Genomic DNA, 288,358 nt, shown 5'->3' with positions numbered 1-288,358 from the left:
GTACCTTTACTGTTTTTGAGTCACTGCATGTAATTTTGGCATTTTCTCCCACCCTTTCCTCTCTCCAAATCCCCATCACTGCACCTCCTGGGTAACCCCCTACCCTTTCGTACTGATTTTCACAGAACACCGTTCTGCCTTGCCAAGACCAGGACTTTGTAGGAGGCCAGAGCTACAATTGCCCGTATTCCACTACAACGTCAGAATCTAGTGTTGATGTTTCCACGGAGACTTGGGTCTCTTTCTGGGCTGCTGGTCTCCTGGACAACAGAGAGACCCAACAAGCACCACAGGCACAGGGTAAGTTCTGCTCTTCTGCTTTCCTGGTAGATCTGAAGCCCTTTTCCAGCACCCATAGTTGCAAAGCATCATGAGCTGGAACTCTGTAGAAGGGATGGTATGGAAAGTTTAAGAAAGCCCAAAGACTCCTGCATTTTACAAGCTAAATAATTTATTCTTTCATACTTGCCAAATAGTGACAATGGGATTCTTTCCCTTTCCTGCTGGACAGTCTGTATTTCCCCCTATACTTTTCAATTCTTGGAGATTTCCAACTTGCTGAGGGAGTTTGCGTCTGGATCAAAGTTTTATAAGCAATGCTAATGGGATGCTTTTGAAGTCAAGACACCAATTAGAGCATTTCTTTTGGAATTCAGGAAAGTTTCCCTGGAAATGAGAGGGAAGTAAAGAAAATACTAACTTAATATTTTATTTCATAGATAAAATTCTATGAACAGTGTCTTGTAAGTAGAGAAAATGATTCCTTTTTGCCCAAAGAAAACTTCAGTTTTGGAGGGAAGTATAACATTGATGGAAAATTACATATTAATTTTGACCTGGGGCTTAGTAAACAGTATTTATACATTAATTTGAGAAAAGGCACAAAAATCCCCAAACTATTGAAAAACACATATATCAGAAGAGAGTTTTTCAGGTTTTGCTTTCTACTACAAGCAGCAGAGAAACAGAATGCCCAAGATTATAGACCCAAACAGTGTATAAAATTTTATTATTGTCCCCTTAGTCATTGTGAAATGTTTAATCAAAAACATTTCAGTAGTATTTCAGTGTAAGTAGAGAAAGGCAAGAGTCAGAACTATACTAGGTGAGGGAAAAAAGGTAAAAGTAAACCAATGTAGCATGCCCACGCATAGTCTTTGTTGGTAGGTATAGCTTGCTGTCAAATATGAAAAAAACACACACCCCAAAACATATAAAGCATATAAAACATACAAAGAATGACATTTGAAATGCATGAGTCTGAGTTACAGTTCTGAGATTTCTCCAATGTTGTCAAAAAAGCAAGGTCGGAATTACTGTAAAATAGAAATTGCGACCACATAAAATTCTGCATAAATGTTCTCCATCAGATTTAACTGGCAGGCAGACAAGCAGAGATTTTCATCTGGGGGGGAATGGTAGCATCAAAAATAGAATTTTATTCTGGAGCCAAACACTACATTTTCAAGCAGTAAAGCTTAGAAAATAAGATAAAAACATAGTGGAATTGCAATGTTATGCCTAGTGGGGGGGAGGATCAGTAAATATGTGAATACATTAATAATGGGGATGAGACCATCTTTATACATTTAGCCAGCAGGAATACATATATTAGGGAGGGATGCGACTTGTTAGTTCTTAAAAATTCACCTCTGTAGCCACTCTGGCATATGGTCTATAAATATTTGTCTTTCATAGGATGCTGACCCCTTCCTAAAGCTTTAAATATTTTGTTTTCCTGTGAGGAGGCAATGGCTATTTTGGGGAAGGAAACTGAATCTATTAAACTTTCTGAAATCCTTTGGTAAATTCTTTATCACCCAACAACTGCAAGTGTGTTTTCTCAGTTACCTTTTTGGTGTTTCCACATAGAATCATCTAGTGACTTGAATTTCCCTCTTCCTAACTCTTGTTCGTGGGAAGAGGCTCAGCTTTCCTCTCAGCTCTACAGAAACAAGCAGGTATGTACAGATAATCAGAACCCTGGGACCGGCCATGTTCCCGCAGTCCATTCTTAATGTTGTCGCTAATGTCACACTGCTTCCTTTCCCTTGGAAACTCATCTGCTGACCAAAGTGGATATGGGTCTATAGAGTGATACAAGTTAGATGAATATACCAAAGAAAAAATCAAACAAACAACCCCCTGCCCCCCAAAACCACCACCACCACCAACCAAAACCCTCCAAGAAGACCAGAGGTCAAGGCCTACCTCTACATATTTTACCAATTGTATGGCCTCTTCAATCCTTTCTACTTATCTATGAAATTGAAATAGTTGGGCTGCCTTCCTCTGAGAGCTGCTGGAAAGATCAAATGATATAGTGAGTGTCATAATATTTTTAAACCATAAGTATAGCTCCTCACTTGGTGAAGGAACGATGATTATACGTTTTTTACGAAGATTGCTTCATGTTCCATATTTTGCTTGTAGCTGTTCTTAAGAGAGTAACTGAATCTAATTGAGTGGACACTCAAAAAGGTCAATCTGAGGCTGGGGAAGCCCACCCACCTTTGTTCTTCTTCCCTTTTTTGTAAGGTGTAAGGAAGGAGTCCAGCAAAAACGTTTTCATACACCTTTTTTCTATATTTAAACAGTTGCACGCAGTTCATTTTCCTACATACCTTCCCTTGTGGTTGCTATTTTCAAAGTCATATAATCTCTTCAAACACTTTGCAGTGGAAAAAAATTCAGAGCGCAAACTGAACAATCAGGTGGTAGGTGGGTGTAGACTGAATTTAGGCCTCTGAGGACGAGGGCTCCCTGAGGTAGAGTTCTTAAAACAAACAAAATTATAATCAGGTTTAAGCAGGTGAAGGATCAGTGGCACTATTATAAGGTTACAAAGTCAATATAGTGGAGCGGCCCTCACCATTGTCTGCCTTTTGCAGCTCCAAGACACTCTGGTGCAGAAGGAAGAAGAACTTGCTAGGTTGCATGAAGAAAACAATCACCTCAGACAATACCTGAATTCTGCTTTGGTTAAATGTCTTGAGGAAAAAGCCAAGGTATGTACCTCTCCCCTTTATAAGGACAGAGTGGTGATTGGAGAAAGAAGACCGTCTGGGTAAAACTCCTTGGTTAAATGAGGAAGCATACTAAACAAAGTGCCTTCAAATGCATTTAGAGGATGGACGGATTTCTCTAAACAAAATATAACACTTTCGGCAGAATCTTCATGTATCATTTCTTGGAAGCAACTACATTGCAGGTTTCAGTCATATATTACAAAAGACGTCGCTTAAGAATCAAAAGCCAGTTAAGGGAATTGCTGAGACCACGGAAATGAATAAAAAGGCAGAGATGGATGGAACATTAGAGAGGGAAGCAGATCTGAGAGACACTAGGTTCGTCTAAGTATCTGACTTTTGGTGAAGAGCTGTCGCTTAGGGCCTCAGTTACCTTCACCTGTAAATGAATGGGCTAAAAGTTCTTTCTGTCATTCTGTTATTATTATTGCTTCTATCAATCTTTACCTTACTTCTAGACAAGCCACACTATTTGATATTATTTTATCTAAATTGATGATGCTTCTTACTACTCTTACTGGACATAATAGTTCAGAGAAAAAAGGGCGCACTATTTTGTTAGCTTTGTTAAAAAAGGGAGCACATCTCATCATTAGTAGCCAGAACCCTTAACTCCAGAGAACAGTTATTAAATTAGGAAATGACATTAATTAGGCGGTTTTCTCTCCCTTGTTCTGAATTTTGCAAGATTTAGAATAATATAATACATATCACATGAGAGTGCTATGAAAGTTAATGAAATAAGAGGAAGCAGTGCTACATAGTGTTTCTTTTGGGACCATAATTGCAACTAATTTTATATTATTTTTATTTTTTTAACTTTATTTTTATTGTTGACACTATTACAGATGTCCCATTCCCCTCCTGGCTTTGCCCATGTCCACCCAGTCCCCTCCCTCTTCCCTCTGGCCATGACCACACTGTCGTCTGTGTCATTGGGTTATGCATATATGTTCTTTGGCTAATCCTTTCGTCCAGTTTCCCCCTCCCCCGTTAGCTCTGACAGCTGTTAGTCTGTTCCATGGATCCGTGCCTCTGGTTCTAGTTTGTTCGTCAGTTTATTTTGTTCATTAGATTCGACATATAAGTGAGATCATATGGTGCTTGTCTTTCTCTGGCTTTTTTCACTTAACATAATAATCTTCAGGTCCATACATGCTGTTGTAAAAGATAAGAGATCCTTCTTTTTATGGCCCCATAGTAGTCCATGGTGTAAAGGTACCACACCTTTTTTTCCCTCTCACCCATGGATAAACTTCTATTAACTTTAGAGAGAGAAAGGGAGAGAGATTGAGAAACATTGATGTGAGAGATAAACATCAGTATGTTGCCTCCCATAAGCACCCCAACCAGGGATCGAACCTGCAACCTAGGTATGTGCCTTGACTGGGAATCGGATCATCTGCCTTTTGGTGTATGGGGTGATGCTCCAATGAACTGAGCCACCCGGCCAGGGCCCACAGTTTTTTTATCCATTCACCTACTGATGGGCACTTGGGCTGTTTCCAGATCTTAGCTATTGTAAATAATGCTGCTATGAACATAGGGGTGCATATATTTTTTCTGATTGGCATTTCAGGATTCTTAGGATACATTCCCAGAGGTGGAATCACTGGGTCAAATGGCAGCTCCATTTTTAATCTTTTGAGGAACCTCCATTCTGTTTTGCACAGTGGCCGCCCCAGTCTGCATTCCCACCAGCAGTGTACCAGGGTTCCCTTTTCTCCACATCTTCACCAGCACTTGTTGTTTGTTGATTTATCGATAGCAGCCATTCTTTGATTTGCATCTCTCTGATGATTAGTTACATTGAGCAGTTTTTCATATGTCTCTTGGCCACCTGTATGTCCCCTTCTGAGAAGTGTCTATTCAGGTCCTTTGCCCATTTTTTAATTGGATTGTCTTCCTTTGGTTGAGTTGTGTAAGTTCTTTATGTTTTGGAAATTAACCCCTTATCAGATGTGTCGCTGGCAAATATGTTCTCCCATGCAGTGGGCTCCCTTTTCATTTTGATGATGGTTTCTTTTACTGTGCAAAAATTTTTTAGTTTTATGTCGTCCCATTTGTTTATTTTTTCCTTTGTTCCTCTTACCCTAGGAAACGTGTCGATGAAAATCCTGCTACAGGAGCTGTTTGAGATTTTACTGTCTATGTTTTCTTCTAGGGTTTTTATGGTTTCATGACTTACATTTAAGTCTTTTATCCATTTCGAGTTTCATTTTTTTGCATGTACCTGTCCAATTTTCTAACACCATGTATTGAAGAGACTGTCTTCACTCCATTGCATGCTCTTGCCTCCTTTGTTAAATATTAACAGACCATAAAGGTGTGGGCCGATTTCTGGGTCCTCTGTTCTGTTCCACTGAGCTGTATGCCTGCTCTTGTGCCAGTGCTAGGCTGTTTTTATTACAATGGCTTTGTAGTATAGTTTAATACATGGTATTTTGATCCTTCCAACTTTGTCCTTTCTTAATATTGCTGAGGCTATTCGGGGTCTTTTTTTGGTTCTAAGTCTTATCCAATGGTGAATTAGATTGCATCAAATCTATAGATTGCTTTGGGTAATATAGGCCTTTAATTCTTCCAATCCATAAACATGGATATGCTTCCACTTGTTTGTACCTTCCTCTATTTCTTTTTTTCAATGTCCTATGGTTTTCCGAGTACAGATCTTTTACCTCCCTGGTTAAGTTTATTCCTAGTTATTTTAATATTTTTCTGTTGTAATGGTAAATGGAATTTTTTTTATTTTATTTTATTTTTTTAGTTTATCTTTCTGAGAGTTCATTAGTGGTGTATAAAAATGCCATTTATTTTTGGTTGTTAATTTTGTATCCTGCTACTTTGCTGAACTCATTTATTAACTCTGGTAGTTTTTTGGTGGAGTCTTTAGGGTTTTCTATGTACAATATCATGTCATGTGTGAATAATGACAGTTTTACTTCCTCCTTTCCAACTTGGATGCCAATGCCTTTTATGTCTTTTTCTTGACTGATTGCTGTGGGTAGGACTTCCAGTGCTATGTGGAATAAACTCATTTTAATTTTCTTTAGAAAGAAATAGAAATATTTAAAATTATGTATTATTTTACAATTATTTGATTGTGAAAAGATACATCATTGGAATATCATATTAACTTAAAACCAAAAAGAAACCGTTTTATTATTTTTTTCCTGTGTCTTTGTGTTATTTATTTCTTTATTTTAGCTCAAACCCTTCAACTTTTTCACCCAACTCCCCAACTTGCCTCCCCTGGTTCTGTTTGGATTCAGATGGTTTAGGTGTAAATCTAGGCTGAATGATTTTTAACAAGTCATCAATATGCCTATGCCTTAGTTTCTTCATTAAAGGAGATTTTAATAGTACTTAAAACAAAATGTGATCATGCATGTAACCAATGTCTAATACATGATAATTGCTATTATTTTCATTATAATAATAGTGATTACTTCCTTGGATTAAAATTTTAAAGACATCATTTACTCTCATTTATATTGGAGAGTCTGGGTTTCTAGGTAGTAAATTCTCATCATAGATTTAAATTTAGAAACAGAAGCTAATGCAATCAGTTTTACTTGTGCATGTGTGTGTATGTGTAAAATAGAAGTTTAATCAAGTTTTCTAAGGACTTACAGAGACTAGTCACTGTTTGAAGTAGGTGTAATTAGACAACAGCAATCTTGCTTGATTACCTGACTGTGTATATTTGCAAATCTTACTTCCCCAGAAATTACTGTCATCAGGTGATTTCTCCAAAGCATATGGAAAACTCAGAAAGGGGAAGAGAAAACCCAAGGAGCAAAGCTATTTTCCTCCTGAGATCCCCCATCGAAAAAATGCCAAGAGGAACCTCTCCAGTGAGTTTGCTAACTGTGAAAAACAACCTGGACCCCCTGTGGATCCCTGGGTCCTTCAAACACTTGGGTTAAAAGACCTCAACACCATTGATGACACCTTATCAGCTAACTACAGTGCCCTCTCCTCTCATCCCAGAAGAATCACCAGCACATTTCCCCAGTTTCCAGAGCATGCAGTTGATTATGGAAACGCCCCCAGGGAGGATCTGCCAATTGACTATGGAGGTGAGAGAACAACCCCTTCCTGCAGCACTGCCGGCCCTGGGGAAGATTTTCACTTCCTTTCTCAACTTTCCAATCCCCCAGGAGCACTGCAAACTCCTCCTTACTATACTTCAGATGTGTCACCCAATAAGACGGAGATGGCCTTTTCCACGTCCTTGAGCCCTCACTGTAACGTGAAAACTCATTCCTTCCACCAGGGACAAGCCTTTGTTTGTAGAGATGAGGCAGGAGGCTGGAAGTTTACCTGGGTCCCTAAGCAGTCTTAGTGACTCCACTTTTATCACAAAGTTCTGCCATGAACTCTGTTTACAAAGACCTCTCTTGCACTTGAACCTGACTGTGTGGAATACTGAAGTTATTTCCCAGACTGTCTCCTGCCACTTTAAATGTCACTCTCAATTACCCACTTAAATCTGCAGGGAATGGTTTCCAAGATTCTGTAATGAAACATGCCTGCTCTTCTTTCACCTAGGTTTGACTTGCTTACCCACCAACACCTGCTGTTGACTTCCTCCCTGTACTTGAAAAGGTATTTTCCAATTGCCTTTATATTCCTTTGAGACCTACACATGCTGTTCCAATTATATCAAGTCTAACAGATTTTCTTCTTTCATCAAGCAGTTTAAATGTTCACAGCTTCCACTCTCTCACTTGTATCGCTCTCCTGCTCCTCTTCATTTCTGAAGACTGCCTTTATTTTATATTTTTATTGATTTCATTGAAAGGAAGGGAGAGGGATAGAGAGATAGAAACATCAACGAGAGAGAAACAGCCCTTGACTGCCTCCTGCACGCCCCCTACGGGGGATCAAGCCTGAAACCTGGGCATGTAACCCTGCTGGGAATCGAACCTAGACTTCCTGGTTCATGGGTCAAAGCTCAACCACTGAGCCATGCCGGCCGGGCTGAAAACTGCCTTTAGAAGGAGTGCTATAACTGCTCTGTTATTGAGTGTTCAAGTAGCTGGGGCTGGGGTAGAAACAAGCGTCTTTGCCTTCATCATTGCCTGAAGACATAACGCATATGTGAGTAGGGTTATGTGTAGTGCAGTTCAGTCAGTTGAGTGTCCCAGGGTGGAGTTGACAAAGTCTCTTCAAACAGCTGTAACTCTACTGATGAGCAACACCACAGATAAATTAAAAGACTAAAGAGAATTAAAATTCCTTCAAAATGCCAGTTGGTGTATCAGTTTCTATAGGCACCTGAAATTGTCTCTTAAATTGATATCACCCAAACAAGAACATTTTTGAGGGACTTGTGGAAACAGAACAAGTGATCATTTTAATTACCAAAATGCTGACAAACTTTTATTCTTGAAAATAGTCTACCCTAGTTCTGGCATTGTCTCGTTCATTCATTCACTCATTCATTCATGAATTCATTTTTTCATTCATTGGCACACCCAAAATATTTCTAGAACACCCACCATGTATCAGACACTGTGCTGAGTTGGTAATAAAATATGAGCAAGTTGGACACTGTGGTCACCCTCATGAGACTCAGAGCCACACATCTGCTGTGACCCTGAGAAAGCTGCTTTCCTGGCTTGAGAATTTAGTTTTCCAGCTGCAGAGTGTGCAGAAGTTGAACTAGATAACCACCAACATTCTATGGATTGAGGCTGGGTCCCATCAGCTTTCCTCCAACACTGCCATCTCAGGTCACTCTTCTCTTTAGTTTTAATAGGCACTGCAGATATGTTGGGTGAACTTTATATATAATTAAAAAGAAATGTGAGCCATTTGTAGTTAACTCTAAAAATGAGTGCTCTAATCATAGTAATTTTTTTTCCTGGTATGAGCCCATTTTGCAGGCTAATTCAATGTGTGTGAGAATTATTTGCATCAAACAAATAGAGACATTTATTTTAAATAAGTGTCCATAGATTTAATGCAAATGTTGATATCAAATATTTTTTTATTTCTTCATAAAAAATGAATTCTTAGTGCTCATGTTAGTTTTTCTTTCCAATCCTCCAAGCTCCCTATCCTTCTCAGAATAATTCACACAATACTGATGTGTGCTTGTGCTTTTTTGGACCAAATTTCAATCAACGATAAAATCCACCATGTTGAACCTTTCCCCATTTTTCTCTTTTCCACCCCTCAATAAGTTACTTTGTAAAATCAATGCCTGAAAGCATAAGTATGCTATTTGGAATTATTTGTAACTAAGACATGCCTTTTGTTGTTATTGCTGTTTGTTTTTTACTTTATTTTGGTGATCTATTTGCTGAGCAAATAACCTATTTTATAAAGATTTGTTACCACGCAGTTTTCTTTAAATTTAATAAAGGGGACTTCAAGATTTCAACTAATATTTTTCTCCAGAATATTTTAATAACTTAGAAAGAGACAGAACACATTCTATTTTCTAAAGAACATACAAACACAAAACAAAAACTGCCTTTCACATTCTAGTGTCTATGCCCCTTGTGGCTAAAATTTATTTCTTTTTGAAATAACAAATTTAAGAATTGTAATTGATAGCACTTTAATGCACTAAGAATCAAGAAAACAACACAACTATTTCAAAAGTCTAAATGATCAAATTGTAAAATAAAATTGATCTGTCAACAAATATTTATTTTGCATTTTTATGTGTCTTATCATGTGTTATGCACCATGAGGAAACATCCAGGCTTAGCACAACACATTTGGCAAATGAAAATGAGGCACATAAAATGTAATAGCTTTTAAATGAAACTTGATCTAAGTCTGGTTTAAAGAAATTATAGTGCACTTGTGGTAAATTATGAAAACTTGTTCTGGCTTGTATCATGGATGGTAGCATGGAAGAAAATTACATCTTCTGGAAATCATACCTACATATCTTACATTAATCTGAATTATGTACAGAAAATTATTTTGCTGATGTTTTAAGAATTAGAAATTTCTTTCACCTATGTTCTCATTTTTATGCTCCTCCAGTAAACCACAGTTGATATTTTACTAATATAAAGTAAGAAATAAAAACTAAATACTTCTGTGGTTATGATGAATATTTTTATATTGTACATAAGATTTTCTAATAATGGATTTTCTTCTTCAGGTTTTGACTGTAATCTTGTTGATTTGAATCTCTTTTGTATGATGTGTATGGCCAGACCAATATCTGCAGCATTTAGGATTAAAGGTTCTTTCCATTATCCGGGACTCATTAATGAGGCTTTCAGATGTTAAGGTGCTTAAAGAGTTAAGTGCTTTATGGGTACAACGCCCTCCTAATTAACCTCTTATAAAAATTATAACCCCATATCAATTTTTAACATTCGATATTATTTCCATTGTTCTCTCATCATCTGAAAATAAATCATACTTGTATCTCACTAGTATCTGGAAAATAAGGGCAATTGGAAAACCTCAGTTAAGGTGACATTTAATGAATGAGATTATTTAAAACTGCAGTGATGCTAAATTATATTTTGAAAAATTGGAAGAAAAGAAACTGTGAATCAATGGAAAGAATTGCTGTATTTGATACACAAGGGTTAGCAAAAGGAACATTTACAGTTGCATTGTGACATCCTCTTGAGTTAATAAACTATTGTAATAGACATAACCTGCATGTGTTTTTCCATATGATCAGCTGTAAACTTACTTTTGTATTTCAAGAAATTTTAAGTAAGTACCACAAATGAATTTCAACAACCTGCCTGCATCACAGGTGCAGAGGAAAGTATAAAATTAATACATCCAGTGATAACTTTCTTCTTTTTATCTTTACCCAAGGATATGTTTTTATTGATTTGAGAGAGAGAGAGATCCATTGATTGCCTCCTATATGCACCCGGGCCAGTGACCAGGGACTGAACCAGCAACCTAGGCATGTGCCCTGCAACTGGGAATGGAACTGGCAAACTTTTGGTGCACAGGACAACGCTCCCACCTACTGAGCCCCCTGGCCAGGGTCGTCCAGTGATAAGTTTTATAAGGTCACATCTTGCCTATAAAGTCAAGATACAAATTTTACATTTGTTTTAGTTTACCAAAAGATTCACATTAAATATCAAATGCACCATTTTTCTCTACTTTTCATGGAACCAAATAAAATTGGTTTACAAGTTATAAATATATGTTGTTTGTATATTTCTTAACATATTTGTCATATTTTATCTACATTATTTTGTTACATGAACATAACCAGACATCCGGTTCTAATTCTTACGTTTGATATTCTATAAATGTAAAATATAATTTAACTCTTAATATTTTAAAGGATTATGATTTATTTGTGATTTAAAATATTTTTAAATATCTGCGAGTTGGTTTTGTAATAAATTTATGTCTAATAAATAAATGACAAAAACTTTTTTTAAGCTTACTTTTGGCCCTTATTTTAGAAATGAGTTTCAGTGAATGAAACAACAGAATTAAAAGTTTTCTGTACTTATTTCTGCCACAAACTTTATGTCATAGAATATGTACTTTAATTCTCAAATAGTGGGATGATTAATAATTGAGACACTATTCATCATATCATAGACACTACTGCCCAGCTCTGCAGAAGATATAAAGATGAAAATGTGCTCAGACTAACATGGCTATAGAAGAGAGAAACATAATTTTAACCATGCTTAATCCAAACACGGAAATAATTAGCTTCCAGAACTGAAAAGTCTGCTTGAGATGTGGCTGGATCTGCATGCACGGGCCATCCAGCAGGGGACCTGGTTTGGGATCTAGCAAAAGGCTGGTGATCAGGCATGGATTGTGGAACGGTGTGGAGATGGCACCATCACGCACAGGCAGGGGAGAGACCAGGGCAGGTGAGCGCTGCGAGCCTGGGGGCAGCAAGTGAGAGCCTGTGACACTGTCTAGCTTTGTGACATTCTCCCCGTCCTTCGTGTTTATAATCCTCCCCAAATGAACAAAGCCTCGGCTACATTTTTCAGACTGGCCCGATATACCATGAGGAACGAGGAAAATGAGTTATGAAATATATATCTTAAATGATAAAAGCAAAAACGTAATTGTAAATTTATGACCTGAAACATTTAAATAAAAATATATAGATAAAAAAACAAGAAGCAGAAATGAGATAAAAATAAGTGTTTTGAGTGAGGAGCATTGGAGAAAAGGAGAACTTTGCATGACATTTTCCGTTCTCATTTATGTTTCTGTTAACCTCCAACCCAAAGCAATTTGCAGGAAAGCTAGAGAGATAATAAGCTGACTTAAGGAACAGGTCATGGTGACGAGCATGTGATGGGTTTCCATTCTCCCAAAGCAGTGAGCCACCAAGGTGTGCAAGGTGAAGCAACAGAAAATGTTATGTGGCCGAGTTAGGCATTTAGGCAACAATCTCTAGGGCCATTTTGTTTTATATGACATGATGAATTTTAAGCCATGGAAAGTAAGCATTCCAGAACCTCAGTTAATTAGACCATTCTATAAGCTATCCAATTATGCATTTCTAATTCTACATAATTTTTAAATAAAATAATACCACCATTAAGATTAATATAATTTTTATTCAATTTTAAATATTAATTATGTTAACTGATTGATGTAAAAAGCAGCCACTGTCTATATCATACAATGATTAAAATACCCATGTGTGCATGCATGTGGATTAAAAATGTGGTATGAGACATACCTTTTTGAAGGCAGAAGGAGGCAAGTTTACTTTGCTGTGTAAGAGGGGTCTAGATGTAATTTCCCTCCAGAATCTCAAAGGGAAAGCAGGGCAGACACCTTTTTTATTTAGGTCATTGCCATCCATCTTAATCTTTTAACATGTTTCTGCTGTCTAAGAGGTCAGGTATTGTGACATCTGCTTTCCCAACTTCTTCTCCCATTTCCTTTCTCTTCCAGCTTGTCCATAATGGATCCTACAACCTTGTCTGGGAAGCAATTTTCTCTCTGTGAAGTGTGGCTGTCAGTCTTATTTTATTGCAATATTGTTTTCAATGTCAAAGCTGAATTTTAACAGTTTTTTCTGCTTGTGTTACTACCATGACGATTCTAACCCCCTACTAAGCAGGAGATAGCATAAAATATGAAACAAAAAAGCATATTACTTTGTATAGAATAATATTAGTCTTGTTAAGTATGAAAGAAGTGAGAAAGTGCTCACTTTACACGACTAATCTCATAGATTGTATCATCTGATCAATAGATTTTGGAGCCTATTGTAACCAACACTGAGGACTATTGACATCTTGGGTGATTTTAGAACATGGAGTCTCCAGTTCTACGAAGGCCAGTTTAAAACAATCTTCACATTGTGTCTAGATTCAATTAAACTTATCAACCGATAAGTTACAAAAAAGTTTTATTTCTTCACAATTTAGAATGGATTATCATTTTACATTTAAGAGCTTTGTGGCTTTAGGACTTTGCTTCATTTGAAATGTTAGCAAAATAATAGTATCAAACTCAAACTGTGAGGCAAAGATTGAATGAGTTATACTGAAATATTTTAGAATTGCTTCTAACATAAAGTAACACACAGCAATGTTAATTATTATTATTATTGTTATCATAATCATCTATAAAGAAAAACATCAATATAGAATATGAAAGCTCAGAAGTACAAATTGTGAGAACTGGAAGAGACCTTTCAAAAACATCTACAACTGTATACAGCTCCTGGAACAAGTACAAACAGATAGTAGGTAGTTTGGACGGAGACAAAGACTAAGTGAAAAAGAGAGTCAACCAGTTTGCTTTGAAGCTTTCCCACAATATCACAGGTGGTCTCTATTGTAACTGTTGCCATGAATATTTATTGGATCCATAAGGTATTTTACCTACTTGAATCTATAATCTCTGATAAGTCTTTTGCTTCACCTTAGAATTGTGAGGGGGAAGCTAATGATTTATTTTTACAAAAAATATGTATTATTTTTGAAATCACACATGCTTATGGGAGAAATACCATACCAGAAAAAAAGGTAAGCAAAAAGAACAACCATAACTCTGAAACTACTATGCACATTTCTGTATACTTCCACATGCAAATGTGTATTTTTTACCAAAAAACAAACTATTGTATTTCTTTTTTTTATTATGTGAATTTTCATACTTAAAGAATAACTCAATTAGAAGTTTTTGTCCATATATAAAGGGAGGTAAAAACGTTGGATTAGATGATCATCATGTTTTCTTCAGCCTGAGGTTCTCTATGATTGATTTTCCTAAAAGGATGCTTATCAAGGTAAAGTTGCCTGAAAACTTTAGTGGATACTTACAGAATTATTATAGCTGGCTACTGTACGCCTTTGTCAATTACTTTTGAATATATATTTATCGGTACCGAGAAACAATGATTGCCCTGTTGAATCCAAGGTGTACAAATGTACAAAAATCTTAATTCCATTGCTCTGACCAAGGTGCTGAAACTGTCCATCTGTTAAGAAGTATGAGAAAGTGGTAATTGTTTTCCATTGTATTTCTAATCACACTCAAATGAAGTATAACAAGATACTAGACAATTCTCAGTATCACCTCCTCCCAAAAAAGCCAACTACTCTAACCACCATTATTGCTGAGAATTAAGAGTAAAGCCATGCTATACCCCATTTAAAAATATTGAATGTCTGGAAAGCAAGCACATTTAAAAGATCATAACACAAATGTACACACCACAGAAATTACAGATAGATATATTTAGGATATAAGTTAGAATGACTCTAATCTTAATGTCATTATTAAATAAGGCAGTGAATTTATAAAACTATATTTTGTTGTATTTTCTCACTTTCACCACTCAATGTAGGTATCAAATTTAGGCAAGAGGCAAAGATTCACTTCAGTGCCAATGTCTTTCCTCTCCCTGGTATTTCCCTTCTCTCAATTTCTATTGAAATATTTTCTATTCCTAAAGTATTACCTCATTATTTACACAATTTACCATCTAAGTGTCATTAAATACATTTGACACATATATTTTAAGAGAAACATGTCAGTTCCATGTGGTCATTTAACTACTATGTTGTCAACATCCATCTGTATCTCATTCACTCCATCAACATTACCTAGTAACTACTATGTACAAGGTTATGCTTTGATGGAAAAAGGAAAAACATGGGGGATAAGAGAAATATAGCTATGTATAATGCACATGTTTTAAAATGGCACGTTCCAAAAGAGAATTAAAATAGTGGCATGTATATTTAACATAGAAAGAGATTACTTCTAGCTTGGGAGAGGCAGCATGAATGACTGAGGAAGTGGTGTTTGGTCTGGGCCCTCAAGGATTGTTAAAAATTTGACTAATGGATATTGGGAAAACATGTGAGAGGAAAGAAAATAATGAGAGAAAAAAATCATGAGAAAGAAACTTAGGGTCCATGAAATAAAGTGATGGAAAGTAAAACTGAGAAATTAGGTTGTAATTAGTATAGAGAAACTTTTATTCATCCAGGAAAAAAAATATTGAGTTTAGCTTTATCCTTCAGAAAACAGGGGCTCATGAGGCTTTTAAGAAAAAGAATTAGCGACTCAATTATAGTTTAGGAAGATAAAGGTAACAATGCACATAGAGGGCAATGAAGAGAAAGTAGAACAGTAAGTTATGTCAATACCTTGTTTCGGCAGTGATATCAGAGAGGAAGATCAGACAGGACAGCACTGCGTTCCCAACAAGTCCTCTAATACACTGCAACTCCTGTCAAGAAAATACTTAAATGTTAATTTATTATAACTCATAATTTTCAAATAAATTAGAAAATATTTATCATTATAGTTATTCACTGAACAAATACAATATTAGTTGAGTGCTTAATACGAGATACTAAATTTGCTTAATTTAGGAAATAAATATGTCTGTGATACATCCACTTTTCCTCAAAAAACTTTTATCTTAGTTTGAAACACAGATGTATAAACAGATAGTTTATGTATCACTGTATTATAGCATAGGTAAAAACATACTGCAAAGATTTAACAATACGATACAGAAGAAAGAACATTGCAATGAGAGTCTGAAAGTCTGAGTTTTAATTCTGGTTGTCACTTAAAGTCTATGTGACCTTGTGTCTAAGACAGGTTCTTTAGGAAATAGATTTGCATGCAGGAGATTTTCATCTGAGTGTTCTCAAAAACAACACATCTAAGGGGAATATGTTCAAGTTTGGGAGAAGAGGAAAACTGAATGATGTTGCAGTCAAAACAAATCCTTCTGTCAAAAGCATAGAGAGCTCTGCAGCTGACATGTCCCTTCAGAATTGAATTTTTGTACCCTGACCTTGGAAGTGGGTTTAACCTTGGGTGGTGGCAGCTTTCTTCAGCTGAAGTCAATTCCTGGAGAGCTGGGAGAACACTGTGCCCCAATCTTGAAAGTGATTTTGTGCGGTCCATCACAGCATTTGCTACCTTATACTCCGTGCACCACTCCAAACACTTGCCTCAATGGTAAGTTCATTCCCTCTGGGAACAGCTCCTACAGTGTTCTGGTTGAACTTTGGTCTTTGTTTCCTGGAGAAACTGAGAAGAATTTTAAAACTGCAGTGCCCATGTAACAATTCTCTTGGGACTACAAGTAATGCTCATTATATCTCCTGTATATTATCTATTCTAGATGCACCTAAACTTCTCCTAGCACTTCTGCTAGTCAAGGTGACTTACCTTGTAGTGATCCAGACTATTATCTTTGTTTTATATGAGGCCCTGGTCACCATGATCTTTTTTACCATGATTAGCTGTGGCTCATGTACTTGCCCATTTACCATCAAATTAGACAGGAGAGTGCTAAGAGTTACTCCAGTGGGTCAAGCAGAAGTCAAGCATTTTCCCCTTATCACCATTGTGTAGCAAAAGCCTACTCCCATTCTGATGACCAGGATAAACCACTTTCCCCAGTTGGGATTCTCTTAGCTGTTAATCTCTTGGCATAAGGAGCCCAAATGGTAACAATAAGATAAAGTTCCACAGGACTCTTCCTGTAATGCTGGTAGAAGTGTTCCTCCTCTAAGGGGGCATCTAGGGAACAGAGACAAATCATAAATTCTCCAAGTTAGTCAATGAGAGTGAAAAGTAGGGCTTCTCTTACCTCCTTCTTTTGCTATGGGACTCGTGTATTCTACCTAGTGAGGGCACAGCACCATAAAATGGGTCACTGACTTAGGGCAGTGATTTTCAACTGGTGTGCCGCAAGCAGTACAGTGGTGTGCCTCTAAAATTTTTAAAACATGCAATACCAGACTATTTAGTCAGGGGCACTGACGTCTTTTCCCGTAGATTGTCAAATAAAAAATGACAATAGCCATCATATAGAGTTGCATCTTGTTGGTCATGTCACATAATAAGTTTGCATCTGATTGGTTAATTCTTGGTAACAGAAATCCTTATATACAAATATAGGCACCTGGTGTTTTGAAAAGTCACTTTGGAGCAAAAAAGCTAGGTAATTACTATTATTATTATTATTTTTTTGTAAATCAATCAAAATTATACCTATTTTTTGTCATTGGCAAAATATATTTTTTGGTGTGCCACAGAATTTTAGTAATTAGTTTATGTGTTCCATGAGATGAAAAGGTTAAAAATCACTGACCTAGGGTATAAAGCGCATCCTGGAGGATAGCATATCATCCTTGTGGGTTGTCCTCTCCAAGTTGGTGCCTCATTTGTGTCTACCAGTTGGCAGATTCTGAGTGATAAGGTATATGATGAGTCACATGCTCACATATCTCCTTTAGTGTAAAGTAGTTTCCTTTTTGTTAGGTGATATTACCCAGCATTCTAAGTGGTAGATCAAAAACTCTACATGCCCTTAGATAGTGGTGCTAGCCAAGGCCCTGAAGACTGGAAGGCTGGCCTGTACTTAACTTGTGTATTTACTTCAGTCACAATACATTTCTGCTCTTTCCTGATGAAAGGGGTTCAATATCGTCATCTTGAAACCAGATAACGAATTGGTCGCTTTGAAGGATGGGACAGGGACTCTGTATGGGTCTCCATTGATGGCAGGTTAATATTAAGCAAAAGCTAGACCTAGATCAGATTTGGGTAGTTGAAGACTATGTTGGTGGACCTATGTATGCACAGCCTCCATCTCCACCAGCAAGGTTGCTCCATTTGTGCTCACTGCCTCTACCATGGCAAATTTTCTCTAGTGGGTGTTAATGTATAATACAAACATCTTTACACTGTGTCCTTTAAACCATGTCCTAGTTCTTGGGCCACACACTGACATTGGCCCTCATTACCATGACTTCAACCTTGTCATCTGGCCTCCTTTATGTTAGGAACTTATTACCCTATTGCTATCAGTGAGCCCAGTTCTTAGCATCTTCTACTATCTTCCTTGAACTAGAGAAGATGGGCTATCATTGAGCTTTTCAAATACACTAGTTCCTCTGTCATCAGTGCATTGCTAATTTCTTAGTCAATGGTCATGGGGGTTTTCTTTTATAACATAATGAACTGTTGTGTTTTCTGGCCTCACTTACTAAATCCAATCTACTATGCCCACATTTTCTAAGCATTCCTTCACCATCTGCTTAGTATTTCTGGAATTTCTATTTCATTTAGGTGTAGGCCACCATTATTTTCCTGGCTTCCAAACGCCATTTTAATAGGATATCAGTGCCATATTTCCTTTCTTCCTAAAGCGTAAATCTTGTATCATTTATGCTTATCAATTTTCTGCTCTTCGTTTATCCAACACTTTTTAGGATCCATTTCACTGTCAATACACAGAATATCCTTATGTGTATTTTAAGAAAAGAAGTGAGACATTCCAGGCATAGAAAGGGGCTTTATAACTGATAATTATCTGTTTAGACTTGATATATACCTATTGGCATTCTTGGTTATCTTGAAGTTTCCCATTTACATATGTCTTTATAGAACGTGCACACATGAGACATGCATCTTGGCCCCATTTTTTCAATAGATCCTCACTTCTAACTTTAAGCATGGGTATGCACACACATACACATTCATACATGTGTACATATTCACACATCTTCCCTCGTGCTGGACCAAAGAGGAAGAACAAGTTTAACTTAGGTCAGAGGATGGGAAGGAGAGGAGTTACAAGTCTTTAATGTTTAAGTGGCCCCAGTTATGCATGAATAAGGAGAGTGAATTCAACTTGCCAAGTAGGTCAGCAGACGGTACTAGGAAAGATCAGAACACTCTGGTCATGGATCACTGTTTCCAGCACTGGTCCATTACCTTCCATTTCAGTCCATAAACGTTACCCATTATATCAAGCCTGGCTCATCTAAGATAAAACAGTCTATGCTTCCAGAAATAGGTGGGCAGAGGAAGACAGAGAAATGGTTAATTTAAGATTGGGACTCTTTGGAAACTAATTTACTGAGGCCAAGTTAGAGCATCCTAAAGTCATTTAGTCAAAAGAGAAAAATTATTATTATTACTAAGATGAGAAATATTGCCAATTTAAAACAGCTTTCAAGTATGAAATCAGTAAAATTGAGACTGACTAGGTATTCAAAACTCAAATACAAAACAAACAATGCTAATTGATAATCTCTTCTGAAAAACTCAAAGTTAATTTTTTTTTTTTTTTTTATGATTATCAGAGTTTAGGAGTTTGTTCACATTGCTGCTAACACTGGCCAAAATATTGTATTTTAATGAACTTTGAATATTCAAATACATCTTTGTCTTTTATAATTTGGCATTTTATCTATCACATTTAATCATATAGGCTACAGTCTTCTCCCTATGCCTTTCCCCATCTCTGCATTGTGAGGGAATAAAAATATCTCCTCAGCATAAATCCCCAACCAAAAAACAATTTTTTTGCATGGTTTGGTTAGAAGAATTAGTCATAGAGGTTTGATAAGTCACTTGAAAATAAAGAAATGCTGATTTCATTAAATGAAGAAAAGGGAAGAGTGCTTTTCAAAACTCTTTAATTTCATTTTAAGTGGCTCCATTAGAGGAAAAAGTGTTCATGAAAGATATGGGGAGGCCGGTACAACTAAGACTGCCCCATCAGCAGAACCATATGTTAAGTTGAATCATTGAGCACTTTCATTTCTATAGGACAAATATGGTCTAATATTGAAATCTTATATAATTTAATCTACCTAAATAGGCATCTGTAATGTATTTTAATGGAAAAAATATATGTAAAAGTGCTTAGCAAATTAAGCTGGTAAATAAAGTAAGCAAAGAGCTAGAAGTGGTACCATATTACCATTTAATTGAAATTAGTATTTCTTTTCTGAGAATGCTTGCCTTGGTCATAAAATAATGCTGTTTAATTTCAAAAGCGACAGCTAATTCATATCATTTGTAACCATTAAATACACTTTGAAGTTTAGTCTAAAAGTAAAATTAATAATCATTAGAAAATGCCAACCTAGCCAACAATCTGCTTGTTATTTACAAACTTTGTGTCAGATTTTATTGAGTAAAACAGCTTTCTTCTCCATACAAAAGTGAAACACTTTGGTTGGAGACCTTCAATGGACTCTGTAGCATTCCAAAGTGTGTCAGACAGTGAAGTTATAGTTACTTCGAGTCCCTAATAACAAAGCAAATCTCTAACTCAGAGAGCCTCCTTAGCTTTGTGAATCATTGCTGCCATTTTTGGAACAGTACTTTAGAGGAATATAAATATTTGCTGCTTATCTTAAAATCACTCCATTAAAAAAGCTGTCATGTACTTGTATGTTTAACTAGGTCAGTGCACACCAGCATAGGGCAGGCTACTTCTATTCCAGTGGGTGCAATCAAATGTAACAGTGAAATGAAACACTTCTAAGGCCAATGATAAGTGACTTCAGTGGCTAGAGTCCAGTATCTGGGATTACTAATGTCCTTCTGTGCTACAGCAAATAATAAAAATAATTGTTCAAGAAGGATTGTCTGGCAAATGATTGTTTTCTATATCTGTGTGCCAATATACAAAGAAAGAAATATAAGCCAAATAACATCTCTAGATCTAGATTGCTAAGTACTTGCTCATATTGCCCTAGTGTCTAGAACAGTGATGACAACATTTAACAGGCATTCATAAAGGGTTTGTAAAAAACAAGAGAATAAATACATTAATCAATTAATCGATGAGTTCTTTAGTGATCACATAGCATCTCATACATATGCAACACCTTACCATTTATTATAAAACTTTCAAACATACATATAATTATAAATAATTGTATTGATGTAATCCACAATATAATTATTATAATTTGATATTCAGAGGATGTATGATTGTACTGGAATATGCATAAAATTTGGAATGAGAAGATAAATTTGAATTCTGGTTTTGGAATTTTTCTGTTTAGACAACTTTGAACAAGTAAACAATTTAAGTCTTAATTTACACACTTGTAAATAAGGTTGATAAGGCCTTTATCATAAGTGTTTCTGCAAGAATTAAATGAGATAGTGCATGTAAAAAAGCGATGTATAAAAGCAATTAAGTGTTATAACTTCTAATTAGAGATCAACGAGCTTCAACTCTGGAAATGAAGTTACTTGTTCAAAGTGCACAGCTACAAACCCAGCTTCCCAGATGTAGGTTACAAAAATACCATCATTTATCACCTTTATTATTCTTATAAACTCCTTATGATGTATAGTGTCCTTACACAGTTAAGTCCATTATTGCTCAGTGAGGAAATCTTATTAACATTTCATTCAAGCTCTCAAATTCTCATCTTTTAATGATCACTGCAGATGTTTGTACTTATGAAAGGAGTAAGGATGAGCTATCTAGATGTTCCTTCACCAACAGCGCATCGTAAGTACAGGCAAATGTGAACAGTCAGATTCAAAATTAGTTCCCAAGAAAACTTCCTTTCCAAACCCTATCATGAATTTTAGGCCATTCCTTTTCCTTTTGAGCCAACATATGCCCATTTCTACATTTAATTTACCTTCCTAGCTTTGTGCATTTAACTTCCTAGCTTTGCGTAAGCCTTTCTCACAATAATTCAGGTATTTGTTAGTACCTGCTCTATACAGAATTCTACGCTAAATGCATACCAGGAGGAATTAAATTTCAGAAGGAAACCCTGGTCTCTGGAGATCTGAAGAAAATAGCAGATCTATTAGCAGAACTTTGTTAGTTCAATAAACAGCAAGAGGTGCTTCTGATCCTTGAGAAAACGAGACACTAAACACCATTCAATGACTTCACCTTTCAGCTCGTTTTATTTGAAAAAAATTGAACATTACCATTGATAAGTTGATTAATAATTCTACATGACAGTTTCAATTTTTAGACTTTCTTGTATTTTTCTACAGATTGCAATCAGATGTAGTCTTTCCCTCAGACCATCCTTTTCCTAGGCTGCTCAAGTGAAGCTTTATTCTCCTGATTTTTTCTCCCATAGAACTCTGAACATTTTTTATGACAATTTCTACATTTTATAATTATTAATTTATTTAATGTCTGTCACCCTCATTAGAATGTGAGTCATTAAAGGCAGATATTTAATTTCCATATATCTATATATGTATATGTGTGTGTGTGTGTATATATGTGTGTGTGTGTGTGTGTGTGTATATATATATATATATATATATATATATATATATATATATATATATATATATTTGGCCCAGGTCTTATGACAATAACCGGGATATACTACTGTTCAACCACTGTGTTGAATAACTATATAGACCATCCAAAGTGTTTGTCTCGGTCTTCTCCCTTTTATAATCGAGCACTTGAGCCAGAAAATAAAAACTCTACCTTGCGTTCATCAGAGTTAAATACAGAGCAGAAAAATTGATCTATTATATCCATTTTTCAGAAAAACCATGAAGGAAAAGTTAAAGCCTTTGAAACCAAATGAACTCTACCTTTCCTCGCACATTTTCTTACACGTGTAGAAGTCCTTTCAGTCTGATTGCACCCAAATCCGAGCTATAACTAAACCTACTCTCACATAGGGCATGCTCTTTTCTCTTTTGGTGTTGCTGGCAGGAACTTCAAAGATTTTAGAGACTTGACCCATCAGCAGGACATAAGTGGTTCTTTTAGCAAGGATGACATCTGAGGACAGTTAGGAATGACTTCTCAAAGCATGGTTCTAGAATCAGTCACCCTGGTTTTCAACATAGGGAAGGCAGAATAGCCATGGAAGTCTGGTGGCCTAGGGGATTACTTGCTCCCCTAAGCTCTTCTGCTTTCTTTTTGTCTTTCTGTCTGTCTTTCCCTTTCCTCTGAACTGCTGCGGACCTTTTGGAATGTGCTTTCATTTCAGCATGGATGCCCTCGGCAGTCTGTGGCCTGCAGGGCGGTTTTACTTCGCCGCTGGGTCGTGCTTGCCAGTTTTTGTTGAGAAATAACAGGAGGTCATACACGGTGTCAAGAAAGTGTTGGCATAGTTAGAGAAACAGGTATTGCATTAGTTGCAATGAATTCAGACCCACTGATGGTAGGATTAATGAAGTCTGTTCCTGGCGCTCTTCACAGCTCGATGGCGCTGACAATGAGCGTGGCCTGGACGCCCGCGAGGTTCGGCAAGCCCCTGGCCCCTGTCTGCTTGAGCAAGCAGGCTGACCCCAGGTACTTGGCAAGGAAGTGCGGGCCTCCTAAAGCATCCATCTAGAAAAGCAGGAGCTGGCAGAGGTGAGGGAAAGGAAAGAAAAACATGAGAGAGGAGAATGAGGGGAGGGGAGAAAGAAAGAGAGAGAGAAAGAATGAGAGAGGGAAGGAAGGAAGGAAGGAAGTATTCTCCCCCTTCCTTCCTTCCTTCCTTCCTTCCTTCCTTCCTTCCTTCCTTCCTTCCTTCCTTCCTTCCTTCCTTCCTTCCTTCCTTCCTTCCTTCCTTCCTTCCTTCCTTCCTTCCATAAAATATCTATCTTGAGCAACTCCGAACTGAATTAAAATCAACATGAACAGTAGCACTCCTTTACTAGCTGTGTTACTGTAGATGAGTCACTGGTCCAAAAGCTGTGCAGGTATTGATGAATGTAACTGCACAACCACATAATAGCGCAGGCACCACTTATGCCCCCCTTCACAGATGAGCATGTGGGGCACAGAGAGACTAACTAAATTGCCCAAGACTTCACAGCCAGGAAAGGGGGGGCCCAGCGTTTGACCTCAGGAAGTCTAACTGCAGAGTCTGTATGTTTAAACGCTGGGAATAACTGCTTCTCTCCATAGGCGGTCACCCAGGCCGGGCTGCATTGGTAAGAGGCAAACGTGGTTGGTGGGCAGGGGGAGTGAAGACATGGAAAAGGATCTTAGACACGTGGAGTGCCAGCTGTAGCAGACCTTGGGAGGCAGGTGCTTCCAGGGGAGTCCTGGAGTGAAGGACCGTATACCTCCCGAGCTTTGATATGGGTAACTGATTTTTTCCCTAACTTTTATGCATCAAGCCAGGGAAGCACAGCTTCAAGCCACCCTCCTGCTCAATGTACTATCATTTTTTGTTTAAAGTTTTCCCCTTTACCTACAGAATCTGGAGGTTATAATGCTTTTAGATATAACTTACTTAAGTTCCTAAACAGATGGGTAGGCATGTCAGAGATGGGAAAGACATGGCTATACAGAAAGGCAGTGGGGTTAGAGAATCCAGGTCTCCTAAATCCCAGGTTTTTCTTCTATTCCACACACAGGAATTTAAGACTAAAGAGCTTATCTCAGAACCATTAAGAAAGGGAGAGACCAACATGAGAGGAGGCTCCGAGGAAGAGGGACAGAAATTCCCTTTCAGGGGGCCATAAATAGTTATACAACTCTTTATTTTCTTTATTTTAAGCTTACTTCGCCAGCACACAATAACCGTTTCTACCTTATTTTCCTTCCTCTTCTAGTGTTTCCAGAACTTCAGAAGCATCCAGGTAACATCTACATGTACAAATATCTAGCCCCGAATCACTAAGTTTACATGTGTAACATCTACATGGCTTCTTCACTCCTCTCTGTCAGGAAGCCAGACTGAAACTGAGTGCCCTCTGGTTGTCTTACAGATCTCCAAACTTGGAACTCGGTTTCAAATAAGACCACTTAGAAGTGGAAATGGGTAAAGACAAACCCTTGAACACACATATTAATATGCTAAAGTCCCTGCCCTTTGACGAGGGCCACCAGGATTCAGACAGACTACTTAAACGCCATTAATAAAGTTTCAATTTCTTTTCCCCAAACCCTTGAACACCATGGTAAAAATATGGAAAAAAAATCATTTCATTTCTAAATTGCACCTTGGACAACATTGTTTTTTAAGAGAAATTTTTGAAAATGTTAAATAATTTTATTCTTTCTATGCTCAAATGCTGCTAATGTGTATGTACCAAATTAATGAAAAAATGTGATGTTGAAATATCCTTACACAGTTAAAGTAATAGATACAGAGTTCTGTATGAGTTTAATACACATGATACATAAAATATAAAATTACTTTCAAATTTGGGGGATGAGAAAACCTCATTCAAAAGTTTAAAATGTGATTTTCATCTCTATTCCACATAAACAAGGTCATTATTCTCAAAGTAACACCATCGGGCAGTAGCTCTTATTAGTTAGAACATGAGAGACCATATTCTGTATATGAAGGGCTGTTTGGGGTATTATAAAATAATTAATAGTGTACTTGAATGAAAATTTTTATGGAAATAAAATGTGTAAAAAGCAAGCATTAACGTAATGATTTTGCTAATCTTTACTGAATGATTCAACATTTATTCAGTAGTTCAGGCTGCTTCATTTTTATATATTACATTTGTATTTCTATTATTGCCTATTCAAAACTATCCACTCTTTCTATTAGATTTTTGATTATTAGCAAACATTAAATTCCTTTGTAGTTATTATTAGTCATAATATCTACAAAAGCAAATCCACCTTCATTACAATTCATTTTCTAAATATTATTACATATTTTTCTTGTTTATTTTTAAAGTATGTTTTTGAATTAAAACTTAAAATATTTTTTTATTGATTTTAGAGAGAGAGGACGGGAGGAGGAGAGAGAGATAGAAACATCGATGAGAGAGAGACATTGATTGGCTGCCTCCTGCACGCCCCCTACTGGGGATGGAGCCTGCAACCCGGGCATGTGCCCTGACCAGGAATCGAACTGGTGATCTCTTGGTTCATAGGGGCGACACTCAACCACTGAGCAACACTGGCTGGGCTTGAGTTAAAATGTTTATTAGTATTTTAATTTTAATTGCATTAAGCATTAATTAACATGGAAAGCTTAATAATACCTCTGTAGCATTTAACATTTTCCTATAGGTCAGAACATAACATCTTTTTTAGATATCATTCTGTAGTGTGTTCTAGTTTTTCACTCATTCAGGATGTTTTCCTAGTTTTATTTTTTTTTATCTTCTACCTGGTCTTTGTTTTCTAGAGCTTGTCATATATTATATTACTCAAATATTACATAGCAAGTTTAAGACACAAATGCAATAGATGCAATAGATGGTAATTTTAAAAAAATGACAGAATATTTATATAGAAAACTATCATTGGGTCATGCTGTTACTAACCAATTATTGAACAGAAATTAGACATTTATTGAGCAAAAGCCAAGTGTTAGGAATGTTGAGACAAAACATAGAATCCTCTGAGCTCCCACTCACTCCTGTCAAAGATGTTTCAAGAAAAATATGAGATAAAGCTGGTCCTTGGGTAAAAGGTAGAAATACAGGCTTTAGAAGAGAGCTTTCCAAGCTTGAAGAACAGAGTCTAGGAGTGGGGGGGAATGGGGAGCAGAGAAGAGAGATGTTCTCATGCTGGGAAATAGCTGCACAATTATCTAACATTTGTGGCGCGAGGTGTCCAGAGGGTGCAAACCTCCCTCTCTGTTAGTGAGCCACTGTGCGCTGGGGTGAAGAGAGTTTCCGTTTGACTTGACTCACGGCAGAATTCTAGTAGGAGCTGTTTGAGATGCCTTGTTGCGGGGTTAACTCACCACTTTGTACCCTTGGTCTAAATCACACAGATGTGCGTTTCTCCCGCACCAGCTCTTCAGCGCTTGTGCTCAGGCGTCTCATTCAGCGGTTCCCGGCGACGCGCTCCCCGGGGTTGTTCGCTAACGCGCAGCGCCACCTGCTGGCGGCCATCGGGAACCAACGGCAGGCTCGCGGAAGATGCAGGCTTGTTTCCTGCGCGGGGACCTGTTTCACCCCGGCCGTGGGCCCATGCCTCTCACATAAGGGGACCAGGAAACTGAGGCAGAAGCCGCCGTGAGAAACCGCCCACTTCACTAGAGATACACCTGAGTGACTGGGACTACAGAGTGGGAAGCGGGATGATAGCCTTGCTTTTGTGTGTCATTAGAAATAGATAATGGACTACAATGTATAGATTTACAATATATGGTCAATATACACTGGGTGCTGATCGCGCGCTGACATCAGAAATAACGTAAAATATCTCCATATTTGAGATGGAAGAAAAAACACTCATCTGGAAACAGAAAAATCTGGATTTTAGCTGTAGACACTTGAGCAAGTACCTTGCCTTTTTTGAGCCCGGTTTCTCATCCATTAAATGGCAATCTCTCCCACCCAGTCAGTATGGTACTTGGAGAAAGGTCTCATGTGTCATCTATACTGGCTATTTTTTAATTTTTCACTGATCATGTTCATATCTCTTTCTGGACCCAAAGGTTGCAGGAGACAATCAGCAGGCCAAGAGACAAGGCGGCAACTAAGATAGGATTCAGGTTTGAGCACCTGAAACCCAGACCTGCAAATTCTGAAAGAGAAACATTCCTCTTGCCTGTCTCCTTAAATCTTATCCAATACCAAACTGGAATTCAACAAGGGCATCTGGATTTTACTTAAGGGAAACAAGTGAGCCACGTCTATTGGTGATCACATAAATCACCACTGCAAAGCATGGGGCTGAGCAGGACCAACTGGAGGGAGTCCTGGCCGTTCCTGTCCTAGACGGGACAGTTACTTCTAAAGATATTTATGAATGATGTTCTGTCTGTATAGTTAGTTATTAACACTGGCGGCACGCTCTGGGCCCCTCAAAGCATAGTTGATTTCTTCTGTTGTTTAAACTTCAACCTTGGGCCCTGTGTCAGACAGCAAGCCAAGGGGGGTGGGGATTTCTTACTAAATAAAAGGAGGCCTGAAACATACCACAAAATGCCTCTGCTTCAACTATTCATTTTGGAGTCTTTAATGTTTAATATTTAATGAGTTCCGATATAATTGATAATTGTAAGTCTTTGTTTATTTGTGAAGATTTTAAAAGCAACCAACTCAGCTGTCTGTCTGTTGACCCTGTGGGGTAAATGTTCCTGGTCAGTGACCTGGGGGCAGTCTGGACCCATTCACAACAGAAATCTTCCTCTTCAGATTGTTAGGTGGCTTCTTAGGAAAATTATAAAGTTGGAGACTATCTGGAATCATTCATTATTCCTAGGATAATGCTGGGCTTGAAGTCAGACAGGCATCTTAAGTAGTGATGTAGGAGGGAAAAGACTGCCTTTTAAAAATAACCTGTTGGCACTGTTACTTTTGGATTTGATTGCATTCAGCACATATTTATAAGATGGACTATGAGAATGAAAATGACAGAAATTATGTGTGAAGTGCCCAGAACTTTCTGAACACAGTGGCAAATATAAAGGTTAAAATACATATTATTAGGGTAATAATTATTTAATTTTTAGAAAATGCAGATAACATCAAAGATAATAAAATCACCGAGAAGCTCGTGCCACACAGAAAATTGCTGTTAACATTTCCAGTCATTTGTTCCTAGAGTAATTATTATTTTAATGATGACAGATACATATACTTTATTTTCCAACTGCTTTGCAGATAATACAATAGTCATCCTTGAGAGATTTGGTGTAAAAAGTACTAAATTAAAGTTGGAAGTTTCAGGTTTTAGGCTAATTCTGCCGTGAACTAGCTTCCTGACCTTGAGAGATGCACTCAAGACTGTAGCTTTCATTTTCACTGTGCAAGTAGAGCTAGACAGTCCCGAATAGCCCTCTCCACTAAAAATTAAAATTAGAAAAAAAAGTCATATCACCCTCTTTTCTCACGTTTTAAAATCTGCTGTCTAGTGCGCAATGACATTGAGAGCATTAAATCAGCTATGATTTCTAAAAAACAAGAAATAAGATTAATTTTCATATACATTTACAATTTTGCTCGATGACCATTTATATATAGCTGTAAATACATGTGCATGCACACACACACAGGTGCATATTCTTGGTAGTGTACTAATCACCAACAAATTAAAAAGATACTTAAATTTAAGACCTGACACAGTTTTGGAAATCTGGGAAGCTAAATTCACTTGGTCTCTTGACTTGTCAGTAAAAAATTGATGAGCTGTTCCTAGTCGAGCTCTGATCTAAGGTCAAGGCACCCTTGAGGAGACAAGAAAAAAAGAGTAAGTGATTTACAGATAAGGCCGGTAGCCTTGGCACAGGGCGCTTTTGTTTTCTTAGCTCTAGTCCCCAGGAGAGGAGTGTGCCTCCGGCACAGAGTGTTCCCCAAACAATGTTAGACACACGCCAAACTGGAGCCCGGCCAGGCCCCAGCTGCCTCGCTGAGTTCCTGCTGGCCGCCCGTGGGCACACACAAAAGGCAGGCCCGGGTTACCACAGCCTCCCAGGTGAGGACCAAAGCTGCTATTTGTCATCATTAGGCGTCTCCTACCTTCTCATCAATGGCAGTGAAACTGGCCTGGACGAAAAGGGGGACAGACACCAGCTCAGCATTCTAGGCTTAGGGAAGCTGGACTCCCCTCCTCAACCGGCCTATGTCAGGAAACATTGCCGAATGCCGCAGCTCATTCTCGATGTCACCTGCGTTACGTGTTTTTCTAAATAGCTCTATAAATATTAATAGGGCAGTTGTTCTCTGGATATGAAAGTAATGCTTATCACTGAGGGGAATTTAGGAAATCATGAGAGTTCAAAAGAGAAATTAGGAAGCGCCCGTCATTCATAGCCCAGCCATGGCCACAGTGATCATGTTAGTGTGTATTAGTCTGACCATTTTCATGTGTGTGGTAGGTATGTGTAGCTTGTACACACCAGTGTGTAGGTGCGGAGAATCAGTTTTCCATAATTGCTATCATACTGTGCATGCTTTTTTGTATTTTTTTTCATTCAACAATATATTATGAACATGTTCGCAGTCACTGAATAATTGTAAAATTTTAAAAATAATATCTGTCCGGGATGTCATAAGTATTAAATAAATAAATGCAACCCCCCCCCCCACAATGGTACCTGACAACTAGGAATCACTGATATAAAGTTAATTTCATTAAAATCTAATTAACATGACATTATTTTTCTGTTTAGAATCCTAAAAACTTGATAGTCAAACTATCTGTAAAGACAAAGAGAAAGGAGAAAAATTTTGCTGACAATCACAGGACTAAAAACCAGTGGCCTTAAAATTGGTTGATATTTCCTTCAAACTGCTCCTAAAGGGTGGGCCAGACTATACTCGAGCAGAGCCCACTGGCAGAGAAATCATTAGATACTAACACAGCCTATGCTATTGTCTGGCAGCTTTATCATTAGAAAATCCTCTAGAACCCTGAGATCAGACGGTGTCCTTATATCAACCCAGTGATTCTAGAGCAAGGTGTTTAACAATATTAAAAATAATTTTTCTTTGCTCAAGACACCTATGCAGACAATGTGGGACAGTAAGGCTCAGAACTGAGGATGTCTTCTCTGTATTCTGTCTAATAGAGAGGACTCTTATCTAATGCTCTGGGCACGTGGCTTCAATTTACGCAGCCTGATAGCTGCAAATAATTGGCTTACATTAGGCTTATTGTTAACTAAGGTCAAAGTTTCCTAAAAGCAATGCCAACCTTGTGAACAGCCTTGTAAGAAGTATATGTAACACGATTAGCTCTATGGTACCAAAGGAAGAAAGGGCATCTCTCGAGAGCCCAGGACCGGAATGAGGTAGAGCACGACATAGATGTGTGTCTCCAGCCACGCCAAAGACGCTCTAACACGCTCAACTCTGGCCCACGGCTCAGAGAATAACCTGACGTTACCTGGCAGCTAAAAGCTCTGGGAAGGTTCCAATCAAATGGGAAAATAGGGTTGTCACTTTCTAGTCTTTCACTCTATTATTCAACAACAAGTCTTATCTATATCTGTTAAGCATTGTAATTGGAGCTTTTATATATGCGATGCTATTTATTACTCTCTATTCAAAGCAGCATAGATTCAGGCTTAGTTTTCTATCCAGTTTTAACAGCCTTTGTGTGTTAAAGGGGGTAAATTAGTCATTTTGCATGTAATAAAATTATTACTATATTTTATTTACATATACTATTTTATAAGTTGCCCTTTTCTCTGTATTTAGTTTCCTCTATTTTTTGCCGTCTCTGGAATGATTAAATATTTTAAAATATTTTTTCTCTTTTTGATTGGAAGTTATATCTGCACTGTTCTTGTTTTGAGGTCTTTCCTAGAGGTTACAGCAGATATTCTTAAAGTCTACTTTTAATAAATGTTTTTAACTTCTTTCTACTCATACCAAGAACCTTAAGAATCCTTTATTTTCATTTCCACCAACCTCATTATATTGATTTTAATTCTCCATATATTTAAGTCTAAATAAACATTACATTTCTATTTTAAATAATCACTAATATGTTTACTGTCATAAGTAGTCAAAGAATATGTTTGCAGTAAATATTGTGTTTACTGATTTAAATAGCTAACCACTTTTTAGAATTACTTGAAATGGGTTCTCTTTTAGCTATTCTATCTTGAATAATTGCAAGTCCATGCCATGGGCTGCTAGTACACATGTTTATTCTAATTTCTTTAAGAGGATATTCATGTAGCAAAATAATAAATGTCTCAAAATGTTGGACATCAAGCATAATACATAAAACCTGAACACCACCTTAAATTCACTTATTTGTGCCATCAAATGACCAGAGAATGAATTAAATATCCAAGTACATTTGGTGTGTTCATAAAGTTTTAGTTATTAATTTTTAACTTAGCCTCAAGTTCTTACAGCTGTCAATAGTTTCTAAATTTATGTTACTCAAAACTGGCAAAACCAGTTTCAATTGTTGATTAAATGTCTACCATCGACAACTTTTCATCAATATCTCCTACATCAGGAACTCTGATTGTTCAAAGCAGTGGAGGAGATGGGATTGGGCAGACTGCTGAGTGGAGTATGGCACTGCTCACGCAATATTCTGGTAAGTGCTCAAAAAGTTAAAACCCAAACTATAGACAGTTTTTACCACAACAACTATTACATGAAATCAATAGGAGTTTACATGATGGTATAAGATATAACCACATGATACAGGACCTTACATAATGGTGAAGATTTATTTGAGTTAGCACTAAAACTAGATATTTTCTTCCCAGCAAAACAATGTGTCTCATAACTTTATTTTATGCTGCACCAAAGCAGCTAACTGACAAATAGCATATTAGCAGATTTAGAGACAAATAAGTTCTTATAGGATGTAGTGGAATGACATTTTGAGATATTAAGATACTGATGTTTCCAGTTTACTTGCACTGAAGTCATCCTCAGCTCCCATTTTCAACTGATTTCCTCTACTTTAAAGTGTTCCCTTGTAGTTAAGAGTGACCACGTAACCCCCTTCTGGACAATGAGAGGCAAGAGAAATTTCTGGGTTAATTTCCAAGAAAGTTTTTTTATATAATTCAGACTAAACTGTTAAGATACCTTCGTCAGTTTACTTCTCAGCTCATGTGATGCTGGGAGTATGGCAACTACGCTGTGATCCAATAGTGTGCAATACGGGCCACACTATTGATAGCAGATCAGGGCAGTCTAGATCCCTGAGGATGTCTGGAGCAGCTGTCTCAGTCACAAACCCCTTATTCTGAATTTCTTGACTAAGGGAAGGAAAGAAAACTACTATCTGTTATAGCCATTGCTAGTTACTGTTGTGCTGTTATTTTCTGCCAATAAAATTCTGACTAAACACCTCCCCAACCATTCAGGCATCAATAGCAGCTGTCTTCTTCACAGTGAGACATATATCACAGATGCCCAAATTTTCTTAGCTCAAAGAACTAACTGATATATCAGTAATTTCTTCATAATGCCCCAGAGCAAAGAAACACCTAGCAGTTCTGTTTAATAGTCCAAACAATTTAAAAGTTATAATTTATGTGGCATCTGTGCTTTCTTCAAATATATAAAATATTACACTACAACCCTGTGAATGGGCTACAGTGTCCTAGAACCAATAGGTGCAAAATTTGGGAATTATGTTCTATTGTGATTTCTTAGAACAGAAAAAGTAAATTTGAATTTTTTAAGGCTGGTTACCTAGAGTGACCAGGTGCAGAGGGTAGCAAAGAAACATTTTATGATGATGAACTAATCTACATCCTGATTATGGTTTTGTTTGTACAAGTTTTTAGAAATAATAAATTCATAATGTGCACAGAAATTACCAAAATATATTATATGTAAATACACTAATTATATTAATTAAACAAGACTGCTCGCCAAAGAAGATGGATAGGACCAAAAATAACAAAGCACATAATTCTACAGTTAACCCAAGAAAAAAGAACATAACGCAGAAACAGCAATAAAGGAAGGATATGCATCACAGCCAAAGACATCACAGTAAGAGGTGCTGAGAGTGCAGACAAGAACTCAAATTGTGGGTATGGGCATGTGGATGCTTTCAGTCTTGGATCAGGAACTACCAATGTGTGCACCGCACTTTGAAACTGTAGAGTCCATAATGGAGTCTTGACTGGGATTTCTTGCACTCTGTTGGCCACAGAAGCATATCCTTGGTATGTAAATAGCCCCACCGACAAAACTCTCGGGAGGTTCCACAAGGAACAGGTAAAAATCATCAATCTACTCTTATTGATTAAGCAATGCTGATAAACCAATAGAAACTATCCTCAAATTCCTCAAACAAATGGTTTAAAAAGTGACACTATTTTAGGTATTCAGTAACACAGCTCAGGCTAACTCTAGATCTGCTGGAACTAACCCTCATGACACAGTAAATAACATTTTAATTAACAAAAACAAACAAAAAGAGTATGAACTTATATGTGTGCCCTTTTTCCATTAACATGTAATGTCGATGATGCCCTGTGAGTGTAGAATTCTGGCGGACCCAAAATACACTGGAATTCAGCAAGACTCAAAGTGTGTACAACATAAGCTTGCTATGTCTACACTGAGTTAGAGTGGCAGTAACTACCCCAAAAAACTATGCTTTCTAATCGAGCCAAAAATTGCTTTGAAATAAGACGGCAATTGTATTTTAAGAAACATGAATGACCAAGAAACTTCATCATATCTTTTCTTACCCATGCTACTTTCCTGTATTAGCCAATCACCTGCAATAAAAATAATGGCACAAGAAGGAAAGGGGAAGATAGAATAACCCATAGATCCTTGGCCTTTCAATCCTTCCTACTCTTCAGTAACCTGGAAGTAAAGTGTGTTGATAGAATGTGTAGGTATCAAGAAGTAAAGTAAAAACAGTTGAGTTGGCTTTGTGTAGCATTTCACTCTTCTGGCAAGAATAAAATACTTATGTATGCATAAATTATTAAATGCAAATTGTGTAATTTCAGTGATTCTGTATACAATTTAAATGGTATTATATTTGCATTAAATTTGGCATTACACAATATAGAGATGTACAATAAAATGCATACAAATTTAAAATTTTAATTTTTCTTTACATAGAATGACATAATATCAAATTTAAAACACCAGGATAAGTCAAGAGAAAAGCTGTGAAAGAAAAAATGCTAGTATGTTTAATGCTACTTTCCCTTGCTTATGGAAAACACATTTTCATTTTGCACTCAACATCAAAATTACGTAGTAGACCCTGGGTAATTAATATTATCACAGCAAGTGTTCTTGATATAATAGAAACCTCATGCTGTGGATGACTGAGCACTTGGGCTGCTACAAATACACAGATCAAAATTACATCATTCAGTTAATCCATATATCTCTTATTTATTTTTTGAGGGAAATTTTAAAAAATGAAATATAAATAGAAATCGTGACTACTGACCCAACTAAATGTCTGAAAGAAAAGACTGAATGACTAAATGTCAATAGTGTATTTTGTAACCAAACCTGAAAGTTGGGTACCTGCTCTCAGGTACGTTCTGGGAAATGGAAATCTTTGTGATTTGATGTTTCCTTGGTGATAGGTCTTTCTTTTCAGATATATAGTCTCTGTAAAGGCAGAGTTAAAAGCTTTGAATGATGACTATTTCCTCATTCTGTTGGCCTCAACATTTTTTACATTGCTAATAATTTGGGAGGTCAGATGCAAAATGGTAGTAAGACACCATAAAGGGATTTTGAAAAATACTCATATTAAAACATGGTTGAAGATATCATTCAATAAATATCCTTAATATATTTAAGGACTCAAATATAATATCTCTGTTTGAAGTCCCTTGTTTTAGAAAAAATATATTCTGGATATTCATTTTATCTTTATAAAACACAAATTAATAATTTAGGATAGATAATTTTTTCCCTTACATGGCAAAAAAATTCTTAGTTATATTGAGCAAGTATTGTACCCTTTTTAATATATTTATTAGAATCATCAACTTTTTTTCTAATAGACAGTTTTTCTGGTTCATTTACCACTTATCCACAGTGAATACTACAGTGACAGGCAAACAGTAAGCACTTACTACATAGTTATTTGCTATATAAAGAGTTGAACTGAAAATATAAATCACAGGCTATTGTTGTGATTTCATTTTTGAAAAAAAATAGTGTGACTTTGACCAAAGCATCTTCTGTTTTTAGGAAAATTATCCATTTGCAAAATAAAATCTGGTGATATCTTAAAGCCAGGTCTGGATCAGATATTCTCTTTATATCCTTTCTAGATTTTTGAGTCTGTGTGATCCAGTTTGGGTCTTTCCTGAAGATATGCCATGGTATGTCAAAACTGTTCCCTTGGCCTTTCTATTATTACTGTAAAATACTCAAGACACAAATGAATGTTGAGCAGTACTTTGTGGAATGTTTACTTAGGTGTTATTGAGGTACACCTGTTGCTGGATTTATTGTTATATTTTTGTTACATTGAAAACCTGTTTGGTATTTACATATTTTACATTGATTGTTAGTTCTGAATTCACATAAATTTGGCCAACAAAAAATTTGTATTTCATTACTTTCTCCATGCAAAAAGCAGACTATGATTAAAATCATTCATAATTAAAGAGTTAGTGTTACAGGAAATAGTACAAGTGAAGACATTGAAAGGCTTACAGAATGTATTCATCTGAAGAGTAGTTTTGCTGATTATTCTATAATTATGCTGACTTCTACATTGCAAGACATTAAAAAACTCAATATATTTTGTAAGAAATCTATCTTCCTTTATATCTTGCACAACATTAGAGAGTGAAGGGTAAATCATTATCTGAGTTATGTTTATCTTGCAAAGGTCAAAAACCAAATTTAATCTAATGTAAGCCAAAATGAAAGTTTATTGTAAGATTAATGTCTTGTGAAACTCATGGAATATAATTTAGCTTGTGTCTGGGCCTTAAAAACAACTAAATCCAAAAAAAACTCTAAATATTTTTAGAAATATTTTGCCATCTTGGGAAATCTCTGTCTACCTGTCTGTCTCTCTTTCTCTGTCTTCCATTTGTCTCTAGTATTTATGGTAGGAATCATGGTTGTTACATACAGTTCCTGAGCTTTAATTCTTACAGCCCTACCAGGTATCTACCCTAGGCTGAATGTGGCTTGAAGAACATGAACCTGGTATACAAAATGACTTCACTTTCCATATCCATTTAGATGGAGAACTTCCCAGAAAAAAAATGTGCTTAGTATACTAGCAATTATTGGGTGCACATAGTGTCCCACATGCTTTACTTTTGATACATCTGTATAGCGGTTATTATCCAGAGTTGTCAGATGAGAAAATAAAAGCTCTGAAAATGTGCATAAACTGCTCATGGCAATTAAGGGTGGTGGAATCCTCATGTGAACTCATAATTATTTGACTTTAAACAAATGTTTATGTTTTTCCTCAAGTTAAATTAAGAGTACTTACATTTCCATTAATAGATAAATTAAGAAAAGGACTGAAAATATTTAGGGAACAGAGAAATGAGAGATTACAAGAAACATGAAAATTGAGTTGCTTTCTGTTTAAATACTTATATAAGACTTCAAGTTCTGCCTATAATGAAGTATCAGAAATTATATTTAATATTCATACCCTAAAATAGAACTTGGCCGGCATGACTCAATGGTTACTCAATCCATGAACCAGGAGGTTACTGTTCCATTTCCAGTCAGGGCACTTCCCAGGGTTGTGGGCTAGACCCTGGGTAGGGGACGTTCAGGAGGCAGCCAATCAATGACTCTCATCATTGATCTCTCTCTCTTTCTCTCTCTCTCTCTCTCTCTCTCGCTCTCTCTCTCTCTCTCCCCCCCCTTCTTCTCTTTGAAATAAATAAAAACATATTTTTAAAAAACAGTTAGAAAACTGGGTAATATATAAAAATAGTGTTTAAACTTTGGACAATAGGAAGCACAGAACTGCGGTCTCTGAGAGAAAGGAGATAAATAAAAGCAAGCTCTATGTCATAAAACTTGCTTCCCAGAGACAACTTCCAGATCATAGAGCAGGGAGAGTATATTAGTTATGATTCTCCAGATAAATAGAACAAATAGCATGTGGTTATGTATATAGAAAGAGATTTATCTTAAGGAATTGGTTTATGCATTATAGAAGCTGGCAAATTCAAAATATGCAGGGTGGGTAGTCAGGCTGAAGACCCAGGAAAGAGCCAATGTTGAAGTTCAAGTCCTATTGCCATTTGCTCCAGAATTCCCTGTTGCTGGGTGGGGGGAGCCAGACTTTTGTTTAATCCAGGCTTTTGACTGATTAGATGATGTCCACCCACATTATAGAGGGCAATCTGCTTTCTTCAGAGTCTACCAATTTAAAAGTTATTTTCAATACAGAATTATAAACTCCTAGGAAACAAAATAATAGAAAATGTGGGTGACTTTAGTTTTGGCAATGTCTTTTTAGATATAATACCAAAGGCATGATTCATGAAAGAAAAAATTCGTAAGCTTGATTTCAATAAAATTTTAAAATCTGCTTGTGAAACACACCACTGAAAGACTAAAAAGACAAAACAAAGACTGAGAGAAAATATCTGTAAAAGACATATCTGATAAAGTACTGTTGTGTAAAATATACACAAAACTCTCAAATTCAACAATAAGAAAACAACCTGATTAAAAAAATGGGCCAAAGACCTTATCAAACACCTCACCAAAGAAGCTATGCAGAGAACAAATAAGCATAAAAAAAAATGGTCCATATCATATGTCATCAGGGAAATGCAAATTAAAACAACAATGAGATACTACTACATACCTATTAGTATAACCAAAATCTGGAACACTGAAAACAATGAATGCTGGGGAGGATGTGGACCATCAGAAAGTCTCAAACATTGCTGGTGAAAAGGCAAAATAGTACAGTTACTTTGGAAAACAGTTTGGTGGTTTCTTACTAAAGCAAAAATTAGCAAGTGTGATCTTTTGTGTCTCCCCAAAGGAATTAAAAACCTATATTTACACAAAAATCTGCACATGCATATTTATAGCAGCTTTATACATAATTGTCAAAATTGAAAGCAATCAAGATGTTTTTTCAGTAGGTTAACAGATAAATAAACTATGATACCTCCAGACAATGAAATATATTTCAGAACTATAAATGAATGATCTATTAAGCCAAGAAAAGACATGGAGGAAACTTAAACTCATATTGCTAGTTGAAAGCAGCCCCAATTTTAGAAGATAATTTACTATTATGATTTAAACTATATGATATTCTGGAAAAGGCAAAACTATAATGCAATAAAAAATATCAGTAGTTGCCAGGGGTTAGAGGGAATGACAGATGGGAAGACAGAGAACAGATAATTTTTAGGGCAATGAAACTACTCTACATGATGCTCTAATGCTAAGTGCATGTAATTATACATTTGTTTAGACCCATAGAATGTACAAAACAAAGAATGAGCCCTAAGATAAACTATGGACTATGATAATTATATGTAATGTAAGTTCAGCAATCATAAGAAATATACCACTGTGTTGGGGGACACTGATAAAGGAGGAATTTGTGCATGTGTGGTGTTAGGGGTTATAAGGAAAAATCTCTGAATCTTCAATTTTTCTGTAAACCTAAAACTGTGACAAAAATAAAGTATATTAAAATAATAGTGTAAAAAAGTTTATCTTATCCAAAAACACCTTCACAGAAACATCCAGAATAATGTTTGACCATATATCCAGGGACTAGCCTAACTAAGTCGACACGTAAAATTAACCATCACAAAACAATTAAAGAAGTATCGTTTATTTGAGAAGGCAGATCAAGTTCAGTAAGCTTGAATTAACTAGAATTTGGAGGGCAGAGTCATAGAAAGGCGAGATGTACTTAGAAAGAGTTCTAGAAATCTAGTTGGGTTCTCCTTGATTCTTAGTAAGATGTTCATGGCTTGAGTGAACCTCTATAACTTTCAGAAATAAAGAATGGAGAAGCTGTGAGTAAATGGTTCCAAGAGCTTTCAAAAGGCTGAATATTGTTTAAATTTCTACCATCAGAATGGAGCATCTTTGTTAATCTTTTGGGGCATTCAGTAGGGACCACAGAATAGGTAAGTCCTTCTGAATTATTAGCATAGAGTAGCAAAATTACTCCTATAGCAATGAGTACTACATCAGTGTCATGACAAAAGTTAAGACCAGGCCTCAAAAGTGTCAGATATGTTTAATATCAAATAACTCAATCCTCTATGAGAATCAATCCAACCCTTATTAAGAAAAAATAATTCCAGACACTCAACAACATGAAATATACAATCTTCAGTATTTAATAGAAAGTTACTAGACATGTAAATGAACATAATGAAACTCATGGTAAAAAAAATAAAATAAAAAAAGACTGAATTGAAACAAACCCCAAAATAGTAGAAACGATGACATTGGCAGGCAAGGACTTAACTAGTTGTTATACCTACATTTATGTATTTTAGAAAACCATTAAGATCATAAGGAAAGAAAGAAAATATATGTAAAGAAAATCAAAATTTTAAATTTGAAAAATATATCTAAATTCAAAATTCACTGGATTAAATTAACATTATATTAGACACTGCCAAGTAAATTTAATAAACTTGAAGGCAAAACAATAGAAACAAAAATGGAGCAGGAATAACAAAGGCATAAAAATGAGCAGAGCTTCAGTGATAAGTGGAATACAATTGATAATTATATTGCCATAGATGATGTAAACATTTGAATTAATGGGCAGAAAAAGTTAAATTAGATTAAAAAAGCAAGACCCAACCATATGCTTTCTACAAAAAAACACACACACAATTTAAATATTTTAAGTCCATAGATACAGAGTTAAAAGAAAAACGATTGAAAAGATATATTAGGCAAGAAATAATAAGGCAGGCCCTATCAGAAATGGTCTCATAGTATCTCAAAAATTAAACATAGAATTACCATATGATGCAGCAATTCCATTCCAAAGCATATACCCCAAAGAACTGAAAACAGATGCTTAAATACCTGTATGTAAATGTTCATAGCAGCACTATTCACAATAGTGAAAAAGTAGAAGCAACCCAAATGTTTGTCAATCACTGAATGGATAAAGACGATGTATTATGAACATACAACAGAATATTATTCAGTCATAAAAAGAACCAAAGTAATGATACTTCCTACAACATAGATGAACATCAAAAACGTTATGCCAAGTAAAAGGAGCCAGATCCCAAAGGTATCTTATATTTATTGTATTATTCCATTTATATGAAATATCTAGGATAGGTACATCCTTAGAGACAGAAAGCATATTGGTGGTGTCCAGGGGCTGTAGGAAGAGGTTGGGAGGGGGGAGATAGCTTCATGGGCATGGTTTTTTTTAGGGTGATTAAAATGATTTGCTACACGGAGGTGGTATGTACAATATTGAGAATCTTATAAAGGCCACTGAATTGTACACTTTAATATGGCTAATTTTATCTTATGGGAATTTAACCTTAATTAAAAAAGAAAAAATATATAAAAAGAAAGCTGGAGTAGCTACATTATTATCAGATACAGCAGCTCATTTCAACTGCTTCAGAGCAGGGAAAATTACAATGGATAAAGAGGGTCATTTCATAATGATAAATGGATTAGTTCATCAAGAAGCATAACAAGGACCGTTAGGGAAATGAACAATAGGATGTATTGTTTCACTCTGAAAAACAGAGACCCAGGATAATATATATAAGTTATAGGAAGGCAGCTTAATGTAAATAAGAACATTAATGGTAAATAATTTCAACCAATGAATTGAAGGTAACATGGCTAAAGGAGAAACGATGGCCTCCAACCTGGGTTCAAATCCCAGCTGTGCTGCTTACGGCCTTGTGCGATTTACTTAACGACTCTGACCATCAGTTTCACACCTACAAATAAAATAGTAATAATAAAACCTGCCTCCCAGTGATGTAAGAATTACATGAAATGATTTATGCAAAGCAGCACAGGACCTAGTAGATGATAAATAAATATAATTATAAACAACTACTGGAAGGTACTAGTGTAAGAAAAATACATTTCACCAGGTGAATGCAAATCAACGTGGGGAGATAACATAAGCAATAGGATTTTTGTACTAAAAACAATGTTTGAGCGAAATCTTACAGGTTATTCGGGAGTTTTCTTCTTTTGCAGTAATATAGTACAATATGTTCCATAGTCTTATTTATAATTAAATAAAACCAACAGATTTAAAACCCAAATGAAAAATCAAAACTAACAATATAGAGTGTTTCTGGGTGTGTGGGTGGGTGTGTGTGTGTGTGTGTGTAAGGGAAGGGATATTTGCCATTTCATGAATAGTGTTAAAGATATAAGAAACCACATTTGACCTTTGAACAACATGGATTTAAACTGTGCAAGTCCACTTATTTGCAATTTCCCCCCAATAAATATACAGTCAACCCTCTGTATCTCAGGTTTTTGCATCTGAGGATTCAATCAATCAGAGATCAAAACAGTATTTCCAAAATATTCAAGAACAGGAATATTCTTATATATAGGGATTACCCTATATATAAGGATCTGGAGTGTTGAGGGCAGGAGACAGTTTGCAGTCAACTAGGGTAACAGAGAATATCTCATTGAGAAAACGATATTGAGCAAAGACCTGAAGAAGAGAGAAAGTTATGCATTTGCATATCTTGGAGAAGTATATTTCAAAAGAAGAAATAGCTAGAGCAAAGGGCCTAAGTCAGAAGCACATTCTATATGTGTAAAGACTACAGGAAGACTTTGAGGCTGCACAGAGTGAGCAAGGAAAAAGAGTGGTGAGAGAGAGGTTGGAGTGATAATAGGGAAGAAGCTTCAGATTTCTACATGGTCACTTAAGCAATAAAAGAACACTGGCTTTTATTTTCAGTAAAATTGAAATAGGGGACCATTACAGGGAGCAGAAAAGTGATCAGTTCTGACAACATTTTATAATGATCACTCTGGCTATTGCATTGAAAATTGACTATATTTGAATAAAGATGAAGTGAAAAGTTCACGGCTAGTACAGTCATCTAAATAAGGAATAATGTTCAATAGAATCAGGTTGACAGCAGTGCTAGTGGAAATAAGTGGTCAGCTGCAAGATATATTTTGAAGGTAAAAGCAATGGGTTTCTTTCAGGATGAACATAAGATATGAGATAAAGACGGAAATCAGCAGTGTCTCCAGTAATTTTTGCCTGACCAACAGGGAAAATGGAATTGCTATCAATTGAGATGCAGGAAACTGAAGGTGGAGCAGATTTGGGGCATAGAAATAGCAGTTCATTTGAACTAGGTCAAGAGTGAAATATTAATTAACCAAACACAGATGTTGAGGACATAGTGGGATATATAAAGTCTGAGCTTGGGAAAGAAATTTGATAATCATTAGGATAAAGATGGTGCTCAAATCCATGAGACTAGCTGATATCATTGAGAGAGTGAGTGAAGACAGAGAAGCAAAGAAGACTGATGACTGTGCCCTGGGTCCCTTTCACTTCATCCATCTGGAAAACCAGCTAATAAGACTGAGAAAGAGTGATTTATGAGCTAGAAAGAGCATCAAGGTATTGAGATTCACTTTGGGAACCTTAACATGCTTTCTTGCCACTTCATAAAGATTTTCATATGAGCAGGAAGTTGTGGTTTATGTTTTTACAAGAGAAAGCATGAACTACAATGGCAAAAAACCTGAGTTAAAAAATAAAAAAACTCACCTCCAACCAACTATGTGATTGATGCTAGTCAAGTTATTTACATGTCTTTAGCCCTCTATTTTTCACCTAAAAATATAAAGAATGGATATGAAAAGTACATTCAAATAATAGATTTTATTTTATCATTTGACATAAAATATCTTATCTCTTTCAATTTCTCTACCTACTATGAATAATTCTAATAATTCCTCATATTTGGCTTTTTTGTAGTAGTAGAATAAATCATATGGTTAAAATGTTCTATACTTTCTCAGTATATGTTTAACTTCTAGGGGAACTGTATTTGCTCCTATTTATGAGAAGAAAATGTTTTGGTTCTTTAACCCAAAGGCTTACATTTTTAGTTTTTACATGTTCTGGCATATTATAGTTTGTGTAGTTTGTAAAAGGCCTTTCTTTTTTGTTTCAAATGGAAATAAACGTACTATTGTGAAACAGTCACAGACCTAGATTTCTAAATTCCCCAAAGTCTAATTTTATATTAACATCCTGTCAATCATTGACTTTTAATAGCTTTAGAAGATTGCTTCCCCAGGAGGACAAACATATAAAGCACAAATAGCATGAGACCTGAAATATTATTTTTATATCAATGCCCAGTGTTTTGGTGTGGTCTTGTTTAACACATGGTTAGTAGGTGCCTATATCCTAAAAGTGTATACAGCCAAACTTCTTTCCCTTTCCCCTCTCCAGACTCCATGCCTAACATAAGCAAAACCAAGATATCTTTCCTTCAAATCTCTAATATTGGAGCTTTAATGTCTGACAAAAATACCAGACTTTCTATAAAAACTTTATCAACTCAATCATTTAAAAATCTCTGACTCTTACCACCTAATATTTATTTTTATAAACTGAATTTCTTAGATAAATTTATTAGCTACTCAAGGATAGTGAGGAGGCCTTATGCATACATTTACCTCATATCATTTAAACTTAATAGTTACCCCAAAACATGTGTTGACTCAAAAATAGCAGTACATATTTTTTTCCATGCCCCATTGAATATTCACCAAGACAAACCATATCCTAGGCCATAAGTCAAAGCTCAAAAAACTTAAAACCCTTGTAATTTTAAAAACATGTTCACTGAAAATAATGGAATCAAACTAGAAATCATTAACAGAACAACAGCTGGAAAATTTTTACAATTAGAAATAGCCTAAATATTTCATGGGTCAAGAAAGAAGTCTCAAAGGAAATAAAAATGCACAGAATTAAAGGAAAATAAAAATACAGCACATCAAAATATGTGGGGTGCAACTAAAGCCTAAAATCGATAAAGTAACTTCCTACCTCAAAAAAATAGAAAAAGAATAACGAAAAATACCCAAGGCAGGAAGAAGGAAAAAAGTAATAAAGATACAAGTATAAATCAATGCAATTGAAACAAAAACAATAGAGAAAATCAATGAAGCAAGCTGGTTCTTTAAATAAAAACAATAAAATTAATATAGCTCTACTAAGACTGACAAAGAAAAAAAACTAGTAAAGATATAAATTACCAATATTAAGAATGAAACAAGAGCTCGGCCAGGCATGGCTCAGCGGTTGAGCGTCACCTAGGATCCAGGCGATCGGGGTTCAATTTCTGGTGAGGGCACATGCCCGGGTTGCGGGCTGCTTCCGATCAATGACTCTCTCATCATTGATGTTTCTATCTCTCTCTCTTCCTCTCCCTTCCTCTCTCTGAAATCAATAAAGATATATTAAAAAAAAAAAAATGAATGAAACAAGAGACATCACTACAGGTCCTGTATCCCTTAAAAGGATAATAAGAGAATACCACAAACATTTTTGCACTCATAAATTCAATTTAGAAGAACTGAATAAATTCCTCAAAAACCACAAACTACTAAGGCTTAATAAGGATGAAATACCCTAAATAGTCCTATTACCTTTAAAAAATTTTAATTTGTAATTTAAAATCTCTCTGAAGAGAAACCAAACCCAAATGTTTCACTGAAGAATTCTACCAAACATTTAAAGAATTGATGCCAATGTTACACAATCTCTTCCAGAATACAAAAGGGGAGAGAACATTTTTCAACATATTTTATAAAGCTAGTACTAACATGATACCAAAATCAGACAAATACAATACAAAATAAAAAGGAAACAAAGAAGAAGAGAAAAAAAATAACTACAAACCAATATCTCTCATGAGCTTAAATGCAAAAACTGTCAACAAAATGTTAAAAAACTGAATTTAACAATGTATAAAAATATTATACATCATTGCCAGTAGAATCCATTCCAGGTATGGAAGACTGATCCAACATTTGAAAATCAATCACTTTACTCCACCATATCAACCAGCTAAAAAAGAAAAATCAAGTGATTCTATCAATTGACACAGAAAAAACATTTTACAAAATCCAACACTGCCCGGCTAGGCAGGGCTCCGCAGTTGAGCATCAACCTAGGATCGAGGAGATCGCCGATTGATTCCTGGTCAGGGCACATGCCTGGGTTGCCGATTTGGTCCCAGTGGGGGGCGTGCAGGAGGCAGCTTATCAATGACGACTCTCTCATCATTGATGTTTCTCTCTCTCCCTCTCTCTCTCTCTCTCTCTCTCTCTCTCTCCCTTCCTCTCTCTCTGAGATCAATAAAGATATAGTTTAAAAAAATCCAACATTATAATAAAAATTCTAAACTTGTTAGTAAGAGTGGAATCACCTCACTTTGATTAACAATATCTACCAAAATTTCTGGGGATTATCATACCTAAGGGTAAAAGACTAAATTTTAAAAAACCAAAAAAACAAAAACACTACTTTTTTCCCTCCAAGATTCAGGATAAGGCAAGGATGCCTGCTCTCACTACTTTTATTAAACTGGAAGTTCCAGGCAGTACAATAAGGTGAGAAAAAGAAAAGGCATGCAGATTGGAAAGGAACAAATAAAACTGTCTCTATTTGCATATGATATGATTGTCTACACTGAAAGTCTAAAGGACTCTATGGAAAAGAAATTCTAGAACTATTAAGTGAATTCAACAAAGTTGTAGGATTCATGAACAATACATAAGAATTACAGTTTTATATACTAAAAATAATCAAGGTAATCAAAATTAAAAAACAATACCATTTATAATTGCTCTAAAGTAAATGTAATTCTTAGGTATAAATCTAATAAAACACATGAGAAGTTATATCCTAAAAATTATAAAATGTTGATAAAAAAAATCAAAGAAGGCCTTCATGGATTTATAATTCATGGATTTGAATTCATGATTTGTAACACTCAACGTTATAAAGATGTCAGTTCTCTCTAAATTGCTTTACAGATTTAATGCTATTCTGTAAAAAAACAAAAACAAAAAAACAACACATGTTGAAGACATATTTGATGGTTAGACACTTTATATACTGTATCTATTTTCAGAGATTTACACTTTATATGTACCTACAGACATAAACTTTCACAATTTCATCCTATTAATGTTATGAAATGTCTTTCCCCATTTCACAATGGTATGTCCTGCTAATTTAATTAACTTTTGCTAGGTTGAAAGTGTTAATGAATCATCATTTAGGATTAAGTAGCCTGTAGATTTTGACTGATTTTTAATTTATTGCATTTTTTAAATGTCATTTAACAATATTTTTAAGGCATAGATTCTGACATTTATTTCTTCAGCTTTTTATAATTAGCAGAAATGGGAGAGTGGTGAGCACTGAGCAAGTCCTTGGTTGTATTGCCAGCTTCAGATAGTAAATCTTGAGGTCATCACATGTGCTTTTATTCCACAGTTGGTAAAATCATTTATTTTTTAAAAAATTGAATCCCATCTTCCTCTTCTGATCTTGAAACCTTATGGTGATTAAGGAATCTAGATCTTAAAAAAAAAAATTACATCCAACAATCATCCAATAGCAATAAGTAAAATCTGAATCTGGATGCTCAGATATAAATTTACTTCAATTTTTTCTTTATTTTGTGGAATTGAAAATATAATTTAGCTTCTTGGCTTGAATGAGGAAATGGCTCACATTTATCCAACTAAGTTTATCATTATAAATGGTCTCAAAAGTGAAGCAACACAGAAAAGTTATTATCATAATAAATTTATGTGCATTTATCTTCTTTATAAGTGTGTGAGGTCCTTGAGGACATACATGCCTTACATGTGAGACCTCTCTGTTTCCAGACTAATGTTCTATATTACTCCTCATTATATCAGGGGATGCTCTCACACTTAAACTAGTTCAAGCAAAAATGTTAATCTATTGTTTTATATAACTGAAAAAGTCTAGGGACCAATTTGGCATTTAGGAAAATTGAATCAAAGACACCATGAGGATTTTCTCTGTCCCTCAATTCTGCTTCTCTGCTTGCTGGTGTTATTCTAGAGGAGATTCTCACCACAGAGCAGCCCCTGGAAGCTCTACACTTACATTATACAGCACTGTAAGCCTACAGGAGAGAGTGCTCCTCCTACTAGTAAATCCAATTAAATTCATTGGATTGAATGATAAACTTGGCTTGAGTCACGTGTTGATCCCTGAACCATTTACTGTGGATAGCATCTAGGGTGTTATGATTGGATGTGCATTTATTAGCCCTACCTAAATTCACAGGTGGAGCATGGCACTTGGGTTATTTTTTGATAGAAACTGAAAATGTATTACCAGGAAACAGAAAATGCGTACTGGGGTATTTTGTCTCATAAATGAGACAATCATTACAGCCTTGCCAATGATACATATCCAACATAAATACCTTAAGTGAAATAATCAAAACAAACAAATAACAAAAGTAAAAAATGAATTAAAGAATGCTCTGGGACTTGCATTCAGAAAAGCCTTGGGGGAGTTATGATTCTGCCACTTGCAAGCCCTGTGGTCTGAGCTCTGTAATGTTACTTTTTAAAAACAATTTTGAGAAATAAATGTTTATAATCCACGAATATTTGTGTACAGAGAAATAACTGTGTACACAAAAATTCAAAAGCATTTAAAAAATAAAATTAATAAAACAGTCCATCAGGTTTATCAAAATGAACAATATAATAAAATTAGCCACAATTTTAAGCTTTAATAGTTCAAAGCTGAACTTTAAATATATATACACATCATCTAAAATAGCATCAAGAATATAAAGCATTAAGGATAAGGCCTTTACAAAATATGTATACGACCCCATACTAAAAGAAATATAAAATAATTTGAGTCAGGATTATTAGATTATCATTTATATACAATAAAATCATCTTTTTTTCTGAGTACAGTTTTATAATTTTTAGCAAATGCACACAGTCCTGCAACCACTAATACAAAATGTATCATGGAAGTTACATCTGGGAGAGATGGGGGGAGAGGTGAACAGTACTGGGATGGAGAACAAAAGGGATTTCAAGTTCATCCATAATGACCTCACTCTTTAATGAAGAATATATGTACACATCTCTGTGTGCGGGAAGCAGTGATACTTGTACTATTCTATTCACACTTCTGTCATTTTAAATATTTTGAAACAAAAGAGTAACTTTTTATTCTCATTTTAAGATCAAAATAAGGTAATAAATTCAGAGCTTGCCATAAAATGTTAAATACTAAATACTGGAAAGGCATTCAACCCTTATTTACGCAAAGTTTTAGACAAACTTATGCACCCATTTCCCTTTACGTTTTGGTCAGTGAATGCACTTTCAAAGCCTTTCAGTCTTATTCATCACGTAATTGGTAATTAAGTGAAAAACACACCAGTGACCAAATTACAAGTGCCCAGAAAAAATAACACTCACAAAGCAAGGAGACCAGAAGGAGGTGGGAGTGGGGATGTGGAGATGCGCGGGCCTTTCCAATGTTCCACACCAGGCTGAGCTCGTTGCTAACACTCCGTAAATGTTAAGCAACAATAATAATAACGGGTACCATCTGCTTGCCAAAGTTAGAGTGATAGAAATAAACAGATTGACAGCCCTAAAGGCCAGGCAGCCATTACTGGTTATTACCAATATATACAGCATTTTTCTTAGCTGAGTTAATAGGATAATATTCTCTCAGTCATTCGGGCAAAACGTCCCCATTATCTTTAAGTCTACCCTGCCCATCAGCACTCGCAAACCTACCTGTCTCTAGTCTCTCCTCCTTCTAAACTGTACTTAATGTGTTTTCATAAAAATAAAAAAAAAGCAAGTCTAGTTCTATTGGTTACTTGCTTAGAAAACCTCTGTTCATGCATCATTATCAAGAGAAAAAAATCTTAATATTTTAGCTTGGTATGTAAGGCTTTTCAGTGTATTGCTCAACTCATGTTTCCAACATCATATCATGCTACCATCACCTGAAAACCTTCTCATGCATCCTGTGTGCCCCACATACATGGCTAACTGACATTTGTCAAGCAAAACATCCCATGCATTTTTAAGTACTCACACTCTTTCCTCATCATGGGATGATCTTTGCTTATCTCTACCTGCTGGATTCTTAGCTATTCTTCAAAGCTCATCTTAAAGTCATCTTCTCTGTGAGCACATCACTGATCCTCCCAGGAGAATCAAATTGCTCTTTTAACATATCACTTGTATCGTTCACACCATATAGTCTGTTTTATCTTACCGATTATAGCTAAAATTTATTAAACACTTAATGTATCAAGCATTTTAAGTTCATTTTATTTTTATATTTATATATTGACAGTTTATATATTAACTCTTATAATCTTACCAACAGTCTTAGAAGATTACTTATTAGCTATTTTATAGGTGAGAGAACTAAGGTGTAGATAAATTAGCTAATTTGACCAGAGCTGGAATTTGAACCCAGGGTGAAAGCTCTTAACCACTCACTACTGGTGAGCTACCTGTCCTGGACCTAGATTCTGAGTGACTTGAGAGCAAGTAATTGTCTTACCAGCAGTTCACCAATTTCTACCTGATTTCATCCCCAAAACCACATAAATGCCCAATTCTTCACAACACCTAACAGCTTCATATAGATGGTAAATAAGTTAAGCTATGGAATAGAAAAAGAAAAAAAAAATCTACTTAAACTAATATTATCTCAACAAAGAAAAACTAAATCATCTCTCATTTCTTATACCATTTCCCCTCCAGGAATGGAGACTAAGGAGGCCTTGGAGTTCATTAGTTCTGGCCTATCCTCCCCTTTGGTAGTAACTAAGAGCTATTTTGTGTTTCGTGTTCCCAAACTGGGGGTAGAGCTACTCATTCAACTCAATAAATATGTATTACATGGGGGTATATAGTAATTAAGAAGTCAGATATTGTTCTTGTTCTTAGGAGGCCAAAATTTTCATTGTGTGACTTCACCATGTAAACATTGTTAGCATGTACTAATAATTTTTTAAAAAGAACAGAAGGAAAAGAATATTTCATGCCTGAATTTTAAAGCAGTGAGTAAAATTTGGGGTGATTTTTAAATTTGTGTATTTTCTATAATATATACATTTAGAAGTGATAAATGATGACTGAACGATTATTTGATCCATTGGCATTATAAGATTGTTGAGCTCTATTAGGTAACAGGTATCATGGTAAATGCCTTACTCATATTTTCTCTGATAATCCTTACAATAACTGCATGTATTGAACTTGAGGTTTAGATTAATTAAGTAATTTGCTTAAAGTTAAACACATAATAAAGGGTTAAATCAAGCATCGAATGCCCGATTCCAAAAGTTCTGCTCTCAATCACTGTTGCTAACTCACTGGAGAAGGGCCTGTCTTCTCTGTGGATGTTCTATACCTCACTTAATTTCCTGTTAGTTTCATGCGGACATTAAACACTCAAAATAACTACCCTAAATCTGGCCGTGACCAGTGTAAGGGCTCCCAGGAGATTGCTGGCCGAGTATCAGAGATTCCAGATGGGAAACCCATACCAGCTGCCCTCCGAGACCTATTTGGCAGCATATATTTCAGATCCCAGATGGAGACACAAGTGAACAAAACCAAACTGAGCAGCTCAAATATGCAGAATTGATTTGATTTAAATTCTGTTATTTTAAGTCAAAATTTTTAAAAGTTAAATCAAGGGGTAGATAATTGCCTGATTAGAAAATTTTTTTTCACATTGTCTATTGACTGTAAAAGGTGCCCTCTGAATCACAGTGACTAATTGAAAAACAATACTGTTTTGGCATACATTTTCCCTTTTAATAAACACTTTCATGGGTTTTCCCTCTGGTCTTTGGGTTTTCCTCATTTGCTTTTTTTGTTTGTTTGTTTTCTTATTTCACGTGATCATGTTTGATACACCAGGTACTCATAATCTGATAAGAAGGCAAAAGATTCCTTCACTCTCAATAATGGGGTAAACCCAGACGTCCACAAAAATAAGATTATCTATTTATATTTTAACCCTAGTTGTAGAGGTTTGGTTCCCCCTCACCCAGTCCCCATGCTCTAACTATAATATTTCCAAGGATGCAGCATTAATATCAGCACTAACAAAATGTCCCCTCTTCCACAAATAAAAAGTAATACTTTTTAGAGTAAAAATGCTCCAGGCTAAATTGTCATTCCATCAGGCACCTAGCTGAGTAACTTTGGATGACTTATGTAATGTCTCTGACTTTCACTATCAGAAAGTAAAGGGACCAAAGGTAAAGATGGTTTCCTGGGTAAAGGCCAGCTTATAAGTGAATTTTGTCTATTAAGCCAATATCTCAGATTTTATTCTGAAGGAGAAATACTATTTCAGTGGGAGGTGTTGTTTTCTTTTCTAAGCCCTGACATTGACGACGGTATCAATGTGATGTGCTGTGACTGTGATGACTACATGAAAGTCTTTATTTTGCTATCATGAGCTTTCTGTGTCCACATGTATGGTCTCTATTCTCTTTGGTGACTTAATACTTATTTGATACTGAACGATCCTCCTTTGGCTCAAAAGAGTCTCACTTTGGAGTTCACACTTTACCAAAAGAAAAATGTACCTCTATTAAATAGAAACTTGAATATATAATGTAAAATAAAATTTAAAATCCTCTCTCTACCTCATGTGGCTCCACCCTAAAGTGCAGGATGTCTCACTTGTCTTAGTGTAGTTCCATGTCATTATTTTATGCACATGTAAGAGATCATGCGTGAATGTATATAGAGAATGGAAACCAAAAATTACCAAGTAGTAAATGGAAGAGGGTATCATTCACATTTTAAGAGAATTCACCTAAGGCTACGTTTAAGAGACATTTCTCTTCCCTTGTTTTCTAATTTGCTGATTTGGTCATCAGCGTCTTCTAATCTACTGTGAATTCCTTCCAGGGTAGTCTTTATTTCAGCTATGTAACCCATGGATGCAGACAATAGTGTGGTGCAGGCCTGGGGGTGAGGGGAGCGGAGAGGAGGGGTCAATGGAGGGAAAATGTAATGGGGGACATCTGTAATACTTTCAACAACTAAGATGAAAAAAAGACATTTCTCAATATATAAAATATGTGCTATTATTTTTAAAATATTTTTAAGTGATCCTTCCTGCCCTGCACCCTACACTGTCCCAGAAAAGTTTAGGAGCATCTTACAAAAAAGAACATATTATACAGCAAAGCTAAATATTAAAATAAGTTGGAGGAAGAGACTGAGGCCAGAGGAAGAAATAAATTACAGAAAATTCAAGTGAACAACAATACTGTAATGGAGCATTAAATTTAACTCACAAACTTCATTTTATGGGGAAGATGTAGAATTATATTTCTGTCAAGAGTTCCATCGAATTATAATGCCTGAGTCTTTCTTATTGCTTAGGGAAAAGTAATAACTTCTCAGGATTTTTATTGTTGAAGAAAATCCTTAGCCAGGCCCCTGAAGAAGGGATTAAGCTGAAGTTTCACCAAAGGGGAAGTCAAGATAGAGACAAGTACTTGGGCAGTAAGAGAGATACAGTGAGACCTGGAGGGACAGTTAGATTCTCCGAGGGTAGAGTTACGACAGTGTTTCAGGATGTATGGGTGACGGGAACTTGTGTCTACTTCCACAGAGAGAACTGGGAGAGGGTCAGGCCACTGGATATGCAGGATGGCTATTTAGCACCACTCCTTGCAAGTACCAACAATTGTGCCTTTGGGTTTTAGCCTTTGAGCACAAAAGGGCAAAGGATTAGCACTCAGCAGTGGCATCTTACAGCAGAGGGAGCAGAGCTAACTGTGGTGACTATAATAGCAAAAGAACCATGCATTTCCCCATTATCCTGAAACCAAGTAAGCTGAGGAGCACCATAAGGAGTAATATTGGGTATTCTTCTAGGTTGGGCAATAGGGTCTTGTGCCAGGTTTAAGTTAATCTAGGGAAATATGTAAATGTAGTGTTTCTCACATAAAGATCTTACAGAATAAATTTATACATGCTGCATGTAAAATGAATTATACTGTCATAAGATTTTCCTACTGAAAAGTATTTTTGAAAACAATTTGCTTTAATAGGTTTACAAGGCTTAAGCTTTCAGTAGAAATCTTGTTTCCAAAGATGAAGTATTTTTAGTTTTGAATATTCAGCATAAAGTATGTGATGTCTTGTAGGAGAAGGATTGAGGAGAATATAAACAATAATTTAAATATCAGCAGCATTTTCAGATGGGTCTACTGATATGTTTGTTGCATGGCAGAGTATTTGCATAACCACCCACCCACCCAACTACTGGGATTGAATTCCATCATATTGTCAGTTCAACAAATTTTTAGACTACTTTTCCTTAAATCTTCACACAGACATCAAGACAGTTTGGTGCTAGACATCTAAATGGAAAAGATATGATTTCCAGAAATCTGTCAGCTCCTACTTTTGTATAATTCATCATAAATATTAATTATCTCTGCAGCAGCAAAAGTGGTAGTAAAAAGATAAATGATCAATTTTTGGATAGAGCAAATGTTTTCTAATACTTTGTAACAGTGTGAAGAGATATAAATATTTAAGTAAATATATTTTGAGCATGCTACATGTAAAATGTTACCAAAACATTAATTATATATTTTTATTGCATAATTAGAAACAAACCCCATAGTCAATATTTATACATCTGAGACATGTAAAAGATACCTCTTACGTGTTACTTCAGAGTCTCTTGACCCCATTTGTCTCTTGTTTGTACTCTCTGTTATGGGTATCAACTTTGCATACATTTTTAAAAAATATATATCTTTATTGACTTCAGAGAGAGGAAGGGAGAGGGAGAGAGAAATAGAAACATCAATGATGAGAGAGTCACCCTTGACTGGGGATTGAGCCCGCAACCCAGGCATATGCCCTGACTGGGACTCGAACTGTGATCTCCTAGATCCTAGGTCGATGCTCAACCGCTGAGGCAGCTTTGCATAAATTTTAATAGCACTGTCCCTCATAACCTGTGCCAAGTATCTATTGTTTTCTGCTCCTGAGACTCCTATTTACTGAAAGGCTTAGGAAGCAATGAGACCTATGAAACATATTTGAGAATTATCCATTCTTGGATGAAACTCTGATAAATGGAAAACAGGAAGTACTTGAGTAATTCTTCTCACCATCCCCAAAATAAACTATCCTGAGATGCCACTTATGTAGCTTATTAGTGGCTGGAATATCAGTAATCAATTGCATTTCACAGCAGCCAAATCAATAGCATGTCCTGGTAAATGGCTTTTTCATTTTCTCTGCTTCTTTCACTCACCCTTTTCCTCACCCCTGCTCCCTGGTATTGCACTTCTTGATAACATGATCTCAGATAAGCCCTTCATCTGAGGCTCTGCTTTCTGTGGAACCCAAGTTAAAACAAGATCTCTATATAGTTGTCGGTCAATTGTTTATCCAATTATTATATATTACTAAAACACAAAATGCATTTTTAATCTATCTTTAATTTTTAAAAAATGCTATATATTCACATTACTTTATAAAATAAAAGATGGATTATTTAATTAAAAGAAATGTATCATATCTTTTTATTGTCAATGTATTAATATATAATTATGTGCACTTTTATAAATGAAAATTATGTTTTAAAAAGAGTATAATTTTAAAAAAAAGCATTCAATGCAATAAAAAAGCAAAACTTAGATAAAACATCACAAACTGGAAAATGAACAATTAATTACTTCTATTTATTATTTTGGGGAGTTCCAGTCCAAAATGATGACATAGGAAGCTCCCGAATGGACATATCACATCTACAGCTATAAATGGAGCAATTCCCTCTGGGAAAAAAATCTCAAAACTAGCTGAGCAACTTCTACAAATGGGGCAAACAAGAAACTACTCAAACAAAATGAGTAGGAAAGGCTGAGACACACTCTGGTCACAAACCCTAACCCGACCACAGCAACATGCAATCAGGAAGAAACTCCCAGCTCCTCAAATTTTAAGACTTCCACCTGAGAGAGGAACCCCTGCAATACTAGCTTGGAAAGCCAATGGGGTTTGCATCCACAAGACCCACAAGAATACAGCAATCTAAGAGAGTTCTTAAGGAGCTCAAGAGGATTCACTGTGGCTGTCTCCTCAAGGCTCAGTGCAGAGGCTGAAGACAGAAAAGTCCAACTACTGCTCTGTCCCTAACAGAGGACTATTTACATACTTCAAAAGCTATTGCTTCTAATTTAGCACATAGATAAGGGCTGACTATGATTCTACTTGAACCAGGGAGGTCAGTAGGCACCATCTTCATGTTATCTCTCTGGCCTGTTCCAAGTCAGCAGTGTTTCCCAAGAAGGAGCTTCTGTACACAGCTGGCACCCTAGATTATGTGGCTGCTACTATTGATTGCCTGGTTCTAGTGGCTAGTAGGGTTTGTGTTCATGGCCCCACAGAACTGTAACAAAACAAAGAAACAAGGCAGTGGGACTCAGGCAATCAAAGGAGCAAAAAGAGAAAAGAGTGAAAATATCTTAAGGGAGTTATGGGATAAATGTTTGCATTATAGGAGTCCCAAAAGGAGAAGAGAGAGAGAGAAAGGGGCAGAAAGTGTATTCAAATAAATAATGGCTGAAAACTTTCCTAGCCTGGGGAAAGAAACAGATTCAGATCCAGGAAGCTCAGAGTTTCAATAAGATGTATCTAAGGAGACCCCCACAAAGACACATTATAATTAACTTGTCAAAAGTTAAAGACAAGGACAGAATCTTAAAAGCAGCAAAAGAAAAACATGTTATATACAAGTGAATAAGATGGCTATTATCAAAAGACAAGAAATAGCTAGTTTTGGCCTGGATATGGGGAAAAGGAAACCCTTGTGCACTGTTGGTGGAAATGTAAATTGGTGTAGGCACTATGGGAAACAGTATGGAGGGTCCTGAGAAATTAAAAATAGAACTACCATATGATCTAAAAATTCCACTTCTTTGTATATATCCAGTGGAAATAAAACTATGATATTGAAGAGCTATCTGCACTCCCATGTTCATTACAGCATTATTCACAATAGCCAAGATATGGAATCTAATTGTACATCAACAGATAAATGGATAAAGAGGATGTGATAAATTATATATATAACATGTATTTACCATACACTGGATTATTTGGTGATAAGAAAGAAGGAAATCCTGTCTTTTAAGACAACATAGATAGGCCCTGAGGGCATTATGCTAAGTTAAATAACCCAGAGAAAGACAAATACTGTATGATATCAAATATATGTGAAATGAAAAAAAATTAAAAATTAACTCAAAGAAACATAAAGTAGAAAAGTGGTCATCAGGGGTTGGGGGTAAGGGGAAGAATAGGGAGAGGTTGGTAAAAGGGTACAAACTCACAGCTATAAGACATTGAGTAAAGCACCATAATTTAGTAGGCCTAATCCAATTAGTTGAAGGCATTGAGAGCAAAAAGTTTGAAATCTCAAGGTGAGAAGGATTTCTGCATCTAGACTGCCTTTCAAGAATATGATATTAACTCTTCTTTGGGACTCCATCCTACCAGCTTGCTCTGAAAATTTTGAACTTACTATCTTCCATCATTACATGAGCTGATTCCTTAAAATCAGTCGATCAATCTCTCTCTCTCTCTGATTCTCTGGAGAATTCTAATAAAAGGGCATAAACTAAAGATATAGGTGGCCTCTAGAGACATATTCTCTAGTGACTCTAAAAGGAACTGAAGTCACCTGTGTTGACACATTGAATACAGCCCAGAGTATCTAATTTTGGACTTCTGGTCACCAGAACTGTAAAAGAATCACGTGTATTATTTTAAGCCACTGAGTTTATGATAATTTGCTAGAGTAGCTATAGGAAACTAATACAGGACCTTATCCTCACTTAATTAGTAAAACATTCCTGTTCTAGTATTGTATATGTTATTTTAGATAATAATACCATTCCTCTTATTTCAATGACAAGTGTAATGAACTCTAGTGTAAGTGAACTTGTGTTTCACTTTACATTATTTAAGCCCCCCTTTTTACTCCAGTTTTTATTATGTCAACCTAGTGTATACAAGTGTAATTCATGGCTGCTCACCTCAGCTACACAGAGTAACCTCATGTCTCTTCCTGAGCTTCTCTTACCTTCCTCTTGGGACAACTGTCAGAAAATTGTCAGCCACTGAGGAGTTAAAACCTGCATGGCTACTTTTAACTAGTGGGATGGCAGCCAGTAGAAATTATTTTCTTTTGAAATTCAAGGACAATAAGAAATATTTTTGACCTGGTTCCTCTGAGGTACCTAGCAAAATGAATCCCCAGTTGTCCACTGTGGTTAAGAACTGATAATTTATTTTTGGATTCGCTTTCTTTCTTTCCTTTTAAACCCTTCCTACTCCCACTTCTATCCCTTGGGATCACTTTCAAAAATAAACTATCTGCATAGAGGCCCATATTTCTTGCCAGCTTTATGGAGAAACTAGCCTACGCTGGTTGGTAACAGAAATAACCTCAGCAATCACACCATGAGAACAAGATTCTAAAACTAGAGTACTCTCCAGTCAGTCAACAGTAAGGATTGGCGCTGGCCATAAATGGGATGGTGGCAACCCTCGCAGGCTATAGCATGAGAGCCACTAAGAATTTTACCAATGCTAGACCGAGATGATGTAGATGCTGGTAGAAGGTAAAACTTTAGCTTCTGAGGTAGTTGTAAGGATTAACATTTAAATCAAAAGGGACAACAGTGATTCTAAAGATGGTGATTTGGGCTGGCTTTTATTTACAGCTTCAAAGCTTTAAAAAGTAAAGAGGCAGACTCAGGTAATTATACTTTGAAAATAAGAAGACCTTCATGACAGCATTTATTTAGTTATTTATTTATTTATTTATTTATTTATTTAAATACATTTTTATTGATTTCAGAGAGAGGTAGGAAGAGACTGAAACATTAATGATGAAAGAAAGTCATTGATGGGGTGCCTCCTGCACGCCCCCTACTGGGGATCCAGCCTGCAACACAGGCATGTGCCCTGACCAGGAATCAAACTGCGGACTCCTGGTTCATAGGTCAATTATCAACCGTTGAACCACGGCGGCTGTGCCATGACAACATTTAAAAAGACCCTCCTCTCCTACAGCTACAAGGTAGAAGCCCAAGATTTACTACTAAAGGCAGCAGCTAATTCTTTACTATGATAAGTCTCTTAGGCCACAGACAAGATGTTAATAAAACAAGAGGAGACTTGAGGCCTACAATGGACATTGGATTGTATAAACTTGGAACCTTGAACCTCCAGGTTCTCTTAAGCCCTCAGTGTCAGTACAGGCAGTTTCTCCTCCTTTGTCACAGAAAAGATGCCTCCCATTCCCTGGAGTTCCTACAAACGCACCAGAGGCTGTTGCCTTGCAAGATCACCTTTGTTTTCACTAAAACTGTCCCTATCCCCGTTTTTATTACCTCTACAATAATAAATATAGGCAGCCTGAGCAGAAAAATAAAGCCCTTTATCAGGAGGAGGTAGACAGGAGAAGCATAGGTGGAGGTGGTGGGAGGGGGAGAGAGAAAGAGATAATGAATCATTAAGCAAATAGGATAAAATGCTAACAGCAGATGAATAGAGGTAAAATTTATATGAGTTTTCATTTTGCTATTTGTATGTTTATTTTTGCAACTCTTGGTAAGTTTAACATTACTTCCAAATAAAAAAATTTAAAGTACACATTTTCCAAACTGCACTTTAAAGAAATGAGGAAAATTAAGGCTTTTCCTCAAGGGATCTCTAAATGCTGAATCTCTAAGGAGAGCAAGGGTTCAACAAGCATTCCTTGATTTTAGAATTTTAAGGGAGTTTAAAAATCTTTTTAAGTTTACACTCAACATCCCCAGACACATTTCAGGGACAAGTCTTAGATGATTAGTTGGATGAGTAGCTTTTATATCTAATAAAGGACTTTTGTTAGACATGCCAGAGCGCAAGGCTGTGAAATTGGTATGAGCTGGTTCAAAAGCCATCCAAGTCCTTGCTTGCATTCCAAACAAGCAACATCAAGAGGAAGCCCGAGGAGCAAGGTGTTCTTTGTCATGACTCCTTTGACCCTCAGAAATAGCTGAATCTTGAAGGACAAAATGGTATCCATGAAACTGAATTTTCTAAAACCTTAAAAAGATGCTTTGTAAATGTCCCAAATGAATCAACCTTCCTGACTTTAGCTAAACATTATTAGGGAAGTGTCTTGTATTTTTTTTAATTTTTTTTTTTACTTTGTGATATATGGCAGGGAAAGCAATTTCAATAATCTGTCTGAGACTGTTTTGTTGTTCCACCTGGTGAAATATTTCACCCACTTCTATAATTTAATGACCAAATTACAAATGGTAAAATGCTTCAACTAATATCGTTGGATTGGAACCATTTAGGATGTATTGTTCTTTATTTCTCTAATCTGACCTTAAAAGCTTTAACAGCTCCTTCTCATTTCTCTCATGTTACAGAAGCAACAGTTTAGGACTTCAATGCTTGATTGATTCAGGCCCTCATATTAGGTGAGCTATAGAAGCAAATTAAGACTTCTAAGTTGTGCTAAAAATATCAGATGATTCCCTACCTTGGTATAGACAAACTACATTTGTCCTACAGGTCACATTTTCAATGCCTAAATTTATTTTAACACGCTAACTTTACATAGAAATAAATTGTGGCCTAGACAGAGGAGGAAACTTGTTCAAAGCAGAGTTGGATTTAGTGTCCTGGCATCCTGTCTCAGCTTCACATTGTATGCATTACACTTAGAAAACTGTTTTTGTTTACTTGGGATTTACCCTCCTGATGACTTCAGCCTGAATGCAAGAAGGATCTCTGATTCCTTGGGCTAATGATAATTCTTGGATTATTGTCTATGTACTAGTTTAAACATGAAACAGGATTGTTCCCATATGGAATCAAACTAGCTCTTCAGAGTTCAAATTAATTGTAACTTTTTGGTTGGTTAATGCTCACCTTTAGCTCAAATTGTTAACGTGTATTTTTTTTACTACTATCAATAGGTTATTTGGTACTTCGGGAATGAAATCAACCACTTTTTAAATGTATCGCTACTAATCTTGCTCAGCATCTGTAAGCTGAGTGGTCCTATTTGTATAGATTCCTGCTTTGGGTTGAACCCAGCATAGAAAGTGGCATCAGGGAATGCATGTAGAGCAACGTGGCAGAAATCTTTTGGAGCACTCACCCTCGGCACAAAAACATTGATTCTGACAACTACCCACACATGAAAGTAAGTTGGTGGGAGCCCAGACTTCCACTGGAGAAGCCCCAGCACCCTGTTTGTTAGAGAAAAAAAAAAAAATACAAGGTTAGATGCATTGGAGAGGATAAGAAAAGTTTCATGTGACCTGCGCCATTCCTCCTCCAGAGCAGCTCAGTGCCAAGAGAAACCTTTTGGGCCTGTGATTTCTCTCATGGGGGAAAGTGAGAACAGAGTGAGTGCCCGGCTTCCCCAGCCATGTGGGACACTGCCCGCTTCTTTATTGCCTCATCTGTAACATGTAGGGGATCAGCAAAGCTGAAGAGACTAGGAGTAACTAAGACCAGAGAAAAAGTGGTGGGGATTCGCAACAACCACAGTAAACTCAACAAGAGACACAGTTTCTACTTATTGCCTGATAGATTCCAAGACACCTGCCCACAAACCTCATAGGACACATCACATGAAGATGCCTCCAAACTAGCCTATATGCAACCCCAGCACTCTGAGCACCTTTCCTCCTACAGTTGGTGCCCCCAAATGCCACCTGCAGATGGGACACACAGGCCTCTGCAGATCATGCATGAGCACAAATAGCCAGCCAGCTGAGCTCTGCTGGATTGGGAAAAGATGCATAGCCTTGAATATTTCAGGGCACTGCCCTAGAAAAAATTAATGGGGAGCAGTCAGAACCAGCCTGGCTTGGCACAACTGGGGGGAAAAAGGCATACAAACTTAATACTCCCCCTCCAAAGGGAACAAGGGAAGTGGAGCAGTTGCATCTATAGAAAAGATCTATAGCCGGTTTGGCTCAGTGGTTAAAGCATCAGCCCTGGAACCGAAGGGTCCTGGCATTGATTCTGGCCAAGGGCACATACCTCGGTTGTAGGCTCAATCCCTGGCCCCTGTCAGGGTGCATGCAGGAGGCAGCTCCAAGGAATATGAGAAAAGAAAAAAACATATCGCCATATGAACACAAAATGGTTTTAATAACCAATGCCCTCCCTAAATGTAGATCTACAAATTGACTGATAAAAAATTCAAAATAATGGTTTTTAAGTTAGCTCAGCAAGCTACAAAGAACATAGATAAATAGCTCAACCAATACCATATGATTTCACTTATAGGTGGAATTTAGTGAACAAAATAAATGAACAAAGTAGAAACAGAATCATAGATACATAAAACAGAGTACATTTCATTTTGGAAGCCATTCAAACTTTCTACTGCTTCATTATCCAAATACCTTAAATCAATTTTCATTCTTTCTTAAAATGATATAATAAAATTATATATATATTATAATGATATAATAAAATATATATATATAATTATAATGATATATATATTATATATATATTATATATATATTATAATGATATAATAAAATATATATATATAATTATATTATATATATTGTTCCCCCTATGTCTATTTGAGCTCTATTTTCACTAAGATGTTTTATATAAATGTCATTCAGTTACACTTGTTAATTATAATTTAAGGTATAAATGGATATAAAATATATTTTAAATCAATATTTATTTAGTTTTAAAGTTTTAAACAGAGGCAGCAAAGTAGCCCATCATAGAGATGGTTTTATTTTTATGTAAAATTTAAAAAGATATAATCATCTTGTATTGGTTTCAGGTGTACAGGGTAGTGGTTAGACAATCATATACTTACATAGTGTTCCACTCGACACCTGAAACCAATATAAAATAAAATAGAAAGAAAAAAAAAAAAGACTTGAGACCTAGGAAAAATAGAGAGATAAAAATTTCATCTCCACTCTATTAGTAAATCAACACTTGATTATTGAACAACTAATATTGAAGATCCAAATATGTAAATTAGATAATGTGTCGTATTCCTAGAAGCTTCCATTCTAACGCCGATGATGGGGAATCCTAATGTAGTAAGTGTACCATTGCAGTAATACATAAAACCCAGGGAGAACAAGGCGGCAGCGACTTGGTTATGGGTGGTATGGACAAGTCTCATAATGCTTCATGTCACTCGTGACCATTGCATTGGGACTCTCAAAAATTAGTAATAAGGATTTTCTTGGGTGCTTGGAAAGGTATGGCATGCTGGCGAGGCAGGAGAGACACCAGCTGTAGATGGCTCTGAATGACACATCAAGGAAAGTTAAGTTTGTTCTGTGTAGAAAGGGTGGTGAGTTTTAACATCATGTGAGGCAGAGAAGATAACATGTGCAGAGTCAGCAAGTTATGAGAAAGTAGAGACCTGGGTTCCTTAAGGAGTTTTGTACGAATAGCTAGTGAGGCATTTAGGGAGGAGAGTCCCGTGTGTGTGAGTCTTAAAGAATAAGGTGCTGTTGATTTGAAAAGGTCTTGTGTGACTTGCTAAGAGTGTTAAATACGTCCTGCAGAAATTGTGAGTTCTCGTATAGTTTTATAACATGGGGTTGATAATAACAGTCATTTTTTCAGCTGACGCATGTGACTTACCAAGGGACTCTCCCTCGGCCAATGTGACTTCAGTGTGAGGATGACGGCTCTCTCCCTGCGCTTCCTGTGTTCCCCAGCAAGAAGGTGCCTCGAGGACCCCCTCCCCCATTTTGCTTTCTGCAAAGCCAAGAAAGCTGCTCTGCCATGTTCAGACACAACTTCTTGGTCTAGGGGAATTCATACTGTTGATGGAAACCCTCAACGGACAGCATAGGAGTGGGTGAATTAATGCTCCCAGGAGTTTTATCTGCTCTGGGGGCAATTCTGAGATACAGTCAGCATAGTTTCTTGTACAGGTTCAGAAAAATTATGCTCTGATTCCCCACAGTGATAATCAGCTGATATCCCTTCTCTGTCTGACTTTTCCCACTTCATCACTTCTGATTCTTGGGAGTGCAGATGCTATCTGGCCTTAAGGTCCACTTTGGGGAAAACTCACACTGAGGGAGTTGACAATGGAAATGGCCCTAGAAATTAGATTCTCAGGATGAAATTTGGAATTAGATCACTCCCCAGCCCAATGGCCATGATAATGTTGGAGTGAAGGGGTGGCCATTACTTCTCACAGGCTAAGAATGAGTGGGGAGTGGGATATCAGAGAAGCACTGACAAGTCAACAGCTCTGGCACTTAAAAGATGCACAGGGAATAGTAATTTTGATTTTTATGCAGTAAGCTGACTTTTGATCATTTCTCTACCTTTAAGAAAGAGAAAGACAGGATTAAGTCAGCCAACAAACAACCCAGGGAAGACTGTGAAAGCTGGACAACAGCATTTAAAAACACTCTCATTTCTGGAAGCCAAAGAGTCGACTGATCTTCAAATTAGGTCCAGAGTTTATCAGGGTGACAGAATTACAAAGGAGACTAAGTGTGAAACTGTAGCAAGTCTACTATGTTGAAGTCAAAGCCGTGATGGAGGAGTTTGACCTTGAGACTTAGGAATACCGCATCTAGGAAAAATTGCAGAGGTTAGTAGGTGGGTGCAGGGTGGAGGGGGTCAATGGGGGAAAAAAGAGAGACATCTGTAATACTGTCAACAATAAAGACAAGTTTTAAAAGATAAAATAAAAGTAACATTAATCAAATTTTAAATATTCTTTTACAATTGTAGTTACAAAAAAAAAGCACGTAACAAAGACATCTTTGTAAGGGAAAAAAGTAAAGTATGCTGGGTGGTGAACCCCCATTCCATTCAGCTGTACAATGCCTACAAAATCAGGTGGATTATGGCAGATAACAGAAATAGGGTAATCCCCACCAAATGGTAGGGTCCATTCCAGCTACAGCAGCTGTGCATCTTCACTGCAAAGGATCAAGACAGTTTCTGACACTTAATTTGCAATTATTTGATTTGGAGAATGTATTTTTCTCAATCCTCATGAGTAAAGAAAAGAAAGTTTGTTTTACATGAGATAGGTGGCAGTACATTTATTGTTTTGCCCCCGAACTATGTCAGTTCTCCTAATCTCCATCACAATAGTTGGCAGGGACCATGATCATTTAAAAAATCTACACTATATTATGCTAGTCTACTATATTGATTCACCCTGCTAATTGGGTTTGGTAAGAAGAAAGGTTCAAGCACTTCTCTAATTTAAAAAAAAATTACAAATTACTATGGCTTCAAAAGACTAATTGCATTTCTCTTTGACTAACTTTTTTTTTCTTCAAAATAACTCAGGAGGAAGATGGTAATGGCTGAGACTCTTTTCTTTAATTTTTTTTAAAAATTGATTTTAGAGAAAGGAAGAGAGAGGGAAAGATAGAAACATCAATGACGAGAGTCATTGATCAGCTGGCTTCTGCACGCCCCCCACTGGGGATCGAGCCTGCAACCCGGGCATGTGCCCTGATGGGAAATTGAACTGTGATCTCCTGGATCCTAGGTCAATGCTAAACCTCTGAGCCATGCCAGCTGGGCAAGTATCTAACTTTTAAACTTATACAATTTTGGTATATCATGAGATGTTAGTTTTTTTTCCTAAATTTATAAACATTTATTCTACACCTATTATTAAAGAAACTACAAATCCTCTATTGATTTGCAAATACCTTCACAAGTATGTTAAATTAATATGCAGTCTATTTTTTTTTTTACCTATTTTCTATTTTGCACACTTATTTTATCCAGTACTATATGTTTTAATTTATAAAAACCTATTTAAATTTATGTTCATTTTTAAATATCCATTGATATTCCTACATTTATATTTCTCAATGATATTTGTAGTCTCATTATAGAGTTTAAAGGAAAATCATGATAGATTTAATAGTGAAATTACATCAATTGTACAAACTAATTTGGAAAATGTAAAGTTTAATAATAATTAGACTTTACAATAAAATTTCTGCACCAATTTTATATATTCCATAAATTATTATTGTATTTAAATTACGCATAGTTTTTCATTGGGTTAATCACTAAATCTTTTGTATTAGTCCCTTTGTAAATATAATTTACCATAATTAATAATATATTTTTGGTAAGAAATGTCAGTAAATAAAGCACACTACAAAATAAATCCTGGAAAAAATGTACTGCACTTTGTATGTAAATCTGAGCTTTATAAAGTTAGTGTGTGGAAAAAGAAAGAAACAATACCTGTGAGGGTCCTTGATATGACAGAAGAGAAGCAGTGGAAAGATAACAGTGTTTCTTTGGTCTAGATAGACGAGAAGTTACAAGCTCCTTCTACTGGGAAGTTCTTCAATGTGAACAGAACAGATATATTTGTGGTCATGAGAAATACAATTGCACCACAGATAGAAATCTCAAGGTAACAGATGTTGACAAGTATTATTGTGAATTCAGTTAAAGACAGCATAAGCTGCCCTAGAAGGTAGAGAGTTAGTTCCCTGCCCTTGGCAGTTGAGCAGAAGGAGGCTGGAATACCTTGGAAGGGTATTTGTGAAACAGATGCTAGTGATAGTTTTAATTTCTTCCAATTTTAAGTCATTTATATTGTGGAATTTATGACGTCATTAATTTTTTCTTCATTTTGATGTTCTCCTAATTTCACACACAAAATTTATGATTTTTTACAAATATAGTAGTTCATCATTGTCCTGGCTGCACTGCTGGAGCTCTAGTTGAGTAGGTATTTTGTTGGCAGGTATAAAAAATCGCACCTGTAATGTAGGATATCCTTTAAGGACACAGCCTTTATTCCCTCAAGGTTGATTTTAAAGCTAATGGTTTCAGCTGATGTTTTGGACCCGAGTCACATTCTTAAATGCTTTAATATAATTTGGAAAAGCCAACTTTACATTCCTTTGCTTGTGAGCAGAATAAATCCCCCAAGACAAAAACCAAGAAGGATGACTGACCTAACTCAGCTTTTGTGCCTTTATTTGTTGAGGAAGTTGAAAGTGCCAAGAGATTGATTAAATCAAATAAATAGGTTGGGGTTGACACTATGGGTAATTTGTTCATTTCCCTTTGTTTGGGCCGTCTTCTAAGCACTGCCAAGACTGTTGCCATGCAGACAAACACGACCGTTTGCTGGTAAATTATCACTTTTTGGAAACTGAGCTAACACTAGTTCCTCATTTCAAAAAAAAAGTGAACGTTAAGCCTAAGGTAAATACTTCACAGCCCACTCCTGTTTGTGTTTCGGTTGGGTGGTTTAAATGGTTTATGAATTTTGTTTTCCTCACTTACAAAAACAGCTGATTCTCTTAGCCTCCAACTTGAAACTAACTTCTGTCCTTCTGAATGCAAGTGGTACGGTTTTTGAGTCTGTTGGCACAGCTTTTAAGAAAACATTTATTTTTCATAATTACCATTAACCCGTACATTTCCAAGCATGCCTCCGGGTAGGTGCCGTGAATGAAACGAAGCACATTTCAGCTTTGTTCAGTAAAAGGCAAGCGTCCGCTGACCTCCCACTGCACTCCACAGCCAACGCTGGCTTCTAGGGAAAGAGAATAAACCTAGTTTCTGACTTAAAGTTGCTTACAAATTAATTTGGGATAAAAATAAAGAGGCATAATTCATTATCGACTCAAAGCAAAACCCTGTGGTGTGAGAAAGGGATTGAATGCCACAGGTTTCCCTCTTGAGAACGAGCACCTTTCATCGGGAAAGGTTTTGTGAACCCTGAAGGTCAACAAGGTTTGAACCAGTTGGGGAATGGGGGTGATGGGAGAGGACTTGAGGCCCAAGAATAGATAAGTAGCATCCTTGCCAAGTGAATCAGATGCACTAATGAACTTTAAAAGGCATATGCTTTTGTCTACTGTAAGGTGAATATTGCCCTTTACAGCAATTAATTTTATAACTAAATTAGGTCATCTATAAAGGCTTGATTTTTTTCAGGACACTGGAAGCACATGTCACTACATAAATCTCCAGAGAAGCCTGACCTGATACTGCATATAATTGAGACATTCTAGTTTCCTTCAGGGAGTAAATTGGTTGATTTTCAACTATTTTATTCACCTCTAATTTAAGTGTCCTCTTTCTAAATGGTAATTTGACCCAGAATATCTCTGAAATGTCTGAGACATTTAGCAGTTCCTCAAGGGGCTGTTACACCTGTGAGTCATGATGAATTCAGAACAAGTTAATGACTTTTGGAAAAAATGTATTCGATGTGGTAGGATCCACTTCCAGGAAATCACTTAGCACAGAATCTAAAGGTCAGGAGAATGGAAAGCGGCAACACGATTGCCTAACATCGTTTCCTTTAGTGATAAATAAAGGAAAGTTTCCGAGTACATGGAAGAGATGCTTTTCCAAACTAACATCAGAAAGGCAGCATGCTCGAGTTACAGGAGGACTGGGCTGGAGCTGGGAGGCCCAGGAGTCAGCTCTGGCTTTGACGTTCACGCCCCGTCTCACTCTAGTCATATTCCCTCTCCCGGGGCTCCAGCTTCCTCCTGCACCTGCCCAGTGAAAGGGTTGGAGAAGATCAGCTTGAAGGTCATTTCAAGTCCTAACAGTGTTATCTCACCTAATCATGCATTTGATCCTTCCAGGATTTTAATAGTGAGATTTAAAATTGAGGCCTGGTGTGAGTTTATTGGCTTGAAAATTTAGAAGCTGTGCTAATAGTGAAGTGTGCAAATCCAGATCACAGTTAGAATTCCATCAGAGACGAAGCTGAGAATATCAGAAATAAATCACTTGGCCACAAACCAGTGTCTAAGAACCTAGCGTTGAAATAGATAGAGTATATTAATAAGTAACCTAGTTTGAGGCTGGGAATTAAATTTGAGGCTCTGTTGGAAAGTCTTGAGCCAGCAGCTATGTTTGTAAAATCATAGGCCTGGCAGTGACTACCGGGAAATCCACTGAACAAAGACTATGAAGTTTAACAACAATGGAGTGACTAAGAGTTCTAATTGTAATGATAACAATTGGGTTGACAACAAATGGCAGCCCAGAAAATTGATTCGGAACATGGAAATATCAGGGTTGGGTAAAATTTGTAAAATATCTGGCTGACATACTCATTTTATAGATGGCGAAGGTGGGGTCCCACAGAGATTTGCCTAAGGATATACACATTTCTGACAGAGAGAGGAGGGGGAGGAAAAGAAGGAAGGAGAAGAGAGATTGTTTTTAAAAATATATCACACAGAATTAAGGAGAAGAATTAAAGTAGATTATCTTTTGCAGTAAAATAAATTAAGGCCAAGTTAGGCCATGTGGCATAGCTGTCACAGGGAATCATAACAATGCTGTCTGGGGCAGACTGCGTTCCCCCCAAATTCCTTGGGTAAGTATCACCATCCACCTTCCCTTCCAGTGGGTTCAAAAACTGAACTGTGGCCTTAGGTCTGTACTGGAGCTTCTCTGAGTTTTCTATCAAAGTTCAATAACATTTTATAAATTTCAGCCTCAAAGAAATATCAAATATATGAAAATATTCAAAGTACACTATGAGTGACAGATGAAGGCTACAAGATGTCAGATGCATGTGTATGTATATTAAGTAAAAAAAAAAATTGCAAAGGTATAGGCCCAAATCAGGTGTGTTTGGCCTTAGACAATGGAAATTATTCATCATATTTATATTATTTCTTCCTTCAAAATTTAACTGTGTGTTATAAATTTACTCTGAAAGTATAGTTTTCTGAAAGTATTGTGTGTGTGTTCTGAAAAAACTAAAGAACCCAGATTAGTGTCTTAGAAGAGTTAGTGTTTTCAGTAGGTACCCACTGGGTTTCAGTATTGAATTCCATGTGGTCCTCTAGTACCTCAGCCCAGCCTCTCTCAGCACTCTTAAGCTTGTTCACTACCAGAGTAGCAGAACTGTCAGGAGAAAGCTTGTCCACAGGTTTAAAATTTATGTAGTTTTTAAAAGGTCTAGAAAACTTAAAAGGTCTAGAAAAACACTTAGCTGCAAAAAATAAAAAAAAATCAGAGAGGCTAGCTCTTTGATTTGAATATTATTGAGTAGAAATATTTGTCTTCCTGGTTTAAAATTAAATACATGCAAGTATATTGTACACTGTGAAGTGTTAGGTAAATTCCAAGGATGTTGTTAGTGTGTGAGCTCTTTTAAACTTCTCTGTGCTTTAGAAAGAAGTTTCTAAATTTGTAATGACCTTACCTCACTTTTAAAATTGGACTTTAAATCATATACCTGAAAATTGAACTTCATTATACAAAACAGAAAAATACTAATTTTATAGGAATAATTCAGGGAAGCTTTACAAATGTAGTACTGGGGACTGGTTTGCAGCCTGATTAGGACTTTATCAGGCATATAAACTAGGAAGGGTCTCCCTAAAGAGAACATGTGGCAAGACACCAAATGTTTAAGAGCCTGATATGCTTGAAGTACAGTGGGGAGAGAGGTTACAGGTGAGCCTGGAGGTACAGGTTTCTGTAAGAAGAAGAAAAGGCTACTTTGCTGAGTGTTCAGATGGTCTTGTTAGTAATGGAGTGGTCAAAGAGGTTTTTGAGCATGAGAAAGGGCGATCAACTCTGATCCTTAGGAAGAGAGTTTTAGAGAAAAACCAGAAGACAGAGTGGGGATAAAGGTATGTGAAATTCAATATAATGTTATTTTTCAGAAGTCCAGGCGAGAAAGGATTTTTTAAAGTAAATTAATGAAAGAATAAAGAAGAACAGAATTACTGAAATGTAATGTCAGATTCTGTGCTCTTTGGCAGAAATCTCTTTGGATTTGGATATAGAGATGGAAGAGTAAACAAATGACCTTGAATATTCTAGTTTGGGAAACAAGTGGATTCTACACCATTATTTAAGACCAAGGCAACTTGGTTGATGATTGTCAACAATCAGATTTGCACAGCTACATTGCCTGTTTTCTTTGATCCATTTTTAATTTATTTATCCTTGTTACATGCTAGGTACCAAAAGACTTGTAGGGATGCAGGTATTTCTCTACTCTAGGAGACTTATAATCTACTTGAGGAGATGGATATGGGTACAGTGACACAGAAAGGATGCAGTGAGAAGTATGAGATCAGTATAAAGGACTATGTAGTGCCCGGGAGACATTGATTCTGATCGCTCTGCAATTCAACTCTGAGGTCCTTGAGGTCAGGAGCTGGGTGTTACTCATCTTTGAATTTGTGAACCTAGCACAGTGTCTGACCCCTGTTTATTAATTAGAACTGGTTGGAAATATGTTATTAATGTTTATTATTTGGAATTGATTATAAACAGACAAGCTTGCTTTTTATAAAACTTCAATAAAGATTGTTAATCTCAATTTTCTTGTAGTCTAATAGAGAAACAAAGTGAGTGAAAACTAATTCAGTTCTAACACCATGGCCGGTGTTGCTCAGTGGTTAGAGTGTTGGCCCAAGCACCTAACAGTCATGGGTTCAATTCCTGGTCAAGGGCACATACCTGGTTGCAGGTTCAATCCCCAACCCTTGTCAGGGTGCCTGTGGGAGGCAACCAATCGATGTGTCTCTTACACATGGATGTTTTTCTCTTTCTCTCTCTTTCTCTAACTTCCTCTCCCCCTTCCACTCTCTCTAAAAATCAATGGAAAAAATATCCACAGGTGAGAATTAAAAAAAAAAAAAAAGAATATTGATAAAAAAGTCATTGCATGAGTAAGAATAATTCAGTAGAAATGCATTTTTGCATGGGTGCATCTGTGAATGAAGAGCTGCCTTAACTGGATACAACTCTTGGGACTTACCTCAAACATTTGATGCAGAGTCTTGGGGGTAAGGGCCTTACTCTCTTTTTATTTTTTTCACAGGTGATCCTGATATATATTATCTAATTGAAAACCAGTGCCCAATATAATTACTTGCTAGATTAAACAGAATCACTCTCATTACAAACAAACAAACCACAAACATAAGATTAACTGTCTCTACCTACCTGGCCAGTTACTATCTAAGATGTCTCCTAAAGTTCTGCCTCTGATTAACTCTAGACAATCAATCACATACTTGGAGTTTTTCATATAAAGCAAACTCCCACCTCATCATGTCATTTTTATAAGATTTAATTAACTCACCTGAAAAATACTCTAAAGAACTTGATGAGACCAGAACATTTTATTTTTTAAATGAGATACCCTCAGGTACTTTTGCTTACCAGTCATTAACTGAACTTTTTTCTTTTATATCTGTAAGCTGTTTGTACCTTTTTCCTGCTCCTAGTTTTTGAGTTGAATCATAGCTTATAAACATACACCACAGTCCCCAGTGTATGTGCCGTCATCTCTGCTGAATCCTGTTAAGGCACCTCTACTGGGTCTAACCACTAACCCTGGAGTAGCCAGATACCAGCTGCTGCCTCCCAAGTTATTCTTCAGAAGGAAGTTGGAAAGAATTAGTTCCTTAATTAGTATCTTCAATATCCATGGTTATTTTTGCATGATTTACTCAAGGGTCTTGAAAATGAAGTCACACATTTCAGATGTGAAGTTCGCTCACTGAAGACAGGCTGCCAAATCATTGGATTATGAGGATGTAAGTGCTGGGACATCCTAGCAAGCAACAGACTCACTCTCTCTTTGGCTGCACATGGGTTCAGAAGCATTGGGATCTGAACAAATTGGGCTGTGAAAATACTAGTCCTGGAGTTCTATGGCTCAACTCTATTCCTGAAATAATGGGATTTCTCAGCAGGCATTGAAGAGTTCAGGAAAACACTTCAGACTTCTGAGCTGTGTTCCTGTTAAGGGCAATGTTTTCACTGGGCTAGATTCTTCTTTTAAAGCTAAAACAGTTTCAATACAAACAAGAAAGGGAACTCTCTTCCTGTATATACATAGGTTTTGTCCCTGCTTCTTCCAACCCCGTAGCTATATATTTGTTCTGAGTCACTCTTGATGTCCTTTGCTTGGACAGAATAACTCTTCCACCCTACTTTACAACATTCACAAGAAAAGACACATGTAAAAGTTATTTCTCACTGTGTAAAAAGCCATACTCTTAGAAACAATGATTTTATAAGGTGTAAAATATTACAGAGTGATTATTCCCAAAATATCATGGAATCAACATTATCAAAATTACTATTATTATCCAAGTGAATAGGCTGTATTCAGGTGAATAATTCCTTCTTGTTAAGGAACATCTTGGTTAAGGTTCAAGTGTAAGGGTAAGTTCATAAAATTCTGACGTTACTTTAAATTCAAAACTGCTGATATTTTACTTAGAATGCTGCGCAATCACCTATTCAAGGACAGACACTTGAGTTTCTGTATCTCCCTCAAATTCTTACTTTATTTTCTGCAAAGTGTCACTATAATTATTATCCTTTGAACTTGATAATACTTAGTAATGTTTAAATATTTTAGATACATGTTTATTTAACAGTAATAAAAATTCTGTTAAGCAGATATTATTATTCCTATTTTACACATGAGGAACTAAGGATCAATGACAATATGTGCCTGTGCAGATATTGTCACACACACATACATACATATATATTTGACTTGAGTGCATTTATTAAGAAGAACTTACCCAAAGCAAATAAAATTGTACAATGGGAAAATAGATAAATAGCATCAAACAAAATTGCCCACTTTCGCTTAGTTAACCAACTGACACTGTGGCTTCCAAGACCATTTATTGCACAGTCACCATATATCTCTTGAGACTCTACAGCTCTTTACAACATAAAAGGCTATTTCAGCCTTAGATTGTTTTCTTTATGAACTTGACGTTTTCATTCCAGGGTAAGGAACCCTTAGATAGCAAAGTAATATACTGGAATGAAAGAAAAATAGCAGAGTCGGGACAGAACGTGGAAGTAAGAATGTAGAACTTGCATCTTGAGGAATCACAGTATGTTGCTGTGGGACTAGACTGCTATACAGATATTATATACTTGAGGTCACACAGAGAGCTGTTGACTATTAGGAGTGCTGGTACTCCTAAGAGATCTCCAGATTCAGTATAGTGCTCTTTCTACTGTCATTCTGTATAGTATAGCACTCTTGCCACTGTTCTAGTATATAATTGAGATCCCCTGAACTCTAAGAGTTAGATTAAAATACCCTTGCTCATTTCAAGCTGAAATCAGAAAGTGAACACTCCCAGGATAAACAGTACTGGAATTAGAATTTTTCTCAGCCATATGCATCTGGAAGGGCAAGTTTCTACCTTCTATTTTTATGAGAGAAATTGTCTAAAAAATACTTGCTCTTAATCATATGATTACTTGTGTAAATACATCATTTATTGAAAATGCCAGTGCTCAAAGACAAGGTTTTTAAGAGAAAGGACTACTAATGATTTTGCAAATAATAAGCTTGTGTTAGCTGACAATCATTTCAATTATTGTATCCATCATTATCTTTACATTTCTATAATTAGTAGCAACTACTTGCACAAAGTTAAGTCTCTAGTTTAAAGCATCATTATTATCAGTCAGTAAATAATCAGCTTGAATTCCACTGATATATTTAGAAGACATTAATTTTAAAAGAATATCTTTCTAATGAAGCCCTAATCTCAATCTATTTAGTACTGAACACCCACTTTTGGCAAGGAACAGGGACTGTGAAGGGGTGGAATTCAGAGACTTCACCCTTAAATAGTTTACAATAAAGCTGAATAAGTGCCGTAGTAATATAGAGCCCAATATGTAATGATATATGATAATAGATGGCAATATATGACAGTTCAGGTGAACGGTATGAACTGTAGGAGGTCAGAAAAAGAAGAGGTTGCTGTTAACCAAGGAGAGAAAGACTGTGAGAACATGTCACTTTTTTAGCTAAAATAGAGTTCACTGCATATAGTAATACTTTATCTGTAAGAGCGAATTCTAAGATTTAAGTGAGGACTTGAACTCAGGCCTCTGACTCTTAGTTTAATTCCATTTCCCATAACACTTAAGGTCTTATTAGTCATACATTTAGAAAAACCTTTAGGACCTTATCCTCTCAAAAATCACTTTTTCTCTCTGCTTTTCTCTCAATGCTATTTTGTGCCTACAGAAAGAAACTATATTCCCTTCAGTAGACTACATCTGGTTTACAGAGAATATTTGGGGGCTGCAAAATATTTAAAGTTTGGACTCAGTCACCAGCTCATGTCACACCGTCATTTTCTCACCTAGAAAAGCAAGAGCTGAACACTTTAGAGTTGGTACTACTTCCCAATGGAGGTATGTTCTCTTTACTGTTCAGACATCGGTTCAACCATCTGCTTCTCCTTACTGAAGGGTAAAGCCTTTAGCAATAGTTTAACTCTTGTTAATTACAAATGTTTATTTAGGAAAGAAACTCAACAAATATATTGGGTACGAGATCCCTCTTGACTCCTTTGATAGTCAAAATTATAGGAGTCATACTGGAGAAATTCCTAATGATTCCAGAATAACCGTTGGAGAAGTTATTCCAGTCTTAGTTCGGTCGGTAGGTCCTTTAAGTAGACAGCAAGCAGCTCCACCACCAAAAAGCAACATTTTTAAGAGCAAAGATTATCACTGTGCCCCCTGCTCCCACCTGCATGTGCAACAGGGCTTTGCACTAAGCATACTGATTGTGTGCTTAGTAAATGAGTGGCAATAGAGTAAAATTCAAGAGCACAGACTTTGAAATCAAGGCCCGTCACTGCCACTTGCCAGCCATAAGTCACTGAGAAATTACTTGTGTAGAGACAGAGGCAGAGGATGGCTCGGGAACCCAGCATCAGCAGTTCAGTTCCAGCTCCACCTCTTACTAGCTGAGGCTTTGAGCAATTACTTTAACTCTCTGTGCTCCATTACCTCACCTAAAAATTGGAACACATAATAATATCTATTCAGTGTATTTTTTGGCATGGATTAAGTGAGTTAATATGATTGTGCTCTTAACACCAGGGCTTGGAAAACAATACGCACTGGATAAGTGTTTATTATTACTATTATTAGATTATTTGACCCCCCATCTTCCTCATCTATAAAATGGAAAAATAGATAATATACTTACTCACATCATTGATATAATGAAATTATGTAGTGCCGGCACAGAGTGAGTTCACATTTTAACTATTATTATTGTTGTTATTATATAAAGCATTAATTTTATTAAAATATGATATTTTAAAATATAACTGGCTGTCTGATATATTTTAGGGTCCCATTAAATAGCATGCCTACAGTAAGCTCATGGTTCTCTAAAGTCATAAGCCTCTTTCTGTAACTAAATTTGGGTTGTAGTCATCAGAGCTCCTTCTGGTGATTCTCTCTTCTGAGAAGCAAAGGAGCCTGAAGTGTCTTTCAGAAGATTAAGTGCTCTTTAATAGTACAACTGAAGAAGAAGAAAAAAAAGATTGTCCTCACATAGGTCACCTCTCTTTTGAAAGAATGACTCTCCTGGGTAACACATTTATGAAGGAACATTCAATGAAGGCATCACTTCTAGGGGAACTAGGTAAGGAAGTAATGCAGCAGGAAGTAAAAATGTAACAACTCGGTTCATAGGAAATGCGGTTTGGGTAAATCCGCAGGGAAAAACTCTACCTTCCCTTTGGGGGTGGTCTTTTAGCCATTGTAAAAGGTATTTCTAGGAGTAGTCTTTTGATGACTGCTTCTTTTCCCCATCATCCTTAGCAGTCGAGTTTGTTTGTATAGAAACAAAACAGGACAGGGGGCAAAGACAAAGTATAGTCTTACGGGTTACTTTTTGATGTGAAGGCCAAAAGCTATTCCAGATACTGGAAAGATTGCTATCCTTGCCTTAGACATAAAATACTCAAGCTGAACTTAAGAGAAGGAGCCAGATATTACAAATTTGGCCATCTCATCTAAAGAAATGACTCCTGCGTACAACAGGTAGCAGAACAAGAAGGAAGCAATAGATTTGTTCTGAAAGGAATTTTGCCGCTTCACTGAAGTGGGTCCACTTGAAACCGGATAGTCATCATTGCCTTCTGACAGATGAGGTCAGACAAAGAAACACAAACAGCGGGTTTAGGTTGTTCTAATGGATTTTCTTTCTTCTTAAATGGTTAAATGTGTGTCAAATTCATTCAGAGTTTCTTAAAGCAATAATAAATAAGCTCAGATCCACTACTTTTTAAGTTCATGCAAATGGATTAATTGTTTTGATGTGATTTACTGACTAAAAAAGTTGGTAAGACATTCTATTGGGAATATAGATTAGACTCTGGTTCTTTCCAGAAAACGACTCCCCATGTTTATTACATCAGCGCTTAATCAATAGTCTCTTGAACTAGAGAATAACTATTTTCTCCAAATTAAGAAAAATATGCTGACATTTTCAGTGAACCATCAAAGCCTAGGTTAACTAGAAGCTTATATGTATGCAAATATCAAATGTGGCATTTCCAGGTAATAAATTTGTAGCAGTATATTGATTAGTAGTAGCTTAATAGATGGAAAAATTGTCTGCACGGTGTTAGTAACATTGATATTGGCAAAAATGTTGAGCTTCATTTAACATACTTTGTGGGGTTGAACAAAAACAAATATTAATCTTTTGGATTAATTTAACCGTGACTATGAATTTAGTTACTACGGCATACTTAGACCAAATTTCCCTTTGATTTCATGGTAGAAATCAGAAGATAAGCATTTTAAAGGAGGGAATGAAATTGGGATATTCCTCCAGCCATCTTTAGAGGACTTTTTTTAGGAAGTTGGGCACATTCCAACATCAAACCCTCACAGGTGGAAGAATTGGGTAGATTCAACCCTAGAATTTTAATACACATCACAAGCAGAGTGAAAACTTACTTTTTCTTTTCCTGAGATAATTCTGGGAAATTGAGACACCTAAATACTAATCTCAAATTGTCATTACTAACCACAGACACAGAGGTCCTCCCGGTATCCTAAGAGGACACTTAAAAGTGTCCCTTTTGTTGCCATCTCTTGCTTAATGTGGCTAACGCTGAATGGGTCAAATAATTATTTTAACATAGTGTCGCACATTGACTGTAGAGATCTCAGTTCCTTTTTCCTCCTTCCTAACATTTAACGTGTCGTATCTCTGGTTAAAATCTGACATAACACAGGAATATTTATTCTATGTCATATTAAAGGAACTTAAATGACCAAATATTATGAAAAGGAATGCATTAGCGCTCTCAAATAACAGTCTTCAAACCATAAAGATGTATGCAAGCATAGTTAGAGTTGTATCTCATGACAGGGAAATAAATAAACCTGAGATCAAATAAATTATTTTTGTAATTCTTTAAGGGTCAAAGGTCATAAATCTATAGCATGCTGAGATTCTTTAGTATGAATGCTCACTTGGATCCTTAGGAAATCTCAAAAATCAACAATGCCCAACTAATGAAGACCACCCAACTGAATGTCAAACAGCATTCAACATATGGGGCTCAGGAGAAGCCACCATATGGGATTCCTTTAGAGAGGAAAACATGGATGTTCTATCTTTTCAGAGGTATAAGAAAGAGAAATATGAAAGGCATATTTCAGATGACTGAATCTTTCTAGATAAAATGGAAGGAAGTAAATATAAAGCCTGTTTTAACTATAAAATATAAATTAAAGACCACAAGAATTATTTACTTATTGCTTATAGATCTCTCCATAAGGAACATTACGGTAGGGGAAACTATTGCATAGTCATGTTTGGATTCCCACATGGATTATAGGGAACCTAGTACATGGTTAGTATTCAGTAAATACTTGGATTAAATAATGTTATTTATCTTGATGTGCTATCCTTTAATATAACATCTGACTATCATACGTGATTAAGTGCTTAGGGTTTTTTAGTGGATGAATGATGACTGCATAAATGACTACTTCCTTTCAATTCCATGTGCATCTATTGAACACTCTGTGCCCAGTTTTATGATCATCCTTGGATTTTAATAAGATGAAACTAATCCCAAAGATAGAATAGAATCTCCTTGGTTGTCAAAGCCTGCTGCATACGTTGTTCATGATATATAGCTGTTCCAGTTGTGCCCTTTCCCATCACTGATATATGACAGAACTCCTATTTGGCCTCCATCATAAGACAGCCTCAGCCATTTAAGGGGGGAGGGGATAGCAGTAAATAATGGAGAGAATTTCTACCATTCCATCTTACATACAGGGTGGGTCAAAGAAAATGCAAGACGATAAATGAGGACCAAGTGCCTACAAACACTGTGGATAAGGGAAACATCATACTTGACTCACTTGGGGAGGAGAGCAAACATCAGAGCTCATGCTTGGCTTCTCAAGCGTGACAGAGTGTTCTTTCATGGGTATGCTGCCTTTCTGGTTGGATAGTGCAAGAGAACAGAAGCTCCAGGTGATAACATGACCTCCTTGCTATAGGCCCCTGTAGCAAAGCCCTCTTCACTGAGGGAGGTCTTGGAAAATCCGTTGTTGGTGTCCATTTTTACCTTTGTCCAACATCATGTCTCAGCTATGAAAACATCTCATTGAGAAAAGAACAAGATATTTTAATGAGACATATTCATGAAAATTATATGTCTTAATTGGCCTGATATATAATAAACACTGAGCACCTGTTATGTACTTGGCATGATGCGTATAATTGTATATACAATTTCTTTCTTAATCCTAGTAACAACCATATAGAAGCAGGTGAAGAAAACAAGGCTTAGAGAGAAGTAACTTGTCCTATGTTATAGACCTAGTAAGTGGTAGATATGCTTTCCATTTCAATTGGACCTTGAAATAGGCTCTTTCAGATGATGATTCTGCCTGTTACTTATTCTAGTCTTCTCTTCTAACACACACACACACACACACACACACACACACACACCACTTCTACTACTACCAGAATGATCTCACTAGAGATCTGGTCATGCCCTGCCTGCTGAATAACCATCACTAGCTCTCCACAGCTCATGAGAGAAAGTGTTCTGTTTTGCATTCAAGTTGCTCTATCATCTGGCCCCACCCTGAAATGTTTCATTTTCATGGATTTCACTTGTCCCCCAGTATATTTTCAGTAGTTCCTCATCTAAGGACTTTGTTGACACGATTTCCTTAATTTGAAGCACTCCTCACCAAATTCTACAACTGGCATAAAAACCGATTTAACCTTTAAGACACAATTCAAATTTTACTTCACTTAAGACATCAAAGGACCAGGGAAAAATTCAAATACCTTCCTTAAGCTTTCAAAAATAAAGATAAAACCTTGAGATGAACACTGTAAAAAGTTAGAGGTGGTGATCTCCATAGATTTAAAAAAAATACTAAGTTACAATACAGTGTATAGATAGTAAAAGCTAATAAACAAATGAATTCTGATTTGAGACTGTTCTCTATCTATCCATGTAAGAAATGTATGTTGATCAATTCTTAGAGGTATTATAATAGTGTTCAAAGAAAGGTACGCATTCTTTGAAGTTTCATCTCTGCAGATTTTTATTGATTTTTCTTCCTTTCCCCTCATAGTTCATTAGAGGCTAAAACATCAGAGAATATAGATCATGTATTTTTCCTAGTATCAATTAATTAAAGTACCCTAGCTACTCACTGAAACTGTTTCTAGGTATGTCGAATTGTAAAATAATACTTGCATATATGCCTCACCTAAATTTTGTGTGAATCAAATTATTCAACATGCTTTTACAGCATATTTATATATCTCAAGCATTATATATACATATATACCTATATAGATATATAGATATAAAATTGAGACATTTTGTACTTTATTTTAGCTCTCACAATATAGTCAACAGTAGATGTAAAAGCCTCTGAAAACTCTAAAATGCTTCACAGGTTTAGGGAATTACTATCATTGCAGGTGTATAAGGAATACTTATAATACACACATTAATCTTTGAGGTTACTGCCATAACAGCTTCCATATGCTTTCCCACAACTTGTCCTTTAGAGAGGCTTCTGGAAATGAGTCTCTACAATTGCTTGGAATGGCCTTCATTAGTCCTTATAAATCTGCTTTGTCTTAGTTTCAGTAGTGAGATTTTTCCAAAGTAAAGTGGTACCTCAGTTTTCGAATGTCTCCATTGACGAACATTTCGGTTTAAGAACGCCGTAAACCTGGAAGGAAATGCTTCGGTTTTCGAACACGCCTCAAAGTCGAACATGCCACATGGCTTCCCCTAAGGGCAAGATCCTGAGGCCCAGCTGTTGCCTGCAGATCCCTCGGTTTTCGACCATTTCAGAACTCAAACGGTCTTCCAGAAAGGATTACATTAAAAAACCGAGGTACCACTGTATATTAGTAGCATATTACTTAGGAGTAAATGTCTAGCCCTTTTTGGTTTTGTAAAATATTAAAATCAGTATTATTGCTTTTTCTTTTCTTATTTTTATTTTTTAATATATCTTTATTGATTTCAGAGAGAAGAAAGGAGAGGGAGAGAGAGAGATAGAAACATCAGTGATGAGAGAGTCATTGATTGGCTGCCTCCTACACACCCCCGACTGGGGATTGAGCCCTCAACCTGGGCATGTGCCCTGACTGGGAATCAAACCCCAATTGCCTGAATCCTAGGTCGATGCTCAACTGCTGAGCCACTCCTGGCTGGGCAGTATTATTGCTTTTTATAGTTTGCCAAAGAGCTTTCTGCTGTCATAGTTAAAATGATGGATCCAGATCCACTCATGAGTCTCCTGGAGGATAGCTTCCCATGGTGGTACTGGGAGAAGAAAGAAGTCCTTAACAGTTTAGAATGCTCAGACACTGCCATCTGACTGCCCACAGGGCTGTCTATCACTGTAAATTAAAACTTAGACTTTCTTCACTAGTGTATTCATTCATGCTTAAGTGTTAGCATCACAGGTGAGGCAATAGGCTAATCAATAGTGTTTCCTTTTCATTCATTAATTTAATATTGGCTTGTGGCAATCCTAGAGTCTACCCTACACACATTTATTGGAATTGCATATTTAGAAAGCACATTTTCTTCTCATACTTTCGGGGTTTCATTTCCAAGTCCTTTCATGGTGACTATTATATGGCTCATTCAATGGGCATTTAATTATCATGTTTTCATTTCTGTTCTTTGCTACCCATGGTATGTTTTTTTTTGTTGTTGTTTTGTTTTTTTGTTTGTTTGTTTTTTAAATATATCTTTATTGACTTCAGAGGGAGGAAAGAGAGGGAGAGAGAGAGATAGAAACATCAATGATGAGAGAGTCATTGATCAAGCCCGCAACCGCGAATCAAACCCTGATCGCCTGGATCCTAGGTCGACGCTCAACCGCTGAGCCACGCCCGGCCGGGCCCCATGGTATGTTTGACCCACTACTTCTCTCACAGCAACTGATGTGCACTCAAGAAACATAGTATAATTTTAAAGTTGAATTAAAATCAAAAGAAAAAGCTCTCATGAAAGCAAATAGCCTCCTCAAGAAAGTTCATCTTATCAAAAATAAAAATTTTAAAATGACATGTTTTAAGGTTTACTTAAAATTTTTGATGCCCTGCCGGGCATGGCTCAGTGGTTGAGCATTGAACTAGGATCCAGGCAATCGGGGTTCAATTCTCAGTCAGGGCACATGCCCGGGTTGCGGGCTGGATCAATGACTCTCTCATCATTGATGTTTCTATCTCTCTCTCTCCCTCTCCTTTCCTCTCTCTGAAATCAATAAAGATATATTTAAAACAAGAAATTTTTTTGAAAAAGTTGTCAGGGCTTTTGGATGAGTTTAAAAATCATTTGAAACCCAAGTTTTAGAACAGAGGGCCATAAGCTGTTAGGCCAGAAAGCTCTAGAGAAATTTTTCTAGTCCAGTCTCTGCACCTCAGAGATAGAGGAAATCCATGGAAACAATTTGACTTGACTAAGGCAACTCATCAGCTTAGTGCGAAAGCCCAAGAGCCCTGATGCTGTGTTAATTCACTGTCTCACATCCACTGGGTTCTTAAAACCTCACTTGGTGAATTCATAAGAGCTCATTTTCATCTGATAATTTGCTTCTAACATTTGTGGTTAAAGTGAGATACAAATACACACCATGAAATGTATGACATTTCAGATTCGCTAGACTCTTTTTGATCACTTAGATATTACATGTAGAAAATCCGAAACATTCCAAGGAGCATAAAGGACCCAGTTGACATGGGGATTACACATTGTACCAGAATTCTTGAGGTAGGGATTTAAGATGAGTTCTGAATGATGACTACAACCTAGGCACAAGTTAGTGGAAGTTGGAAGGGCATTCGAAGCAGAGAGAAGAGTATAAGCAAAACCCCTAAAGTAGGAAAGCTCTTGGCACTTTCAAGGATTTGAAATAAAGTCATTTTGACTAGAGCATGATGAGAGAAGTGAAAGCAACAGTTGGAAAAATGGCTAGAAATTAGCCTAGGCAGGCCTTATGGACCATATTAAGGATTTATATTCTACCTTTTTGTTGTTATTTTGTTAAAACAAACAAACAAACAAACAAAACAACCCTTTAAACTTTTAAAATATTTTTTTAATTGATTTGAGAGAGAGAAGGAGAGGGATAGAGAGATAGAAACACCGATGAGAGACATTGATCGGCTGCCTCCTGCACGCCCCCCACTGGGGATGGAGACTGCAACCCAGACATGTGCGCTGACCAGGAATGGAACTGGTTTATGGGTCAATGCTCAACCACTGAGTCACACTGGCCAGGCAAAACCTTTAAAACTTTAAGTAGAAAAAGACATAATACAATTTTTGGAAAAAGTCCTTCCAGATTCTCCATGTACATTATGTGTAAAGAGTGGACAAGAATGGATGTGAGGTCATCAGCCAGGCAGCTACCATGATAACTTAGGAGAGCATGAGTGTTTGGAGACTAGAAAGGTGGCAATGAGTGGGAGAGAAGCGCACAAACTTGTAGTTCAGTTTTGGTATAGAACTAACATATTTAGAATGTGTTTCTCTGGCTAAAAGGACTGAAAAAAGTTTAAAGTTATGTAATCAAATAATATCGTTTCTAACTTTGAAGTGTTTTTTGTATTGATTCCTTCTTCATCCTATATACAGGAGTGGGCAGAAGTAGGCTTACAATTGTGATGCAGATAAATAATACAATAATTAATAAATAATAATACAAGGGTAAACTATATTTTGCATACTCATGACTATAAGCCTATTTTTGCCCACCCTGTATGTACTCTAGCCTTTTAGTTGCCCTCTGGGCCACAAGTCTTTAGTACAATGACTATAGAATCAGCCTCCCCTGTGTTCATATCCTGACTTATCCACTCAACAGTTATGAGCACATGGGCCACTCATATAACGCCTTAAACCTCATTTCCACAAGGATAGGATTAAAACTTTCCACTCAACTACTCCCATCTTAGTTTTCTCTGAGGCTTAACAAGATAAAATAGACATCCCAGTTTAAAAAAAAAAAAGTATTTTGATCACATACACCCTCCAAAAAACCCACTTAAATTACAACAAAAATATGTTTTAAAGCATTACACACACAATGACAATACTGCTATATTTACCAAAGCTCACTGACTGCCTTTTCCACTGAATTCCCCCTAAGAATATGTATAACCTCAAAGGGAAGCTGAAAAGCAAACTATTACTCAGACTCTGCCTAAGTTACCTTCTGCGAGGATTCTTGTTCTGACAATGGTTCTTCTTAAAGAGTTGTTGGTGCTTCCTAATCAATTTCTATATGTATAAGATTTTTCTTTAAATATGTTTTTATTGATTTCAGAGAATGGAAGGGAGAGGGAAAGAGAGAGAAAAACATCAGTAAGAGAGTCATAGATTGGCTGCTTCCTGCACACCCCCTTCTGGAGATTTAGCCCACAACCCAGGCATGTGCCCTGACTGGGAATTAAACTAGGACCTCCTGGTCCATGGGTCAATGCTCAACCACTGAGCCATACCAGCTGGGCTATATGTATAAGATTTCATATTTATATAAAAATAATTTAAAAAATAAATATCATTGAGAAAAAGAGATATGAAGTGTTTAACATAGTGACTAATTGATATAGAGTAAGCTATCAATAAATCACAAGAAAATTGTTATAATTTTATGCAGTCTTTTCTTTCTCTGGTATTGGTATTTTTCTGATACACAGTTTTGGTGAAAAATCTGTCAAATAGTCATATAATGACTTGATTATGTAGCCCATGTGCACAAAATGCACTTTTCCTACTTTTGAGGAACACAGCAAATTCAAACTTCCCTGAAATGTTAACAACAAAACCACTCAATTACATTAATGTCCAGAAATAAGTTAGATGTTAATTTCAATAAAAATATTTGATGAGTGACCTATATAAAGGTTTTAGTTCACATTCAAGTAATTGTGTTCATGTCCCACAAATACAGATATATAAACTAGACAAAAGATGCAGTAGAAGAAAAAAAAAAATTACTCCAGCAACCAGGAGGCCTTGAATCTAGCTCTTAATCTGCCACTACCTAACTTATCACACTGGATAGAGTCACTTTTCTCAGGGTAGCAGATCTCTTGTCTCCAAAATTAGAACTTCGGACATTGTGCTAGATTGTGCCTTGTCAACCTGACTAAGGCTGAGTACTACATTTCACAGACTCCCTTCCTGTGTATGGTTTTAGGCTAGAGTTCCCAAAAGAGGAACTTGTCTGAGATTTGGAAGGTCAGAGTAAAGGAGGTGCCATACTTTTGGAAGGTTGTCTCAGTCTGGCATGGTGTTAAACAGATGCAAAGGTGCCCAGGAGACCTCAGTATATGTGTACTTCCTTCTGTTCTGCTTATATCTCACCTGCCCCACGGCCAGCCCTGCTGCCCAGGCCCACCAGCAGGAACTTGGCTGCAGGCTCACAGAGAGAGCAGCTACACAGAGGCATAGATTCCCCAAGATGTAGATATTCCCATTCAGGTACCTGCCAGTTTCCCCCTGTGTGGTCATAATTCACAGCTGAAAGTGTTAGATATCCAAGATTACCATGAAAATTTCTGTTTGTTCACTCACATCAGTGTTTAATGTGAACTGGTCAGTGGCTTTTTCTTGGATCTTCCAACTCTTCTCTTGATCATAACTTCTTTAGTTTTGCCCGAATTTGGGTAAAATCTAATTTCTATAATGAATCCCTTATTCACATAATAACTGATGATGAGCTCTAAGGTCCCTTCCAAATCTGATATTCTAGGATTCTCAGATTCCATTTCATATGATGTTATATCATCCATATATATTTCAGTAAATAGCAGGAGCAAATTCAAGCCTATCTATTTATTTCTAGCAGAAAACAGGGAAGTTAAGACATATTGTAAGTTTTTGTATGACTTCCCAGAACACCAACAGAGTATTAAGTACTCAGATTTCAAATATATAAGCAATAAAAGGATTGACAATGATTGCCTATGGATTAAGTAGACATACAGGCTCACTTGCATAATAGTATATACTTAGAGCACAAGTGCTAAAAAAAGAAATTAAATAAGAAATAGCAAACACTCCTATTCATGTTTCTTAAGTTACAAACATAAAATGGAGACTAAAGATTTGTTCAGTGTCCAAAGCCACAGCTCAGTCCCCACCTCCAGCTCCTTCCCATTAGTCCTTAGTTGTTGCAAAAGTATTTCACTTGTACCTAAAAGAGAACAATACCTCAGAAACTATTCCAAGACAATAAATCAAGAAAGCTGGTTTGTTCACATTTTTTTCTTTTCTTTCCTTTCTTAAGGTAAACCTCCCACAGAGAAAGTTATACCATGCAAGGGATTCAGCCAAATGAATGAAAATATATTTATTTCACTCATGGATTGCTTTTCTGTGGCACAGTTCCAATCAACAGCCCTGAAGGGGGAAAAAAAGTGTGTGTGTGTGTGTGTGTGTGTGTGTGTGTGTGTGTGTGTGGTACGGCTCCTTAACTTTGTAATTGCAGCTGTTCAAACATTTATCATTTCATGTTACAAAATAAGGAATTCACTGAAGCACAGAGAAGCAGCATATTCTTCCATCAGTTTAGTATTTGTTCTGGGGTTTAAACAAAATAAATTAAGAATGCATGTGGTTTTCATATAAACTAGTTTGGCTTCTTGAAATGCATTCCAAAATTAATCCTTTCTTTGCTGCCTTCTTCTGCTAAAAGCATTACCAATTAATCTTTGCATGCTACATTAGTTATAAATGTTAATATTGGCATTATTTTACAGTTTAGAAAACGCTTTTATGTACATAACGTAGATCAGCAAGGTATAGTAAGAAAAGACACTGGTTTTGGCATCCAAACATCCTTACCATCTGTACAACAGAATGGATTTGGTGGAGGTGGAGCATCATGACTATTCTGAGCCTCTCTTGGGTTTCTTACAAAATTTCTGTAACTCTTAAATGAGATCATACACGTGGATGTGATTTGTGAAATTTCCGGAATAAGACAAACAAAGGGCATTAAATCAATTTGCATTTTACAGGTGAGTAACAGCCATTAAACATTCACCTAAAATTAAATAGATGCTTATCAGGACCAGAAATCCAAAGTCTTGACTCTGAGTACAATATTATTTTCACTCCTTCTCATTGCCAATCATTTGTAAGTTTTATTTAAAAACAAAAATGTTTTTTGTTTATTTCTTAGTATAGACTACATCATTTCATGTACAAATTTTTTAAAACGCAATATATTTAAAGGATTAAGAGATTAACAGCAGGGAATAGAAATCCAAACTTTCTGAGTTTAAATCTGAGTCCTCTCTCTCTCTCTTTCCTTCTCTCTCTCTTTCTCACACACATTAACTTTGTGACAGAGTTCTTTAATTTCTCTTAACATTAAAAACTTCTCAATTTCATCACTCTTAAAATTAGGATACAATCAACATCAATATCATAGGACTGTTTTGAAGGTTATATGAATCAGCTGGTGTAAAACACTGAAAATATTGCTTTAAGAAGCAGTCAATATGTTAGCAATTTTTATGTAAACAGTCCTGTGGGGTCACTATGCTAATGTGATCAATTACCAGACTTGCCGTTTATAGTAGCTGTGACCATAGCAACATGACTGGCTTCCTAGCATTCCAAAAAGCATCGGGTCTGAGGCGAGGAGGCCTTGTGTGTAATAACGCTGACCTTATCTCCAAAGCCCGAGCAGAACCTCTAAGGAGAAGTGCTAACTTCAGAATGAACAATGCCATTCATTGCTAGACAGTCCAGGATTGTATTTGAATAAAGACATACATTACCTGTGCAGTCCCTTTTCAGTAAATTGGAGGACCCTTGAAAGGGCTAGCAATGACAAGAAAATATACAAGATGAACTCTTTTCTATACTTAGAGTTCTCTAGAAGCTTAGTTTTCAATTCCTCTTTAATCAAACTTTTTTTTTTAATTTGTCATTTTTTAGTACTTTGTAAGTCTTTGGTTACCCTGTTGTCTTTAATTTTTACTTCTATCACACTGTGGTCAACAAATCTGATCTACATTATTTTTAATTTTTTTTAAATTTATTAAAATTTTATAAATACTTCAGGAGGTTGCAACTCTTTGTTGACCTTATTAACTTAAAATTTCAGCCTTGAGCTGTATTCATTCTGTTGTTTTAGCTATTTGTTTTTTTGTTTCAGCAATCATGTTCTTTATTTTTTAAAGTCTGATTTTTCTTTTCAAAACAGCCTGTTCATTTTTATAAATGTAGTATCCTTCAAAATTATTTAAGCTCATTAATTTTACCTAGCTTTCTTCTGGTTCCTCAATTAAGACCTGAAGTTTAGCTATTTGAGTTTTTGATATACATACTTGAAATTCTGATGGACAAATATTGATGGTAGATGAAGAATTTTTCACCCCACCAGAAATCTTTATTGCCATGAATGGAAAGGCGTATCTGAGAAAATATCCACAGGGAGGTGAACTTCTCCGGGCATTGCCAAGTCTGCAATTAAATCCAGAACTACTGCAGATAGCTCCTAACTATGTGGGAGGAGCCATACAGGCAAGGCCAACACACCAATGATGTCAGAATAAAAGAAAGAGAAGCCTCTAGTCCTTGATGTTGTTGCTGAGTAACTGAATAAAACATCTGGAGATGTTCTAGTTATGGACTTTGCATTTTATGAATTGATTTTTTCTCACTTTTATATCCTCTATGAGTTAGGTTTTCTGTAATTAGAGCCAACATCATCCAAATCAATATGCCACCTCCTACAATCCATTTTCCAAAAATTAACCACAGCAGTTTTAAAAAATCATAAATTACATCATGCTACTCTTCTGCCTACACTTCTCCAAGGGCTTCTTGTCCTATTTTGAATAAAATCCAAACCCCTCCCTGGGAATTAAATTTTGAAGATCTGAATTTAAGGTTCAGCTCCACACAGAGTGACCATGAGTAAACAACTTAACCTCCTAGAGACCCAGTTTGTTTGTCTATTTCTGCCTATCTAGGTAGAGAAAGTTGAGGACCAAATAAAATAACCATCCTTAAAAATATTTTGTAAGCTATAAGTCTCTCTATATAAATTATAGATTTGCTATAAAGTATGAGAGGAAAGGGGCATGATGACTCTAGTCTTTTTCAACTGAGAAACTGAAAGTTTCTTCAGACTGAGATAGGAAAACTATGTTTAGGAGGAAAGACCAGCAGTTTAATTTTGGATGTAAGTTTGAGGTATCCATTAGATACTCAAGTAGACATGTCAGTAGGAATTTGGATGTAAGAATTTGCAGTATAGGGGAGAGATATAGCACGGAGATATAAATTTGGCCACTGCTAGCCTGTAGGTGGTTTTAAACATTACGAAGCTGGAGGAGATCACCAAGGAAATGAGGCAGACACAGAAGTTAATAAGTTCAATGTCTGTCCCCTAGGCATGCTACTGGATCACCAAGGAAATGAGGCAGACACAGAAGTTAATAGGTTCAATGTCTGTCCCCTGGGCATGTACTGTTCTGACATGAGAGAGAAGAGGAATGTAAAGGACACTGAAGAGGGACAGACCTTGGTGACAGAGATAATCCAGGACAGCATCATGCTGAAATCCAAGTAAAAATTTCCCCAGAAACAATGAGGTTATAATGTCTCCTTGATGCCCTGTGTTGTTGAGGCAAGTGAACTCACCACCCATTCAGCCACATCAAGTGAAAACCAATACTTGCCACTGAGTTACCAGGAATAGAAGTTAACCGGTTCAGCTGTTTATGTAGACAATCCACACATATGCACACAGAAATTCAAAAATGCCCCCTGCAGACCTGAAGTCTGAGCATTCCAACACATATACTAGGACGGAGGAACTGAAATTTAACAAGGTGCAGGCTTCGACAGAGGAAGCAACACAGTCGCCCACGAGTAGAATCAGTGCATACGCTAAATCACTTCTCGGAGGTTTGGAAATCTAATTCGTACTTTGACAAAGGTCTAATTGGATAGTATGTCAGTCTAGTGAATCAACTTCAAGTATCTTAGCATCTTGTCACACTTTAAATCAACTTAATGAGCAATTTGCAGGTGTGTTCAAACGTTCAAGTACTATTTTGCTTTCCTAAAGGAAACTTTCACATTTTCAAAAGACCTGCTTATGCCATCTTTTAATAGTGAAATCGCCCATCATCATTAAAATAGGCTGTGAATTTCAGAAACTGAATTTATACCAAACTGTTAAGTAACATACTGATAACATAAGACGGACATAACCATAAAGCTATAAGTCAATTATAACATCTATATTAAGACCGAGCAGAGGAAAAATTAAATCTAGGGAAAACACCCATCAGATTTTAACAACTCTGTTTTTTAAACTTCAGTCTCAGTTCCAGAAAAATCTTGCCTTGAGACACTTGGTTATCTATCTTAGTTTGCCCTGGTGCTATCTGACCCTACTGAGATGGCTCACCATTCCCTAAGTTAAGGATTTACCTCCCTCACTACTGACTGGCAATGCCCTCCAGTGGCCATTGCGGATAAAGAGCCTGAAAAAAATGCCCCAGCTCTACAATGGACTATGAGACTATGAAGAGGTACCTACACTGAGAAACGGTCGCCAAGAAGTTCCCACTTGAGCCAGTTTTCTTTACTTCCTTTCTTTTTCATGTGCTTCTTCTGGCAATCTATCTTTCTTGATATTCTTTCCAAATATCCTTTCTTTCTTGACATTATTTCTAACCATGTGAATCTGAATTCTCTGTCAACACAATCTTGAAAGTTGCTTACATGCTTAGAAAGAATTTATAGCATAACAGGCAGGCAGAGGCAGACGGTGTGGGTGCTATTTTAAGCTTGTATGGATCCAAGAACAAAGAAGACTATTTGAAGAAATTTTTATTCCTGAAGAATAAATGCCAGAACAGTATTCACAACATTCTTTTCCTAAAATATGTTGCCTAGTGGCCAAGCTGAGTCAATTGACAATTGATCTGGTGGGCATCTCAATAGATGGTCTGTTTGACTACCCTTTAGGAGGAAGAGTAACAATGAGTTTGTGAAGCCCTGTCTCCCCAGGGGAACGGAGTCTGCGCAAGGAGAAATTAGAGAGGGGGCTGGCACCGAAGACAGGAAGGAGCTATGTCGGAAAAAATAAGACGGCAATAGAAAGGTTTAATGTAATTGGTTGACAAAGTGATTATTTTTTATTTAAAAGACAGAATGGAATAAGGTAGAACATGTATAACAATAATATTTGCCAGGCTCTTTAATGTTGTGGGTTAATCACACCTCAAAAACAACAACAAAAATAACAGCAAAACTACCCTCTGATTCTCTCTTTTGGCTGGATGCTGTACCTACTACCTACAATGCCTCCTATAAGACTACATGCAGTGAGGCCCTTCTGTATGGCTGAAGCAGAGCATAGTCCTGTTGTAACAAAAAGATCCTCCACCATAAGGGACAAATTGCTGGGATGGGAGCTTTGGCTTGAGGAAGGCCCAAAAGGTAGAAATTGACTCACACATACCAACCAAAAAAAAAAGGGGGCATTATTAAAAGGCTAATAATACCATGTCTAATGCCTTACAAATAAGATAGGAATTAGCAGTGGAGGAATACCCTTTCTTTAATGAACTCTGAATAAATGTATATTGCACATGATCTAGTCCCTAGTTATTTTTGAAAAGTCACCTTTTACCATGCACCTCTCTGTCAATATGCTTTTTTATCTCTTTTATTAATATTTCAGGCATACTGAGCTACTCATAATACTCTAGACCTTATCACTGTGTCCTTCTTATGCTACCTAGAAGGTCTGTTATTTCCTGCTTTTACTGAGATTACTTATTTATTCTATATGTTTTACTTTGGATATCACCCTTTGTAGGGAGGCTTTCTGGACTGTCCAAAGAACCCTCTTTTGCCTCCTCTTTTGTTCTCTCATGATACTTTGAATAACCTTTAATTTTATATTAAAAATATATTAATCACACTGTCTTATAATTGTCTGGATATACAACTGCAAGAAAGTAGTAGCATGGTTTGAAGTTCAGCTGAAAATTCCATGGCCCAAGGACTTGACGCTCACACCCGAAACTGCCCCACCCTTTCTCAGTTACAGTGGCTCAATAAACGAGCCCCGTTGATTCTATTTCAAGCATGTCCCGAGAATCTGAGCTCCCTCTACCTGTACTGCTACTGCCTAGTTCCAGTTCTTTTCTCACAATCTTTTACATACAAGCCTTTGGTCCCAAGTTCCTTCAGTTATAAAGCCCCTCCTTCTCCCCACTGCACTTTATTTTCCGCACTGTAGCTGGATTTATTAATTACAAACAAATATTATCCAGTAATTTTCTTTCAAGATTTGTATTGGATCATCTTTGCTTATTTTTTATAGAAAAATAATCTATATCAGGTATTTCACAATTTTCTTTAGGAATAAAATAATATTAAATAATAAATAATTTATGGTTTTAAATGATTTGTATAGTGGCAACTCTTCTTCATGCACCAAAAATTTGTGGAATTCACTGCTTTGGCTCTAGTATATTTTGCTGTTAACACTGAGAGCCTGTGATGTCTGACCTTTATCTATGAGAATCCAGTTTTAGAAGAACTGCAATTCAATTCAGAGTTAGTTTTTTTAGTACATGCAATGAGTTCCACCACAATGTGGAGAGAAAAAAAATTGCTTAAGAACTGTTAGGTGTTCTGAAATTTGTGTTTCAAGAATCTACCACCAGATGGAGCTACATAAAACTTTTTAAAAGCTATTTTCTTTTTATTTTTTAAATTTAGCTTTAGTTGAAAGTATTACACACAACTTATATCAGAAAGTAATACATGATGTTATTTTTCTGTTCTGAATCCTTCATTTTAGCTCTTCCTTAGTAATTCCAGTAGATTAATCTCAGTAAAAGTGGTAGCCTGACATTTGGGAGAACTCTTTCAATTTTCTCATTTTCTTGCAAAACTTTCTACAACCTGCAACGCTACAATTTGAGACTGTGTATGTCAGAGATTAAGCTAAGGCTTTGTTCTATGGTATAATAAAACAAACAAACAAACAATACACTCCTAGGAGAGTTAACTACTTTGTCAAGATTTTAGTCTTAATTTTCTCTGCCAGGGAGCTAGGGCCAGCCCATCCCATTAACAGGCCATGCAAGTTAGTCGTTGAGATTGGGTCCCCAGGGCAAAGGCCAGCATGGTTTTCTAGCCCATGGTTTTCTAGCCCAGCCTGGTATCTAGGACCAAAGGAGCCAAACGGAAAGTATAAGTTCAAGTCTTGGGAGAATTCTGGGGCTCAAAGTTCTCGATGCTTTGTATGATTTCCCTGTAAGAAAGCTGAAGTAGGACACATGCAGGGTTTCAGTAGGAATAATTGGGGAATAAGTGGAATAAGTCAGGTATTACATAACCTGGGAAACAGGAAAAATGCCACTAGATTGGTTGTTTCATCGATTGTAAGCCTGACCAGCTAAAAGATATAGGGTCAGACAGACTCATGAATATCAAAAATTGAAGTGATCTTAGAAATCATGTAATGCAGTGATTTCAAAATAGGCCATGAGATTATAACTTTGCAGAGTTTATTCAAAAAGGTGAAGGTAGTGAAGAGAGGGTTGAGTGACGGGCCCTCGTACTTTCTCCAGTTCAACTAAGGTGAGTTTTCTTTTATTTGTTTAACTTACTATGTTTCCACGAAAGATTGCCCTCTGGAGTGGAAGCATTATTCATATGTATGCATAAATAATGAAAGCATTATATATTTTTCTGAGTGTTTATATATTTGCAATCATTATATATAATAAGTTATATATCACATACATGTAATAATATAGAAACAATGCTTTTAACATAATTTTTATACAATTTCAAGGGAGAAAGGCAGATACTGGGATATACGACTATGGGGTGGTAGAATAGTTTGAAGTTTGTTTTGCTAGTTGGTCAAACTCCTCCTCTCAGAAAAAGGTTGACTTTCCCAAAAGCATAAATGGGTTGGGATTAGGGACAGTCCAACCCCACGGTGGACAATGGGGGTTCCTTCAATGGGGGGTTCTGAGGCAGTGTGGCACTTCATTACTTCTATAGCAAAAAGCTGCCAGTGTCTTCTACGGAGCAGGTCACTGGGTCTGTGCTGACAAACACTGCTGAACATTCTCCTGTCCTTTTTTCCTAGCCTTCCAGATGTCTTAGCTACGCAGATCTCCCCAGCAATTCTTTCAGTGTGGTTACTCTCTGTTTTGTGCTCGGCAATGTCGCTGCAAGGTCTTAATTGGACTCTTGAGCCCTCCCAAGGCTATTTTAATTTGTGAATATCTAATTGGTTTGGGAGGGAGGGGCAAAGGCTAGCATCACCTACTCCACCATCTTGCTGAGGTCACCACTACTTACCCTACCTCTAGTTAGTGTGATTATTGGCCTTGTCTTAGTACCCTTAATAGTTTATATGCTCCTTTTTATTTATGTATTTTCTGCTTACTCCTAGCAGCCACTGGCTCACAGCAGACTTCATGAACATTTGTGGAATATAAAATATCCAATGCCTAGCACATAGTAGGTACTCAAAAACTTTTTGCATATAATTGGTTTGGATAAAACATTATAATCTACAGCAAAGCATGTCCTTTAGCCTTCAGTGGCAAGATTCTTTTTTTTTTTTCAATCTCCTAAAGCTGGCTTAGGTGAATATACCTGCTCCAAATGTTTACTTGCATGTAGGAATAGGGAGTCTGTTCCTGGAACAAACTGGATTCCTAGGCTCTGTGAGCGCAGTAGCTTTGCCGAAAGCACCTCTCTAGCATTTCCTCACAGGAGGAAACCACCCTAGCTAGCATCAGGGCATCAGGGCGAGCTAAGCAAGCTGTCGGTGTTGCAGATTAGGAGTGTGGCTGGGAAACCCACAGGGCGCACCCTAAGGAGTAACCTCACCGCGGGTCCTAAGCTGAAGGAGCAGATGGGCCGGGGGAGTTCCTTCCATGGCAGGGGGGGCTGTAAGCTTTGAGGCTGGCATCTCAAGAGTATGCTCTGGGGGAGTGGGAGCAGGGAGGGGAAGGAACCTGAAGCAGAAGCCAAGGGCATTTTAGGTGGGAACAGCAGAGCAGGAAGAAGGCACGCCCAGCAGGCGGAGGCGGCCGCGCCCCCGGCCCCAGCGTTTAGATGGACAGAGACAGATAGGTGTGTGCGCACCACACACACGCACGCACACGCACGCACACACAGGCGCACACACACACACACACACGCGCACACACACGCATGCACGCACGCACGCACACGCGCGCAGACACCGAACACACACCACACACGCACACACACGCACGCGCATGCACACCCACATGCACACACATGCACACACACATGCACGCACGCACACACGCACACACGCACACACACACATGCGCGCAGACACCGAGCACACGCACGCACGCGCATGCACACCCACATGCACGCACGCACACACGCACGCATGCATGCACACACGCGCGCGCGCGCAGGCTACCTATATATTACCTCATGTTCCCTCCCCTGTTCTGGGTAGAACAAAAATAGGTGAATTTCCAATGGGAAAAAAAAAGGAAAGAAACCACAAAAGTACTTTCAATTGCCAGTTAAATGATTTACCTTTTTTCCCTTTAAGAAGGAAACCTGAGGAGAGGAGCGTACGGGAGCTGGAGCCGCGAGGGGTGCTGGTCAGGGTGCCAGGCACCCCAAAGCTCGGGCACGTAGGGCGGAGCCCGCGGGCACAGCCGGGAGCCCGGCCGGGGCCTCAGCGAGCCCTGCGTGGCCCCTGGCCGGGTGCTGGCCTAAAGTGAGATGGGGACCTCCCCCGGGCGGCGGGGACCCCGCGCCACGGCCCAGCGGTCCGCCTGTGCGCTCTCGGGCCCCGACCCCTAAGCCAGCCTTGAGCCTGCGGAGCCGGCAGCCGAGTGGGGCTCCTCCCTGTCCTCCAGGAAACGCCTGCCCCTCCTCACCTGGCACGTGCCCGGGGCCTGAACCCTCGCCCTGGCAGGCACCCCCCGCTCCTTCCCCTGCGGGTTTCAGGCCAACAAGCACCAGCTTTTCTGAGCGGATCCCTGGCCCCTTCCCTCAGCCCCGCCGTCGCCTCTGCTCTGTTTTATGCCATCTGGCTTCTCTTTTGGCAGAACGGTCACTGTCCATATAAATTTTTTAAATCAATAAAGTAAGTGGCCTTTACAAAAAAAAAGAGGAACCCTTGATACACGGTGCTCTACCTGGGCATAAAGATTTGCAGCATGACCCTGGGCATCAAGGCGAGGGAGGAAGATCCTCCCATGGCAGCGGTTCTCCCTGTGCCCAGTTGCATAACTGGTCCCTCTTGTCCCTTCACTTCAGGCATTACCCAGTGAGCGCTCCTAGTTCCCAGAGGCAAACACTGTGCCAAGGGCCACAGTCAGGCTTCTCCTGACCTTGAAACTGCACCGGCCACCTGCTGTCTCTGGCTCCTCATGCCAGTGGCCCAACTGGCAAAGTAAGAAATTTCGGTAATAAGGGTGTGGTCAGCCCAGATTATCAGAAGAAGTTGTATTTTCTGCTCTGTAATGTAGGCAAGAAGGAGTATGCTTGGAACTGCCATGTTGCTTTCATATCCAGTAATAATAATAACTTATTATTATTAATAAGGCAAGCAACTCAGACCAGACCACATGCTGGCTACAGATGAAGAAACTCTTGAATTAATAGATGGAGAAGAGGAAAATTATGACAAATATGAATTACAACCTCACTACTGCATCAAGGTCTGGAATATATTTAAGTAACTATCGTACCTTAAGTTTTAAGATCTAAGTGGCAGTAAGAGGCCAACATCTAGAAAGAAACCTGGCGACAGATTGGAGAAATGCGGTCTCCATGACATTTCATTTATGGACCGTTTCGGAATTTGATCTCACCTCTCCTCTTGTTACAGTTACAGCTGAGTGGCTCCACAACTTCACATACATAAAATTTGACAGTACCTTGTCTCTTACTCACGGTGTACACTTTTTACGGCCTGCCTTGGAGCTTCCCTATCATACTGGAAATGGGAAGCTGTGTGACCCAGAGGCATAAGGAATTTAACAGCTTATGGGGAAAGTACTCAACAGGAGAAGAGAGTTGAATATAGATAATTCCCCTTTTCTCTCCATGAAGAGGCTGTCCTGATGTGCAGCTTATATGGCTTCTAGAAAGATAGTCCCTTGGGATTGACTGACCAGTCACACTTAGCGGTGAGCTACTCAGTAACACACCCTTGTATTGGATCTCCCTTTCTTTCCTACTTTCCCTTGTCTTTTATTCTTATGTCATCGAATCCCCTCTCCCTAATAAAGAAATAGCACATACACCTTTATATTTGTCTCTGTTTCCTGAGGAACCCAGGCAAGGACACATGGAGAGTGCTTTTAGTCAGTTTCCACAGACAGTCATTGAAAGATGTTTCCATCCTGCCTGAAGACAGAGAGCTTTGGAGCCCTTCAAAGGACTTAACCAATGAAAAGTTTATCCTTCAAGAATTTTAGAAAAATTGACACTGGAATTACATCTGATACAGTACCAAAAAGAAGTTCCTAACCTGCCTCAAACACGTGTCCCAGTTTTGAGGCTGCTTTTCTTTCCCTATATTGAAAGGAAAACAAGACAGGGGAGCAGAGGCAGATTCAGAAGACCGAAAAGGTGAGAAGACGGCCAGTCTTTATGAACAGTACAAAGTATCTGTGTAAGTGTTGACGGTGTGTCATCCGGATCTTCCATTTCTGCCTGAGCCATCCGGTTAGGTGAGTAGTTGAACTAATCCAGACAAGTATTAGATCATCATCATCATCATGGGCGTTGTCACCGTCATCATCACAACAACAGTAAGACCCCCATTAAGTTAATGTGGAAACAAAAGAGATTCTGTGAGAAGGGTTTCAGAAAATATAAATTTCTGTGTAGATAAGGTAACTGCTATTATAACTATTCTCTGCCTGGAGATTCTTATCTTCTCTCTGTGGGTTTTCCAGGGAGGCCGTACGAGATTACCGGGGAGGCATGGATTTTGAGAAGAATTGTGTCTCGTCCTGTACTCTCTACTTCCTGCTCGATCTATATGCATGCCCCTTTATTCCCCAGAGCCTCAAGTTTTTCATGAGCAGAATAAGAAAAATGATTCTCATACATATTTCCAACAAAGATGTTCTGAAGATCAGTAAGGTCATGTTTACGAAAGCACTTTATTAACTATAAAGAGCAGGATAAATAATAGATGTTATTCATATTTTCCCCAATTATCCAATTAGGGCATTTTCCTGGTTGAAGAGGCAATTATTCCATATTATACTTGGCCAAACAAATTACAAATATATAATTGCCTCCTTGAGCTATTGATAATTATGTTGAAGTACAAACTTTATCTTCTGCAAGTTGTCAGGCTGAAAAATCTTTCTACATTACCACCATGGAGTTTAAGATTACAAAGTCTTATGGAACATCTCTAGCCCATCTCATTTGTATCATTAATAAGATAGCGCTCTGACTGGTTCCTCTTCTCTACCCTTGATCTTTCCATAACTACTCTTCTTCCTGCAGCCAGAAAAATATTTACAAAATAGTAATTTCATCATGTCCTTTACTTGTTTAAGAACCCCTTCATAGCTTTCCACTCTCAAGGGAAAGACCAAAATATTTAAGATAGTAGGTAAGGATCTGCATGATCTGGCCACGGTTAATATCTTCAGCCTAAATTTTTATTTTGCTTTCCTTCACTCTTTCTGCTCTTGCCACACTGACATTTTCTCATGTGTTACTAAGAACACAACAATCCTTCTCACCAAAGCTTTTTCTCATGCTGTTTCTCCCATTAGGAATGCAGGTCAACTTCATTTCCACCCCTCTTCTGCAAGTTAACTCATAGGGTAATTCATAATTGAAGCTAATTGTAGCACAGTTAAGGAATGTGTCTCTGAGTTCCTACACTAGTGAGATTTAATTTCATAAGACTACGCACTGTCTCTTATAAAGTACTTGAAACACTTGTAATCATATTACAATAAACAAAGGTAATCTGCTTTCAGTAATGACAGAATAAATTGTATCATTCTATCTCTCTTGCACATAACAATGATAGACATTGGACACAACTAAGAAAAAACAAGAGAAGGCAGTGAGGAGTGACAAAAACCAGACAGCCCTGGAGGTGAGTCTATCCTTGAAAGAAGGAGGGTGTGCTGGGTGAACTTGGCATTCTTGCAGCTTTCTGCCTGAGGGAATGCTCCAGGTTGCACACCATCAAGCAGTTCGAGTCAAGGCACAAAGCCAGCATTTGAAGGGAAAAGACAGTGTGTTAGGCTACTGGAGTGGCTGAAACGTGAAGCAAGGCATTTTGGGAAAGAAGGTTCTACAAAAATCTGCATATTATTCCACTCAAGTCCTTGAGTGACCTCTACACTGCATAAGTCAGGACAGAATCCTCAGAGCCCAAAGGAAAGCAAGAGCGGAAAGGAAGAAAGACCTAAGCAGAGATTCCACTTGCTGCAAAAGACAGGGGAACTTTGACTCAAGCTAAGTTAATTGACTGCTGCAACAAAAAATCATCATGTTTTCTTGGAAGATAAGAACATTTAGTGTCTCCTTACATATTAGAAAAATGTCCAGTATGGTATAAAAATTATCAGACATATAAAGAAACAAGAAAATATGATAAATATATTTTTTAAATTAATATAAGCAGACTCTACAATTACCTAAATGTTTAAATCAGCAGACAGAAACTTTAAAGCAATATAAACATGTTCAATCACTTAAAAAAACAGTAGTTACAACTAATGAACAGCAGACAAATATTGGCAGAGAAATAAAAACTTAAAAGAAAAAACTGTATGAAAATTCTAGACCTAACATTACAATATTTGAAATAAAGTATTCACAGTATAAACTTACTAGCAGATTGGAGAAGCACAATAGTGCAAGTGAACTTTGAGATTGATCAATAGTTAATTCCAAGTCTGAAGAACAAAGAGGAAAAATGATAAGGAAAAGAAAGGAACAGAATCTCAGTTATCTGTAAGACAATATCAAATAGTCTAATGTATATGTAATTAAAATCTCATTTTAAAAAGGTAAAGGTAAACTAGATGGAAATATTTAAAAATAATGATGGCTGCAATTTTCCTAAATTTGTTGAAAAATGTAACTTATAAGTCCAAGATAAAAAACTCAAAAAAGTAAGCAAAACTCAATGATGACAGATAGAAAGGAAAGCATACATAAGTATGTCATAGTCAAACTATTGTAAACCCAAGGTAAAGAGACAACTTTGAATGTAGACGAAGGAAAACAACCCATTACGTACAGCAGAACAATACAAATATTGCCTCTCTAAGGGGAACCCTAGTACACTGCTGGTGGGAATGCCGACTGGTGCAACCACTATGGAAAACAGTATGGAGGTTCCTCAAAAAACTAAAAATGGAGCTGCCATTTGACCCAGTGATTCCACTCCCAGCAATGTATCCTAAGAATCCTGAAACATTCATGAGAAAGGATATATGTACCCTGATGTTCATAGCAGCACAGTTTACAATAGCTAAGATCTGGAAACAGCCCAAGTGCCCATCAGGAGATGAGCGGATAAAAAAGCTGTGGGACATTCACACCATGGAATACTACGCAGCTGTAAAGAAGAAGAATCTCGTACCCTTTGGGACAATATGGATGGACCTGTAGAATATTATGCTAAGTGAAATAAGCCAGGCAGCGAAAGAGAAATATCACTTCATCTCGCTTATACGTGGAATCTAAAGAACTTAATAAACTGATGAACAGAATAGATTCAATGACATGGAAGCATAGATGAGATTGATGAATGTCAGAGGGATGGAGGAGGGCGGGTGAGTGGAGGGGAGAGATTAACCAAAGAATTTATATGCATATATGCACAAGCCAAGGACATGGACAATGGTGGGGAGAGGGACTGGGGAGGGGGAAGGAATGGGGTGGAATGGGTCATTGGGGAGAAAAAGGGACATCTATAATATTTTAAACAATAATAATTAAAAAAAAAAAACACCAAAAAAAACCACAAAACAAATATTGCCTCTCTTTGGCTAATACCAATAAAATAACTAAAGCTTCATAATACTGGTGTGAGAATGTATAAAGAAAAAAAGTGTTTTAATTATAATGTATACCACATGCTGAGAACACAGTTTTTTTCATTTTAGGAAGTTTTAACATTCATTTACAATGAGGAAAATTTTACCCTAATATAAGGGCAGCATACAATTGTCATTTGTTTAGAACCCTTTGGGAGTGTTCTTTCTACACCTGACCTACCTGAACATAGCGTTGCTCATGTTCTAGCCAGTCAGCCTAGTGTTCCCGCAGTGCCTCTGCCCTGTTTCACATGCTCCAGGGAGCAGCCACTCTGGTTAAATATCAGAATTAAAGACTGAAGATGTGTTTTGAAAATCATAACATCTCCATGTGGGAGGTTCACGTTCAACACAGTGGTTTTAATCTTCTCTTCTGATTTTTATCACAAACATGAGAAATTAGAAGATGATGAAATAGCATCTCTAAAATATTAACTAAATTTTATATAAAAAATAGGTATAAAATATCTTTCAAAAATGAAGGAAAATAAAGAAAAAAGTATATAAACAAGAATAAAAGAATATTCTTCTAGTAAAGATGCACTACAATAAATATAGTAGGACTTTTTGGGCTGACTATAATAAACATCAAATTGGAATGTGTCTCTGAACAAAAAAATGGAGAACACATAGATGATAAATATGTGAGTAAACATGAAAGACTAAGTTTTCCTATATAATTTCTTTAAAATACATGAGTGTTTAAAACAAAATATTATAACATTATCCTGGGGTTTATACAGTATGTATGTATAATAGGTAAAAAAAAATAGCACAAAGTATAATAAATAATAATAGAACTATACCATTTCAAAGTTATTATAACACGTTTAAAGTATGCAACATTACCTGTAAGTACATGGGATAAGTTAGAAATATATACTCTATGTCTCAGAGAAAGTACTAAAATATAATACAAAATCAAAAGGAGGAAACAAATGGAATGGTAAAATTTATATGAGTACCTCAAAAGAAATAAAACATGAAATGGCACTAATAGAATAAAAAAACAAATGGAAAATTGGTTGATATAAATCCAGTCACATTAATAAATAAATTTAAACAAAATGGATAAAACACTCCATTTAAAAGTCAGACTGAATATAAATGCAAGACAGAGCAACATGTTAGGTATAAGAGATGTATTTAAATGTAAAGGTACATTCAGGTTAAAAGCAAAAGGATAAAAAGATATACATATACATAAAACATTCAAATGGCAAGAATTAAAACACTGGAATAACTGTTTCAATATCACCAAAACCGACTTAGAGGAAAAAAGTATTTTCACAGATACAGACATTTAATTATTATGAAAAGGCCAATTTATCAAGAAGATATAATAATCCTGAATGATGAAGCATCTAATAATAGTGCTTCAAAATATATGAATTAAGAACTGATAGAACTAAGGAAAAATAGATAAATCCATAGTAATTGCCAGATATTCAAAAAATACTCTGAGCAACTAATAGACAACCTAGACAAAAAAATCAATCAATTCATATAAGTTCTAAAAAAAATCATCAAATACATTGACTCAACTGACATTTATGAAACAATTCACCATGTAATTGCAGATTAAATATTCTTTTCTTTTTTAAAAAAATATATCATTATTGATTTCATAGAGAAGAAGGGAGAGGGAAAGAAAGAGATGGAAATATCAATGATGAGAGAGTCATAATTGATTGGCTGCCTCCTGCACTGGAGGTCAGGCCCGAAACCCAGGCATGAGCCCTGGCTGGGAATCGAACCACGATCTCCTGGGTGCTAGGTCAGTGCTCAACAGCTGAGCCATGCCTGGCTAGGCTAAACATTATTTTCAAGTGTACATAAAATATTCATCAAAATACAGGCCATATACTTGATCATAAAGCAATACTCAATATAATTATTGAAAACAAATATTTTAAAGTATTTTCTTTGACTGCAAATATTAGAAACAACTTATCTAGGAAATCTTTAAGTATTGGAAAATCTGACAACTGAATTCTAAATAACCCATACATTAAAGAGTAAGTCATATGGAAAGTTATAAAACATTGTGAATTGAATTATAATGAAAATATAGCATATTATAATTTGTGATATATATTAAACCAGTGTCTAGAGGGCCTTTTTTTACTTCAAATGCTTATATGAGAAAAATTAAAGTTAATAAATCAATGGCTTACACTTTTATTTTATGAAGGTAGTAAGTATATAAATAAATAAACTGAAAGAAAGTGGAAAGAAGTAATAAAGAATTACAATAAATCATACAGAAAAAAATGCAAGTTATTAAGGTAGCTATTTGTTTGCGAAGAATAACAGAACAAACTCCTAAAATAAACAGAAAAGGCAGCACACAAATTACCAATATCAGAAATAAAAAAGGAGGTACCATCACCAATCCTAAGACATTAAAAACTAATAATGGAATATTATGAATAATTTTATAGCAACACATTTAATAACAGATTAAATTGACAAATTCCTTGGTAAACATAATTTACCAGAAGTGGAATTATATAAAATAGAATACCTGCAAAACCTATTGAATGTTGAATTCACTACCAAAAGCCCTCACACTAAGAAAACTTAGGCCTAAGGGTTTATTCTAATAAGAATTTATGAAATAAATAACACCGGGCTTATACAAATTCTTTCAGGTAATAGAGAAGGGGGGGCCATTTCCAAATCACTTTCTGAAGCAAGGAACATCCTGATACCAGAAGCTGTTAAAGATACTATAATAGGATATAATAGACCATACCCCCATTAGCATAGAAGCAGGGCTTCCTAAAAAAATATTGTCCAGTTAAGCCCAGCAATACAAAAGCAGAGTCATACATTGGGATTCTTGTATGTCTCCATCCTGCCAAATACACTGCACTTGTTGGCAAAATATCAAACGATCATCTCTTCCCTCCAAGATCAGAAGCAAAGCAAGGCTGTCCACCGTCATTAATTCTACTTACCATTGCACTGGATGTCCTAGGCAGTGTAATAAGGCAAGAAAATCAACAAAAGGCACAAAGATTGGAAAGGAAAAAGTGAAACTGTATTCACAAATGACATTGTTGCTATTTAAAAATGCATGTCTGTGGGGGAAGATGGCGGCGCCGAGAGACGCAGCGGAGGCCCCCTCCCAGCCCCGGACTCGATTGACTCCTAGAATCCTACAAGCCAGCTTGGAAAAACCAGAGACACATACCTGAGTGGACGGAGTGCGAGGGGGAGCACTGAAGAGGCATCACGGAGTCCGGTAAGAGAGGGGGGCGTAGGAAGGGGGCGCCCCCTGAAGCCTGCGCTGGGCGCCGAGCCCCGAGGCCTGGAGGCTGCCAAGCTCCCTCCCCTCGGGAGTGCGGACGGCCTCCAAAGTGGGGACCCCACACCCGGAGCGAGGAGAGGGGAAGGAGCGCCCCGTGCGGAGGGCTGAGGGATGGGGGGGTGAGTCCGGGAGGAGGGGTCGGCGCCTTCCTAGGAAACAAGGCCTCTAATGGCAGCTGCGCCGGCGTCTAGTGCTCAGGGTGCCGACCACAGGGAAGGACTGTCCCAAAGTGTGTGGCACCCGAGTGGTGAGGGACCAGAGGACTGCGCTGAGCAGCCGCACACGGGGACCCTCTGCCTCCCTGTGGGGCGCTGTGCTGAGCCCCAGAAAGCACTGAATCTGCGGGGCGCGGGGGAGGGGAGGAGCCCTCCCGCCCTGAGCTCCCGGTGCCTAGAGGCTGGGGCCTATGACCAGCCCTGAGGGTGTCCTGGTGGCCCGTGAAGCCGCCCCAGCTCTGCTGAGACCAGCGGTGCCGGGAGCTGCGTGGAGCTGACTTGGGTCCCCTCCCGCTGGGGGCCTTGGAGCGAGGGCGGCAGGACCTTGCAGGGCGGACTTTCAGCCTGTGTGTCGCTTTGTGCGTTTGGGAGTCTGATCTCTGAACTGGCTCCCACCTTCCCGGCGTGCACTGGGGGACAGATGAGTGAAGGCTGGGATTCGGGTCTGCACAGTGGACGGTCTGAGGGGCGGGCCTGGTGCGACCAGCCAACCAGAGCTGAGCAGGGAGGGGCTCACTGAGGCCCCAGACACTCCGCAGGGCACAGTCCTCAGGGGGAAGGGAGAGCAGCTCACAGGAGGACATCACAAGAAGAAGGCTCTCGGGGACTGTTGTTTGGGAGCTGGAGGAAATGCTGAAAACCCCTGCTGGGGGCTGGGCAGGCAAAGGGCTCACTGGAAGTTTTTTTAATCGAACCCACTGAGCCCAGGCTGCTGAAACGGCCCATACAGAAAAGGCAACAGGCTGAAATCAATCTGAAGCTGCAGCAGGCCAGAGCCTGGGGGGCTAGAATCAGAGGACAGGGTAGGGACTGAGGAGCTGGCTGTGGAGCAGAGACTAACTCCCGCAGAGTGAGCGCCTGACAGCGACACCCCCTAAGGGGAGTGACACCCTGAGCTACACTAGCCACCCTGCGCCCTAAAGACTCTACAGAAGACTCTGGAGCAAGACCAGGCAACTATAAGTTTGCAAAATAGCTGACAAGAGGAGGTGGCCCACAGAGAGCCTCAGATCAACCATCTACCTAAGGACACCAGAGCCAAACCTAGATGGCTCCTCACAGTGCGTGATACACAAGCACCTCCCAGGAGAACTGAAATCAACATACAAAACAGTGAGCCTCAGACAACATAAGCTGCCCGGAAGAAACCTACCTGATTCACTGTCTTTTTTTCTTCTGTTTTCGTTTGTTTGTTTGGTTTTGGTTTTGGTTTGTTTTTTGTTTGTGTTTTGTTTTGTTTTTTTCTCTTTTTTCCTTAGGAAGAAGAGAAAGGGGGAACACTTATTTGTTTTTTCTTCTTTTTTAAATTTTATAATAATTTTTTTTAAAAACATTTTTAACTAAATTTTTTTTTTATAAAAGAATTTTGTCTTGCTTAGCTTGTTTTTATTTTTGTTTTGTTTTTTGCTTTGTTTTGTTTTATCCTTGCTTCTACTATCAAGACTTTCTTGATATCCCTGCTTAGCGACTGAGACTTTATCATTATAACCAAGTTTACTGCTTTCCTCTTGTTTCCTGGAAGTTTAGTTATGTATTGTCCTGCCTTGCCAGCACTTGTACAACAGCTTACACGACAAGGTTGGGGCTGAGACACACAGTTATCCAACCCGAGAGGAGAGTCCTCCCAAGGACTGATCAACAACAATCTAGACCCAACCACAACAGGAGAACATAAAGAAACCACAAAAGGGACACCCACAAGAGGGACATGCCTAGAGCAAAGAGTTTAGAAGTATAAGGAAAACATACCTCTGGGCTCCACTGGACCCACAAGACAAAATCCCATCCCACAAGACTGGGAGACAGCAGATATATCTAATATATAGATACAAGCACTAAGACCTACCAAAATGGGAAGACAAAGAAACAACCCCCAAATTAAAGAAAAGAAAACATTGCCACAAGAAGTCTTTGATGAGATGGAGTTAAGCAAGTTATCAGAAACACAGTTCAGAGTATTGATGATGAAGATGTTCAAGAAACTTAAAGAGAAAAACAAGGCAATAGAGGATAAGATCAAGGACTTTAGGGAAAACATGAAAAAAGAGATACATAACATAAACAAAAATCAGACAGAAATAAAGAATGCTGTATCTGATATCAAGAATACACTGGAAGGAATTAAAAGCAGGCTTAATGAAGCAGAGGACAGAATAAGTGACTTAGAAGACAAGGTAGAAAAAATCAATCAGACCAGCAAAAAGAAAAACCACTTAAAAAGCATGAGGACAGTCTAAGGGAGCTTTGGGACAACATGAAGCAAAGCAACATTTGCATTATAGGTGTTCCAGAGGGGGAGGAAAGAGAGCAAGAGATAGAGAACTTGGTGGAGGAAATAATGACAGAAAACTTCCCTATGCTGGTGAGGGAGAAAGCCACACAAGTTCAGGAAGCACAGAGGGTTCCAGACAAGAGAGACCCACTCCAAGACACATCATAATTAAAATGGCAAATGTCAAGGACAAAGAGAAAATATTAAGGGCTGCAAGAGAGAGACAAGCAGTGACCTACAAGGGAACCCCCATAAGGCTGACAGCTGATTTCTCAATAGAGACTCTTCAGGCCAGAAGGGAGTGGCATGAAGTTCTACAAGTAATGAAAAGCAAGAACATGCAGCCAAGATTGCTTTATCCAGCAAGGCTATCATTTAAAATTGAAGGTGAAATAAAGAGCTTCCCAGACAAAAAAAGGCTAAAGGAGTTCAGTACCACCAAACCAGCATTGCAAGAAATGCTAAAAGGACTGCTTTAAGAAAAAAGAAAGAATAGTGAGAGAAGGGTACATCAGCATAAAGGGGGAAAATGGCATTAAATAAGGTTATATCAATAGTAACCTTAAGTGTAAATGGGATAAATGGTCCAATCAAAAGACATAGGGTAGAAGAATGGAAAGAAAACAGGACCCAAATATATGCTGTCTACAAGAGACGCACCTGAGAGCAAAAGACTCACACAGGCTAAAAGTGAAGGAATGGAGTAAAACATTCCATGCAAATGGAAAGGAAAATAAAGCTGGAGTAGCAATTCTTATTTATGACAAAATAGACTTCAAAATAAAGACCATAACAAGAGACAAAGATGGTCACTACATAATACTAAAGGGATCAATCCAACAGGAGGAAATAACCCTTATAAACATTTATACACCCAATACAGGAGCACCTAAATATATAAAAAAATTCTTGGGGGACTTTAAGGGGGAGATTGACAGCAACACAATCATAGTGGGGGACTTTAACACCCCACTGTCAGCACTGGACAGATCATCAAGACAAAAAATAAACAGGGAAACACAGACCTTAAATGACTCACTAGACCTAATGGATTTAATTGACATTTACAGAATATTTCACCCCAAAGCAGCAGAATACATATTCTTCTCAAGTGCACATGGAACATTCTCAACAATAGGCCACATGTTAGGGCACAGGGCAAGACTTTACAAATACAAGAAGATTGAAATCATATCAAGCATCTTCTCGGATCACAATGCCATGAAACCAGAAATCAACCACTATAAAAAAACTCAAAAATATTCAAACACATGGAGGCTAAATAGCATGTTATTAAACAATGAATGAGTTACCAATGAGATCAAGGAAGAATCAAACACTTCATGGAAAGTAACGAAAATGAACAGAGAACAACCCCAAATCTATGGGACACGGTGAAAGCAGTCCTGAGAGGAAAATTTAAAATGGAGCTGCCTTTTGACCCAGTGATTCCACTCCTAGGAATGCATCCTAAGAATCCCGAAACACTAATCAGAAAGAATCTATGCACCCCTATGTTCATAGCAGCGCAGTTTACAATAGCTAAGATCTGGAAACAGCCCACGTGCCCATCAGTAGATGAGTGGATAAAAAAGCTGTGGGACATTTACACCATGGAATACTACGCAGATGTAAAGAAGAAGGATCTCGTACCCTTTGGGACAGTGTGGATGGACCTGGAAAAAATTATGCTAAGTGAAATAAGCCAGGCGGAGAAAGACAAACATCACATGATCTCGCTTATATATCAAATCTAAAGAACTTAATAAACAGATGAACAGAATAGATTCAATGACGAATCTCAGAGGGAAGGAGAGGGGCTGGTGGGTGGAGGGGGAGAGAGTAATCAAAGAATTTATATGCACATATGCAGAGCCCAAGGACATGGACAGTGGTGGGGAGAGGGACTGGGGAGGAGGATGGGACGGGGTGGAACAGGTCATTGGGGAGGAAAAGGGACATCTGTAATATTTTAAACAACAACAAAAAAAATGCATGTCAAGGATTGTACAATGTAGGTATTAAAACGGATAAATCTACTTAATGAGATTGGCAGATACAAAATAAATTTATCATAATTAATTATATTTCTATAGAGTAGTCATAAACAATTGGTAAATACAGATTTTTTAAAGCAATTTCAGTTACAATAGCATCAAATCACAGGAATAATTAGGGTAAATGTAACATAAGACATTGAAGTGTGAGCAAATTTAAAGAGACCTGAATGAAAGGAAAAAGATGCCACAATCGTGGATAGAAAGTCTCCATTATGTTCACATGTTAATTCTCATCTCATTGGCTTATACATTCATACAGTGTCAGTCATCATAGCAGCAGACTGGTTATTCTAAAATTTATACAAAAATGCAAAGTACTTAGAATAACAAAAACAACTGGGGGAAAAAAGACCAAAATTTTAGAACCTAACATGAGCTGATATCAAGATTCTCTATAAAGCTACAGTAGTATCAAGACAATGTGGTATTAGCATAAAGATAAACAAATAGCTCAGTGGAACAAAGTGGTAAGCACAGAAATACATCCCCAGTTACACAACTGATTTTCTTTTCTTTTTTATTAAATTTATTGGAGTGACAATGGTCAATATGAACATATAGGTTTCGGGTGTGGGTTTCTATGTTACAAGATCTGTATATTGCTCTGTGTGCCCACCACCCAAAGCCATATCTTCTCCTGTCACCATATATTAAGACCCTCTTCACCCCCACCCCTCCCCTCTGGCAACCACCACACTGCTGTTTGTGTCCACCACGAGTGTCAGTTTTCAATTAAAGCACTAAAACAATTCAACACAGAAAGAACCATCTTTACAACAAATGGTGTTGGAACCACTAGATATTCAAAGAAGAAAAAAATGAATTCAACCTCTGCCTGAAACCACACCCAAACATTGCTTCAAATGGATAATAAAACTCTAAAAGAAAGCAAAATAAATAAATAAATAAAATGGCTTCTACAAGAAAACAGTACCTTTTTTTGAATTTCAGAATAGCTGACTTTCACAGATAAGATACAGAAACTGGTAGCCATAAAAGAAAAAGATATTATAAATCAGACTTTATTTAAATTAAACTTTCTATTTATAAAAAGATTACATTAAAATAATAAGAAATGCACATGCTGGCAGAATATACATGTATGTGTATGTACGTGTGTGTACATCTACCCACCTGCTTGAAGGGCTAACCTTAGAAAGCCTGACAAGATCGAATACTGTCCAGGATGTGAAGTGATAAGAACCGCACACAGTACTTGAAGGCGTTTTTTCTCACAGAGGCTTGTACAGAACATGCATAGGAGATTTATTCTTAAAGGCGAAAAACTGGAAACAACTCAAAATTTCATGAAGAGTATAATTATTTTTTTAAAATTACGGTTCTTCTCACCATAGAAGAATGCTATTCAGTGATTCAGAAGGAGCAGCCTACTGATCCATGCGCACTCTGGAAGCATCTCACAGACACACTGAGTGAGAGAAGACAGGCACAAAAAAGATGCACTGTGTGATTCCATAGGTGACGTTTTCGAGAAGGGAAAATCTGTCTGGCAGCTTGTACAGTAAAGTGGTCTCTGGTGGACGGGGCAGGGAAGGGCCTGAGATTTGACTGAGAAGGGGCACCGGAAAACTTTCTGAAATGATGGCAGTATCCCACATCTTCATTAGGGTGGTGAAGTAATACACACACACACACACCCATATATCATCAACAGATCCACAGAACATGCACATTTTAATTTGTGAAAATTGTATCAAAATAAATTTATTTTTTATGCAAAGAGAAAACATATTGCAGAGAGGATAGCAGCTGTAAAATGACTGCTGACTTCTCACCAGAAAGAAGCCTTTAAAGTGTTAAAGATGAACGAACCAAAACTGCCTACCTTGAATTCTCTATTCAGTAAAAATATCCTTTAAAATAAAGACATTCTCAGATAAACAAAATCTGAGAGAATTTGTTTCCAGCTGACCTACACTATTAAAAACTTTTCAAAATGCTAACTGAAATTACTCAAGCTGAGAAAAAAAAGGATACCAGATGGAACTCTGGATTAGCAGTAAGAAATGAAGAACATCAGAACAGATAAATATCCTAGTAAATATAAAAACACTCTTTTATAAAGAACTTTATTTTTATATGTAGTTTTAAATTTAAAACGCCATTAACTATTTAAAATAACAGTATATTATGACATATATGATATGTGGAAGTAAAGTATAAGACAAATGCAGTATAAAGAGTGGGAGGGGCAAAAATGTAATTATATTAGGATTCCATAAAGTAATATCCCATATTATTTGAAAGTAAACTGGGAATACTTAAATATATGTGTTGTAATCTCCAGAGCAACAACTAAAATATAACAAAATTGTTTAGCTAAAAAGCACATTCAGAAGATGAAAGGGAATCCTAAAAATGTGATTCACTCCCCCCACCCCCAAATAAGGTAGGAAAGAAAGACTAGAGGAACAAAAAATAAATGGGATAAATGGAAAAATATATATCAATTATTAAATTAAGTGAAAATGAACTAAACACTTCAAATAAAAGGCAAAGATTGTCAAACTGGAATTTAAAGGACCCACCCGTATGTTTTTTATAAGAAACACACTTTAATCACAGAGCATAGACAGGTTGAAAATAATAGAGTAAAAAATAAAAATACATTATACAACACTAAACATAAGAAAGCAGATGTGGCTACATTAGTATCAGACAAAGTAAGTCTTGAAATATAAAGCATCATTAGAGATAAAGATATGCACATTATAATGAGAAAAAAATCAGTTATAAAGATATAATAATCTCAAATTTATGCACTTAATAAGAAAGAGACAGAACCCTTATTTCCTCTGAATGTTAATGTGAGTGGAGGAAATACTGGGAACTCCCTTAGCTATAATATTCATGAGTAAAGACTGCAGTCTTAGATTGATGCCAAGACTTAGAACAGCAAAGTTAAGAGATAGTAGATATGTTTGCATCTATACCCTCACTTACACGATGAAACATTAGTCATATCTCACAGGATTCTGCTTTACCTCTACATGTCCAGTTATAAGTGAATCAATGCATTTCTTTATTGGTTAAGCCAATTTTGAAAACAATGTTTAGTATTTGTAATCAAAGGCATCACATTCAAAACAGTGAAAAATAAACAAAGGATTGTTAAATTAAATAAACATAATCCTGTGACTGAACTAGAAAATCAGTTCTCATCAGCAGATACTGAGGAACCTGAGAGCCTCTGAGTCACCACTGCACACAGCTAATACCGGTGAAGTGCTGAGCTTTTTCTAGGACCCTCAGGGTCATGTAGATCCACTGGGAAAAATATGGATTTTATGACCATATGGATTCTTCCTATTAATTATTTTAATTGTAACTAAATCAGCATTTTGAGTGAAACAGATATACTTCATTAAACTCCTATTGATTCTTCAAATCACCACTCCAATACCCTGGCCTCTCTGAATAAGCCTCTCACCATGGTCAAGTGCAATTAATTCTCTTTCTCATACACCTTCTATTCTTGTATCTGTTACTCTGTCTTGTAATTATTTTTTTCTTCATTTATCAACTCAACCAATCGATGTGCTACTTGAAGATCAGGTTCATGCTTTACACATCTTAATGTTCACCACATCTGGTTTAGTGCCTGCTTAAGTGAACGTATGTGAAATAATTGAATTGAATCAAATCAGATGACATCACATCAAATCATGTATTTGTGCCAATATTGATTTCTTTTAAATCTACTATTAGGGTTTCTTGGACCTAAATGTGTATGTGTACAGTTAAGTTTTTTAAACAAAAAGCAATAAAGACTTCTTAAGCAAAGTGAATTTATTGTAATGACATAAGTGTCAGTAAATGATGAAAGTGTGCAAAGGAACTTGGAATATTTGTTGCTCAGTTTATTGGAAACTCTAGGTATGGAGTTACCTATTGACATTAAAAGAAGCAGGAGCTCATGGCCTTCACTTCAGTAATCTACTACTAATATGCATTTACTACTTCTTGTGAAAAAAAGAGACATTAAAAAAATTAAACCACTAACGTGGTATTTAAAAGACCCAAGTAGTCAGCACTCAGACTTGACAGCTGATAACATCGTTATATTTGCTTCAAATCTCTTCTTTTTTCTTAAAAGAAACAAAACACTCTAGATAAAGTTGAACCTCTTTTACTCAGTCTCAGTCCCATTTCTCTTCATCCTGTCCAGGATCACCCACTAATATGAATTTAGAGGGCACCCTTTCTATGTTTTTACTCATGTATATACAGTAGTCCCCCCTTTTTGAGTGGGATATATTCTAAGACAGCCCCCCAGTGGATACCTGAAACCATAGATAATAGTCCCTAACCATGTATATGCTATGATTTCCCCTGATACATAGACACCTATGATAAAATTTACTCCACAAATTAGGCACAGGATGAGATTAATACCAAAAACTCATAATAAAATGTAACAATTATAACAATGTCCTGGACTGTAAAAGTTATGGAGATGTGGTCTTCCTCTCTAAAAGTATCTTACTGTGCTCTCCTCACCCTTGTTCACAAAATTTTCCTTCACAATTTCAGACAGAAGTTTCATTCTTACCTTAGATTTTAGCAACCCCAGCAGGCTTTTTTTCTCAAGCCCAGAACTTGCATCTTTTCACCTGCAGGAAGCACTTGACATCCCTGAGACACATCTGAATCACCAACAGCACTGTGCTTGGGTTCTTGGGCCATTAGTAAGGAAACTAGAGGTGACTTGAACACAAGCACTGCAATACCAAAGGCCTCCTGCTGACAAAGGGGCTACTGGTGACTGACAGCCTGGAGGCCCATAAGCCTGGAGGCGCTGGAAAAGGAACGAAACCCACTGCACAGGACAGGGCAGACCAGTGAGATTTCATCACACTGCTACTTAAAACGGCACGCAATTTAAAGCTGAAGAGTTGTTTGTTTCCATTTAATATTTGTGGGACTAGGGTATATATATATGCATCTTTATAATACAGGCATTTTTCTGTGTCTATATACATAATTTGTATATATTTCGTAAAATTTGTGAAGAAATTATATTTTATCAGTTGCTAATATATTTGAACTTATTTTTATCATCTTAATTTGTGTGATCTCTTTATCATGCTCTTTTGCTCCCTCCCTTTGCTGCTTTCTATTGGGCTGATAGAATTATCTTTTTATCTGTACTATTGATATTTCCATCTGTATCAATTTACTATTTTAAAAGTTATATACTTAAATTCTTTTAGTGGCTTGTATTATATCTTAACATACCTAAAATTTTAAGTTTAATTTTTCTAAAACATAAAACTTAATATTTCTACCTTTCTCTTAAACAAGATGTGTCTACTTTAACAACCACTTTAACACTTCTCTCCAGTCTTCCATCTTATTATTTATTACTTTTAATTCCACCTCATATTTTTACATATGCATGCAAAATAATTGTTATTTTAAAATTTACATTTAATATTTATGTTTATTTAGGAATATATTTAATTATTTGGTCATATTTGCTTCTTATATACTCCTCCTTCTGTGTTTACGTTTTTTTCCTGCCAAAGTATATCTTCTATTTATAAATTTCATGGAGAGTGTTTTCACTAGCATTGAATTTTTTTTAAAATGTCTTTATTTCACCCACAGATTTGAATCATGGTTTAGCTGGGTATATAATTTTAGGATGACATTTTTTTTTCCCTCAGCACTTTAATAACAGTATTCCCAAAGTCAGCTAGCCTCATTTTTTAATGATAATAAGTTCGCTGACAGTCAAAACTACTCATTTTTGTATCATAAACTTCTGTTCTTTTTCTTTTATATGTTTGATTTTTTTTCTTTTGATCACTTTGAGCATGTTAAACACATAACCACACTAATTTTAAAGTTTCTTATTTTTTTCTTTCCTGTGATCCCATACATATATATTTCCCATGTGTAAGTATATTGTCTGTCTTTATACTTTTCATGTCTGTAAGAATGTCTTCAGTGGTCAACTTCCTAGACAGTCTTGTACACTTTCTGTGTACTGGAAGTTCCTCCATCAGGCAGTTTTATAGTTGCATCTGCCTAGGCCCTATGGATAAGTTGGTTTCAATTTTTATATCAGTTTTTCTACTTGGGATTCTTTCAAATAGTTCAGATGGTATAAATTTGGGCTGTACATAAAATAGGACTAAGATTTCACTCTTATTGGTGACTCGGTTCAGGCCTGTTGCCTCAGGAGACAGTACTCAGTGGACAGAAATTTTAAAGATTTTAGGATTTACATATACACAGAACAGCACTTATTTGGCTTCTGATTTATACTAAGAATCCAGCTACAGTCCTCACTATATTTAGGGACTGAAGTCTTGACCGATTTTTGTGTGTAGCATTAAAAATGCAAGCCACTAACGCATATATCCTTACTCTCCCACAGACAACATGGCTTCAGTTCTTGCTCATTGCTATGGATCTGCGATTATTTTTCATTTTGGGCATCTAGATGTTTCCCTTTCTTGCTTTAGAGCCTCTCTGGTTTTAACTTGTTTAAAATGTATTAGCTAGTATTACTATGTATTCAGAGTAAGATCAAGAGCTTGTGCTCTGTTCAGTCTACTCTTTAGCCCAGAAGTCTGGCTCTTTTATTCCCTCAGCCTCTGCCTCTTTTGGGTTGTCTACCTCTTCAATAGCCATGGCCCCTGTGAGCAGATATTTTATGCTAGACCACATCATATGTTAGCAGCCAGTTTATGGATTTTCTGCTCTTGGGCCAGTCTAAATTAGTGAGCTCATTCAAAGAACAACTTAAGTCAGCTTCTGTTAGTAAAGGCAGTTGACTGGGGCTTGAAAAGATGTTAGGCCTGGTAGCCACTGTTATTAGCATATTTAACATACTCTGTAATATAAGTTTCAAAGTGATGAAATAAAAAAATAGATTGTATATCACTTAGGAAATAAAAGTTAGTTTCGCATAATAGATATACAAAATTATTTTTTGAAAGAATAAATACATTAATGAACGAATGACCTATGTTTTCATATAGGCTCTTTGTTCATTTGATTTGAGCAAATGCTTCTCTGTTCCTCAATTTCCTCAACTTTCAAAAAGTGAGAGTAAAATTGGCTCACCCTGTATCACAGGTTGTTATAAGAATGGAGTCACAAAAAGAGCATGTGGAAATATTTTGAAACTATAAAATGTTATATGAATTTGATTTACTGCTGTTTCTATTGTCAGAACATAACAGACAGTCATATTTTGATTCACAAGGCTTTTTATGTATTGTCATTATAATCTGTGATTTTTAATGACAAAATAATAAAGCTTATTAATCATAAAACCATTCTTGATTGTATTTTATTATTAAACTATACCAGTGGTGCCAAAAATATAATCAGTCATTTGAGAGTCATGTTGATTTGAAATGTTAGGAGGCAGACTGATTTGTGAAGAGAGCTTAGTATTTGGAGCCAGATTTCCCTGGTTTCAGAATACTAGTTCTGCCACTTGAGAGCTGTTTAATCTTGAGCAAGTCAATTGTTTTCTGAATCTTGGTTATCTAATTTTTGAAATGGGAGTAATTATACCAGCCTCTTATTGTCCTGAAGATGACTGAATGGCATCATGTTGGTGAGTGAGAATAGGTAGAACTTACTACCCTTCATTTCCCTCTCCCCCTACCTAGGTCTCTGCTGCTTCCCAACATAGCACTTTATAGCAAATTCCAAGGTCAGAGAGATTAAAAAGAACTATATAGTTGAAGAAAATATTTTACTCTTTTAAAGAAAAATACTCCACAAATATAACTATTTATAAAGTACACAGCTATGGTTTTTTTCACACAGTTTTATCATTGTAAGCCATCAGAAATGTGCTTCAAGTGGTGGCTGCTGTCTGTGTTTAATTGCACTTTATGGCCAATCACTGTGACCTGTTTCATTCCATTAACATAATTCCCTGAATGATTTTCAATGTAGATACCTAGCCTAGGATTTTTCAGATGGAAGTGTGTGTAGCAGAACAGTGAACTATGTTATGGACACACTGTTGATTATAATTATACTATACTCCAGAGGAAAAGTTCATGCTATTTTTACTTTCTCTCTTTTAACTCCAAAAAATAATATGTTGGAAGTGGCCCAAGTGCCCATCAGTAGATGAGTGGATTAAAAAAGCTGTGGTACATTTACACAATAGAATACTACTCGCCATAAAAAGAAGGGAAACTTACCTCTTGTGACAGCATGGATGGACCTGGAGAGTACTATGCTAAGTGAAATAAGCCAGTCAGAGAAAGACAAATACCATATGATTTAACTTATATCTAAAATCTAATGAACAAAACAAACAAATAAACAAAGTAGAAAAAACATTCATAGATACAGAAAACAAACTGACAACTGTCAGAGAGGAGGGAAGTTGGATGGAAAAAGTGAAGGGATTAAGGAAAAAACACACACCTCAAACACAGAGAAGAGTATGGTCATTACAAGAAGGAAAGGGGTGGGTGGAGGGAGAAAAGGGTAAGGGGGGGTAACTAATGATGGAAGGAGACTTGACTTTGGGTGGTGAACACACAATACAGTATACAGATGATGTTTTATAGAATTGTATACTTGAAACCTGTACAATTTTATTAACCAACATCACCCCAATAAATTTAATAAAGTTGTGTGTGTGTTTTTAAATGTGTTTCACAAAACTAACATAGTATGCCTTTAATCTACTTTTCAAAATTGAAAAGTAATTAATAATTTCAAAATTGAAGAAGTTTTCTGGGCCTTTTCTCTGTAACATTTCTCTGTTCTGTCCTGGATTGTTGCTGAGTTAACAATAACTGATTAATTAATTGATTAATAGCTCTGAATTAAAATGTGAAATTCCTGAATAAACTATGTTGAAATCTCTTCCTGAGGGTAAGAAGTTTGATAAAATGTAATAAAAAGCAGACTTCCTTTGTAATATTTTGATTTAAAACTTTTCTTTGTTTCTCTCAAGGGCAGGTTTTGTCTTCAGACTATGTGACTTGTATTGAATATGGGAACTGTCATAATTGAATGAACCTTTAATTGTAGACTTTTGGTAGCTTTCACAAGAAGAAAAATTTCCCCTTAATTATCTTTGGCTAATTATCTCTGCACTGATGGCCTGACTGCTGTTATTCATCATATGGGAAGCATAAATAGTAGATAACAGCTGAGAACAGTCCTAGACAAGGTCTTTCTCACCACTGTCTAAGAGATGCATTGTTCCTGTTATGGGTCCTAGAAGGTCCAAAAATTCTCAGGAGCTTGGACAGGACTTCTGATTCTCCATCATATAAAGTGATTATGTTAGTTATGGTTATTTTATTTATAAATGGAAGATACCCACTCCAGCTGTCTTAAGGAGAAACAAAAGAAATTTATTGGTTCACATGACTGAAAAGTCCAGCAATAGAAAATGCTTTAGATATTGCTCAATCCAGGGATTCAAAATAGCTCTTCAGGAATCATTCTCTCTTCATCTCTTGGCTCTTCTTTTTTCCCTCTGTTGGCTTCATTTAGGTGATCACTTCCCACAAAGTAGAAAGGGCCTTAGCAACTCCTATTCTCTCAGTAACCCCATCAAAAGATCATTTTCCTTTCTGGAAATCCTAGTAGTATTCCCAGTTTAATGTCTTCAGGCTGATTTGGACCATATGCCTTTTATAATTAATGAGGCCAGGAAAAAACTCAAACTGGTTGTATGGGATTGATTATATCACATCCCCTCTTCTGGATCTAATCCTACACACAAAACAAGGATTGAGAGAAGGAAAGAGCTAAGTGCTCTAAAAAATCAGAATGTTATTCCTGTGAAAAGAGGGAATGGCTATGTGGTTGTAAAAGAAGATGTCTTGGTCATATATTTGTCAAGCATGTGATATTTGTATTGAACCTCAAATAAGAACAAATGTTTATAAGGTGAACAAATAGTTGTAGGAAGTAAAGTAGTCAGCATTGGAGGCAAAAGTCCAGACAGACATAGGGAAAGTTAAAGAGAATAATAGTTCAGAGAAATGGGTGTGGGTTGTTGTGGCTAAATCTCATAGCAACCACCTCCACGCAACATCACTTCTGGCAGGGACAGGGCACTAGAGACACTAGGCATTTCAAGGATAAAACATTTAATAATTATAGTGCACAAATGGGTGGAATAGAAAAGTTAACATTAAATAGTAACTAAGAATAGTTTGATCATTACTTCAAAATGGCTTATAAGGTGCCTTACCAAGTGTGAGAGACCTTGGAGAATATAGAGAAACTAAGCAACAACAATAATTATGCTGTCAAGGAACTGCTAATAGGGCACAATAAAACATGCAAACTAATTATTATGCACATGGAAGGGAATAAAGAGCTTGGGTCTTATCCCTCACACTTCCATCTATATGGGTCGAGGGGGCCCCAGAATTGTTTGTGCTCCTGGCAACACCTCTGAATCTCTCTAAAGCCAGCTCTCAGCCTCACCACCTTTCTCGTCCTAGAGAGTCTGGGCAGAAATCCCATTATAATCTGTCCCTGTTTGCATCAGTTGTAAACACAAAACACCTGTGACTCTCTGGTCATCCCAACAAAATTAAGCTTTGCCTCTCACAGGCATCTTTATAACCTCTTCTTCAACTGGATCCCATGTGCAATCTCCCATCTGTATTTCCTCCGGGATTCATCAGGCTAATATCATCATAGGTGACACCTGAGCCCGAGGACCCCAGAACACCTCCATCTCCTGCATCATCATGCAAACGCAGTTCTGTTCCTGCCCATTACCTACCTCATTCCCTTCCCCTCTCCTAGCACTGCACCACTTTCACCAAGCCCTCTGGAACTCACGGTCAGGCTTCAGCAGAATTTCTGATATTCTCTATCACTTCTCTGCAAGTTTCCTTCTCTTCTTACTCTAATGAAACTGATTTGCTCCTGAAGATACTGTTTCTCCTCTATCCTCAACTAGTGTCTGTTTTATTCCCATACCCCTTATAAAACCAGTCTGGCAGTAAAAAGTGTACTTCCTCTTTGTTCCTGTTTCTGGACCATTGTCCTTCCCTCCTTTATAAAGTCCTCCAGCTTTAAATTTCATGTATACCACGCATATTGCCTCCTGAATGCAATCATATACCAATTCCTGATCTTCCACCTTCATTTTGTTATTTCGACATCTGGCTCACTATCACTCCCTCAATAGTATCTTACTTCTTGTTAACTAAAATAAAAAAACAACAACACATAAAGTATATTCCAATACTTTAACCACTCAATGTCCTCCCCTCCAGTTGTCCTATCTTCAATCTACCTCACTTCCTCACTTCATTTATCTTACCTTTAATGTTATGAGACCAAATAATTTCAATTTCTTCATAATCTCAGTTTCAAGCACTCACTCTGTCATCTCCTACCTATCGAGCCCACTTGACCTAGTACACTTCTTTCAACAATATTTTGACCTCACCAAGACCTCCAGTCTATTGCTCCTACAACTTTACACTATTCCTAAAAGTCATCATGTCATCATTTCACTCCTTATGTGGATTATATTCCACTGTCATTTCACATGATCATGTCTTTGGAGGCATTCTTAACCCCCATCCTAGTTAAACCCATCTCTCCATCTACTTACCACCTGCATACACATAGCCAAATGTGGTAGAAAACACACACACAACCATGCTGACTAATTTCATAGCAATTTCATGATTACCATCCTCAAGTAGACTCGTTGCTCCCCAGAAATAATACTACTTTGCCCAGGACCATTTACTTTCTTCCTGGATCATTATTTCATACCCAGCCCTTTTGTTTCAAATATCCAATACCCAAACCCTCTTTTCCCATTCTCACTCTAGATTGATTAGCTTGATTATTTTTTCATTTAGAAAGCAGTAGAAGAGAACCAGAAAGTCCTCAAATTCCCAGCCTTACATCTACTCACCTACCAGCTCCATTCCTGTTACTGTGAAGACTGTGCTATTTAAGGAAACCTTTCCATCTATGCACTGGATTCAATTCACACAAAGTCATTCTTCCAGCAATCGTCTTCTTTTGTCCCGCATTTTTAAATTTTTTCTTTCTACCTGTCTGTCTGTCCGTATGCAACTAAATATGGGTGATGAAAAACACACAAGTATGCTAACTTTAAAAAAGTTGAATTCTTTCCCCTTCATCAAAACTGCTACTCCATTTTCCAGTTGCCTGGGCCAAAATTATGAATTTATCTTTAGCTCCTCCCATTCTTTTATATCCTTCATCTGATATGTCAGAAAATCCTTTTAAAAATGCATAGAGTGCAACCCCATCTTACCACTCTGCTGCTAATGTGCCGATTCACATCTCCACCACCTCTCACTTAGTTTCCTGCAATAGCCTCTCACCTGCATTTTCTTCCCTTAAACTTGATGCTTCACAAATCAGGCAAAGTGTCTTAAAAATATAAGAAATATCATGTCACTTCTCTGCTCAGAACCCTCTGATAGACCTCAGATCTGAATATCTCCTGCGTGCTCCCTAGATCCTCTCCGTCTTTTTCTACTGTGATTTATGCCCTAATGGCTGAATTTTCTGGATTGCATTGATAAGATTCCTTGATCTCTGAATTCCCATTGGACCTAGCAATGAGAGCATCAGTGAGAGATTGGTTGGCAGAAAGAAAATGAGGTCTAGGTCCTCCTCCTGCTTTCATATGGTCAACGAAGTGTTGGGTGTTTCTAACCACTCCTTCCCCTTGTCACTTCAGGGACAGGGTAGTAATGCTGTTGTTACTCATGCTGAGTACTATACTGTTTCATTTTAGGTTTCGTGAACCTTGTGTAAACATCTCTACATAGAAAATGTATTAAACTAGACTTAATTTTCCCAACCTGTTTCCTGCTGGGACTATGGATGATACATTTCCCATTTCACTTGGAAAAAGCAAAAAAGTTCTCACAGTGGTCTACAAGGACATACATCATGGTTACCTCACTTCAGTGCCTCTGACTTAATTTCCGATTCACCCACATGCTCCTCACACTTTATGCTTTGCTATGAAGTCTGTTCACTCCTCTGCCTTTTTGTTTAGGTTTTTACTCAAAAGCCATCTTCTTCTTGGAGCTTTCTATGAACACTATTTAAAATAGAAAATCTCCTCCCAACCCTCCTTATCCCATGTTTCTGTTTTAGCTAAAGGTGTAGAACTTATCACCATATGACATGCTTTGTATTTTACTTATTTCTTTATTTTCTGTCTCCTGCCACTAGAATGTAAGCTCTAGAAAAAAAAGGAATTTGGTCGGTCTTGCTTATTGATGTGTTTTGAGTTTTTACAATAATACTGGGCACAGAGTAGATGATTAATTAATATTGTTGAATGAGTGAAGGAATGGAAGAACAAGAGAAATGTTATGAGAAATTTAATAGGAAAGAAAATATTTTCTGCTGGTATTATCAGAAAAATGGTATTTTAACTAAACCTTGAGAGTGGACATGTGAGATAAATAGAAGGGCTTTCCCCAACAGTAACACCTTGAACGAGGTCACAACAGTGGTAGAATGTCCAAGAAACAGTAAGTCTGAGTTAAATTGGAATTTTGAATGCATACATGGAAGCAGAAAAATTTAAATTGCTGAAATTAGGGTCAGGCCAGAAAATAGAGTGCCCCAAATTCAGGGTAAAACAAACCAAAACAAGTTTTATCTTGTAGGAATTGCAATGACACAGAGTCTCTGAGAAAGACTGATTTAGTGATGGTGTACACAAGAGTTTGGAGAGGGGAGAATGTAGTCATTGAGGGAAACTCAAAAGCTGTTATGAAAGGTAATGAGTCCTGAGCCACAGCAGTGGTGATAGCATGGAGAGGAGGGCTGTAAGACGTATTGCCTTGTAAGACTTTTATTGACCCATAGAGGGAAAACTATATTATTCAAGGCATTTGAAAAAACTGATCTCTCTCTCTCTCTTTTTTAAATTCCCACATATTTTTAGCTCTTAGGTCAAAGTCATTTTTTTCAATATGAAAAAAGCAGCAAGTTCAACACAAAACAGAAATTTGAAGTGTAGGATAAGACAAAACCAACAGTGGGGGGGGGGAGGGGAGCAATAGCAAAAGAAGAGATGAGATGTTGTCAAAAGATGAAGGTGTCCTGTCCCCTCTCCTCCAAGAAATGACTCCAACATTTAGGTGGCAGTACATACCTTTTCATACACATATGGACTGATTTTTCTTTTTTGGTAAGGAAAGGTGGAGATGAAGAGGGCCTTTCTGGAGGCTTAGGGACCAAGGCTGGTATTTCTCTTCCCCCTTTACCCCATTCCCCATTCAGAGAAAGGAAGGGATTCAATGTGAGAGGGAGGTAAAGTGGAAAAGGAAAGGATCCCACTTGATAGAGTGGGGCAGACCCAGCAAAGGAAACAGCTCAGGAAAGAGCTTGGAGAGAGACTGAAAATCGAGATAATACTGTTAACACTTCACCCAAAGCTGAGGGAGGAGCAGGGGAAAATACTTGGAAACTAGGACTTCAACAGCCTGAATCCCACTCTCAAAAACTGCTCTAGAATGGGAAACCCCATGGTTCCTTGTAGGGACTTCTACCTGCTAGAGTTAGCCTGGTTCCCTTCCCCCTTGGCTTCCACATGGGCTTAGGATGGTGTTGTCAGCACACAGCCCTAAATAGGATCTGGATGAGATCCAGCTTCTTGGAAACGTATCTTGAAAACCAACAGGCTCCAGCCAGGCGTGGCTCAGTGGTTGAGCGTTGGCCTAGGACTCAGGAGACCATGGTTCAATTCCCATCAGGGCACATGCCTGGGCTGTGGGCTCCATCCCTGGTCCGGGGCGTGCAGGAGGCAGTCGATCAATGACAACTCTCTCATCACTGATGTTTCTCTCTCTCTCTTTCTCTCTTCCTCTCTCTGAAATCAATAAAGATACATTTTTTTAAAAAGAAAGAAAACCAAGAAACAAATATTAACTGGAAAGATCGGAGGAATGGGCACCAGAAGGAAATACAAGTTTACCCAGAATGGCAGAAATAAAGATTTCCCAGAATGGAAAGAGAGAGGAGACATTCAACAAACAACGAATATTTATTGAGTGCCTATTAAGTGCCAAGCACTGTTCTAGAACACTACTAAAATAAAAAAAGAGAGGCAGAAGATGCAAATTCTGAGGGAGAGGAAAGGGGCAGTTGAAGAAAAAGGCTGAGGAAACAGAGGAGCCTGAGTGATGGGGTTGGCCTTCACCCTCTTCTTTGGCCTCCTCATGGAAATCTTCCTTTTCTGCCATCTGGTACTGCTGGTACTTGGAGATGAGGTCATTCATGTTGCTCTCAGCCTCTTTGAACTCCATCTCCCCCATGCCCTCATCCATGTACCAGCGGAGGAAGGCCTTCTGGTGTAACATGGCAGTGAACTGCTCTGAGATGGCCTTGAACAGCACCTGGATGACTGTGCTGCTGCTGATGAAGGTGACTGCTATCTTCAGGCAAGGAGGCAAGATGTCACAGACAGCTGTCTTGACGCTGGTGGGGATCCATTCCTCAAAGTAGCTGCCATTCTTGTTTTGTACCTTGAGCATCTGGTTGTCTTCCTCCTTCACAGACATCTGCCCACTAGAAGACAGCAGTCACAGTGAGGTACAGGCCATGGTGGAGTCACAGGCAGCCATTATCTTCTTGGCATCAAATACCTGCTGGATGAGTTCGGTTTCAGTGAGGGCTGGGCACTGTTGGCTTCCATGGATGGTTAGAGGAGGAAAGCCAGGTATGAAAAAGTGGAGGTGTGGAAGGGCACCATGTTGACTAGCAAATTGCAGAGGTTGGCATTGATCTAGCCAGGGAAGTGAAGGCACCACTCATGGTAGCTAAGAGGAGATGGTTCAGTTCCCCATAGATTGGCCTGGTCAGCTTGAAGGTATGGAAGCAGATGTCTTAAAGGGCTTCATTGTCAATGCAATGGGTCTCATCAGAATTCTCTACCAACTGATGGAGGGTGGTGTTGCTGGGCTCAACCACACTGTCAGACACTTTGGGTAGAAGTACCACACTGAAGGTGTTCATGATGTGGTCAAGATACTTTTCACAGATCTTGCTGATGATAAAGATGCTCATTCCAGAGCCTGTGCCCCCACCCAGTGCGTGGGTCAGCTAGAAGCCCTGTAGACAGCCTCCTTCTACACCATGTCTAGGGCTGAGTCAACCAGCTCAGCCCCCTCCATGTAGTGGCCCTTGACCCCATTGTTTCCTGCCCCAGACTGACCAAAAACAAAGTTTTCGGATCTAAATATCCAGAGTCTATGGTCCTGGGTTCTAGATCTACATTTCCCCCCTCTGGCTTCATTGTAATATGTGGAGATGGGATCCAGCTGCAGGTTGCTGTCCCCCAGTAGATGCCAGTGGGATCCATGCCATGTTCATCATTGATCAGCTCCCAGAATTGGCACCAATCTGGTTGCCACACTGGCCAGGCTGAACAAGCAAGTTTTCCCTCTTGGTTCAAATGAGCCCACAACCCACCCCCAGAAGTGTCAGTCTGCTTTCTTCCTATGAGTCTGTCTCTATTTTGCTTGTTAGTTGAGTTTGTTCATTAGATTCCACATATTAATAAAGTCATATGGTACTTGTCTTTCTCTGACAGACTTATTTCACTTAGCATAATGCTCTCTAGGTCCATCCATGCTGTGGTAAAGGGTAAAATTTTATTCTTTTTTTACAGCTGAGTAGTATTCCATTGTGTAAATGTACCACAGCTGTTTTATCCACTTATTCAATGATGGACACTTGGGCTGCTTCCAAATCTTGGCTATTGTAAATAATGCTGAAATGAAAGAACTGATCTCTTAATTACCAACTGACCCTGAATCAACACAGTGCTTTATTTTATTTTTCCAATATCATCTGGATTTTAAAACAATAAACAGGCTTACTTTTTTTCTGCCTGAATTCATTAGCCAGAAATACTCTGTGGTACACTATAGGTAGAGAATGTTTATCACTGTCATTTTACATCTATTTAATAGCAAGCTCACAAACAGAACATCTGCCCATGGGAAAGACTCTGATTCCAGTATCAGCTGTTATTGCAGATAGAGTGGAGCAGGGGTGGGAGGGCTTAATGTGAGTGTGGTGACCAGGCCAGGCATGGCACAGCTGGGGCTCTTTCCACCCCTACTTAGTCATGGATCATCTGTCCTCAAGCAATGCCAAGGGCTAAATTTAGTGGTGCTGGACATGGTGTCAGGAGTCCCAGGATTTAATATTGGAATTCATCTTCTACAGTGTTGAGCAAGTTTAAAATGATGCTTTAAAAATTATTGCATCTATAATGGAGGGGAGATGGAAGAAAGAAAGAAGCAAGGCTCTGTTACTTTGTTCACAGTAACAGTGGTCATGATCATTAATTTATTTAAGGGAACATTAATGAAAAAACTGTTATGTGCTAGCCATAGTGCCAAGTGCTCAAATTAGATATTCAGTATATAGTTATCTGTCTATGGAAGCTTACAGAATATCAGGTATAAGAGATCTATAGAAATTTATAATTAAAATAACAGAAATATTGTGACAAATACAAGTACATAGGAAGGAATATCCAACTCTGCCTGGGAAAGTTCCATAGGCTTGAAAACATTTGAGCTGAAAGTGAATCACTGAAAGAGCTGTTAGTTGGAGGGGGTGAAGACTGGGCATTCCAAGCAAAAGTAACGTTAGCAAAGGCATATAGGGCATACAAGTACATGGCATGTTCAGAAAATGTGTTCATTGTTTATGTAGCTTAAATTCTTAGAATTTTTAAGGAGAAAAGTAGAGAAGGATTTTGAAAGACTTTTTTGGAAGTAGGATCAACAACAGTTGGCAAGCAGTTGACTCAGGATGAGTGGGAGGAGAGATCTCTGAGATTTGTTTTTATTTTGTGCAATTCCACTAGCGTCTTAAGCAGTTATGAAGGATCAAATTTCCTAGTCATCTGACTTTGGACTACTTGGAAGAAATCATGGGTTATATCTAGAAAAACACAGTAAAGTCTTGTTTTGTTATTATTACATCAACTCCAAGAATGTAAGGAAGGCACAGAGTGATTCTTAAATTGTATTGATGGGGAAACTATGGCATAATTAGTGCTTTACTGAAGGCCTTATGACAAAAGAATTATAGTTTAGATTAGAACTCAAATATCTTAACTGCAGAGATTTTGCTATTTATACAGGCTACATTTACTTATTTATTTATTTGGCATTATGAAATATATGGGAATATATCACAATAGAAAGGTTGCTTGGGGTTTGTATGGGTAAAAGATAAGGGCATACAACTGTTAAGATAAAAGGTGACATTCTTTTTCAATCTAGTTTACAAAATAGTGAAGTCTAACCAGACAAAAGCATTGTTTATGATTCCTTGGGTACAAGTATTGCACCTTTTAAATGTTCTTCCTATGTCACTAGCACCTGGATGTTGGTGTGTACATGTGAGGAGGGACAGAGGTTATTTAAGCATTACTCAGTGAATCAAAGATGAGTAGAATTAAAACATCCTATAGAATTTCTAGTTCAACTCCATCCATTTTGAGGGCTCAGAAGTCTGAGAAGCAGAGGAGAAATGAGTTGATGCTTAATAGATAACCATGGCAGTTCAGAGCTAAGACAAAAACCTGGTGGCTCTAGGGAAAAGTTACCTGCTCATACTTCCTCTCACAGTGGCTACTTTTTGGAATAAACAGTCACTTCCAATCTCTTTGCCTAGAATAGAATAAAAGTTCTATTTCAGTACTCAAACCCCAGACCAGGAATGTGGCTATCCAGCTCCATTTGTATAATCCAGCTACAGTTTTCGGAGTCTGTTTGCCTCTTTGCCCAGTATGACAGAACGAGGGGAGGAGGGGGGAGGGAGTAAAAAGAGAAGCAGAGAGACAGAGATACCAGGGCTGTAGATGACGTAATTCTTTCCAATTCTATAACCTTTCACCAGGAAGAAGACATGTCCTAGCAAGAATAAGACAGTTGGCTCTTGTTTGAGTTGGGGTGTCACTAGAGCACGTTGGTTTACCAGGTTAGAGACGAAGTTAGGAAGGTTAAGCAGCAGTCACTTTCCTTTACTGGACCCCAATTTATTCAACTGAAAACTACAGTTGTCCCTCTATATCTGAGGGAGATTGGTTCCAGAACCCCTGTGGAATGAAATCCACAGATGCCCAAGACCCTTATATAAAATGGCATAGTACTTGCATATAACCTACACACATCTTCCCATATACTTTAAATCATTTCTAGATTCCTCATAATATCTAATAAATGTAAATGCTGTATAAATAGTTGTTATACTGTATTTCTTTATGTAATAATTACAAGACAGAAAGTCTGTCCAAGTTCAGTACAGACATAACCATCATAGGCCTAACTACACAGTACACATCATCAACATAACATTTTTTCCTCTGAATATTTTCTAGCACAGTTGATTGGATCTGCAGGTGAAGAACCTTCGGATATGGAGGGCCTACTGTAAATGGTTGTCTCTGTTACAGCGCTGGCTTTAAAATACCTTCTCAAATTATCTGACACTCCTCCATTCAAGAGGTAGAGCTGAACTCCCTTCTCTTGAGTTTGGGCTGGACCCAGGGACACATTTCTAACCAGTAGAATACTACACATGTCATGAAATGTCACTTTGGAGACTAGTCATTAAGCCATAAAGGTCATGGAGGCTTCCACTTTGCTCTGTCTCTCTGTCTCTCTCTGTCTCTCTCTCTCTGTCCCTGGGATCTTTTGCTCTGGCAAAAGCCTGCTAATGTACTGTGAGGATACTCAAGCAGCCCTATGGGGGGTCTATATGACAAGGGACTGAGTGTTCCTACCAATCTCGTAGTGCCTGCACTTGGAAGTGAATCCAATAGGCCCCGTCAAGCCTTCAGATGACTGCAGCCCTGGCCAGCAATTTGATAGCAAGCCCATGAGTAATCTAAGGCAGAACTACCCAGCTAAGTCTCATAGTTATTTCTCTACTTTTTACTCCTTCAGAGACTCTTTCAGGGGGTTTTGTTGTTGTTGTTGTTTTGGTAATCTTTAGCCTTTGGAGTCATATGAAATTGTATTGTCTATTTCCTTATTTTTAGGATATAAAAATTGCAGTTAGACCATATTCTCTGGAAATTACCAGCAGGTTAAGGAATTTCTCTTGGAACTTATCCCCCCCCCTCTTAGTTTTCTTTTATAAAATAATAGTAATATTAATGATACCACTACCAAGCACGTAATTTAGATTTTAGAGTTTCACATTTATTATATAATTTTACCCTTAAAACAGTCCAATGAGGTAGGTATATTATTCCCATTTTATAGATGAAGAAATTGAGAACTTGAGAGCAAAAATGTCTGATTGAAATTTACACAGTAAATAAAAGAACTGGGACTCCAATTCAGGTCTTCTGACTCCAATTTAATAGTCTCGCACTATATAAAGAACTGTTATATCAGAAATGACCATACAGCTTTATTTCCCACACCCTGGCACCCCCTCCACATTTTAGCTGTACAGCCTAATATTTGAGAACTTTTACGTATTTCTCTTTTACTTTATTGAGGTTTGTAAATGAGTGAATGGGGCTTAGTCTCCCTTTTTTCTTCTTAGAAGGCATCTAATTGTTTTTGCCTAGAGCCAAGTTGTTATACCTTTAACACTTTGTTTTATTTGAGATGACTGAAACCATGGATGTAATAAATACTAGGGTTCTCATCTCCTCTGGCTATCCAACTGAGTAACTGCATTGATTATTTTTATAATTTTATTATCTGCATTTTGTGTTTATCATACATTAATTTCATAATAAGATGTAAAAATAAAGAACTCAAATTACAGTATTTGACAATGACTTTTAAGTTTTGCACTTTATAGAAAAAATATTGTCTAGAATATCAGAATTTGTTTCCACTTTTTCCTTCCAAATTTACAGTGTCATCTTTGATTTTTCATTGAAGCATTTGTAAATACTATAAGGGTACTTAAGGCAGTTACACTTTACAAGGATATGCATCTGATTCCTTTAGGGAGAGCCTGTGGTCTGGAGTGTGTCCCAAATATGTGCAATATGTTAACAGATGATTTCCCATTCTGGTTAAGAACAACCTGGGAAAGGTGTTTCAAAACCTGGAATGAAATTAAAAATTAATTGCGAGTATGTGGCCCAGCTTTAGGCAATAGAAAATTAATAAGTTGTTATGAGTGGCTTTGTGTGTTAAATGAAAAATAAATAATTATGTATCATATTTTATTTTGTTTCGTTTGTTTTCTCTTCCAATAAAGCAATGGAGTATTGAAATTTTCATTACCTAGAGCAGAATAAAAGCAGCTCACTCTCTGAAGTCAGTTTATTTGGAATCTTTCTGCTTTTTTCTCATTAGCCCATTTCAAAGGGCCCGTCTTTTCATTTAAATAATTTTAGGTATTTTGAGTTGTCCAAGAGAACAACTTTGTAAATTATTCTCTAAAGAATTTGAGCATGTCAATTATTCCCTTGCTACCTTAGGAAATAACTTTTTTTCTTTGTTCAACATTATAACTTATTAACATAGATCATGGTTCCTTAAGCACCAATCTTCACCAACCCAAAGAGAGTTTTTCCTCAGATCAAATGACACTGCATAACATTAAATAAGTCATATAAAAATCCAATTCTTTAATACAAACATAGAATTCAAATAATAAAGAGAGCAGATGCACAGATAGCAGCGACTTCGTAACACCCACGCAGCTCTCGTCCCATTCTTCATCTGACTTGCAGCACGTTCAGTTTGGATTTCCTGGTTAGCTCTTCAGATAAATGGATCAAGTGATACTTTCTAATGACTGTGTTACATGCTCTGCTGTGTTCTAAATGTCTGCAATTCTTCTGAGGCTCCCTGGAGGCTCAAAAATGAAATGGTTCATTGGCAGGTAGTTTGAGCATCACTTTCTTAGAGAACTAACTAAAGCCACCGCATGGAAATGAACCAAATATAGAAACTTTCTAATTTTTAAGAATGCTTCCTCTTAACCAGAAACTGTAATTATTATTATGCATTCCTGCAACAACTTTTCTTTGGGGAACATTTATATACAAAGTTTACTATTTTCTGTACACTCTTTTATTTTTTCCCCCACAAGTACCTAACTTGATACTTTGACAAACTTAGATGGATTACTGGCAGCAAAGTCCTTCTATTCTTTTATCATCAAAGTATGTGACATAGCTCTGTTTGAGTGTCTCTTGCCTCTTCAGGCAACCTCGATATTTCATTCTTAGAAAAGACAATGCTGTATATACCAAGTTCTATTTCACTCTTCTCTTCCTAACAGCATAGGAAGATTGCATTTTCCAGCATTCTCTTTGACTAGTTTAGTAGTCATAGATAGTTTTGGACAATGAATTGGTTGCAATGAGAGTAAGAAGTGTAATATTTAGGCTGAAGCATAAGAATAGCAGGAAGCCACACATCTCAGCTGGCGAAGCTACAAAAAAGCAAGCCCCTGTGCTGGACATGTAGCATAAACAAGAAAGAAGGCTTGTTATATGAAGCTACCGAAATATTGGGGTTCTTTGTTAGTACAAGATAGTGTATCTGATTCTGATTAATACCATATGATGATTATAATTCTACCAGATTCCAGATGTCAGTGCTCGATGTTTTATATATTAAAAATACACTCTAGTAACCACTCTTCTATTCAACTGTCTCCTTGTGCCGAGGCAACTCCAAGGGCTAAACATGCCCTGCATTTTCATCTATTGCCTGTAAACACCTTGTTAAAAGGATGATTCGTAGTCCTCCTTGGCTGGAGAAAATCAGAGCCTACAAGGGTAAAAGAGGAGTTAAAGAGAAATAAAAATTAATGGTTCTTAAACTTTTTGTGCATCAGAATCACCTGGGAAGTTCATTTCTAATGCAAATCTATGCCACTCTAGATTCTCACGTAGTTAAACTTTCCTGGGGTCAATAAATATGCATTTTGGTGTAAACCCAAAATGGATCTGATGTGATGCATAAGGGAATACACTTCAAGAAGCCTTGGACCAGACTCTAATAAGGCCTTTCTCCTCTTATAATGTGAATAATAATAGAAACAAATGGGGAAGAGTTTGAAAGACTTCTGAGAGGTAGTAGTTTGATTCATGGACTACCTTATCTAACTTATCAAGGACATTATATTAAAAGGCACACTCCTAGACAACCTCAGTACCTAATAAATCAGCCCCTTAGGGGGAGGGGCTTGACATGGGAACTTCATTTTAAGATGCCCCTAAATGATTCTTAGACACACAAAAGTTTGAGACCATTGCCAAAGGGTTTGTCCTTCTGTGCATATTTCTGTGATTAGTTCAATTTATTATTCATGACTTTTGCACGACCATTAGTTCAGGAACATTAGTTTTATCAACTTCTTCAACTCTTCACACTGGAAGTGGCTATATTATTACTAGATATTTTACTAGTTATAAGAGGAGATAACTGAAATCCATGGTATAAATCACAGATGTTGAAAAATTAAATTTGGTTTTCAAGGCAAATGGTGAACATATTTTTATTTTCCCTTGAGACAAATACAAATTATTTATTTTGGGTTAAAAGTTTTATGGCATGACCACAGAACCCACAAGACACAAAAAATGAGTCTACTTTTAAATTTCTTAAACAAACATTATAATATTTTAAAAAATTGAATTATATAAAATCCTAATATGACAGGGCCAGATGACACATCATACAACTGATATGACATTTTGTGTGTGGGTTTACGGTAATTGCCATTTTGATTTGAATGTGTAATAGTTCAGATTAAGTAGTTCTCAGTAGGTGGTCCTATAATAGAAATACTTCCACTTGAATCTTACAGAGATAATTCTAGAATTGGGACTGGATGAGGCATAATATTCCTAGATTAAAGGCCCAACCGTACCACTAATTGGCTGCCATTAGAAAAGTCACTTAACTTCGATAATAAGTTCCTGTTCTGTAATGCTTTTGTGCATTTTGAGTAAAAAAACCATAGCGATGTATATAAAATCAATTTCTAAGCCATAAATTATTGTACAGAAGTAAGTTTATGCAGTTATGAAAGTGATTTCACTGTGGGTATAGTCCTGGTTAACAATTTCAATATGCCAGGTTCTGTGCTAAATGCTTACATGCATTGTATTTTTTAATGCCCACAAAACCCAGTAAGGTTAACAATACTATCTTCATTTTAGCTAGCAGGAGATTGAGGACCAGATAGCCCACGCCCAAACAGGAGAGAAGCAGAACTCACGTTCATCACTACTTGACTTAAAATTCGTGCTCCTAAATAGGTAATATTTCTATGTAAATAATATCCATTTAACTTACAATCCTATTTCAATTATGAATATAAATGACCCATGAGGAAATTTTATTTCTTATTACCATTTGCCTCACTTAAATATATGGCACTGAATAGTCCACTCAATTGTAGAATGTCGGGTTAGGGACTAATAACATTAACCTCCTAGCCTTTCTTTATGCAATAAAAGTGTGGTCTATTATCTTTCTGATCCCTGTGTAGTTAATGCCAAAAAGTATGACTTTATACTGCTTACACTGCGCTTATACTGAGAACGCCACAATTATCTTACTACTTGTTCACAATAAGAGCTCACTTTTTATTTTCATACCTCTGCCAATAGTCTTTTCATTTATTTTTCCTCACTAAAAAGTAATTCAGGAATAAGATTGATAACGGATAAAAGCATTCTGTACCTTCTTAGGATACGAAGGGACTTTCTCTACCACTATTAACAGATTTGGAGAGGAACCGCTGCCTTCCGAATGAGGAGCCTTGAACATACATCAAAGATGGAATCATCAGTTCAAGGAGGAATACAACATAAAACAGGGGTTGTGCTTCAATCAGTTCCCGCTGGGTATTTAGGTAGGGCGGCCTGTCATTTCTCCTTAGAAGTTCCATGATCAGTCACATTTACTCTGAAGGGCCTTGTTATTTCATCTTTTTGTTTTAACAGGAAAAGGACCTAATGGTTTCTTGTTTCAACACAGAAGGGATCTGCTTTTCTCTCCAAGAGAAGCCGTGGGATAAAATTTCTGGTTTCATTTTCTTCCCCTCATTTACTATAAGAGCCTGGGAGAGGCTGACACTCACTGGTCCACAAGTCGCTAGCAGCCTAGACTAATATATTGACTGCTCATGTCTGATATAGTTTTAACTCTTTATTCTGTTTCTGTTCAGGTGGAGTAGATTGTGCTTCTAATTTTCTTACAGCAGACCCACTAGACAGGAAAGCTCTAGCAGGGGTGGGAAACCTTTCTTCTGCCAAGGGCCATTTGGATATTTATAACATCATTCACGGGCCATACAAAATTATCAACTTAAAAATTAGCTATAAAAAAACCCCACTCCTAGGTTTGTTGAATTTCGAGTCCTGCCTGGTGGTTGCCTGGTGGAAATCAGGGCCACACCAACTGAGTTCGTGGGCCCTATATGGCCCACGTGCTGGACGTTCCTCACCTCTGCTCTACAGAGTAGATGGAAGGCGTACTATTTTCAGAGGAGTGTGAGGTCAGATCAGCCTATTCTGAGAGTTCAGATGTTTTCAACGTAGAAAGGGAATACACATCTCCCATTATTTCCTTTTCTTTTCCATTCTCAATATTGTCCAGGACATTTGAATCTGCATTTGAATTTATGTTCTTTGGGCGAATATTGTAGTTCTGAAATTACAAACTAGTGGCTCTCAGGCTGACTATGTATGTGTTCATGTATTTTGGTCTGTTCTTTGCTTTCTTTCTTTTTCTTTTTCTTTTTTTTTTTAAGTTTAAGCCATCTCATAAATAGGAAATTACATAAAAATCAGACTATTTAGATTTTTCTTAATAACTGAACTATCTGCCAACAATGTGGCTAAATCAATGACAAACTGAAGATGGAGCATATTAGAAGCCACTCCCTTTTTAAAGAAATAAATACTCTTCAATTACCTACAGACCCAAGCATCTCTATTATCTCCCTGACTTGGAGGTGAAATGCCATGTGCCTCCTATAATTGTGCTAAAATGTTTAAAGACGTACCAAATGTAACTGTACCTATGCCCCTTTATATATGGGCCCTGCATGGAGAGCATGTATATTATGCTTATATAGGGCCCCCTTTTTTCTTTTTCTTACCTTCTGATTCTTGTAGGCACTTAACTTGACGATCCCTTCTCAGAATCCTGAAGGGGAAGAAGGGATTCATGCACAAAGCTCTATACTAAACCCCTAACAATACTGAAATTTTCTATTGTCAGTTCTAAAAATATTATGAGACTTTTGTATAAACTTCTATTTCATTTGAAATGTTTTCTCACTTTCTTTTGGTCCTTCCCAGATATCTCCTAATATACATTAGAAAGAAACTAGAGAGACATCTCAGCTTTCCTAATACCTTAACCAAAGCTTGATTTCCTGAAATGTAATACTCTTCAGATATGAATCCGAAAGTCATAAAGAGCAGAGAAGAGAGAGAAGGGTAAAAATTTGTTAGTACAAATGAAATCACATAAAAATATAAGTTTATTGATGCTAACAACTTTAGGCAGTTTAGAGAACACTAGTTTACAGTGAGACAGAGAACACCATGTATCCCTGTGTGGGTGTGATTGGTTCTCCCAGGGAAGATGTGCTGTAGGCCTTCTGTGGAGCTTAGCCCTACAGCTTCCACCAGAATAAACTCCTTCCCATAATGTTCCCTTGGGATATATATACCCTGTAAGTGTCATGGCCCAAGTACACCTGACTGACTCATAACATGAGGCTGATTAACAAACTCAAAGAAACATTTAAATTATTTGCTCAGTTTGAAACCATTGGGCAAGATAGAGGATCAGACTTTAGGTGACTTGCACATACTGACCTTCTAGGGGCCAAGAAGAGTGTGCTCTTCTGAGGCCATTAGAGGCAATAATTCTGGATGCAGGTCCTTCGGGTCTTTTGTCTCCTAGAAATAAATAGTTTTTAAAAATCAATAATGGGGGGACACAATCTGCTAGTCCAATAGATGACAAAAATGTCAATTATTCCCATAGGTTCATGATACAAAGAGGGCTGGTAGAGACAGCAGCCACCACCCACCACATGGTAATTATAGGATATAAAAGTCATTGTTATTAGATAAATCCGTGAAATGGTGAAGAGCAAGGGCTGAGATCTGGGGAGCAGGGGTTTCCAATCTGGTACCATTTTGTATCCACTGAGTTTCTGACTCTTGGGGAACAGGCTTACAGAGGTGTGTCTCCCACTGGGGCTGCATATGGATCTCTGCCCGGCTCTTGCTCCTAAGGTGACTCTCTCCTTCACAGTAGGTGACACAGCAGCGGCAGGCTGCAGAAGGCTTTCCTCTGTGTTTGGACATTGTGCCCGAGGCCGGAGAGGCACCTGCAGCCCTCCCTGAGCTCTGGAGTTCTGGGGGATCTTTCAAACGACTTCTCCTCCTCTGAACCTGGTCCAGGCTGATGTCAGACTGAGAAGAACAGCTCTCATTCCAGCCAGAGCTGGCACTCAGGCTTCTCAGGGGAAGAGCCAACCGCAACGCCTTCCAGAATTTAGAGCCAGAATGTTTGGATTTTTCTCCCTTCCAGCTCACAAAAGACACAGACTCCTTGAGCTGCAGGATGCCTGGGTGTGGATGCTCAAGGGGACGGTACTCAACCACAATGAGCTTGGTGGCAATGGAGTTCTGGCACATGACGCCCAGTTTAAATTCCAGCATGCTGATGCTCTTTTCTGTCACATAGTCTGGGCTCAGGACAACAATCATCCTGCGGCTCCTCTGAATGAAGTCAAAAACCGCTTCCACTGTATCTACAGGAAAATGGAAAGAGGACAATGCCCAGTGAAAACGTATATAAGTTTCAGGTCATCATTGTCTCTCCTAGGAAGGACAGGCAATAAATAAACCTTCAAAGATGGCAAGTTAACCACGTCTGAGATTAGCAGCTAATTTCAGCTCTGTTTGTAAATTATTTCTTGGTTGGAAACATTCTTCTCTAGCCTTTTTTCTGGTGGGGCTCGATCGACATCCTTAAATATTTGAAATATTGCAACCACTGTGATCTCACTGTCCTTTCTTCTCATTTCTATATTAAATAACTTCAAGAGTTTTATCCTATTACCCATATGACATGGTATCAAGTCTCTTCTGTACTTTGATCATTTCCCTGTGTATAATATTCAGCTTATATATGTGTTTCTTAGAGGCAGTATCCTGAACAGGACTGAACACAATGCTCCAGGCGGAGTCTGATCAGCAAAGAGCAACAGGGAATTACCATCTTCTGAGGTCCACACAGTTATAGGTCTTAATACTTAAAATTTTTGGATACACCACCAGACAGTTTATAGTATTGGCCTTATTGTCAACGCAAATTTTTTCTTTTTTTTTAATGTGTGTGTGTGTGTCTGTGTGAAGATACGGTTTAACAATAAATTAAAGGGCAACAATATTGACAAATGGATAAGAATTAGTCAATTAATTAAGACTTCTAGCAAAGCATTCAATTCCCATAGTTACTGGATTTGGAGAGATCCCAATGGGAAAGTTCTTGAGATAAGTGCAGTGCTTAACTCACTATTAGGTTTAGGAGCTTAAACAATGTTATTTTCAGGAGGAAGAGAATTCCAAATGTATAAATCACAGCCACTGTCACCTCTAAAACAGGTGCCGCAGACACACCATGAGGCTGAGTACCTACGCTTTTGGGGTCGGGGTGAAATAGTGAAATAGTGACCTAGAGATTTCCAGCCTGTGTGGACAGGCTGCACGTTTGCAGTGAAATTGGTCGTTATGAATTGTTTTTAATCTTCACTCGAGGATATTTTTCCATTGCTTTTCAGAGTGGAAGGGGGAGAGAGAGAGAAACATCGATGTGAGAGACACATGGATTGGCTGCCTCCCTCACTTGCCCTGACTGGGGCCGGGGCCGGGGCTGGGGCTGGGGATCGAGCCTGCAATCGAGGTCCACGCCCTTGGCCGGAATCGAACCTCGGACCTTTTAGTCCGAGGGCCGGCGCTCTAACCACTGAGCCAAACTGGCCAGGGCGATCATTGTGAGTTTAACCGGAATGAAGGAGCTATGTTGCTTACCAGATTAGTTCTTTCCTGTTAGTGAATTTAATCTGATTTTGAAGGGACACTGGGATAGCAATTTTTAAGAACTTTGAACTGGTTTTATCAAGAGAGCAGTGTTTCAGAGAATTCTTGTTCTGATCTTCACAGAGAAATCTAAATGTTCGCTTATCCTGAAAGCCTGTGTCATGTGCACGCCTGTTTTGTAAACTCCTTTGTCCTGCCCGGTCCTGCTCAGAATCTTCTGTGGCTGCCTTTCATAGACCTGAGGATGTGAGCACAGGGAGTCTGCTGCTTGTCCTGTCTCGTGGTAAACACAGTGTACCTTTCAAACGACGTGGGGAGGTTTTCATTGCAAGGAACTTGGGCACTGAAATGATGTGTGTTTTTCACTTCAAAATAGCCCCTGGTGATACCACTGCTGAGAACAAAACAGTATTCTAGGTCCTCTAAAACAAAGAGCATGTGGTTTTTTTAAAAAAATGATTAGCATTTTACCTGAAAAGCATGGAATTTGCATTTGAAAGAGGGCAATGCTAAAGAAATCTATACCTATGGTGAAATTCCAGACTTTGAGGAATGAATGTAGGAGAGGCTTCTCAGGTGGGGTTGGGCTATCTATACTTTGTGGTCTTCACAAAGTACTTTGAAAAAAGCTGTATCCTTTATAGCATATTTTAATGTCTTACATATTGTCAAACTTCATATCTGAGGATGCAAGTTATTATGATTTTAATGCTGAAGATTATTTGGAGAGGGAGTCATAAATTAGTTCTTTATTCTGTTTGGTTCAAAAATATGAGATGTGGCTATAGAATGATGAGATTTGTTTTTTGTGTGATACTAAGTTGCTTTTCAAATCATTTTGTGGTCTAGAACTTGTCGAGGCAGAAGATTCCTGCCCTTAAAATTCATAGGCTCTCTGAAATTCCGCTACCGTTAACCTAGGGCTGCAGTTTTGTTCTTTGGCTAGGTTATTGGTGTATGAAAGAGTAGCAAGCCCCGCCCCTTCTCTCTTCCTTAAAGCTTGAAGTGTAGTAAAAAATAGGGGGGAGGCACCTAATTTGGAAGATAGATCTGAATTTAAATATTGCTTTCTCCAGTTATGTTTTTATCTTAATATTTTAACTATGAAATTATCCATCTATAAAATACATAAAGTGAGAGAAAATCTGAAGAGTTGTTAAACAAATTAGAGATACCTAAATGTAAATGTCTAGCAAATACAATATTAAAATAAGGTATGGACTAATGTTAATTGAATCTGAGTCAGTTTTTTATAACTTTAGAGAATCAACCTAGTATGTGAATTTATGAGTCATACATTTAAAAAATTCTGTCTATTCAGTTTAAAATACAGATGGATAAAATATATTACTGAAACACTTAATATCCTAACTCATTGTTAAAAATACTTCATATCCCTTGGGTAGAAGCAGAGAAATAAGACATACTGGTTGTTGAGTATGTCTCTTCTATCATACAGTGACTTTACTTGTTTCAAAGACCTGCTGGCATCAGTGAATGACTGAAGAAAGTATCTTGAGCATTTTAATAAGGTCAGTAATAGCCAGGTAACCACGATGACCAAACCACTGATATTAAAACTGTTGTTATTGAAACTAAATAGTCACCACTATGTTCCACAGGGGTAGGGAAACTTTTTTCTGCCAAGGGCCATTTGGATACTTATAACATCATTGTCGGGCCATACAAAATTATCACCTTAAAAATTAGCTATGAAAAAACTCTTAGATTTATTGAATTTTGAGTCCTGACTGTGGTTGCCTTGGCAGGGCCAGACCAAATGATTTTGGAGGCCTCAGACAACCCTGAGAGCCAGATGTTCCCCACCCCTGTTCTAGGAGGTCATTTAATATGTCCAGCATTAGAAGAAACTTCAGACTTGGCACTTATCCAATGTGGAAAACCTATATACAACATCTTAATAATATTCATCTAATCTCTGCTTGTGCAACTCTAGTAATGGGAGCTTAGTATCTCCAAAGATAGTGAAATACATTATTGTTCAACTCTGCTTTGAGTAGAGTTGTACAATCCATTTTACTTAAGTAATTCCTAATTGAGTAGAAATCTGTTTCCATGTAATCCCCATCCATTGATCCTAAGTCTACTCTTTGGAAATAGCCTTGAGAATGAAAAGTTCTTCAGCAGGAAAATTTTTACTAATCTACACAGTTCAGTTATATGAATGCAATAAATATTCTTAGAATAAGTGAATAGGAAAAGAAATTTAAGAAAAAAGGCTTTCCTGTCATTATGAACTTAATATTATTAATTCAAAAGAAAATGTATTTCCAAATATTTATCTGATTTATTTGAAACTTGTGGTAAAAAATGCATTTTTGATTCATTCATGCAAATTATCATCTATTAACTAAAAGGAGACTATTAATTGATTTCATTCTAAAGCAACTGCCTTGGGGTTGCATTAAAGCCTATAAAAGGTAAGAGATTCCTGTAAGCTACCCAAGTTCCAAGTTGAACAAAAAGGGACAGACTGTCTTTGTTTTAAAAGAATCTCTCTCTTTCCCTCCCTCCCCCTCTCTTCCTCTTTCTCTGTCTCTCTGGCTCTCTAAACACACACACACACACACACACACACACACACACACACTGGAATACCAGTACAATCCATTTTACTTAAGTAAGTCTTACGTGCATGTAAAGAAAATGTTCTTGAGATGAAGTTCCCATTTTTCTCAGATTTCTCTCAGAAAGAGAAACCTAACTAGTGTAACTTATAACAGTAACATTTTTTATATGTATCATTCTTTTTATTCTCATTTCTTATGCCCAAACATGAAAATAAAGACATAAAACACATGCACAAAATAAAATTCAAAGCTGAAAATAAATGGTTTATTTTTAAAATAAATTTACAAACCAAATGAAAAATGAAAAATACAAAAGTTTATGAATAAAATAAAAAAGATAATCTTAAAATATTAAAACCTATGGAAAGATAATGGGTAATTAACAAGTGGAGTGATGCTTTTGTTCCCCAATACAATGGAATACTTGTTTATTAGAATCCTAGGGAATCATCTAAGTTACAGTACAGAAGAGAATTAAATAAATTTTATGATTGTGTAATTAGACACTCTATATATCATGGTTCTTTGTTAACTTGGGTGCAGAAGGTCTTTATATTGCATACCTCAAACCATTAAGGGATTTAAAAAAAAAAAAATTAGAGATGTTTTATTTTTTTTAACATGAGAGGGCAATTTCTTCCTGCTCTCTAAATTATATTTCCCCATCTCCCTCAAATATTCTTTATTAGGCATCTTCCGGGACATAAAACAAACAAAAAAATCTTGAAAAAAATTCTCTTAGGATGAGACATATCATGTAAATTTGAGATGCTTTTGATCTTAGCATTTGGAAAAGTTCAGTACCAAAGACAAGAATATAAATAGGAAAAAAAATGTCAAGAAGTCTCTAGGGGCATGCAACAGTAGTTAGGATAAATATGGAATTCAAAAGTGCAAAAAGAACGCAGTATTGGCAAGAGAATGGACCCTTGGTGATGGGACTGCCCCCCATTTACCTAAAGGTTGTGCAAGAATTCGATATACAAAGCTTATCTGGAGTCAGGTCTCCCCTGGTGAGTGAAGGATTGTTAGGGGGAGTAACTGGTGGTTTGTAACAAGGAAAAGCATTAATAAGGCTAATAAAGTTAGACCAGAGAATGACTTCTAAAACAGTTTTGTAGTCAAGAAGTCATGCTTTTATTCAATTTAAAATAATCAATAACTTTCCTATAAAGAAATGACTCATTATATACTTTAATACTGCTGAAGGACTTTTAAGTGTAAGAGATAGTTTTAGAATTGCTTAACAACATTCATACTACTGGATATGAATTTCCTTAAATTATGAATTATGATGTTTCCTAGGATACGCAGGCTCATTTATAGGCATTTTATTTTCTTTCCTTTATTACTCTACAGTCCAAATAGAGATTTATTTCCCCAGTAGTTGAGCACTGAGATTCACATAATTCAGTTAAGTGTGTGTGCCCAAAGCATAGTAGATGATCAGCTAATGCCAGAGGGCTGGCTACTGCTTAGCAGTGACCATGGAAGCTCTGTGCTCAACAGGTTCCATTGCATCCAGACCAACTGTAGCAGAAGTAAGTTATTCATACCAATTTAGGAAAAGCAACAGCTACCACTCTGTGATCTGTGAATTCACAAATCATATTAATGCGCAGAAAACACTGATGCAAAAATATTACAGTAAAAACATAATTTAAAGACTGGACAGCAGTTCCAGTGGCTTATAATATTGAGCTAATGATCATTTAAAGTTATATGCATGTATATATGTGTATATATATACATACAAATATAATTCATGTATATATATGTATATATACATATATAATTCACATATATTTCTATGCAATAGAGATACACATATATATAATTTTTGTGTGTATATGTAAATGTATATACACATGTATATGTAGATATTTATCACTCTGTAAACTCTAGACTTAGTTTTCACTTTTCCAAGTCTTAAGAACAGTGAAACTTTACTAAAAACAAACTAAAACAAGTTACATTGACAGTGATCTTTCAGCTGACATGTTTGGAGTGAGTGTATTAACTGTAGCAGTGAATAAAATAGGGAAGATACTAGGGGGTTAGTTAATTCTCTTAGAATATTAAGGCTAAAGGCAGCTCTCAAGGTCACTGAGTCTAACTTCCACACTTTTTACAATGGAGAGTCAGAAAGAAGTGAGGAGAAATCACTTTTCTAATATTCACATTAGTAAGGCTGAGATTACAAGACAAATGGCCAAACACGCTGTTCTGCTCTTTTCTCACAAGCCAGAAAATGCCCTAAAAGCATTTTGCTATTATTTCACTCTATTAGCACCATTAGGAGAAGCTTCCTATCAGACTGAACCAAGTGCGGAGCCACCTGTAAACTCTGAGTGGCCAATACAAACAAGTTACAGTAGATGGGGGGATGGAATGACAACTGTGGGCCAACCTACAGGCATTCCGAAGTTTACCATAATATAAAAATTACATTGTTCAAGTTGACAAATAGGACATCAATTACCTGAGATAGAGGGCACCGGGGGTGTAGGAGGAGAAAATGCAGGCAAGTCCCTTAAATCAATGATAATGAACATTTTCAGTAATACTGCTCTTTACCGTCCAAGTGGGTGTCGGTCTTGCTGTGACGGTGTGTGGCACAGCAGAATGGGCAGAAGAGCTCATTATCCCCGGCTAAAGTAAATTTAAACCCTGGTATCTTTCTAATGAATGAGTAACAATAAAAGAAAAAGAAAAATATGCTTGGAACTCATGATGACCCTGTTAACAGATGACTTATCTTTAAGGGCTCTGTCAATCCATAGCCAAAGGCATCCCTATAATGTAAAAGTGAGGGGGGGGGGATGTAAGAACAGGGACAGAGATGCAGAAGACAAATTTCACATCAACCAAGTCTTTGCCTGCAAAGAATGTAGTGACATCGGACACTGGTGACAGGCTGGTGGCACGATCATTCTAAATCTTAGCATTGCCTGAGAAAACAAAAACCAGTCATACAGTCACCCTGAATTTATCCCTGTGAGGAGGCTTCCATAGAATTGTTTTCTGTCCGTGGAATAATAACTGAGCATCAAGAAGGAGGAACTCTTTCTCCCTGGGGTACCCTTGGATCTGTTTACCCCTTTCATTGTCCCTTTCATACATTTTTCAAGGATGAATAGGAGAGACCCTGCTCTCCACTTCTAGACCACCTGGAACTTTTCTTCACTGGCATGGCCACCTGCAGCTGCTTCCAGAACCTGCCCTGTGGATACTTGGATTTCTCCCCTTTCCATTTAATGACCGTCAGCACCGTCTTAGCCCTCTTCAGCTCTTTCACCTTCGTCTCCTTTACAGCTTTGTACTGCACTAAAATGACGTTGATGTTTCCCCGAGAGGCCATGTTTTCTAGGCCAGCCTTGAGCTCCAGGAGGGCTTGGGTTCCCTGGAGCACGTAGTTGGGGCTTAGGACAACCAGGAGGCGTCTGCTTTTCTGAATGAAGCTCAAGGTCTCATCTGTGACAACTGGGAAAGAAAACACCACGGGCATTAGTGTTGGCCAAGAACTTCCCCAATAGCATGGGGTTTGAGGAACAGGTGTTGGGAACTTAGGGTATCAGTCTGAGAGTTGAGGTGAAACTTTTGACCAAGAACACTGAACAACTTAATCCTTAGACCCTTTCACACTGTTCACTAAATGCCACTCTCCTCAGGAAGAAAAGAAACTATGCACACATTCCAACCCCAAAATCATTCCACACAGGACTGAAGCCAAAATGTGCTTCCATGATGTTGGTCTTTAAAAGCATAATTTGGGACATTAAGGAATAGAAGGGTTGCACTGAAATAAACTTTTTCAAACCATGTGGCATGTTGTGTCCCATCCAAAGCAGCTCCTGAGCCCTTTCTCCCCACCCATACCCATGTATCAACCAACCCCTAGGGCCAGTAAGCATTCAATAATATATACATTAGCCTTGAATCATAGAAATAAATTTTTCACAAACACAGAACAGCAAGAGCAAGAATCTTCATATTTTTGAAAGTCCCTCTCTGTTGCTAGACACCTCCCAACTAGAATGTCATTGGAATAGGAACTTCAAAAAACATCTAGCCAACTTAATGGCATTTTGGCTGGCAGCATGTTCTCAGCTCAGCTTTCTATTCTGCTCTCTGCTCAGGAGGCTAAATTAATCCCTGGATCTTTCTGCTTAAACTCCTATCATTACGATGAAGCCATGTGTTTCGGCAGCTGCTGGCTGATCTGTCTGCCTTCACTACCAGGCAAATGCTTTCTTCAGGTCAGAAAAGAAGGAAGCGCAGGAAAATGGAAATGCGCCTTAATTTTATTCTGTTGTCAAGGGCTTTGATTAGTTCCTGTCACTAAATTCTTGGTAATAATCCATCTCAAGGTTCCTTGTCAAGGACTGTATAATCCTTCACCTGGGGTTCAGATAGGAGTCAACTCCAGGGAATGCACTAGTGTTGTGGAAAACTATTCATGACTTACCATGCTTTCCTAAGCCATCATTTTGCTCCTTAATCTTCATAGATACAGAGTTGGGGGGGGGGGGGCTTAAAATAGCATGCACAGCCTGGAGGAGAATCCAGGAATAAGAAATCGTCTACTCCAAGCAGTGTTGCTGGAGGCTGACCATGTGTAAGCAGAGAAAGAGACCCAGAGGCAAAGAGGGCCCAGTAAGAGCAGCAGGGAAAAGAAAGGTCACGAGGCTCAACCATCACAGCAGGAAGCAGGAGTCATTATGAGGACCTTGAATTCTTCAAGGAACTATTAACCCCTACTGGGGGGGTCTTACATCATTGTTAGACTGTAAATCTTTATATAATTTTTCGCAGGATAGATAAGTATTTGTTGAATGGCTACATCAATGAACAAATGGATGAATAAATGATTTAGGATTTTAAGTCTTAAAATGAGTGGAATTTATCCTTTAACTATATAATCAAGCCATCATTTCCTGGCAAAATTATACTGAAGGAGATACCTGCTGCAGAACACAAGCAAGATGGACTTTTGGGTGATGATTGGGGACATAAGTGATCCAGCCGATTCAACGTGAGAACAAACAAGTCTATTCTGTATTAGACTTAAATTGAGGCTATTCACAATTATCTATAAGACATTTGAGAAAACACGTGATTAGTGAGTAATGTAAACAGTATCTTAGGGGAAGAAAATTAGTTTGCTATGCTGAAGGTTAGAGACATTGCATGAATTTTAACAGTACAAAGATTAATAGTGGGTTTAGGGATGCTATTGTGTATTTATAAAACAGACTCAAATGCACCATTCCCTATATATTACGGGGTGGACCTGAAAATTAGAGATATACTTTTATGTTAAAACATTCAGCAATTCAAGCTTCTTTCTTTTTAACCTACTAGAATACACTGGACTTTGTAAAGTTTTAAACTATGTCTGAAACATGTAAGCTGATGGAAAGGAAGAAACTGACCCAAGGGAAAGGAGAGTTTGAGTAGTGTTGACTTTCTAGAAAACAAAAGTGAGGAAAAGGAAATTAGCAAATGTCAAAGGGAAATATTCTAATTATTATCAGTGATTAATATAAAGAAAAATTCCATGCACTCTTTTCTGCAACTTATTTTTTGTAAAATTGAGTAAACCTCAGTCTTTGTAAAAAAATGTTTTGTTTAAACTCAGTCTTTGTAGAAAAATTTCTGGGCAAAATAATATAGATTAGCTAAACCTTCTAAAAATCTAAATGTGAGTAAAGAGGGTGTTTAAAGCTTTGGTATTTTATACAGCTCTAATCCACTGTGCATCCAAACTTTTCTGAAATAGAGTTTTTAAAGCTTATAAGGGAAAATATTTTATACCATAAACTGCATTTGAGTAGTCTATATCTTACAACGAAATTTTATCCCTAGAAAGTTGCTGTCCATTGCATGACATGATTGGACATTAAATGTCCAGAGATGCCAACATAGAGCTGCGCCATGATTCTCATCCATGACCCATAGCTAACGATCCCTCTTGCCCTTCAGGGTAGCATCACTTGTACTCATCTGAATACCTACTTCCCCCAGGCAGACTGTCTCTGTCAAAGATGCACAGCTTGTATCCAAATTCATTCTCCAAAACTCCACGGAGGGTCAATAATACAAATTCTTCTTCTTCAGCATTCCTGGCATAGGATACATAAATATCATATTCCTTCCCATCTAGAAAAAGCACACACAGATCCGATAAAAATTAGCAAAGTTTCTCAAAGGTATTCCACCTTTTTCTTAAATCAAACTTTTGCAAGTTAGATATTCTCATTTTTTACATATATGAATTATATGACAGATTTCAGTATGATTTCCTGCTTGGGACAAGTCTCCAGGCAAAATGACTACTTTAAGGTGCAATTACAAATTTTATCTGATGTGTCTTCTACTATCATCTCACTGAGTTCAGTTTCTATGGTGAAAAGTCAATCATAGGTGCTGGAAATTAATACCATGCAGAAAATTTCTACTGTCCTATTATGTCAATCACTAATATATTAGAATTGTAAGTTGACCAATCTTTTAGAAATGGTCTAATTTATACCTGAAAATAACTATAATTAAAAATATATTTAGATTCAATAAACCAATCTTTCCCAAAGTTGCCTAATTATAAAAATCACCTCTCATTAAAAACTTAGGTTCTATGTCTCTTCCATCAACCTCCTGAAGGAGAATCTTTAATGGACAGGTGTAAAAATCTGTATACTTAAATGTTCTATTCTTGTCACCTGGAAATTACACCCTAGAACAGTGATCCTTAAAGTTTAATGAGCAACTTAGGAATATTGTTAGAATACAGATTCTAGTGCAGAATAATGGTTTGGCTTAAGGTTCTGCTTTTAATAAGTTCTCATGTAATTCTGATGCTTCTGGTGCATGGCTCACCCGAGTACAGAGTGTGGACCCCCACTGTCCAGAGCAGCAGCCACAAACTACAAGTGGCTATGGGGACTATAAATGCAGCTGGCCTGAACTGAGATAACACTGTAAGTGTGAGAGTCAATACAAACTGAAGTTTGAAGATTTTTAGTACCAAAAATAAGACTAAAATACCTCTATTATTTTAATAATATATCTTAATAGAGATATTTCAGTCTCATTTTTGGTACTAAAATATCTGATTAAATGTTCCATTAAATCTAGATTTTATCAAGCCAACGTGTTTTCTGAAGATGACAGTAAAGAGATTTACATCAAGCTCCCATTACTCACCTAAAATGGTTTCATCTGTTCCAAAGTGAGCTCGGTAAAATAGGACCATCTCCAGCCAATAAACATGGTACACTACAATGAGAATCACCACAAGCAGCACCGTCACTCCGAAACCACAGGCCAGCTCCACTGTGTATCTTGGAGGAATCACTAGAGTAAACGACAAGGAAACAATTGATATCTACATGGTGATGACAGTGACTCATCCTCCTTCGAAGAGCTGGACAAGCCGAGCAGCTGAGCCAGGCGCCTGATTTGTGTGTGAATGAGCAGAGATAATATGGTAGGCACCAGGCACTAGAGGTGTAATATTTATCTTTTTGTTTCCAGTAGCTGGCAAAGAAGGTATTTTTAACTATGACGTGATTTGAATAGACTGACGATACACAAATTAAAGCAGAATCTTAGCACTGGGAAGGATGTAGGTTATCTAATTCAACTGACAATCTGATACCTGACTCTCCCCCAAGATATTTTTGAAAAGTGTAATTCCATCTTCTGTTTTCCCTTCTCTTGGGATAGAATCCTTATTACTACTTGGATGAGCCCATGATATTGGCAGAGTTTTAATTGTTGAAGCTGTTAAACGGAGCAAAATCTTAATGTGTTTCCTTCCATTAGACTTAGTTTTGCCCTCTTGGCCAACGCCATATGGAAGAAATTTAATTCCCTTTCCTTTATATTTGGAAATAGGCCACAAAATTTTTATTTTCATTGGGCAGAAAAAGAGGGTATTCGCCAAATGTTCAGTGTGTGTGGCTCCGAAAGTTATCTCTTAGGTCTATAGTTCTAGTCTTTGGACTGACTTGCAACATGCAAGCAGGCAGATTCTTTATATTGTGATTTGTGTACAAGCTCCCTTTTCTACTCTCAGTTCCCACTAAACTACGTATTTACAGTCTTCTAGGTAGAGTCTATGTCCTCATGCATCCTACTCCTAGAACACCTAGGATTTGAATGAGCATTTCCAGATATAACTCTGTATGCTTCTGGAATATTTTTTAAAAATCTAGTATTACATTATGTATCAGCAGTTTCAATTGGATGCTTTATTAGCTTGTGATAATGAAGCTTAAAAGTTTGAAGAAGGATCAGAATACCTACTGGATCAGAAGCAGAAATGTATCAACTTACGTATTAGTTGATTTGACAATTCCTTGTTGACTTCTATTTGCTAGAGCTGTTGGCATTACAATGGTAGATAAGAAAGAAAGGGTCTCTGCCCTCTAAGGTAAAATATTCCAATGCAGGAAAATAAGTAAGTAAATAAATAGGACAGTTAATTTTAGATTGTTATTAGTGCTATGAAGGAAATAAGCCAGGGTAACGTGATAGAGGTGGCTGGGGGGTGGGGTTGGTTCTTGAGATTAGGAATCTTTGAGCATCTGAATATTGTAAGTGGTGTTTGCTGAGACAAGGTATAGTAGAATTTTGTTTACAGCTGGAATTACTGGGGCTACCTGACTCCAAATTCCAGAGATATTTGCACACTACTGTGAAGTTCAATTATTGGTCATATAGTAGTGAAAAATTCCCTTTTTATTTATTTTTTATTTTTTACTTTTTAAATTTTATTTTTGTTTAAAATATTACAGATGTCCCTTTTTCTCCCCAATGACCTGTTCCACTCCGTCCCATCCCCCTCTCCAGTCCCTCTCTCCACCATTGTCCATATATGCACAACCCAAAAATTCCCCTTTAAAATGTGTATTTATCCTAAGGGGAAATGGTAAGCAACCTGGAGTTCAGCCTGAAGTTCTCTAATTAAAGGGCAAATCATAGTTTTGAGTTCATTATCCTAAACTCAGGATACTAATCCTGCTGCCGATAGAGCCAGGGATTCAGCAGTACAGAATTATTATCTAGTACCTTTGTACTTGTTCCATGAATAATGGTGCTTTAGGATAAGAAAACTCCATCATAACTGCCAGACACTATGCCAGTGCAGTTGTGGAGAATTTACTAAGTTCAATTTAGGTAGCTGGCATGAAAATTGCTGTGTCCTTGGTATTTCTGAGTACATGTTACGTTAACAGCACACTGGGGTAATTCCCACTGTCATCTTCATTATTTGCTCAGTTATTTTGGCTCCCTCTGGGTACACATTTTATAATAGGGAGGAAAAAGAGGTCAGTGGACACACTTACCGGAAATGGATTTTTAAAATATCAATAGATATCGGCTTTGGCCAGGTAGCTCAGTTGATTAGAGCATCATCCTGATATGTCAAGGTTGCAGGTTTGATCCCAGGTCAGGGCACATACAAGAATCAACTAATGAATGCATAAATAAGTGAAACAACAAATCGATGTTTATCTCTTTCTCTCAAATCAATCAATACATAAAAAAGTTTAAAGGTCAATAGATATCTTGCTTAATGATCAAGAGGTCAACTACCCTCATAAATTTCCCTCTGCCATGTTCATTTTATTACTGCCTATTTTATTTCCAGTGGGGCATTTTAATTGTGTTTTGTGTTATACAATTACATGTGTTATGCCTACAGATTGTATTTTGTGGCGCCATTTGATGATATCAGGAAGTTCCTAATGCTATTTAACTAAATGAACTCTTAAGATAAATAATCCACAATTCTAAATTAGTAAGTGGCTTAAATCACATGCAGAAAGTGTTCTAAAAAAGCTTCCATATAAAGCTTTGCTGTCTTACAGGGACAGGGTGACCCTCAGCCCACAGTTTCTATCTGCCCAGCTGGAATGTCTGATGCTTTTGTTTGGCATAAAGATTTTACTCTGATGCAGCCTCCATGTCCCTCCTACAACACTAGGCCCTGGGGTCCCTCTGGCTTGCCTGAATGCCATGGCCAATAAGGAAATAGCCTTTGATGACACAGTGGAAGAACATGTGATCAATGAAATGTACAAAATGTGGGGAAAAACCACCCCTTTTCTTTACAGTTTGGTGATGACCCATGTGTGGAATGGCCCAGCCTAACTGTGCAGAGGCTTTCAGATATAACCAGATCAGAAGGGAAAGATTTCAGCATTCATTGACTTGTCCTGGGGACACACACTTTGGATGAACCAAACCATCTTGTGATAGCCAGTGTGCAGCTCCCTAACAACAGTGCTCAGTTTGAGGCCTCACACTACAACAGTGATAAAGAAGAATTAGAAGATTTTGGCTCTGTTAGTGAAAAAGATAGAAATAGAAATCAAGATTGACCATGAAGGCGAAGTAAAAGGGCATGTTATATGCCCCAGGACCCTTGCATCATTGCAACAAAGACTCCACCCAGTGATATTTTTGTTTTTGACTATATAAAAAAACATCCTTCTAAACCACATCCTTCTGGAGAGTGCAACCCAGACATGTCTCTCCATGGACATCAGAAGGAAGGCTATGGGCTTTCTTGAAACCCAAATCTCAGTGGGCACTTACTTAGTGCTTCAGATGACCACGCCATCTGCCTTTCAGTTCTGAACCAAAGGAAGGAAAAGTTGTAGATGTGAAGAACATCTTTACAGGGCATACAGCAGTAGTTGTTTCCTGGTACCTGCTTCGTGAAGTCTCTGTTTGGGTCAGTTGCTGATAATTAGAAACTTACTTGTTCAAACAATACTTTCAAACCAAGCCACTCAGTTGATGCTCACACTGCTGAAGTGAATTGCCTTTCTTTCAATTCTCATAGTGAGTTCATTCTTGACACAGGGTCAGTTGATAAGACTGTTGCCTTGTGGGATCTGAGAAATCTAAAATTTAAACTGCCTTCCTTTAAATCACATAAGGATGAAATATTCCAGGTTCAGTGGTCTCCTCAGAGAGACTATTTTGGCTTCCAGAGGTTCTGATCAGATTGAATGTCTGGGATGTAAGTAAAATTGGAGCGGAACAATCCCCGGGAGATGCAGAAGATGGGCCTCTGGAGTTGGTGTTTATTCATGGTGGTCACACTGTCAAGATATCTGATGTCTCCTGGAATCGCAACCTTGGGTGATCTGTTCTGTGTCAAAAGACAGTATCATGCAAGTGCAGCAAATAGCAGAGAACTCTTATAATGATGAAGACCCCGAAGGAAGCATGGATCCAGGATATGGGTCTTACATACTTCTGGAGTTCTTGTAATTTTAGACTCCCCTTTTTTCCCTCTCAACCCTGAGATTAAAGACTGGTTTTGAAACACACAGACTTTTGCTTTTGTTCAGCTATTCCTCTGTAGTAGGTACCACCAACAATACTACTGTATTAGCCCAAACCAAAGACATTTTCTTTTTTTAAATTTTATTTATTGATTTTAGAGAGGAAAGGAGAGAGAGAGAAACATTGATTTGTTGTTCCACTTATTTTTGTACTCATTGGTTGCTTCTTGTATGTGCCTTGACCAGGGATCGAACCCTCAACCCTGGCATATGGGGCCAATGCTCTAACCAATGGAGCTACTCAGCCAGGGCCAAACCAAAGGTGTTCTCGAAATATTAACCTGAAGGACTTGATTCAGAAAAGCGACAGACTTATATTTAAATTTTCTTTAGGAATTTTCTAGTAACAAAGATCTAAAGTAGCCACCGAAAAGGGAATATTTTATTTTTCTTCTTATGCTATATCCCTGTTTTCCAGACTCACTTAAGTAAAAGCTAGAAGTAAGTAAAGAATGGAGCCAAGTGAGGTAGGTGTCTGAGCCATGAAGTATAAGTACTGCAAGATTTCACTTTTATTCAGAAATTTGGGTAGATTCAAGTCATATAAACTCCTACTCTAAAATCTTCACACCCGACTTTCCAGGATGCACATTTTCCTGTGTAGACCAGTCTCCTCTCAGTTCTTAAGTCAGAACCACATGTTCCTCTTTCCCCTTATATGTTTCCTTGTTAGTGTTTTTCTTGAGCTGTTCTCATATTATTTCTTTCCTTTCTGTGAAATTGTTTTTTAAAAAAACTCGGGGCCACCAAGTTGTAAAGATGTATGTTTTCATAAGAGTTAGTGCTTGACCACTAGTTTGATGCTATCTCTGTTTTGCGCGACCTGTTTCACCAGCAGGCCTGTTATTCTCTATGACTAACTGTATAACTGCTTATAATAAAATAAATTGCTTTTCTACATAAATAAGTAAATATAAATAGAATATTACATATATTGCTTGTTGATTTTTTTAGCCTCACCCGGGGATATGTTTATTGATTTTAGGAAGAGAGGAAGGGGGAGAGAGAGAGACAGAGAGGAAAACATTTATGTCAGAGAGAAACATCAATCAGTTGCCTCCTTTATGCACTCTGGCCCGGGATCCACCCTGAATCCTGGGTATGTGCCCTGACCAGGAACCAAACCTAAAACTTTTTTGGTGTAGGGGATGATGCACCGGCGAACTGAGCCACCTGGCCAACCTGATTGCAGAGGTGGGGATGGGGGGTGGGTGGAGGTGGAAGAGGGTATTGGGGAATAAATGGTGATGGAAAATAAATAAATTAAAATACATAAAAAAAGAAATAACAGCTAAATTTTTTTCAAATTAAATAAAAAAAAATAATTCACCAAACCAAAAAATTTAAAGAACCCTAAATAAGATACATACAAATAAAAACACCTCAAAGGACATCATAATATAATTTTGAAAAATCAGTGAATAACAGAAAATCTGTCATAGTGGATACACTTGTCATTTCACATTCCTGTTGCCATTCATACTAAACATCTAGATAGAGCACAGCCTTCTGCGGAAGAGCAGCTACTCAGCTAGCTCTGGTGGATAGACTTCTGCATCACTCCTAGATTCAACATTATTTTAATTGATTGCATTGACCTTATCCACCTGACAATAAGTTATTAATTTATGTCAGCCTCCATAATTGTTTCCCAAAACACGTGCTTCTGAAGACAAGTCCCACAAAATGTTCCATACTTAGGGAATCTGGAGTCAAATATATTTGAAAAAATCCTGCCTATTCTATTCCAACACCCTGCAGGTATTTGGACCAAATATTAGTATGCTAAAGATGCTAAGGGGCTCTGAACTTAAGTAATTTGATTGCTTTTGGTTAATCTAGACTTTAATGGTACTGACTTGACCATACAAACCTTTGTCAAATAACACCTATGAAAATCTTGTGGAAATAATCATAGGAAGAGCTAATATTTATTACACATTTGCTATAGATGTATATATGCCAGTAACTGTGCTGAGTACTTTAAAACAACCTTATGAGGTAGTGCTATTAGTTTCCCTACTTTACCTATAAGGAAATTGAAGCTCAGAGAGGTGAAATGTCTCTTCCAAGGTCACAGTGTTGGGTTGCATAAAAACCAGGATTTGAACAACAGGCCATCTGTGTCTAGAGTCTTAGGAGTGTTCTGAGGAAGAAATTTTGGGAAACACTGTTTTATAACATGTGGTTGAGTATTTTCCCTTTACATTGACTTCTGAGGAACAGAGGCAATTAACTCCCCAGAACCAATCTACTAAGACTCCTTAGAGGCATACACAGTTTTGGCCTTTGCTCTTTACTTTCTAAATTGTAATAAAAATGTTAAGGTGAAGCCTGTTTTTTCACCAGCTTTTAAAAAGGTTTAAATGCCATTGAAAAATGTAATAATTATGAATTAACTTTTAAAAACTTTTGATATAAATATTATTGGCATGATCTGACACAGGGATTGGAAGTAATTCAGAATGACTTAGCTGCATGTGCGATAAATCATCATTATATTTCTCCAGATTATTGAAAAGCATTCTTGAAGAGATTAATTGTCCAGTATTCTGAGAGAAGCAAAAGTAATTTTAGACACGGTCTGTTTCCGGAGCAACAGCTCACACAAAAAAGCCTCATAATTTTCATTTATTGTAGAAAAATATAGTAATATCAACATAGAAATCATTGTACATCATTTTAAGTCATAGTTTAAGTAATTTTTGTTTTAGCAATTGTGGCTAATGGTATATTATAGACTTGCTTGAATACTGATACATAGGTTTTAAAACGATCATTTTAAAATTATATTTTTGAGAATATTTTATATTTCACTTTCCTTGCATAAATTAGATGGTTGTTAGTTATGTTTCATTATTCTAGATAATGCTAAGAATATTGATGGAACATAATTCTCTTTCTGTTATTTATTCATGAAAAATTCCAGAAATATTAAGTCATATGGTATGATCATTTCTATGACTCCTGAACTCTGCCATCAATGTCTCCTAAAAGGGTCTTTACAATTCACTAACAATATGTGACTCCGTTTTATTATATCTTTGGTAGCTTTAAATATTTTCTTTATTTTTTCATTTTCATAACTATATAGATAGGAAAGTATGCCCCGTTATTATAATCATGGATTATTTTAGCCACCTTTAGACACTAATTACTAAAACTATCTTGAGTATATTTGCATAGATGGAGGCTTTCCCTCAAGATTCCTGATTCAGCTTTGACCATGACTGCGTGGCAGGTGGCGTGGCGAGCGCCAGAGCCCGGACCAGTTTCTCCTGCTTCCCTTGGTGAGCACGTTACGCTGCCCTCGCAGGTTCGGCCGCGGAGCACGTGCATCCATTACCTTTCTGCTTCACCTTGGCAGGCTGCTGAACCTCCCCTTTGGCGTTTCTAGCGTGGCAGACGTAGTTGCGCTTGAGATCTTCAGCAGACACCTTCTTGATGCTCAGAATCTGGGTTCTTGTTTCATCTTCTAATTTAGACTGACTCACACTGGAAATAGGGGAAAGAAATGAGAGCATCATTGAGACTCAAGGGCCAGGTGCTGTGTGTGAATCAGACAACCAGAGAGCCCCTAGGTGAGGGCAGAGAGAATGGCGATAAATGGTGTTGCTGTGTAATCCAACGGTTTCAAAAGAATAGCTTTGAGCTTCCAATACTGTTCCTTACCATCAAATCCCAGTGCTGGCATCAGACTATAGAAATAGATCTCTCGCTCTTCAAAGCAAAACGTCGCCCTCCCTCAGACTTCTGGGGCAGGATGCTAGATTGGTTTAGAGAGAAAGCTCTGAGGCCAGACCCATTTGGGTTTTGATCCAGGCTTTGTCACTTACTGGCTGTAATCTTTCGGCACAGTAACTGATCTTTCCATGTCTTGAGATCCTCATTTGAAAAAGAGGAAAGTGGCAATGCCCACACAGTGTTACATGTATTAATTTACTCAAGAATTCTGAGGTTTGAGTATGTTAATATGTAAGTATTAGAAAAATACTTAATAAATATTCATATTATTTGTACAGGCTATTATGATCCCTCAGTAACACAGTGGTGCCTCGGTTTTCGAACGTCTCCGTTGATGAGCATTCTGGTTTACGCATGCAATAAACCTGGAAGTAAATGCTTTGGTTTTTGAACACACTTTGGAAGTCTAACATGCCACGTGGCTTCCGCTGGATGCAAGATCCTGAGGCCTAGCTGTCGGCTGTCAAACCCTCGGTTTTCGAACGTTTCAGAACTCGAACGTTCTTCTGGAACGGATTACATTTGAAAACCAACGTACCACTGTAGTTGATGCATTTCAGGGATTCCCAAAGCTTTGATTTTGAATGCCAGTAGACTATTTCAGTCAAAATGCTGAAATCTCATGGTTAAATTCTAGCACATAAAAAGAAGAAACTTCTAAGATAAGTAAACTTTGTGAAAATAAACATTTAAATCTCAACAAATCAGAGATCAAGTGCTTTGGCTCCAAAATCAAGATTTAAAATCCCTTTGAATTACTTTGCTCAAAAAGGAAAAAAATATATATATCTGTTACAGCTGACTGATATCCAGGTTCTCCTTCTGATAACGTTTACTGTCAGCCATAGCAACACAGTTAAAACTGTGGCAGGTTTAGCCTAAATTTAACTGGCACCACTCAACTGCAAACCGTGAGTGTGTTTTAATAGCCGCAAGGAGGAACACCATGACTTTCATTATTATTCAGTCATTATCATTATGACAATAGGGAGCACCATCCTCAGAATTCCTGAAATGATCAATAATTCTCCCTCTGCACCTCCAGCCACATCCTTCATCAGTTCCTTCTGTGAAAACTCTCCAGTCTCAGCAAGCTCCCTCTGTACCTATAAGTATGTTCTGCTTCTCTCACCTCCAGGCCTTTGCACTCATGTTCCTTTTAGCAGGAACATTCTTCTGATTCCTTTACCTAGTTTCTTTCTACTCATTTTTCAAATCTTTATTTAGGTTCTGTGAGACCTGAGAAGCATTACCCAACCCCCTAAAACTGCTGGAATCTCCAACACAATCTTCCCATAACATGCAATACATGTATCAGATTAGAGTATAGAAATTTCTGCTCTATCATGGCTACTCCTATAAAAGATACTCAGGTTCTAAGTACCTGGAATAGTACCTGATGCAAAAAAAATTTTTATAATATCTGCACAAAGTCTGAGTTTACTACTAAGAAAGAAATATCTTTTGAATTCTAGAAATTTTAGTAGCTTATTACACATTGGTAATAAGGCTTAGGGTCTTAGAACTACTTTGTCATGTAGTTGGTCAGCTGCTAATTTTTATTCATTGTTGCAGTAAAACAATTACTCTCTTGCAGTTTCATGCTTTGCTAATGGAAGAATAATCCTTTGTCTTCAAAGACCCATATTTTCCTCCTTGCCAACCTAACCCCCTTTAAAAAAAAGTCATGTTTATTTTGCAATAAAGTGATCCAGCTTGTTATTTTAAGATTGAGGTACATATTACCACCCAATCCACTTTAAAAATAAAATCTAGAGAACATGAATGTATTTAGTCAATATGAAAAAAAAATCATTATCAATTATAAAAGTGACATATATGTTATGTGAATTAAGAAAGACAAGGGGAAAGAGAAATACATGCTTACTGCAAGACAAAAAATGAACACAATTATCTGAGGCACAAATACTTATAGGCCCAGACTCCAGACTTGAGAAAGAGAAGTACAGGGCCACACTAACAGGATTTTATCTCTCCATAACCACACATAGCGGCCTTTTCATTCATGGAGGATATGCACCATCTACTTTCAAGCAGGTATAATAAATGTGTGATCTTCAGATGGCATCTGGGCCTCCAATTGCAAGTCAAGGAATCCTGATTTGGGATGCAGCCACTAATGACTTGAAAATCTTGCTGATTTTTGTTAATGAGAGGCAAAAATTAGAATGTTTCTTTTCATTGATTAGGTCACATCGGAATCCATTAGATTAAGAGACAGGATTAGTCGCACCAATGATACCTTTCATTAACAGTTACGTCAATAGTGGTGTCGTCTGGCTTTTTTCCATCAATGGTCCACCAAACTTCATTGCGAGAGTCCTTCAGGAAAGTAAAAAAGACTTTACAGGGAATGAGCAGCTCCTCTCCTAAAAGCAAATGAACAAACAAAAAAACAAGTTAACCCATTAAATTGTAACCTTCTCACGGCTATATTGGTTCTACCCTGTGGCTAATCAGAAGCTATCAATGTTACAGGTATCTACTTCACACTAATCCTACTTCTCACTAATTTTCTAGTGGGCTGCCATAGGGTAAGGTACCATACTTCACTGCAAACCAGACAAACCAAGGAAAGAAGCACAGCAGCTTTATCTTTATATAAAATTACGAGACTGGTCATATTTTAATACAATCTATGTATGTTTTAAAATGTCAGTATTTGTTCAAAAAGGCTCTGACAACATCCGTTTTAGCCCTAACCCTCCATGGACTACTCTTCTTTGTTATTTCCCTGAGACACAAAGGATGAGTAAGAAAAGGTTCTCTAGGTTGTTGGTGCTCAGCCCAGAGGAAATGGGACAGTGCCATTGCGGAGAGGACTGGCTGGACAGGCCCCATCTGGGACTGCTCCAGTTACCAGGGCGCAGTCAGCAAGCCTGAAGACAATGTACACATAGAAATTCCACATTATCCTTCAGAGATGGACTATGAGGTTGGGATTTCTAGGCAGAAAATTGTAGCAACAACAATAATAACAACAACAGCACACTCACTGAAAATTTTATATCATTTACAGTGTTAAATATTTTTAAGTATTAATATCCTCCTTTAATTTTAACAAAATACTATGAGGCATTTTTTAAATTCAGGTTTCACAGATGTGAGAACTGAAGCTTAAAGATGTAAAATGACATTCTTAGATCAAATTGTTAATAAGTAGCATTTGGGGATTTGACCTAGAATGACCCTCTATATTCCAGGTTGCCCAGGACAGTTCTGTTTCATGCTCGCTTTCCTAGTTATTAATATCGACTGCTTTCACTCTCAAAAGGTGTCCAGGTTCAGATGATAAATTATACTGTCATCCTAATTTGAACTCAGGTTTGTCTCCCTTAGGGCTCATACTCCGCCCTTTCTTCCAATGCGTGGTTCTTATGCCTTCCCCTCCAGTTTTCTATATCAATATACAGGAAGGTAAAGTGACCACAGATTCAGGCATGCTTTTGTAACTGTAATGTGATAAGTAGATGAAACATATCTAGATGATTAATAGGTGTTTACCCTGATAGTGTGTTTATATTACTATATAAAGCTACTACTCATTCAAGGAAATTTGGTCCACTTGGAGTTGGCAGACCCTTTAGTGTATTCTTTGTATTTTTATAAGGCAGGTCACTATGTGAAGTCCTATCTTAATTTGGAGGATATTGTTCTCTACCTTTGTGGATCACTGCCTCTATTAACTTTAGTACATTTTAAACAAGTGTCCTTTCATAGCTCTTATTGGGTTTGCTGTGAATTTTTTTGTAAAAGACACAATAGAGAAGATGTTAAAATTTTCTACAGTCTTCAGCTTAACTGTGGGAGGTTATGAGTCAAAAGAATAAATTATACCTTATTTGGTCAGTTACAAGTGATTTTTCCCTCGAGTGAAAAATTATGAAAACTAAAAAGAGACCCAGGCAGCCATAGCAGACATTTCACGGTGTTCTGAATCAGGGTGTATTGGTTGTATCAGTTGTCACCTATTGTATTCATAGTCCTGACTCTAAGCTCCAACCCTGCCCCTCTGTAGTGGAACAGAAGCTTGAAGGATGCCTTGTGCTCATGTCACAGGCTTGACAAAACAGACCCCTGTGTAGGCTACAGTTTGCATCAAAGTGAAATCAATGGTCAGGAGAGGAAACCAGCCCACAGAGGAAGAAGGGAGCAGCAGATGCTGAGAGAGAAGCAGAGAATCCCTAAGCTCCTCATAAGATCCAGGAGGTAGCTAAAGCCCAGAGTTGTCTTGGTTTCTGACAACATCAGTTTCAATTCATGTGGGTTTTTTTACAATAGCCCTCTATTCTCTTGTGTTAACTTCTGTGGCATTCTATTCCTTATAATTAAGAGAATCAGAGGCACAGCTATAATTACCTGGTTCTTTTTCATAGACCACAAGATCATTGGGTGAATGGATCTGCGGAGGCAATGCATATTTTGGAGAGCCTGTGAGATAGTAAAGAAGAAAGGGAGATGATGTTAAGTCATGGATTCTTTATCTCTTTTAACCCATTTCAAAAATCTCCTTTTGTGAAGCCTTGCCCAACTTCCTGGCATAGTTTGTCAGTTCTCGAAGAGGCCCACAGTCTAATATATAATCAATTATAACATTTCAGTCATATAAAGCAAGCAAAGAGACAAACATAATATGTTCATTATCCACTGAATTTCAGAATAGAATGTTTAACCCGTATTTTCACTTTCCAAAGCTTATATAAGAAAACCTTTTTATACTGTATCATAATTAATTGCCCTCCTGCCTTGCTCAGTTGTTTCTTTTCTACATATTTCTCTTCAACATTCCCAGAGTGTCAAGTATAAGACCTAGTCAAATAAGAATTAAATGAATGAATAAGTAAACGGAAAATTCAAAATCACAATTGTTAGTCCAGCACCTAGTTGTACCTGATGTCTAGTAATCAGTTGGAGGTTCATTCATAGGATTAATGCTCTTTGTAACATTCTGTGTTCCTAAATTGAATGAAAAATATCCTAAAGAAGCTTTATATTGTATTATTTAAGAGTAGGGGCTTCAATGATTTAATGACCAGGTATTCTACTCCCAACTTGGCCATATATTAACCATATGGCTTATTTTTACTAAATCTTTGAAAAGCTAATTTTCTTCAACTCTAAAATGAGAGTAATTAAATTAATCTCACAGATTTCATTATAAGAATTATTTTTTAAAATTTATCTTTATTGTTGAAAGTATTATAGATGTCTCCCTTCCCCCCATTGATTAAATTAAGTGATGCATATTAAAGCACCCACTGAATGTAAATATATATATATTAGGAACAACTGCCAAGATGACTATAAGATTATATTATTCATTTGACTTTTTTTTAATATATCTTTATTGATTTCAGAGAGAGGAAGGAAGAGGGAGAGAGAGAGACAGAAACATTAGTGATGAGAGAGTCGTCATTGATCGGCTGCCTCCTGCACACCCCCCAACTGGGGATCGAGCCCACAACCCAGGCATGTGCCCTGACTGGGAATTGAACCTTGATCTCCAGGATCCTAGTTGGATGCTCGACCACTGAGCCACACCCGGCCAGGCTATTCATTTGACGTTTAAAGTCCATGTTAGGTTCTAAATTTAGTCTGATTTTTCTTCTGAATTAGTCCCTAACTCAGTACCATTCAGGAAGTAAGCAGAAAAAGAGGAAAAGTGATTACAAGAGTGTTTGCTTTGAATTTTATTTGCACTATGTTGAAGCCTTTTTTGAAGAAATACATATGCTGAATCTGGTGTCAGACTGGTAGAAAAAGCTTTGAACAAAAAGTCAGAAACCTGGGATTTAGAATAACTTCTACTAAGGCATTGAATGTCTCTAACTAAACAGGTTACTTTCTGTTGTTGGGCCTCAATCTTTCCATCCATTAAAATATGAAATTTCAATTTAAAAAAATTGTGCAACTACTTTATATCAATGACTTACAGATATTTTTTAAAGATGATAATAAATTGCCTTTTTCTTGAAAAAGAGAGATAAAAAAAGATGGGGTCTGACAACATCTCATTCTGCTATGCTCTTATTTTAACACACTGGGCACAGTGGTACTTAGAGTTCTCCTCCAAATACCACATTCCTGACACTGGTTCTCTTGGTTGTGGGTTTCATAGGACTCTGTTGAATCTGTCTAGACATGGTCCTTTCTACTTCCCCAGTTTCTCATCCCCTTTTCCCTCAATGCAAACCAGTGGTTGAACACTTCCAGCAAAACTTTGAGCATTAACTACAATAGCAGTACATAGAAATACATAGTTCACGTAATTCAATTAAAACACATTTTGGACAATAATATTAACTACTATTCATTGAGTCTCTACTGCTTACCTGGAACTACATTAGCATAATATGAACATTATTTCTAATATTCTCAGCTCTCCTGGATGTTAGGTAGTCTAAGTCTCAGAGTACAGACAGATAAGGAGACTGAGTCTTTGACCAAAATCATGTTGCTCATGAATAGCGGTAGTATAATTTGAACACAGATCTGCCTGGCACTTCTTTTACTGCTCAAACTGCCTTTGCTTCTCTTACTCACACATTCATGCAACTGACTAATAGTTACTGAATGCCCACTACGCACATGGAAATGCTGGAGGCTCTGAGGATAGTGCAATAAACAGAAAACATAGGCCTTTTTTCTTACAGATTTTACACACTTGTTTGTAATAAACTATTAACAGACAAAACAAGATTATTGCATTTTTACCATGTGCACATAATACAAATCATGCTTACCTACCACCTTTACAGTCAGAGTCCTGGTGAGATGAAATGTACGCCCATTTTCTGGGTATGTAACAACGCACGTGTAATCTCCATTATTAGAAACCAAGGCTATGAGGAAACTCAAGTTTATTCCCTCAGGCACCACATTACTAAAGTCCTGTATTTTTTGACAGCCCTAAAAGGAGTAAAAGAAAATATGTTTTCTATTTAGATACAGAAAATATACAAGTGCATGCACACATCTAATTTTGTATAAAACATACAAATCTCTATGCTGGCTGCAACTTTTATAAAACTATTTTGCTTGAGTATCTGATGATATTTTTGCAAAGAGTGAACACAATGACTTCCATTATCTCTTCTGCAAAAGAAATTAAAGTTCTGAATTGAGATATAAATTTAAGAGCACCAACTTCCTATCTCAGGATCCAGTATTCGAATCCTAGGAAACGCATGTTAACAGTGAAACAAGGTTGAAGTATTGAAAAAACAACTAAGGCAACTTAAACAACTGCTTGCTCTGCTATTTAAAAAAACCACACAATTACTTTTCATTTTTCTACATTTCTTCACTGTTTATTATAAATTCAAAAATCCAGTCACTCTGATTGACAAACTAAGCCTCAGTTTAGATGTCTGATTTTGGCATTCTTGATCACTCTGTTGAATCACTATATCAGTCACGTACAAACATTTTGGCATTTTTCTTCTCTTTACCCTATGTGTTAAAATTGGATATTACAGACTCCAGAATCTAAAAATTAAAAAAAAAAATTATGAGGCTTACCAAGAGTTGAGTTTATTTCTGCTCCAACTCACATTTTAATGTTTTAAAATTTTTGTGATTGAAATATCTCATTCAGTATAACTGGAATACTGTTTGAATCTCTCAGTCTTACTGACTGGTTATATTGTTAAATATTTTTTGTTTTAAAGCAAAAGATGATACAATCATCTGTGACCAAACATATTTAAACATTTACTTTTAGAAAAATGGTGTGCTTGTTTTTCTTGTAAAAATCAATAATTCATCTATGACAAAAAGGATTAGGTATCTCTAAGTTCCCTTAGATGTTTAAAATTCTGTGAGTCTATTACTGGCTTGTACTTTCAAGTTCCTGTATTCCCATATTTAACTTTAATTCTCGTATACTTAAGGTTTTCTTACTTCAATTCCTGGAGTATGTGTTTTGAAATATGACAGTTACACTAAGTGGCACATTTTGTAATCCTTTGTAACAGGAAATATGTCTTTTAGAATAGCACTAAACAGTTGATTCATGGAGATGATAATGCTCAGTTATTTTCTAAATACGATTTATCCTGTTTTGGTAAAAGTGCTTCTAGACACTTGTCACATCAGCCAAAGATTTCAGTACTCTTAGGTTATCACAAAGTATAAGGCCGCAAAGGCCTGTACTCATAATGAATTTATGTCAGATTTGGTTTGAGTTTAGACTATCTGTAGAACTCTACTTGAGTTTTGTGACACCTTGTATTTAAACAGTTCAAAGCTATTTTCTTCTCTCATGTGTTAGCTTAGCTATTCTTAAGTCCCTGTTAAGTAGACAGATCAAACTAAATATGCTCCAGTTTTACAAGTGGGGGAAAAAATGAGATGAACAAATGAAGAGATATTCCAGATGACAGTGCAAAGCTAAAACTCAGCTTTCCAGGTAGCTGAAAGAGGTCTTTAACTAACTTCTTACCTAAGAATAAAGACCTCTGCTCAGCAGTTAGCTGAAGCTGAAAAAATTAGACTGAGACATACCTTCCCCATACCACATTATCTTATCTGATCCTCCTTCCAAACTTAGAAAGTCTGGAATGCTCTATGCCCATTTTATAGATTAGGATACAAAGGCCTAGAAAGGTTAAATATGTGCTGATGTCAAAGAGCCAGGCAGTGCAAGAGCTGGAATTTGGAACCTAGATGTAGCTGTTTTGAGGCCCTAGGTTTTAATCCCAACTGACACTGTCTCCTTCTCCACACCATGGTTTTGCACATGTGCCATACCTGAGGCCAGCTTCAGTGTTAACAGTGTGATGTGGTTCTATCAGTTACCTGAGGCTGATTCCTGCAATTAGTGGTAAACTGAAAAAGCATACTTGTCAGGATAAGAAGTTAGCTATTAGCACTGAACTTGTCAACAGCACTTCCTAAGAATTTACTGAAACACACTTTTTTTTTTTTTTTTTTTTTTACTTTCCAAGTATCATTAATGTAAAAATATTGAAAACACATCATTTTAGGATTCATAATAGGTACAACAAATATAAAGAGTGCTTCTGACTCAAACTCAAAACACTTTCAATCATTCATTCATTCACCCTTGATTATTAATCAATAAACTATGTTCTAGGCACTGAGAACACAGCACAGAACAAAACATTATGGTCAACCCTCATGTGCTTTTCATTAACAGAAAAATGAAATTAGACACATTTTAATAGCAAGAAAAATGGTACAAAAATAAGTGTGTGTTGATTTCTTCCTGACTCCCCTTTCTCTTGATCTTATTCCAAACGCATGAGGGAGAATTTGAAATTTGGTTTGGATATGCTTAGTTATTCATAGGGCATGTGTGTCGGTGGTGTAAGTCTGCTTTCCCTTGGGATTTCGTCTTCTTTCCATAAAGTTGGATAAAACTGTAGGCCAGGGACAGGGTTCTCACTGAGCTGCTTCGTTTAGAAAACTATTTCAAATTGAGGAACATTTCACAAAAGCACTGGTAAAGTTTGTGGTTTAATCTGCTGTTAAGAAAAGGCTGACCATTAAAGATTGTTGTTAACTAGTGTTTTATTTTTATTTATTTATTATTAAATTTATTGGGGTGATGTTGATTAATAGTATCATGTAGGTTTCAGGTGCACATTTAGATGATACATGATCTGTAATTGCACTGTGTGTCCACCACCCAGATTCAAATCGCCTTTTGTCACCAAATATTTATCCCCCTTAGCTAGGATAACCAAAAGAGAAAAAAAAATCCATTTCAAAGCTACTACACCTATATAGCATGCAAGAAGAGGAAATGAAGGAACTATTTTACACTCTAAGTATGCGTGTCTGTGGTGGGGGTGCCTTCAGGCCATTGTTGAACCACTAACTTTGGCCTGCAATGTGTGATGAGCTCTCTCTTTTTCTTATAAGCAGATACATCTCTAGACTCTCCGACACATACACCTGAGACACACAGAATATTTTTAAAATAATAAACTGTTCCTGAAAATAAAGCCTGAAAATTTTCTTATAATTTCAAAATCATTTATTTGGAACCTAGAGAGAGAAAAAATCATAGGAACAAAGATCTAGATACCCAAAGAATAAAAAAACGTGTTTCCAAATGCAAGAAATAGGTTAACAGTAAGTGGATTTCCACTATGAAGCAAATACTTGTCTGACTAGAAGACAAATCATCCGTTTAGTTGATTCATCAGTTCCTCATTCTGAATTCAAAGGAGAGAAGTTAGACAGGAGAGCAACTTTTCAACCTCATAATGGTAGTCATGGCAACCTACCAGGACGTACAGGTAAAGAGCAAGAGGAAATACATCATGTGGGGAGGTGGGTGTGTGTGTGGGGGGGGGGTCTTGACTAAGCACAATTACGCCCATTGAACACACCATTCAAGAACTATGCGAGGGCACAAAAAATGGAAAGGACACAATTCCTAACCTATAGTTATATACAGTCTCATGGAGAATTGCAACAAATACTATGAAAGGCATATTAGGATCGGGGAGTGGGGGAAGATCAAACAGAAAACATTCAGAAAAGCTTCATGGACAGGAAAAGTCTGAGCTCTATCTTAGAGGATAAGTAGAATATTAACAGCTATTGACTAGGAGGGGAGACAGGGCGAGCCGCACTCCAGGCACAGGAGAAAGTTGTGAATAACTTCCCTGAACCCTCATAGCATTCCGCCCTCTGTGCCATTACTTAACTACCTTTTCATTACATTTTTCTTTTAAAAATCTTTTTCAATTATGATTTCCATTAAATACTATTTGTATTAGTTTCAGGCGTACAGCATAGTGGTTAGACAATCATATACCCAAACTTTACGAAGGGTTCCCCCTGATATTTCTGGTATCCACCTGGCATCATACATAGTTATTACAATATTATTGACTATATTTCCTATGCTGTGCTTTACTTGACTACCTGCATTATGATCATCTCTTTTCATGTTTGTCTCTTCCTCTAGAAAACTTACTCCGATGGGGGCAAGAGGGGAGGGAATGAGTACTGGACTTCATGGCTCGCAGTTTGCCAAATACTTGGCACATGGTAAATGCTCAGTACGTTTGTGTTGCATGATCAAAATTATGAATGAGAGAAGCAAAGACAGAAGACATGGAGTTGAGAGCTCACGCTGTATGATAAGATGACTACATAAAATATAAGATGTGTTAATGGGTGAGTTACGAGATGGATGGGGAAAGTGGCAACAAGGGTACAAAGAGTTTAACTGAGTATAAGGTTAGAATAGTTAGGGATATCTACTCACATTTTTTCACTAAAGATTAAGTTGGTATAAAATACATCATACTTGTTTACAAAGTCTCATAAGAGCTCTCTACACCTGTCACTTTCAACGAACAAAACTAAAGCCATTCCAATGTTGAAGCAACTAATATTTACAAAATCCCTTCTACGTGGCAGGCACTGTGTTAGGAGCTGGGCATAGAGTAGCCATTAAATACAGAAATGGCCCATACTCCCACGGACTTTTCCAGTCCAATCCAATTCGTTCAATTATTTAATCAATTCCTAAATACAAAGTCTATTGGCTCAGTTCTGTGCTGTGTGCTTGGTACTCAAGGGAAAGAAAGAGAGAAGTTGCTATCTAGTACAGAAGAGGGAAGTGCAGTCATTATAGTAACAAAAACGAGATATAAAGTAAGTGCTATCAAAATAGAAAGAGGGTGACTCATTCAGTCTAATGCAGCCTCAAGGCTTCACAGGTATTTGAACTGGGTTTAAGTTTAGAGGATGAGTCTCGGGTCCTCAGAAGCCCTGAAACTATATGTAAAATGCTGTGTGTATATATGTATATGTGGAATTAAACGTGTATAGTATGAAAGAAAATTTCCTTCATACCAATGATTAAAAATCATGATAGGGAAACTGTAGGGAAAGGAAAGAGATAAAGGACCAACCACACTAAGTTTTCAGATCAAACTGATACAAGCACTAACAATACAGTCTATTATGCAGACCTTGGGCTACCTTCTCTACACTATATGCTATGCCAGTGAAAAGGCCAAGCCTGGCACTCGGTCAGAAATGTGCTTTCCTAGTGGCACTTTGTCAGAAAAAGCAAAGGTTTTCCTATTTTCTGAGAGAGATTTATAAACAGTATCTGACCAATTCTGATTAACTTCTCACTGAAAACGAGAGGTGGAGGTAATGTACCAAGTTTAATGATTATACTAAGTACAAGGACAACCAGCTTTCTGCAGACTGATCTCCAGAATGATATCCATTCTTCTAGATAGAGTTTGAGTATTTCAGCAGCTAGTATAAGTAATATTCAAAACACCCAATAAAATGGCTCCTCTGATCCTCAGTAAAAAAAAAGGAAAATTTCCTGTTTTTGTAAGTATCTCGGGGGGGGGGGGGATGTCAAACACCCATCTACAATGATGAGGAAGATAAATAATCCAGTAACATGAAAGCTGGGATGGCTGGCCATAATTTAAAGCTCAGGTCTTCGAAAAAATCTTATACTAATAGTAAAAACAACAACAAGATCTCAGCTGTGTCTTTACTTCTATGTATCCCCACAGTCCCTATGTGAATAAATAAGCAGCCTCCAATTTATACACATGGGGTGTTCTTTCATAAGGTGGCTATTTGGAATTCAGTAAATCACAATCCATGGTTTGCTCTCCAGGCTTGTTACAAAACCTGGCTCATTCAACAAACATTTACTGAACATCAATTTAACTCACAGCACTGTTGAATTAGAGTGTTATGAATTCTGGGCCCTGCCATGCAAATGAGAGGAGGAAAGAGAAGACAAGCCAAGGAGGAAAATGCAATCCTGCCCCATTCCCTTGCAGTTCCAGGACAAACAATTTTGATTTTCTGTTCCCTCCCATCTCACTCTTTCTGAGGCCCCTCTGATTTCCCAGGGCCCTCTATCCACAGGCTTCCTTAAGTTCCACAGTTCAGTCTACAGCCCAACCTGTGTTCAAAGACTACCCCACCCTTCAAAGTGTCCTAAGCTCCAGAGGTAAAGACTAGATCACCCTCTTGGTCTCATTTCTGGAGAGTATAGGCTTGAAACCAAACAGAACTGGCCTGAAATTCCAGATTCTCCCATTATCGGCTAGATTGCTTTTGAGTAAATGATATATCGCGATGTAAAAGTATGGACTGGATACAGATTGCATAGGGTTGAATCGTGACTCCTAACTCTGGGACCTTGGGCACATCTCTCAATTGCTCTGCCCTTCAGTTTTCTTAACTATAAAATGGAGAACACAAGATAATTTACCTCATGTGGAGAGAATTAAGTTAAAGAATTAAAGCATCTGGAAGAATTCCTGTGCTCAATAAATGTTAGCTCTATCGTTGGAAATACAGAGATGGGTATGGCATAATTTTGCCCTCAAGAAATAGTCAATTTCATAGAGTAGATGCATGTATATATGTTTCCCTATTCTTAAAACCAACAATAAATTCTCTTTGGCACTCTTGTGGAACTCAGAATTCTACTTTTCAATAAGAATAGGAATTCTTCTTCTTTATAAACTTACCAATTACATTGTAAGATCCTTTGGAAATATGTAGGGCAGGACACATATCTCATTCCTTGCTGTGTTCCCCCAGACCCCTAATATGGTATACAGTTGATCTATAACATATATGGGTTGAATGCCTACATGAGTGAATGATTATGAAACAATAAAGTGAGGAGTGACACGAAAAAGCATAAATCAATAGCTGTGGGATTATATGAGGGAAACACTATTTTCAGCTGGAGAGAACGTGAAACATTTCATGAGGCAATAGAATTTTCTGTACCAAAGGAAGAAAAGAGGACATTCCAGGGAGGGGTAATGCATGAAAAACAAAGAAGGGGAGAAAATTATAGAATAGGTAAGAAAATAAAATTAATTTTTTTCAGACCCATTGAGTATACAAAGTATAGAAAAAGTGAATACAGATAAGAGACCTTGATAACTAGATGAACACATTTTTTTTTAAACTAGAAGGTATATTATACGTAATGATGTAAAACTGTTAATATTACTCTTAAAGTCATTTCCTATGCTTTTTACTATGAAAATTACAATCATGGAGAGAATATACAATGATACCCTGTACCCATACCTAGTCTCAAAAGTACCAATTTAGGCTGTCTTATTTCATCTATACCTACTCACTGCAGCCCTAGATTATTTTGAAACATATCACAGACATTGTGTAATTTCATTTGTAAATATTTCTGTGCATATCTAAATAACAAAACCCCTCTGCAAGTATAACTATAGTGCTGTTATTACAATTTAAGACAGCAATAATAATGAATTGATATTAATATTCTGTTCAGATTTCCCTGCTTTTCTCATAACTTGTTTTATTGTTTGTTTCAACAAAACATGATCAAAGTTCTTACTTTGCTATTGATGTTAGGTCTCTCTAATTTTCTTTCCTTCCTTACTTGCCTCCCTCCCTTTTTTCTTAATCATTTTATTATAAAATGCAATATATAAAAAAACACTTGAAACATTTGTATGACTTAATGAATTATTACAAAGCAAAGCCTTTGTTACCACCACTCAGGTCCAGGAATAGAACGTTGCAGTCACCTTCCACATGCCCTATGTCAATCCCAGCTCTTTTACTACCCGCCAAAGTAGCCACTATGCATTCATAGTAAAATAACTTCCTTGTTTTCATTTATAATTTTTACCAACTATATGTACATCCTTAGGCACTATAAACACATCTATTTTTAAATTTGTCTTATATGTTTCTTTTAATTAATACATTCCTACATCATGCCTTTATTTTTCTTATAATTTCTCTGTTGAATGGCCCAAGGCATTTGGCATATAGTTTTCCACAGTTTGGATTTTACTGACTACAAACTTGTGGTATAGATCAATACATTCCTCTGTTCTCTACATTTCCTGCTAAACAGCAGCAGTATCCACAAGCTTAATCCACTTGGCACAAATATAATTGATATTATTTGTACATCAGAAGGAGTAAGTCTGACTGTTACTATTCTTGTGATGGTAGCTGTCACTGATGCTTAATGCATAGATTTATTAATTTAATCATTGGGGGTTACAAGTTTTTATACATTTTTATCAAACATATTTCTCTGCACCATTTCATAAATTGGTGTACATTTCTTACAGGAAAGGCAGAATAAATACTTATTTTTCCCCCCTTTATTTACCAGTTTTCAAGATAACAAATTGATTTCCTATCATCACCCAAATGTAAGCAATTAAATATATATTTTTTAATATATCTTTATTGATTTCAGAGAGAGGAAAGGAGAGGGGAGAGAGAGATAGAAACATCAATGATGAGAGAGTCATTGATCGGCTGCCTCCTGCATGCCCTCGACTGGGGATTGAGCCCGCAACCCGGGCATGTGCCCTGACCGGGAATCGAACCCCAATCGCCTGGATCCTGAGCCACGCCTGGCCGGGCAGCAATTAAATATTTTAAAATAGCATTATGAACTTATAGATTTAAATTTAATTAATGGGATTTGACCCATTATAATTAATATCCTTATTGAAAGCAAATTGTTCCATTTTGGCCAATGGAAAACTCTTAAAGTTGGCTCCTAAGTCATTTCATCAATGACTCAAACAGGTAGAGACAGATGCTAAAATTTTCAACTGTGATTATGGAATTGTCTATTTTGTCCTTTACTTCTGTCAACTTTTGCTTCATGCATTTTGAAACACTATTAGACACATAATTTTCTAATTTATGCCTTCCTGATGAGTTGATCCTTTATTATTCTGAAAAGTCCTCTTTATCTCTAATAATACTCATTGTCTTAAAATCTGTTTTACATGATTTAAGTATATACATTCTACCCCTCTTATTTTTACTCATCATTGAATATAGATTAAAATATTTTTCTCACTTCCCCCTGTTAATGTTAAAGCATTACCTATTGTGTTTATTTGCTGTTATGTTCCTCTTAGTTTAGCTGCATTTCTAAAATGGCTCTCTTCTAAGTTCTTACTGAGTTTTATAATTTCTGGACTTTTGTAACTCTAATTTATGTTATTCTTTTTGATTTTGCATCATTTGTTCATATTTTTTAGCTCATTTTTGTAAGAGTGGGTTACAGTATGTCCTCTGCTGTGCTTTTTTTTCTGTAGAATGTTATTCTGCTTCTTAGTCTCCCTTTTCTTATAATTCTGAATGGGGGTTTTACCTTGATTCTTTTGGCTACTCATTTTTATGTGAAACTAGTTGTTTGTTTTTTCTGAGTTTTATAATCTGGCAAGATTTTCTTACTTCGCAGAGATTCCTCTTCAAAAGTGTGGTCTTGAGATTTCCTGACTCTGTCCTACTCCAATCCTCTCCCTCCCCCTCACTGCAGAGTTGGATAAAGGTGGGTTTACAGTTGTTTGTATGGAAAAATAACACAATAATCTATAAATAATAATACAGGAATACGCTGTGTTTTTTCATACTCACACCTGTAAACTCACTTTGGCCCCACCTGGTATCCTGATTTGTCTCCTTTTGATTCCACTCCCAGCCACTTCTCCTCCCGTGGGTGGCGGTGTTTGAGTTTCAAGGCACTAGGACAACTCCAAACCCTTCAGAATTTCTCACTTTAGGCATCTTGGGCTCACCTTCCCATTTGCGACTGCTGTTCTTAAATTGGTTCACCAGTCTTCCCAGTGAGCACCCATTGGCTTTTGAGCAGTTCTCTTCCCTAGTCTGCCAGATACCACATTACGTCCATCTACTCCTTTTCCCCGTAGACACCGATTTTATATGGGCCATGTTGGTGGTTTGACTTACTTGCTTTATTGAAAGTGATTGTTGTGGATAACACTGAGTTTTGTTTTAAATGTTGTCCTGGAGTTTTTGGCTTTGGCTTATGTGGATATTTGGAGAGATTAAAAAACTATGCTGCTGTCCTATGTGTCACCTTCCAACACTATCACTATCATCTTTGATTAAACACTTACCAAAGCCCTGGGATGGGATTTTGGAAAGTGTTTAATCAAAGAGACCACAGATGGACTGTGTCTACGAATGAGGGCAAACATGAAAATACATACAAGTAATAAATTACAGTACTGACTAGTCAAGGAGTTGAATTCACCAGATGAATTAGCAGCTTCTGATTTCACTGAGCAGAGAGTGGAAGTGGGCAACACCTCTCAAATTGTATTTCATAGGGAGTTAATAGAAATAAGGTAGTTTCAGTAGTTCAGTGCATACACTTTAAGAAATGATGGGTTGAGGCAATGTGTTCTCCAGCACTTCTTTTAAAATGTTACAAGGTGAGAAAGCAGTAAAAGATTTGTATAGTCACTAAATAAGATATTAAAAATCTGATTAGAAAAATCTCAGTTTCTACATTAACTCAACAAGTAATTATTGTCATTTAGAGAGGGTAAAATGTCATCCAATTTGCTTACCATATACCAAGTGACGGATGGTTTGACACTGGAAGGAAAATATCCATCTGTATTCGGACAAGTGATCTTCTGAACACCATATTCTATATATAGTTTATGCACTGGGACTTTCATGGTAGAATTGAAGCAGCTATCTTTTTGGACAACTTCCAGAGGAAATGCAACTTTGCTGCAATATGTGGTGTTCCTGAAAAGAGAAATATGCAATGAATGGGCAGACTCATTTGCATTTGTTTTAATGCAGTAAATACATTAAAATAAGCTAATTGAAGTAATGCTATGTATGAAGACTTTATATGTACAAGTTCAAGTAAAAATTAAATATGTTATGGAGGTGTTTCCTATATCAATTGATATCACAGAATAAAAACAGACACAATTAATTACTATTGATATACTAAAATACTTATATTTTTAGATATGCTCCTAAAAATGTATATGTGTTGTGTGTATATATGTGTGCATGTATGCATGTATATGTATACTTAATTTTACCTTAAAACATTCTCAATAATATTCAGTGCTGGTAAGGCAAAGGTGAGTATCCCATATTAACTCATGGCTAATAATGGTATAAACAACCTTTAGAAAATAAATGGTTTCTAAAACCATTAAAAAATGCCTTAACTTTGCCCTAGTAATCTTATTTCTGGAAAATTTTTCACATGATAGGATTATGGAAAATTGGTAATAGGGAGAGCACATGATCAAAAACGTCCATCCAGTGCTATATCAGCAAAGAAAACACTGGAATAAATTTTAAAATCTACAAAAAAGAAGATTGTAATGAAAATTATGGTACAACCAGTCAAAGCTATTGTACATACCTATGAAAAAATCAAGCATGAAGGAAAAATCTAACAAACATGTAAAACTTGTTTTTAATGTTTGCACAGGTTGTTTTGTCCGTCTGGAGGACTCTTCTTCTCACACTTCTTACCTCACTTTTCACAAGGTCTTACATGCAATCCTTCATGCACCCCAAATTAGGTCTCTAATTCTCTGAGCACCTTGAGCATTTCCTTGTGTTCATTTGCTGTTATGTTCCTCTTAGTTTATCATAGTTCAAACAAGAGCATGAAGCACTAGAATGTATAGTAGAGACCAAGGTCACTCATAAAGCTATCGATGACCCCTTCCCAGGTCTTTGCTAATATCCATGTGGGAATGTTAATGGATTAACAATTGTCAAAGATAGAAAGGAGCTCAAAGAGCATGTAGGCTAATGTTCTCCTGCAGATATAGATTCCAAAGCTCTCAGGCAGGAACTGACTTGGCTTTGGTCACCAGCTAAGTAGTGGCAGAGCTGGGATGGTAGCCTAGGTTTCTGTCTTCTCATCCAGAGCTCTTTCCACTAAGACATTTTCTAACCTCTTCTACAAAGTACTGGGGTATAAATAATGGACACATGACTATTTCAGGCTCTTCAGAAGCCCACACAGCAGTTTAGAGTCCACTGCAATAAAATTAAACAGTCATGTAAAAGCCTCAGAAGTGCCTTCAGAGGTTTCTGGGACTCCCAAAGCCATAGTGATCAAAATTTGTTTCTGTGATAGATAAGAGGTCCTTCTTCACTTAATCATCACAGAGTTTAAATTTATCAGACATAGTCCTAATGCTCCATCAGAGAACAGGGAATACTCACGAGTGACGTGGGGCATTCAGAAGGAGGTCTGGGATTACCTACTGTTATGTTATTCTAAATTTTTGTATTGTTATGTTGTTTAGCCCTATTGTCATATCGGTAGGCCCTAATCCAATATGACTGATGTTCTTAGAAGAAGAGGTTAGGACATAGAAGACACAGAGGGGAGACCATGCGAAGACATGCAGAGGATACAGCTACCTACAAACCAAGGAGAGATGAATGAAACCAACTCTACCAGCACCTAGATCCTGGAATTCTAGCCTCTGGAACCGTGAGAACACAAAATTTTTGTTGTTTAACCCACCCACTCTGTGGCATTTTGTTATGACAGGCCTAGAAAACCAATGCACTTATTAAATAATAGGAAACAATGTAAAAATAATAATTCCATAACACAGATGGAAATTTAAAAAACAAAGTAAAACCTGGAAGCCAAAAGGAAGCTTGGAGAAAAGAAGTCGCCAAAGAACTAAGCTTTAAAATGATTACTCTTCAGAGGGGCCTTGGTTTAAAAAATTTTTTTTTCAGAACAAAAACATTAATTGGTAGTAAAATAAAAATAGGTATATTGTGCACTAAAGTGCAAAATTTGCATGAACTCTTAAGAAAAAAGTGGACTTGAAAGAAATTTGCCTAATGATAGGGTGCTCTGAATTATATTCTCAGATTCCCAGGGATACAGTGCCCATTTGCTTCTTAGGGGCATGTTGGTAGAAGTGTTGGAAAAGCACTGTTCTAAATACGTTAGATGCCTCCCAAATATTCTTTCTCCTATAAAAGGCAACTCAGGGTTTTATTCTGTGCCAGATACTTTGAAAGATGACAATAACAGATACAAATGGGTTCTGCTCCCTGCCCTGCCTGTCTAGAGGAATTGATCTTCTAGGTGGGACATAAGTGTAGGCAGCTTCCAATGTCAGGCAAAGGGGACAAATAAACAAGGCTCTGCCTTTAGACAACCTTGATATTTGTCAGGGTTTGAAAAGGAGCCACCTATGAAGAATGTTCTCAGGAGCACAACCACATATCTTCCAGCCAAGCTTAGCTAAGCCACTGAGGTGAAGCGTTAACTTTTTCTAGATGCTTCCTTCCCCTCCCCAGCTTCATCTGGATCAAGGCCCCGGGACTCATTGGAAAAGAAGAGGTCACCGCCAGAAGCCAGGCTACCTTAACATGCAGGTGTAGTTGCCGGTGTCGTTGAGGAGGGTGGGCCGGAACCAGAGCACGTCTTTCTCCTTGCTGATGCGGTTCTCGGGCAGGCGGAAGTTAATAGGCTCCTCGAGGTCGCGGTCCTGCCTGGTCCAGTACCAGATCAGAGTGAGGCCAGCCGAGTGCGCTGTGCTGTAGTTGTATTTCAAGAAGTGCTCAAAGAGCGGGCACTTGATGCGAGCCGGCTCGTCCTCAAACACCTGGATCTGCCGCATGGTGTCGAGTCCCCAGTCATCGCAGCGTTCTGGAACGGTCAGAAAGGCAAGGCAGATGCGTCACCTCACAGTAAAGGCCTCCAGGGAACACACTTCCTCTCCGGGACACCCAGTCTTTTCCCGGGAACCTACATCTCTAGTCATGGTCAATCACCTACATCTCTAGTCATCGTCAATCAATCACCTACATCTCTAGTCATCATCAATCAATCACCTACATCTCTAGTCATCGTCAGTCATCTACATCTCTAGTCATCGTCAATCACCTACATCTCTAGTCATCGTCAATCACCTACATCTCTAGTCATCATCAATCAATCACCTACATCTCTAGTCATCGTCAATCAATCACCTACATCTCTAGTTATGGTCAATCACCTACACCTCTAGTCATCATCAATCACCTACATCTCTAGTCATCGTCAATCACCTACATCTCTAGTCATGGTCAATCACCTACATATCTAGTCATCGTCAATCACCTACATCTCTAGTCATCATCAATCACCTCTCTTTAATAACGACATGGAATAGGCCCCTGTGAAGTGAAAGAAGGACTTGCCACTCGTTCCTTTATCACTGTCTGACTAGCTCTTGGATAATTTGATTGAATAGCTTGATTCTGTGGAACCCTACAAGGTACTGGGGAGAATCTCACCTGAAAAAAGAAATCATGCAGGAATCTCAGTGGGGCACGGATCTCAGCTGTTACATCATACTCTCTTCTCGTTTGGAAACTGAGATATGTCCTTATATACAGGACGGATCATTTATTCATTAATTGAGTGTTTAATATATATCTACCATGGGCCCCATCAGCTTAGTAAGCTCTGGGAAGCATAAGGACAAAGTGAGAAGGAAGCCCTTTGCAAACTGGGAATAAAAGCTCTCACTGGATACTTAATCTGTCAGTGTCTGATCTTGGAGTTCCCAGCCTCCTGAACTGTGATAAATTTTGTTGTTTAAACCACCAATCTGTGGTATTCTTTTACAGCAGCCAGAACTGACTGAGATATCCAAGAAAGCTTACTAGTAAATAAGAGACCACCTGGAGTAGAGCTGGGACACCTTCCCCGGCATGCTGTCTGGACTTTCACAGCTGACCAAAGAGGCCAGGGCATGCCCAGCCTGGATCACCCAGGCCGAGCTTCTGTTAGCAGAACTGCCCAGGCAACCTACCGACTCATGAGAAAAATACGTGTGGAACAAACAAAATGAAGTTTGTCACTGAAGTTTACAGTTGGTTGTTAGGCAACATTTTTGGGACGGCAGATAACTGATAGAGCAACTAAATTAGTGGCTCCATTAAGTTTGATAAAAGCAAAGGATTTGAAGCTTTATGACTTGCAAAAGGATTTGTAAGTAAGTAATAAATCCCTAAGTAAATATTAGATCTGGGAAGTTTAACAAACTGACTTTTCTAAAACTCTACAAACTGCTACTACTTATAATTGCTTTCATTTAGAAACACCTTTTAAAATCCAATATACAGAGAAAGAACTATAAGATCAAAATGTTGTTCACATCAATACAAACTTGATAACAAAATACTTTTATAAAACATCTACCTTATCACATTCTTTAAATTATTTTCAGTAAAATTGCAGAATTAGCTCATTCAATTCATAGAAAACTATAAACATAGTTTTTCAGATAACTATGTGAGACTATATACATGCATCCAATTTCACTCCTTTCTGAAACTCCAAGAAAACTAAAATTATTTTTTAAGACATAACTCCAAGTAACAGCAAGAATGGGAGAAAAGATAACAGCAACATCAAAACGAACAACTGGTAACCAGCTTAGCCCATTCAAAATGAAAAATCCTAAGTCAGCAGGGAAAAGCTGCAGAACAAACCCATCGGCAATACAGAATACAGAAAAGACCCAGGAGGAACTATCAGCGGCAAGATAAAAAATCATTAGTGCTGTTCACCAATATTTCTGGGTTTTCTTCCCAGGCATGTTGTAAGATTGTACTCGCATACCCTCTAAAGTAAGGATAAGCCATTTTAAGGGCTGGAGTGTATTTCACTATGTTCCCTTCCCTTCTGCCTTGGCAAATATGAAAGTATGAATAATGAGATTCCCTTAGCTTAGATCCCCCCATATGGATGATGTATGGCAGAGCTTTGTTATACTAAGTCATAGAAAATAGGAATTTGCTTTTTACCAATATGAATAATCTATTCTACCCTTGCAAACGCAGTCAGTTACCTCAAAAATGAAGACAATGGGAGAGGGTCATGAAATAAAGACAATCAGATAAAATCTATGTCTCCTGTGGCATCCTTTGTTCTACTTCCACTCTCCTAGCACTCAATAACCTTTCCCACTCAGCTCCAAGGGCGAAAGCAGCAAGACCTTTATCCACCAGGCAAAAGAATGAATGAATTTTCTAAGGGAAATCTGACTAGCTTCAGAAGAAAGATCTAACACCTTAATATTAGTGGTTCATTAACAAATTACACAGCCACACCGTCCAATGGAAAAGCTCAAGGTTAACAAGCCGCACCCTCATATTTAGAATTTCCTATTTTTTATTTTAAATTTCATTTTCAATTACAGTTTACATTCAATATTATTTTGTATTAGTTTCAGGCACACAGCACAGTTGTTAGATGATGGTGTAATTTACAGAGTGGTCCCCTAGGTATTTCAAGTACCCACCTGGCACCATGCATAGCTATTACAGTATTAATGACTGTATCCCCCAGGCTGTGCCTTACATCCCCGACTACTCTGTAACTATCAATGCGCAGTTCTTCATTCCTTTGCCTTTTTCAGCCGCTTCACCAACCCCCCTCATATCTGGCAACCATCAGTTTGTTCTCTTTATCTATGAGTCTGTTCCTTATTTTGTTTGTTTGTTTATTTTGTTCTTTAGATTCCATGTATAAGTGAAATTACATGGCATTTGTCTTTATTTGTCTGACTTATTTCGCTTAGCTTAATGCTTTCTAGGTTACTCCATGCTGTTGCGAATGGTAAGATTTTAGACTTTATTATGGATGAATAATATTGCATTGTATATATGAATCACTACTTTTTATTCATTTGTCTATTGATGGACTCTTGGTTGCTTTCACATCTTGGATATTGTAAATAAAGTTGCAGTGAACAAAGAGGTGCATATATTCTTTCAAATTAGTTTTGGGTTTCTTTGTATATACTCCCAGCAGCAGAATTTCTGAGTCATAGCACAGTTCTATTTTTAATTTTTTGAGGAACCTCCATGTTTTCCATAGTGGACACACAAATTTACAACCCATTAACACGGCATGAGGGTTCCCTTCTCTCCACATCCTCAGCAACACTTGTTTGTTGATTTATTATGACAGCCATTCTGACAGCTATGAGATATCTCATGGTTTTAATTTGCATTTCTCTGATGATTAGCAAATCTGAGCATCTCTTTTCCTATGTCTATTGGCCATCTCCATGTCCTCTTTGGAGAAGTGTCTATATAGGTCCTCCACCCACTTTTTAATTGGATTGTTTGTTTTAGGGGCATTGAGTTGTACAAGTTACTTATCACTTTTGGATATTAATCCTTTATCAGATGTATCACTGGTGAATATCTTCCCCCATTCAGTAGGTTGTCTTTTTGTTTTGTTGATAGTATTCTTTGCTGGGCAACCACTTTTTAGTTTAAGGTAGTTCCATTTGTTTATTTTTTCTTTTCTTTCCCTTGTCTCAGAAGATATACCAGAAAAAAATCTTGCTAAGAGAAATGTCAGAGTTTACTGCCTTTGCTTTCTTCTAAGGGTTTTATAGTTTGAGTCTTACATTTAAGTCTTTAATTCATTTTGAGTGTATTCTTGTATACGGTGTAAGAAGATGGTCTAGTTTAAATTTTTGCACGTATTTGTCCCTTTTTCTCCGATGTATTCTGGGGCTATCTGTTCATTTATAAGAAGTGGCTGAGAAGCTGACTAAAAATTCTAAATGCGATCTTCCAAGACTGAATCAAGAAGAAACAGACCCATAAAGACCAAGCAATTTGCTATTCCATGTGCTCTTCATCAGGAATCTTCTGGGGTATTTGTACCACCAAAATCAGAGAGAAAAAATCAAGAAAGAGGAAAACATGATCATGGAGTAGGGATCCAATTCAAGAGAGAGGGGAAGGGTCCCTCAAGAATAGAGAATGAGATCCCAGGATAATAGCTATGCAGCAGGGCTTGGTGATGGATCAATGTAGGTAGGGAGAAATGGAAAGTTCCAAATAATAATAATAATAATAATAATAATAATAATAATAATAATTTGTAACTGATAGATTACCTGATTAGATTAGTAATGTGGAAAATTATGCTGAAAGACAATTGAAAATTATGAAATTGTTACTAAAAGATACAAATTAAAGTAGGCATATGAAAGCAGGCCATTAATAACTTCAAAAAACAAGGAAGGTAACATAATCATAGTTCATTAATAAGTGAAGACATATTAATTAAATATTATTAATTCAACCAAATAGTGTAATACTATTATAGAGAGAGGAATGAATAGAAAAAGAAGAAGAATAGCAGTTTAAGAGAGTATCATCATTTTCTATAATTTAAAAAGTGAAAAAATAATACCTAAATGAAAAATAAAAATTTACACAAATTGGTTAGTAAAATATAGATTGGAAATATTAAAATAAATATATAAAATAATCAAATAACAGTTGCCTCTGAGGAAGACAACCACTGGAGGAAAAAGTTAAGGCAGAAAGAATATATTGGTGTTTTAATATATGAGCTTTTAAAAAAAACCAAAAAACTTCTGTGTATAATTTGCTTTAAAAATAATTAAAATATTAATTTTTTTAAAAAATGGAAGGGAAAAAGGAAGGAAGGAAATATCCAGTACGTTATACAATTGGTAAAGTTATCCTCAGTGTCAAACTATCCTAATCATATCTACTTTCTGTTAGAAAAAAATATCAATTTCATTTTTAATTCCAAAAATTGTATTAATACACATCGGCATGACACTTTTGAATTATCATGTATAGTTTAAAAGAGAGAGACAATTGGACAGCTGACGGAACTGAAACGTCACCATATTAAGTTTGTTTTCTGGATGTAATAAGATCCTCTCGCCTTCTATATTTTATGAAATATATTCTTTCTGCAGTTCCTAAAGGCATCTCTCTCAAGAGCTCTAAAGCATTTGTTCAAATTTGGATGATGGCAGAGGCGACCCCGCTCTGCAGTGTATCTCAGTTCAGAGCCCCCACCCTGGCCGGCAGCCCGCAGCTCTGATGTCGTGACTCGTCCTCCCCAGGAACGCTGGGGACCGGAGAGCAAGGGGAAGCCTTTCTGGAGGCCAGTGCTATCTTCATGAAAGGGGACTTTCGGACACTAATATTACAAACTGTCACCCTTGGTCTTGGAGGTCTTTCTAGCCCAATGGTAAGCTAGATGAGAAGTGACAAGTGGAGTTTTGGGGGGTGGGAAAGCAGTAGAATGCTGGCTGTAAAATGGAAGCTGGAAAAAGAGAACCAGTATGATGATCTCTCAGCCACGAGCGTGCATTCAGACAGACTGATTTAGGAAGAAGCGTGAAGTGGGATTTTGGTGGCCACCAGGGCAGGCTTTGGTGGCGGCGACTGGGTGAATGTTCATTAACCCTGTTTTCCCTTCCTTGGCCCATAGGACAGCTACATATCCTTAGCAACTGGGTTGGGGCCATGCGATTTAGTTCTGGCCAACAGATGTGGCCAGAAATGTTGTATAACCTCTAACTCCAAGCCTAATCTTTGGTGCTTTCTCTTTCCTTTACCCGGAGACCCTGAGGGCCTGGCGTTTTTGAAAAGGGTAGCACGGAAGATGAAAGGGGCCTGGATTCCTGCCCCTGCACAGAGCGGAGGTGCTCAGGAACGCCACCTCACTTTCAAGGGGTTGTAACTGAGTGAAAAATAAACTTCTATAGTGTTAAGCCGCTGTGATTTGGGGGATATTTGTTATAGAAACACAGAATGTTTCTTTCATAAAATAATTTAGTAAATCAAAAGCAGACACTTACAAAAATTGCATTTGTTAAAGGCTTTTGCATACTTACATTTAAATACAGATCACTAACCAAGATTTTTGGCTGAAACCACAGGCTTAATATCTTTTCAACCAAATTAAATGTAATACGGTTTAAAGGAGAAGGGAAAGTATTCTACCTCCTATGTATGTCTTTTTTGGAATGTTTCATGGGCCAAATGAATATACTGATAAAGTAAACCAGATACCTTTACAATAGGGACTGAAAGCACATGTATTAGTATTCATAAACATTAGCGAAAATGGTATTATTATTGAGCATCCTCTTTAGGGTATTTGCCCATTTGAAATTAGTTCTGTGAGTTTTTAAATTTCTCTAGCCAGCTACCTGAGGACATTTTGTCAGAGCTTTTTAAATTATTCAATAAACAAATAAATATAAAATCTATGGCATCAGGCTGGAGTGTCATGTAATTCCAAATTAATTATAGGATTCTCAGCAGGCACCAGCAGGAACAAAGACGGGGGAAAGGCTGTTATGCAAACACATTTGTCTCTACTAACAGCAAAGGGATAAAGAATTATTGGCACAGTGGATTACTTTTTGGTTTAAAATGTCCCTATCCAGTCTCCTCCCCAGTGGAAGTGCTCTCTAAATTGGCCCCTCAACAGGGGGAATCACAAAGTCATCCTTTCCCTTAGCCAAAGGATTTCTTAAGGCTGAGGCTTGGTGGCACAGAGGACTAATGGAAATGTGCGAAGCCTTGCAAAGCCAAGTCACTGGAAAATCCAACCCATGCGCCTGACAGCGATTAGCATTTATATAACAGGGTATACATTTTAACTAATTAATCTCACAACACCCTCTTGAGCTTTCATGCCCATTCCCACATTACATGCCAGGAAACAGAGACAGAGAGATTAATTGACTTACTTTAGCCTGAGTGGTGGCACAAATAAAAGCTGCCTGAATATAGATTTGGGATGCCTGTCCCACATCTATGCTCACACATTCCAATCAAGATATTGCCTGCAGAAAAGCTATTCATATATTTGTATTTATAAATATTTACTGAAAACCTGCTGTGAGCAAGGAACTGTGCTGGATGCTGAGGCAGAGACGTGTAGATATTAAAACTCAGGAAGCTCGGGATAGAAAAAAAATTAAAAAAGGTCTGACTATCGGAAGACCTAATGTGGAATTAATTTCTATATGTAATTATTTGCCCTGTGCCATATACTTGCCATGTCATCTTGGACAAAATACTCCCCTCTCGCAGACTCAGTTTCTACAAGTATAACATGCCTATTTGATTGTGCTGTGTAAGAATTAAAGGGCCTGGCATATGAAAGAAGCTTAGTACATATTAGCTGTATCTACCTGATTAATCTGAATGAGTCCTTAGCCATCAAAGAGTTAATAATCTTACAAAAAGAAAGGCATGGATACAGAATCAACTAGAAAATATCTGGTGGAAGGATCCAATGGTTAGAACAGGATTCCAGGTAGGACCATAGTTACTATATTATAATATACTGTATTATACTAATTTATATTATATTATAAATTATTAATCCAAGATGTGAGAAAACTGGTTAGGCTGGAAATTTTGAATGAGTGGCATGAAGACAAAGTAAATCAACAAGTTAAGTGTGGCCAGGTTTCTGAGGCAAAATATAAGAGTGAAATACACTAAAACCTTGGCAGGAGCCCGAATAGAGGGGAACAGAGCATAAGGGTTGGGCAATACAGACATGATTCCAAGAGGCTTTGACATGCCCTGGCTTTATTAATTCTTCCAAAAACTATGTACTGAACATCCTATCACGTGTCAGGTACTAAAGTATGTTCTCAGGACGCATTCGTGAGCAACACACAGGTCGCACGGAACTCACCTTCTAACACAGGGAGACTGATAATAAACAGTCAACATGCCAAATAAGAAAAGTACAGGGTATATTGGAAGGTGACAAGTCAATGGGACAAAGCAAAATATAGAACCTATTAAGAAGGCTTGGGAAAGAGGGACTGGGGAAGATGGGAGAGTCCAGTGTATGCAGTTTTAATAAAGGTAGTCAGGGTAAGTCTCAACTATTATAAACCTCAGTTTCCACATTCAAAAAATGAAGCTTGTACTAGTATAGAGCAGTAGTGAAAACTGAATGAGCCTAGGATAAAAGTGCCATAGAAACTATGAAGTTCTACACACATATTAGTTACAAGTAAACTGAACTTCTACGGGACACTTGGGACATTTGGAAAATTATTTCTTCTCCCCAGGTCTATGACAGAGACTGCTAGACATGTCCCATTTACCATGTTCCCACACTTCCCTTTTTCTAGAGTATGGGAATTTTCATTTGGTATATAGCCATTCAGAAAAAAGGATGCCTTTCCCAGCCTTCCTCTCACTTACAGTGGTCAGCTAAATTCTGGCAAATACACTATATTTGAAATTGTCATGTGGTTGATTCCAGAAACATTCCTTGAAAGATACAGGCATGTTCCTGTGATTACTATGTTCCTGCTACATCTCATTTCTTACATCTTGCTACTACACACATGGATAGGACAGCAGGAGCTATATCATAGATTGTAAGAATGAAGACCACACCCTAAAGTTGGTGGAATGTGGGAGTCAATCAAGTATGGAGCTGTCTTACCAACCCTGAACTTTCTTCCTCTAGATTTTGCATGAGAAATAACTTTTTTATATCCTAGCTACTCAAAGTGTGGTCCATGAGCCATTAAAATCCCGAGCATCTCTTGGGTACTTGTCAGAACTATAGACTCTCAGGTCTAACCTGGACCTCCTGAATGAGAATCTACAGTTTAACAAAATCCCTAGGTGATTCCTATGCACATCCACATTGCAAAAAATAACTTAAACCCATTACTTTGAGTCTTCTTATTCCCAGCCAATCATCATCCTAACTGATAACAATGTCCTATTTCATGTCATAAGTGAGTTGTTGAATTATTTCGGGGTCTATGTCTTTTTGATTAATATTTACGTTTAAAAATATATTCATTTTTGTTCTTCGGTAGAAAAAAGTGAAAAGATCTGAATATTTTTCTAGCAGTGTGCTATTAATAAATCACCAGTTTTCCAAAAAATCTACAAACTACATCTCTTAGAGTATGGTTTAAGTTGAAAAAAATATTATTAAAACTTAGATATTTTTTATTCAGGGAACTACTCAAAGGTTTAGAAAATGTTGCTGAAACTGGATAGTTGTCAACTAAGCCATCAAAAGGAAAGAAGCTAGGGGTGGGGGAGGGAAGCTGATTAGACATCCTCACATTGCTTGTACTGTTCAACAGTATTGAGTTAATAACTCAACAGATGGCTTTCCTGGACCAAATAATTACGCATACCTTACTTCCACCAAAAAAGGGAGTTTACTTAATTAACTTGAAGAAAACAAGAAACAGCCCAGAGTGGTTGACAGGATTTGCCAGATAAGGAAAGAATGCCAAATTCAGAAAACAGGTTGGGGGAGAGCGGATCCGCAGGCTACAGCTTCAGTTCTGCAGGGGTTGTTAGAGTTTGTTCCTAAAACAATATTTATTCCCAATAGTGTACTACTCCTCCCTTCAACACTGAGCATGTATCTTTACATAATCCTAAAGACTGCTATTTTATATCAATTAGAAGTGATGAGCCTGGCTAGTTAGAAAAATAAAAATAATGTGGAGAAAGTCATGACCAGCCAAATGTGAAAACAAAGAAAATAGAAAGGAAGGAGTGATAAAGGAAAATGAATCATAACATGGAAACAACCATACCTATGAAGTTTGAATTCAGAACATATATTATAGCGGGTGATACTTAAATTTATAAAACTAAATTATCTAGAGCAACTCTATGACTTAAAGTTAGGGTCTTTCAGAATCTAATTACTGTTATGGGGCCAGGACTCTAGGATCTCTGAAGAGTTTGGTTTTCATTCAATACCTGCCATGTGGAGCTCCTCTCTTAGCTTGTGAACACTTTCTACAGTTTCCCTTGTGGCAAAGGACTTGAGAAAAATGCTGGGTTCTCTAGAGAATTTTACAATTCCCAGGTCTAGAGAGGCTTTTGAAGGTCTTCAGGCTCTTGCTTGGTCCCCATCAAATCATTTCACAACTAGCTACTGGAGATCCAACAAAAAGACCTATAATCACCATGCACTAATGTCCAAGAAGGATCCAAGAGACACCTTCCCGCTGCTGTGCATAATAAGGAAAACATGGAATAACATCATTTAGGAGCCATCCAGAAAAGACTCTGCTTCTCTCAGCAGCAGGGGCTAGCAGGTTAAAGAATGGATGCTGGTGGTGCCGCCTCTCTACCACTATTTTCTTTTTTTAAAAATCACTATAATGAGCTTCCTGGTGCAGCTGAAGGGAGTGATTTTCTTTGCAGGGCTGTTGTGACAATAAATAAACAGGCTTATATCCAGTGGGGCACAGTACACTGGGGAAACTCTAAGCAGCTATTAGCTGCTTTTTACGTTTGTTTTTCTTTTTTTTTTCTTTTCCCCAAGCAATCTTTTCTAATCCATGATTAAGCTGTAAAGAGTCAATTACTATTCTCATATAATAATCAAACAGCTTTTGCTCTCTTTGTTTTCATTATTACATAATATTTATTCACAGTCCTGAGTGCTAGGGGCTATAAACAACATGTAGACAAAAACCTGGTCCCTGCCTTTGAATTTCCACTCAAGAAACAGATCATAAGCATAGAAGATAAAGGTATTTTGCACATTGGCATAGAATCCCAGAACATATGAGTCTTAGATCTGGTTGTAACCTCTAATTCCAGTAGGGTGGCTGGTAACACCCCCATTTCATAGATGAGGGGAATGAAGCTAAGGAAGAATAAAAGGAAGGTGTGAAAGATGGGCCAGCAATACAGGGAGGAAAAAAGTAGATTACCAGCTATCATTACCTAAAAGACAAATCATAAACACAGATATGAAATAATAAGACAAATAATACAATAATCAACAGATACTAATACAAGAATAAATTTCATTTTGTGTACTCAAAACTGTAAACCTACTTTGCCCCACCCCTGTATATGACAGAGATGAGAGGGACCAAACCAAGTCTCTTACATCCCCAAATCCCTTTCCTAAGGAGTACACAGTAGCTAGTCTCTGGAGTCTGATGATCCCAGTTCAAATTTTCATTCTGACACTTTTAGCCATGTGAGTATGTATAAGTAAGTTAAACTTCCCTGGGAATCACAGAAGGCTGGTTTGAAAATTAAATGAGATAACGCTTTAAAAGTGTTTAGCAGAAAGCTGTTCAGTAGCCTTCACTATTATTAATATCACTTTCCTCTCTCAATCCCAGGCTAAGTACGGCCAATGTGAAACTGGAGATGGCCCACAAATGTTAATAACATTTAACCTGTGGAGACTTACCGCTAACAAAGTGCTTGAGGGTGTTAGGCTACAAGCAAGTCTTAACAACATTTAGAACCACCATCTCATTTTACTGATGAGGTGACTAAGTTCACAGAGCTAACTTGATGAATGACACAGAGTTCAGGAGTGGTGAGCATCTAATCACTTCTTTTTAATTCAAACGTCATGTTCTTCCTACTAAACCATCCCAGTACAATATGTATTCCAGATACATATCTGCACAAACATTCCAGGTTGGTACTGGGAAATGTAAATTGTGCAACAGTATATTCCTTTTTGAAACAGATGTTGAAACAGGCAAAAAACAAACAAATCCAGGAAGACTGGAACAGATAACATTAATAATGGTCCATAGAAGATAACCTTGCTGGCATTCAATGTGGATAAGCCATGCAATTGTTCTTCTTCCCTCTGATTTTACAGGTGAAGAAGCTGATATGGGCCTTGTTCTTGAGGCTGAAAGTAAGGTAGGTCGCCATGCTGTCCATAGGTGTGGCACCTGGAAAGAAGGCTCCTATACCTCACTTTCCTCATATGTAATAGTACATAAAGCAAAATACAAAGCTAATAAAAGTACCTATCTTATAGAACTGTTGAAAGTGGTAAAAAAAAAGATCATACACAAAAATACCGTATGCTCGGGACTATAGTAAGAATTTCATAAATTTTAGCTACAATTATTATTTTAGATGAAGAAATTAAGAAGGGAATAGAGGAGTAAAGGGGTGAAATTGGGGAACATCAGTAATACTGTCATTAATAAAACAAATTTTTTTTTTCAAGAAAGGACTCAGAAAGATAGCAGAGAAAGTAAATCATTGTGTACATTTGTTTTTGAAGGTCTGGGGGTTTGAGGATTTTCTATTTTATTTTTTTGCATTTTACCAGGGCTGGGAACAGAAAATCCAAAGTTAAGATATGAGTCCTAAAATGTAGAAAGTGTAGAAAGCAGGCTAAGCATGAACTGACTTAATAAGCAAAGGCAGCTCAAGCAATCTCTTTAAATTCAACATGATGAAGGACATTTAAAGCCCTCCAGGTACTCAATGGTTCTCTACACCCTCCATTCCCACATGTCACTTCCCAATTGGAGGGTCAGGGGGGCTAGTTCAGTGAAAGTGCATCAGAGGCTTTCAACTTTCAGTTAGGGGCAATGTGACTCCCCCGCGTCAAAATCTCCCACCCTCCTCCATGCACAACTGCAAAGTCAAAGGAAAGAGCACCTTGTGAGCCTTGCCAGCAACCTCCCCAGCAATTCTCAGGAAATCGCCTCGAGTAAAAGGGTGTCTGAGATCTTCATCACCTGCCAGAGGAAGAGACACAGGCTACAATCCTGCCACTGCATTTAAGAGAGGCATCACCTGAGAAATGCCAGTACAGCCTCATTCCATTTTAATAATGTGTCAAGCATGTAGATTTTTCTTGAAGGCTAGCAGTGATGAGCAGAAAACAAAAGATTGCAAGAGAAAATCAGGTGAAGCAAGAAGCAAAAGCTGGGAGCATGAGAAAGGGGCTTTGGGGGGACGTCTGGTAGTGAGTGCTGAGAGGGGGCTCACAAATCACCCAGTTCCAAGGCACATTATACACATAAAGTTCTGAGATCAGAGGGTTGAAGGGATGCCTGAGCGAAGGGCTGGGTTAGTAGCAGAGGTGGGATGAAACCGTCCAGATTCTCAGTCCTTTGCTCCATATCACACATGACTTCTGTCTGTATAAAGCCAACTACCGAAGGGAGTGTACACTGCACCTACATCAGGCTTTGGTTTTCTTTTCTCCTGGTCCGTCAGAGGTTGAATTTTTATACCTATATTTACATTCATCTTCATTACTTGCTATAGTCTTAAGGTTGAGGACATTTGCCTCTTACATATATGTATATATTTTGAAGACTTGTTATTGGTTTTTAGAGAGAGAAGAAGGGAGAGGAAGGGAGAGAGAAACATCAACATGAGAGCAAAGCATTGACCATCTGCCTCCTGCACACCCCCCACATGGGATCAAGCCAGCAACGCTGGTCTGTGTCCTGATGGGGAATCAAACTGGCAACCTTTTGGTGCACAGGATGACACCCAACAAACTGAGCCACACTGGCCAGGGCTGCCTCTTATATATTTATTGCTGAAGAGAAAGCAGAAGCTGCGAGCTCCCTTTTCTGAACCCCAGAGCTCTAAAACACAGGAAGCAAAACAGGAGAAAGAACTTTCCATATATGAAGCAAAAGAAAACACTAAAAGAAATCAAGGTAGAATCTCGTATAGTATCCCAGTGATTGTCGGCTGTCTTTCACATGGTACACACCTTCCCTCTCCACTCACACTCACCAAGGGCTATATACCAATGTTCTGCCACTGAAAGAAAAACAAAAGCAAAAAAAAGCAAAACTATGACCATAAAGTAGAAAAACGAAAATAAGAGAAATAGGTGCTAGATCAGGAAAAGGGTCTCCAGTCATACCAAGAGGGCTTTTAGGAGCTTCATGGTACAACTACAACTTTCGAGGTATTATATCTCTGGGGTGTGTGTGTGTGTGTGTCCTGGCATACTTATCTCAGGCTATTATCTGCCTTCCAATACTATGGTTCCCTGCCCTGTGGGGAAATCAATAATGAAGGTAGCTGGTTAGAAGCACAGCTTTTGATGCCCATACTCTTTCAGGCAGGAAAGTATTCCAAATTCATCACTTAGCAATCATTGCCTCCTTCCCTCTACCACATACCATCAAAGAGGGCAAATCCATAATTGTTAACAGAATCCACAATAATTTACATTTTACATTTATTATAGTCTGTGATCACAGAGGCAAGGGTCTTAGAAAGAGTCTCAGATAGTGACGGGAAGCTCACGGTGCCCTAAGGCAGCAGAGCTCTTTCTGATTCCAGAGTCAGTCCTCTCTCCACTAATCTTCTCAGGCTCTGGCATCATACTCGGCCCTTTGATTTCTAGTTTGGAGACTTTACAGTTCCTTCCCTCAAATACTCTACTCACATTGATTCTTTATGTTAACAAACACCTCAAACCATGTTCTTTCCTTCTGTCTTATAGAAAACTAGCTTCTGAGCTTTTTTTTGAATATAGGAATTCATGTTCACACAGATATCTTTAGACTTCCTTGCCACTAAATATAGTTCCTGAGGTACATCTTGTGGTATTCTCTACGGAGAGTAACAACACAGGGTCCAAAGACCTGATTTCTTGTCCTAACTCTGCCAGTGTGAGCACCATTATTACTATTACAACTACCACCATCACTACCTAATACTGCATGTTTTCCATATGCCAGGTATTGTTTTATATTTATTATCTCTTTTAATTCTCAGAACAACTCTTTCAGATGGTTTTATTATTGTCCGCATTTAAGAAATGAGGAGCATGGGCCATTGATAAGTTAAAGAATATCCACACGATTACACAGTGTTAAATTAATTGAACAAAGTGCCCATTAGACTGAGGTGGGTCTAATAATAAAGCAGCCTACCTAAGCCTGTAATGTCTCAAGGTCAAGAAATGGAAACCCAAGGAAACCAATCACAAACAGCCAACGAGGCAACCGCTTAAGCAATAGCCAATCAAATAAGTTCTTTGCTTTGCTCCCCCCTCCCCTCCCCCATTTATAAGAGTGTTGCCTTGAATTACTGTGGGTGGAGTGCTCCTCACCACTTCCAGTTTGGTGCTTCCCAACTGGAATCGTTTTTTGCTCAAATATACTCTTAAATTTTTAATATGCCTCAAAACTTGCTTTTAACAATAGCAAATAAGTGAGAGAGGAGGATTCTTATGCAGATCTGCCTCATTTCAAAGTCTAACATTTAAAACTGACTGTGACTGAGTAACTTCCTTTTTCTTAGAGTGAGTTTTCTCATATGTAATATAGATCTCTAACCCCTTCCATCCCTGTAATACGATGGGTTTATAATCAATGCTGACTCCACAAGTGTTTTCTAGCCTGAATCATCAAAATGTAAAATCAAGCCAGTTCTTCAGGACAAAGAAAGGGGGTGGTTTGGGTGGGGACTAGTTAATAGAAACTGGAACAAACTGAGTGAGTCTCTTTAATGAGGAGCATAACACCCTTGATTAGTGGTTCCCAGCATCAGAAGGCACACGTCACAGCCAAAGAGGCAGTGGGGCAGATCACATCTATCTGAATTAGAGAGTGTCATTATCTAGCCATGTTTCCAATGGAGATTCCAAAGCCTTTTTCATGCTCAACTTTCCTCAAAACACCCATTTTAAAAAGCAGAAGAGTCAGAAATGTCAGCTTGTCCTCAAAGGCAGCTCCCCCAGGTGTTAGCTGCCTCTGTCCTATTAAGTATCGTCAGGCATGACTCAGCTCCTCCATCAACTCTCTGGGAAGGAAAACATTTCATGCTGGTAGAAAATCACCTTAAGCAGAACAATGGAAGGCATTTAAGGCAGACAATTAGAGCTGGGTTGCCTACTCAAAATCAAATCACTCCTTTCCTATCCTAGACAGAAGAGCATAATCACAGCCAATAGGGAAACACAACTGCATGTGTTTAGAACACATCAGATCACCCTGTCACCTCCAGTTACAACTATCAGCCACTCAGACACCTCTTCTGTCTGGGCCATGAAGCAAGGTGAACTGTGGGTTGTATCATGTCCTTTCAATCAATACACTTTCAGTGTGAACTACTACATGCAACAGTTTATAACAGGCTCCATTGTTGGGGCAGGGGAGAAATCCAGGGAAGATATGGCCTCTGCTTTCAAAGATCTCACTACCTAGAGAGCTTGAACAGACAGGCAAACAATCACAATGCAAAGCAAAGTGAATGCTAAAAAGAAAAAGCATGTTGTAAGATTGCAGAAAGAGCTCAATTCTATGAGGGAGAGGGTGTATGGGTGTTGGGGGTGGGGGGAGTTCAATGAAGCCTTCACAGAAGACATGGCATCTAATTGAAGCCTGAAAAATAAATAGAGTGTGTACTGACAGATACAAGGGAAGGAGTCCAGGCTGATGGAGCACTGTAAGTACAGGCAGAGAGGGTGAGGAAGTCGTGACCGTCTATCAGTCAGCTGGGGCTGGATCACAGGGTGTGCAATGATTTATTAGAGCATGAGGATGGGAGACTAAGGCTGTCCAGGGTAAGAAATTCATACTTTATCTTGGTAGAAACTGAGAGTCACTGATGGTGCTTGAAGAATGAAATGATGCATAGCAATGATAACTATGGCAAAAAATAAAGACTGGATTGGGAAATATGATTGGGCCCTGAGGCTGTTTGATGGATCACACATACCTGCAACTCCACACTGTTAAGAATGGCATTTCTTTATTCATTTGTTACGTCTGCTTTTACTTACGTAAATCACAAATGAAGACAAAGACAATTATAGCAGCGTGGGGTGGGGGGAGGAAGAGGTAGTGAAGCTAATGGCTTCTGAGGTGAGCCTTTTGCTCTACAGTCGGAGTGCAGGACTGTGGAAAATCGAAACGAGAAAGACACTGCCCAGTCCCGAGTCCCCATCATTATAACTGATAATACACAGGGACGTAGAGAAGGCAGCCACTTCATTATTGTTTCTGGAACCTAATTACTCAATGTATGGCAATGAATTACTCAATGAATTACTCAATGAATGGCTCTGCAGTATAGCATACTTATGGCATTCAGAACATCATTCCATGGGGTATAGATATTTCAACACCCAAATTCTCTTTCCAACTACCTGAAGGCTCCTTATGAACAAGACCATTGTCCTTTTCATTGTCATGGCCCCACTGTGCCTGAAAAGATGAAAGGCCCTGCAAATATTTGAGAGAAGGAGAGAATAGTGGTAGACCTGATGATGGGCCTTGAAACACTATTTTAAAATAACTAGAATAACTAAAGATTAGCAAAGACATGTCACAGATCAAAAGAAATTATTTAAAAATCACTTGTCTGGTAAAGGACTTATACACAAAATATAAAGAATTCTCAAAATTCAATGAAAAAACAAGTAATTGAAGAAAGGACAAAGGATTTCTGGAGACATTTTATCAAAGAAGGTATACAGATAGATAAGCATATTAAAAGATGACTAAAATCAATAGTTATTAGATAAACGCAAATTGAAATTCACACCAGCTACTCCTACATACTAATTAAAATGGATACATCTTTAAAAATGGAAACTACCAAGTGTTGGCAAAGATATGCAGCAGCTGGAGCACAGTCATTGCTGATGGGAATGCACAAAGTATAACTTATCCATGGGGAGCTCTCCGTGTCCCCACCTGCTGCCTGTGAAAGTGAGCTTCTTGCGATGTCACAAGAAAAGGAATTTTCTGAGACTCTCATGGGAGAGTGAGTGGCATTTAGTTGCATGGAATTATACCCCTGAGTTTCCAAGATACCTCCTCCTTCTATCCTGCCATAGAAGGAGTACAGCTGTGTCCTTAGCAGAGCTAGGATTAAAGCCACTGCCTAAAGTTTCTGTTCCATATTTGCATAGTGCAATCCAGCATCAGGCTAGCTTAGCTTGTGTTCCCAGCTGCAGTCCCTTGGCCCATTGCATGGGGGGTCCACAGGGCCACATGGCCATGCAGGGAACACTGGAGAATGCAAAGCAGCAGGAGAAAAACCAGAGGAACAAGAGAGACAAGAGAGCAAACTCCTCTGTCCACTCCTTTTAGCCTTATAAGATTTTGTGTGATACAGTGGCTTCACGCCCCCTAGCCAATTATCTCTGTCCCAGGTCAGACTGATGGGCACCTTCACTATGTTACCCCTACTTCACTGTGCATGTGCCCATCTCCCCTTTGTTGGACTCCCCCCGCCCCCCCCCCCCCCCCCAGTGATTTGCAGGGAATGGACTGGTGGTTCCCTGAGGAGTATAAAGTTGCAGCCTCCTGGTAAAGCTGCCCAGATGGCCATGCTTATAATGTCTGGCCTTCCTTTTGCTCCTTTCCTATCATTAATAACTAGCCACTTTTAACTGTAACACAACCACTTTGGGCAAAAGTTTGACATTTCCCTACTAAGTTTAATGTACATTTATGGTATGACCTGGCCATCGTAGCTCTAGGTATTTATCCAAGAGAAATGAGAACTCATGTTCAGACAAAAGCCTATATACAGATGTTTATAGCAGCCTTAATTATAAATGCCGAAACCTTGCAGCAACCCAAATGGACTTCAACTAGTGAATGAATAAACAAACTGTGCTTTATCTATACAGTGGAAACTGCTTGGCAATAGCAATGAACTTCTGATACACTTGACAATATGGTTGTATCTCAGACGCAATATGCTAAGTGAAAGAAGTACATTTCCACACGATTCCATCTATGTGACATTCTGGAAAATTCAGCATTATAGGAACAGAAAACATATTAGTAATTACTAGGGGTTCAGGGTGAAAAGAGGTTGACTGAACAGCTGCAGCATGAAAGAAATCTGGGTGCAAAGGGGTGATTAATGTAATTTCTCATCATCTTATAGTGGTGGCTACATGGCTTGCAGCTGTAGAAATCCATAGACTTGGCATACCAAAAACTGAATTTTACTATATGCAAATAAGAGTAAATAAAAAATAAAAATAAATTTCAAAAGGTCAAGGGTTGTATAGATTAAAAATCAATCTAAATAATTCCAGCCTCTTAAACTGGGATGTGGCTCTGGTTGTAACCACTGGCAGGGAGCAAGCTTTCGGTTTTGGAGCCACTCTGCAATGCCTTTCCCCACCCATCTCCATGGTGTCAAGTCACACAAATCCTCTAAGACGTACCTTGGATACTAGCCCTCTAGATATAGCTGGCTGCTCTCAGTTTAAAACAATGTCCCTCACTTCTAAACCATGATAGCAGTATCTCCGGATGTCCCTTGTGACGCTTTCCCTACATAATTATTTGAGGTTATGGTTCACCCCCTGCCAGATTCTGAGCTCAAAGAGAGAGCGTGGGTCCTGGTCACCCAGCACAGTGCCCGGCACATATGGTTTGGTGGATATTTGTTTTTGTGGGGTAGAGTGAGGAAGCTCACTGTACAAACAGATCAATAACTGCATAGAGATAAAGGTCTTTGCTTCTTCGGAACTGCCTGATACACCCCCATGCTCTCCATGCAAAATAGCTGGGGTAAAGAACGAAATTTTAGACATTTATTATATCCAGTCATTTGTGAGTACAAGGCCTTCTGCTAGCACTGAAGACACAGAGGTGTGTGTGCTCCCAGGGAGTTTTCATTCCAGAGAAGGGGAAAGATATTGAATAACTAGTTAACTAGGTAATTAAATAAGTGATTACACAGTTAATAACTAAGTTGCTATTGGAATGAGTACCATGAAAAGAAGCACAGGGTAAAATGTAAGTGCATGTAACAGGGATCTTGCTGGGCATGAGAGCTTAGAGGTGTGGGGACAATATTCCCTGGAGAACTGACTTTCAAGCCCAGCGCTGCGGAGCAAAGGTGTGAGGGGCAACGGTGGCAGCAGAGGGTGTGAAGGCTTTAGAGCAGGAAAAGCCCCCGCTGTACGTGAATTTCCGAAAGGATCTCAAAAAGCTTAATCGACAGAATCAAGAAAGCGGAATACACAGAGGTTGAAGCAACAGGTAGAAACCCAAACCAAGGGCGATACAGGCCACTGCGAGAAACTGAAATTGTATTCTAAGAATAATGGCGAATACTTCTAGAATTTTCATCAAAGGAGATATATAATTTAATTATCATTTTAAATAGATAACGCTGGTTGCCATGTGAAGAATGGACTGGAGGGAGTAAGGCTGGAGGAGGAACAGCCGGTTATGAAGCTACTGCAGAAAAGCCCAAGAGGGAGATGCTGTGGCCTGGAAGGATGGTAGTTAACATGGAGAGAAGTGGACAGTGCCACGCGCAAGGCCAAAGATGTAAAGTGCAAAGGAAAAGAAAGGCAACTTGGTTCAGAGGCTCTTGAACCTCCAACTTAGAATTGCGATTAAGGAATCCTAGAGGGCTAGAATCAGAAAGAAGTAAACAATTTTACAGATGAGAAAACACAGATTCAGAAAGGTTAAGTAACTTGCCCACAGTCACCCAGCAAATTAGCAACAGAGCTGAACCCACGGCATCAAGATCTTTTATGTCCCTTGTGCTATTTCTCATTTATACGTTCTAGAGCCTAAATTTGGCCTCTATTCTTCATACTTAATGCAGACAAAGTAATGGTTCTATCCATGGGTGATGGTGAACCACAGGGACCCTGAAACATTTACGCAAAAAGCACAGGAGATTGTAAATAGCATAGAGACAGAAACAAGACCTATTTGGTTCATCATTGTATCCTAAAGACCGGCTCATTAAAACATCTCAATAAATGACTGCTCAATGGATGAATATATTTTCTTTTGCAATTGTGTTGAAAAATCACACAAATCTCAACGAATTTAGAACCATCAAAGCCAAAGTAAGTGGCAGAGAATCATGAGACCACAGGCTGGTTTCCAAGCAACTGCTTTTGAAGGATAGTGATACCTCCTTTGAATTCTTAGAAAGTTGCTAATAAACATCTGCAGCAAATGAAAACCCTCTGGGCAAGGGTTTGATTGCATTTGGAAATGTGGATTCTTGTGCGTTAACACTTTGAAAGCAAAATTCTCAGTCCTAATCTCATAATACAGAGAACCGTTGGTGCTTGTCCACACGCCAACTATGTGGTGTCAGTTTTCAGGCTCATTCAACAGTGTCTGTTTCCTTACTTGCTATTGCTGGTTAGAGAAAAACTTTGAAATTTATTATTTCCTTTGGTTTCCATAACAACTCTGTGAGTTATGTAGGGCCACTATTATCATTTTCATTTTATAGATAAGGACAGATAGTCACATGGAGCTAAGGTTTGACTTGAGTCCAGGGTTTTGTTTTATTTTTGTCTCTAATTATACATATATTATAACATTGAGAGCATTTTCTGATCCAGGACCTTTCCTGAGCTCCCATATCACTGAGATTTAAATTTGTTACACTAACAAAAAGGAAATGCTAAAATGTTCCTCTACTGCACCAGAGACTGAGGGGCTGAGCCCTGGGAAGGCCTCTGACTTCACCATGATGTCTTCTTTTTTTGATGCAATGTGTTTTGCCTTAAGGAACCATTCAGGAAAGTGTCTGTAGTGTCGTAGGCAACCGGAGACTCATCTGCTATTCGACTCTTCAAAAATACATTTACAGTGGTGCAGTCACTTAAGAAGATAGTTTGGCAGTTTTTTATACTGTTAAAAATAGAGTTACCATATGACCCAGAAATTCCACTTATAGGCATATATCCAAGAGAAATAAAAAAACACATGTCCACACGAAAACTTGTACACAAATGTAACCAGCATCATTATTCATGATAGACAATAAGTGCAAACAATCTAAACGTCCACCAGTGATGAATGGATAAACAATGGGTTTTTTTATTAGTAAAAGGTAATGAAGTACAGATACTGTACATGCTACAACATGAAAGTACCTTAAAAACATTAAATGAAACATTATGCTAAGCCAGTTGCAAAAAGCCACATAGAATATGATTCCGTTTCTATGAAATGTCCAGAATAGGCAAACCTATAGAGACAGAAAGTAGATTCGTGGTTTCCTAGGACTGAGGGAACAGGGGAGAGGGAATGTATATTGGCAGCTAATGAATACAGTTTCTTTTTCGGGTAATGAATATGTTCTTAACTTAGTTTGTAGGAAAGGCTGCAATGTTAACATGACTGGTTTCTATTGCTTTCAACACATAGACTCTTTAGAAAAATTAAAATAAAATAGTAAAATAAATAAAATAAAATAAATGATGTCCTTAGCAGTGAAAGGGCTGGGATCCCTGGGTCTGCCAGGAGAAAGAACAATGGGTTTGGGACTGGAAGACAAGGGCTTTAGTCCTTGTTGTTCTGTTTACCACCTCCATGATTATGGCTAAGTCCCCCAATCTCTTCAAGTCTCTGCTTCCTGATCTGAGGAATGGGAATAACAATATACTTTACTGTTATTCTGATGATCCAATAATGCAAGCATTTTTAAACTATAAACACTAAAGCATGTCATTCCCCACCGTAATGATTAGGTGCCATAATGATATTGTGACCTGTATCTGAAACATCCTCTGAGACCAATACTACATATGTATATTGCCCAAAGAAATGAAGGAGTGCCGAGAGATGAAGCAGTACTAATTTCTTTAAAACTAAAACTAAAATAAACTAGAAACCTATAAACAACAAACACGTTTAATTGAACTAATAAGCTAGGTAAGACTAGGGGGCATAGGTACCTGTGGCTGAGTATCTGGAATTGGCAAACTTTGAAACAGAGAAGTAGGAGCTCACTGATTTCAGCCTCCAAAAATTGGGGTGGTTAATGTTTATTTCCTTAACATTGCATATCTAACAAACACACAAATATCAGCCACAGTGACAGTGCATGAAATTCAACAGTAATATCTCTTTTCCCCTCACAAATCTCCAAATTAAGTAGTCTATCAAGATCGTACATAAAATTGAAATCACCTTCATGTTAGGGAAGTTATTAACATCTCAATTCATGGACAGAAACAAGGAGCCAATGCTTAAACAAAAGTATATTTCACAAATGCCCCTGACTTACCCTCCCAAGACCTCCAACATTTGGAAGCATGCCAAGTGCCCATCAGTAGATGAGTGGATAAAAAAGCCACGGTACATTTTCACAAGGGAATACTACTTGGCCATAAAAAAGAGGGAACTCTTACCTTTTGGACAGCATGGGTGAACCTGGAGATTATTATGCTAAGTGAAATAAGCCAGTCAGAGAAAGACAAATGCCATATGATCTCACTTATATGTGGAATCTAATGTACAAAATAAACAGGTGAACAGAATAGAAACAGAGGCATAGAAACATGGGACAGACTGACAGCTGTCAGAGGGGAGGGGAGTTTGGGGCTGGATGAAAGAAGTGAAGGGATTAAGCAGACACACACACACACACACACACACACACATATACACATAGGCACAGAGAACAGTGTGGTGATAGCCAGAGAAAAAGGGGGTGAGGGGGTAGGTAGAGGTGGGCAAAGCAGGGTAAAATGGGGAAAAAAGAGACTTTTCTCGGGGTGATGGGCACACAATGCAGGGTGCAGATGATATTTTATTGAGCTGTACATTTGAAACCTGCATGATTTTGGAAACCAATGTCACCCCAATAAATTCAGTTACACACACACACACACACACACACACACACGCATATATATATAACTTCATTTTAAAAAGAAGCAAAAAAATAAACAAATGGGACCACATCAAACTTAAAAGCTTTGGCACAACAAAGGAAACCGTCAACAAAACAAAAAGACCACCCACTGAATGGAGAACATATTCATCAATGATACATCTGATAAGGGATTAATATCAAAAATGTATAAAAAACTTATACAACTAAACACGAAAACACAAACAATCCAATTTAAAAATGGGGAAAGGATCTAAATAGACGTTTCTCCAGAGGACATACAGAGGGCCAATAGACATATAAAAAGATGCCAAATGTCACCAATCATCAGAGAAATGCAAATTAAAACCACAATGAAATACCACCTCACACCTGTCAGAATGGCTATCATCTATAAATCAACAAACAGCAGATGTTGGCAAGAACGTGGGGAAAAGGGAGCCCTTGTGCACTGCTGGTAAGAATGCAGACTGGTGCAGCCACTGTGGAAAAAAGTATGGAGTGTCCTCAAAAAACTAAAAATGGAACTGCCTTATGACCCAGCAATTCCACTTCTAGGAATATATTTGAAGAGACATGAAACACTAATTCAAACTTCCTTTAATGATGGATGCCCACCTTTGATGGTATATCTAGAAAGGCTCTCTCCATCCCAACATTACAATACTGTGTACATATATTTTCTTCTAATATTTTAGGTTTAATTTAATTTTTTACATTTAAAATTTTAATTCAGCCAATAATTGTTTGGGGGTAAGGCATAAGATAAAATATAATTTTATTTTTTAAAGAAATTATCCAAATGTCCTAGCATTTAAAAACATCTTTCCCCACTAACTCTGGATGCTACCTTGGGCAGCCGCCAGCTACAGATTTGGCTTACTTTCTTTTCTGAATTCCAGTTTTACTTCAATTTTGTTCTCTAAGGATTTCTTACCAACACAGCAATTCATTTTAAATGACATTTATTTTTAAATTCATCATTTCTAGCTGCTTTACAGCAAAAGGGTCATTTAAGGGACCTTGTCCGCCATATTGAGAGAAACTTAAATCTTCTCCAATCTATTTGCCACATGGAAGCCAACAGGAACATTTAATAAAGAGAGAATGTCAGGGTCCTGGCTCAATTCTTTCAATGGCTTTTTCTTGCAGTGAAGATCATTGTAACACCCTTAATAGGCACTGGACCCTGTCTACCTCTCTCTCCTCATCTCATGCCTCCTTCCCCCTATTTCTTGCAGGTCCAACAGCAGGAGCAGCATGGTCATTAGCTCAGGGCCTTCACACATCCCATCCCACTGCCTCTGTCTACTTTGCATTTAGGTGGATCTTTTGCATCCTTCAGTGGAATACACTGTCCAATTATTTTCCATCAATATAATGCCCTGTAGATAATCTCCACTTTTTAAAACTTCCAAAAATGTGCTTATTTACTTATTTTATTCTGTCCTCAAACTTCCATAAATTTATAATTTCCATAAGGGAAGAAATTACTGTCTTGTTTACCAATAAATATAGGCAAGCACAGCGTCTAGCGTCTACCCTATGAATGAATGAGGGCAGTGGCTTATTCCTTTTAACATTCCCTGTGGTGCAAAGCTTTGCACATAACAGATGCCCAGAAAACGTCTGCCGAGCTGGGTTTCAGATCCCATCATAAAGGACCACTTCCCTAAATGTGGAGGTTATATAGATCTTTGACTTGTTTCTTCTCAGTCATAAAGGCGCAACCTAAAATTACAGGGAAATACTTATCATCCTTCTGTGATAAAAGTATTGCATGTTTTTAAAATGGATAACCAGCCTATGAAAACGCCGACTTCCCTGGGATCGAAGAGAACTTGTGCCTTAATCCTGAAGCAATTTTCAGGTTTTCAATCCTGGAGAGTCTGCAGTGAACGAAGTAACATGGAGTGGTGATGATGCCCCAGCCCAATCTTATGTCTAGTTCCTGAATCTAGGTGAGTTATTCCAGCTGTTCTGTTGACACGGCACCAACGTGACAGCTTCTGAGAAAGATAAAACATTCCAGCTCCATCCGGAATAAAATGGAACTTGGAGTGAAACCACCATCAAATTTCAAAATGCACACCCAGTCACTGCCAAAGACTAGCAGAGGAAAACACTGATGTTTTTAGACTGAAAACAATTTTCTGGAGCTATACACTGTTAGATACCAAAATAAAATAACACAAAATTCCTGAGCCACATGTAAACATCATTTACTAAGTCCCTTAATACCGAGGCGGAGGGACTGAGCCTGCTCTAGCTGGGTAAGTGTGCAGGACATGAAGTCACAGTTAGCCTCTGATGAGCCACACGGGAAGCTAAGTGACTCATGCCAAACAACCTTGCAGCCTGCTGAAGTTAACAGCGTCCCCTCCACTCCAACACGTTGCAGCGTACAGAACCGTCTCTCCTTTATCCATCTGTCAGCTTGTTTAGAACTGATTTCCTTGAGGACATTTTGTATGACCTTGGGAAAACGTATATAACCTGAATAGATACAAAGGAAGTGCACTGTATATGTTCCAGGAAGCTTGGAGCAAATCGAATTGAGGCCGTTTTGCAAGATGAAAAATCACATTTTATGTTTTGTGGGTTTTTTTTAATTAAATTGGTTGAATGTTTCTTTTCAAATGTGTGTGTTCCGTGTCATCAATTATTGACAGACAGCTTTGTCTGACATATTTAGGAAGTGAAAAGTTTTAATTATAAAGAATTCACTGGTAAAATGATATAGTGCAGATAGCGTGCATTTTATAGTCGAACAGGTATACAGGTTTTACCACTAAATAGGTATAGTAAACTATTAAGTTAATTTAACTTTTTAATTCACTTTTCTGAATCTGGAGTTCCTTGCTGGTAGATTAAAACACCTATCTGTCTTACAGGGCTGTTCAGAAATTTATAAAACATATATATATATTCTAATTCAATTAATGTTATTTCCCTCACATTCCTTCACTTCTACTACTCACACATTCCACTATACAGTTATTACCAATTTATAGAGAATTAAAGTAAAAGAGATTTAAGGCCATGCTTAGCTTAGCATGGTCTCCCTTTAGTAATTAAAAAAACCCCTCAATACTGCATAATGCTTCATGGCTATTCCTGCAGTCATCAATTATCACCACAGTGTAGGTGAGAGGAAGGACCTTTTTAATAACAGAATATTTAGAGCGATAAAGGTGAGATCATTAAAGGGTTTTCCCTAACAAAGAAACCAGGAACAAATACCTTGTCTTCACTGCCTTCCAAAATCCGCCTTAGTAAGAACATCACATGCAGTGGGAGGGACGCTTCCAACACTTTCACTTACTAATTGCTCTACTCACATGTCCATGATCTCAATTATTCTCCAGACAAACATACACCCTCTTTCTAGATCTGAATGCAAGCTGGGTTTCTACTGAGCCTCAAGCAATACTTTGCTACTAGGAAAGACATTTTACAGCTCAGCATCAATTGCAAACAACAGCAGATTGTTTCTGCCTTAGACCTTATGAATGCAAGTGCAAAAGGGGGTTCTCATGGCTGGTGGTGCACTAGATGTAAGGAAACCTCTATAATATTTAAGGCTTCTGTTTGCTCTCATCATTTGAATATACTAGGATGGAGGGAAAGAACCGGAATGTCAAAAAATACTAGAAAAAAATGAATTGTTCAAAAAGGATACCATGCACTGCAAAGCTCAGATAAATTGGGAAGCATTTAAGCTGAGTACTAAAAAATGTTATTTTCTAATCTGAAACAGTATATAACTGGGTTTTCAACAAAGTCAACAAGTCCCCCTTTGTAAAGTCTGTCTCTGTATCTCTTTCTCTTTCTCTATCACTCCCTCACTTTCTGTCTCTGTCTCTTCCCTCTCTTCCTCCCTTCTTCCTGTTCTCTTCTCTTCCCCTCTTGGCTCCTTCTTTTCATTTTTCTTTACCTTGAGTAACGGTAACAAATGATGAAGAGCCATTTAAAATCAAGCTGTCGGTGTCAAAAGTCTTGCATCAGGGAAATGCAATTTTCCTCAGGAAACCAGATAGATCAAAAGGTCCAAAGCAAATTAGAAAATATTAGGATAAAATTAATGCTTTCTCTCTAAAAAGTAAAAATGAGCTCATTAAGCAACTTTCGGGGTAGTCCGAACTCCCAAGGGCTCTAAAGAGGAACAGGCTGAACTCCGGCGCATCAATCTAAGCTATTTGGTATAATGTTAAAGAAGAAACAAGCCCATGATGAACAGCGAAAGGTTTCCCCGCAAAGTAAAAAAGGGCAACCAAAGCTACTGTAAATGATGGTTACTCACGGTGATTCACCGGGAACAATGTGTATGCCTGTGTTGGCTTCAGCAGTAAGGGAGTTCTGTGTTTCACAAACACTCCCCGCCTGGTCCTTCCCACTGGCACGGCAAGCCCAAAACAGGGGAGCAGGGAGCGCAACGTTCTTCTACATAAGTTAACAGGAAAGCGCACACAGCAGTGCCTCGGTGTACGTACAAAAATGCACACTCCTGCCCACCTCTAGAGGCACTTCAAAAAATATGAAAGTATCTCGGGAGGAAAACAACACAAAACTCAATGGGCTTCCCTGACTGGTGTGGCTCAGTGGCTTGGGTGCCGTCCCAGGCACGAAAGGGTGGCTGGTTTGATTCCCAGTCAGGGCACATGTCCAGGGTGCAGACTCCAACCCCAATAGGGGGCCCGAAGGAGGCAGCCCATCCATGTTTCACTCTCACATCGAAATTTCTCTCTCTCTCCCTCTCCCTTCCTCTCTCTCTCCCCCCTCCCTTCTTCTCTCTCTAAAAACCAGGAAAAATATTTTAAAAAAACAATAACAAACAAACAATGGGCTGAATGACTGGCAAAAAGATTTAAACTATTGTTTCAGACTCTACAAACACTGTAGGAAAGTGATATTTATTTCTCGATAATGTACAGCTATACCAAGAGTGTTGATTCAGATGGCAGAAGGCAGAAGGCGAAATGAAATTCATGAAAACAACAGAACTCAGCCAAGTCTAGGTTATGGATGGTGGGGTTATTTTAACTCTTTTCTCTCATTTTCTCAGCCATCTTGTATTTTCATTGTTTCTACTTGCCTCTAAAACAAGAAAAGACAGAGGACAGCAATTCTGTATATTAGTTTTATACACGGGAATGGCAAGTTCTTGAAGTTGTTGACTGAGATTATTTGTAAAATGTATCCATTTTCTCTCTATTCCAAAAAAATAAATGTGTAGCACCAAGCAGCAGATTTTAAAATAAAAGAATCACTGCATTGTTTTGTTGAGCGTGGGTATATATTTTATTTTCTAAAGACATTATCAGCTAAATAGAAAAAAATCAAAACAGTGAAATACAAATGGGTGATAACTGGCTTGGTGGGACTCACTGATAATCGAGATGGTGACCAGGTCTGTAAAACTGATCTCAATAAGGCAGAAACAAATGTTTTGGGGGGCAGGGAATGCAGAGACAAAGGTGATTTAAAGGGCAGAATAAATTCCCATAAACTGGACCTTGTCACCTATAATCATATACATTCCCTACAAAATATGTGTTTCTCTTAACTAACACAGCCATTGAAGTGATGGATCAGGTCATTTTTCTAAACATAGAACTATCACTGTGATAACAAAAAGCTGTTCTGGAGAGTTTATACTTGCAAAGTCAGCATCAGCCCACTAAACTGTGGCTACAGAATACTTGGGAAGTATAAGGAACTTAAAAATAAACATCAGTGTGTTTTAAAATACAACCCCCCCCCCAAAAAAAAAAGTGAAGAGGATCTGCGACCAAGGGGCAGCATTTAAAAAACAACAGGGTACAATGTTATAATTCTGATGACCTTTAGGTCTAAGAATAAAATGAAAATGTATTCTTCACATTCTCCAAACACTTGGACCACGATGCACAGAAACGAAGGGTGTTCAGGATGACCAGCCATGAGCACCAGAGACAGGACTGAATGTCACAGGTACATCGAAGTATGGAGTTTTTCAAAAGGCACATTCAAGTAACATGAGGCCACCGGGCCTGGCAAGAAATGGAATCCTACTAAAAGCTGAAAGAACCATCACATAGCATTGATGATATTACATGTCCTTACAAAAGTAAGACAAAATAAAAAATAAAAAATAACTAACCAACTATATCTAAAATACATTAAACACAAATATTCTCTTTCCCTGAAGGGATTCCTGTCCCCCACAATCTGTTCCCAGCCTACCTTTCCAGCTTGGCTTCTAAATTGCCTCCTCACTGTCCCCTCCGTTGCACTGCACTGTTCTGTTCCCAAATGAGAGATGTACTTTCTCCGAGCGAAGAACAATTGTTCTTTGGCTGAGACGCCTTCCCCCTACCTCCCTACAGGACTAGTAACCTTCTCTGCTCTCTCAGGGTATTCTGCTTGGTGTTTATTCGCTCTTTCTCTTACACCGAGAACCTTCCCTTATTTACCCTGGGCTCTGTAATATAAAATGGTCACACACATGATCTTTAGAATGAGGTGAAACGTGTAAGATCCACTCTTGTCACTAGGAACCACTTAAATAGGAAGACTGTACACTGTGTGTGTCCATGATGTATAATATCCATAATCCTCTTTCACGCAAAAGCAAGGGGGCAGCATTGGTTGGGGCTCTGTTGTCGCTGGTTGATGGGTTTGGTTTATAGATAGGGGCGTGGTGACACAGAGTGATTAAAAGACTTCTTTACCGTCATTAAAAAGCTCACAAAGTGAAACAGAACTTAAACCAATGTCTCTGGATTCCCAGTGAAACGCTGTTTTCGGTTTTTGTTTGTTTTGCATTGCGTAATTCACTCTCAGGCCAAAAGATTATTTCCACCCTCTGCACATTTCTTACAAAGAACAGAAAAGCAATCCGGGGATTTTACCTGCCTTAGCAGAACAAAGTCCTAAAGGAAGGCAATGCCGTTTACAGGGAAGAGCTCTGCTTCTGAGTCAAGGCAGCTTTCAAACCCGGCTCCACCAGGCATGGCCCAGAGAGCTGTCAGCTTAGGCCGCCTCCCTGGCTCATTTCCTAAACTCTCAGGCGGGTGAGAGATTCTCTGCCTCCCCACCTCCACAGTGTTCTCCATGACGTTAGTGATAATATGTATGAAATCCAGCCCCGCACACAGTCAACTTTTATTCACTTTTAAATAAAAAGCTATATTCAAAGGAGCGTGTGTGTGTGTGTGTGTGCGTGCATGCACACATTTGGAGAAGAAAATGCTTTGCTATCATTTTTAGGTGGTTTGTGTAGCAAATAATTTTGATATGGCAATATTTTTAAAATTCACCGTACTATATGTGGTGCCATTCCCACTACCTTTCCAATTTGCAATCGCAAGTTCCAAATATTTATTTCCACTCTGAAGGCAGCTCTAACAGTTCGGCTTTCTAACATGCTGCCAACGGGACACCGAGGGAGAAATGTGTGACACGTCAAAGTTTGCTTCTGGAATTCCTGCAAAGGAGAACTTCTCAGAGTTTAGTATTGGAAATGTTCACCAAGGCAATAAGCAAAACTGGGATAATGAGCTTTGAGCATATATTACAGTGATTTTCATCCTTAAAAAGTAACATATTAAGGGGGATGGGGTGAGATACTCTATCTAAAAAGCCCAGAAACGTATGGCTGAGTGGTTCTTCAACAGTGAGCAAAACCTGTGACCCCTCAAATTTAAACTTTTTCCTAAATTGTTTACGTGCTAGTGGAGTCCAAGGGGAGCATGTTTAGGAAAATTAGCATGCACCTTGGGAAGTGAGGAAGGAGCTGAAGTCACCCTTACGCTAAGTATTAGCTGTGGGACTTTGGGTAATTCACTTAAACCACTTTGATCCTATTTTTCTTCTCAGAAAAAAGGGGAGGGGGGCGAGTTACAAAAGCCTGACTACTCCATGGTCTGGGTGTGAGAGTCAAATTGCATAGAATATGCAAAATCCAAAGTGCTTTTTTTAGCGAAGGAAGCTTTATTACCACTCTAACTACCACATTATAATTATATTACCACTATTATAATTATCCAAACTTCAGTTCCTTAAAAGACAGCAAATGTTTGCTCTTGATCATTTGCTTTTATCTCCACCTAAGATGAAAATGATGTTCCCACACTCCTGAGCAAATAAGGAAATCACAGTACTGCTACCAGAAAGACCGAGTTCTGAAGTCAGAATCATGCGGCCTGAGGTCCAATTCCCTGCACTTGAAGCACACAGCGTGGAACTCACGTTCTTAGGCTGTTATATTTCTTTTGTATAAATCAGTCTTCCCGGAAGAGGAGATGCCACATGGAAGGGTCCAGAACAACAAGACAAAACTTTGCTAACATCATATTCATTTTCAGTCCTCTAGGGTTTCCAGGCTCTCTCCTTTGCTCCTCACATATCTTGTTGCACCATGAAGATGGGTGCCTGACACAGGGAGAGCCTCATGACAGGCCAAGACGTCTGCCGGCACAGACATTATAGTAAGTGCGGTACCTTGATGCAGGAGAGAGGTTGGTTCATTCCCCAGCATGTGCGATTACCCCCTTCCACCCCCTCCATAGCTCAGAGCCAGTTTCCTCTTTTATTTTTGTCAACAACACTTCCTTTTTGTTCCTCTCCCTCCAACTACGAAGAACATCACTGACACAGACACAATACACCTTTTCATAAGGAAGCAAATGAATATGTGGCAGATGGGCTGGGGGGATTACAACATGTTTCCTGCTCCCATGGTGACTCAATGGAGCTGGTATGAGAACTTATCTTATTTAAGAAGCCAGCTTCCCCGGCAGAATTATGAGTCACAATTTCCGGTAGAAAACTCACTTTCCAACAGAATTTGGGGTGGAGGTGGGGGAGCTCCTTGGATGAACTACAGTAAAGGTCATTCAGATAAGCAACCCTGCGGGACCCCTGGGGAGGCACCGGCCCCAGCAATTTCTGGGTCTTACCTGTTCTCCCAGCAGGAGCAACACAGTGACCTCTCCCCTTTCCTTCAAGGTGAGGCAGCACATAAAACCACACTGATGAATTGCTGGTATGAATCCAAACAAGAAGTGCCATTATAAAATTGGCCCATTTGGCCAAAAAAGAGATGTGAAGGGAATATAGATGGGGGGAGGGGGGCAAGGAGGAGAAGGAAGGAAGTAGGATGGAGGCTGAGAGAAGAAAACAGAGAATAAAAAAGGAGTAGAGCCCGGCTGGTGTGGCTCAGCGGTTGAGCATCAACCTAGGATCCAGGAGATCAAGGTTCGATTCCCAGTCAGGGCATATGCCTGGGTTGTGGGCTCGATCCCCAGTCGGGGGCATGCAGGAGACAGTAGATCAATGACTCTCATCATTGATGTTTCTCTCTCTCCCTCTCCCTTCCTCTCTCTGAAATCAACATACATATATATAGGAGGGGACAAAGAGAATGAGTTAAGGCAATGTCAAGAAATAAGGAGTGTTAAGAGAAAGCTAAAGCAGAATAGGATAGACAGTGATTGGCAGGGCTATTTTAGTTAAGATGGTTAAGGAAGGCCTCTGTAAGCAGATAACATTCAGGCATAGAATTAAATTAAATAAGAGCAAGCCGTAACCAGGAGTTATATTCAGCATATTTAAAAACCTGGACATCATGGCACTAACCAGTCAAATGGTCTAAACAGCCAGTAGAGCTGCATAGTAGTATATTCCACCTGAATATCAGCCCTGGTTATAATCTATGCTTTCCTCTGTGAAGACTCCAGGGGGCCAATGAAATTGGAAGTTATCGCTCTCTCTCTCTCAGCTTTGAGCTGTACGCTGTCCTAGTCCTACCCCTCCTTCAGTGATGTTTTTGGTTTCCAATAAAATGCTTTAAGTGACATAGCTAAACTGAAACACCCAGAAAAGATCATCAGGATGGTAGGAGGACTCGAATCCATGCCATGTGAAGAGCAGTCGAAGGCATATATTAGAGAGCATGGGCATGGTTATACGTTCACTGTTTTAACATTTCTGAAGTCCTCTCACATAGAAGAGGGAATAAAGCAATGACATTCAAAGTATGGCCATGGACTTCAGGGGAATTATACATGAAAAGCTTTTTGAAACTAAGATATGTAGGTTCCTTGCATTATAATTAGAAAACTATTGGATTGTGTATTTTTCTATTTAATTCAAGAAGTTGAACCAAAGAAATGTATGGAAATGACACAGAGACAAATTTCGGTTATATGTACTAAAATCTTTGTAAAATTTGATCAGTCCAAAGATATAATGGGCTATAAATAGATAATCACTAGTTAGAGGTACCAGAAAATAGTTCTGAATAGGAATTCTAGAGATGAGAGGAGACCTGAAAAGATGAGCTTTCAAGTCCCTTGTAACTGACTTCATATAATTGAGGTCCATGAAGGTTGCGTTTGGTTGTTCAAACTCAATAAAGTCTTTGGCTGGCTCCTCTTAGGAAGTAACACCCAGGAATGAGCTGGGCAGGTCTTTCTTTCCTATGTAGAAGTAGCAGCAGAAACCTGTCATTATGCATTTGTTTTTATAAGGTCTCAGGGGACTGTTACCACCAAGGCCTTCTCCACCCCTGGCTCAAGTCTGGAAAACAGTGCTACCATCACTGTCATTTCTTTTCCCATAGGACCTGACATAAGGAAAAGAAGCAGGGTTCTACCTGGTTTGGATCTGAAGGCGATGGAAAAGTTCTACATTTTTACACACAGGACCACTACCCTAATTGCACTGTGTACCATGAAGACTAGAGAAGTCAGTGGTTCCCCCCATCATCAAAATTCTCTGATTCTGTCAAATTTCTAATTCTGTGTGACCACAGAAGACAATGGAAACAAACAATATTATGTTCTCTTAACTCATTTTCAGAAAGACTTGAGATAATACCCTATGTATGACTTGCATTTCCATAGATTGTCAAAAGCCATTCACTTACCCGAGGCATCACTTTGCAGGATCCCATAGAAGTAGAGACTCAATACACACCACAGAAGTCCCATCTTGTCTACCTAAATACAAAGGTAAGGGAGATTACTTATTTACTCTCAGTGCTTAAATAATATTCAGTGCATATGCATGCTGACTATTGACCAGGAACTATTCTAACAATAGTTTACATTATTAACAAATTTCATTGTCAGAACCAACTAATAACACAGGCTTTTTAAAAATCCCCATGTTACAGATAAGGAAATCGGGACAAGTTTAAATGACATAACCAAGATCCTTGGGTAGAAAGTGGTAGAGCAATGATCAAACTCCAGCACCTGGGTCTAGAACAATTTCTTAATTACTGAACTATAGCTGCCTATTTAAAAACAACTAGATTTTTTTTCATGAGTCACATTCTGGCAGATAAGTTTGATCTTCTTACCCTCCTTCGCATTCCCTTGGTCTATTCCCAAATGGAATATTTTATAACCCAGGCACTTTCCCTTCTTCGTGATGAATAGAAAATCTAGAAATCCTGAATTCTGATTTGGTTGGCAGTCCACCACACTCTGAATTTATAGTAAAGGGAAATAGGTAAGCCTCATGCCCTATTGTGGCCACTCTCCTCTTCTCACTGGAAAAGACAAATGATGAAGCTTGAATCCAATTTCTGTGATCTTGAGCCTTTCTGTTGATAACCAGCTGAAACAGTCAACCAGCAAGAACCATGCCCTTACTTTTGGTTGTGTGATCTTTAGTGCAAAAGGCCTAGAGATTTAAAACTCTGTGAAATAATTTTTCCCCTACTACCCTAGACATCTCTGGCCCCTGATGAAACCTTTCTAGGGTTGTAAATACTAAAACCTATACATTACTGAAAAATTTCATACTCAAGATCTCTGGTTTCTGTTTTGAACATAACAACATATATAAGGGTGCTTACAGAGCTCTTGGAAACTTGTCCAGATCATATTTTTAGTAAGTGACAGAGATGAGTTTTATATCTGGCTAACTATAAGTCTATTACTATCCCAAACATTAGCCTATGCCGTAAGTTTTACAACCTCAGGGACCCACCAGTCTTAAAAGGTCAAGGAGCTATTTGATGAATGGGGTTACCCTATAACAGCATTTAAATGAGACAATTTTAAGAGTGCTATACTAAAACAATAGGTGTAAACTAATACTGTCCAAGCAATCCAGAGTGTGTGGTCACTTTAAAGGGCAATGCAAGCTTCCAACTCCTGTCACCTCTCTTGACCACCCATCATCAGAAATCTCAGGTTTATATTGTGCTTCCTCCTTCAGCACAACTGTACACAAATCAGAGGTGAGTTGATTGTATATTAAACAACTGCTTTATTTCAAAGTTTAAATGTCTCTTTCTTATCACCACCATTCCTTTCCCATTCTCACACAATTACATTAGGGAATCTTCTCTCCATCAGTCATTCATTTGTTCAATAAAACATGCGCTGAAGACTTTCTGTTTATAAATCTTTATGATATAGCCATAGAGGCCTCTGGTAACTTAGATGTAGGGACCCTCTAAGGGCACTTCTCCCCAGTAGAAGAGATAAACCACATGCAAACCACTTTAATGTCATCAGCTATGAGCAATACACATGCAGAGGCTTTATATGACATGTAAAGATTTATCAGACAGATATTCTAGCACCAGGCAGAGTTTAGCAGAGCCTTAAAATGTGTACAAAAAATAACCGCAGTACAGAGTAAACAGTGATAAAACAGTCAGAAAGGAATAGTCGGACAAGTGTTATTGAAGATTAGCAAAAGACAGAGATGACTCCAGCTAAGGCAATCCAAGAAGACTAAACGCAAGAGGCGGCTTTTGAACCAGCAAGAACTGGTTTGGAAATTTAAAAGTGAGGCAGAAGGAAAGTGTTCAGAAAAGAAGCTCACTGGGGAATAATGCTGAAAGATAGGGAGAGCACAGAGCATAAATAGGAAACAGTCTAAAAATAATTCCGTTTGGCTCAAGCACAGGGTATTAGGAAAAGAAGTATATAGAAGATTTTGTTGGAAAGCACGTAGAGTTAGGATTACAATATAACAAGGCTTTGAGTAGCAGGTTAAGAACTTGGGATTTAATTTTAACAGCAAATAGGGGAATCATTGAAGGATTCTGATTAGAGGAGTGATATTATCATCAAGCTCTGCCTTACAGAGATCATTCTTCCGGGCACGTATTGGATGGATTGCCACTAAATTCTGCCTCGAAATCATTTTGGCTCCTGAGTCTGTCATCATGGTAATTGTTATCCCCCTAGCTTTGTGTCATCTATAAACTTGATCAGCATGCCACCTAGGTCCTCCTCCAAGTCATTAATAAAATTAATTAATAATTCTGCATTAATCCTTGTCAGTGGAGAGCAACCAGACATTTCATTTCAGATTCAGGGCACAGATTCAGCCCTAATACTATTCCTAAAGCAACACTTAGAAGACATTCTAATTAGGGTGATTGAGGACCTTAATTGATATTCTCATGAGTAACTGGATTATGCCAGAGGCAGCAAGGAGTCAGGTCACCAAGGTAAAGCTAATCGAAAGATAACTTGTGTGCAAAGACAAATCCAGGGTCAGTCCGGCCCTGTGATGAATTAGAATAAAGCAGACTGAAAATAAAATGTGATTGGGTAGGCTGTTTTTGGAAGACTGAAGGTACCAAGGTTAGTGGGAGGCAGCTGGCTGGTCTGAGACCTCTCCAAGAAGGCAGGCTCATTTAACATCACCTTTCATCCTGCCTCAGAATTGTATTATTGTGACTAGTAATATACTATTTTTTAAAAAATAGGAAATATTTATTGATTTTTAGAGAGAGAGAGGAAGGGAGAGAGAAAAAAATCTTGATTTGTTCTTCCACTTATTTATTCATTCCTTGATAGCTTCCTGTATGTGCCCTGACCAGAGATCAAACCTGCAGCCTTGCCGTATCAGGACAACGCTCTAATCAACTGAGTAATATACTTTGGTTCTTGGTTCTTGGTTCTTGGTTCTTGGTTCTTAAGGGGAGAGAGCAGTAGATGTTTGCAGAGATGGAGAAACTGTGAGAAAGCAAAGCAACCTGCCTAATGACACATGGTTTCTCAGAGTCTGAATTACAAACCAGCTTTGGGTTACTGTGATGGGGTTTAACAGACTCCACCCTTATGTCAGATGATTGGAACATTTATATAATAAATTTCCAGTCAGCCTCTCCTGCATTATCCATTTTATTTACTATATGATCATGTTCATACTTCCTCTCTGAGGTATTATTAGTACTTCTCTCATATTTAACGTCATGCTTTCCCGGTATATCAACCTGGGTGCCTATATCATCTAGAAAGAAGCTTCAAATATGTGCTTAGGTTATGTAATAAACAACAATGTTGATAATGATCGTTAACGTGTATCCAGAACTTTAGCAGCGACCCCTGCATATGAAGCTTTCTGTTTTCTGCATTCTCCAAGCTCAGTGAGCTTCAGGATCTCCTTGTCTCTGAGTTAGCCCTGAGCACTGGATCTCTCACTGGGCCAGCAGGTGATAGGCTAAAACCAGATTTGCTTCCCTGAAGATGATAATTTTTCTAACTAACCATTTGCTCAGCTTTCCTTCTGCACAACAGCATTCCAATAGGCCACAGGACCAGATTTCTCCCTCAATTTCCTGATTCCACATCCATACAGCTCCACACTCAGATCACAGCTACTCTTTGAAGCCCATCAGCCTAGTTGGGGCTTGGACTTCAACCTGGTGTTTGCCAGCCCTCTTTTCCAGGAGTCTGCCCCTCATGCCCTGTGAGGTCTTCTCCAAACTGGATAAGCTCCTCATAATCATGAAGCTGCTGTCATCTGCTTCATTCCTGGTGAACAGATGCCCTTTGCTATGACCTGCCCAGTGAAAACTTGGCCACTAACACCAAGGCCCTAACCCTGGATGGTCATCCCCATGAGAGGTCAGCCCTGCAGCCACGTCACTAACTTGAGTCCTGATCCCATCCAGATCCTTCTCTCTCCCTTCTCTAACTCACTGATAAAGTGTGAGTAGGTCTTGCACACCTATGACAAATAAGTCTTTGAAGGATATAGGCCAAATTATTAATTATCCCACTTTACAGAAAAGGAGATAGCATTTATTTAAAAATCAGTTATTTTCATCATCAATCTTTTATCTGGTTTCTAATTTTTTGACCCATAAAAGGATCCCTGTGCAGAATATTCCAGAATCCAGTATTTATCAATAAAACAGTTTTATCAAAGTGACATGAAAGGTTCTGATTCAGGGTAAAACAAAGTAAGCAAACTTTACCCTGTGGTTCTCAATGAACGTAGCTCGAAACCTGGGCAGAATGTGTGGAACAACTACTTGAGGACTTGAAATATTAAATAATGGCACGTTACTTTCAAGTACATATGAGCCACACCATGCACCATAAGTCACACCTTCACACACTTCAAAGAATTAAAGACAATCCTGTAACGACAGAATTAAGCTAGAAATCAATAAAATAAAAGTAACAGGGTAATCTCCAAACACTTAGAAATGAAGGAATATGCTTCTAAATTATCCTTGGGTCAAAGAGAAAGTCTCAGGGAAATTAGAAAATATTTTGAACTGAACAAAAAAAAATATATATATATCAAAATATGTGGGATGCAGTTGAAGGCGTATTCACAGGCTAATCTGTTGCATTACAGGCCTACATTAGAAAAGAAGAAAGATTTCGAGTCTATAATCTAACCTTCCATTTTAAGAACTTGGAAAAAGAAGGAAAAAGAAACCAACCAGCAAAATGAAGAAAATAATAAAGAGTAGAAATCAAAGCTTTTAAGAGAAAAAAAAAAACAAAGAAAAAAATAATGAAACCAAAAGTTGGAACTTTGAAAGAAAAATATTTGCTAAACCTCTAGCTAGGTGAAGCAAGAAGGGAAACAAAAGCACATGTCACAAACATCAGGAATGAAAGACGGTACATCACAGGCATTAAAATGGCAATAGGAAGATGCTCAACACCTTACGCACATGAAGTCCACAACTTAAATGAAATGGACCAACATCTTAAAAACCACAGACTACTCAAGCTCACCCAAAATAAAACAGATGATTTTACTGTTCCTATTATTATTTTAAATAATTAAATGTGCAGGTAGTAACCTTTCAAAAAATAAATTTGCAAGCTCCAGATGGTTTCACTGGTGAATTCAATCAAACATTTAAAAAATAAATAACATCAATTCTACATAATCCCTTGCAGAAAATAGAAGGTGACAAAACAGTTACCAATTCACTTTACGAGACATTACCCTGATTCTAAAACCTGCCATAGACAGCACACAAAACAGAAATCTCTATATATCCCACAGCCAAGCAGATTTGTTCCAGAATGCAAGGCTGGTTTCAGTATTTGGAAAATCTAAAGAAGAAAAACCACTTGATCATATCAATTGAGGCAGGAAGAGCATTTGACTAAATTCCACATCCATTCATAATAAAAACTCTCAGCAAACTAAAAATAGAAGGGAACTTCCTGAAACCAATAAAGAGCATCTGCAAAAAACCTACAGCTAATATCACATCGCCTGTCAAAAGACTGAATGCCTTTCCAGTAAGATCAGGAGCAAGGCGAGGACGTTCATTCTTAGTACTATTCAACATCATTCCCAAAGTCTTATTCAGGGCAATAAGGCTATTCACAGATGACATCATTTTCAACAGAAAACATTTAAGGAATCTATTAAAAATAGGACTAAATAAGTAAAGTAACAGAATATGTAGTCAACACACAGAATTTATTAGTATATACTAGGAATGAAAAACGGGAAACAATTTTTTTATAAGCTTGGTGACAATACCTAAAACAAAAATGAAATGCTTAGCTAAAAGTCTAACCAAACCTGTACAAGATCTATATGCTGATATTTATAAAATGATAATAAAAGAAATCAAAGAAGACCTAAATAAATGGAAATATGTGGTTTACAGAATGGCCCCATGCCTTAGATCCCTGGAACCTATTTTGTTACCTTACTTAACAAAAGGGATGTTATAAATATAATTAAAGTTATGAGTCTTAAACTAGGGATATTATACTGGATTATTCAAGTGAGCCCAATCTATCACATGAGCCCTTAAGGTCAGATAACTTTCTCTGGTTAAAGTCAGAGAGATGCAGCAGAAGGATAAATTAGAAAAAAAAAGGGGGGGGGGGAGGCAAGGAAAGAACTCAAAAGGCCTTTGAGATTTAAAGACAAATGGAGCAGCATGTCATGGGATGCAGGTTGCCTCAGAGAGCTGAGAGACTTCCAGCTGACAGTCAGTAGGAAACCTCAAGCCTACAACCACAAGAAATAAAATTCTGCCTGTAACTCTGCTGACACTCTGCCTTCAACCCTGGAAGACCCTAAGCAAAGACCAGATAAGCAACACTGTACCAGGATTTCTGACTCACAGAAACTAAATGGGTATTGTTTGAAGACACTAAGTTCTGGTCATTTATTATAGTAGAAACAAACAGTAATAAAATAGACATACCATGCTTATGACTGAAAGGCTCTGAATAGAAAAGATATTAATTTGTCCTCAAATTAATTGACAGATTTAATAAAACTCCAACCAAAAACCCCAGCAAGATTTGTTTATAGGTAAAGACAAGCTGATTACAAAATTTATATGGAAAGAGAAATGACTCGAATATTGAAAATCATGTTGAAAAAGAAGAATAAAGTTGTAGGAATCACACTATAGATAACCCAATTTTAAAATGTCCAAAATGTTAAAGAAATACTTTACCTAATAGGATACAGTAGTCCCCCTTTATCTGTGATTTCACATTCCATGGTTTCAGTTACCAACAGTCAACTGAGGTATAAAAATATTAAACCAAAAATTCCAGAAATAAAAAGTTCATAATTTCAAATTGTACATCATTCTGAGTAACTTACGGAAATCTCTCACAGTCCCACTCCATCCTGACCATGATGTGAATCCCCCCTTTGCTCAGGGTACCCTGCCTATTAGTCACTTAGTAGTTCCGTGTGGCTTATCAGATCCACTGTCATGGTATCACAGTGCTTGTTTTGAAAATAACTCTTATTTTACTTAATAATAGCCCCAAGCACAGAGGAGTGATGCTTTAAAGTAGTGAAACCATAAAGTGTTTCCTTTAAGTGAAAATGTAGGTACCTACAGGAAAAAAACATATTATATATAGGGTTTGGTACTATCCACAATTTCAGACATCCACTGGGGGTCCTGGAACATATCCCCCTCAGATATGGGGAGACTTCCCATACTCAGAAGGAAAATTAACACATGAAAAGATGTTCAACATCATTATCCATAAGGAAAATGCAAATGCAAATTAAACCCTCAAAATTAGATACTGCTACACACCTTTCAGAATAAAGTAAGAAACACTGATAATACCAAGTGCTAAAGAGAACACAGAACAACTGGAAATCCCTAGTGCTGGCAGTACTAAATGGCACAGCCTCTCTGGGAAACAATTTGGCAGTGTCTTATAAAGTCAAATATATTTTTACCATAGGGTCCAGCAATCCCACTCCTCATTTAGAGAAGTGGAAACTTATGTTCACACAAAAACCTAAACACAAATGTTTACAGCAGCTCTATTATTAATTGCCCAAACCTGGAAACAGTTCAAACATCCTTCAACAGGCAAATGGATAAACTCTGGTGCATCCAAAAAATAAACTACTTTCAGCAATACAAAGCAATGAGCTACTGATAACAACGACTTGGATGGACCACAAAAGCATTATGCTAAGTGAAAAAAAGCCTGTCTTAATGGGTTACTGTCTGTCTAATTTCATTTAAATGACATTCCCCAAAAGACAAAACTAGAGTGACAGAAAACAGATCAGGGTCTAGAGATAATATAAGGATGTGACTGTAAAGGGATAGATAACACAAAAGAGTTATTTGGGCCTAGACCAGTTCCATATCCTGATTGGGGTAGTGATTAAATGAATCTATACATGAGTTATTATTCATGAACTTTACTTCAAAAAAAAAGTCCATTTTATTATATATTAATTAAAAATATATTTTTAAGTGGCGTTTTTCTTTTTAAAAATCTGCACAAATGATTTGTGAACCCCTTTAGACACTTTAAATATATGAAAGCTGTTTTAACCTAAATATGGTTTCTATTTTCAACATTTACTTTTAAAAGAACACAGCTCTGTCATTAAGTACTGAATGTTCCAGGAAAGTCTACCAGTCCAGGCACCTAGAGAGATCAATGAACTGTCCCAACTTTCAGCATATCAAGCCAAAGTTGCTAACCTTGATACAACAGCAGAGTCAAAGTTCACACCAGAAAACATTAGCTATTGCCTCCCCCTTTATTTCTAAACAGCTTCCAAGTCTTTGAAACTCTGAGAGGACATATATAACATAATATACCACCTGCCATCATTCGGAGCTTGGAATAGGACATAAGCAGATTGGTTCCCTTTTGTTCGTTAATATACCGAATAGCAACATGTTCTGGGGAGTGAGGGAAGAAATATTACAAAGAGAAATAGAACTAGGTTTTCAGTGAGATGAAAGCAAAAGAGCACTGAAAAAGTTCTAAGTTTAACTGTTTGATCTTGGACAGCCTCAGAGAAGAGGAGAAGACTATTCACAACAACCACTTAGATAAAGTTATAACCTGGTCACTGTGTTGATGACTAATTTAAGAGTGACATGCTAGGCATTCATGAGGACAAGAAGAGTATTTCAGTGTACCCTGCCCTTCCCCTAGTTGGTGGACAATTTGATGATCAAGTATTCCGTACTTACAGATACTGAGGCAGGAGTTTTGCATGGGGGTGATGGAGACTAATATCTACCTCATCGGCTGTTTGGGAGGGGTGCACTTGATAATCCCTATAGAGTGATTAGCATTGTCCATGAACATAGTATCTCTCAGTAAATGCTAGGTATCATTAGCTCTTGTTAAATGAGTAATATATGTGGAACACTTGAGAAACAGTAGAACAGCAGACAGATGTGAGCTACCATTAATATTATTCACAAAGAAGAGCCCAAGTTATTTGTTTGAGTTTACTGACCATTGGGGAAAACTTGTCATGTCCTACACTTTGCATAGTATACTAGGTCCAAGTTTAATGCTCTGTTCCCCAAATATTTCAGAGAAGACAGGCATAGTTATAAGTCAGGCCTCTCTAACTTACAGAAAAATCAAGATTGTTATAATATGCTCTACAATGAAATTTTTTAAAATTTATTTTTAAATTACAGCTGATATATAATATTATATTAGTTTCAGGTCTACAACATTGTGCTCACCCCAATGAGTCTAGTACCCAGCCAACATGATAAAACTTGAACATGGAGAAATCGTGATCCAGAAGGTTTCCTTTCCCTATTCTCAAGTGCTTCATTTTTTAATGGAAGTAAAAACTTCTGCCCTGTCTCCTAGGGTTGTTGTCAAGGACCAAATGATGTGACACGTGGAAGGATACTTTGTAATTATAAAGTGCTATACTAATATAAAGTATTATGACATTGGTTTTATTATAAATAAGCTGGTTTTTTGTTTTGTTTTTTTAAATTTGAAAGAATCCAAAGAGTGGAGATCTTAAAATCAAGAGGAAAATATGCTATATATTGCTTAATTTATAACTTAATTTAATTGCTGGATTACCTTTCATGATATTGACAGGCAGGGCTAAGAGTGAAGCTTCTAAGATATGGTGATGTTCTATTTCTTAGTCTGAGGATGTTGCACAATGATGCATTTGTAAAAAGCCACCAATCTGTATACTTAATATTTATGCATGTATAAAAAATATAGAAAAACTTTGGCTTGATTGAAGTTAAAGGGTGGTTTAACACAACAGGGAAAAGTTAGAAAAAGGCACTGGATAACATTAGGTAAAACCTTTTACATAAAGAAAGCAGCTTAAAATCCAACACAGAAAGTGGTAGGGAGTCATGTCCGGGAGCTTCAAGGAGGAGGGAGAATACTTATGATGAATATAACTAACATTTCTTCTAATTCATGCAACGTAAATTTATCAAGCTTTGGACAGTCTAAGGAAAGAGGAGGGAAGAAAAATATTCCACTCCTCGTGGAGCCAGTGGTCCTTTGACAAGAGAGCAGCATTGTAGCAGACATATATGAGAGTACAGAGGAGGGAGCCACTTGCTGGGGAAATATGATGTCATAGAAAGTTCAAGTAGAGAATTAGGTGGTATTATAACCCACCACAGACACAAAATAGTCATACCACCTTCGAAACTAAGATCTAGTCACCTCCAGGTTAGGAAATTCATCACTTTTCCCAGCATAGAAAAGCTTCTTAGCCATCTGAGGTTTTCTCCCCTTAAATTTCATGTAACAACATCAACACTAATAACCTCTCTAATTCAAAGGGATGGTCTGAAGATCACGATCCTGTCTGTGACGCTCTCAAGAGATAGACACCATCTATACACTGTTAGAGAGGCCACAGGCAACAAAACCGTGATCAGGCTTTCATAGATTTCTCCATAAAACCTGCACACTCTAGCTTCTGCATCTACAGAATCAAATTTCGTTCAAATCAAGAAGTATTTATTGAGTCTTTCTTTCATACACTTTAATAGAAGCTGCAGTACAGAGAAATGAACACAGCAGTTCTTATATCATGGATCACACAGTTTGGGAGCAAAATCAGGCTTATGAACACAAAAGAAAGGAAAAATAGTAGAGAAAAGAACAAATAAATGATCAAGTGCAATATAATCACATTGAAGCGCTTGATGAAAACTATCAGGTCCCATAGTGAGCACTCTGCCAAAAGACCAAGTAGCCAAGTTGATTTTGAAAAGGAGCATGTCACATATCCCTGTCTTGGAGATTCACAGTATCCATTAGCCTTTTAAGAGCTCTGGTCATCTACCAAGTAAATATTGTTGTTGACTTGTTTTAACACTGCATTAACCATGTTATGTGACCCTGAACCCCTCTTTGATGCATGAAACCTCTTAGGATTTCATTGGAAATACTGATAGAGTGAAAGCTCTGGTTAGAGAAAGGAGAACTCAGGGCCTAATTCCCAGATCGATTCTCAATCCATAAGATGCACATGCTTTTCTAAATCACTCTACTTGAGACTCAACTGGCTACCAGTGAAAGGAAATGAAGGCTACCTTTCCCACAGCCTCTCTTCCCCCTGCATCCTTTCCCAGTTCTCTTTCTCTTACCACTGGCTAGAAGTAAAAGATGCCTTTTCTAAACACTCTGGGCAGGTATCTGTACCTCCCTCAGAGCCCTGAGAAATTTCTCTGCTGCTCTATTTTATTTAGGTTTTTCTCTTTTCCCATTCCTTTTTGGACCAGGACTCAAGTTCATGTCTGCAGTACACAGTACAATGCTCTTGCACAACAAGCATATATAATTAGAGGGCAACTTCAGGGTAATAGAAAAAAACAGCCCCCTCGGGTGCAGCCCACCTCTGTTTAGTTTGCTGTTGGTCACTCTTGAACTGTGTGCCCTCAAATAATTTACTTAACCCCTATGGCCCCTGGTATCCTTATCAATAAAATAGAATAACAGATATTTACATCATGAGCTGCTTTAAAGGTCAAATTAGATAATATTTATGAAAAAGCTTCCTAAATGGTGAGAAATGATGCAAATACGAGGTGTTGGTGCTTTATTTTACACAGGTATTCACACGTGCACAAGATTCTTTAGCTGGGCTGAGGGGCGTCCACAGGATGCAGTCTCCTCCAGGGCTAGGTTTAAACAGATGGGACTTCTCATCAAGATCCACTGCCTAAAAAGCGAGCCTATCTTCAGAGATGGGCCTGGAATGGATCTAAGCCACTCTGGGTCTCACAACACAGTCAGTTGTCATTTTACAAGAGTATATCCCCGCATCACCTCCCCGCTTCTGTCGGGGGTGGGGGAAATGATTGGCTTGCCAGGGATCATCCATCAGACCAGAGCTTCTCCTGCCCTCCTGTTCAGAGACCTGGGAGCTTCAGTAGCTTCAGCTACTCAAACAGACCAGGGGACTCCTTGTTCTCAATTATACTGAGAAACAAGGCAAACAAGGCGGGGGGGGGGGGGGGGACTGGGTCCTAGTACTAACTTTTGCATTAATTGCTGTGTGCCTTTGCCTATGCATTTTATTATCCCAGTGCCTCTGTTTCCGCAACTAGTTTTATTAAAAAGAATTAAAGTCAATAAGTTCAATGAGATCTTTCACAGAAGTCTTACCATGTAACAGACCAACATGCAAACAGGGAAAGCACAGGGGCTTCAGGGCAGCCTCTACCTTCAGGCAGTCTGTCTGTTGGAGAACACGACACACGAGGCACCCTCCCATTCCCATCCCCAACCCCAACCCCAAGCTTGTCCCTGAAATGCAAGGATAATATTCCACGTCTTCCTGGGAACACATAAGCCAAAACTAGAGAGCTTTAAAGAAAATGTCATCACTCTGTATCTAAAGTGTTAAAGAAAATCCCCTTCTGAACTAACACTGAGGAGTTCTGTGTGAGTCTGTGTCCCTGTTGAGAAAATTCTATGGCTTCTTTCACTGATTTTTGGACACCAGGATCATCCTGACAGATGGCAATGGGCACCCACCAGTCCCGTAGTCTGGGATGTGACCTCAGTCCACTGAATCATTCTGGCTGGAGGGACAGGGTGGGAGCTCTGGCCACAGTTCTTTACATATGCATTTGACATTTGGTGACTTTATTGCAAATAAAGTAAGGGCATGCAATCGCCCTTTCAATAGAATGAGAATAAGCTGGAATTTTATAGTGCTATTATGTATTGATCCATAAAGTACTAAAGACTCAAGTGACCCTAATTTCAACAAGTATGCCTTATCTTCACCATACAGCTACTTGGAAAAAAAAAAAAAAAGTACCCTCATGGAGAGGTGCTCAAGCAGTGCATAACAGGAGCTTTGAAAATGGTTTGACAAGAAAATTAAGCAAGAGGGCGAAGCATATACTAAAAATATATGTATACTGACAGAGCACAAGTGGGGCATTTTGTGGATGCGCCATAAACTTTCCAGGAGCTTTTTTTCCCCAATGCAAAGCTAATGAACAATAAGTGAATACCTACTCTCTGGACCCTCTGTGCTAAATGCTAAAGGCTGAAACAGATTTTAACATGCCCCAGGCACCCAGGACTCACAGCCTAGTAGGGACCTCCAGGGAGCACATTGCCAATTATAACATTTCAGTTAAAAACCTAGTTCTTTGACTTCAATGTTTCAATCCCCAGCTCTCCCACTTAGTATCTGTAGAATACTGGGTAAATTACTTACTCTGTCTGTGCCTTGGTTTCCTCAGCTGTGAAATGGGGATAATAACAGTACCTACTTCCTATGTTTGTTGACAGAACTATACGAGTTAACATATAAAATGCCTAAGAGAATATTTGCTCTTATTATTTCTTGAACTGTACAAAGCCGTTTAGCTGTATTTGCTCATGCTATTATTAAGTATACAAATTAGGCCAAGGAGCATGCTCTAAGGAAGGAATCACTAGCATTTTAATATGGAGGGAGGGATGGGGGGGGAAGGTGGAACTCCTTGAATAAGTTGGGCATTACAGCTGGACTCTGAAGAAAGGCAATACTCCAAACTGTATCCATGCATAAGGAAGAAACGCATCTTGGGCAAAATTAAGGTAAAACAAGCCTTACTTTTTCCACTGAGCATAGGGAAGCAAAACTTGTTGAAAAATTCTAGTTAGGTAAGTATTATCTTGCAGTTATGAAGTCCCTAAAACCGTGGACCAGGCACAGCAATTAGAAATAGGAATTTTATTCTGCACATCATTTCAAGGGCATACGCTCCTTGAAGCTGCTAATCATATCAGCGCATGGTGACCACACTCTGCCCCAGGTAGCAGTGCCAGCGATTAGGGGAGTCAACAGGACATTACCCAAGCAACTGGCCCATAAAAGGCCTGTTTGATTATGCTGACACTGTCAGTTGAGGAATAGAAGGCTTTCTCGTTAGCACAAAAGATATATTTAAAACACTCTGTCATTCACAAAGGTTTTTGTTTGTTTGTTTGTTTTTTCACACACATATATTCATTTAAACCTCAGGAGACTGCCAGCAGTTTGGTATTTCATATCAATCTCATTTTACAGAAAGAGTACTGATTTCCCCAAAGTGGCACAGATAATAAATGGTGAAGCCAGTGTTCAAACTCAGATATGTTGACACCAAATCTCATGATCTTTCTGCTGTATACTCCCTCTCTGCTCTTGCTGTCATTACTTTAAACGTTTGTGTTAGAGACACGGGGCCCAGAAACACTATTTTCAGAAAACACTATTTACAGGAAAAGTAGTGATTTCCCCAAAGCGGCCCAGATAATAAATCGTGAAACCAGTGTTCAAACTCAGACATCCTGACACCAAATCTCATGTTCTTTCTCCTATATGCATCCTCTCTGCTCTCGCTGTCATTACTTTAAATGTTTGTGTTAGAGACACAGAGCCCCAGAAACCCTATTCTCCACTGGAGTCCGAATGTCTGTCTTCTGCTTAGCAAACAATCTCAGCATCCATCATGTCCTAAAGAAAATCCCCTGTTGCTTCGTGCCATTGATCTGTAGCTGTCGCCAACAACAGGACCTGAATGCCTGCGTGGCCCTGGGAATTTTAAATAAGAAGTCAATGAGAGATGCTGGTAAGTGGTTCTGTAATTGTCTAGGGGCGGATAAAACCTTGGTGGAATAATAATCATATCAAAACGCTGGCTACATGAATGATCCTGCAGTGAATTACAACAGGGTACTTCAACTCTAAGGCCTCGGGTGGCACATCTGCATAATTAATCTCACTCTGCAATAACCCCATAGGGTCAGCAAGATCGGCATGCTGCAGCCGAAATTACTGTCTTATTATTTCAGGCCCCTTTGGTGTCTCTTTGGATTCAGGAAAATAATGTAAGATGTAGCAGCTCTGTTGATACAGACAGGGTTTAAAGGATCACCAAGGTACCAAAAAATCCTCACATACATCTTGTTTGGTAGACAGATGAGGAATTCAAGACATCTGTCTAAATGCAAGGCTATTGATTTTTTTTTTTTAATTTATTCTTGAATTAACTTAGACCCTCTGACGGCCACATATTGATCCATATTGTCCAGCTTGGGCTTCTACAGAATGCTTTTTAGAACTTATATGTGCCCTCACTTTAGAGAAACATTGGGTGATTAATATTAGGTGAAAATGAGGTTAAAAGTTATCATTTTCTACAGGATTTCTCAGGGTCTTTAGAATGCTAATGCACGCTGTGTAACTAAATTACTCAGGAATCATTTACAGTGCTCCGCAAACTTAATTGACTTTATGAATCTCTGTTTAAAATATCTCCAAGCACTAGGATTCTTGGCAGAGTTTAGAAATGCTGACTGAAGTCCTTTCAGGAAAAAAAAGGGGGGTTTCATCTGTATGAGGTACTGGCAATAGACCAAGTTGTGAGAAATTCCTGTAAATTCTCTCATGGGGTATATTAGAAAAAACTCCTAGTGAAGGATCGTGAATTCTTAACTGGGGGAAAAAGTGGGAAATTCAAATCAATTTTCTAATTTTCTAAGCCATCCCTGGGGCAAGCTGATGTAGAAACAATATCTTAATAGTTAGCTAGAGTGAGACATAAGACATGTGGCTGAGTTTAAGTATAGTGATGTTATGCTCGGTCAGTATAGCTAATTGGAGTTGATTATAATTTCACTTCTAGCATTTTGGATGCATGAGCCTGTTGCCAAATCAGAACATTAGACACCATAGTGAAATATAAGGAAGATGGGGGAAGCTATTATTTCTCTAATTATAAAAAGAGTCAGTACAGATGAGGAGACCCAGTAAATAACCCTTTTTCCCTCTGTGACCTTAATATATTCCAGAAAAATTAGAAGTGCTATTATTTTTAATTGGTCTGCCCTTCTCTGAAGAAGAGAAAGATGAGAAAAGGCATGGATTCATTAGGCTGACCTAAAAACCAGTAGTCGTTTTTTTGCATGTAAATATCCTTTCTATCCACGGATGCCTGAAAAATAGACTGACATCTTATTCTCCAAAGCCAAAAGGAAAAGAAGAAAAAAAAAAAGTTTGCCACATTACAAGCAAGAAGGTGGTAAAAGCCTCAGGAAAGCTTTCAGGGCCATGAGGACACCTGTAAAGGCTGACTGATGACAAGGGCCAAATCGATTTTCCCACACAGCTCATCTTAATTCTAGTCCCCTGATGTCTTTTATTCGACATTCTGGATCCGGTGGCAAAACTCCCCTGTCCAACCCTTTCTGCGCCACTCTTCTACCCTGGACTAGGCCGCAGGTGCACGTACAGAGGGTGCTATAAGTCACCCCCTGCCTCCCCTCCCTCTCAGTCACCCCCCTGCCTGGGATGCCCTGCGTGGCCCCTGCCCCTGTACAAGCACTGCCCATTCTTCAGGGCACCATTTCCTTCATGATACCTCCCTTCCTTCCCTCGGCAGATGAAATGTATCTCTCCTTCCCACAACCTTTCCTTACGGTCCCATTAATGTCATTTTTCACCCTGTGCTGTAATTAAGGGTGTATGTCTTCTCTCTTGAGACCCGTGAGAATAGGGTCTACCTCTGCTGGACGCTTGTCTCTCGGGGCCAAGCCTGAGCCTGGCACACCGAGAGCGCTCAGTGCTGTCCTCTGAACAGAGTCAGCAGATCACCTGCTGTCCCTCCAGGCTGCTCCCCAGGCTAGGAAAATACCATCAGCCTTCCATTGTTTTCCACACCTTTGGCCTCTCAAAGCTCATCTCTTTCTTTCTCCAGATCATCTTTAGGAAGGTGTGTTCTCAGTGATATCTGTCAGACAGTTTACAAGAATACCCTGAGATTGTCATCTGCTCTGTCAGCATAAGACTCGGTTGTGCCTTATAATACATTTATCCTGCACTGGATGATGACGCGGAACAAGAGAAAACCCCCAGTGCCTCCTGCTCGAGTGTCCTCATAGGGGACTCCTGGGACTAGCCCCTGGATATTGTTGAATCTGGATTCACAGTGTCTGACTCAGCGTTACTGCTGCTCATTCTTTTCTGGCCAGCGTGAAATTTCCTGGGAATGTGCTGCTGGGGAGAAAGAAAGTTCCCTTCTCCCTGCCGGGTATTTTCCAGAGGGTGACTGTATTTCTAACTGCCATGTCTAACCTCTGAGCAAAGCTCTGAGGAAGCATCTGGATTTAGAAAGAAAGCCACTGAGAGATCCTAACAAACATGCGTTGGTCCTTGACTATCACTCCCCACACTCTGGCCTCTAGAGATTTTCAACCCTGAGGCAGGAGAGAGGGATGTGGTCAGGAACCAGAGGAAAGCAGAGAGGGGAGGTCATGAGCCAGGCCAGGAGGGTGTGTGGAGGAGGGAACCCTGGGAACTGTAACTCTGAGGACAATATCTGCTCATTCAACAATTGTTTTCCAAATCCCTACTGCATGCTGGATACCATATTGAACTGAAATGATCCACACTTTTGACAGTATACACAGTGCTTCTTCTCAGGTCTTATGTTATTTGATATTCACAACACTTATTCAGAAAGGAATATCATTTTCTTGCTTTACAAGCTGGAGAAATTAGGTGCAAAAAGGTGAAGTATCTTACTCAAGCTATCACAGCAATCACACAGCAGAGCTCAGTTTTAAATAAGGTTCTCTGATTGCAGCAGATCGGCAGCCCCGACTCCTTTACATCATTTTCCCCAGGGCCCATGGCAGGCTAGAAGTGAGGCAGAGGAAGAAAGTGCTCATCTAGTTTACTGGGTATCACAAAATACAGCAAAAGGTCAATTAAGAAAGATAAAGAATCACTAAAGCAAAAGTAGTAGGAGATGTCAATCCACGTAAGTGAAATCCCGGAATTATAAGCAACAATATTTCAAAAAGCAGTTTTTATTACTTTGGGGAAAAATGCAGTGATGCAAATTAGACATTTCTGGGAACTGCACAGACTTTGATTATTTGTAATTAGTGTACCATCACTCGAAAAAGTGGGGGCACTACATTCAAAGGTTTGAATGTGGTTTTTCCCAGTCAGTGTCCCAAGAAAACACCTTTGTGTTTCAAATCCTGGGCAAACAGAAAGCTACTTACCTCTCTGTGCAGTTTTCTTTTTATTAAATGTATTGAGGTGGCATTGGTTAATAAGATTATGTAGGTTTCAAGTGTACATTTCTAGGACACATGATCTTCATATTGCATTGTGTGCCCACCACCCAAAGTCAAGTCATCTTCGGTCACCATATATTTGGCCCCCTTTACCCTTTGCCTCCACCCTCCTTCCGGCTGGCATCTACCATACTATAGTCTGTTTATGAGTCTTTGTTTTTCTTCTTTGCTAATTTTCTGCTTTCAGTTTTATATCCCACATATGAATGAAATCTTATGGTTCTGAATTTTTTCTGCCTGACTTATTTCACTTGGCATGATACTCTCAAGGCCCACCCATGATGCCGCACACCACCCTGAAGGCCCCTGATCTCATCTAGGCAGTTTTAAACAGTAGATTAAAATGCTAATGATGGCAGTTGTCAGGGGCTGGAGGGAACAGGGAGGTAGTGTCTGAAGAGCACAGTTTCTGTTGAAACTTGGGAAGATGAAACAGTTCTGGAAATGGATGGTCATGACAGCTGAACAGCAATGTACTTATTGAACAAATGAATGTACTTAATTTACAATGGTTAAAATGGTAAATTTCATGTATATTTTACCACAATAAAAAATTAAGAAATTGAGAAATGCTAATGAATTTTCAAATCAGATTCCAACGTGAAGGTATACAATTTATTACACAAGGCCGAAGACAAACCTCAGTTGAATCTCTAGTTGATCATAAACTCAGAAAAAAACTGACTTAAATTCTGAACTGCATTAGTTAAACACACTAAAATACGTTCTAGTCTCTGTAAGAACAAGTACAATTTAAAAATAAGAGGCTTAATTCTCTTTGTTGAAAATAAGGGAAGCAATTTCCCTCTGCTCCTTTTTATCAGAGCATTTGTTTTATTTTAGAAAAATAGTAATTATTTGGTACTTTCTCATCTCTTTATATAAATCCTCCTGAAGACTAGAGAAGTCCCTTTTCAGCTTTGTGCTGGAGGAATGTCTTTCTGGAAGACCTGGGGACCATCATTTGGAAATGTAAGCATCAAGATAGGGGTGATATCTCCCAGTTTCTGTGGGAAGGCAGGAGCCTAAATTCAGTGGTGCACCTTGCTCCAAGTTGCAAAATTACTTCCCGCCAGATCCAGCAATCCCACTTCTGGGCATCCAAAAAAAATCGCAATCAGGATCTCGAAGACATGTCTCCACTCCATATTCATGGCAGCACTATTCACAAAAGTCAAGATGTGGAAAAAAACTAAATGCCCCTCCATGAATGAATGGACAAAGAAAATGTTGTGTATACATACAATGTATACTATACAGCCTTAGAAAGGAAAGAAATGCTGTAATATGCCACGACACGAATAAACTTGGAGGACATTATACTAAGGGGAATAATCCAGTCACATAATTACAAATACTGCACGATTCCACTTATATGAGTTATATAAAATAGTCAAATTCATAGAATCAAAGAGTGGAATGGTGGTTGCGTAGGCCCGGGGGAAGGGGAGATGGAAGTTAAGAATCAATGGGCATAAAGTTTCAATTAAGAATGATAAATGAGCTCTACAATCTGCCTTACAATATTGTGCCTATCGTGAAAAATAATGTATTGTAGACATAAAAATCTGTTAAGAGTGTAGGTAGTATGTTAAGTATTCTCACCACAATAAAATACAGTTAAAAATAAAGATATGAGAAGTTATTCCTTGGGACAAAACCAATTAAATAATACACACTGTCATCCCTATTACCAAATAAAGTCAGGATGAACTGTGGTGACAAATGATGCTACCAGTCCTCCTACTTGAGAACAAGTTACTGTTCGTCTTGAAACGTATATGCCATGGTCTGTGTGACTCTATAAAAGGGTGACATTTCTTTCCTTCTTTGCAGTCTCTCAGTGGATTGCCTGTGATGTGCGTCATATCTGGTTTAACGGTTATTCAAGAATAAAAGTGTTTTCTTTCTCTCTTATCTCTGTGGAGAGAATTTCTGGGTTGAGGGATTTTGTTTTTAATTATACTTTCCCAATACCTCCTAGGCCTATAACAATTATAAATTGTACTACAATAAATTTTAGGGGGGAGAAAGAACTAAAACAGAAACATTAGAGTGAAGACTAATTCTTGTTTTTACAAACTTGCAACAAAGCCAGAAGAAAGGGGTGAAAAAACTTCTGGAAGAAAAAAAGATAAATTTTAAAATAATGAGTTCGTACTGAGATCTACGAAGGCAAATAAATGGTTCATTGTATTTCCAGGACAGGAAGAAATTTCCCTGCAGACAAGCTCATAAAAAGGATTTGTAAAATGACTTCCAGGGAACTCTGTGTTTTTTTTTGAGACTTTTGATTTCAGAATGAACATCCCACAAACATTAGTCCACCAAAAAACAAAAACAGGAAGGACAAACGGGGTAAAAAGTAAAAAGACACTTTGGGAAGAAGAAAGAAAGGGAGAGAGAGAGAGATAGTGAGATAGAAACAGAGAGAGGGGATGAGACTATCTCAATAACAGTAACCAGAACTCATAGAAATTAGTCCCTCAATGCTCCAGTAAACTTCCTGCCACTTCTAAGCTTCCAGTACCTCCTGGATTCCTCTAAACAACAACTCCATGACCATTCTGTTGCATGTTTGTTAGTATGTATCCCCTTCTACCTTGTATTATGGTTACTCCTGTCTCCTCTCTTCTGTTTCATTGTGAGCACCTCAAAGTCCCAAAGGCCAAACAAGTTGTGATCTATTTTTCATAACTCATTTTTGCATCCATTGAAATGTCACATGGAGAGCACAGAACTAGGATATATCTTCCAAATAAATAATAAATTGAAGTAGAAAGAATCTTAATAATCTTAGAAACAGAGCCTCATAATCTTAATAATCTAAACAAAATGGGTGAAAATAAAATTACATAGTCGAGTTTGTTTTTACTAATAGGAAGAAAAGCACAAGAATTCACTGGGCTTGTTCCTATTATATAGGTCAATTACCATCTGTTTGGTTACTTATATATTTTATTTATAATTATTTATACTTCCATTAATTTTATTTTATTCACTTTATTATGTTTATTATATTTACTTCATTTAGTTATTTAGATTATTTTGTATATTTATCTTATGTATTTACATTCATTGTAATTTTACTAATTACACTCCGTATTTTTGTGAAGGATCAGAAGCACCACATTACGTAAGACAGGAGTTCTGATCATGGAAATAGGGAGTGGAATAAGTAAGAAAACTACAGAACAAAGATGTAGGGACTAGAGGAGGAGACGGGAGTGACAGGAAGGAAAGCCACAATGCCGGGGAAAGTGAGAGAAGATGGGGGAAAGAATCTGAAGAGAGTCTATGAGGGGAGATCAAAAAAACCCTTTTGAAATGATGGAGAATCTCCCTTTCCATGTTTTCAAAAAGCAAATATAATCAACTAAACAATAGTATTTTCCTGCGATCAGATGTACCAGCATTGGCTTCTGGACCTTACTCTGACCTTGTGATTAGGCTTCCAATGCTGGAAACAAATAAACAATGATGCCAGTGGTACAACTGTAACCTTAGACACAAAGTGCCAATACAGTGTTTCCCTGTGCCTCAAATATGTGCCCTTGGACAGTAAATTCACATGAGCGTCGGAAAGCTCAGATAACCCATATCATCACGGCACTTGTCCAAGAAGTGAGGGGAGAAAACAGATTTGGTAATGGGGTGAGCCTTTTGTACCAGGGTCTATAAAACCCAACCACAGCAATGACAGATGTAAGACAGTTTGAAAGCTCTCTTGCTGACAAGAATCACAAGCATACCCAGCAATCCCATATTTCCCTCACATACCCTCCCCAATGAAAGCACAGGTTTTCATTGAAAAACACACACAGAAGGGCCTCTGCTGTGCACAGAGACATCCACCACACCCTGCAGACAAGAGATGAAGACAGGCCCTGATCACAAGACATGGGCTGTCAGAATTCACGGACACAAAAGCAATCACATGAGACGCAAAGCTGGGTGTCTGTGCTAAGCCAGTGCTTCTCAAATAGTGATGTGAGCAAGGATGATCCTGAGATCCTGATGAAATGCAGGTTGTGATTCAGTGGGTCTTGGGCAGGACTCAAGAGTCTACATTTCCAGTTGAACCCCAGAGGCTGACGTTGCTGCTGCTCCACACACCAGAGGCTGAGAAGCAACTCTCTAAGTGATAAAGTGTAAATAAAGTGTTAGAGAAATGCTAAGAAAGAAGTGACTGGTCTAGCAGATAGGTCTAGAGAGGAAGACCCTGCATTTAAACAGGTAGAGGCGTGTGCTCGTGTGTGTGTGTAGGTAGGTAGGTAGGTGGGGACCAGAGAGACCACAAAGAAGAGCAGAGGAGTGGAGGAATGAAGAAGAAAGAAAAGAAGGAAAGAGGAGAAGAAATTATAACAAGAGAAAACAAGTTGAACAAAGTTCTGAAAACAGAAAAATACATCAGATATTGATCAGAAACCAAGGTATCTGGTAAAACTAGGGTGTAGTCTGTAGGGGAGCAGACAAGCAATTATGGGAACTAGGCCTAGAATGACAAGCCAGCGGAGAAAGGACTGGGATCTTAGATGGATTTGATACTTTCTGGGGGGAAAAGGCCATTTGATCACCAACATGGGTGGCAAGGTCCAGCTGTAAAATAATTAATGCAGAATAAAGCATCCTAGAATTTAGGTCTGGCCTCAAGTTACTCAATATTCCACATTTTGATAGCTATAACTATCTACCCCAAACCATTATCGCTCTTCAATATAATTGCCTCTCTACAAATCACAGCGCATCCTTAACTGAAAAACCTTTTTTCAAAGAGATTATGTAGGACCAAAACAAACCATGGTCTGTCCCATGTTCCTAAAATCAAGCAGTGGCTCAGTGGAATTACAAATCATTTGTATTTATTCTCAAAAACTGATAACTTCCAGAAACATGTCATAATGTAATATTCTGGGAAAGGAAACTAAATGAGGCTGTGAGAGTGTCTAGGGGAACATAGAAAAGCAGAGTACAGAGCATGATGGCAGGGGACAGAGATTCACATGATGCCCAGGAAATTCAAGTAGTTGCCAGGCCCTAATGGACACGTTGATTGCTGCCTCTGCCAACATGATTAATAGTTAAAAAAAAAGAAAGAAGGAAAAAAAAAAGGGAGAAAACATATCTATGATGTCTAAGGTAAAGGTATCTAACAAATCCTCTATCAATACTTGTTTCTGTATCTGAAAATCAGTAAAATCTGTAAATATGGTGTTATGGCTCTTGGTGACAGGCTGTGTCTCATTTACAAGAGGCTCCAGGTTCTTTCCTTAAATAAGTCTGAAAATATCGAGAGACATAAAAATCACCCATAGATTCATAAGTGAACAGATATGTGATAAAGCAAGTATTATATAATGCTAGTAGTAGAAACTAGGCAGTGGTTATATGGGTGCTCACTGTAACATTTTTTAATTTGCTGTATGTTTTAAAATTTTCATAATAAAACATTGGGAGAAAGTACCTAGAATCTTGTTATCTCCTTTTAAAAATAATACATTAGAAAATATTATGTCCCCATCTCTCTTTACAGTATTCATCAATCCCACTTCTAACATAATCACATGCAACTACTAGATTAAGATTTTTCCATCTTTTCATACATAACGTTTTCTTTATCATGTTTTATAAAAATTGGATCATATGTGAGTCTACAAGTTGCTTCTTTTATATAATAATATATCATTAACATTTTCCCAGATCAGTTTATATAATAGACTTCATTCCTTTGAATGGTTAAATACAATTCCATTGCCCGGTTATACTATAGTGTATTCAACCATTTCCCTATTGATGACATTTTTATTTTTATTTTTTTAATTTACTCTTTTTTCCCTGGCCGATATGACTTAGTTGGTTGAGTGTTGCCCCATGCACCAAGAGGTCACAGGTTTGATTCCTGGTCAGGGCACGTGCCCATGTTGTGGGTTCAGTGTCCAGTAGGGGGCATGCAGGAGGCAGCTAATCAATGTTTCCCTCTCTCATGTATGTTTCCCTCTTTCCACCTCCCTTCTCCTTTCTCTAAAGTCAATAAAAACATATTTAAAGAAAAGTTTGCTTCTTTCATACTTATGGTTTATGATGATTTTCCTTTAGCATTAATAAAAAATCCATAGAGTTCCTAGCATCTATTCAGAAGGCCACAGTAATAACCTAAAATGATTCTAATGTCTAAGAAGCTTAACAGCTAATAGAGGAGGAAGGTGCAACACACAGAATAAAAGGCATATAGTTATACATCAATAGCCTGTAACTCAATTACTAGCCAGTGTCAATTATCAAGCAAATAACCAGTAGCCAGCTATGCAAACCAGTGCTCTGAATGCAACCAGAATGAGTTCTGCCTCAATCTAAAAAAAATAAAATAAAGTAATGAGTCAAAGTCACTTATAGAACAGAGCCCCAGATTCTCATCCAAGCCATTATGCCAAAGCAGAAAAGAGTAGCTAATTTGAATGGGAGGAAAAGGCTTTTAGAAGTAGGTATACTGATGGCAGGGAAAAAGTTGAGCTATTAGAAACAAACCAAAAAAAAAGCCCTAGTAATCTCAGAGTCTGAAACCACTTAATGTTAGAGTCTTGCATATGTCCATAGCTCCTGTGGACATCATTAGGCACAATAAAAAATAATTGATGTTCAAAACCATGACTATGAGTAACTAATTAAAAATATAATTTCTCAGGATACTCGCTATAAAACAGCTGTGTGCTATGGAATACACTTCAGAAACACATGCTATTAAAGTAGTCACAACAAGATTCTTGATCATAGAAGACCTCAGAGAGGCCTTAGGCCAACCACCTCACTTAGCTAAACAAAAGCACAAAGATAGCATGATTGATCCAAGGTCAGTTGGTTGTTGGAAATAATCACATCTATAACCAAGAATAGTAAATCTTATGCCACTGTGTTGGTGGCTACCCCAGGATTACAAAATTAGTAATTAGGAAATGAAACCATAACTTTTCACCTATCACTGAGTATTTTCAGAGAGCTGAGGTTTTACATTAAAAAAGACTGTCATCAGAAATGCGAAGGTAAGTTCCTAGCATCTACTCAGAAGACCACAGTAATAACCTAAAATGATTCTAATGTCTAAGAAGCTTAACAGCTATTAGAGGAGGAAGGTGCAATACACAGAATAAAGGGTCCCCTGGCAGGGCCCCAAGAGTGAGTTATAAGGAATAGTTTTACTTGGAGAAGGTAGACCTTCTAAAACCTACAAGAAAGAAAGGCATTGCCAGCCAGGAACAGAGGTGCACAAAAGGAAACTCATGCCCAACAGGTTTATCATGGAGAAAATAAATTTTACATATATGTACCAAATCTCCTTGCTAGCATGATTTCCTGGTCACCAAAATCTATTGTTTAAAATCAATCAGCTTTGAGAATCTAGCCTGATTCTTCTGCTAAAGACTCATCATTGCTAAGTAAACTGAACAGGCAATTATAGCAAAGTGAATTACACAAGGAGTTAGATTTGAATTCAAGGGTCTGTGTAACACTCAACAAGGGCCTCGGGGTCATAACAGGGAAAATTAGTGAATTGAACCTGATGATCTCTAAGCTTCCTTATGACTATAATTCATGTTTCTAGTTAGGTCTTAGCAAATAGAAATGAGACACATAGGGGAAATCCAAACACTACCGTGTAGTATGCAATACAGAGTTTCATATATTTGCCACAAAGGCTTATTGCAACAAGCCTTTCTGAGTCCTATTGAAAATAGAGAACTTACTTTCCCAAGCTCTATCGTTCACTTGGCTGATTTTTAATTCTCTCCCCCTTTATCAAGATTCTTATCAAGACAACCTCTAGAAAATCAGAGAGGGCCTTGTGAAATTAAATAATGTTACTAGGGACACTCTTTGGGAAACAGGAGCCCAGGAAGGAGAGGTGACTTTCATGGGGTCAACAGCTCACTTGTGAAAATGTGAGATGGCCTTTGATTCCCAATTCAAGCCTTTGTCTGAGGAAGCCACGCTGCCTCCCATCTCTGAAAAACTACTAGAAAATATAACTGTCCCCTAAAAATAACACAGCGTTTATATACCGAGAAAGAGCCATGTCTAAACAGGCAACGGTCCTGTGTCAACAGAAGACAGCTACTTGGGCCCAGGAGCAATGAGCAGGCTGCTCAGGCGCTGCAGCTGCTGTTGTCTGTGAAGATTTATGGGGTACATGGGAAATCTTGGCCAAACTACCTCCAGGCAGTGTGAAACCAGATCCCTAAGGAGTATTTGCAGCATGAAGTTTTTATCATGTTTATTTTCTGGAGACAGTGGGATGACCTGACATCAGATAGCTGCGAGTTCCCCAAGCTTCCTTGTAAAAGATAAGACTTCACAGTCTGACATATCCAAACATGATAGATTTCAGCAAAGCCTACTTAGCTGCAATATTCTATTGACACACATACATATGGAAGTGGGTCGGAAATTGGTAAAGTCGTTGTAAGTCCTGAGGGGGTAAAAAAAAAAAAAAATCACTGTATTTAATTGCAAAGCATTGTCCATTCTTAGTTGCACCCCCAGCCAGCATGCCTGCCTGTCGGTTGGGGTATCTCTCTTTTTATTCTTTCCTATCAAAGCTGTTCACCAACCGCTGAACACTTTCTATCATGGTAATACTCCCTCCTTCGAGGACTGAGGAATTGTCTCAATTCTGACATTAAATCAAAGGATTATCATTTTGGACCAGCACAGCTTTCAGATTACTAGTAAGCCGATTTGAAATAGAAAAGGAGGAGCTCTGCGTTCCGACGCCCTGGCTTGCGAGCGGCTCGCCTTTGACATGGCAAGAAGGGACTGCTCTCAAAGACCTTTTCTCACAGGCTGCCAACTGCACAGGGCACATTTCTCAGGGAATGCTTGTCTGGTCCGACTCGAACTTGTTGCAGGATGTGTCTTCATTCCTCCAAGAGGTCTGCCCTGGGCAAGATTGCATTCATTAGTAATTAAGAAGAAGAAAAAAAAATCCAGAGCTGGCAGCCAGTGGGAGGTTTTTCTACACGGATGTGTACCTCCCATGTGCTCTGGTCACAGGCACGACTGGGCTGGTAAGAGGGCCCCACAGATCCGTGCCAGGCCCAGCACAAGTCTCCCATTCTGATACGGAGTGCTGCCAAGCGGGAAGGAACCACATCCTTCCTCATCCTAAGGTCCCTTCTTAAATCGAGCAGTTGTTCAGACAGGGGAAGCACAGGGGGGAGGGAGGAGGCGACATCACTCGTTGGTGTTAATTATAACAAGGAGAAACCTTTATTCCCGATATGAACTTTCTAAGTGAATTCAAGACAGAATCCCAAGACCGGAAAGGCCCTCAAATGTCATTTTGATTCAAACTTCTTTTTCCAATGTTCAGATCTCCCTGTAACATCTTTGTCAAGTGGACGCCTAGGCCCTCTTTAAATATCTCTAGTGATGGTGAACTCATTACCAATTTACTTTTCATATGGCCCGAATTGTATTAAGTATTTCATTATGTTGAGCTGGAGTCTGATCCCCTGGAATCTCTACCTAACTTGTCCTGGTTGAGGTCTCTGGCACCAGCCAGGTCAGGAACGTGCCTCTCTTTTCTACAGACACCTTTGGGCATTTAACCCAGGGGTTCTGGAATCTGAAAGCAGCATTTCCATGTGTCCACACATCTCACTTTCGAAAATGGGAGAAAAGCACTTGCTCCTCTACCTGCCTATCCAAACCTCAAAGTCAGAAAAGCATACTGAGGAAATAAAAATGCCTTTAAAATGGGAGAAAGTAGTTGAAAAATGAGAAAAGGAAGTAATAGGAGGCCATAAACTCCAATGACCAGTGAGCCAGCTCACCCCGGCTGGGTATCTGGGAATTGTTGGGCACACCAATGTAGTAACCAAACCTCTGTTACAAGGTGCTCGTGTGTGTGTCAACAGATTGGACAAGGCCTTGGGACAGAAGGCGCGCCCTGGCACAGTGGAGCACAGCGCAAGGGTGCGGAGTGGATTTCTAGTCACACAGACCAGGACTTAAAGCTTCTATAGTTGCGCAAGTGTCTGAACTATGCTGAGACTCAGTTTCCTTATTGGTGTTCAGGTAAGAAAAGCACCTCAGGGAATGAGGTATGAGGGTTACAGGAAACAATTTTATAAGGCGTCTGACACATAGTAAGCGCTCAAACTTGTTAATTTATTTTATTACTAGAAGTCTAGCCTTTGATTTTCCCAAGTTTTTCCCTGCATACGAGTAACAGGAAGCAGGAAACCCATACATCTGGTAGGAAGGATTGAGACCAGTTCTCACATGAGAGAACCAGCAGGAGAGGCGGCATCCTGCAGTAAAATGTGCCTGTACTAGCACCTGGAAGGCCGGTGATAGACGGGTTTGGCTGACTCTAAACAAGGCACATCCCTCTCTGGCTTCTTCGCCAAATCAGGTTTAGCCTTTCGACCCTAACGATTGAGCAATCTCAGAGAAACATCAAAAGTACTCCGTTAAATGGCAGCTGGAAAAGCTTGATTTCTCTATGCCTCCTCCTGAGTCATGTCTCTACATCAATAACTGTAACAATCCCAGATGCCCCAAAGCACAGCACCTGAAGCTGTCACGGCAGTGTGACATGGCACAGGGATCCCTCCAGGGGGGCAGAGCGCCGCAGGAGTGCGCCCTAAGGAAGGTACAGCATTTATATTCACTTGTTGTTGGCTGCTGAACTCTCGGGTGATATAGCACCGGGTGTAAATGTGTGTTTTAAATAAGTCAAGACAAGTGAATGAGTTCTGCTGTGTTTTGACAGGTCGGAAGCCAGAGATATGTTTTTTAAACATTTAGTAGCATTTGCCTGAAAGCGCTGACAGAGAAGACTTATGGAAAGAGCGCATTCAAAGATGTGTGGCCTCCCGGGGATGTTAAGGTACCCGCTCAGGTAAGCTGTCGTAAAGGCTTTCCTCTTTACCCTGTCTTTGGTATTCTGTATTTTAACGGACGGCAGTAAAAAATTCTGCAAGAAGGTGAGACATCAGACAACTGTAACACCTGGGTTATGAGGAGTCTGCTCTCTGGGTGGAAAGAGGCCTTAAAGGTAATGAAGTCCAAAATCTATGCACAGATTTAGAACAGGACCCAGCATGACCAGTTATGTGTCCCAAGAAGATTATCAGGCAATGGTGTATAGAGTGAAATGGAGGGACAAGCAATAGAAAGGTGTCCACTGAATCTATGGAACTGCAGTGAGTGCTCTTGAATCAAGGCCCAAGTGGCCACCTGATGGTTATCACAACCTCTAAGCTTCAGTTTTCTCATTTGTACTAATTCAGACCACACTTACCTTGCAGAGCCCTTGTCGAATCAAATGAGATAATGGACATGTAAGTAGTATGCAAATCGCTGGACAGACATAAGGGAATACCACTATTACCATTCAGCAAAGCCAAAAGCCATTATTTTACTAAGTGAAATAAGTAATATTTATTTTTAAAACATCTTCCTCTCAAAATGATGCTGACATGGTTGCATAAGCCAATTTCATTACAGTTAATGTTCCAATTACATATACACTTGCTCTTGCTTTTCATATAGTGGAGGCAAAGTCATCAGGGAATGTTAAAGAACAGTTATCTACATGTGCCATAATGTCATTAGAGTTGACAATATTAGCCATAGGTCAGACCACCTAAGCTTGCAATGTACACTAAGACTCCTAATTCCAGGGTAATCCTGAACAACCTCTTATGATGACTCTGAGTCCACTTCCTTTGGCAGGAATGGAAAAGGGCTCTGGGAATGCAAATCTTCTTGCCTGGATTATTATAACAAAATCATCATTAATTGCCCCACCTACCCCATTTCTGAGATCCAGTCCTCTGACTTCCAATGCCAGAGCTGTCTGACACACAGGTCTGGAGAGGCCTCCCTTGCTTACCCTTGCCTCCCCTTCAGTGCTTCTCCTTGCCTTACAGGATTAAGTACCGATTCCTCAGCAGGGTATTTAAGGTCCTCAACAGTATGGCCTCAGCTCACCTTTTGAAAGTCTGATCTTCAATGACCCCGATGATCATACACCACCTCCCTGTCCAACTGGGCTCTCCCCAAGCAAGGCACAGGCTTCCCTCCTCCAATTTATGTTTCCATCATCTTCCCTATATGGGGGTATCACATATGGTTAACTGTGTCAACTTAAACTGGAGTTATGTTTTCCAGAGTTCCCTTTTCTGTATGGTTCCTCATTAGGACTGCCCACAGGGAAATCTGCATGAGAGATGGGTGGGATAAGCGAAGCTGTAGCCAATGCTCTAGGAAGGTCTTTCTAGTCTATCACCCACATTATTGCTGATCTGGAGGTTTACCTCCTAGATGGGGGCAGCAGTCACACCCACACACCTTCAGCTCCCTTCACCTTCCCCAAGTCCAAGGCCAGGCAGGTATGAAGCTCCATACCTAAGCGCACCAGCTCCTCTACCAGGTAATGGCATCATAGAAGTTTGCTACAGTGAGAGATGGTTAAGGTTTTTGGTTTGTCCTCATGGGCTCCAGGTTACTCTCTTCCACTTCACATCCAGCTTTTCTTGCTGCCTGTCTGCCTACCACAGACAGAGGTGACAGCCTCCCACAGATTTCTTTGCCAGCTCCCTCTCAGGGTCCTCAGTTAGTGACATTTATCTGATTTCACAGCCATTTCTTTTTGAGGTTTTAATTGACCCAAAAGTTTCTGCCACAATTATAGATCTCATCCCTATGATAAATCCCATATTCCATATCATTAATCCATATTTTTTCTGCTCCTCTGATCTGACCCTAACTCATACACCACTCCTCCCCACTAATCTCTACCTGTCATCACTGCAAGACTCATTTCAAATACCACTTCCTCATAAACCCCTTCCTGAGCAACACAGTGTCTCTTCCTTTGAAACACAAGACTGTTTTACCGTATATTTTTTACTAGCCAAATACTCTTACACTGTTCCAAATACTACACAAGTTGTACTATAGGCTCCTGTGTGTATCTTGTTTTCATGATTTATAAATTCTGATTCTTCAGGGGCTATGTTTGTGTGATTGTATGTTAATCTCCAATCTCATCAGTGTCTGGCCTACAGGAGGTTCTCAGAAAATGTTTATTGTCCTAAAGAATAAATGAATTAGTCATGCCACTACTCCCTCTTTAATAACACTGGTAACTGAAACCCAATGCTATTGTGTATGTACGTGTGGTGTAGCCTCACTCGCAGGAGACTATTTCTATAGTCACTTTGGCTTTCCATTCCCTTCCCATAGAGAGGAGCCTCTCTAGTCCAAATGCAACACTGTTTATTCTTGTCATACACATAGTTCTAACAAAACTCCTTAGACAGCTCCCTAGTCAATAGTAAAGCAGAGACAGCTAATTGGGGGAATGGAGAGAAAACTGCTGGAGCAAGACATGCTAAAAGCAAGAAGAAAGAGCAGACAATGAAAGAGAAAGGACAGGAAATTTATGAAAATAAGATTACATAAATTTAAAAGTATACTGGTAAGGGGCCATTTAGTATATGGGTAAAGGATCTCACCTCAATACATTCTAAAGGAATTACGATTCACTCCAATAAACTGTCTTGAATCACCAAGATTAAGTAATGCCACATATTATAGAATAATTTTCTTTTTAATTTATTTTCAAAGCAAAAGTTTAAAAAGAAAGTTACGTATTGAAATTTTACCATTTAAAAAAATCTCACAGCAGCTCCCATTCTCAGAAAAAAATGCATTCATTCTACAAATTTGCAGTGGGTATCTGCTATGTAACTCAGTCACTGATCTCGTGTGTGTGTGTGCATGTGTGTGTGTGTGTGTGTGTGTGTGTGTTGTTGTGCAGCTCTTTCCTCAAAGGAAATCATCAAACTTGGGAGCTGTGGGGGGATCAAAGTTAAACCTTTTAAATACCCAATAAAGAAAAGGAAAGGGCCTTGCAAATCAAAAATCGACACAATGTTAGTTTCTTACAAAGAAGCAAACACATGCAGCCAACAAACTGGACTCAGTTCATTGTTACTAGCTTCTTATTGGGTAAAATAAACTGTCAACAAAAATGAAGCTTCCAGCCTTCTCCACACAACCTTTATCTCATTTCTCTGCCAAACAGCTCTTCACTGCAGGCAAGTTCCCTGGAGTCTCCAAAGGTGTTGCAACCCTGCACAACTTGTTTTGGAAGAAAAATGCAGCAAAACACTGCTAAGAAATATTTGATTTTATCATCATAGTCCCACAATACACATGTGGAGGCAACTGTTGTTTAGTTTACAACTAAAATTTAGAATTCACATAAGGTTGCAATAAGGATTGAATGAGATCATGAAAATAAAGCACCCAGCAGAGCCCCCGGCACACATGAAACTGGATCATTATTAGTGATTATGATTAGCAAGAGGTCCTAAACTTTCGGCAAGCTCTTTAAATTGGCCATGTTCAGCGTTATCCAGGGAAAAATATGAGTCTTCTACTGTTTTTACCTTGTCACCCAGAATGTTCAGTGGCAGTCACTGGAATGCAAAATAACTTTCCAGCAAGCTAGGCAGACTGGAAGGAGGATGGGCAGCATTGGAAGTGCTACCCGTAGGTGCGTCCGATGTTTGGGAGAGAGAGACAGGGCTGTCCTCCAGCACCTCTGCTCCCAGGACCAGCCCTTTAACCTACAGGGGTGCCCTGCTGAGGGCAAGGTGCCAGAGTGGATCCCGGAACAAAATTAACATCACAACTGAAAAACTGCCTGAGTATGTAAGTGTAAGCATATTTGGGGAGGTTATTTTATTTCAAAAAATAATTTTAAAAAACAGCTCAACGGACTGTTGCAGGCACTGTGTTAAGCACTTTATATGCATACTTAATCCTAACAACAGTTCTAGCCTTGTGCCAACGACACAGACAAGGGAACAAGTTTAGAAAGGTTGGTGAATTTTACCATATCCCAGACATAATAAGTAGCACTACCCTGCCCACATTGCCTCAATCTAAAACCCACATTTTTACCACTTTATGCTCATGAAATGATACCATTTGAAAGGCTAGATCATACATTCATTCACTGATTTAATGCATTTATTAAACTATTCTTCCATATGAGGCACCATAAAATGGGACAAACAGACATGAATAAAATATTCTGAATCAGTTATTACAGTCAAAAGGCAGAATGACATAGTAGTTTAAATTGCCAATGTTCAAATGCTGACTCTCTAACTCTGTGACCTTGGGCCTCAGTTTTCTCTTATGAAAAATGTTGATTATAACAGTACCTGCCTCATAAAGTTATTTGGAGATTTCAATAAGCTAATATTTGTAAAGCACTTGAAGGATGCCTGGCACATATGATCAAGCTACTTTTAGCTCATATTAAGAGTTATGTATGAGGCTATATATGCTTATGTTAGTAAAGACCTCATGGAGGAGTTCTACTTTTTGAAGAGTTAGGCACCAATTAGACCAGTAGAGCCAGAAAGAAGACGTTGATCTTATGTAAAATTAAATTTGCCTTTCACATGCTCACTCTTCAGTATAGCAGCTTTCAAAAACTGGTACCTAAGATCTTATAAGGAAATAGCTCTAGGTCCAATATTTTGGGGGACTGATTACATAAAACACCACACCAGAGCTGTAAAATTTCCAGCTGAGCCGAAAGGAGCAACAGTGAGTGTATACATTTCCATCCATTACTTAGTGCATTTGGAAAAAAGAATGATGTCATTTGAGAAAAGGCAAAATAATCCAGTTTTACCTATGTTAGTATTTTTGGGGGACCTTCTCCTGAGAAAGAAAGACTATGAATGACACATCAATGAAACTGAATTGTCTTTCTTGACTATTCTCAGGAACCTATCTGAGACCAAAGTGGTTTATCACCTCATCTTATAAATAAATTCTATTTTTCTTCACTCTCTTTAAGGCTCCAGATATGTCAAACCCACTCACCATCCTACGTCAGTCCTTTTAGTGACTTCCTGCCGCTTTTTGCATAAAATCCAGACTCCTTACCATGGCCTGCAAGGCCAGTCTGCTCTAGCCCCTGCTTGCTTTAGGACGTTATTTACAGCCCTTCTCTCCCTTTCACCTGGCTCCAGCCACCTCAGCCATAACCTCAGACCTATTCTGGCTCATTCTAAGGCTTTTCCTTAGTTCAAATATCACCTTCCCAGAGGTGCCATCCCTGAGTCCCCTATTTAAAAATGTGCCCCCTTCACACCCCTTCAACATTGTTGTTCTTCTTATTGTTTTAGTCTCAGTCCCTTATTTATTATCCTGAAATCACTTATAATTCTTCTGTTTACTTGTCAGTTACTCATATGTTTCTTTTGTTCTCTCTCCCAAACTATCCTTATAACAATGCTAACAGCAAGAAATCACTTCAACACTTCTGCTTCCCCAAGGCAATTTTGGACAACTTCTAAATATAAACAAACAGACACACACACACACACACACACTCACTATACATTTTTATTTCAGTGTGCATGTATAGTGTGTGTGTGTGTGTGTGTGTGTGTGTGTGTGTGTGTGTGTATAAAATTGTTTTCTTGTCCAGTTCTATCTACTTCATTCTACTCCTTGGGAATATATAATACTAACATCAATGAATTTATTTATTCAGCATTTACTCATGATCTAGGCAACTGCTATTTACTAGGTCCTATTCTAGGCACCTGGGATAGAGTAGTGAACAAAACAAAGGTCCCTGCCCTTGTGGATTTTACATTCCAGGAGGGTGAAGTGAGCAATAAACAACTGACAGAATAAACAAATAAATTAATTAGTGCATGACAGCTAATAAAGTGACAACTGCTATGGAGAAAGAACAAGTAGAGCAGGGGAAGTGAGGTCAGGAATGGCAGGGGTGGAGACAGGAAGCAGGATGCAGGGCAATTTTATACAGAGCAATCGAAATAGCCTGCACTGGAGACATTGAGCAAAGGCTTCCAGGAGATGTAGGAGTTCACGATGTCCCTATCAGGGAGGTTGCGACAGAGGAAACAATGCACCACAGGAGGCTTTGGAGGTATTTTAAAGGCTGGTTTGCGCATGGAGTGAAATAACGTGGTTACTTGTGCTAATCACGGTCTGGGCATTTCACATGTATTAACTTACTTAGTTCTCACAACAACCCAATAAATTATGCATCCTATCTCATTTTACAGAGAAGTTAAATAACTTGCCCAGGATTACACAGATGGAGCCAAATTTCGAACCTATGTAAAAACACGCTAGACTCCCTACAATATATACTACCTCTCAGTTTAGAAAATGCTCATCCAGAGATTCTCATACTTCAGTGCAGAGATCCTAGGTACCTGCTTCTTTAACCAGCCCTCCAGATAATCCAGATGCAGATGGTCCATGCACCACAATTTATCTTGGGTCTAATTCCTCCCCCACTAGAAAGTGTTCCTGATATTTTAAAATAAATAATCACATTGACTCCATGTCCCCTACCATCTACATTGTTTGCCAAACTGGGAAAGATTTCTTTAGACCAGCTAAGGCATCTACTCCATATATTCCCCTTCTCCATCTGAAGTGCATCAAATGGGCGGGGCTGCGAGGTAAACAGCAGTGCTGACTGAAGAGGGAGGAATGGATATTTACTGTGTGCCTTTTAGGTGCCAGGTATTAAATGCAAGGGACTTAATATATTTATCTTACTTTAAAGATGAGATAGATAGAGATGATAGAGATTATATATATATATATATATATATATATATATATGTAGAGAGAGAGAGAGAGAGAGAGAGAAAGAGGGAGAGGGAGATGTCTATCTAACTAGGATATAGCTAAAGCGTACTTACTATCATTTCACAGATGAGGAAACTAAGTCTGGACTGGCTCAGCAAGCTGTATTTAGGATTCAAACCCAACTCTGACTTCAAAGCCAACCAACTTTTCACTACCCACTCTATCCATTCAGTTCCTAATCCCCACCACTATCTCTCTCTGAAACTGAAAAACTGAAGTCTAATTTTCCAGAAAAGTGCTATTTAGTGTGTATTACCACTCTCAAGTATCCATCATTTCTGTAAGTTAAAAGAACTCCTGTATCTATTTCAGCAAGAGCCAAGCTTCTTCTATGGGCACTAAGTTAGATCAAAAAAAACAAAAAGAAAACAGAAAATATGCACTCATAATGCTAAAATCAAAATGAAAGCCAAATATTCTACCCCTCTATTTCTTTGTAGAAGATTATGGTGATTAATGGTGACACAGAGCTTGCTTTTTATAAAAAGACTCTCTTCTCACTTCCCAAACAGTGAATGTCAGTGTGCCTCACCCAGCCATCTATTTTCTCTCCTCACCCCCAGACCGGAGCCTAAGGGGCACACAGTTGGCAAGTCATGGGAATGTGGCAAAATCACATCCTTAAGGACATAAAAGGTGTCCATATGGGCCTGACTCCTAGCGCAGTGCTTGGCCACGGTCCTCATCAAGGCTGAGGAGGCTGCCGGCTACCGGGGACGTACGCTGCTCCCCTGCCACGATGTGCAGATTATCACCCTCCTCTTAGCTCTTCATGGCATCTCCTACGTGGTTACTCTACAGGCACAGGTCCGTAGGACACTGTACCTTAGAGAGCACCTTGTCCAAACTCCTCGTTTTAGAGATGAGAAAAAGGGCTCTTAGAGAAGAAAGCAACTGACCCAGTACCAGGGCAGAGGGACTGAATGGTTGCAGGGGAAAAAACAAACAAAAATGTAACCTTGAAGTTAGAAAGCTAGGATACAAGCCCCAGTGTTGGGAGCTGGCTACGTGTCTGGACATGGTCCACGTAGCCTGAGGGCCTGGAGTCAAGGACGAGACCCTCCCAAGTTCCCAGAAGGAGCCGAGATAAAGAAATGACCAAGGTCTGGGCCCAGGCAGGAGGCAGGGTGTTTACTCTGAGAGAGTGTTCATGCCGCCTTGAAGGAACTGCTTTGTATCACCCTCGGTTACTCACTATACAATAAAGGCACTGAAGCCATTTGGGGCTGCTCCTCATTGGAGGGGAGCCCTCCTGATCCCGTAACTTTGTTTTTCTCTTTCATTCCCACCGCTCCAACTCAGGTTTGTTCGTCTTTCAGGCTGGTCCCTGACATCCCAGCTCCACTATTTGCTGGCTGTGTGGCCATAACAAATATTTAGCACCTCAGACTCAGGATGTAAAATGCTATTGACAACATTTGCCTTGATTACTTTCGAGTTATGGCAAATATATGTATGCTCATATGTATGCGCATGTGTGTATATATACTAACAAGCATTTTGAGGGCCTACACTTTTATATAAACAAAAATAAAAACTGTTACAGAATAAATTCTTCACTGAATAAATTCTTCACTGCTTTTATTTAAATCTAGGTCTTCCACTTTCCAATCTAATATCGATTTAGGGATATAGCTGAATATCACGGCAGCTGTTAATCATGATAAAAGTTAAAATCCCCTGCACCAGGCTCTTAACAAATGCTGTGGCGCATGATTGACATCTACCAAGAGCGTGATAAAATGGTTTGATTAGCCCCTTTTTACAGATGGTGAAAATAAAGCAGAGGTAGACCAAGTAACTTGTCCAATGTCAAACCAGGGAGGACTGTCCTGGTACCAAAGCCCACGATGTTACACAGCCATAATTTTAAGTCACCATGGCACACAACCATAATTGGCTTAGGAAACTACATTATCTAGAAAAAGGACATTTTCAGGCATCAGAATTTACACAATGGCTGGTCCTCTTTTGTGTTGCCTTTAGCATTGATTGTAAAAGGAGGAAGCCAGTGTCATCATAAGGACTTACGTGCCAGACAGGTAGAAACCACAGGCAACTCCTGGATATAAACCAGACATAAAAGGTCACTGGTCTTTCTGTCCAATTCTATCAAGTAATAGGTGGACTGGTGTGAATTCGTCACTGCTTTTAGAAGTCTTGAGATCGAAGCTCATTGCAGCTTCCTACTTCCCTGGAAACTTCCTACTTTCTTTCGGGTAATTTATTTATGACACTTGACACTGGCCTTGCTGTTGATACATGCAAGCGTGCACTTTAGGGTCATCCTTCACTGTGTTTGCTGAAAAATTCCCTTTATAATTAGGGCAGAAATGTCTTCTTTCACCACTGAGCCAGTGATGTCCAAGCCTGTTAGAGTCTGTGACTCCTTAGCATTTTTCTGATTTTCTGACCACAAAATTAAAGGAAATTGAAGTTACATTATTAGTCTGTAGAGACAGCCTTTGAGATAATTAATGATATGAGAAAATATGAGAAAGCTGGGAAGCCAAGGCTGGGCCTACCTGTCATACTGAAATCCATCATCCATGCCACCCGGCACCTTTTATGTACAAGGCACTGTGCTAGGCATGGGGCAGGATAAATCATTCCCTTGGCAGCTTAGGTGATAATCAGGGACTTGGAGAAGAACACAAAGGCCCTCAGGGAAGAAAAAAAAAATCACAGTAGAGATAGAAGTTGTTATCAGGTTCCGTGGACTTGGAAAAAACAAGCAAGAAGTTGAACAACATGTTTGGGAATGAAACAGGGGCAAAGGAGAAGAGCAGCTGAGTAGTGCGATATGAGGATACAGGAGGGGACATGTATGAGTGCAGCTGGACCAGTCCTCAGATGGTATGGTGGTGTGTCACGTAAATGCTGTATGGTGGACCAAAAGGCTTTGGGCTCAGGCACATACTGGCTCTGGTTCTGATTCTTACTAACTGGATAAACTTGGGCAAGTCTATAAGTCTGTCAGAGCCTCAGTTCTTTCATCTGTAAAAGGCAGAGTATATATATATATATATATATATATATATATATACACACACAATGTCATTTTTATGCTTAAATGAAATGACAGACATGCACGCACCAGTGAATGTTATTTCCCTTGGCCTCCTCTTTTTTACCAGAAAATAGATCTCTTGAGGTAAAACAATAAGGACATTTTCTTTTTATTCTTTTTTCCCCTCTTAGCCTTGACTTTTTACAAAGAGAAATGGTGATAGAATTTAGGAGTTGGAAGGAATCTTAAGAAAAATAGCATCATAGCGGAAGACCCTTAGAGATCGTCTAGCCCAGCTCCCTCACATTTGAGGCCCAAAGGTAAAGAGACTTCATAGACTCAGGCAAGGTAATACCAGGATCAGAATGGCAGGATGGGGATTGGGAGAGGGGGGCTGTCAGGGAGAGGGGGCTGTCCTTATCCAGGTCCCCAATTCTAGTCAGAGGCCATACAATTTTAGGTCTTTCCCAGCTCTAACCTGAAACGTGTGGATGAGTCTCAGCATTGGTACTTGTCTCGCTGACTCTCAGCTGTCTCAAAAAGTACACAGGATTATTGCAAAGAATGAATGAGATGATATATATAAAACACTCAGTACAAACCATGATGGAGTTCAGTAAAGGGTAGCTATTATACTCTGATTTTCATGATTTAACAGACTAATAAGTTAAAGGAGTCGATGGCAGAAGAAAGAATTTGTGTTTATCAAATGCTTCCTATGAATGAGGTGCAGACATGGGGACTGAAGCTTTTAAGCAGGCATCTGTGTTCCTGCCCCAGCTGGGAAACTGGGGTTCATCTCCATACAGTAACTTGCCTCAGGTATACCTGCCAGGCTCTAAAACTCCACACTGCCACAGCTGCTGAGCTGGTCAGAATAAAGTCAGGCTAGAAGGTGGTCTCCTAACAACCCCATCAGTGTAAACCATGCATTTTCATTTTCAAAAAAGAAAAAAAAAATTTAGCAACAGTAGCTAACCTGAATTAATCCCCCAAAATATCAGATACCAAAAGGTTCTGTAACCTCCCTGTTCTTTGGGGTTTTATTTCTCCCACGGAACAACTTCCAAAATGGGCAAAGAGCACAGTAGGTGGCTCTCTTTAATATTTCACGGGCAAGGCGACAGTGACTCACCAGATCCTACATCTGTGTCACCAGCAAAAGCCTCAGTAAGTTGAGCAACAAATGAAACTGTGTTACGTTGGAGATAACCTTTATTTTTTTATTTCTGCATTCTCCTCTGACTTCCTCCAGCCACATTCTGCTTTTCTAGCTGTGCCAGGTAAGAGGATGCTAACTGCTACCTTTAAGCACAAGCAAACATGCTCTCAAATGCCAAAAGCAAGGAGCAAAACATTTCTCACCGAAATGCATTTGCAAATTTGTCTGCCTGCTGCAAAGCAGAGAAACCTGATGGCCTGTAGGGAGTCTCAATGGATAAATGGCCCCATTGCCTAGACGGGAAACAGATCTGTTCATTTTCCTACATAAGCCTGCAGCCATCCGTTTCTACAGGGAGGACCGAAACTCCAGACCAGTGATCAGCGCCACCAGCAAGCAGTGGCCTTTTCTGCAAATGCTGCCTCTGCCTACGGCTCTCTATATTCCAATCTTTACCCACAGAATGGGTGAAAGAAGTGAAAAATCCTAAGAATGGTACTGTCACTCATGGCATTTGTTCCTCAGTCTTCTCCCTGAGAATTAGCACAAGCATAGGAGAGGAATGAAACAACTCAAAACAGGAAGGAAAAAAGTGACATAATTCTGACCTTTCCGTCTTCATAGGACCCTACCTCCTAGGAATTGAAGGTGCATTGCATCAAACACAGGCGAGTAGGAAGCTGCCTCATACATCATGGCTTCGAAACTTCCTCTCCTGAGAGCTGGCCCTGCTAACTCAACAGAGCATGTTTCAGGACTGTCCCCTTAGCAAGGAAATATCCTCTTTGGGACAGAAAGGATACCCTGCAATCTCCAGCCAAATAAGGTCCACCTAACAACTGAAGTAAATTGCTAAGAGTCTCACTGGAGAGGCAACGGGGTGTGATAAGAAAAGCCTTTAACTAGAAATCAAAATGTGTAAACTGCATTCTCAGGGCTGAAGCTAAATAACCATGTGACCCTTGGCAACCTCTCATTTCTCTGAATCTCATTTCAGTTTCCTTCTCAATAAATTGAGACCAGCTAAGAAGGGACATCATTTAATGAGCACCTACTCACCACATGCACTTTACATTTTCCCACTTTATTGAACCTTCACACAAATCCTTGAGGGTCAGCTTCCTCACGTCCCCCCCCCCCCCCGCCCCAAATTTAGAACTAGATAGAGCAGACACTCTAAATGGTGAAATAAATTGCTCAGTATTACCTAGCTACATAGGAATTAGAACTGAGATTTGATATAAGCACAAAACCTGGGCTCCTTCCCCTATTAATATTCCTGCCATGTCCTTCCTTCTCTCGGGGCCATTGCAAGTAACAAGGAAGGTAATATATAGGGAACACACTTTGGAAATGTTAGATGTATGTATGATTTTGGTAACAAATAGTCTGGATAAGGGGGAAAGGTATAACTGGGTACCTTCACCCTAAAGAAACTGAACCTAAAGGAATTAGCTTTCAGCCCACCTTCCATCCCCTTGTTCCGACCTTCCTTGGAACATTTTCCTTCCCCCACAAGTCCCTGGTCTCTCAGGCACGCGTTCAGATGTATCCTGGCCAGCTCATCACAATGCATGCACACGGACAGGCTGACGGAAGCAACCTATGCCACCTCTGCAAACACTTGGTGCAGGAGGTACCTACAAGGGGCACCGCCAAGCTCCTGCCTTCCCTCACGGTGAATCACACCCCCTCCCAGGCACTCAGCAGTGCCACATGCAAATGCGAGGGACTGTGAAGCTGCCAACTCTAAATGCTGGATGCGCAATTCAAGCACTTACGGCATAGCCAAGAGAGAGAAGTTAATCACTGTAAGAAGTCAATCAGAATAAAATCAATTGTCATGAGCAGGTAGGGACAGAGGTAGAACACTTTCCATTTAAAATATAATAATAAAAGAAGACGAATGAAGGCATGTTTGGGTGTATTTAACTAAGGCAAGTTTGTGTCCAGAAGGGGCTGAATTTAGCAGCATCACCAAATAACCCAAAGGAAACGCATGAGATTTCTGTTGTTGCTTTCCTACACTAACAAGAAAACGCAAAGTTGCTTGTTTGACTTAAGCCAACAGGAATAAAAGGCTTACAGCAGCCTGTAGCATGAACGGAACTTTCAGCTTCCCTTGTCTCCCCACCTCTCATCAGATTCAAGACTGCCAGTAAAGAACCTCAGACCAGAGACTCACTGGCCTGAGGGCTGGCCTGAAAACCGGTGGAGACCGGCCTCCCTGAGAAGCGCTAACTTCATAATCCAAGCCAAGCGTTCACAATCAAAGCAGCGCGCAGGGAGCATTCAGGAAGCACCCACTGTTCAAACTCCAAAGAAAAAACCACAGCATTCCAGATTTCTAAGTCACTCGAAGGTAGTCTGAAACCACCTTTCCGAAAACCCACGGTCTCCAGTGTTGCTATATAACAACCTTCACAGCGGCGGCTACCCATCTCAGCCTGGCCAGGCGTCCGGCCAGGCCCCGCGCGGCACATGCGGTCGGAAGGATCCCATTCCCCCCACCTAACCCACCTAAGGGCGCATCCCGACCATTGCGATCTCCATCTTGCTGCGGGGGGGGGGGGGGGGCACGGACATACACAACAAAAAACTTGAGTACCAGGAGGACTGGATAACTTGCCCAAGTCCACACCACTAATGCGCGGCAGAGCTGGGACGCAAAGGAGGCGACCCCAGCCGGGGACCCGGGAGCCCCGCGGCACGACGCGCAGAGAGGCGCTGTGGTTCACAATTTCCCAGCCGGGGTCGGGGGCCGGCTCCTAAACGGCAGAAGTTTGCTTTTATGTTTGAGATTTTTCCTCCTTAACTCGGCTTCCCCGCTGCCTCCCAGTGCTCAGAAGTGAGGGGGGCTGTGGCTCCGCAAAGCCAGCTGTTCTTAAACGAGGGGCATCCTGCCCCCCACAGGGCCACCAGCTCCGCTTCTCCCAGGGCTGGAGAGGGAAATGGGGAGCGCAGGAAGTCACCGGCGCCGGGGCGCCCCCCGCCTCTCCACCGACACCCCCCCCCCCCAGGCGCCTGCCAGACCCCTCGGAAGGGGCGTCCTTCCGAGAAAGCGGGTCAGGGGGGGAGGGACAGGCGCTGCGAGGAGCCCTTATCTAACCAGGCTGTCAGCTCCAGGTGGGGCGACGCTGTAGGGGCTGGGACATACCGCCGTCTCCTGTCCTCACCGCTCACAGCAGCGCTCCCGAGAAACCGAGGCGGGGGGGGGGGGGCACCAGGGAAGATCCCTCGAAGGGCTGGAAGTGGGGTGCGGAAACCCGCAGCCGTCCCACAACTGCGTGACTTCAATCTCTACAAAGCAAAGGTGGGGCTCTGGGCAGTCAGGGTCGAGTCCTGGCCACAGCACTAACGAGCTGCCTGATTTATCCCAGCCGCTGCTCGGTGCCTCAGTTTGCCCTCTGGGGGCAAAAAAAAAAAAAAAAAAAAGAGGGTTGAACGAGACGACGTGTACGAATCCTCCTACCCTGAGACTTAGGGCTCGGGGGGATCATTCACAGCGCGAGACTCACCGTTCCTGGGAGACAGGGTGGGCGCAGCGAGAGCGGCGAGGGCGGCTGCGGAGTCGCCCGGCACTGCTGCTTTCCGCGCCTGGCCAAAGCCCCAGGGAGCTGATCCGGACAGTCGTCCCCCAATGAGCCTCTTACTTTCCGCCGCACTTTCTTTTTTCCCCCTTTGGGGCTCCTCCCCGCGGTGGCACGATTGGCCGCCGCGCGCCGCTCTGGCTCCGCCCGCCGCCGGGTTTCGCCAGCCCCCGAGCCCCGGGTTTCCCCGCGCCCCGGCCGCCCGGGCCGCCCCGCCCGCTGCGCCGAGCGGCGCGGCGCGGGGCGGGCCCGCGGGCGGAAGCGAGGCCCCGCTCCCTCTGGCGCGCGGGCGGGCTGGAGGGGCGGGGAGGGAAAGGTCTGCCCTGCAGCCTGGCACGCCCCGCGCGCCCCGGACTGTGGTCAGACAGGCGAGATCCGCGCCGCCCGGCCTGTTCTTCCCGGCCCCTGGCGTTCAGTTACGCTGCGCCAGGGCTGTGTGAATCCAGGCTGCGCACTCGGGGCGCGCACCCTGTGGCGAGCCCAGCGCGGCAGGAAGAAAGGGACTCGACCTGGGGGTCCCGAGCTCTGGCTCTGGCTGCAAGTGACAGTCCTGGGAACAAACCACTGGTCGTGACAACAGGACTGAATCTGCATTTCCCACTCCGTATACCCAGTACCTAGCGCAGTGCCTGGCACTAAGAGGGCACTCGGCACATATACATGAATGAATGAATGAATGAATGAATGAATGAACTCGGCACATATACATGAATGAATGAATGAATGAATGAATGAATGAATGAATGAATGAACTCGGCACATATACATGAATGAATGAATGAATGAATGAATGAACGAACGAACGAACGAACGAACGAACGAACGAACGAAATGCTTGTTGTGGAACCAACTAATCTCAAAAGGACTATTTCCCTTTTATTCTCATTTCTCTAGGTTTCCTCCAGAGCCCTCAGGCACCCCCTCCGACTCTAGATGGTGGTCTGTAAAATCGTCTGGAGAAGCTTTATACTGTCTTTCATTAAGTCAGCTCCTTTATTCAAGAACCTGTCCTTGTTTCCTGTTGACAGTCCGTGGGGGTGTCTTCCTGACTGGCCAGGCCCTTCGTCAGCTGTTCCCACTTGGGAAATCCCGAACAAAGGCACCCTACCAACCTTCCCACCTGCCTTGCCCACTGCCACCCCCCTTGATTTTCCTTCTGCTCTTAGAGTTACCTAATTGAACCTTATTAATGTACTCATCCAAAAAAAATCGAGATCCAGAGAAAGCAATTAAGGAGGAGCAAAAGACAGGAAAGAAAAAAGGGTCCGAGAGCTGGCACGTGGCCCTCTCCGTGTACCTGCTAACAGTGCCAAGCAGCGCAACAGTCAGACGCTGACCCTGGCCTCAAGGAGCTGAACTCCCCGGGGCAAACAGCAGTATAATCAAAGCTGTAGAAAGGTTCCCGTTGTTTCCTTTATTGATGTCACTTACGAAAATTAACCCCAAGGAATTATTTGTCTCTGGATACCTTGCACACAGTACATGCTTACATTGCTGCTGAACCCAAAAGAAAACATCCAAAAGGATTTTAAAAGTTGCCTGTGTAAGGCAAAAATAAAACTGTTCTGTGATTTATTATCCATTCATTAAACTTATTCAGGGCATTGATTTTTTTTTCTCATAGAAAGCACAGAGCACGTATATAATATGTGCTTACAATGTAGTGGGCACTTTGCATATATTAGCTCATTTAATTCTCTCAGTAATCTATAAGGTACTATTATTACCTCCATAGAGACGAGCATAGGGACAAATAATCATAGTATTATATATTATAATTTGAAGATAACATAAATGGTTGGGAATAAAAATGATTAGGTAACTAATGCTGCATAGTCACACAATAAAACATTATAAAAATATACCTACAAACGAAAAGGCTTATAATATGATTAATAAGGCTGTAAAATTATGGAAACATATGGACAGTAATTGAAATGCATGTGTAAAATGTTAATCTGTTAGGGTTATGGGAGTATAGATATACATTTTTCTTTTTAAATTTGCTTAATGTCAAAATGTTATTCTAACAAATAAGAAGAATGTTTTAAAACTCACCTAACAGTGTTGGGTGTAAAGGAGATGCTCAATAAAATATTTTGAAATGGCTTGAAGTATTTGGAAAAACATTATCACTCTCTCTTTCCCCCTGTCACTATCCTCCATGTCTTTTTTTCAGGTAATCTTTAATCATTTTGCCATAACTATAAGGGGGCCTTAAAATTTTACTAGTCCCTTGATCCCAGTCCAATCAGGCTTTTGTGTCCAACTCTCCATAATCAAGACATCTAATGACCTCTCCTTTGCCAAATTTAATGGTCAGTTATTGGTCTTTATCTTGACTTATCAGCAGCATAAGACACAGTTGATCAATTTCTCCTTCCAACTTACTTCTTTGGCTCCTTATTTGCCACCATTTAATCTCCAGCTCTTATTTTGTTGAATCCTTTACCTCTTCATGATCTCTGAGGGTTAGAATGTCCCAGCGCTCCATCCTTTGCACGTTTATATTCCCTCCCTGGGGAATCTCATCCAGACACATAGCTTTCTCAAATGTCCACATAATAACAACCTGCAAATTTAAAGCTACAGTCTGAACACCAGACTGTTGTCTCCTTTATATCTCTTCTTAGATGTCTCATGTATTTCAAAGTTTACATTTCTAAAACAAAATCTTTATTTCTACCCCTCACCAAACCGCTTCCTCCCCCAGTTTTCCTAGGTTTTAAGAAATGCCATCTTTTTCCCAGTTGTTCAGGCCAAAAAGTTGGATTCATGATCAAGTCCTGTTGCCCATCTGCAATCCATCAACAAATCTTGACTGTTTCCTCTACATTCAAACCCCATCTCAAATCTGACCATTATTTCTCTCCTCCACCATATCCACCACAGTCCTCTCTCCCCTTACTAGCTCCCTGCTTAAACTCTGGCCTCCAGAGTCTTTCCTCACACTTCAGAGTAATCCTTATAGATGGAAATCATAATAGATACAGACCAGTGGTTAAAGGCAAGGAACTTGGAGCCAGACTGCAAGTTTCAAGTTTCAAATTCTATAACATAGTAATATGATACACTTAAATTATTTAACTACTTTGTGCCTCAGTTTCATCATCTGTAAAATAATAATAATAATAATGTTAATAATAACTAAATGAGTAAATATAAGTAAAACGCTTGGAACAGAGACTGTCACCTTCCCATTGAAGCCTTACCTGACAACCATATGAAACACTGCTCCTTATATTTTCTACCTTAATTATGTTATACTTTATTTGTTTATTGAATATCTCTTTCCTAGAATGTAAGCTCCGTAAGGTCAATATAATGTTTCTATATCAAATAGACAGTACTTTGCACATAGCACTTGTTCAGTAAACATTTTCTGAATTATGAATTCAATCCAAAACTCTCATGGTTAAACCAAGAACCAAAGATACTAAGTGACTAACTTCCTGCCCCCCTCCTTTGATTTACATTTTTGCAAGACCAGAATAATTGGAAGAAAAGTAAAACAATAAATAAGGTATGTTTTTGTTTTTGTTTACTTGGTCTGTTGTTGTTGTTTTTGGCTAGGAGCAGGGTAAAGAAAGTACAGTACAGAGATATTTTACTTTAAGTTTTTGGAAGGAAGGTGAAGAGCAGGACTGAACCAAAAGCAAAAATGTGAAAAAGGAAAAAAGTAATTAAGTCACCTTCCATATCCTTTTAAGTTTCAACCTTTTACGCTTAGCCATGTTTTCTTCCATCCTTGCCCAAGTGTCACAGAATCTTTCTAGAGGACTATGGACACCTCCCCCTGGGGTACCCGTGTTTCCAAGTCATTTCTCCCTCTCTCTCCTTATTGCCTCTGTCCTCATATGAGCTCCTCTCCCCTCAGTTTGTCTGGCTAAGTGTAGGAAAACAAACAGATTGAACAGTCATGTTAAAGTGAAAATTCTGCCTCTCTTGTCAGAAGTACATGCTCATGTGCCCAAACACCTATATCTAACTATTGAAATTTAGACAGCTTGAATAAGAGAATTTAGCAATGCAGTGGGAGGCTTTCTTCATTCATTTCCTAGCAGGCTGTGCCACATGCAGCCTTGGAAGAAGAGAGGCAAAGGGAAACTCCTGGATCCCATCCAGGACTCTGTGTGCATGGGGGTAGAGGTGAGCTCATGAATGAGTATTTCTCCCACATAGAAGTGTCAAAGATACACACAGCTGGACATTAGTTAAAGCTGTGAAAACGGATTTTATTCAGTAACTACGGACAGTAGGTGAAAGAGCTGAGCTCCATTCCAATTTGCACAGAAGAGATTTGGGCATTTTAAAGGGAGTATGAGGGAGGGAGATGGTAGGGGTTCAGCAGAGTCATGAAACAGAAAATTGCAAAGGGCTGGTCAATGTAAATATGCTTAGGCCAGCTGTGCCTGCTGGTTGGCTGGTATTGAAGTTAGGAGTCTATTCTCCCACAGAGACTGGGAGAGAGAGGTCCTCTCCTTCCTGACAATTATAACTCAAAGGAATGGCTCTCAGGCCCTTGAGAAATACACTTCTAAGTTGTAAGAGATGCATATTCACAACTGTAAGCACTTTTTAGTAAATGCTCTAAGAAAGGGGTGGGGGGGCAAAGACCTACCATCAGACATTGGCTAGAACAAATAGCAATTTTTCCTGGCAGCCTTGAGCTTTCTGAGGCAAGCATTTTAATGGGGGGGGGGGGGTTCCCCATGGGCAGCCTTATGCTACTAGAAGCCATGCTAAGGTCCGGTCAAGTCTCTTAGAGGAAGGCTTAGGATGGAGTTGGAATGTGCTGAGAGTTCTGCAGCTCCCAGAAGTCAGCAGATTCTCCCAAGATACCCATTGTGAGCGAATCAGCACCCCATTCTCCCAGTTGCTTCTCCTTTGAAACTGGCTTCTCTGCCCTTGCAATGCTGGCCTTCACGGGGATGCTCCTCTAGAGGGTGTCACCACCACAGGAGCAGAGTGAAATGAGTGTCAGGGTGGCGGGCAAAGGCAAGTTTTCCAAAAGACGCCCGGAGTTTTCTTGGCCTATGGCCTAAAGCTTCTGGAGGCTAATAGAAAAGACCTAATTTTCTTTCCTTGCCTTTCTCCTTCCAAACAGAAGCTTTGAAGCAAAGGTCAGGATTTTAATAAAGTCTTGGAGGATGGTTATTATGCAATGTTGACACTTCACTACAGCAGGAAATTTAAAGACAAGAACTTGGCATGCAAAAACGGGAAGCTTACCTTTATGGCTCTAACTTGGCCTCGTGAGTAGTTAACAGCACATTTACCAGCTTCCAGCCTCCAAATCTAACCTAACTTGAAGGCATGCCCTTCATATAGATACCATCACCTGTGCTATCTCACATGCCTAACCACTGCAATAAATCAGCACAGACTCATTCTAAATTGATCACCATCTGGTGAAAAACAACAGGTCGGTGCCAGTTAAAATCAGGCTAATATTTGCTGGTTCGAACAGCTGTATGAGAGGACTGTGCCATTCAGCCCTCTTGTTTCTGTGAGGCAACAGGAAGGTCAAGTGATCCCCTAGCAGGCAGGCACTTATATTTTTCACCTCCAGGAAGGGATTTTTAAATAGTCTTCTGGGATTCAGACACTTTGTATAAGAGTTTTTCTCTGCCACCAGCACTGAAAAATTTGTTTTACCTTTTATTCATTCATTTATTTAAATAGATGCTGAACATTTCCTCTATCTGGGCACTGCGAGAAATGTCAAGATAGGGTGGACATGGCTTTTTCATTCTTGAAGAAAACACAGATTAGAAAATGCAAAGTTGAAAGAGTATCTCCTCTTCAGTGAACAACTATTATGTGTCCTGTCCTTCAAACACTCATCATTTCTAAACTTTATAATAACCTTAAAAGGTAGACATAGTTTCCCTTCCTTAAAAGCAGGGAAAATAGAGTCCAAGAGGCTTGCTTGGCTAAGGCCACACAGCTAGCTAATGTTGGCCCCAACAGCAAACACCAGGTGTAACAGATTCAAAAGGCCACACTTTCTCATGCTACACTGAGGTCCATAAAAAAGTTCAAATAAAGTACTCTTGGAGTATGGAGGAAGAAAAATTGCTTCTATTTGGAGAAGATCAAGGAAAGAAACAGAAAGCGTATCACTAACGGAGACCGGAAGGAGAGGCGGAATTAAGGCTGATGCTGGCAGACGGAAGGAATGAGACACTGCGGGACGAGGGAAGAACATTCATCCATTCATCCATCCAAGAATTATTTGATGTATAAATAAAATAACTGCAACCTGATGTGGTAAGTGCTTTTGGAAAGAGACCCTGGTCCTCCATGTCAGCCCAGAGGAAGGTGTTTGCCCTGAGAGGTGGGGAAGGAGGGCAGGGGGGATTCTCTGACTCTACATGCAGGAGGGAGTGGGAGAAAGGGCTAAAAACTCTACCTTAATCATATATTGGAAGAAAAAAGGGGTAAACCCTGTTGAAATTACACATTAGAGAGCAAGAGCTGTAACTTATTAGCCTTTATATCCCAGAATGTTGCTTGAGATAAAAAATGTTTGAACAAATGAATGAGGTACTGACACCTGCTGAGGGCCAGGTGCTCTCTAAGCCCAGTCCTTTCTACAAATATCACTTTCTACTATCATCACAGCATCTCCATGAGGTAGCTATTTATTTTTCCTTTTTAAGAGATATGAAAAATTCTGAGGCTCAGGGAGATAATTGACTTTACCTAATGTAACAGAGCTCAGAAGATATAAAGCCAGTTATAAAGTTTGACTCTAGAACTTTTTTCCCACTCTTTGCCCTGCTCTAAATGCCAGGCGAGGGTGGTGATGTTTGGTTATTATTTTTGTTGTCATTTCAAATATAAACATCTTAGCCAAGCGTACTATCAATACTTAAAATTGCACTAATCATATATATACAGCATGATGAATTTTAAAAAGGTAAACATAACCATGTAACTAGCATCCAGAAAACTGCTACAGGCAATAGTTTGAGTTAACATAGTAGTCAGACAACACCTTCACTTCTGTCAGGGCAAAATACTTGCTCACACACTCATGGGTACTCGTGCCTGGAAAATAAGTCAGGAAATGACAATTTCTCTTTGGGGAGCATGTGTGTCCCTTCAAGTCAGAGGTTACCTCTATTAAGCATACCTTGAGAGCAGTGGATCTGGGCAAATCTGGCTACTTCTGAATCCCAAGCAGCAAAAAGAAAAGTAGCTTGAGACTTCTGCCTCTAATCTTAAAAACGATCAATAATTATCATGCTGGTTTGTTGTATTTCTACAATAGTAACCTGTAAAAATTAAATAGTCTGAGAGTTTGCTGGATACAGAAAAACCCTGGAAAAGATAAAGAAGACTGGAAATGTCAGAGAGTAGAGGCAAAGTGGTGCACTTGACTGATTGCAGGTGGCCTGGAGTCCACTCTAGGTTTAGCTGCTCATTCTCTGTGTGATCTGGATACAGTCACCTCTGTTTTTGTTACCCGACTAAAGAGGTCCCTTTGCTGTGCATATCAAGGCCTAATAAGACACAAATAGGAATTTGCAGCAAATAAAGTAAAGGTTGATTAGTAAAGATTGAAACACAACTGAGGCCTAGATGTTATGTTTAGTTTGACTAGAACTCTATCCCTGTGGTCAAGAGACCTGAAGCTTTGTTCCTATGATTATTTGGTGCCAGTCAAAACCTCATTGTCCTGAGGGCTTAATGATGAAGGGAGTAAACGTGCAAGGAAGAAGGAGGCAGGTGAGTAGGGGTGCTGGATGGGGCCAGTTTGAATCAGAAGCAAAGAAAGGAGAAAAGAGCATATTAAAGAAATGAGGCGTCTGCACGGTTACATTTTCTGATGCCTTACTTTTAAAATGCTCATCAACTAGCAATAGTGAACAGTAGTCATAGCCCTTACTAAGCATCTAAATCACTGTGGCTTTTTATTTTGTTTTACTGGTTTTTGTATGGTTTATTTTGTATTTAATAGTTAGAGATGCCCTGTCCTAATGCTAACCTGTGGGTTGTGGGACTTATGTGAAATTAATCACCTCACTGCAGAAGTGATTCTAAAAATTGAAATTTGACCTAGAGAACAACTAGACTTGCTAATTCCTCAGTTATCTTCCAGGGCTACATTTCTAATGGTCAGTTAACCTGACTCCAAAAGAAACTGCATAAAAAACTACATATTGAACATTTATTTATGTGAGAGAATAACTCCACAATTTCTATGACAAGAGATAAATAAATTTAAAATAAATCTGGTAAAAATTTGCATATTTTTAGAGGTTAAATATCACATAAAGTCCACAGGAAGACTATTTGACTGTGTTTATGTATGCTAATTAGCCTCAAATGAGCTATAGTATAATTTGCTTGTTTAAGATCTGCTTTTTAATTTAGAAGAGTTATCACATGAAAATAAAGGCCTGAGGTGGGGAGTGGGTGTGGGTGGAAAGGCTCAATGGGGAAAAAAGGAGACATCTGTAATACTTTCAACCATAAAGATAAATTTTAAAAAACACACAATTCAAAGATTTAAACAATTAGTATATGTAAAATCCTGTATTGTGTTCCACAGGAAATGCCCAGTTATCTTACAAGAATAAATTTCTAGTACGAAAGCTATGGCAACCTTAAACACTCATAGTCATGCTATGGAATACAAGATGACTTCCAGCTGGGACATTAGGGAAGGTTTTATGGAGATGGTTTTTGAGCTCAGTCTTAAAAGATGGATAAGATTTGTCAAGAAGAGAGGGCAGTAGGAGGCACTTAGGCAGTTGAAACAGCAGGGACGGAGGCATCGCAGCATGAACTTGCGTAGCAAGAAGACAAGAAATAGACTATAATATCTATCCCTGGGAGTAGGTAGGGATAAAGTGGGAAAGGCTACTTAGAGACTAGTCTTGATAGGCCTAGCTAGGTGGAGGCATTTTCTGAAACCTTGGGAAGCCCTTGAAAGTTGATGAGTAAGGGAGTGAGCTGCTTAAGGTCACACAGGTAATAAGAGCTGGAGGAGTTGAACTGGAATTCAGATTGTCTGATTTGAAGTCTAAAGATTTTTTCTACTGTCCCCAACTACTGAAATGGGATCAGTAGGGTCATGGGAGAATGTCCATCCCAAATACACCACACTTAAAGACCCACAGACTTTTCTATAACAGCCTAAGTGTTTGGAAGTAGGATTCTTTATACGTGGAAGACAGGAATGACATTTATAATGACTTTTCCCCTGGTGACTTCAAGGCCTTCTCCAGGGTAGAGGGTGCCAGTTACTTATCAATGCAGAGGAGCAGCATGAGGTTGGTTGGCATTAGGAAACACAGAAGGACATTGCATTAGAAACTGCAGAGGGAATTTAAAATTGACTGAATGCAATTACGCAACTTGGAATTTGGCCAAGGTGTCAAGATTTAATATCACCATTTATCCTGGGTCCTTGTAAAGACCCCTTGTGGTCAGAGGCCTTAATTTTATTATTCCCATAAAATTCATGGGACAGCATTTCTCAGCCTTCCCCCTAACCAGGATTCTTTTTATTTTCTTGGCCATGGTGCTTCCAATATGACTTTGATTGTTGCTGCTGACACCAAGACACTTTCATTGCCCCTGAAGGCCATTTGATTTATTGGTGTTATGTTTCCAAAAGATGCATTTTTTTCACCAATATGTTCAGCTGGCCACATAATAGCATAGGCTGACATTTTGGTCACCACTCAGGAGAACAGTAGATTGTGTAAATTCCACAGCTCCGCATGTCAATTGTGAGGTATCTTGAAAAAATTTGTACAAGTTGACCTTGCTTTGAAAACATAATGGAAAATATACAATCATAGGAAATATAGCAGGAAGTAGACTCTAGTATCACATTTCAAAAGTCAGAATGATTTAATTAACTATTATGCATACGCACACAACTTTTTTACAATGAAAACCAGAGCAGAGCTAAAATACATATAGAGATAATACTACAGAATATTTGAAAAGTCAAGAAACAAATATTCAAATTCCAATAGTTAAATAGGCAAATAGTGATCAAACTATTAATAAATGAGGGAACGTAATTATGCCAAAAATATATGGCACAGTATTCAACTTCACTAATAATCAAAAAAATGCAAGAGTAGACAATAAGGAACATTTTTATATTTATTATTTAAAAAACTTAAAACTAATTTTGCTAATGAAATTTTGAGATTACTGGTACACTGCTACATTTCTGTGTGGCTAAAGTTAATAGACACAACTCTTTGAAAAAGCAATTTAGATATTAAAGCCAAGATCTTACAAATGTTGTATTCATCAAGCCAAAGATTTTAATACTGGGAATTTATCTAAAGAAAGAACATACAATACAATATACAGATAGTGTACTATAGAATTGTACACTTGAAACATATAATTTTATTAACCAATGTCACCCCAATAAATTCAATAAAAAAATAAATAATTCAAACAAAGAGGAAACTGTATTCACATAGATTTCATTGCAAACTACAATGGTAACCTGAAGTTAATAGCCATAATATATAAAGAACTCCTATTCAACAACAGAAAACAAATAACTTGACAATTTTTCTAACTGTAAAAATGAAGTAAGAGACCTCATCTCCTTTGTGATAATCAAGTATTCTGTGAGGATAAATGAAATAATATAAACCACCATATAGAAAGAATTAATATTTAAGTGGAGAGTTCACTGTGAAGTAGACTACTGGGGAGAGAGAGAGGAGAGACAGATTAAGAGATGGAGAGGTTAGAGAGAGGGTACCTAGTGTAAGTCTCTCAAAAAATGTTGCTCTGTGAACACATGGAAGTGGAACCACAGAAAACAAGGGAAGAAGGTTCATTTCCATCATGCCCTACCATACTTGGCCAGCCTTTCCTATTATTTGCCCAAGACCCACCTTGGGTTGGTTTTCCAACTTTCTGACCGATGGTGGTGAATTCTTGAATAAGTTACCTGTCTTCTCTATGCCTCTGTGTTTATGTATGAGAAATGTAGATTTTAAAATCTATCTCAAAAGGTAAGTTACTGTGAGGATTAAATGGGATAATGCATTTTAATTGCCAACCAAAGTGTCTGGTGCATTATTGTGAACAGAACCTGGAAGTTCCTGCCCTCGCCCCAGACTTCAAATACCTTCTAAGTTGGCTCTTATCCCCCCAAAACTTAAAGGGAACTATAGCTGATACTAATTCTTATTCTCTCCAAAGTCTAACACAATTCCTTACATGTGATAGGTATTTGATATATATTTATTGATTAATACAAACATTCAATAAACACTTTTTGCTCGATCAACATTGCAGCAGAGATATATGATTTTAAAATGCTTTCCTGATTTATTGTGAGAAATCCAAGGTACTAAATGGAAACTGGCTGAGGAATTAGCTCCTATGTTACTATTCAAGAAGAGGGGAGCCATGAACGGTATGGCTCCCATACACTGAAAGGTTGTGGGTTCAAATCCCAGTCAGGACACATACCTAGGTTGCAGGTTCAGTCCTTGGTTGGAGCGAGTATGAGAGGCAACCAGTTGATGTTTCTCTCTCACATCAATGTTTCTTCCTCTCTCTCTCCCTCACTTCCTCTCTCTAAAATAAATGAACATGTCCTCAGGTAAGGATTAAAAAAAGAAAGAAAACAGAAGAGGGGGAAAGGTCCTTCTTGGAATTGTAATAATTACAATTCTTGATGTTTGTGCACTTCAATCTACCACACAAAGCATTACCAGCTGTAACTTGATCCTCAAAACAATTATGTAAAAAGCTAAGAATCAGGAATCATTCCAGCTTTAACATGAGGCTCAAATTGGGTGATTTGACTTGCAAATAGAGTTTAGTAAATGTCAGGCAAGGGACCTGAATCCAGCTCTGCCACACCATGTTCTCCTTATGAGGCTGCTTGGTGCAGGCTTATTCTGCCCCAAGCCCTCACACAGCCTTGCAGTCCCGGCTTTTTATTATTTGCTTCCATCCATGAAGCACAGAGCTTGTCAGCTTCTTCCTCACTAAGCTTCAGAGTGTTTAGCTCTGAGTCTCCTATGCACTGAGGTTGCATGACATAGTTGACTTCCCCTCAAGAAAGACACAAAAAGACAATTTTATTAAGATTACTCGAATCATCATTGTTATTTCATATGGGCTACTCCAGTAATGCTTTCACACTCCATTTATATTAAATAATCCTCAGTTTCTGAAGATTATCTATACCTTTGAAGAGCCACAACTCAGAGCTGAAGTTTTGAAAAGAACCTCAGTGTAAAACGAGTGGGTAAAATTTGTCTCATGTGCAAATTAATTAAATGAAGTTGGTATCTCAAGAGGGAGACTGCCAGCATGTTTCCCAGGCATCGTTGACAGCAGCTGTCTGATATGAGAACAAATGCCCTGTGATTTGGTTTCATCAAGGCAGCCATGCTGATAGATCAAGAAGATACCTTGTCACCTAAGAGGCCCTGGGTATATCAGGCAAGAGTAAGTCAAGTGGCTGCCTTTCTCATTCCATTGAAATGTCTTACACTAAGGCATAGGGAACAAAATGATTCTCTGGAACTGATTCAGAACACAATACAAAGACAGAGAAACCACACACTATAATCCACATGCCCTTAACATTAGCTCTGTATCCCTTCCCATGCCTGCAGCCAGTCACTCAGTCTGCCAAGGACCTACTAGGTACAAAGTACAGTGCAAGGAATTACAGAGGAGGGTGTTCTAAATCAGACCCATCTTCTGCCCTCAACGAATTTTTGGAATCTCAGAGGATGTAAGAGTACACAAATAGATAGCACAGAAGGAAGATGGGATGAGAGCTATAGACGGTTACAGAGTGCAAAGGAGTTCAGAAAAGTTTTTAAAAAAAAAAATCACCCCAATTGGTTCCATCTGGCAAACTATCTTCTCCATGTATATTCGCTGGTTTTAAACAATTCTGTAAAAACCTAACATCCCACATTCTCGCTTTGTAGCCTATGTTGGTTCTTCTGGAATTAATCACCATCAAAAAATAAAGATCTCTTTTTGCCTCTTCTATGCCCACTCTTGGCTTTAGGAGGAAAAAAAAAAAAAAAAGTGTTAGTTCTGCTCATTAAATGGTTTTAAATATTATCTTATATTTTCTACTGATAGAAGTGTTGACATCCATATAGTTAAAATTTCAAAAGTGATAGGAAAGGGAGACTTGTCCAGTTGTCTGAACTCAAGCTAATGACTTCTTAGTAACATCTCTTACAAGGGACATGGAGGAGCGACAACATCTCACAGCAAAATGTGCATCCCATTAGGAAGAGTTTTAAAGGTTAGACTGCAAGTGACCTGCTCTTCTGCGTGAATTTCACGATGACTAAGAACAAATGTTCTGAAGAGATTAGCTGGATAAAATGACTATTATAAACTCACTGTTTATGTATGTCAGGACAAATGGAGCAGCTTGAAAGTATTTTTTTCTGAATTTCTCTGAGGTATGACAGAGAAAATTAATTTGAGACTAGAAAATAAGAAGGGAGAGTTATAAATTTGGAATTTGACAAATAAGGCATGCTTATACAATGTGCCAAGTCTGATATAAAAAATAAACTTATTAGAAAACCCCTACTCTTTGTCAAGAAAAGTCTCTTACCTTAATTTTTTTTTTTGGCTAGGCAGAATTTTTTTCTATTTTTTCTGTTTTGTTGTTTTTCTTGTTTTCACTATGGTTCCCATGTCTTGAACCATGATCAGATCATCACCACTATCATCACCATGGTGAAAGATACATAGAGTGATGTACATTTTTTCTGAGTTATGTACAAGCTAGCACATAAATACCTTAAACTCTGCTTTAAGTTTTAAGCCCCAAGAGGAAAAATATAAGGAACCTACTAAAATTAAACAATCACATTTATATACATCTATTTACATATATATGATATGTATATAGGGCAGGCATACATTTATGGTGCTGATTTTTATATGCACATATACACAAGTGCACACACACAGCCCACACACACCAGACAGTACTCTTACTATATATATGCATGTGTACACAAAAGCACACATGTACAATGCTTTATATAGCATTTTGTCCATCTGTTAAAGAAGTTTCCATATATTCCTTTCACTTAGAGTTAAATGTGAGTATGTGTTTCCCATTTAGAATTCAGTGAATCTATCTCTTTATTTCTGCCCTGCACATGATATATATAGTGCCAAAAAGCATAGTAGGCACTTAGTAAGTATTGTTTTAATTAAGTTGGATTGAATGGTAAAAACTACAAATGATGGATTAAATCAATACACCTCTGATATGATGTATAACATGGGCTCTGCAACACTTGGTTCAAATCTATAATCAGAAGAGTTCAAGGCCTGGAGTTTGGAAGGATTATGGTGTAGTAAAAGAGGATTATTCAGACATAAAAGTCACAGAAGCTGGGTGAGAATTTCAGCTCTGCTACTAAGGATCTGCATGACTAGGGTGATTTGTTTAACATCTCATAAGAGCACTTACCTTGTTGACTATGAAACATCAAAATAAATAACATGCACAGGCAACTTGTATATGGTAAGTATTTGATATGCGTTGCTTTCTTTTCTGTTTGACCAAATTTTAGCTATTCAATATTTGAAAATAATAGCTTTGTCATTTGTGGATTTTAAATGTGCACTCCCTCTCCTACTTAATAGAATATTAAATGCTTAAAAATTAGTTCAGTTATACTATCCATTACTTTATCCAGCAAACTTGTATTTTCCAGTGGAATAGGTAGCAGTGAAGTACCCTTTTAGGCAAGTATGTTAATACTGGTGGAAACTTCTGGTAGAGCAATGCTAAGACTGGCATGGCAGCTAGGAGCCTGAGGTCTAGCTTTCAGGCCCATGTGATCATGGGAAAATCATTTCTCCATTCTCTGGGCCACAAGTCCTCTATCTTTAAAATGAAGGCGTTATAGCACATCTAAGGGTTATCTTAAGAGTTCTGTGATTCTGCAATCAGAAAAAGATTCTTGTTTACTCGAATTTATGGATAACAACAGAGATAAGAGGGGTAAAAACACAGTTAGTGAGCCTAGAAGGGAATGGATTCATTCTTTCCTCTGTCCCACAAGTGTTTAAAATTAAAGTGCACCCCTTTTTCAGACATTTGCCCCATAGCTAAAAAGCTTAGATCTTTGATTATGCCTGCTTTGAAATATGAATGATTATTGCCTCCGATGTGTCGCATTTGTGTAAAACAGGCAGTCTGAGTGTCCTAGCCTCTCTCTGTGCAGCCCATCCACTTCAACCGCTGGCCGAGAGTTTCCCGTCAGCTGCCTTGGTCCTGTGGGCACTGCACAAAATAAGACGTGGTCCCTGTTGTCAAGCTGTTCCTAGCCTAGTGAGGGACAGAAAGAGGGGCACGAGAGCTACGGAAGAATAAAATAAGTTCTCTAATTAGGGCATGAGGAGGTGGGGAGTATTGAGAGAAGAATGATTAATTCTGGCTGAAGGAAGCAATGCTTAGTAATTTAAAATAAATGAATTGTGAATTTCTAAACACCTTTCTCAGAAAGACCATTTTCTTAAAAATAATATTTGAGCATGAAACAAACTTAGGTCCTGTAATAACTGCCCATAGAGGGTTTTATGCCAAAGTACTGAATCCCATTTGCCTTAATGCGAGAAGAGTCAGATATGGGGAGGGCATTCTGACCTAAACTGCCTTAGGTCTTACTCTTGCTTCCAATTCACTCATTCGCTTATTCATTCATGTAACAAATATTTATGGAGCAACTCCTCTGTGCCAGGCACTATGCTGGGTACTGGGAATATAGAAATTATTGAATTGATATTCACCTCTGTTCCTTGGAAAAATAGCTATTTCTAGGACTGGTACAAGAAATGGAAAAGATGAGCCTGGAGTATCTTGTAACATCAGAAAGTAAGAAAGTGCTAAAAAAACCACAACAATGATGGGAAAATGTCAAATGGGTACAGGGGCAACTGAAAGAGCTCCCAGTGACTCAAGCTGAAATAACTAGAGGAACAAAATAAATAAATAAAGTAGAATTGAATTATAACACAGAATATAAAATGAAATATTCTTGGGTTGACACACTATTTGATCACCTGGCTGATACTCTATTTCACATGTTTCTACTCTTTTCCATCGTCTCCTACGTGGATTCCCTGCTTCATCCTGGTCCTCTTACTACCAGTCCCCTCCTGAAAATGAAGGTGATTTTTTAAAATGTAGATGGATCAAGTCATTCACTGCGTGCAGCCCTCCCAAGGACTCCCACTCAGTCACTGCAGCTGAAATGCAAATCCCTGTCTGTAACGTCAACTTCCCCTCCTTGGTCACTACACTCCAGTCACACTGATCTTTTCTCGGTTCCTCACGGCGAGCTTTTGCCTTCCCTGCCCCACTCTCCACTTCTCCGCACCCTCCAACCCAGACACTGCATCTCCCAGGGCATTTGCACACGCTGTTATTTATGCCTGGAATCTATTTCACATGATTGGGGCCTTCTTGGTCTTCGCACCTGGGCTTCAGAGAGGCCTCCACTTTGCTTTCTATTTAAAACAAGCTCCCTCTCTTTTTGTTATGCTGTTTCTGCAATGTGTTTATTTTTTTAAATCACCATTTGTCATTTCAGTGCTTCTGTTTGTCTGTCTCTCTTTCCATCTGATCTATAAACTCTGTGAAATCAGAGACCGAATCTGTTTAGCTCAATAATTTCTTCCAAATGCTTTATACAGAGCCATAAACCATATTAGGAGCTCAATAAATACTTGGTGAATTGATATATTTATTTTTTTTCAATACATTCCCTGGGCAGCTCCTTGGCCTCAGTTTCACATGCGCATCCTGGATGCTAAACTGTGGAATCCTTAGAGTTCATAGAGAGACACCGATAAGTGCTTAACCTGCACACGCTACTAGTAGTTAGCCGAAGTGATGGAATCTCATTGAGTGGGCCTCTATTCTGCTTGAGTGGATTAAAAATAGGCACTGCTTAGCAACCAGCATTTTGTACTGAGCTCTCTGCTCTGATAAAGGCTGAGCAATGCTAGGGCTAAAATAGTGAGGGGATTTAGGAACTGGAAGTATATTAAATAATTAGGAGAAAGTGCCTTTGAGAAAAGGCTCCAAGCAGTTGCTCCGCAAAGAACCTGAACATGACAAGCTAATGATGAAAGGGCCCCTTTTTCACAGGAAACCTTTGCATCTCCTAAATTAGGAAATATACTCAGGTCAGATTACAGAAGGTGCTGCACATAAAAAACAAATAGACTTAACTTGATTCATTGCTCTTATTATCACACTCACCAGCCATGGAAATAGTTAAAACCAAATTAAAAAATGGATTTTGTTAGTTAGTTTGGGGTTTGGTTTTGGTTTTGAATTCTAACCTGCCAGCTGGTATATCCCCGGAAGCAACAATTAGCATCCAATTTATAAAAAATTTAAAAGACATAAAGTAAATAAAATACATTTACATTTTCAGTACCAGGCACTCTCAATTATATATCTCATTTAGCTCTCCCAACAATCCTTTGAGGAAGACTGTATGTGTATTTTACAGACAAAAAAAAAACTAAAGCTTAGGAAAGCAAAAGTGTCGCCTCAAATCACATAAATGTAACTGAGAAATCTTAGTCATGTTAGTATTTTAACCCTGATCATCTGGTTCTTAAGTATAGACAACTTTTTCCCATATCACTGCTGAGTTACAATAAAATTATAAAAGAAAGTTAGCAATTAATTGTTCTTCTGCTCCAAATGCATCCTTCAATACATGCTCTGCAATCAACAATGAAATTTCTATAATAATTTCTCCTTAAAAGCGAGCACAAATGTATCTTAGTAGAGGGCACTAGAGGGACACTGGGGAAGAAAGAGGCTTCCCCTGCAGAGAGGGGATCAGCAATGTGGGTGTGAGGACGTCCGGTAGAGCCTGCCTCAGACATGGGCCCAGAATGCGGTCTCTAGGATCTTGCAGCCTCTGCCTGGTGATAACCTTCCCACAGTCATCTGTCCAGACACTGGGTGAGCACTAATGGCCCAGTGGCCCAGAAGGTCACACACCCAGCTGTGGTTCCATTTGCAAGCACACCTGGCACCCCCGGCCTGCCTCACTCTGCAGCGCTTCTGCCCTGTTGGTGCCGGCACTCCCACTGCTCTGCATCTCAGGCTGCTGACCCCTGCCATTCACCTGCCAGCAGAGGATTACCTATTGTTTGCCCTGAACTCCAGGCCATTTTGTTCATTTCTCCTACCCAGTGGCCAAACCCCACCTCTGCAATGAGGTCTGAACTACTTCTAATTTGTGCTTTCTTGGGCACTCCATCAGCCTCAGGGTCCTTTATACAGTATCCTTATATCTTACAGTTACTCTTTTATCTTGGTTAATAATTATTTATATTCACCTTCCCTTGTTTAATATAAGTAGTTTCTGTTTCTCAACTGGGCCCAGACTGCTACATCAATGGAATTAAATTTGTGATACATTTCAACAGAGTAAGAGAGAGGGTAAAGCTTTTAATCACTAAAAAAATAATAATAGCATGGATACTATACCTTGGAAAAGATAACGTTCAAGAATTTGATCTCAGGGTCATCCTCATTGACATAATGGAGCAAGGAGGGAAAATTGTCAAAGACAGCTCTAGCAACCAACCCTAAGGAAGGACTGAGAAACAATTTGAGTCATTGAAAAATGCATATTCAATTTTGGTTCCAAATATCTGTCCTTTCTCCCCCTATTTCTTTATACGGCGAAATCATTTCAAAATTAAAAGAAAAGGAGAGAAAATATCAATACACCTGAAAGTGAAATTGACTTCTCATGATCCTTAGGAAATCTTGTTTGAACAGTTCTACCCTTTAGGAGCTTGTAGAGTACCCATCTCAATTGGGGGGAAGACTCCAGCAAAGTGACACGGAAACTTATTGAGTGTCTAATTTGGTTCAGTGTTTCTGCAACTGCATAAAGACGAAGTGGGGGGGGATTTATTGAACTTTCAAATAACAGGTGCTGGGAAGAATAACAGATGCATAGGTATAAAGTAAAGAACCACAAAGGTCTGTAGAGCATGAAGCTCAACATTATAATTTCACAAAGCCAAGTGAAAGCCAAGTATTCAACAGATTTATATTTTAAGACAAGTTCCTAAAATTTTACAACTCTCCCCAAAGGAGAGTAAGTTACTATTTTCTCAACAAGAAATTATGTGCATTGCCTGTCTCCACTGATTTCTCTTGTTGAAAGTGGAACCCTTGATGAATTTTCAGAAAGATTCATAAATATAAAGAATTCACACTCCCCATCTTGTTTTCTCTTAACTGTGCCTAGGGATCAGACATGGGCTGTGCCTACGCAAAACCACAAATCTGGTCAATTCAGGCTGAAAAGCAAAGCAGGTCAAATGAGTGAGAAATAAATCACGGAGATGTCAGCTACAAAACAACTCTTTGAATGATTCAGTTTTTCAGTTTCCATGGCCACATGAGTTTCTCATGCAGTATACATAACCGCAGACAATCTGAGGTGAATTTATGGAAGCTCTAGCAGACATTATCAGCCCACAGCTGAAAATGAGCTATCACATGTATGTGCCTTAGATAAAGCTGCCTTACAGAATTTATAATAATCATGATAGTGTAATAATAATAATAATCTAATCATTATTGAGAGTATCCTATCTTCCAGGTACTATAGTAGGCACTTTAATGGTCTTAGAGATTCAGCAACACACTAAATTCATACAGCTAGAAAATTGGAGATGTTGGGTTTGAATCCTGCTGTGTTTGACCCCTAAGCCATGTTTTTTTGCACTGCCAGAAAGGGGCTTGGAGATCATTTAGCTCACGCCCTGTTTTGTGGAAGAAAAAGGCTTGAGAGGAGAAATAATGTGTGTAACACAGATTTGCAGAATCAGAACTAAACCTCGGTCTCCGTGTCTGGTATGTTTCCCATCACACAAAGCTCATAAGGCATATTAGAGTCCCCCTGGCGATGCAGAGTGTGTGTCTGAGTCTGTATGTAAAGAAGGTAGAGTGTGGCAAAGCGAGGGCAGGAAGAGAGACCTGGTTGAATGAATTTAACCTAGCATAAGGAGTTTGAAATTTTCAGATATGCATAGTCAGTTAAATACATTTTTTTTCCCTAAAGACTTTTTATTGATATTTTAGAGAGAGAGGGAGAAGGAGAGGTAGAAACATCAAGGTGAGAGAGGAACATCCATTGGCTGCATCCTGCGTGCCCCCTGCTGGGGATCAAGCCGGCAACCGGACATGTGCCTTGACCCACAATTAAACCAGCAACCTTCTGGTGCAAGGACAACGCCCAACCAACTGAGCCACACTGGCCAGGGCTAAATACATATATTTTGGTGCTTGCCTTGGGACAGTTACTGTGCCAGGTGCTATAGAAAAGCAATAAATCAATCAGATATAAATCTCCCCTTCAAAAGAATTATAGTATAGTAGAGGAAAAGTATAAATCTATAAAATAGGTTAATGCAAGGCAGCCAAGGCAGCCCTATTTAAGTCTAAAAAAGATGATTTTTTGAAAGAAAAATATTGGTTTGGGTAATTAACTGGTGTCTTCACTATATTGTAAGTTTTATGGTACAGTGTTTAAGAGCTCAGCCTTTGGATCACACTGCCCCTGAGACTGAATCACAGATATTTAACTAGTCAGAAGAAGGCAGGAAGGAAGAAAGGAGGGAGGGAGGGAAAAGGTAATTGGGTGTAGAGGAGATATCACTTGGTTTCATTGTGTAAAGTGGTCCTTGTTGTCTCCAGGAAAGTCATGGAAAGTATTGGAGCTAAGCTTGGAGGATTTCATGAAGTTTCAAAATGTGGAATAGGATAACCTATTTAACTTCAATTTCTGTTTTATTGTCAGAGTTGTAAGAAATTTATGAAAGTGAAAAGACAATTTTTTTTCTCCTTTCACCATTTTAAGTGGATAGGAAAGACTTTGTATTTTAAAGTATAGGACAAAAATCACCAAGTTGCAGCATGTGGAGTGAATTCAGCCACAGGTATCTTTTAACTGTTCCATGAAAGTGTTTTAGACATTTTAAATGATTGCTAACCTTTAAAAAATCAAGAAAATTTGCATTAAAAGATGACATTTTCTGTATCTTTACTCCTGGTAGAAACAGCCATGAATGACTAAGGTTCAGAAACCATTTTCCAAGTTTTCTGGATTACGTAAGCATGCCAGCTTCCTACATGATCCTGAGATAAATTTACCTGCCGATCCTCCTGGATAGAGACAAAACCAGATATACTTGATTTAGGATAATAAAGAAATGTGAGTTTGGGGGCATATGAACAAAAAAATTATCTTTCCACAAATGGATGGAAGTAGAAAGGAGCTGAAAGAGGGCAACACACGCCTAAGCTTGACCCATGCCCCCAAGTTCAATGACAGTTGTGATGGGGAAGACTCCTGATTCAGCAAGCAAGAACTCCTACAAGACCTATAAGCCAGGCAGGGCCATTCTGAAGTAATAATTTGATATATGAATACTTTTTAAACAGGTTTTCAAATCCTTGCAGAAAAATGGAAGCCAGTCATTTTAGACCCTGCCCCAGGTCAGTGGGAAATAGTAAGTACTAGATTTTTATTGTTTTAAAACTGACAGTAAATTTGGGAGCATGGCTCAGCTTATGTAGCTCGACCAAGAGAGCTGAAAATAGGTCTCACAGGCAGAGAATGTCATCTGCTGTGTTTGAGATTAAAACAAAAGCCAGATGGGTCCCGAAGACAGAAGAAGAGGTGGGGCAGATGGGAAAGGCCTATCATGGGCCATATAAAATGAGGAGGAGAAGCTTGCTTGTATTTTACCCTTCGAACCAAAAGGATGTTAGGGAAATACTCACCTTAAAGTGAGGAGAGCAGCTGTCTAATGTCAAAGATCAAGCTGGACGCTAGTAAAGTGGTAAGGACAGATTTTAATCAGCAATATACTATTGCAATAGGAAGATGAACTAAATTAATCTGTGATTGGTACAGAGGTGACTGGACACTTAAAGGGAGACAGGGGAATAAGAAAGGCAGTGAACAGGGTTCAGGAGAGTAAGGGAAGTAAAAATTTACAAAAAGTAGGAAGGGGGGAGGGTTGGTCCCTGTGAAATTCATCTGAGTCTGTTAACTGGCACTTAAAGATAGGCTCCTGGTTTCCCACAAAGGCTGGGAAACAGGCACCCTATCTTCAGATATTGGCTGGGACAAACAGTATATTCTTTTGGAGGCCTTGAGTTTTCTCAGGCAGGTTCTTAGGATGGGCTAGGGTCATCCTAGGGATGCAGACTTAAACTGTTAGACACACGCTAGAGTTTGTTCAAGTCTTCATGAGCTAAAGGTAAGGCCTAGGCAAGGAGAGGACTCAGCAGAGGAAAATCTTTGTGGCTAAGTAGTGCTGGGAAGTTTCTAGATAACTCTACCTTTGGAAAATTCTGAAGGCTGAAAAATATGCCCACAGGTTCACCCCTTTGATATGATGCAATCATAGCACTAAGGATATCATTTTAAAAATCATCAGCCATATTAACAATAGCAAAGCAAATCTATAAAGATTAATGTGAGAAGGACTGAAAGAGTTCATCCAGGCAGCCCCGTCTTCATCATCTTGCCTCTGTTCTCTCATAAATGTGGACAAAGGCATTCAAAACAAGTGTCTTTCCCAAGATCATGTTTAATTAGGGAAAGAGTCAGATATGTTTTAGGCAAGGAAAAAAGGAGTTGCTGAAGCAACGTGAGGAATTGGATTTGGCAAATATGGGGATTGCCCCCTCCTCAGTGGGGCGGGCGATGCCTTTCAGCTCTCCCCACACCCACACCCATGCTCCTTCTGCAGCATCTACAGCCTCAGGTGTAGTGGGAGGGAGTGAGTCCCGATGCCATCTGTGCTGCTAGGATGCCCTGGTATTTCCATCATCCGCCCACTACATCTTATCTTCACCCCTATATATTTTTTTTCTGCAGAAATATCCACTCAAGCAGCAAAGAACTGTTTGAGCTCATCAACCCCCCACCAACACACAACACACATAAATACACATTTCTCTGTTGTGTCAGTTTGTCAGACCTTTTGTTATTTACCCTTTAGTGTCAAAAATAAGTCTGGTCTTGCCAACATTAACCACACTGCAGTATTATTTATATAGCAGCAATTGCTTCCTGCATCTGTGATTATAACCTAGGGGGAAAAACTAGAGCACTGGCTGGTCTTTCAAAATGTTTCCTTTTCGCTTAAGTCATTAATGTTTCAACATTCGGGGCAGGTTTCCTGCCATGGCTTTTATCCTCAAAACTAATGTTACATTAAATGATAAATGATGCTATAAAACGAGGAACCCCAGCTGAGGGATTAATGTTAGATGCCCTTTAAGAAGGATTTGGGTTGTGTAATGTTGAATATATTTGTTATAAGATTCCTTGAGCATTTCAGTAATGCACCAGCTTAAACCCTTGCATTCTGATGTTGTCTGTTTAAACAATGTCAGATCAACTCTCACTTCATAGTCACCAAAGATAAATCTTCTCATTAAATGAAGCCCTTTTGGTCCTACCCAGATAGAAGCCAGTGGTAGGCAAATGATTAAGCGGCCTCTCTGAACTCATTAGCATTCATTCGGTCCGCTGCCTTCCTCTTCCTGAGCCCCCCTTTCTCTTTCCCTCCACAAGGACCATCCAGCTTTGCACACCCAGCGGCGAGGCCCTGCTCAGCCCTCCTACTGCACACGGACGGTTTGTCAGAGGATACAATTTCCATGGCTAAGATCTCTGCAGTTCAGCCTTCTCCTTAAAAAGGGGACATTTTATGTTATCATTCAGTTATTCCAAGCCACTTAGGGGCTAGTTCAGGAAAAGCTCCAACACGGTCCCACTTTTACCATAGGTGGAGTTGTTTAATTTTACTTTTTACATTTGTGAGAAGCCCTTACACTAAAACTCTCTCTCAACCAGTCCCCCAAGTACCAGCTCTTAAAGTCATCACATCCTAAGACATATGTGCTAATATTTGCTATGAAGATAATTACGCTTCCATTAACCAGAATACTGACACTAAATTATTCTTTAATGTCATCTTCAGTGAATAGATCATTTTTCCCCCTTCTACCTTTCATCTTATGTCACTATCCTATCTTCTTTTTACTAACACTCAAAAACACTTAAGATAATGGATGACGTAGGTCTAAGAGGCATCGTAGCAACCAGAAAGAAGCTGTAACTGCAATTATTCTACAGAGCTATCAATTTGGCTTTGCAGGGAGTTATGTCTTTTTTTTTTTTTTTTTAAGAATGTACCTCCTTTTCAAGTTAAGGTAATTAGAAGTCTGTGCAGATTGACTATTACATGAAACCTTCAAGAGCGCATCTGAGCCCAGTTACTCAGCTTCTTACTTGCAATACAGATAATGTAGGCTGGTGGAAGGAAAAGTGGGAAACTCAGGAAATTACAGTGCTAATTCAAGCCAAAATGCCTTGGGGGATTTCTCTGTGTCTTTCGTTTTATCATTAAAGATCTAATTGAAGAACTAAAAGTCATCTCAAACTTATCAAGCCTTCTTACTTCTCTGGTTCCTATTCTTCCCTTTTTCATTAAAATTGATTTACAACGGATAGATTCTGTGTCTTTGGATACATTCAGAGACAAATGAAAACTATTTGGGTTCTTAAAAATCAAAGCTCAAAAGTAAATCATAGTGATAATTCAAAGATCACTTTCTGTAAATAGCTAAGCAGTAAAATCAGTTTCCTATATTAAATATCTCAACTTGAGAACCCATTTAGTAAGTAGGAATACACAACAGTGATGAGTCTGGGCTTGGATCTATGACCATTTTTAATTCTTCATCACTCATTAATGACCAATGTCACGCTTTTGTTTATTACTATCTAAAAGCAAAAAGTTCTCAACTCTAGGTAAAGCTTAGAGTATATATACTCAATTACATGGACCCAGTTTTTCCTTTCCTAGTTTAAAAAATATTTTTATAACTATCTGCATTTCCCCTTCCTTTTGCATTTTCTACTTTAAAAGACTTTTAGGAACCCCTTATTTATAAAAATGATTTCTCACCAGTAAGGTATAGCACTTCATACTATCAAATCTTCCACACGCTGGCTAAACCTATTGTCTTTCAGGAATTTTCTTCACAGTCTGCTGAGCTAGTTTTGGTTAGATCAGGCAATCCAAGGGTCAGATGTACTAACCATCACATCCATTCAGAGAGCTATGCTTCATTCCTCTGGAATAGATAATACATATACAGAAAATAATGGAGAGGTAAAGGGAACACAGATGAAAAACTTAGATCGTATATATAGTTCTAAATCATAATAAGGGAATCTTATGAAAGATTATTTATTCTATCAATAGGCACCTTTTCCCCCACCATTACTTATTTCTTATCTAGAATATTCTAATAACTTTTGCCTCGGTCTAATTTCTCCGTGTCGTATGTCCCATGAAATAAAACAAAATATTATTATGGTAATTTCCTACTTTAACAAATCTATATCAGAGTTTTTCAAGTTGTGGTCCATGAACATTCTAATTCTGAATCCCTAGGGAAAACTATGTAAAGGTAGATTCCCAGTGTCCTCCCCAATCTACTGAGTCAGAACCGCTGTAATCTTTTAACAAGACTCCTTGGTAATTCTTAAACCATCAGTCTAAATATATACATTACTTTAGAATATCCAGCTTGTTCCAAGAGGTACTCTAAAATGTAGACTAATTTCTCACTAGCTTTCTCGGTCTCTGGATTAGCCAGGTTCTTTTGGTTCCACAACCAGAGACTCCCTCCAGGCTGCTCAGGATGGTTTATAGAAAGGACACAAAGACTGAGGTAACTCTGGGGACAAACCACACTCTGAGTGGGAATAAACCCCCTGGTTTTTCTACACAGAGTTTCTTTTCCCTTTAGATTTCAATTTTCATGGCCCAGAAAAATCTTACAGTTTTTTTCTATATATCTTACCTTCCAGCTTTACTTTCCACTGAAAGGGTGTGTTTCTAAGTTCAAATAATCAAGGGAGGGTGTGTGACTGTCAGCATTCATCTTTTTTGGCCAAGCCAATGTTTGTTTGTTTTCGTTGAGCTTGTGGAGTAGGCGACCCCTAATCCAATGAGCAGTTAGAGAGCAGTTCACATGTGTGGGGAAAGTGAAAGCACTTAGGCTCTCTCGCCACCTTCTCTTGGCCAAGGCCCCAGTTCTATACACATGAGAGAGCAGAGTCATAACTAATGTCTGACCCATCCTTGGCTCAGAGCCACTATTGTTCTGGCCCCAGAAGGCTGGCCTGAGACTTTCAGAGGTGCGGTTTGTCCCCCGTGTACCCCAGCTGGCCACTACTGGGAGAAGATGGTTTGTTTCTCACATAGGTTCAGCCCAGCCGTCAGCTGAATAAAGTCCTGCCTCATCCTCGGTCGGCTCCACGGTTTTCCTTCGGACTGTCCGGATCTAGTGTGACCCTCCTTGGCACAGATCGTTGGCATTACAACATGGTCATGATTATGGCCACCTGGGAGAAAGTCCTGAGTGATGGCAGGATACGTGGGTGGCCTCAGAGAAGAGGCTGTGTATGGGCAAGAATTGCAATCCGTGAGCCAATTGTACCTGTCCCCTCACCCTAAACCCACACGGCCACCACACAGTACTTGTCTCTCCTAAAACACACTCTAGACTTTCCCACCTCTCCGCCTTTGTGTGTATATTTCTTTCAATCTGAAATGACCTACTTTCCCAATCTACACTCACTAACGTCTTATTATTCCTCCAAGGTCCTTTCTCCATTTAATTTCATGAAGGTTTCCCAAACTCTCTAAACAGAATTAAACTCTCCATGGCCTATTCTCTCAATGCCCCTTTAAGATGATTTTCCCCCCTTAGCCTATAGTTAATCTCACTTGGATGACTGAACCACTGGAGGTCAGGAACCTTGCCGAATTCATTTATGGTTCCTCTACAGAGTTAAGCACGGTGCCTGTAAGCATTACGCGTCCAAACAGGGTTTGTGAATTGTATTTAATAATGCGGTTAATCCGGAACTACAAAGTTTAAATAATCCCTTTGGGCTTCGGCTGTGACTTTGTCTGGTATGGCATTCACTGTTGTTGTATCAATTATATAGTGTGAAAGTGTTCAAACATTATTATGCAAAAAGAAAGAGTAATGAAACAATACCTGTGATATATGTTCCTTCAAAAAAAAATCCATGGAGATTCCAAATAATACTATGTCTTATAGTTTATCTGATAAATCAATTTACAACATTATAAACATCAAGCCGTATTACTTTAGCTACTCAATGAATAAAACAAAGGGGTTGATGTGGATGGTCCAGATGGTCTCTCGCATACCTCCCAGCTGACATTCTGTAATCTTAGGGGCTGCATGGATCACTCCCATTCCCTTTCATTCCTCTTCTCCTTTCATTTCCCCATCCATTAAAACATTTTTGCACTATTTCTCTCCCTAATCTCCTAAGATTTATTTCAGGCTCTAAATTTTCTGCCTGTGCATTCGTCAGACTCTACTTGCTCTCTGCCTTCCTTGAGTTTATCATGGGACTTTCCCCCTGACCCTATTACCTCCCATTTCAAGCTACATTGAAAGAAGTGATTCACACCTCAGATCTATTTCAGTTTAATTTCCTTCAATCTAGCTTCATTTAGATGTTTTGGATAGTCCGAGTAAGTACACAACCTAATTGTCACGACGAAATGCACAGGGACTTGCAGGAAGTTTGTTAGAGCACATGCACCAGGGATCCCCCCCAGCCGCTCCTCGGGGAGCCCCAGCTGGCGAGTCAGGGCGGTGCTGGCAGAACCCTGGAAAGATCCTGGAAAATAAAGCTCTTGAGGAGAGCAGATTATTCTTCTCTGTGGAAAATATCAGGTTGTGGAAACAGAGGCTGGATGGCTGAATTTACAGCAGTAATTATCTCAGAATGATAATTAACTATTTTCTTTCAGTTTTCAGAGATTTAAATGCCTCCTACTTTGCTGTAACTGTATCAAAGGTAGGCTGAGTGTGGTTGAACCTTCTGTTTGGATTCCAGAGAATGATTGAAAACTTGCTTTTTCTCTTTTCCTTACCAGGATTTTTTCACTCATTCCTCCCTTGTTCTCATAGTCTATGATGGGAATTACTTTTGTGTAACTAGGTTTTTTTGTTTGCTTTTTTGTTTAATTTAAATGACCTTGAGTGAATGTGTTCAATTTTAGACCTTAGCATTAACATAATTCTTAACAAACTGTGACAGTTAAGATATCAAGGTTTTTGGGTTTGAGCTAGTTTGGTCTCTGCCTTACGGTGTTGTACAAATGGTGGAGTGTTGAGAGTGGTCTGTCCTGGGTGCAGGCAATAAGAGAGTGCACTGTTGGCAGAGAATTTATAAACAATGATAAAACTGATTACAGTAATAAAACTGATTAAGAATCAATTTGATTTTTAGTATCACCATGTGCAGGTACTTCTAAGAAATGTCAGTAACAAAATATTCCTCTTTGGGGGAAAAAAAAAAAAAAAACCTATTTTTTTTTGGCTCAAATTCTAAACCAATGCTTCTCAAAGTATACTTTGACCCAGGACCTTATAGACTCTTCTGGGAGGCTGTGAAGTCAAAACTACTTTTTATAATAATATTAAAATGTTATTGGCCTTTTTCTCTCATATTCCATTGAATGTACAGTAAAGTTTCCAGAAGCTATAATTGGTAGTACAACACATTAGATGAGAAAGCAAATAGGAGTGTTCTACTTTAGCTGAAATGTAAAGTAATGCACATGCAAATTTTAATGCATTTTTCATTAAAATATTTTATGTTAACAGATAATGTGGCTGTTATTATTATTTTAAAATGAGTTATAAGCTTGTATTCACTCTGATCTTATTTAAATATAGGAGGAATGTTTTATTTTTATATAATAATTTTGTTTTTAGGAGACTTACTGAATTCTAATGATACAGTTGTAAATACACAATGATCGAACATAAAATCCATCTTTCAAAACAAAGATAGAACAAAATAAATAAGCAGAGAAAATATGTATCACTGGAGCTAAAACAAATATTAAAAAAACAACTAAAGAAAACTTCATATAAAATCAACATTCTAATCAGAGGCCTCAGAGAGATTAGAGAAAATATTTCAGAAATAAAATAAAAATACAGTGCCATGTAAAAGGTACAAATGAGTACAAGGGAGGGTTCTTAGAACTTAAAATAATTGTTCAGATAAATAATTCAAGAGACTCTTGAAAGATAAGTTCGAGGAAATCACCCACATTTATGCAAACCTAATAAAGTTCTGCATTTTGGTAGGAAAAATTTTTGTTACATTTTGTTTTTTAATTCTAATTTACTTAACCAAAATAGTCAAAGCAATTTCCAGTATTATTATAGGCCAAATGGTTCTGGTTTGTTTTGACTTACTATATAAAATTTCCTTAAGTTTTTAAAACTAAATCAAAATTTGCCCTCCAAAGCACTTTGTGGGGTGCAAAGAGCATTAGTTGTTCTTTGTTACTCACTATGGTGGTAAATTTTATATATCAACCTAACTGGACCACAGTGTCCATAATTGTGAGACTCAATTCCTTTGTGTGCGTGTGTGTATGTGTTCTGTGTGTAAAGCAGAACCAAATTGGTTCTGTTTCTCTGACTAACACATTGACTAAATTACAAATAGTGCACTATAGCCATCCCATGTCTCCACAGTCTGGTGGAAAGAGGCTGCTCCTTAACATTAGCGAAGCAGAGCAATGTATCATTACAGGAAGAATGAACAGGCTGAAGTCAGGAGAACTGAGTCCCAGCTCAGTCTCTGCCAGGACGTCCCTGAGACTCTGCCAATTACTGCACCTCTCTAGAACTCAGTTTCCAATATCTATAACCTGTAGGGTTTGGGGAGATGAACTCTTAAGATTATTTCCTGCTTTTCAATTCTACAACTCTTTAAAATAATTACTTCATCTATTGCTTTTATTAGATTTGTTATCAAAGTGCTGCAATAGGAGCATTTATTCATCTATCACAATTTGTATCATCCACTTCTCTATTTTTTACCTGTTGAAACTCATTTTCTTCTTCAAATTCAAACTCACTGACCTTTCTTAAGCAAAGCTTTCTCCTCTAAGCAGAATTAGCCTCAGCTTATTTTGGTTTTCCACTGAATAATTTTCCCTCATATTTTTAAGTACATAGTGTACTGTATTATAAATTATTTATACATCCCTTCCCTCATGTTTTGGTTTAAGTACATAGTGTATTGTATTATAAATCATCTATTTATACATATATTTCACTATTAAGCTATAAATTCTTATAGGATAAAGACTACCTACTTTGATTGTTTCATACAAATATTGATGGGAGCATCTGAGACACAGTGGTCACTAAAGATTGATGTTGAATGAAAATTCAGTTTAACAAATGTTGACTTACCATGTAGCAGACACAACACTACATATTATATGGGCCCCAAGCTGAATAAGACCCAGTCCATAACACTCACATTGCAGTTGAAAGTAGACAAGATAAAAAATCAAATCAACACACCACAAACTAAACAACCTCAGCACTGTTGACATTTTAGGCCAAGTAATTCCTTATTATGGGGGACTGTCCTGTCCTCTACCCACCACAACTCCTCCCCCAGTTGTGACAACCAAAAATGTCCCCAGACACTGCCAAATGTCCACTGGTGAGCAAAATCATCCCTGCAAACCACCAAATTAAAGAAGACAGGTGTCATATAGTAATATCAACAAAATGCTTTGGAGATGCAAGATAGGGAGAAACATACTGAGCTGGGAAAATCAGTAAATTTTTCATGAAAAAGTTATTTAAGATGAGCTATTATTAGCATTATATTTGAGACATGTTTGAAATTTTGGCTAAAGTGTTCATTGCTTGAGATCTGAAGAATATTGATTTGTGAGTTTTGAGCATGAATGTTAGCAAAGTGCATTTATAAAGCTAGAAGAAAACTATGTTGTAAATATTTTCCAATATATAAATATCAAGGCTAGAATGTTATTCCTTAGATAATTCTTTGTATGTTTTTCAATAATTCTTTAGATTTGTGCTTTTTTTGCTTTCATCTTAAAAATGCAATTTGATAGCATTGTCTATTTTCTTGACAAATTATTCCTGTGTCACCATATAATGACCCTCTTAATTTGCCTGTTTTTAATATAGATAAACTAAGCATTTTTTGATTAGCCATTATTTGGTATATTTTCCCACCCTTATATTTTCATTATGAATTATTTTATTATTTACTATGTCAGGCTCTTCTCTTGTAAATAGAAGAATGTGTTATTGCTTTTAATAGGCAATATTACATCACTTACAGTTAACAGGAAAGTTTACATTCTTTATATTTACTGTAATGACCAACAAATTTATTTCACCAACTTAATTTTGTATATAGAAAAATTACAGTGGTAAGAAAAGGGACCTGGGCCAGATTCCCTGAGCTGTACTACTTACTAGCTGTGGGGGTTTTGAGCAAACTATTTAAATCATTCGCATGACAATTTCATAATCTTTAAAATGGTACACTTATGATACTAATTGCCTGACATCATTGTAAGGATTAAATGAGAAAACATATCTAATACATTTATATGCTGCCCAATTTTACTATAACTACTCAATAACTATTTGTATGTATAATTTTATGTTTTCCATACCATCCTTTCCTCTTTGCTCTTTTCTCTTTTCTTCCATTGGATTAAACTTAGGGTCATATAAATTATTATTTTTTTCACTACTAGTTTTAAAGTTTTACATTTTCATTTATATCTTTCTTGGTGCTACTTTAATTTCTAGATTTGACTTAAAGTTTAATCAATAGTTTTTCCTTTCACACAAATAATACAAAGATTATAAGACTACTATGTTTACTCACATATTTCCCATTTTTTTACTCACTAGTGCTTCTGGCATCCCAATTATTTCACAACTTAAAATCCTTCACAACTGAAGGAGGAACCTGTCAGGAGAAAACTCTGAGTCTTTGTTTATCTGAAATTTTATGTAAATGGCCCTCTTTCTTAATAGACTAGCTGGACAGAGAATTATAGGTTAACAGTTATTTTTTTCTACACTGTGAAGATATTTATAATTGTGCTCTCCATTGTTTTTGTTCAGCTATCTATAGTCAATCTAATTATAGTTCTTTTGTACATAACTTGTCTTTTCTAATTTGTTGTATATTATATAATTGCTTTGATTTGATGGTCTAAAGTTTCTCTAAAATATGTCTAAGTATGGGATTATTTATCCTTTATAGAATTTATGTCTGTTGAAGATTAAGAACTCTAATTCTGGAAAATTCTCAACCATGTCGTGTGAATATAGATGCCCCTACTGTCTGTATTTTCTTCTGGAGCGCCTACCAAACATGTGGGGTGTCCTTATTCTAGCTTCCCTCTCTCCACCCCTGTCTTCATGTTTCTATCTCTTGTCTCTGGGCTGAATTACAGATGCTTTTCTCCAATTTATCTTTTCATTTTCTAATTCACTCTTCGCCTCTTAACTAACCTCCTGTAATGTATTTTTATTGTGATATCACTTCAGCAGGTTTTCTTCTGTGAGATTTTCTTGTGAACCTGGATTGTGGAATGTCTGTTTAGAGTGGTTTTAAATTTGGCACACACTTCTTTGGAACCTATATTTATCTTAATTATTGAGACGGAGGTTTCACTGACAATTTAGACTCTAGTATTCAAAGGCTTGAGTCCAGGTTTACATGTTCTTCTTCTTCTTCTTTTTTTTTTTTAATTCGAAGTCTAGGCAGAGAGAAGATTCACTGCTGTCTATCTGCTTCCTAAGTTAGTATATAAGTTTTATTCCCATTTTAACCTTTTACTGAGATTTCAGTTCACTTTATGTGCACCAGCTTCTTTTCCAACTTCTTCCTAAGGTGAGGTTATTAAAATCCAAGTCCTGAACATACTGAGTCGGGTACTCAATACTTTTATCTACTGTGCCTTATGGTTTTCAAAGATTCAGCCCATGAATTGACCACTTATTATTTCTACCATCTAAGGATTCTCATTCCATCTTGTTAGTTCAGCCACATATTTTACATATTGTCTTCCTAACTATAACATCTGTAGTTATTCACAATGGGAGAAATATTATACCATGTTAGTCTACCATTTTACCAGAATCCAATGGGCTAGTACTGTGTATCAATATCAATTCTTTATATATTGAAAGCTCACCATGCATTAATACATCATAGGAGAATAAGACAAAACTTTTCAAAGAGCTGTTAATTCAAATTTCAGTTATGGTAAAGGCCACAAGGTTTCTCCATTTACAAGTGGTAGAAAACCAGAGGGTTATTTGGTTTGTCAAAAAAGTATTTAGCAAAACTTAGAACAGATACCCAAACTTCTTTTGGCTTCACTTCTGAGATCTTTCTATATATTACACAATTTCAAAGAGCAGAAATTAATATCCAGGTCATAATAATACAACAAATCATCTGTTCCCAGAGATGTCACTAATAAAAGAATTATGAGTAAAATAATAACAATGGTATAATTATATTAAAGTGAGAATTATGGACAAGTTCTTTGAAAATCTGAAATAAAAAAGAAAATAAATTATTCAAAGTCATTAAAATTTAGAGGTTCTCAACAATCATTTTTGGTATTTATGATGCTGCATTCATACATACCATATGTGAAATTTCAAATACAGTGCATGAATTAGGTGAGAAAATACCTTAAAGCAGAATATATTCAGTAGTCATTGCTAAAAGAATGAAACATTATCAAGGAAATTGACTTGATAA

At 38.3% G+C, this 288,358-nt stretch overlaps 2 protein-coding genes and 2 pseudogenes across 7 annotated transcripts in view; 2 read left to right on the top strand and 2 right to left on the bottom strand.

The window, feature by feature from the left end:
* Positions 1 to 7,377, top strand: part of GMNC (geminin coiled-coil domain containing) — a gene marked incomplete at its 3' end in the record, with an annotated part of 8,957 nt that extends 1,580 nt beyond the window's left edge. The window contains exons 2-5 of the mRNA XM_081138959.1: positions 126 to 300; positions 1,873 to 1,961; positions 2,892 to 3,008; positions 6,757 to 7,377. Coding sequence (XP_080995085.1) covers positions 126 to 300; positions 1,873 to 1,961; positions 2,892 to 3,008; positions 6,757 to 7,377 — 1,002 coding nt within the window. The remainder of the gene's footprint in view (positions 1 to 125; positions 301 to 1,872; positions 1,962 to 2,891; positions 3,009 to 6,756) is intronic.
* Positions 7,378 to 120,245: 112,868 nt separating this feature from the next.
* Positions 120,246 to 126,416, bottom strand: LOC308557460 (tubulin beta chain-like; annotated as a pseudogene). Its single transcript has 4 exons — positions 126,393 to 126,416; positions 125,205 to 125,493; positions 124,271 to 124,631; positions 120,246 to 120,259 (listed from the first exon to the last, which is right to left on the bottom strand). The product of its transcript is annotated as a tubulin beta chain-like (transcript).
* A 2,865-nt stretch (positions 126,417 to 129,281) lies between these two features.
* IL1RAP (interleukin 1 receptor accessory protein) lies at positions 129,282 to 254,726 on the bottom strand (the record flags this gene model as incomplete). Of its 4 annotated transcripts, XR_013998958.1 has the most annotated exons (13): positions 254,484 to 254,608; positions 210,847 to 210,919; positions 176,088 to 176,373; positions 173,273 to 173,459; positions 162,626 to 162,791; positions 160,242 to 160,313; positions 158,125 to 158,251; positions 155,464 to 155,612; positions 147,958 to 148,107; positions 146,770 to 146,913; positions 136,291 to 136,869; positions 135,923 to 136,006; positions 129,282 to 131,849 (listed from the first exon to the last, which is right to left on the bottom strand). XR_013998958.1 is itself a non-coding variant. In XM_081139295.1 (12 exons), coding segments are annotated over exons 2-12 (1,926 nt in total). In that variant the 5' UTR covers positions 210,911 to 210,919; positions 254,484 to 254,726. The 4 variants fall into 4 exon arrangements, 3 of the variants coding, with proteins under 3 accessions (XP_080995421.1, XP_080995420.1, XP_080995422.1); XM_081139295.1 differs by lacking the exon at positions 129,282 to 131,849 and having other exon boundaries at positions 134,842 to 136,006; positions 254,484 to 254,726; XM_081139294.1 differs by lacking the exons at positions 129,282 to 131,849; positions 135,923 to 136,006 and having other exon boundaries at positions 136,151 to 136,869.
* Positions 150,778 to 152,043, top strand: LOC308557892 (histone-binding protein RBBP4 pseudogene; annotated as a pseudogene). The gene has a single exon. The product of its transcript is annotated as a histone-binding protein RBBP4 pseudogene (transcript).
* Positions 254,727 to 288,358: the final 33,632 nt, after the last annotated feature.

Source organism: Miniopterus schreibersii (assembly GCF_964146895.1).
Source record: "Miniopterus schreibersii genome assembly, chromosome: 5".
Lineage (NCBI taxonomy): Eukaryota > Metazoa > Chordata > Mammalia > Chiroptera > Miniopteridae > Miniopterus > Miniopterus schreibersii.
The sequence above is the reverse complement of the archived record's forward strand: the minus strand, read 5'-3'. Positions and strand labels throughout refer to the sequence as shown.